This window comes from Poromitra crassiceps (genome assembly GCF_964638095.1).
Source record: "Poromitra crassiceps genome assembly, chromosome: 1".
Taxonomy (NCBI): domain Eukaryota; kingdom Metazoa; phylum Chordata; class Actinopteri; order Beryciformes; family Melamphaidae; genus Poromitra; species Poromitra crassiceps.
Window position 1 is genome coordinate 46,105,714 of NC_139623.1, and position 267,500 is coordinate 46,373,213.

Below are 267,500 nucleotides of genomic sequence, written 5' to 3' on the forward strand. Positions count from 1 at the left end.
AACTTTATCTGATTAGACAAAACACATGTTGACCAACTTTTTCCCTTTGGGGACATAATTTGCAGTTGAAAAAAGGTAATAAATCGCAATACATCGCAATATTGCAATACTCAATATGTCGCCATACTAGCAGCATATCGCAATATCGTAATACTATCGTATCGTGACTTAAGTATCATGTGATAGTATCGTATCGTGGGGCATCTGGTGATTCCCACCCCTAGGTAAGTGTATTTATGTCAAGGGAGAGCGCTAGTGGCGCTAACTCGTGTCGCAAATATTTTGGAAGGGAAGCCTAGTTTGGGTTATAAAAAGTAATGGAAGCTAAAGCAAAGCTTGCGTAAGCCGTGTGTGATCACGTCGTATGCGCACAGTCGCGCGCGCACAGTCGCGCGCACACACACACACACACCTAGGATTAGCACAGAGGAGCTGTGTGTTGTGTAAGTGTGTTTACACGTCTGGGTCTGGGCGCTGGCACAAGAGCCAGACCAGTGTGGTTGATCCAGGCAGGGCCTCTCTCTCTCTCTCTCTCTCTCTCTCTCTCTCTCTCTCTCTCTCTCTCTCTCTCTCTCTCTCTCTCTCTCTCTCTCTCTCTCTCTCTCTCTCTCTCTCTCTCTCTCTCTCTCTCTCTCTAAGCCACCTGCCCTTCCATTCAGTGCTGACCTTGGTGCTTATAAGCAGGCAGGGCTTGACCTACATCCACCCCCTTAACAGGAACTAGAACCTCCACCCACCCCCACCAAATAAAGAGATCTGACACCCTATTCTACTCTTTCCAAACGGCCATTTTCTCTCTCTCTCTCTCTCTCTCTCTCTCTCTCTCTCAATCTCTCTCTCTCAATCTCTCTCTCTCAGGGCTGCAACTAACAATTATTTTCATAGTGAATTAATCGGTCGATTATTTCCTCGATTAATCAAGGAGTTTTTTTGGTCTATATAAAAATGTCAGAAAATTGTGAAAATTGACGATCGGTGTTTCCCAAAGCCCAAGATGACATCCTCAAATGTTCAAATATCTTGTTTTGTCCATGACACAAAAATATTCTGTTTACTATTGTACTGTAGAGGAGTAAAGAAACCAGCAATATAAGCTGGAAAAATTTTGACTTTTCTTCTTCAAAGATGACTCAAACTGATTAATTGATTATTATTAAAATAGTTGGTGATTAATTTAATAAAATATGAATCAATTACTCCTTGCAGCTTTTTTCTCTGTCTCTCTCTCTCTCTCTCCCTGGCCATGTTAGCTGTTCCTCGCACATCCGAGGCCACGCTGCAGCGTAGCTGTGTCTTTGTGAAGCACGTCTGGCAGCAGGGTAAAGTGGAGCAGCGGGCTTCATGGCTGGTCTGGGAGGCAGCGACATGTCTGTGTGCACTGGGTCACCATTAGCACGCAGAGGCTTAGCACTCGGCTGGGGAGAGTTTAGCAGAGGGTCAGCCCTCCTCTGCTTTTTAAAAGCAGCGGCTAATGCTAATCGCTACATGCGCTAACCACATGGAGTAGCTAGCATCTGGTGCCCTCACTTTGACACTGGGGTGCTAACATAAGGCACGCTAATGTACGGCGAACTCTGGACCCGGACAGTATACCTGACTATCTATCTATATGAGGGGGTTTGTGAAACCCCCCCTTTTTTTGGCCAGCGATCGAGCTGGCGCTACACACGGCTTTGTCGAGAAGAACTCTTGAACCGACTGCACGCACGAGTTCTTCTGTTGAGTGACATCTGCTCCACACTAGTGCTGCACGATTAATCTAATCGCAATCGCAATCGCGATGTCAGCACGTGCGATTACATAACCGCAAAAGTGTGCGATTATTATTATTTTTTCACGTCTTTTTGAGTGTGTGTGTGTGTGTGTGTGTGTGTGTGTGTGAGTCTCTGAGTCTCTAAACTAACGTTACACGCGACGCAGCAAACACGTTTCTCTGCCATCACACTGGGCATCAACACTAGCGGGAGGCTTCTCCCATGCACTCCCGCAAATAAGTAATGCTATGCGCAGCAAAGTTACATCTTACCGAGAGGGAGAGAGAGAACATCCATGATCGCTAACAGCAAGCTATGCTAATAACTAGCTAACCGTTCAGAAACGTTCTCCACTCTCTCAAGAAGCGTCACGTGAGTGTGGCGTTTAAGGCCATCTGTCGCTACAAAATAAACGGGGTGTATCATTGTATTACTCGACAGACATGTAACTAACTTTGCAAGTCTGAGCCATCTTCTATGTGCTCTAACACAGTGCAGTTTCTATTTTTCTGGTGTTTCTTTTTTACATGTTTGGGACAGGCAAATGTGGTCAAGCTACAAAAAGGCAAGTTTTCAGAAACTGCAAGTAGCCTATAATGATGCCATGAGAATTTTACTCAAAAGGCCTAGATGGTGCAGTGCGAGTGAAATGTTTGTGGCTGTAAGAGTCAATACTCTTCAGGCCGTCCTTCGGAACTTAATGCATAGATTCATGTGTCGCTTAGATGAGTCTGTGAATAACATCATTGTCAGTATAAGTAACCCTGTGAAGAGCTGCACTAGATACTCCTCTAGCCTTAGGAGACATTGGCTTAAAAGCCTGTATTTATAAATGTCACAAATGCCCTGTCTAACATGTTCATTTGGACTGGTTTTTATTTATGTTTATTGTTGTATGTTTGTTATTCTATGGACCACGAGTCTGCAATAAAGGCATCATTCATTCTCAAAATGTTTTATTTTTTTGTAAAGATAATTTTATTTCAAATTGTTTTATTTATTTAGTTTTAATATATTTTAAATTGTAACATATTTCATGTATTTTAGTCTGTGATACGTGAAACCGTGGTATTTTTGTCCAAGGTTATCATACCGTCAAAAACTCATGCCGGCACATCCTTAGATACCTCTTGTTTATTATATCGCAATCACAATCGCAATATTGTCCACCATAATCGCTAATCGCACCTTTCCCCCAAATCGTGCAGCACTACTCCACACCAATCAGAGGAAGCCTTTCAGCCTTTGGGTGGGAGCTGCGGGACTCAGCCAATCAGGTCCACTCCTGTTGAGTGATGTCTGTTGCACGCCAATCAGATGAAGCCTTACGCCCGACTGCATGCACATGTTCTTCTGTTGAGTGACGTCTGCTCCACACCAATCAGAGGAAGCCTTTCAGCCTTTGGGTGGGAGCTGCGGGACTCAGCCAATCAGGTCCACTCCTGTTGAGTGATGTCTGTTGCACACCAATCAGATGAAGCCTTTTGGTGGGAGCTGCGGTACTCAGCCTATCAGGTCCACTCCTGTTGAGTGATGTCTGCTGCACACGTCACACGCATTGTAGCTCTGTCTTGCAGCCAGGCTGCAGCGCTGCTTGTTGTTTACTCACTGGTAAAAATGGAGCGCGGACATACTAACGTTAGTAAAAGATGGAGATGCAGGACCCAGCGAAAGACGGACCCGAGGAGGATCATTTTGTATTACCCTGGATGCTCAAATGAGCACTGTTGTGTAAAAGACGGTGGTAAAGTCCTTCGTTGTTCAGATGAAGAAAGCCCAGGTGCCTGTGTGGCTAGCTAGCTGCTCTCGTCTCAGCCCACCTGTGGGACTACTCCGTGAGCTCTGCAGTTGATCTGAAGATAGGTGAGTAAACTGCCACATTTCAAAAACGTTTATCCTCCCCTGTTTATAATTGTCTTGACAATCGAAATGAATGAATATGCTACAACAGAGCACAGCGAATCCCACACTAGCTGATAGTTGTAAACAGTAGTCAACATCACAAGTAGCCTCAACGCGAGACTCTTCAGTCATTCTTCCTTCAGAACCCTAACCCTCTGAAGGAAGAATGACTGAAGAGTCTCGCGTTGAGGCTACATCACAAGTACTGCAACGAAATGCAGTTTAGCATCTAACATAAGTGCAAAAGAAGTTTATGTATATGGTTCTTGGTTAATATAAATGTATGTGTAGTCTAATATATAAATAGACTAAATGCTAGAAAATGCAGAGTAAACCGTTTGAGGTATGATAATGTAGCCAGGCTGCACATAGATCAGATATGAACAAGACAGTAGTATGAATAGCCTACAGCATAGAATAACCAGTATACAATGTGTAAGTGTGGGATACATAATGCATTTGAATCCACTATTGGTCAGATATAAGCAGTATAGGCAGTCTATCATAAACTGAACTACATTACTATTCATGTATACTGTCTAGACAGTACTAATATGTCTAGACAGTACTATAATTATGAATAGTAATGTAGTACATTTTATGGTTGTACATTTTGTTGAATGGTGGGCGTGTTGCCCATACAACAGTTTTGCTATTGACAGTACTTTGTCTGGCTTTTGTCCTCATAGATGCTGAGCGATGGTCACTGCTTTCTCTGTTGAGTGCTCCCAAGTGCTGCCCAGATGAAGATCGCCTCGCAGTGCTTCAGTGCTCCTGCCAACGTCCTTTCTGTAGCTGTTACTCTTTTCCAGCTTCTTCACCAGCTGTTTGTCCTGCACCCCCCAAGCACCTGACTGAGGTTAACCAGGCTTTTCACACTCACAGGGATGCAAACTCACCAGAGTGAAAAAGGTGACAGATACTAAGGCAGACACAAAACCATTCAAAATCATTCAATAAAGTGCCCTCTTTTGGGATCCAAAAGGTGACTTGTCACCTAAAGGTGACTTTAGCCTTCCACTCACTGAATGGGGCAAAGGAAACCGCTCTTACAGCCAAATTCACTGTGGGAAAAAGAGGGGAAAATCCCACTCCGGGAGACTTCCAAAGAGAGCAGAGATTGAGGATTTTGTTGGCAGCTAAAGTGGCATTGAAATGTGCACAGATATAAAAGCAGATATTACCCACTCTTTTCTTGCTCTGAAATAGCACCCATTATTATGTGCCTTTCAATTTGAGAGATGTTGTGAGGGGAGACTGCACTTGTAAAATGAATGAACAGCTGATGAGTTTTAAACATAAGGTGGGCAGGCAGAGACAGAGGGCTCAAAGTTCATTCATGAATGTATCATCATTGGTATTTATAGAGAAAATGAATAAACATACATTTGATTATTTCACTGTTTTATGTATTCATTTTCATCTGTGTAATGATACATGATAAGGTAATGTATAGGGAACATGAACTTCAAAGAGGCCATAAATATGGATCATATAAAACAATGTATTCTTTGAGAAAGAATAGCCCGTGTCATTCTGAGAGAACATTTTTACAAGTCATTGTAGTACTCAAATCCAAAGTATTCCGCAGATGGGAAGACATTCCTGATGGCATTGACAACACGCTGGAATTGTCATCCTGTTCTTCCTGCCCAGATGAGCCCTGGACCAAAGGCTGTCAGCCTGAGAAGACAGAAAGGGAATAGGCTTAGCAGCATACATATGTACTGTAAGGCTGCATCCTATAATCATGACTGTCATTCTGCAGTATTATCGCAAATGTTATAACCATGTGTAGTGTATGCACGTATGTGTATGTGTAGTGTAGTGTGTGCACTGGACCACTGTCAAAGCTATGCCCATACAGGTGACTACATAATTGATATAGTTATAAGTCATACCTTGAATGGGAAATGGTCTAGTATAGATTTCTCTACTGCCATGTGTAACATTATTAGTTTTGAGTTGCACAAACAAGTGACTCCCCCTGTGGGAACCGTGCATGACTAGAATGAATATAGAAAGTCAGTTTTGGGATTATGGGATATAGTGCTGCACGATTTGGGGGAAAGGTGCGATTAGCGATTATGGTGGACAATATTGCGATTGCGATTGTGATTGCGATATAATAAACAAGAGGTATCTAAGGATGTGCCGGCATGAGTTTTTGACGGTATGATAACCTTGGACAAAAATACCACGGTTTCACGTATCACAGACTAAAATACATGAAATATGTTACAATTTAAAATATATTAAAACTAAATAAATAAAACAATTTGAAATAAAATTATCTTTACAAAAAAATAAAACATTTTGAGAATGAATGATGCCTTTATTGCAGACTCGTGGTCCATAGAAAAACAAACATACAACAATAAACATAAATAAAAACCAGTCCAAATGAACATGTTAGACAGGGCATTTGTGACATTTATAAATACAGGCTTTTAAGCCAATGTCTCCTAAGGCTAGAGGAGTATCTAGTGCAGCTCTTCACAGGGTTACTTATACTGACAATGATGCTATTCACAGACTCATCTAAGCGACACATGAATCTATGCATTAAGTTCCGAAGGACGGCCTGAAGAGTATTGACTCTTACAGCCACAAACATTTCACTCGCACTGCACCATCTAGGCCTTTTGAGTAAAATTCTCATGGCATCATTATAGGCTACTTGCAGTTTCTGAAAACTTGCCTTTTTGTAGCTTGACCACATTTGCCTGTCCCAAACATGTAAAAAAGAAACACCAGAAAAATAGAAACTGCACTGTGTTAGAGCACATAGAAGATGGCTCAGACTGGCAAAGTTAGTTACATGTCTGTCGAGTAATACAATGATACACCCCGTTTATTTTGTAGCGACAGATGGCCTTAAACGCCACACTCACGTGACGCTTCTTGAGAGAGTGGAGAGGTAACGTGCATCTTTCTGCAGACTTTATCGAGGGACCATGAAGCCGTCATGTGACAGGCTAACGCTAGTTGAAGCCTGGAGGTGCTGCTGCTGGCAGCTGCTGACAGTGTTTTGCTATCAACCTTGTTAATCTCGCTATATTCTTCATCACAGCGGGTCATTACCCACTGTGCACTTAATCGTGCACTAGTTCTGCATAAGCACCTGCAGCTCTCTCCTTATTTTACTGACGTTCTCACTAATCACACGGCTGTTGGCTCAGACTGCGTTTCTGAACGGTTAGCTAGTTATTAGCATAGCTTGCTGTTAGCGATCATGGATGTTCTCTCTCTCCCTCTCGGTAAGATGTAACTTTGCTGCGCATAGCATTACTTATTTGCGGGAGTGCATGGGAGAAGCCTCCCGCTAGTGTTGATGCCCAGTGTGATGGCAGAGAAACGTGTTTGCTGCGTCGCGTGTAACGTTAGTTTAGAGACACACACACACACACACACACACACACACACACTCAAAAAGACGTGAAAAAAAAAAAATCGCACACTTTTGCGGTTATGTAATCGCACGTGCTGACATCACACGTGCTGACATCGCGATTGCGATTGCGATTAGTGCAGCACTAATGGGATAATAACTTTGACAGTCATGGTTGCTACAAGGCAGGCATTTTAGCAAGCTATGATAAGCACAATTGTGGTTCAACAATTTGATGGATACAGTGGTTGAGCATATAGTTTTGTGTGGCAAATATATCGTATAGTTTTCTATTATTAGCCTAGGATTGCTATGTAGGTTAGCTAGCGTACCACCATGGATGTAGCGTACCACGCTTACCTGCTATGTATTGGCCGCTCCAGTGTCTCAGCCATCTCAATGGTCTCAGCTCGCACATCCCACAAGCACAACATTCAAACCTCCAGGACGTCTCAAGACACACATCTGAATGGGATTGCTGTACAGTTCTCTTGTATGAGATGCTCCAGGTTTGCCACATCTTCATCTCGGCAGCACACGCTTCCCACCCTGCACCGGGGCAGCACGCTGTATTCCCAGCGCTGGCTTTCATCTTCAGGGCATGTTTTCACTTTCTCTGCCGTCGTCCGACTCGATAGGACCATAATTACCACTGCTGTGGCTCTCACTGGCTCAAAAGCATACGCAGAAGGGTTTCTGACCTGATCTGTGGGTCTTTCCACCTCATAAAAACTTTCAGAATCCATTGTATCTGTGGGTCTTTCCACCTCATAAAAACTTTCAGAATCCATTGTAACAGCGCGCAACTACTCTCTCGTTCTTCTTCCTATGGCTATCCGGCAGAGTGCTGTGTTTCCGCAATGCGACTGACGTCAGCGCCTGACACGAACAAACATGACGGCGCACTAGTTGACAAATGCAACATAAAGGGACATTTATAAACAGTTTCTTCGTAGCAACGGCTTACTTTTATAACGTATTATTTATACGAGGGATCAGCCGCGCAGCATTTTGGTGAACAAACCGCGTCACTGGGTGGCAACAGGCAATGGAACCCTATGGAGCCCAAGTGGCGCGAGGCGTGAGTGTCTGACTCAAGCCAGTTAACTGTTTACATTTAAAAAACTGCGACAGTTCACACAACTTTAACACGACATGCATATATTATACATCAAACCCTTGAGCTACTTCTGCTCACTCAGAATGTCAAAAATATAAGCGATGTGATGTATAGTTTTTGAGATATTAACGTTTGTTTGGCACAACTCATACTATTAACTGCTGCGGGGTGCCGCATTTCTGGGTGTAAAGTGATGTCACGCTGATTCGTCCTATTGTGGTATATCTAAATACCAAATGAATACTATGATGTGTGTTTTATTTTGCCACAATTCATCTCCACTTTATCATGACGGGTTTCAATTGTTTTGAGAGAGAAAAAGTCCGCTGCTCGGGAACCGAGGTATACTGTGTGTGTAACGTCGGCCCCGCTAGGCCGGAGGCGGGGGTTTAGTGAAGCCGCGGTCTTGCCTGGTGAGAGGCCGGCAGGGTAGAGGCTAAGGGCTTCCCTTCTCCCCCATGTTCTCCCCGGCCCGTAGCGTAACTCCCGTCCCCCACGCGCAGCTTGGCTTGGCTTCCCTGCATGCGTGTAGGCTAAATAACAACACATTGATATCCATTCTCCTGGCCGATGGTCTCATTGTAACGTTAGGTCATATAGAGGCAACAGGATTTCCTAACCAGTTTAAAAGCTCCGTGTATGGATTTAATGTTAACGTTATACATTATAGCCTACTTGGGCTATGGTATGACGGCTGGTCGCTATGACGACCAGCCGGGACTGTAATGTAAATAGTGACATGAGTCACATGATTTTAGATGGGTCAAAGTCATATTTCTGATGTATCTTGCCCATTCTATGGCCAGGCGAGTTGTAATATATTGTCGTGTCATGGTGTTTTGGGGTCATTAATAAATGAGATTGATTCTGTTATTTCAACACAGTCTCACAGAAAATTGTAAAATAGCAACGTTTTGGACCAACGTTGCTATGTTCTGAGATCTTAGGGTTAGGGTAGGGTGAGGGGTTAGAAACAGAAAATCTCCGTAAGCCACGCCCAAACCACGGCCACCCCTGTAGAAACGTACGTTACCATTTTACAATTTCGGAGCCGAAATTGTAACATAACAACGTTGGTCCACAAACGTTGCTATTTTACCATTTTTTTTGGAGATCGGGTTGGTTATTTTTCTATAATTTTCTGGGGTAGTGCTATGTTACATTGAAGTCAACGGGGAAAGGCGTGTCTTTTCGCCCTAAAAGGGGGCGGGGCCTAATTGCAGATCTGATGTTAACAATGAGGCTCATCAAAGCTTTTCCCCGCTGACCATAGCTAGGTTTTGACCTAGCCTTGTTTTTTTACTTAACTGGGAATACAATTGTGAAGTTAAAGGGGGACTTACCCCCCAGATTTCTGGCAAAACGGTATTCTACTTGATTTGAAAACTCTGCAGGCAAGATGGCCGCCTATAGTCCCTTGTACCCTGGCAGAATTCCTAGCCCATAAACTAACTAATAACTTGGCCAATAAGTATGTAACATAGGGCTGTGCGATTAATCGATTTTGAATCGTAATCGAATTAATTAGTTAGGACGATGTTAAAAAAATGAAAATCGTAAAATCGTTTTTTTTTTTTTTTTTTTTTTTTTTTTTTAATTTAATTTTCACTTTAACTAGGGTAATTACGTTACGCGGGGCGGCTCTCTCTCATGTACGCATGCTGCTACTTGTGTAAAGTCTCTAGAGGCTGTGATACTGGCTACTAAAAACAGCAGCACAATGGACTTATTTCAACACCTCCGACCAAAAAGCAGCTTGTTGCACTGCAGGCTGTAGCCTACAAGATAACGATTGCCACAACACACTCACGCGCGCACACAAACACAGACATTATCACCGGACGATGAAACGTTGCCAGTTCACATAATAACAAAACAACACGTGAGGCCACCGAGTACTGATAGATTGGCTGTATTCATGGCTGCCTCAGCTGACTCACCTGTCCCTGTGTGTCTGAATTTCCCCCTAACTGCTATCGCAGTTCCACGCATTCCTGTTGTGACTTTGTGTTATTCTAGTACAGATATAACTCCGAGCACGGGTGGTCGCTTAGACACTAATATAATTATCTCACGGAGGAACACGCAAATCCACCAGTGTCAAGTTAGCAAGCAACAGCCAGGAAGTTAAGCATAGCAGCGGCAAGCTAAAACAGGAAGTTGAGTTGTTCTACCTTCAGAGTAAAAGCGTAAATTGTCAATTATGGAAAAAAGGGGGGGAAAGAGCTCTGCAGGGCAACAAATGTTTAGAGAAGTATAATAGTATAATAAATCGAAATCGAAATCGAAAATCGAGTTTTGAGAGAAAAAATCGTCAATTTTAGTTTTAGGCAAAATCGCACAGCCCTAATGTAACATACAAAATAAAACAAACAGTAATGTCTTCATTTGATGTTGAATGCAGAGGACATGTAACTGGTTCGTTAAACTAGCATCAGGAATATTGTATTTACCCCAATGCTCCACGTTAACGTAGTTGGCTCGTGCCTCAGAGAGCCTCGTTGTCCTAGAACCCACTCGCTTAGCGCCAGAACACACTCGAGTTGGGGGCGAAACCCACCAGGATTGGCCAATGCCAACGCCAGTGCCCAGAACGGTCAAATCAAATCATCAACAGAGACGCTACGGCCCGCCTCCCAGTATTGTCAGTGTATCAGATAGAGAACGTTCTAAATATAGCCACGTTATAAACAACAAACTAACGCTGGTGGTCCGTATGGAAACAGTGTTACTCAAAATGGTTAAAAGTTATATCAATTTGGTCATTCAGTTTTACTGCCATGTAATATAACTAACTAGCTGCTAACATTAGCTACAGTAGGCGATTACCCATGATGCATTGCGCTGTTAAAGGGCTCGCTCTAAAAACGGGTCCATTGGAGTGAATGGAGATGTTGCAACTCTCCTGGCGTGAACTACAGTAATGATCACATGAAAAAAATAATTTTTCACATGAGTGGGAAAGGGGGGAGTGCGCCATGACGTCAGGTTGTACCGTTTTGGAGGGCAAAAAAAAAAGCATGTTTGAACCCATAGAGGGCACTTATGCTGTTGAAAATGATAAAGATTGTAGAATATTATACATAATGGTCTCAAATGTGGACATTCTGACCCGAATTCTTCACACACCACCCCAAAAGCCATATATATTCGTTCAAAGCTGAAAAAAAAGTGTTTTGGGGGTAAGTCCTGCTTTCAATGTAAGCAATGCTGTCGATTATAGTCTGTTGAGAAGAGCTCAGATGTATTGGTAGACTTGAAACTAAAGCCAAGTGTAAAATCATTCTAAAGCACATCGTCAAGTGGCTTATCGCTATTAAACAATGGCGATAACACACCGTAGTACCTCGGCATAGAATGCAAATGTTCACCAAATCTTATTTTAAAACCTAAATGTCACTCTTGCGCCTAACACTATAGCTCTTGGACAATAGCTAAACGAAGGTTGCTAAGCGACACGTAAGCGCTGGAAGAGTGAGCGATAATTTACGGTTGTCACATTTAAAAAATAGCTATTATGCATTTTGGAGATGTGGGCGTGGATTGGGTATGTCTTTTTTTTGTACAATGGCTTCGGCCCGACGGACCTGTGCTGCTGATGGTAGCAGATAGTCGTGTTCTTCTACACGAACACGCCTCTCAGCTGTCGGCAGAAGAACGTGGCAGTCAGGAGAGCCAAAGCCAATGTATGGAGGATTACAGCAGCAATGCACGAGTGAGGTTTGCATGAGAGGCCCTCTGCATGATGATGCAGAGATAGATCATGAGCTGTCCTAACCCCTGGCAGTGGCATTCGCGAGGGGGGCCCAGTGTCATGCTACTGGGCTTTAGGGCAGCTCCGGCTCAGCTAGCGATGCCTAGAAGAGCTCCTAATTTTCCTGCCTGGAATGGATGACATGTCATACCGTCACGGGGGGGTGTTCAATGACTGCGGAAAAACAGCCGTGTGTATGTCTGTGTGTTTAAATAAGGCAGAGAGAGAGAGGGGTCGCATTTAGCATTCTGAGTAGCACAGGAGGTAATGGCCACCTCTAGACGTTGATGGTGGGTGGGGGGCTGGGGGGCTGCAGGGTGTTCCACCTCGGGGAGCAGTTGTTGTGTTACGGCGTGGTAGGATTTTTGCCGTACATACAGAGCAGCTGATAAGGGTCTATAGGCCCTTTTCACCGTGGCCATTTTGTGTCTACAAGGCAGGATAAACACAGGTGTACCAAAACATTCATTTCCAACTTCCAGTCCATTTAGGTGTTCCAGACAGTGCTGGGGGGCCCTAATTAGTGAGTTGGTTGCACCTGTGTTTATCCTGCCTTTTAGACACAAAATGGCGGCTGGGAAAAGGGTCTATTCAAAAGGCCACGGGAATGCCATGCCAAAAAATGCCAGTAGTCTCTGAGCCTGTCTATTTTTTGTATTTCTTTTCTTCCTTTGTTTCCTTCTCTCTCTCTCTCTCTCTCTCTCTCTCTCTCTCCCTCCCTCCCTCCCTCTCACTGTCTGCCTCGATCGCTCTGCAGAACTCCTCGCATGATCTTAGGGAGGAAGAGAAAAAAACAAAAAGAAAGAAAAGTAGGTCAGGGCGACCTATTTTTTTTTTCTTCTCTTCTTCCCACAGTTCACGGAAGCAGAGGGTGGCGGTGGCGGAGTTATCGTCGGTTAGACGAGAGGAGCCTGGGCTGTGATGGGGAGGAGGCAGGGCCCTGTCGCGAGAGGCAGCCACTCAGAAGTGGGTCAGCGGCAGAGGCTACGTCTTGTAAACGGCTTGTCATACTGGGGAGAAAAGCTGCAAATGAACTGTAGATTATACGCCCCGAGCTGAGCACCGAGGTCTCTCCTCCTCACTCCCCTAGCCCCCCACGCATCAAACGCACACACGCGCACGCACGCACACACACACACACACACACACACACACACACACACACACACACACACACACACACACACGGCTTACAGTGCTAGTGCAGGAGTCTCTGAAGCACTGCCACCTCCTATAAGTCCCGTTCTCCCCCTCTCCGTCTCAGTAATATATAATATAATGCCGTTTGATTACTGCAGTCAGAGCTGACAAGCTCAAAGCCCAAGCCGCACACGCTTTTAACTAAAGGCTCTTTTCACATCTCTGTGTGCGTGTGTGCATGTGCGCGCGTGTGTGTGTGTGTGTGTGTGTGTGTGTGTGTGACACACGGCTAGCTAGCTGCTAAATATAGCCTGCTTTTTCTCTCCCACATTTGCTCCACTTTATTCAGGTCAGGTTATTTACTGTACCAAGTTCAACTGTGCTTTAGCAATGAGCATTGCAGATGCTTATTCAGCGCTGTTGAATCCGGTGCTGATTGCATGTCATCTGTGCCAAAGATCATTTGCTTGTGTGACCTATTATAAGAGATCAAGATGCTTCCCTTATGGGTGACTTGTTTTAACTCGGCACGGTTACTTGCTAGTGGTAGGGCCATATGATTTCGGCAAAACGGAAAAAAAAAAAAGATGGAATCATGGAATTTGGTAATAGAAATGGAATCAACTGTAAAAGATGGAATATTGCAGAATTTTCAATAATTTGGCTGAAATTGATCAAAGTAGGCCTAATGATCAAAACAAGAAGTAGATTTAATGATCGTAGTAACCTAAATGATTTCATAATTGTAAAATAGGCCTAGAGAAATGATTCAGTTTTCGATTGGGGTGTTTTGAGAGGGGGGGGGGGGGGGTCGGTCTTGCGTGGTGGGACCCTTAGGGCCTGTGTCCACCTAGCGTCTTTTCCTCAGGTCCAGCGTCTTTTTTCAGTTGTTTCCAATGGGGGGAGAGCGTATGCGAGCGCACACGGACATCTAGACAAAGTGCGCTGCACCCAGCGTCTATTTTCAGAGCGCTCCGCCGTTTTTTGCGCTGGCTCCCAGCGCTCCCAGCTGAGAATAATTTAACTTTTCAGAAAGACGCTGGTGTCGGGTGCTCCTTTTCTGGCAACTATACTACATATGGAGAAACTATCGCAACAGAGACAGAAAGGCTCAATTGTGGGAGCAGATTGGCTAGACACTTAATATTTCTGGTGAGTGTTGTGCTTACTGCTTTTAATAGCGTAGCCTACCTGTGTTGTTAGCTTGCTAGCTGTCAGCTATCAAGCTGAACTAACGTTACTTTCAGACTGCTTCCTTGTTATATTGTGCGCCGAGATCAGCGCTTCCCAGCGCACTTCCAGCGTTTAACGTCGGAAAAAGACGCTAGGTGGACACAGGCCCTTACTGCACCTCACAACTTAGTTTTCACCTTGAGAAACATGTCAAAGAGGCTGTCTGAGAGAGCCAAATCATCAAAAAAGACAGAATATCGCTCCTAACCCCTAAATTAAAATTAAAATGGAAAAAACTGAATTCAGGAAGGGGGGGAGGGATTTCATATGGCTCTAGCTAGTGGGCATGTATATCAGTGGTTGTCAACGTGGTGTCCGGGTACCAGCAGGGGTCCTTGAGGGTGTTGCATGGGGTCCCCACAGGAAATTGACGACTTGTTAAATGTCACTATTAGGCTAAAGCTGTGTTCACACCGAGATATTTATTTTTCTCCCTGTCGCTCGATTCAACCCTTTGGAATCGCTCTGTCGCTGTGTTTAAATCGCTCGTCAACAGGCACAATTCTCAAGACTAGTTTGGACCAGGGGGAGCTGAAAAATGTACAGTCGGGAGGAAGAAGTTCTGAGAACGGTGTACTCATCACCAGCATGGAGCCAAGTCTCTGTCAGGAGCATAACATCCAGTTCACGGGAAGTGAGGAAGTCATTCAGTAGGAAGGTTTTGTTTGCTAGTGACCTAGCATTTAGCAGGGCCAAGCCAAGAGTTTGCTCCATGGCTAGCCGGACGATTTTAGTTTCACGCACCGGTGTTTACTGCAGCCAATTCCGGGGTTACGGCAGCCAATCAGCGTTGAGCAGCAAGCGACTGTTGCCAGCGAAATTTAGCTCGAGTTGGGATATTTCATCTCGGGCGACGAGCGAATTTTCGCTCTGTCGCTGTTGCTCGGACGCCCAGCGATTTTTCTCCCGGGCGAATATACGCTCAATCGCTCGTTTGCATTGACTTTGTAAGTATGTAAACTCGATGCCAGCGAAAAACTTTAATAGGTTGGTGTGAACGAACCTTAAGTTACAATTAGAAAATGTAGAAGAATGAGTGTTTTGATCATAGTTTATCTGTTAGCTCTCTGCCTGCAATACATATAGTCATGGAAATGTGGACTAAATCATATCTTCTTCTTTTTTTGCAAATATATTTATTGGGTTTTCCATTTTTGTACAACATATAACTATATAAAGACAACATGTACGGTACATGTAAATACACAGACATAAGAATATAAAAACAAAACAAAAACAAAACACACAAAAAACTATAAAATATAACCAAAATAAATTAAATTAAATTAATCAAGCAATTCTTAAATAGCAATTACATTTCCTGGTGTGCGACTTTCTAGATAATCTATAAATCGTCCCCATATTTTAAAGAAGTTTTGCATTTTCCCTTTGACGGCATAAGTCAAATTTTCCATGGCAAGAACATTGGAAAGACTAAATCATATCTAACAATAAAACAAAATTGTGTCAGATTTGGGTTTGAGACACAGAATCTCATCAGACCCGTGGTCTAAATTAGGTTGAGGATCACTGCTATATACTGTTGTGCTGGTAAAAACGAATCTAATCTAAAAGTATTGTGGAGGGCAGCCCTAAGCTCAGTGCAGTGCTGGCTAAACTAGGAGGATCAGTGATGTTCTGTGAAAAGGAGTAGCGGGTGACTTTGCCCATGTTGATTCCTGCCATATTATGTTCCAGCCTCGGGGAAGAAATGATCCACAGTCACCATATATTTTTCATATTGATTTCACACGGCCGGCTGCCGTCACTAGTCCTCTCATATCCTTTGTGTCTCAGACAGACAAAGCAGGATCAACACTGGGTTTGATCTGCTCCTCACAAATAATTGCTGTGGCTGTTACAGAGCCAGGAGGATCTCAGTAGTGAACGTCGGGGCTTACTCTCGTATCGGGGTCTGCTGTAGTGCTGCAACTATCGATTATTTTAGTAATCGAGTATTCTACCGAATAATCCATCGATTAATCGAGTAATCGGATAAGAACCCTTTTTTGTGTTTTCAAAGGCTTATCGTAAATATACACCAAAAAATAAGATAAATCTCTTCAAATAAACAACTACATTAGTTTCTTTCTTAGAAAAAACAACATTTTTATTTTTAAATTGCATAGAACTGGCAGTGGCACCATTCATCTTTTTCACCCGTCCTTACAAAGCTGTCCATAGTACGCTGTGATCCGCTGAAAAAGAGGTGAAATAATAATTAATATTGATATTTATTAGGTAAGCTCATAACAAAACTGGAGAATGCGCATTTACACACCCTAGACCTGTTGCCTATTATTGACACAAATATCAGAATAGCAAGATAACAGGTCAGGTGGTGTAATAATTGGAGCCTAAAATGCACCAATTAAATAGTTGTTTGCAATCATCATGAGAAGAGTCGACCGGTCTAGGGTGTGTAAATGTACATTCTCCACACACACACTCTTTCTCTCTCACACACACTCACTCTCTCTTTCTCTCTTACACACCAACAGGCTAGTGTGATCACACACACACACACACACACACACACACACACACACAACGCTGTTAAATTAGCCACTAACGTTAACGTTAGGTTGAGCTTTGTATTTCTCACAGAAAACGGCAAGCCACATCAAAAAAATGCAGCGTGAATGCAGTTACTAATAGTCATATTGGCAACGTGGCAAGCCAGCAGCACAACTACTACTAGTCTTAATATCAAGTAGCAATCATTAGCATACATTTACATTAGCGTTGTGTATAGTTAACGTTACTAACGTAACGTTACCTTGCTCCGCTCGACGTAGATGCGCTGGTGGATGCGTAGACTGGATGTTTACGGTTCAGGTGCTGAAGCATTGACGAGGTACTGTTGTGATATGCAAGTATCGTCTTGCACACCACTGAGTTTGTGTCCTTTTTCAGCGTGAAATGGTCCCACACTTAGACAGTTTCGGTCGCTTTGTCGGCCCTGGTTCTTCCCTTCCCGGCTCCTCCTGTCTGCTTTCTCCGCCGCCTCGTTCCATTTTGCGGGGTCCGCTCGCTATACAGTAGCTGCTCTCTGGTCTGTCTGCGATCATGTGTCCTCGCGTGTTTACACCGGAAGAGCGCTGTGCCACACCAGTAAGCGTCCGTGAGAAACAGTCTCTAATCTCTAAATGCCGTGTCGAGGCGAATCATTTTGGCCTCGATCATTTTAATTATTCGAGTTATTCGAGGTACTCGAGGAATCGTGACAGCCCTAGTCTGCTGTGGTTGTTAGAGAGGTAGGAGGATCTCAGTAGTGAAAGTCGGGGCTTACTCTCGTATCGGGGTCTGCTTATGGAGCCATGCAGTTTTCAGACAGTAGAGCTCGCTCATATTTCACTATGTGTGGAACAAATGTGCCTGTAATGAATCTCGCAGGACACTGTGGTGCCGCCACACCCCAGTGCTTTTGCCTCTACTGGGGCCGTGGCTGTCTATAGTAGGGCCTGTTAATATTTCAGCACACCCTTCTCCCCCGATATGAAAATAACTTTTTATTGTTATTTTTGGATTTCACAGCGAATAAAACACAGGGTTCTGGCTAATGTTAATCAGATTGGTTTGACTCTCTGTAAAAACTCTTATTAGCCTTATTAGTTATTAGCCAAGGTGTCGCACTTAACAAACATGACATCAACTCCTGAGGTGGGGCTAAACATGGCGGCCTGGCAGAGCAGCCGGCCTCTGCTTAGTACAGACCGCTCAGTACCACTGCTCCATAGCCTCAGACCTGTCTCATGTTATTCTCCATAGCCTCAGACCTGTCTCATGTTATTCTCCATAGCTTCAGACCTGTCTCATGTTATTCTCCATAGCTTCAGACCTGTCTCATGTTATTCTCCATAGCCTCAGACCTGTCTGTTATTCTCCATAGCCTCAGACGTGTCTCATGTTATTCTCCATAGCTTCAGACCTGTCTCATGTTATTCTCCATAGCCTCAGACCTGTCTCATGTTATTCTCCATAGCCTCAGACCTGTCTCATGTTATTCTCCATAGCCTCAGACCTGTCTCATGTTATTCTCCATAGCCTCAGACCTGTCTCATGTTATTCTCCATAGCTTCAGACCTGTCTCATGTTATTCTCCATAGCTTCAGACCTGTCTCATGTTATTCTCCATAGCCTCAGACCTGTCTCATGTTATTCTCCATAGCCTCAGACCTGTCTCATGTTATTCTCCATAGCCTCAGACCTGTCTCATGTTATTCTCCATAGCCTCAGACCTGTCTCATGTTATTCTCCATAGCCTCAGACCTGTCTCATGTTATTCTTAGCTGCAGAACTTCACGTCTCCGCTCCAGTGAAAGCCCCTTAACGCTAAACGCTTGTGGCTCGTGTCCCTCAACAACAGTCTCTGAGGGGGCGTTTGCATGTCACCGTCCGTCTGGCTACGTGTGTGTGTGTGTGTTCTGTGTGTGTGTGTGTGTGTGAAGGTGAAACGTGCTGAGCGGCCACTCCAGCCAGTGCTGTGTTTTGTTGTGTGTTTTGCTCTGCACCACAGCGCCTTCAGCAGATGCTTTCCAGCAGGCCTGCGTTTGACATGTGATAACATTACAGTTCTGAAAGGTCAGCCATGAAGAGAGCCGGTAGGGGGGCTCGGACTGTCACTGCCCCTCCCCTCCCCCCCTCCCCTCCCCTCCCCATACACTATACTCCTCTACACACCACACACTATTGTGCCGTCTGTGAGTGTGTTACTGTTATGTAAAAAAAACAAGTATGTTATGAATTTTCACGCAGCTCATGTGTCGAACACATTGCTTCTAACAGCGCGACTGCAAATATTGACTGTGTGACTTGAACCTGGGTGGCCTGGCTGGATCGTAGTCAAAGGGAGGGGTGTGCTGCAATATTTGCATGCTGATAAAAAGCCATCTTTGTGCTTTTACAGTAGAGCAGCAGAGACTTTGGACTGTGGACCACAGCGTTTACATAGGTAAACCAGGGGTGTGTTCATCTGGACCCAGCAGGTCATCATCAATCTGTCAAAACACTGGCTCCGCGGCTCCGCCCCTCTCCGACTCCCCGAGAAGCCGGATTGGCCGGTGAGCCCGCCCCGCCATGCTCATCCTCCTCGCAACAGAGGGGAGGAGGAGATTTGTTTTGAAGCTCCAGGTCACGGTGTGCCAGTGGCTGAGAGCAGGGCAGAGCGGGGAGGAAGACAACCGCCTGGAATCTCCTCGTGCTCATCTCAACACACAGGTGTATTCCAAAAACACCCCCCCGCCCCGCCCAGCACAACCCCCTCTCTGCCCCCGTCCTGAAATGGCAGAGGGCTTGACCGAGGAGGAGGAGGAGGTGGTGGTGGTTGTGGTTGTGGTTAAAAATAAATCGGCACAGGCCCGGTCAGACATTTTTAAATTCTGTCTCTATCTCAGTCTGATAGAGAGGTTAAAGATACAGCATCCTGATAAATCTCTTCCCACCAGGGGGAACAGATAAGGAGTGGCGTAGATTGAATAAAAGAGCCGGGGAGAAAGAAGGGAGGACAGAGGGGAGGGAGGGAGGGTGTACTGAGATGTCTATCAGGCTGCGTGAAGGTTTTTTTTGTCTTGCAGATCCAGTTCAAGGACGCCCGCAGGCCAGGCAGCTCTCACTCTCACCATGCCAACACTGCTGCTCAAGGTCATATGAGCCAACAGCCCTGTGACATTAAAGACCATCAACCACACACACGCACAGACACACACATGACACAGGCACACACACGCCAGACACGCGCACAGACACACACACGCCAGACACGCGCACAGACACACACATGCCACACACACAGACACACACATGCCACAGACACACACATGCCACACACACAGACACACGCACAGACACACACATGCCACACACACAGACACACGCACAGACACACACATGCCACACACACAGACACACGCACAGACACACACATGCCACACACACAGACACACGCACAGACACACACATGCCACACACACAGACACACGCACAGACACACACATGCCACACACACAGACACACGCACAGACACACACATGCCACAGACACACACATGCCACAGACACACACATGCCACACACACAGACACACACATGCCACACACACAGACACACAGACACACATGCCACACACACAGACACACACATGCCACACACACAGACACACAGACACACACATGCCACACACACAGACACACACATGCCACACACACAGACACATGCCACACACACTTGTAGTTGTAAGGGGGGAAAGTCTTTGCCTGTGACTTGATGCTCTGGTGTCTGGCTCTGCAGTGGACTCTGTGAGGGCGAGAGCTTTTTAAGGGCAGTAATGAGAGTGTCTTATTCTCTCTGCGCAGAGCCAGGAGATGCTTGCTTAACTGCTTTGTAGTTGGCAGCCACACATGCACACAGCGTGTGTGTGTGTGTGTGTGTGTGTGTGAGAGAGAAAGAGAGTGAAGAGTCAGTGTGATAAACCTTGGGGGAGGGAGGTAGAGAAGAGAAAAAAGGTCTTAAAATTGTTTAAAGGGACAGTGAACCAATGGCAGCCCCCTGCAAATGTTTTTTTTTACCACGTGCGCCAGCACGCTGGTCAACTCGCGAGAAATTCAGTGATCATCACTCAGTCAGTCATAGAACGGAAAGGACGCTTTTCACTCTCGGGACGCTCGATGAGTTTCACTCTCGTTTCCCGGAGGGGGGGGGGTGTTTCAATACGCCTGACCCCGCCCGCTTGGGACGCAGCGTCAATTACAACGAGCGCACCTACATACACACACGGACTGCAGCAGCACAGTACCCACTGCTAAACACCAAGGGCTGAAAGTAAACCACTATTAATCAGCCACAAATGAGCCAGACATTACAAACAAACGTCAACTTCTGAGTTTAATGTCGATACAAATGACTCAGGATGCACTGGCTGTGTGGAATTCATTTCTTGATTAATTTGCGGACGTTACTGTGGTATGTTTGGTCTTGTTTGGCTGCGGCCACTGGCTTCCTGCTTGTGGGAGAGGGACAGCAATCTTTGCAAATATCGAGTTCTGAAATGCAGGTTTCAACATTCTCACCCAGTGATCCTTTATATCGACATTAAAAGAAGACATTCATTTATTTTTGTGAGTTTTGGTTAGGTATTTTGGAACGATTTGAACATACACGGTATGGCCGCCTACTTCAAGCACCAGCCAGCCAGCCGAGCTGCAAGCAGATCCGTGTCAAAAGTAGGGGTGGGACAAAATATCGATACTCACGGTATCGCGATATTTCCACTTGCGATACGTTATTGATACACTGGCACCAAGTATCGATATGTTTTGTTTTTTTTTCTCTAATAAACAGGCTAAAATATTATGCTGTGTGTGGTAGTTGAAACATAGTTTCAAGTTGACGTTTATTTATGTTTGTAGTTTAAACAAAAACATAAATACTGTAGGCTACATGAATGGAAATGTTTGATGATTAATATCTACTTTTAGAAATTATATAGGTAGGTAGGTTATATAGGTTTTCTTGTTTTAATAATAATAATAAAAAGACTTAATGTGTAACTTTTCCTCCGTGGTATCGAAAATGGTATGAGTGAGTGAGTGAACTCTGAGAGAGTTCATGTCAATTCTGCTAATAAATACATAATACCTGCTTCTTGCCTTTTAGGGATATTTTTTTCTCTTCAGTTACACAGATATCGTGATGTATCGTAGGTTAAATTTCTTCCAATATATCGATTATCGCAGAATCGCTGTATCGTGATAATATCGTTATCGAGGGCCAAGTATCGTGACCATATCGTATCGTGAGTTACTCCACGATTCCCACCCCTAGTCAAAAGCTGGAACACTGAAATGTCACTATGGAGCTACACAATAGAACCTTTTTGGACACCCGACCCAGCGAAAACCACATGGGATCGTTTAATGTCCCGATTATGAAGCAACCCAATCGCCAGAATCAAATGTCAAAAAAGAATATTATGGAGCTACAATATCAACTCAATCAATTTGAAGAGGCTATGCTATACTATCCTACATACTGTAGGCTAGCCTATACATTTGCATTAGCTGATGCTAGCTAATGCTGATAGTTTTAGCTCTACAAATGTTAATATGGTACTTTATCTACTTTCAAAATTTTTATGTTTGTCTGTACAATGCAACTTCCCATTATGAGGTCTTATCTAAATAACGCTTATTTGGATTTTCAATTTTAGAGGACCAGCTGGGACCGGGGTTATATGCCATTATCGAAATACATGCTACATGGTGTGTGTGCCGAATTGTTACATATCAAAACTTTTAAATAAATATAAACCTAAAGCTTTCAGATTTGAAGGCTGCTACAGTACCAGGCTGTTTTTCCTCTTCTCTGCCTACCTGACGTCCTCTGGCCTCCAGGGTTGGTCAGCTCCCTTTCGCGTTCCAACATCAACATCTTTATAGGTTGAGGTCACGTCTCTTCATAGACGCTGGTTTAGCTGGCTCAGCCTGGCTGGGGGCGTGGTCAGGGTGGGGTAAATTCCCCCGTTCTATCCATTCAGCAAAGTTAGAATTTAGCTGATAGCCCAGCCCAGGCAGACACGATCGGGGATTTAACCACCGCAGTAAACGCACATCTGAGCAGACGTTTTGTGTTCTGCTCTAGAACCCCCAAACCTGTAGTTTAGAGCCGCAGCACCGTCTTTTGGTGAGTCAGCCCATGAGATATATGGGCGGTTTTACCCCACTCGCGCGCCAACCGTTTAACATTTTGTGGGTGTTCCCAGACATGCGGACTGTCTCTATATGATTTTATATCAACACCATCTTATCATTTTATCCAACCGTGCCTCTGACCAGACGACGGAGAATGAGCGATTATCTGCGATACATGATTCAGATTTACATTCAACACCAGCACAAGGCCATCTTTCCTCAGTTTATTCTCACAAAAGCAAGCAAACATCTGATAAATAAACTGGTAAATGCACTGATAAATACATGTTCAAATTCACTAGTCCTTAACGTTAAATATTAGCGTTAAATCATATTGGTTCTCACCATTTAGCGTTAGCTGATGTTATTGCCATGATCCCATTAACAACAAACTGATCGCCAGTAAGTAGCGTTAACGTTATACATCTCAGGAAAGCAGAAGAGCTTAGAATAAGTCATGTACAGTACATGAAGATCAACGTTACAACAACAACACTTTAACTGTAGCTATTTACGCACAGCCTTTACAGAGCATTGTGCATGTTGTCTCAATAACGTTAGCCGTCCATCCATGGTGCTTGCTGCCTGGTATCATCAGATCAGTCCGGTGTCATCAGTCCCTAAAAAATGAACAACGATACATGTTATTGCTGTTAATATTACTCATCACACGTCCACATTTACAGTTGCAACGTTATTTCCAAGCTAACTTAACTCGCTAACGTATGTACATGCTAACAGACCCAGATCCATGGCTAACACAGGCAGGCCAGGGCAGTCAATTGGCAAGATTACATTTTAGGTGCAAAGACAACAAAAATCGCCAACCTCCATGTTAACAAAAGCGTTCATCCTCGGGCATCAGCAGTTCTTCATTCTTTTGAATTGCAAATTGAACAGTCATGATTGCACCCTGCAGCTGGATTTGTTGTTAGCATGTCAGCTAGCCTGCTCGGATCCGAGCTACTACGTCATATCCCAGTCCCGGTGATAGACAGATGCTTCATCCAGTCTCGCGAGAAGAGATTTGGCGAGATTCTACGAGATCTCGCGAGACGGGGCTTCTAACTCAACTTCAATGGACACGCCTGCAAGTTGCAATTGTACTTTTTCGAAATTGTAGAAATATCACAATTATTTTGCGACAAACTGTAATGGAAACACAGCTACTGTTATAATCATGTTTTCCAGTTACTCCTGAGCAAACCAGTCAACTAATAAAATAGTATAATTCAAATATTAGTAAATTATCTAACAAAATTATTAATTAATTTCTGATAATATACAATATGATGAGAAAACAGTCGATATATACGAATCTGCAGACTTCAATCAATCTGAACCACAAATAGCTTTTTTATCACAGTTGGCCAAAATGGTGAAGTAATAAGTGGTGTCCCATTTCCTAGGTGATTGTTTTCAATCCCTACCCCTTGTGGCTCCGTTTTGAAGGGCAAGGGCCAAAGTGAAAGACACTCAGAAACAAGGGGTAGGGGTAACAATAACAATCGAGATTGGCCCTTAGTCTCTTTTCTATAGGGAGTAAGGTGTTAAACAACATGTCATTGAGTTGGTTGAAAAACCAAGTCTTTATTTTCAGTTATATTTTAAAAATCAACTTCATTAGTCAACCAAAGTTTACTATAGAAATGGATGGGTGCAACATCATGCGCCCTGCATCTAATGTATTGGGTACCTGTGATCATCATTGTAGGGGGATACTCACACACACACACACACACACACACACACACACACACACACACACACACACACTGTATTATAGGCTACTTTCATATTGGGGCGATGTATCCTTGGCTTTATCTCACCCTGTTGTATCTTTGCTTTCGTCATGACACTATACAAGAAGTAAAACAAATAACATGGAATAACAATTGCCACGACTTTGCATCACTCCATCCATGGCTGTCCACAACCCAGGGATGCCTGCCCCCATGGTTGCCAAACGCCGCACGTGCTCTGGGGCCGAATTTGCCCTTGTTTTCCAGCACACTGTACAACCATTGAAGAAGATTTTCAGCTGTCAGAGAATGCATTTGGGAGTTAAATACTGACATCAGCCTGCGTTCTAAAGCATGATCACAACCTAGCTGTTGGCATCCATGGGAAGCAGAGCAGCCTTTACTATATATATATATACCGTAAATTCCGGACTATAAGGCGCACCGGTGTATAAGCCGCACCTTCAAAGTTGACTATTTTTTTCTTATATAAGCCGCACCGGTCTATAAGCCGCGGGTGTTTTGATGTTTAATTACCATATGTAAGGGTTCGTGCACAGAGGGGATTGTCGGAAAAGAGATGGCTGTTTGGGGAAGCTCCCATTTATTAACATTTCAACAAAACAAGTTGCATATTTGCATAACGTATTCAAGTGTTACCATTTAGTGCAATAGTAGCTACAGAACATGTACTGTGCTGTGTAAATTTAGGGGTCCTTGGCATGAAAAAGGTTGAAAACCACTGATCTACATTATAGCCTACAGTAGTACCATAACAAAAAACAAAGCTTACAGCGCTTGACGAGGCAATATCAATGGCTAAATTAAATGTGTTTTTTTTAAAGTGCAAAATAAAGTGCCTGTAACACGACAGTAAGCGTGTAAGCCTAAAGTTGCAGTAACACGGCTGCTTAAAATATACGGTAATCAGCCTACCAGAAAAGTCATTAATCCTCGTCTTCATCTTTTAGGCTAAGGTGCAGTACACGGCTGTAACCAGAAAAGTCAAGTCATTTATCCTCATCTTCGTCTTCTTCCTGCGTACTAAAACCACCAAAGTCCTCATCTTCAGTGTCGGAAACGAACAGGCTCAGGGTGGCTTCGTCAGCCACTCTCCTCTCTCCTTCGTTGTCGCTCTCAAAACCAACGAACTCCTCTTCGTCACTGTCGGAATCGAACAGCCTCTGAAGGCCCTCAGCTGGCGGCGTCCTCCTCTTCATCACGCAGCAGTCCAGCCTTTCGGAACCCGTTGGTGATCGCGGATGTTTTGACACTCCTCCACGCTGTCAGGATCCACTGGCAAACTTGAGCCTTCAGTCGGATCTGAACGGCACCTCGGCCGTCTGCTCTCTGTGTCAACACCCTGATGCCAAGGTTACGTGCTGCTACTCGATTTCCTTCTTTCCTTCTTCTTCTCGCCGCCATCGTCGTAACACAGCCAGTTCTCCATCTTTTGAAGCATGATGTTAGATTACAACGAGCTAGTTGTGTGGCTTAGCCTTCCAAAATGTTGCTGTTAGTTTTTTAGAATGTAATACATAGAATTGGGAATGTTACATTCAATTTCATTCAGACTGTCTTTCAGGCTCAATCGCTGCCTTTTTCCCCCCGGAGCGAGGGAGGAGGGAGGGTGTTTTACCGTAGTGGCTGAGAGAGAGTAGTGGCACAGTGCTCCAATCAGGTCGCGAGGCACATTTTTTGCAACATCATCCAATCAGGGTCTCGCTCTCGTAATGTCTGTCTTGCTCTCGTTCTGCCTCATACCAACATCCATAGATTTTGGAGGTTCCCGAGTGGCCGTTTGCTGAAAAAATCCATAGATAAGCCGCACCGTTATATAAGCCGCAGGGGCCAAAAAAGCCCAAAAAACGGGAAAAAAGCCGCGGCTTATAGTCCGGAATTTACGGTATATATATATATATATATGCTGGCAATACTGTGGTATTGCACCAGCTGCTGGTTTCAGATGGATTGTGCGATGGCCACAGGAATAGCGAGGGAGCTACTGTGTAGCCTTGACCTTTGCCCTCCTTGCTCTTTGTTGCATCATGTCATTTGCTGCTCTCAGAATTGAAGGTCATTCAACTGTTGCACTCATTGTAAGTCACTCTGGTCAGGAGGAGTGCTACTGTAGCTGAATGACCAACATGTAATAAGTCACTCTGGTCAGGAGGAGTGCTACTGTAGCTGACTGACCAACATGTAATAAGTCACTCTGGTCAGGAGGAGTGCTACTGTAGCTGAATGACCAACATGTAATAAGTCACTCTGGTCAGGAGTGCTACTGTAGCTGAATGACCAACATGTGAATGTCAAATGTTTTGCTACAGTTACTTCTCATTTTAACGTAGCCACACCCGATAAAATCATCTTATCTTACGCACGCTGTTGGATTGTGAAGTGCTTGTGCTTCATAATGTGAAATCAGAGTATTCCCATAGGCCTAGGACATTTTAAACTTATTTTGTAAAATATCCGGTTAGCAGTTACAGAAGCCCTTTTAGAGGCCCTTACAATCTCTTTTGTTGTTGTTGTTGTTGTTGTTGTTTAATGTCTCGTGTCTGTATTGAATGTCTTGTCTGTCTATAGCTTTGTGTGTAGCGCTGCTGCTGTCTGACCAGTTCTCTCTTTAGAATGAGATGGGGCATTATAACCACAATCAGATCATATGTGTCATTTAGCCTGGAAAGCAACGTTCACAAATTAATGTAGTTTTCAGTAGCAATTTCTGTGCTCTCCAAGTGATCTATGATTTCACCGTAAAATAAAGCTAATAAAAGGCCAATGAGGGATTAAAGTTCAAGTCACATGTATTCTGGCATCACGATAAGAACAAAAAGTGAAGCCATTATCAAACATGACTCCACTGTATTGACAGCTGAGAATATAGTTACAGGATCCATGGGCTGAGTCGCTCCTCCACTTTTTGTTTACATTGTAGTCATGTGTCCACCGGCCAATCAGGTGTCGACTTGCAGTTCCCATTACACTATGGCCGCTTGCTGGGTGAAAACATTGTCTTGGCCTCCGACAGCACACAGCTATACTTAACGGGGGAATGCACGATTGCACGTGGGCCAGCAGGGTGGCGTCACATGGTGAGTACAGACTCCGCCCTTCAACCACAGAGCACCCCGTGGTTCACGTGCTGTGCTGAAGTGTCCCTGAGTACAACACTGAATCTCTAGCAGCTCCAGGGCTGCTGATCTGTAGCCCACTCTGACCTCTGACCTCTCCCCTCCCTGTGGAGCAGGGCAAGGGGAAAGAGAATTACCATGTGTGGCGCAATAACGTATCACATCATTATTAGCATCATATGGCTTTATACCTTTTTTTTCATTATTTGCATCATATGGCTTTATACAACTCTTTTTCATTAGCATCATATGGCTTTATACCTTTTTTTTTATTATTAGCATCATATGGCTTTATACCACTCTTTTTCATTATTAGCATCATATGATTTTATACCACTCTTTTTCATTATTAGCATCATATGATTTTATATCACTCTTTTTCATTATTAGCATCATATGATTTTATACCACTCTTTTTCATTATTAGCATCATATGATTTTATATCACTCTTTTTCATTATTAGCATCATATGATTTTATACCACTCTTTCATTATTAGCATCATATGATTTTATACCACTCTTTTTCATTATTAGCATCATATGATTTTATACCACTCTTTCATTATTAGCATCGTATGATTTTATACCACTCTTTTTCATTATTAGCATCATATGATTTTATACCACTCTTTTTCATTATTAGCATCATATGATTTTATACCACTCTTTTTCTTTATTAGCATCATATGATTTTATACCACTCTTTTTCATTATTAGCATCATATGGTTTTATACCACTCTTTTTCATTATTAGCATCATATGATTTTATACCACTCTTTTTCATTATTAGCATCATATGATTTTATACCACTCTTTTTCATTATTAGCATCATATGATTTTATATCACTCTTTTTCATTATTAGCATCATATGATTTTATACCACTCTTTTTCATTATTAGCATCATATGATTTTATACCACTCTTTTTCATTATTAGCATCATATGATTTTATATCACTCTTTTTCATTATTAGCATCATATGATTTTATACCACTCTTTTTCATTATTAGCATCATATGATTTTATACCACTCTTTTTCATTATTAGCATCATATGATTTTATACCACTCTTTTTCATTATTAGCATCATATGATTTTATGCCACTCTTTTTCATTAGCATCATATGGCTATACCACTCTTTTTCATTATTAGCAACATGATTTTATACCACTCTTTTTCATTATTAGCATCATATGGCTATACCACTCTTTTTCATTATTAGCATCATATGACTTTATACCAATCTTTTATTTTAGTCCGACATTTTGGTGGTCAAATGTCAAAGGTTAAGGTCACTGTGACCTCTCGAATGCCATTTTCAAGCTTGTTAACGCGATATCTCAGGAATGCCTTGATGGAATTTCATCAAATTTGCCTCAAACATCGCCTTGGACTCAAGGATGAACTGATTACATTTTGGTGGTCAAAGGTCAAGATCACTGTGACCTCACGAACGCCATTTTCAAGCTTGTTAACGTGATATCTCAGGAATGCCTTGATGGAATTTCATCACATTTGGCTCAAACATTGACTTGGACTCAAGGATGAACTGATTAGATTTTGGTGGTGAAAGGTCAAGGTCACTGTGACCTCAAGCTTGTTAACTAGGGCTGCCACAAACTATTATTTTGATAGTCACCGATTATTTCAATGATTAGTTGACTAATCGGATCATAAATTGCAGCTTATCGCACAATTACTCAATCGCTCTGATATCATTAGTTTCTAAATTTAGCTTCAAGTTGTTTTAATCATGTGCCAACTAAAAATAAAGACAATTAAGATGATAATTCACTCAAAAATAATATTTTCATGAACTTTAAACTAGTTTAGAGCATGTAGCAGCATATTTATTTCTGGCATCAATGTACTTGCATGTAATAAATGTAATATAGTGCAAAATAGTACACATTGAAATTGAAAACATATAGTGCAATGAAATATGTACTATCCATTGAATGAATAATGCAAAATAAAATTAGGGCACTACTACGTGGAATGGAAATGGAACCAAAAACTATTCACTATGTATGCAACCAAAATATCAACAAAAATACATAGTTTCAGTCTTCTCAGGCATCAAACACATTTTTAAATGTAGTAAGTAGAGAGTGCAAACTGCGGAGTAAAATGAGGTTTCCAGTATTCCCGTCAGCAACACGAGCTTAACGTTGCTATGATGACAACATTACAGCAAGGCTTTTAACGTTAATATCATTAGCCAATAGCTAACGTTAGCAGCTAAAACTTAACATTGCGGTTGGCAGTGAGCTAACAAGCTAATTATCCTTTATCTCCATCATCTGCATTCGCCACAACGTGCTTCCCTTTGAGATGCTCGCACATCATACTCGTGCTGCAGACTAATTGCGAGTTCAGCTTATTTAGCAGATTTTGCATTTCACATTATTGTGGGTGAAATGCTCCCACACTTTGGACGTATGAGGACGGCTAGACATTTTTTCTGTGGAGAAAGCACTGGGAGTGAAAGCTGCTTGTTTTTCCGGTCACGGTGATGTCACGTTTTCCCCTGATGATCGGTACTGCGCATGTGCATCAAAGACAGAACGGAGACGCCTGGAGGCCAGGACAGCCAGTGAGGCCATCGCAGGCAGCAGCTTCGGGGAAACTTTTTTTTTTTTTTTTTTTTTCAGCAAAAAAAAACACCATGCGATGGTGTCGATTACCAAATACGTCGGTGACGATTTTGGTCATCGCGACTAGTTGACTAATTGTGGCAGCCCTATTGTTAACGCGATATCTCAGGAATGCCTGAGCATGAACTGATTAGATTTTGGTGGTCAAAGGTCAAGGTCAGTGTGACCTCTCGAACGACATTTTCAAGCTTGTTAACGCGATATCTCAGGAATGCCTTGACGCAGTTTCATCAAATTTGCCTCAAACATCGACTTGGACTCAAGGATGAACTGATTCTATTTTCGTAGTCAAAGGTCAAGGTCACTGTGACCTCAAGAATGCCATTCGCAAGTTCGTTAAAGCGATATCTCAAGAACAGCTTGATGGAATTTCTTCCAATTTGGCTCAAATGTCGACTTGGGCGCAAGGATGAACGGATTACATCTTGCTGATCAAAGGTCAAGGTCACTGTGACCTCTCCAATGCCATTTTCAAGCTTGTTAACGCCATATCTCAGGAATGCCTTGACGGAATCTCATCAAATTTGCCTCAAATATGAACTTGGCCACAAGGATGAACTGATTACATTTTGGTGGTCAAAGTTGAAGGTCACTGTGACCTCACGAACGCGATTCCCAAGAATGAACTAATGGCGGAGGCGTAAATCCGCGGTGCAGTCTTTCTAGTTCATTATTAGCATCATATGACCTTATACCACTCTTTTCATTATTAGCATCATATGACTTTATACCAATCTTTTCCAGCTTTGGACAATGTCATTCCCCTGATCTAGTGCCTTATAAACTACTTAGGGGATGCACAATGATATCGCAGGGTCATTGGTATCGGCAGATAAAGATATGACAGGCCGATAAAATGACCCTTGAATTATGCTCATGCTTGACTGAATGCTTAGTTTTGTTTGAAAGAAAATGCTACTGTATAAATAAATAAAATATATGGCATGTTTTTACTTACATAACCTAAATTAGGTGTGGGGGGGGGAGAGATATGTGCATATACAGTATCGGTATATAAAGAGTTGTAAACTATTGGCATATCGGATATTGGCAAACAAATAAATCAATATCGTGCATCGCTGAACTAAACATTAACCGTTATCTCCCATAGGCCTTTGCCTCCTAATCTGCGATTTTTACACCAATACACGGCTCCATAGACATTACAATGAATAGTAAAAGCGAGGTGAGCCTAATGGTAACAAGGATGCTTTTGGGGTGCAGATAGGAATATAGTATTTTCTGGAATGGAACTAATAGCCTTACTACCATCTACATTTCCTTTAGATGTAAAAGTACAGGCAGGCATTGCATGAGGCTACAAAGTCAGTCTCCCAGGCTCCTAATGGAGCTATTTCAAGCTATGCATCACCATGACATCACAGATTACAATCTTAAGACTTTTGGAGCACTTTAGGTACTTTCAGTGCTAAAGGAAAGGAGGAAGGACTGGGTGACCAAGCACTGAGTCATTATAATAAGACTCACAGGGATGGGTGGACTTGTACAGTGTCAGTGATACACCCTAACTCTAAATCTGGAATATGCCTATAGGGATTTGTGCTGCTCAATAGCTTATCATACTTAAGGGGTTTTCTTTCTTTCATCACCTGTGGTGTCATGTTTTAATGTGATTTGTGAATTCTATCATGCGATTACTATAGTTCTCTTTATAAGGGTACAGTTATACAGTTATAAACAAATTACTGAACTGTTTTAAAGTTTTTCAGCCCTTCATTACCGTCTTTGAATGAGCACAAATTCAATCAATTTAATTATGAAACAAACAACTTTCACATGAAAAATAACTTTCAAAAGCCTTTTAGTCCGGTGTAGAACTACCGTAAATTCCGGACTATAAGGCGCACCGGTGTATAAGCCGCACCTTCAAAGTTGACTATTTTTTTCTTATATAAGCCGCACCGGACTATAAGCCGCGGGTGTTTTAATGGTATTTTTTGTTTTTTTTACAGTGCACACAGTGTCCGCGGTGTGGTGAAAAGAGGGCAAGAGAGGAAATTAAAACAGAAGTGGATTTATAGTTAGAAAGAGTGCTAAAGAAGAGAGAATTCCGTTTTTTATTTTTTTATTTTAGTTACTCACAGTACTATTGACCAGTCCAACTCAAAAGATATTCGGCAGTTTCACTTTGAGCTCTTGTTCCGCCGCTGTCCATCAATGGTTATGACGAGTCTCGCTGGGTACAGTACGCCAAAGCGATATCCATTGACTTTAACCTTTTCGATGATGCTGTTGTACTGTATGTTGCGCGTTTCTGTTGCACCAACGCGGAGAGGTCCTGCCGGACAAAAAAGCGCGTACCCTCCCAGGTGAGGGGCTTCTTCCCCGCAGCCTGGAGGATGAGTTGACGGTCGGGCCAGCGGAGTAGGCAGATGAAGATGGCCCTCGGTGGCAGGCCGGGGTCTGGACGTGGCCGAGGCGCCCGGTGTGCCCTGTCCACCTCTGGTGGTTTCTCGCCTTCCTTCAGGTCCAGGATGTAACACAGGATTTTGCCACGAAAGCGTCCATGTCACCAATCTCAGCTCCCTCTTTTACATTGATCAGGCGAATGTTATTTCTTTTACTCCTGCTGATTAAGTCATCAACCTGCGTGTGCAGCGTTTCGATGTTTTTGCATTTTATCCACTTTCGGACTCACTGTGTTGTTTTTGTCCTCCAGTGCGCTGATGCGCTTTTCCGCATTAGAAACTCTGTTCACGGTTGCATTATTTTCTTTAGTGAGTGAGTGGATGGACTTCTGCACGTTTTCAAACTTGTTTTCAAGCTGCTCAAACCTCTGAGCGATGTCGGACTTAATCGATAGTGTTTCACGGAGTAAAAGTTTAGCCCAAGCCGTGTATCTCCAGCCTCCAGCAGGTGAGTCATTTCCTCATTCATGGCGGTGATTGCTTCGTCTTTTTCTTTCTGCTTACCTGTGTTAAATCCAGAAGTGGATTTATAGTTAGAAAGAGTGCTAAAAAAGAGAGATTTTTTTTTTTTTTTTGGAAAAAATCCATAGATAAGCCGCACCGTTATATAAGCCGCAGGGGCCAAAAAAGGCCAAAAAACGGGAAAAAAGCCACGGCTTATAGTCCGGAATTTACGGTACCTACTCAATGTTTGTAATACCTCAGATTGCCAACAGCGCTTAGCCCTGACGCAGGTTTTATTTTGAAAGTAACAAACGGCAGGATGTGTTGTGTAGTTGTTCTACCTTGACACAGGCAGCTCCGCTGGTCCACTCGGCTCAGCGAGCTATTATATCTCAGTGCAGCCACAATGCAGAATTATGGAACGCGGCATAATTACACTGAATAAAGTCTCTATTGCGGGCGTGTCTTCCTCCATAGAGACAGTGCGGAGCACGTCATCATTCAGAAACCACGCCCAAAATGGGGGGAAAACACCCCCCCCCCAATCCTGGCGTTCTCCTATGTCGCGTGCAAGTATATACTGAACATGAACACTCCAACTTACTTCACTGACAGCTAGATCCACATTTTTCTTCTTGCCAATTCTCAATGGCTTCTTTGTTTTGCTCGGGAGTACAAAACAAGGCTAGGTCAGAACCTAGCATATGGCCAGCGTGATAAAGCGTTCACGAGCATCGGCACTCAAATTGGCACGCAAATTGGACTGGACAAAGCCAGATATAGGGCCCGCTTGTGCTGGCCAAAAACTTTAATTGCCGATTTTCTTTTACATTTGTTGTCTGCGCAGCCCACCACACAACATATTTTAACTATGTTTAATTCAAGGAAAATGATGCTGGTGTGTAGAAGTGAACGGATAGCTTTCCCCCGTGATGGGTGTGGCCTATTTCATGCAGTGTCTCTATCACGGACCAGAGACCTCAAACACGATGAAGTGAAACAAGTTACACAACATTTTTGTCCTCTTTTCCATCTCCTGCTCTGTAGTTAGTCTTGCTGCTGCTGGCTTGTGCTTCCTGTCCAGTAACGTTACATTTTCTTGTGCTTCCTGTCCAGTAACGTTACATTTTCTTGTGCTTCCTGTCCAGTAACGTTACATTTTCTTGTGCTTTCTGTCCAGTAACGTTACATTTTCTCCGTTTTCCATCAGTCGCGAAGTCTGTTTTTTAAGTGCACGATGAGATTTGATGTGAAAATCCTTGGTTGAAGTCCCAGTTTCATGTCACTGTAATTTCCCCCCCAACTAATTTCAGTTCCATGTCACTGGAATGTCTTACAAACTGCACATCTAGTATCTTTCTCAGAGACACACCGCGGACACTTCTTTCACTTTTATTTGAAAAATAACCACGCGTGCTCTTCGCACGTGTGGGGCAGTCCGTGTTGTTGGCGGAAGTCAGTCTTGTTTGGCAAGAGGAGAGATTGGAGTAGGCTACCTTCTCCTGCCTGTCAGACAGTTTTACGCTTTGTTTCTACATAACCGACATGTTTCAAGTATGCATACTGCATTGTTTGACGCTACGGACTGTACAGACGGAGTACGGTCAGAGTCAACGTGTTAGACTGGAGACACTGTCTGGTTTCCATAACGACAACATGGGGAGCGGTGGAGAAGTTACCGGTAACGTTAGTTGGGCGTTGGAAAGTGCATTTCTGTCAGTGGAACAGCTATTATAAATTCAGTATGGATTATACCGGACATGTATTGGAAACATTTGGTAAGTCTGCTTGTTGCACAACACTGTATTATCTGATAGAAGTGCTGACCAGTACTGAGCTAACGTTAGCTGCTGCTAAATGCTAATGTTAGGTCTCAGCCAGAAAGATTGCTATTCACCTCCTGTGTGAAACGGTGGCAGTTTAGTTTGGTTCAAAGTGAACGACTGTGTTTCTAGCCTGTGTGATTATTAATCACGGGTATCATGGGTATTAATCACTGGTTTAAATAAACAATTTGATACTTTCCAATCTTTGCTGAGCAAAAATTCTGTGCAAAAAGAATTAAACGCCTGTCCCAAATAGACGCCGGTCCCATATAGACACGGGGTCTGGAAATACGTTTTGGTAAATAAGTGGCCGGGCTACTATTTGAAGTTTTACAGGACATCATTCCAGAGACGTTATTGGCCGATAGGCCGATTGTAGACAACAAGGCCAATATCGGCCAATAGCCATGTGCGGCCGATGAATCGGTTTATCCCTACTATTAATATGCTGGACATCCTGTTAATTACCACTGAACTTGTTTTGGGGATGTGATAAGAAGGAGAATGTATGTCACACGCTTTAAAAATTAGTAAATGCATAGCTTACAATACATTCAATACGTATTATATATACAATAAACATACTGTGTGTGTGTGTGTGTGTGTGTGTGTGTGTGTGTGTGTGTGTGTATGTGTGTGTGTGTGTGTGTGTGTGTGTGTGTGTTTTCCCGAGAGATCTGTACATTTCCCAGCAGAGTGGGAATTGTGGATGAAAAGGCGAGCCCTGCGCGATGCTCTAGTGAACGAACAAGACAGTAATAATGACAGATCTATGTATTTCAAGAAAGGGAAAAATAAAAATGTTCCTGTTTTAAACAAACTTGGGGCCATTTGAGTATAGATTTCTGAGTTTATGAGGTGCACTTGAATGCACCATGAAGAACACTGACTTGTCTAGCATAGCTGCAAAGCATGCAGAAGCCTGTTGGCAGTTTCTCAGAAACCTTGAAAACATCAATTTTATTTGAGTCACCTTAATTTGCTGAGTGCATGGTGTTTATATAGAATTTCAGTATTTGTGGTTGATGCTAGAATTCACTCCAACAAGTACAAAATAAACACTACACAGTCTGCCTATATTGACATACAGAACAAAGACATGGCAACTATACAGTAGTCTAATAATATCATATTTATATTATTGTATTATTCACGATTTATTTTTACATTTTAAAGTAAAATGCATGAATTTGGTGTACTTTGAGAAAGCACTTAAGAGCAAAATTAAAAAGCTAGATCTATGAAGAACATGTCATCCTTACTGTGCTGTGGGTTTACAATGACAAACTAAATTTCTCCCTATAGGTATATTCTGAATACAGGTCACTCAGTAGAATACTGCTTGTTTAAATACAATGGCCCATTTATACCAAAATCACTTCCAGGGGATAACTCAAAATACAAAGTAACATTTTGTAGGCATAAACAGAACTTGTTTGGTTCTCCTACAGGTACATTCTTCTGTTATCTCACATCACTAAACCATCTAAATCCTGGAATTGATCAGAAATTGGATTTTGATGAAGCAGCAATCATTAGATGAATAACTACTCTCTTTGACTACACATCGTGTGTGTCATTTATTAGCAGTGTTTGGAATAACGCCGTTTAAAAGAACGGCGTTAGGTAACGCCGTTATTTTTTCAGTAACGGGGTAATCTAACTAATTACTGTTTCCGTCGTTACAACGCCGTTATCGTTACTGAACGCTAAATGCGGTGCGTTACTATGAAATGATTGAGTAAACTACCCGTAGCCTACACTAGTGTTGTCAAGTGAGGAGACCGGGTGGGTTATAACGAGATAAACGATTATGATTGGCTAAGGCAGAGTCATGTGTTTCATGGTAGCCAATCGGAGCCAGTGTTACACACAAGCCAGGAGTCAGGACACGGGCGACACAGCACACCAAACAGATTCGAGGAAGCAGCAGAAATGGCGAGTCCGGAGTAGAGAGCTGCGCGGGGCTGAAATTTCGGCCCAAGCCCTCCCCGGCCCGTGACATGCAGACCCGTGCCCGATCCAGCCCGTTGCGAGGCCCGAAGCCAATATTACGATATAATGACACAGGGATAGCGGAACGCATCTGAACTTGGGGGGGCCGGGGGGCGTGTCCCCCCGTCGGGGGGGCGAGTCCCCCCGAATCTCGGCAGCGCCGAAGAAAATTTTATGTTTTTTGGACTTTTATCCATATTTAGAAGAATATTTAATTTTAAATTAACATTAGGATTATACTGTTGTGATGTCATTATTCAGTATCTTCTCCTTTTCTATTATTAGTATTAGTATTAATATTAAATACTGAGTATCTCATGAAAAACTATTAATATTGCATCTTTTGTGTTTAGCTCCGTCTCACAGCAGGCCCGGCTCCAGAACCAAATTACAGAGGGGGCCTGCCCCTAGCTTGGGGGGGCCAAGGGGGGTCCGGGGGGATTCTCCCCCAGAAGAAGATTTTGTACATTTTAAAGTAAAATTAGTCAAACTGGTGCATTTGAGAGCAAAAGGAAGAGGCTAAATCTATGAGGAACTACACACATCTCTAATGTGTTGTGACTTTACAAATAGGCCTAAACAATTAATATTAAATGTATTTACACATTGTGCACAAATTGCATTCATTGTGACAAATTTACAATAGTTAATTAATATCCAGCCAGAATCATTGCAAATGGAGGTTCAAAGTAACAGTTAGCAATAGCATTCAGTTAATCAATGCCTAATGACAGCCAGATTCCGTTTTAAACTTTAAAACAGAAAAACGGAAAAACGTTTTTAGCACACACAAAAAAAAAAAAAAAAAATTGAATGGGGGGGCCAGTTTAGGGAATGGGGGGCCCGGCCCGGTCAGGCCCCCCTCCAACGCCGGGCCTGTCTCACAGCATTGTAACATTGTAGTGCAGCCAGAAAGGAAAACTACTGTAAACATTTGAACCACATTTCTTGTTTAGAACCTATAGGTAGCAACATCGCCATCTCCTGAAAAACATTAATATTGCACCTTTCTTGTGGCTACATCACAGCATCTACTGAAAAACATTTATAGTGGATCTGACTTGTTTAGTTCACTTTAGATTCACATCACATCTGAAAAACAACCAGTCGAGTGTAATAAGTAAATGAGGTTTAATTGTAAAAAAAAAAAAAAAAAAAAAAATCTATTTTTTTTTTTTTTTTTTTTTTTTTTTTTTTTTTTTGGGAACTGAAAAGTACCCGGGCCGCGGCCCGGGTGGCCCGGGCGGTTCCGCGATCCCTGTAATGACACATCTCTCTCCCTCTCTGTTCCGCGTGCTGCGTCGCCGCGCGGCCGTCCTGCGCAGCCTCTCTCTGTCTGTCTCTCTGACTCTCTCTCTCTCTCTCTGTGTTCGGGAGCTGTCCGCTCGCTGTACATGGACGGACAGGGTCTGTGTGTGGCTATGGGAGTGTCTGTGCACCTCTCCTCCTCTTTGTCTGACTGCTCCGCTGTGTAAAATCAAGCGAGTACGCTAATACAACATTATTTAATTTAATTATTGAAACGGCCCGACCCCGGACCTATTAATTAAAAATAAATAAAAAACAAGCCCGGCCTCGGCCCGAGGGGCCCGTGAGGGTACCCTCAGGTTTGCAGCAATCCATGAAAATTTGGCATTTTCAAGGTGGAGATAACGCAAATAGTTACTTTCCCTGGTAACTAGTTACTTTTATTATAGAGTAATTCAGTTACTAACTCAGTTACTTTTTGGAACAAGTAGTGAGTAACTATAACTAATTACTTTTTTAAAGTAACGTTCCCAACACTGTTTATTAGCACAAAATAAGACATCAGATCTCTCAAATCACAAGACCGAAAACTAGGCCGGAACATGACCTCTGTGTCTCCATGAGCCTGTGGCTCAGTCAGCCCAAACCTGTGTTCACTAGTACTGTACGTGTACGTCACTACAGGAACAACTTTTCAATAGGTCTCAATGACCTGACATTAACACAAGCTGAACATTAACCATTTTCTTTGATGCTCATCAACATTGAATTAAAGAAGTATAGTAACTCACCGCTCCAGGCTCTTTTAGCTGCAGAAACAAGTTTTTATGCCTGTGTAATAAGATTTGTAAGTGCACTCACACGGTGTATATGACTCCAACATTTACATTACATCATGTACTTTTTCATTCAATTAAATATAAATAAATAAATATAAAACCCTTAGAAAATAGGGTACAATTCTCCTTTAAACTAAATGAAATTAAATAAAAACAAAACATAAACCCAACACTATAAACAGACTGGGAAACAAGTGTAGCAGTTGAAAGCAGTTACTGTCTTTTTCCCCCCCAAGTTTGATGCACAGAAATTAATAATACAAAAACCATAGAAAATGAGGTAAAATAAAGTGTGCAATTCTCCTTTAAAATAAAAAATTAAATTAAATAAACAAAATAACATAAACCGTTTAATGTTATTTTGAGCTATGGTTAAGTCGGAGTTTCAGGCTTGTTTTGATGCCCTTTGATGTGTAACGTTAGTGAACGGTGGCTGGCTGATATTAGCGGTCATTAACATGGTTACACACGGGAGTTACGCTACGGGGAGAAGGGGAGCCACTAGCCCGGCGGCCTCTCCCCAGGCAAGACCGCGGCTTCACTAAACCCCCACCTCCGGCCTAGCGGAGCCAACGTTACACGCAAGTACAAGGGCTTCCCCGAGCAGCGGACTTTTTCTCTCTCAAAACAATTGAAACCCGTCATGTTAAGGCTGAGCAAGGAGATCGATTTTATTTCACCAGAGACGAAGGCAGCAACACAAAAGACTGATGGAAATAACAGAAGAGAATTAGCAACAGGCGGACACCGTGGTGGTGAGCACTACTGAGTAAGTGGGATATGTGATTTTCCTGGCCGCGGACTTTCGGAGGAAAGGCGGCCGCCTCCCTCACGTGCATCTCAACGAATCACGATGCATTTATCACTCAATCATCACTCTGCTGTCCTGTGTGTTTGTGAAAGAGAGAGAGACAGACAGACAGACAGACAGACAGCGGGCCAATGTGGAGTTTTGAGAGGTGGTAAAAAAAACTGTCAACATCTTGTTGTGGCGCTCAAAATCCCATTGTGGCGATGCGCCATAAATTCCCCTATGTAATTTATTTAAATGCTATTTTCTTTCTCTTTTTATAGAACATGTAATCAATAGATTACAATAGATATTTTATGGATATTTACCCTATTTATGAATGTTTTTTTTTTTTTTATGAATGTATTTTTCAGTTCCAGTGATGAATAATAAATTGACATTCAAATTGCAGCAGAGGAAGTGCTTTCAGTGGAGTGTTGCTCAAGGGACTTGCCTGTTCTAGCTCTCTTAACTCATTCAGGGCCAGTTTAGGACTGCCAATATTTAGCACAGGCCAAAGATTTTCATAATTGTTGGTCATCTTTCAAGACCCACAGTAAATTATCTATTAGCACCAGAGTGATTTGCAATACCTCAAAATGAAGATGTACGTCTCTGGGTTCACCAGGAAAAAAAAAGTGAGCTTTTAGCATGTTCTGTACTCTACTTATAGCCATTTATATACACCCTGTTTTCCCCCAGAAGGTCTCCCAGAAAAAATAAACAGGAGAAAAGGCAATTTTTGTAAAAGGGCACAATCTCAGGCATAACTCACTCCCAATTCTTTTATTTTGAACTGTATTGACATCAGACATGTAAATATTATTCGTTAGGACACAAATGACAAAAAAAAATATATATATATATATATATATACACATGAAGTGCTTTTTTTTTTACATTCAACAATACAGTTTACTCGGTGTGAGTGAGTGTGCAGACAGACAGACAGACAGACAGACAGACAGACAGACAGACAGACAGACACACACACACACACACACACACACACACGATCCCCCTTTTAGATTTCTAAGCCCACATAGGATAAGCAATAACCACGCCCTGTGGCGCTGGGATTGGCCAGGAGCAACACTGGAGGGCACGCAGCCCAGCGATTTCATGAACCAACTGAAGAGCTCTTGAGAAGGACAGCGGGCTGCTGTGACTGCCTTCTGCCCGCTGCTGCCTAGCTGTTCCTGTGTTTATTTTGATTTGTTCTGGTACACCCGTCCTCGTCCATGTCTCCCTGTCATATCTATGATCGTTCCCGTTTTCCCCTCGGCTATTCAACACGTCCTCACCGCCCTCGCAAACTGATCGATCATTTCCTCATTCCTCCGATGATCAAACACATCTCTTGATTACTTTCTCCCGTTTTCTCCTGGCTGGCACAGAGGAAGGCGACTCCAGCTCGTGCAGCGCGCCGAGGGCGTTTCAATGGCGTTTCTCCTGTCTGCACAAGGAAGCGTTACCCGTTTTGCTGCTTTTCCTCTTGCTCAATTTCAAAACAACAGCTGCGGTATGTGTTTGATCGCGTGCTGTCGGCTACCCTTTGAAGGCAGGGACCTGTGTCTGTGTCACAGGCTGGGCAAGTGTTTGCTGCAGGCGCTGCACCAATAAAAACAAAAACACGTCAAACACGTCATTGGCGGGGAGGGCTATTTCTGATAACACGTCAAAGACGTCATTGGCGGTGAATGAGTTAATGTAACTGGACATTTTGGCTCTGCCTGCATAGTCATCTCTTCCATTTTGTAGTCCTCTTGTAGTAGGTGCACAGTCTAGCAGTGCAGAGCGGGTCACGACACATGTAGAGGAGTGAAGCTCTTCCCCTTGGGGAGACGAGTGTATGCATGCAGACGTGATGACATGCACCCCTAAGTCCCTGTGAACTGTACTTTCTGCTCAGATGGGATTTAGCGGATAAGTATCCCTCACTCTTGTGACGTAACCCTTTTGAACACTGACCACTCAAAGCTGGATTTGAAGCTCCGCTGAACCCTGTTGAACTTTGACCCATTAGGTGGGACTTAGAAGAATAGAGTGGGGAAACACTTTCCTCTTAGCAGCAAAACAAAGCCACAACAACACTCACCCCCCCCCTCGCGCCACAGGCCGTTTGATCCCACCTGCTCGTCACCACCCAACTGGCATAGCACCATTTTGACTCTTTCCTCTGATTAAATGAAAAAGCATTTAGCCTAAACAATCAATAAGTAGCGGCTTGAGTCCTGAATGGTTGTAGCATAAATCTTCCTGGGTACCTGGCTTCAGTGGCGTGGAGTCTTCTCTATCATTTTTGCTGATTAGTTTTCCCATTACTCAAAGCAGATGTGTTCGCAGGTGATGAATGACCCAATTATGGGATATTTGTCACCCATTTGATATCTGCTGCTAGACTGGTCCCTCCAGTCCACAGTCCATCCTGGCTGGCTACATGTTGCTCCAGTCTGGTGGTCCCTCCAGTCCACAGTCCATTCTGGCTGGGTACATGTTGCTCCGGTCTGGTGGTCCCTCCAGTCCACAGTCCATCCTGGCTGGCTACATGTTGCTCCAGTCTGGTGGTCCCTCCAGTCCACAGTCCATCCTGGCTGGGTACATGTTGCTCCAGTCTGGTGCCTCCAGTCCACAGTCCATCCTGGCTGGGTACATGTTGCTCCGGTCTGGTGGTCCCTCCAGTCCACAGTCCATCCTGGCTGGGTACATGTTGCTCCAGTCTGGTGGTCCCTCCAGTCCACAGTCCATTCTGGCTGGGTACATGTTGCTCCGGTCTGGTGGTCCCTCCAGTCCACAGTCCATTCTGGCTGGGTACATGTTGCTCCGGTCTGGTGGTCCCTCCAGTCCACAGTCCATTCTGGCTGGGTACATGTTGCTCCGGTCTGGTGGTCCCTCCAGTCCACAGTCCATCCTGGCTGGGTACATGTTGCTCCAGTCTGGTCCCTCCAGTCCACAGTCCATCCTGGCTGGGTACATGTTGCTCCGGTCTGGTGGTCCCTCCAGTCCACAGTCCATCCTGGCTGGGTACATGTTGCTCCGGTCTGGTGGTCCCTCCAGTCCACAGTCCATCCTGGCTGGGTACATGTTGCTCCAGTCTGGTGGTCCCTCCAGTCCACAGTCCATTCTGGCTGGCTACATGTTGCTCCGGTCTGGTCCCTCCAGTCCACAGTCCATCCTGGCTGGGTACATGTTGCTCCGGTCTGGTGGTCCCTCCAGTCCACAGTCCATCCTGGCTGGCTACATGTTGCTCCGGTCTGGTCCCTCCAGTCCACAGTCCATCCTGGCTGGCTACATGTTGCTCCGGTCTGGTCCCTCCAGTCCACAGTCCATTCTGGCTGGGTACATGTTGCTCCGGTCTGGTGGTCCCTCCAGTCCACAGTCCATTCTGGCTGGGTACATATTGCTCCGGTCTGGTGGTCCCTCCAGTCCACAGTCCATTCTGGCTGGGTACATGTTGCTCCAGTCTGGTCCCTCCAGTCCACAGTCCATTCTGGCTGGGTACATGTTGCTCCAGTCTGGTCCCTCCAGTCCACAGTCCATTCTGGCTGGGTACATGTTGCTCCGGTCTGGTCCCTCCAGTCCACAGTCCATTCTGGCTGGGTACATGTTGCTCCAGCCTTTGGACTTGTTGTTTGGATGGCCAATTGGCCAACTCTTCCCATTAGACACAGCCACCTCTCCCTCATTGTCCCGTCCCATCGTCTCGGTCAGTGGTTCTCAACGTGGGGTCCGGGAGGGGACCACCACGGGTCCTTGCGGGAATTCAAATGGGGGTCCGTGGCCCCAATGTCGACTAAATTGGGGGTCCTTGATATGTAAAAGGATGAGAATCACTGGTGTAGGTTACAGAGAGGAGAGGTGCTCATGTTATCAACAGAACGCTCACCACTCCTTTCTGTTCCAGCTCCAGTGAGAAATATAGTTGCCCTCTAATCAAATGTAATTCATACTAACTATGTCGTGGTAATGCCACGCCCCCTGCTGCTCCGCCCCCTGCTGCTCCTCTTGTTGACATACTAACATGCCTGACATAGTAGTCATACATGGCTAACCTACGGTTGACCGCCCCTCCCCCCATATACACACTCCAAAACAATACAGATATTCCCCCCATATACACACTCCAAAACAATACACATATTCCCCCCATATACACACTCCAAAACAATACACATATTCCCCCCATATACACACTCCAAAACAATACACATATTCCCCCCATATACACACTCCAAAACAATACACATATTCCCCCCATATACACACTCCAAAACAATACACATATTCCCCCCATATACACACTCCAAAACAATACACATATTCCCCCCATATACACACTCCAAAACAATACACATATTCCCCCCATATACACACTCCAAAACAATACACATATTCCCCCCATATACACACTCCTCCCCATATACACACTCCAAAACAATACACATATTCCCCCCATATACACACTCCAAAACAATACACATATTCCCCCCATATACACACTCCAAAACAATACACATATTCCCCCCATATACAGTATACACACTCCAAAACAATACACTTATTCCCCCCATATACACACTCCAAAACAATACACTTATTCCCCCCATATACACACTCCAAAACAATACACATATTCCCTCCCCCCATATACACACTCAAAAACAATACACATATTCCCTCTCCCCATATACACACTCCAAAACAATACACATATTCCCTCCCCCCATATACACACTCAAAAACAATACACATATTCCCTCCCCCCATATACACACTCAAAAATAATACACATATTTCCTCCCCCCATATACACACTCAAAAACAATACACATATTTCCTCCCCCCATATACACACTCAAAAACAATACACATATTCCCTCCCCCCATATACACACTCAAAAACAATACACATATTCCCTCCCCCCATATACACACTCAAAACAATACACATATTCCCTCCATATACACACTCCAAAACAATACACATATTCCCTCCCCCCATATACACACTCGAAAACAATACAGATATTCCCCCCATATACACACTCCAAAACAATACAGATATTCCCCCCATATACACACTCCAAAACAATACACATATTCCCCCCATATACGCACTCCAAAACAATACACATATTCCCCCCATATATACACACTCCAAAACAATACACATATTCCCCCCATATACACACTCCAGTCCAAAACAATACACATATTCCCCCCATATACACACTCCAAAACAATACACATATTCCCCCCATATACACACTCCAAAACAATACACATATTCCCCCCATATACACACTCCAAAACAATACACATATTCCCCCCATATATACACACTCCAAAACAATACACATATTCACCCCATATACACACTCCAGTCCAAAACAATACACATATTCCCTCTCCCCATATACACACTCCAAAACAATACACATATTCCCCCCATATACACACTCCAAAACAATACACATATTCCCTCCCCCCATATACACACTCCAAAACAATACACATATTCCCCCCATATACACACTCCGAAACAATACACATATTCCCCCCATATACACACTCCAAAACAATACACATATTCCCCCCATATACACACTCCAAAACAATACACATATTCCCCCCATATACACACTCCAGTCCAAAACAATACACATATTCCCTCTCCCCATATACACACTCCAAAACAATACACATATTCCCCCCATATACACACTCCTCCCCATATACACACTCCAAAACAATACAGATATTGCCCCCATATACACACTCCAAAACAATACACATATTCCCTCCCCCCATATACACACTCTAAAACAATACACATATTCCCTCCATATACACACTCCAAAACAATACACATATTCCCTCCCCCCATATACACACTCTAAAACAATACACATATTCCCTCCATATACACACTACAAAACAATACACATATTCCCCCCATATACACACTCCAAAACAATACACATATTCCCTCCCCCCATATACACACTCTAAAACAATACACATATTCCCTCCATATACACACTCCAAAACAATACACATATTCCCTCCATATACACACTCCAAAACAATACACATATTCCCCCCATATACACACTCCAAAACAATACACATATTCCCCCCATATACACACTCCAGTCCAAAACAATACACATATTCCCTCTCCCCATATACACACTCCAAAACAATACACATATTCCCCCCATATACACACTCCCCATATACACACTCCAAAACAATACAGATATTGCCCCCATATACACACTCTAAAACAATACACATATTCTCTCCCCCCATATACACACTCCAAAACATACACATATTCCCTCCATATACACACTCCAAAACAATACACATATTCCCTCCATATACACACTCTAAAACAATATGCATATTCCCTCCCCCATATACACACTCCTCCCCCCATATACACACTCAAAAACAATACACATATTCCCCCCATATACACACTCAAAAACAATACACATATTTCCTCCCCCCATATACACACTCAAAAACAATACACATATTCCCTCCCCCCATATACACACTCAAAACAATACACATATTCCCTCCATATACACACTCCAAAACAATACACATATTCCCTCCCCCCATATACACACTCAAAAACAATACACATATTCCCTCCCCCCATATACACACTCAAAAACAATACACATATTCCCTCCCCCCATATACACACTCAAAACAATACACATATTCCCTCCATATACACACTCCAAAACAATACACATATTCCCTCCCCCCATATACACACTCGAAAACAATACAGATATTCCCCCCATATACACACTCCAAAACAATACAGATATTCCCCCCATATACACACTCCAAAACAATACACATATTCCCCCCAGATATACACACTCCAAAACAATACACATATTCCCCCCATATACAAACTCCAGTCCAAAACAATACACATATTCCCCCCATATACAGTACACACTCCAAAACAATACACATATTCCCCCCATATACACACTCCAAAACAATACACATATTCCCCCCATATACACACTCCAAAACAATACACATATTCCCCCCATATATACACACTCCAAAACAATACACATATTCCCCCCATATACACAATCCAGTCCAAAACAATACACATATTCCCTCTCCCCATATACCCACTCCAAAACAATACACATATTCCCCCCATATACACACTCCAAAACAATACACATATTCCCTCCCCCCATATACACACTCCAAAACAATACACATATTCCCCCCATATACACACTCCAAAGCAATACACATATTCCCCCCATATACACACTCCAAAACAATACACATATTCCCCCCATATACACACTTCAAAACAATACACATATTCCCTCTCCCCATATACACACTCCAAAACAATACACATATTACCCCCATATACACACTCCCCATATACACACTCCAAAACAATACAGATATTGCCCCCATATACACACTCTAAAACAATACACATATTCCCTCCCCCCATATACACACTCCAAAACATACACATATTCCCTCCATATACACACTCCAAAACAATACACATATTCCCTCCATATACACACTCTAAAACAATACGCATATTCCCTCCCCCATATACACACTCCTCCCCCCATATACACACTCAAAAACAATACACATATTCCCCCCATATACACACTCAAAAACAATACACATATTTCCTCCCCCCATATACACACTCAAAAACAATACACATATTCCCTCCCCCCATATACACACTCAAAACAATACACATATTCCCTCCATATACACACTCCAAAACAATACACATATTCCCTCCCCCCATATACACGCTCCAAAACAATACACATATTCCCTCCATATACACACTCCAAAACAATACACATATTCCCTCCATATACACACTCCAAAACAATACGCATATTCCCTCCCCCCATATACACACTCCAAAACAATACACATATTCCCTCCCCCCATATACACACTCCAAAACAATACACATATTCCCTCCATATACACACTCCAAAACAATACACATATTCCCTCCATATACACACTCCAAAACAATACACATATTCCCCCCATATACACACTCCAAAACAATACGCATATTCCCTCCCCCCATATACACACTCCAAAACAATACACATATTCCCTCCATATACACACTCCAAAACAATAGGCATATTCCCTCCCCCCATATACACACTCCAAAACAATACACATATTCCCTCCCCCCATATACACACTCCAAAACAATACACATATTCCCTCCCCCCATATGCACACTCCAAAACAATACACATATTCCCTCCATATACACACTCCAAAACAATACACATATTCCCTCCATATACACACTCCAAAACAATACACATATTCCCTCCATATACACAGTCCAAAACAATACACATATTCCCTCCCCCCATATCCACACTCCTCCCCCCATATACACACTAAAAAACAATGCACATATTCCCCCCATATACACACTCAAAAACAATACACATATTCCCCCCATATACACACTCTAAAACAATACACATATTCCCCCCATATACACACTCAAAAACAATACACATATTCCCTCTCCCCATATACACACTCAAAAACAATACACATATTCCCCCCATATACACACTCCAAAACAATACACATATTCCCTCCCCCCATATACACACTCCAAAACAATACACATATTCCCTCCATATACACACTCAAAAACAATACACATATTCCCTCCCCCCATATACACACTCTAAAACAATACACATATTCCCCCCATATACACACTCAAAAACAATACACATATTCCCTCTCCCCATATACACACTCAAAAACAATACACATATTCCCCCCATATACACACTCCAAAACAATACACATATTCCCTCCCCCCATATACACACTCCAAAACAATACAAATATATTCCCTCCATATACACACTCCAAAACAATACACATATTCCCTCCCCCCATATACACACTCCAAAACAATACAGATATTCGCAGCTGAAAGCCATGGTTCATATATACCCCCACCCCACCCCGCTCTGCTCTGTCTGTGGACAGTAGGCTGATTCTGCAGCCTCGCTCCCTCCCTCTCTCTCTCTCTCTCTCTCCTCTTCTCTCTCTCCTCTGCTGTGCTGTGTGTGTGTGTGTGACAGCTGCCTAATTGGGCATTCTCCCCTCGTCGTAGCGCTTGCCTCTCTCTTCTCTCCCTCCTCTCCTCTCTCTCCTCCAGCCTGGGCCGGGGCTGTGCTGACGAATGGCAGCGGATTACAGATGAGGACACGGTGACCTGCCTGACCTTGCTGCACAGCCGCGGGGGAGGGGGAGGGAGACAGAGCGTGCGGGGCAGGGCGGGGTGCTGGGACTGCAGAGGGGCGGGGGGGGGGCGGAGTGCGGGCGGGCCAAGCGGCGTCAGGTCAGCGGAGGATGAGGTCGTGCGAAGGTGGGCGAGAGATGGAAAGGGGGGTGTTGGGGGGGTGACTTTTGCCAGGTGGCCAGCCGGACGGGCGGGCGGGCGGAGAGGCGGGCGTCCGGGCAAACGACAAGAGTGTCACATGACAGCGCGCCGCCTCGTGTCACTGTGTCAAGGGCATGAGCCCCCGCTGGCACCCGCCACTGCGGCATTCCCTTTAATTTATATATTTATTTCCTCACTCTCCCCTCTCTCTCTCTCTCCCTTTCTCTCTTCCTTTTTTTTTTTTTTTTTTACTTTTTTATGTGTTTGTGTCTATCAGACTTTGCGGCTCCTATATGGCTGCTGGCTCGCCTCCACGCCCCCCTCCCCCTCCCCCCCTCCCCCAGGCAGCGATGTGGTCGGTCAAAGGGAGGCGGCAGATCATCCAGTGTGGTGAATTTTAATTTCTGCCGCCCGGCCGCCCGCCATTACATATTTCCATGCCCCTCCCCTGCCCTGCGCCCACCCACACACCCACCCCATCCCACCCCCGTCCCCTGCCACCCCCCCCCCCTGCCGTGCGTGTGAGACTGCCAAGGTGAGGTTGTGTCCTCTTGTTAAGAGCGATTAATGGCACTCGTTATGTACATAATGAAATATCCCTGCTGATGCATAGGGTGCCGTTCTCTCTCTCACACACACACACTCCTATCTCTGCTCCATGCCTCCCTGTAAGTGTGTGTGTGTGCGCGCACCGCGCAGTGTAACATCGAGGACGCTCCGTTACAGCCTCCAGGCAACTCCACTATGTGTTTGATACAGTGAGACCCCCGCCCTCCTGGTAAGCCATCTCTCCAAATGAAAAACGAACAGGAATTAAGGCCCGTGTCAATTCACAGTTGACTCTTTTCCACTCTGGATGCAGCGCGCGGCGCAGCTCCCCTGCGTGACGTGACGTGACGTGTTCTGAGAGAGAGAGAGATGGGTGGCTCACCGCCTCCCGCGGCCCGTTTTGACTGGCAGAGTAAATTTAGATCTAATCTTCTTCTGCGTGTTCTTTTATAGCCCGAGAATGTTCACCTCACATCAGCTTTTAACTTGACCTTGTTGTGTTGTTTGATCTTCTGGAGCGTGTGTGTGTGTGTGTGTGTGTGTGTGCGTTTCTGGAGCGAGACACTGCCGGTTTCCCCTATAGGTTTGTATTTTGACCTCGTCGTGTGTGTGTTTGCTTGTGTCTGCGTGTGTGTGTGTGTGTGTGTGTGTTTGCTCGTGTCTGCGTGTGTGTGTGTGTGTGTGTGTGTTTGCTCGTGTCTGCGTGTGCGTGTGTGTGTTTGCTCGTGTCTTGCGTGTGTGTGTGTGTGTGTGTGCGCGCGCGCGCGCTATTCAGTGCCCGAGTCAAGCTGTGCAAGCTCTTTTAATCCCACGGCCCGGTGCACGTAGGCTTGATTAGTGGCAGCAGTTATCTGTGCAGAAGACAGCCCGCCCTCCGTGAGCGTTTGGTCAGGTCTGGGGCACAGGGGGGGTGTCAAGTCATGAGAAAGGTGAGCGAGGAAGGAGAAAGAGAGGCACAGAGAGGGAGAGGGGAGGGGAGGCCTGATTAGTATTCCAGAGGAGCGCTGCTGCCAGTAGAGCAAATTGATTAGTGCACTTTACCTGTATCAGCCTCCACAGCTAAGGATGACAAGGTACGCCAGCGTGATGTGTGTCTGCGTTCACCTCCCAAATCCCCAACCACCACCACCAGTGTTTCTCATCCTTTTCCTCTTTTCTTACGTCTGCGGGGCTCTATTTATTTACTATGTTTTCCGCTAGATACTTTTCTTTCTCCCCTCCATCTCCTTCATTACAGCAAAAATAATGGGGACTGCTGGTTGCAGTTCGGCACTGGCCTTCTCTCTCTCTCTCTCTCTCTCTCTCTCTCTCCCTCCCTCGCTCCGTCTGGTTTAATGGTCACTGGCTGACTGAGGGGAGACAGACTCATTCCTTGCGAGCCGGGGCCCCGGCGGTTGTCTGCATCAGGGATGACAATTAGCATGTTGCTATTAGCTGCACTGGAAAACAACCTGGTCAATTCCAAGGCACTTTAAAAGCCATGCAGAATCCAATTAGAATGTTATTTTTGTCTGCCTATGAGTTCCATCAACACACCGTTCATTTAACTACAACACACCTGACTGACGCCACCCAATGTCTCTGTCCAGGCCCAATGTCTCTGTCCAGGCCCAATGTCTCTGTCCAGGCCCAATTCTCTCTTTTAGCAGCCCCCCCTGCTTCCATCATCTCCGCACAATCCCTAACTAACAACAATGCTTTGAGGTAACTCATTGAAAATAAATGATTATATTATGTTATAAATTAATGTTAGGCTCAATTCATCACCCCTGGGCGGGCCTTTGTAATTGGATTGAGAGCATTAGGTAAGAATGCTCTTCTGTCAAGTAGGAATAAATTTCTTAAGATTCTTGACTCTCAAATTAAATTTTACAAGTTAGCCGGCAACGCCTAACTTGGCAACACTTCAGTAACCAATGGCAGGATCTGCTTGTCTTAGCAAACGGCATCAGTGGAGTAAACCTGTGTGTGTGTGTGTGTGTGTGTGTGTGTGTGTGTGTGTGTGAAATATTCCCATTATATATATCCACCAAAAAATATCCTCTCTAATATCCTCCATTCACTGGCAGCACATGGCTATTCAAAATTGAATAAGTACCATCTCTTCCAATCTGATCCAAAATTATCCAATATAAATGCTAAATCAGGTTTATTATTTCAATTTATTAGTGAGTAAGGAGAACACAGATCTCTCAGAACGGATTGACTGTAACAGTCAGAAAAGGCCTCTTAAGGCCTGGCCTACAGAAGAACCCTTCAGGCAGAACTCTTAAGGCCTGGCCTACAGAATAACCCTTCAGGCAGAACTCGCCATCTTCGGCTGCTCAGAGTCTTCTCTGAGCTTCCCCACAGCTGTGCAAAGAGAGTGAGACGGGTCTTGAACAAATGTAATTTTCTTTTTACTGTCAGAATGTTTAGAAGATATGTGGCTTCGGAAAATGGGCAGATTTATTTACTTTGATGACTATGGGCGCAAAATAATCTGTCATAATTTGAGATCACGTTCACCCCTCCCATTGACGACAATAGACTCAGACCTGCCGAAAGTCTCCTAAGTGAGCGTGGCCGTGGTAACCCATGGGCAAAACCCACATGACACAAATACAGGAAATTACTTCAAGTGGTGGTGTCTTGCTTTGATATCCCATCGTCTTTGGCGTTAGCAATGCTAGCTAGCATCAAGCCCTGCTGTCCTTGCGGGTTAACGTCCACTTGACGTGTGCTGAATGGGTTTATGCATTCCTATATTGTTGCTTCTGGTTATATGCCAGTTTTATCTGACCCAGCGTATATACAACCTTATTTTCATTTACCGGATCAAAATACTGCCAAACTGCACTGGTTTTATGACATCTCCCTTCCGCTCCTTTGACTACTAACGTTACAGTCAATGGTTCCCTCCCACTAACACATGCTGGTTTGTTGACATCCGGGCATTAAGGGAAGTGGGATTACCATAGTGGCTGGTGGCTGCGTATTAATGATTATAATTTAATTATTAGTTTAACCGACTAGTATTTTGGTGCCGACTAGCGAGGGTAGCAGACATTTAAACATTTAACCGACTAGTCACGCACATCCCTAATAATAATAATAATGATAAACAATGGGGATAATCTTGATATTTTACTCTTTTCCAAACATCTGTAAAGAGTTCCTGACCAGGGTGGCTTGTCCACAAACACTGATCAGACAAAGGGGAGCGCTCGTCACATAGTGCCGTAGTGAGTGACCCTGCTGTAGTTAGCAGAGCAGACTGGAGCTGCTTTAGTGATGTAGTAAGTGACCCTGCTGTAGTTAGCAGAGCAGACTGGAGCTGCTTTAGTGATGTAGTGAGTGACCCTGCTGTAGATAGCAGAGCAGACTGGAGCTGCTTTAGTGATGTAGTGAGTGACCCTGCTGTAGTTAGCAGAGCAGACTGGAGCTGCTTTAGTGATGTAGTAAGTGACCCTGCTGTAGTTAGCAGAGCAGACTGGAGCTGCTTTAGTGCCGTAGTGAGTGACCCTGCTGTAGTTAGCAGAGCAGACTGGAGCTGCTTTAGTGATGTAGTGAGTGACCCTGCTGTAGTTAGCAGAGCAGACTGGAGCTGCTTTAGTGCTGTAGTGAGTGACCCTGCTGTAGTTAGCGGAGCTTTAGTGATGTAGTGAGTGACCCTGCTGTAGTTAACAGAGCAGACTGGAGCTTTAGTGATGTAGTGAGTGACCCTGCTGTAGTTAGCAGAGCAGACTGGAGCTGCTTTAGTGCTGTAGTGAGTGACCCTGCTGTAGTTAGCAGAGCAGACTGGAGCTTTAGTGATGTAGTGAGTGACCCTGCTGTAGTTAGCAGAGCAGACTGGAGCTTTAGTGCTGCAATGAGTGACCCTGCTGTAGTTAGCAGAGCTTTAGTGATGTAGTGAGTGACCCTGCTGTAGTTAGCAGAGCAGAATGGAGCTGCTTTAGAGGTGAGGAGATGGCCTCCAGCTGACTGTGAGTCTCACTCTCCATGTGGTGCGGGTTTACCTCAGCCTCAAGTGGAGATCAAGCTGATCCAAGTGCTTTTCAAGAGGCTGCCGGTGGAGCATTATTTTTTCCCTTTCCTTTTTTACCTGCAACACAATGTAATTTAGAGAAGTCTGCTTTGTACTCATTTGTATATTTGCTTTGTACTCATTTGTATATTTGCCAATGTAAACTGATTCTATCTATATACACTTTGTGTGTATATTTTATATCCAACTCCCAAAGATTGTGTTTTCCCAAGCGTGTTAGAAGGCACCGAGCAATGAGCATCCCCTAACTGACTTTGCGTGAAGGATTGTATGCTTCCAATGGGATCTAAGATTGACTTGTGTTTTGACTCGATTAATGGCGTCCACCACGCACAATGCTGCTTACACACATTGCATGTCTACAAAAGTATGCCAGAATCACGTTAATCCCAAAGTGCAATAAATGGCATTTATCTTGGTGACCGTGGAGAAAATGAACGCCAACTGAGTTTCACAGTAATGCACACAACACGCGATATAAGGACAACAGTTAGCTCTGTTTTATTTTAAGAGGACCATGGAAAACCCACTCTCAAACATAAAAATAAATGTGAAATAGAGTGAAGCTTTTTTTAGTCGCTGCCAGCTATTGCACTGTAAGTTCTGGGTGGGGCATCAGGGCCAGGTGTATGTAAGTGCTGGGTGGGGCATCAGGGCCAGGTGTATTTAAGTGCTGGGTGGGGCATCAGGGCCAGGTGTATGTAAGTGATGGGTGGGGCATCAGGGCCAGGTGTATGTAAGTGCTGGGTGGGGCATCAGGGCCAGGTAAGTGCTGGGTGGGGCATCAGGGCCAGGTAAGTGCTGGGTGGGGCATCAGGGCCAGGTTTAGGACTCATCTTATTGAAGTGTCCTGTTCATTGGCATAATACTTAGCGTGGCCCTGCCAACTGGATTGATGCTGAGATTTTCCCAAAAGGTTATGCATAATTGTTTTATACTTTAGTGTGTTAATGAACCTACTTGATTTACAATATTGCTCTAACTTTTAATGGGGGGGGGGGCTGTATATATTTATTTATTTTATTTCACCTTTATTTCACCAGGAAAATTACTTGAGATCCAAGATCTCTTTTTCGAGTAAGACCTGGCCAAAATGGCAACATCCATATATGTGTAGTCGTGCAGACTCAGAGGCAAAAACAAGTCAAAAACTGTGCTCCGGGATCATTCTAATGGAATGACCCTTCACTACCTATTGTACCCTCTATTCTCCAACCTCACTCAGAGCAGGCATTATGATGATTTAAAAACTGAAAGTAGGTCAATGGGAGCATTACGAAAGGCAAAATGGTAGCAGAGAGATGTCCTCTTCTCTGTCACATGCCATCTTACTCCAAACTCCCAAATTGACTCTGGGGAAAAAAATCAGGAACGCTCTTTTAACCCGATAAAGGCAGACATCTTGCTGACTCATTCACTAGGATTGATGCAGCGATATTATGGAAATGATTCATTAAATGCCAAGGTTTTATCTACAGTAGCTTTCAGGGCAGCCTGCCTGACAGTGGGACAGGTTTTTTAGCTGGTTTTATCTACAGTAGCTTTCAGGGCAGCCTGCCTGACAGTGGGACAGGTTTTTTAGCTGGTTTTATCTACAGTAGCTTTCAGGTCAGCCTGACAATGAGACAGGTTTTTTAGTTGTTTTTATCTCACTTTCAGGGCAGCCTGACAATGAGACAGGTTTTTTAGTTGTTTTTATCTCACTTTCAGGGCAGCCTGACAATGAGACAGGTTTTTTAGTTGTTTTTATCTCACTTTCAGGGCAGCCTGACAATGGGACAGGTTTTTTAGTTGTTTTTATCTCACTTTCAGGGCAGCCTGACAATGGGACAGGTTTTTTAGTTGTTTTTATTTCACTTTCAGGGCAGCCTGACAATGGGACAGGTTTTTTAGCTGGTTTTATCGCACTTTCAGGGCAGCCTGACAATGAGACAGGTTTTTTAGCTGGTTTTATCGCACTTTCAGGGCAGCCTGACAATGGGACAGGTTTTTTAGTTGTTTTTATCTCACTTTCAGGGCAGCCTGACAATGGGACAGGTTTTTTAGTTGTTTTTATCTCACTTTCAGGGCAGCCTGACAATGGGACAGGTTTTTTAGCTGGTTTTATCGCACTTTCAGGGCAGCCTGACAATGAGACAGATTTTTTAGCTGGTTTTATCGCACTTTCAGGGCAGCCTGACAATGAGACAGGTTTTTTAGCTGGTTTTATCGCACTTTCAGGGCAGCCTGACAATGGGACAGGTTTTTTAGCTGGTTTTATCGCACTTTCAGGGCAGCCTGACAATGAGACAGGTTTTTTAGCTGGTTTTATCGCACTTTCAGGGCAGCCTGACAATGGGACAGGTTTTTTAGCTGGTTTTATCTCACTTTCAGGGCAGCCTGGCAATGGGACAGGTTTTTTAGCTGGTTTTATCAGGCTTTCAGGGCATCCTGACAATGAGACAGGTTTTTTAGCTGGTTTTATCGCACTTTCAGGGCAGCCTGACAATGAGACAGGTTTTTTAGCTGGTTTTATCGCACTTTCAGGGCAGCCTGACAATGGGACAGGTTTTTTAGCTGGTTTTATCTCACTTTCAGGGCAGCCTGACAGTGGGACAGGTTTTTTAGTTGTTTTTATCTCACTTTCAGGGCAGCCTGACAATGGGACAGGTTTTTTAGCTGGTTTTATCGCACTTTCAGGGCAGCCTGACAATGAGACAGGTTTTTTAGCTGGTTTTATCGCACTTTCAGGGCAGCCTGACAATGAGACAGGTTTTTTAGCTGGTTTTATCAGGCTTTCAGGGCAGCCTGACAGTGGGACATTTGATCTCAATTGCAAAGTGGCCCATTTCCCTCAGACATCACCAGCACAGTCTGCTTCAAAAGCCTTGCTCTGCCTTTTGCTGCGTTGGCCATGGGGCAATCAGCTGTTCCTGTTTCCAGCGCCAGTGTTTACAACATGGAAAATGTGTGTTGTTTCTGGGTGGAAATGAGTACCATTTTGGATAGACGATGTGAGCTGAAGATTACCTCGGAGCCCAATAGAAACGAATCAGCTATAGATTGATGGTGGCCACGGCTCATTAAGAAGGAATGTGTGTGGGTGTGTGTGTGTGTGTGTTTTTTTTTAATTGATGCCCTAATTATCGGCCACTCAGGAAATAGCCCTTGGGTGGGTCTTCCAAATGCCACACAAATATTTACTATGGACACAAACATTTTTGTACGCACGTCCGTGCCACCCTGGGCAAGGTAAGGGGGGAAGACGGTGTCGTCCGGCTCTGTGGTAACAGTACAGTGATATCATCCAGGGCCATTTGGGTTTGGCTGGTTCCCCCCGACAGTCAGCTGGCCTCTGAATGGCTTAGATGACTCATCAGCGTGCACAAATTGCTCTTAGCTCTCTCTCTCTCCACCCCGAGAACTCTTTGTACTGATGAGTGCAGATGAAGCTAAACGGCCCTCACGTGCCTCAGCTCTCATCCAAGGCCAGATGCAGGCCACCAACAAGCAGCATAGCTCTCCTCTGCGCGCCCGCTTGCTCTCCAATGTTCGCATTTCACTCATCGCGCACAATGATCCTCACATTCATGTGCTCCGAGGAGGAGGCGTTTCCCTGTGGACCGCCTGTGCTACTTAGCACAAGAGGTCTGACTCTTCAGCATGTGTGTATCACATATCCTTTATGCGGGGGTACATCCAGTGTGCTCACATGGATGCACTAACACATGCATCCTTAGAAGTGGGTCAGAGTGCCCTAGTTCCCATTGTGTGGGTTGTGTGCGTGCGTGTCTTGTGTATTGCATTTCGGTGTTATTTTGCCCCAATTGACTTATCCGCGAAAACATTTTCTTGTTTCTAGTCCTCCCGCTGCTCGGGTAGCATGTTACTCTCTTGTTTACCTCTCTCAAGGTGAGAGAGCTTTTAATTTGACTTTCCTCTCTCCGGTGCGCCCTGCTTCACTTGGTGGTGGGCGCCCGCCGTAAAACAACTTACATTTGGTCAGGTAGCTTATGTTTTGTCTTATTTAATCATGTCAGGGCCCATATTGAATTTACAAATAGCGGTCACGCCGTCATGTGTAAAGTGAGCTTCCCCCCGTCGAGTGGTGTGCAGCAGTACCGGGCTGCAGATTACATGATATAATAGTGTTTAGGCATCGCCTCTTCCTTTTTAAATTCCTTTAACCTTGACTGGCCTTTAACGCAGCACAACACATCTGCCAGCCTGGTGTCACACATTAGTACTACACCGCGCTCAGTGCAGCATTGTCACTTTTTATTAACGCCCAGAGCTTTTGCATGGACACCAGCTGTTGCATCAAGTGGAAAAAAGCCTCGGCGCCACGCATGACCTTGACTTTAACTGCCGGCTCCTGTGGCTCTTCCCCCTTTTTTAATTCTTTTGTTTAGTCTCATACATTTTAAATGGCTCAAATGGGATTAGCATTCCTGACAATGAAGGTCATTTAGGAACTAGTCTCGTTCTTTTTTTGAAGGAGAGGGGGTTGAGGTGCTACGTGCTTGTTTCTTTGTTTGTGTGTGGTGGTGGTGGTGGTGGTGGTGGCGGCGGGTGCATTTAGAGGGGGAACGAAGGTCAGACTTTGGAGATCTAATCCGTGACATCGACATCGGGCGCGTGTTTTCCGTGTCGGTTTCCTGCTAATTCCACATATAGGAAGTGGGCGAGAGAGTGCAGTGACCTTTCCTGTTCCTGGTGTCTCTTACGTGCGAGCGGGAGGAGGAGGAGGAGGCAGAGAGGAATAGACAAAGAGGGAGACCGGCCGGGGGTGGATGATGAAGCTGTCGCCCCCTCCCCGGCACTTGCCCCGCCCCCTCTCACTCGTACGCGGGGGCCGACCAATAGTGGTAAAAATCACTTTAGAACGGTGCTCTGCTCTGCTCTGTCATTGGCTGACATTGTCAAAGATAATGGATAATCACCACGGAAACCGTCGGGCAGGCTCATTGGTGCTCCGCTGCCCCGCGGTGGGGGGAAGGGGGGGTGGAGGTCAGGCTTTTGGGGTGCCACCACCAATGAGATGACATGTTAACAGATGTGTAAGGTCATTTTCAATGTATACACCAGGGGAGATAATGTAATAGTAATACACACATCACACACATCCTGAACCGGGGGGAAGCGAGCGGGGGCCATATGCTTTAGGGGCTCACTATAGAGGACAGCTTTCCCTATATTAAGGTCGTTTATTTGTTCACAGAGCAGCACTGTCCGCTGTAGACCCATCTTTCCTCTTGCCCTTGCTGTTGTGCTGCTTTCTGACATCAGCTCTGTCATGCCATGCGTCTTTCAACAGCTTGAAGGTGCCTCGTGCCGCATACTTTAAGTGATATAGTGGCTCCGCGAGTTCTGTCGTGTATCAACTTATTCATCGCAGTATTATAGTGGCCCTGTGCTGCCTCGACTGCTTTGTGTATGGAGGTTTCTTTGGGCGCGAGCATATAAGGTCAACTGTAATTTGTGAGGTTCACTGCCAACAGTAAAGGGATGAACAGAATTCCCCACGTTGAAACAGTGTCCGTGTCTCTCTCTCCTCCGCTCCTCTCTGACTCACTGACTTGGCTGCGTCGAGGGCATATTAGTTACTGTTCCAAACTAAGTTGGAGGTAAACATGTGTACGCGTTTATTATGCTGATCAAACGCGGCGTTACAGGGCCTTCTATTCTAATTGCGTTAAGCTCGCTGGCGGGAAAATAGCCCTAATCCTGGCATCTAAGATTAGCAGGACGGCAGACGTCAGATGGCCCAGTGTGACCAGGTTGGCTTTTGTTGTTGTCCCATCTAGGGCAACAGCTTAAAGCTGGCCTTGAACTGTAATTGATGCTGATGGGCTAAGTCTCAGTTCAGTTCTTCTTCATGTGTTGGCAAATGTTGTGAGGGATCTCGTCAACCTGTGGACCAGCGGTCTGAAGGATATTTCAAATGGCAGAAACAATTGTTTTCCTGCCAGTACCCAGACTTCATTGCACAGTGATCAACCTTAAATCCAGCCTCTAATCCTTCAAGGTGGTGGCATTAAGCGTGCCACCGCCTTGCCCTTTCTGCCATGCCAACCTGTGGACTTTGGCCCACAGGGATGGATTTCAGAGGTGCGCTGCCTTGTTGTTTTTGGCCTTCTCTCTGTGAAGTATTTAGGCTAGCAGCCGCGCGCGCGTTGCGTTGCCATGGCCTTTCGTCATAATCAAGGGCTGCTGTCCCGTTGTGTGACCTGCTATGTTGGTCCACTCAGCGGACACCAGAGGTGAGGAAGGCATGGGGAAAGGACACAGGCAGCAGCTGAGGCGAGGTGGAAACTCTGTATTAATTAACCTTTATGGACTGTCGGAGGTGTCCTGTATCCACGGAAACCACGCTGACAGGGTTCAGGACAGAGGTCTCCCAGGGCAGTGCCCCTGACACTGTCATGGCAACTGGCTCCAAGCTCACCCCGGTGTCACCGGCTCTGCCCTCCTGACAGCGGTGTGGTGTGACAGGTGCACCTGATCCTTAAGCCACCCCCATCCCTCCAATACACACACACACAGACACACACAGACAAAAGCATTTGATAGTCCGGTACGGCTTGTCTGTTAGCTCCAGTGTAGATCGTTGCTGTGATCCTCCACTGCCTTTGTACTGTACCTGTAAACAAGACTCACATCTAGGGCTGGCTATCGGACTATCGGTACTCAATACCTTTTAAAGGGGCCATATTATGCATTTCTTCATTTTGTATCATATGCTGTTACAATGGGTGCGTTTCAGACAGAGGGTGAACTGAAGGGGGCGTGTGAGAGCCAGTACAAGATAAACAAAGAGTTTTTTGAACTGTGAATCATGCAAAGCTACTCTAGAGGGGGCCAACAATAAAATAATAATGCATAATATTAGCAAAATATAATATTAATATTAGCAAAATATGGGCCCTTTAGGGTATCTATCGACCGAAATAACCCAGTACAAGTAGTATAAAAACTTCTCCAGTCAAACGATACCTGCATTTGATAGGGCTGCTCGATAAATCAATTTGGAATCGGAATTGAATTTATTAGTTAGGACGATTAAAAAAAAAGAAAATCGTAAAATCGATTTACACTTTAACTAGGGTAATTAGTAATTACGTTACAGCGGGGCGGCTCTCTCTCATGTACGCGTGCTGCTACTCGTCCCTTCTCCCCGCTGTAAAGTCTCTCTGGAGGCTGTGACTACTGGGCTACTAAAGACAACAGCAATGAACTTATTTCAACACCTCCAAAAAGCACAGAGTGTGAGCACTGAGCAGCGTGTTGCACTGCGGGCTGTGCAAGATAACGATTACCACAACACACGCGCGCGCGCGCACGAACAAAGATGTTATCACCGGACGCTAAATGTTGCCTTTATAGTTCACATAACAACAAAACAACACATCACCGAGTAACATTACCAGGACTCACCACCAAAAGAGCACCGAGTACTCGATCAAATCCACCAGTGTCAAGTGACTGCAGGTTAGCAAGCAACAGCCAGGAAGTTAGGCATAGCAAGTTAGGCTAAAGTTGTTCTGCCTTCAGAGTAAAAGTGTAATTTGTCACTTATGAAAAAAGAGAGAAATAAAGAGCTTTGCAGGGCAACACATGTTTAGACAAGTATAATAATTAAGGCTGGGACTTTAACGCGATTTAATTACGATTAATTAATCGCCGAAAAATTAACGCGTTAAAAAAATTAACGCATTTTAATCACACTTTTTCTTTTTTTTTTTTTTTGTCTACAAATGGTCCCAAAAGTGCTTGAATATGCTACATGAATCTCTGAGTTTGAGCCTTGTGGATATTGTGATCTCAAAAACCACTAACATATTCCTAAAATTGCTGCACTTTATGTTAAAAATTGCACTCAGCTGTTGGTCTGTGTACTCGCTTTATAGAAAATAAACAAGATTTTGTTACACATAGTATATGTCTATTCTATTCATTGATTCACTCATATACCAAAAACCATTAGATTTGAAAAATGTTGCTTCTCGTATGCGATTTGATATGCGATTAAAATGCGATTAATTTCGATTAATTAATCACAAAGCCTCTAATTAAATAGATTAATTTTTTTAATAGAGTCCCAGCCCTAATATAAAAAAAATCTAAATCAAAAATCGAGCTTTGAGAGAAAAAATCGTCAATTACATTTTTAGGCAAAATCGAACAGCCCTAGCATTTGATCCTTTTTGTATACAGATCTAGAAAAAAAATGAATGTACAAATGTATGGTTTTGGTCGCAGCCAATCACCGCAAGCATTCTTCGATTTAATGCGACGTGTGATTGGCCCACTACCGCAGAAACAGCTACCTACAACCCAGAGACGTGCATATAGAAGAGACTAGGGATGCACCGATTGCCATTTTCTTGGCCGATTCCGATTTCCGATTTTTGAATAGTCTGACTTGCCGATACCGATTTTTGCCGATTCCGATTTTTTTTTTTTTAAACAACAATTGACAGCTTACACAAACGTTTTTGTAACTTTGTTTAAAAATTAAGATTCATAGAACAATTCTTACATCTAATGGGGATCCAAATAAACAAATAAACAATTCTTATCAGACACTTAACCCTCATTGCCTCGTATGAATGGGTATGAATGTCTATGAATGTTGGTGGTGGTCGGAGGGGCCGTAGGCGCGAAATGGCTGCCACGCTTCCGTCAGTCTTCCCCAGGGCAGCTGTGGCTACATCACCCGTAGCTTACCACCACTGGTACGAATGGTGTGAATGAATAATGATTCCTGTGAAGCGCTTTGGGTGTCTAGAAAAGCGCTATATAAATCCAATCATTATTTTTATTATCATTTGCATGAAGTAGGACCTTCTCACTCAAACACATCTCAAAATAAAAGTGTTCCAGGTTAGGCTACTGGACAGAGCTTTTTTGTGCAAATACAATGAATACAAAGATTAAATTAAATCCAATAGCCTATATCCCACAGCTATCATGCATTTACTTTTCCAAAAGAAAACAGGTGCAACAGAACATCAAAATGATCCATGGACAAGGAGTTTATAGACTGGCTCCAGACCAGTCCTCTTGAGTAGAGGGGAAATGAGTTTGAGTTACAGTAACGATCTTCAGTCTGAATATCAGGCGGAGTTTACACACAGTCCGAAGTTTGGTATGCGTATTTTTATCTGCCATCCGAAAAAATATCGTCACGCACAGAAAACGTTGCACACTTGTGAGTCCGATGCATTTTTATTATTATGTCCGTCGTTCTCATGTCGTTCTATTTGCAATACGAAACAAATAGTCTCTCCTGTATCCACGTCACGTTACAACATGACTTGACAGGCTGAGGCAGCAGCGCTGATGTGGAATGGAAAAGCAGGTCGGGGAATGGTTATACTCGACACAATGCTCGCGTTCACCTCGCCAAGCCGGCTGTGCGCGGTGGCGGGTTGCTGGAGCACCGCTTCCCGGGGAGAGAGAGCAGAGAGAGAGGGGCCAGTGAGGTGAAGCGAGCCGCTCTGACTGGACTCCAGCCGAGCGGGACACGGCCGCACCTCTGTCTCCACGGCTTATTTTCGACTTGCATGTGTGACAAACTGCGAGCTTTGTCTACTTCACTGACGGTGAAAAAAATCCACAACGAGGAAGGTATGCTGGCGTGTGTGGTGTGGTGGCTGGGTGCCTGTCTCGGTGCTTTGGGGTGCGCGCACGTCATGTGAAAATCGGCTCACAGAATCGGCTATTTAGAGTGACCGGAACAGATCACCGATCGAGGCCGATCACGTGAAAATCGGCCATTTCCGGTCACGTGCCGATCGATCGGTGCATCCCTAGAAGAGACGCGACATCTCCATTCACACCAATGGACCAGTTTTTTACTCTTAAGAGTTCCAGGGAGTAAGGTCCTGGATTAAGCAGCACTGTCGAGTTGCAGCAAAATAAACAGTTTGTGTTGTACTTTGAAAGTTTTATTTTTCTTGAATCAAATTGTACATTATCAGCTTTATCTTAGCATTCAAAAGTAGCGCGAGACCCATTCCTGGCTGTTCATTGTCTAATGAGTCACGCATTTTGGTTCTCCTCATTAAAAAAAAATGCATAAAATGCAGAAGGATTATTTCAGGAAAAACTGGAAATACGAGAAAAAAAGTATTGAATGAAGTACTCTATTGGTATTGGTATCACTTTAAGGGTACTGTATCGTAATTCTTTCAATGACAGCCAGCCCTACTCGCCTCACATCAAGTCAGTTCAGTTGTTTTGCTCCTGTCTTCTGATTTCAAAGCCACTCAGATCAACTAGGCTTGGTGAGGGATTCATCTGGACGGGACAGGTGCTGATCAAGATAGTTCAGTGGTGAGACAGGTGCTGATCAAGATAGCTCAGTGGTGAGACAGGTGTTGATCAAGATAGCTCAGTGGTGAGACAGGTGCTGATCAAGATAGCTCAGTGGTGAGACAGGTGCTGATCAAGATAGCTCAGTGGTGAGACAGGTGTTGATCAAGATAGCTCAGTGGTGAGACAGGTGCTGATCAAGATAGCTCAGTGGTGAGACAGGTGCTGATCAAGATAGTTCATTGGTGAGACAGGTGTTGATCAAGATAGTTCAGTGGTGAGACAGGTGTTGATCAAGATAGTTCAGTGGTGAGACAGGTGTTGATCAAGATAGCTCAGTGGTGAGACAGGTGCTGATCAAGATAGCTCAGTGGTGAGACAGGTGCTGATCAAGATAGTTCAGTGGTGAGACAGGTGTTGATCAAGATAGTTCAGTGGTGAGACAGGTGCTGATCAAGATAACCCAGTGGTGAGACAGGTGTTGATCAAGATAGCTCAGTGGTGAGACAGGTGCTGATCAAGATAACCCAGTGGTGAGACAGGTGTTGATCAAGATAGCTCAGTGGTGAGACAGGTGCTGATCAAGATAACCCAGTGGTGAGACAGGTGTTGATCAAGATAGCTCAGTGGTGAGACAGGTGCTGATCAAGATAACCCAGTGGTGAGACAGGTGTTGATCAAGATAGCTCAGTGGTGAGACAGGTGCTGATCAAGATAAGCCAGTGGTGAGACAGGTGTTGATCAAGATAGTTCAGAGGTGAGACAGGTGCTGATCAAGATAGCTCAGTGGTGAGACAGGTGCTGATCAAGATAACCCAGTGGTGAGACAGGTGTTGATCAAGATAACCCAGTGGTGAGACAGGTGTTGATCAAGATAACTCAGTGGTGAGACAGGTGTTGATCAAGATAACCCAGTGGTGAGACAGGTGCTGATCAAGATAACTCAGTGGTGAGGCAGGGCTCCATAACGAGCAGGACAGTTTTTACTTAGTATGTGTAAGTATGTGATATGTGTGTCTTCATGCACTTCTTCTCGTGTGCATAGCATGTGAGATGCTGCTCAAGTGCATAACACGCGGGAGGTGTGTGGGTGTGGGTAATCCACTGAAATATGACAAGCTGCATGAGAAATTATTCACAGCTCTCACAAGGCCCTTGACTTTTGAAAGAGAATGGCTGCGAGGGGCCTTATGGCTGCGAGGGGCCTCACAGCTCAACACCTGAATGTTCTCAAGGTGGTGGTGGGCTTGAATTTTCAATTTGGATCCAATCAGGCCTAATCTACATTTGTCGTGTGGTGGCTGCCAGGGGAGAGTGCGGGAGGGAGAAGGAGAGGGAGCCGTGTGTGCAGTCAATCTGAAATGTTGCTAAGTAACAGAGATGGCGGTATATAGTGCCGTGCAAATCCCTGCTTCTTACACAGTTTCTCCTTTCTCCCCCCCCCTCTTTCTGTCTCTTCTCTCTCACTCCCATAGGTCCCCCATGTGAGATCTGGGAAGCTGAAAGGCACCACTGAGAGAAGCACAGCCAAGCATAAGGGCAGACATCCTAAACATCCACAGCCACGGAATGTGTCAACATCTCTGTGGTGAAATCCCGCGGACTCCCCGCTCGCTGCTCACATAAGCCTGGAGCCGGGCCTTCTGGAGCCGGGCCTTCTGGAGCCGGGCCTTCTGGGACCGTCCGCCGTTCAAAGGCATAGGAGAATGCCAGGGAGGCCCACCTGCCTGGGAATGGCTCCAACCATGGCCGCCGTTTCACTGCTCCGCTGATTGGACCCCTCTACAGAGAGGGATCGCATCTACCCAGTGCGTCCTTCAGAACCCCTACAGACTCTTTGTCAACTTGTTTGTGGTATTTTGGAAGTACATGCCACTGTCACCCAGATGAGCCAGTGGACATTTGTTTGCCAGTAGCAGTGCTGAACCATACGAGGGGATCCTACTATTGAACATGACTCATGGGGAGGAGCCTGGCCCTGAGACACACAAGGATTCAGCTGTTCTAACTTATCTGGAAGGTTTACTGATGCATCCAGTGGTGGCCGGGCCCGGGGCCACGGCGAGCAGGAGGTCCGAGGCTGCCCACAGCAACCAAGAGCAGGCCGACAAGGCAGGCGGGCCCTTCCAGCTGCCCAACCATGGCCCTACAGCTCCCAAGGCTGGAGCCAACGGGCCCCCACTGGGTGCCTCGCAGCACCTGAAGAAGGCTCGCCTGCTGCGCTCCGGCGCCTGGAGTGAGCCAGGGAACCAGCGGCTGAGTTCACCCCCGGTGGAGCTGAACAGCCAAGGGGGAAGCCTGCAGAACGGAGCCGTAGAGGGGGGCTCTCCTCATGCCGGGGAGAGCACCCTACTCGCCTCCTTGCTACAGTCCTTCAGCTCACGACTGCAGAGTGTGGCCATGTCCCAGCAGTCCAACAAGCCCCCGAGCGAGTGTTCCCCTCCGAGCAAGGCCCCGCCTGCAGAGAAAGAGCCGCTCCCTGTGTACGGCACAGCCTCCAGCCGTCTGAAGGGCCTGATGAGGAAGAGCAAACTGCAGAACCACAGCAGCACACCTTACAGCCGCCGGGGCCACGGCCAGGACAGACCTCCAGAGTCACCTCGCTCAGCACACAGCGCCACGCCCCCCTCTGCCCCCGCCCCTGCCGCCACTGACTCGGTGTCCTGTGCAGAGCGGCTGAAGGCGGTGGCCAACATGGTGAAGATCCGCTCTAGCCCAGCACCTTCGCCCAAGCCCAGCGTGGCCTGCAGTCAGCTGGCCTTGCTGCTTTCCAGCGAGGCCCACCTCCAGCAGTACTCCCGGGAGCACGCACTCAAAGCCCAGCTCTCCGGACGCTCCGCCAGTGAGCGGCTGGCCGCCATGGCCACTCAGCAGCAGGGCCAGGACAACAGGCCGCCCAGTGTGGGAGAGGCTCTGCCTGGAACCTCAGACACACTAAGCTCCTTGACCACCCAAAATGGTATGACGACTACAACCACAGTAACGGCAACACTCCCCCGAATGGCTCTGTCCAGCCCGCGGAGTCCCTCGCTGCTTCAGGGCCACAGCCAGAGCTCTCCTCCCCCTCCCCCTCCCCCTCCCCCACATATTCCAAGCCACACCCAGAGCCAGCCGCCCAGGGAGAAGCGAGGTTTTGACTCGCGTCCGACGCGCCCTCCACAGACCTGCAGCAGCTTGCTGCTGCTGCTGCTCAATAACCACAACAACCAGAAGCAGCTGACCAAGAACGGGCACCTGGAGGACAGCTGTGGCATGCTGCCGCCGAGCGGCCCCTCTTCGGTCACTTCGGACAGCGAGTGCTCCATCCAGGAGAGGAGCCTGGCCAAGGACAGCAGTGATGCAGAGAGCTCGTACTCAAGCTGCTCTCCCATGGACCTGTCCATTAGGAGCCGGCCCAATGCCCAAGACACTGGGCCCAAAACCACCACCTCCTCTTCCTACTCTTCCTCTTCCTCCTTCTCGTCCCCCACCCCAGTGTTTTCCTCCACCCCAGCTGCTTTCTCCCCTCCCTCTTCTGTTCAGCCCTCTACCACACCCTTTTCCCCCTCCTCTACTGCTGTCTCCTCTGTCTCCACCGCTTTCTCCTCCTCTTCCTCTTTCTCTACTTCCTCATTGGACAAACTGACAGAGTCATTGATAAACAAGTGGAAACCAGAGCCATCTGGGTCAAAGGTCTCCAAGGGTAAGGAGCTTGAAATGAGCCCAGACCTCAAATCTCATCCTAAGGTCACACTCATGCAGCTCCTTCTTGAGCGCAGAAATAACGAGAAGGTAAACAAAGGTGTAGGTAATCCAGATTTGCCACTTGACATAAGCATGGCCACCATGGCTCGGGGCCAACCGAAGGGACTGGTGCCTTGGGATGAAACCAGGACAAAGAGTCCCATGGACAGGCCCACACCCCCAGCCCAGACCCTCTACTCTCACAGTCGAGACCCCAGCAGTGTGCTGTCCCCCTACTCCTACCCTTCCCCCCATGTCCAGTCCAGCCCGCTGGATTTGTGTAAATCTAAAGCCTTCCCTGCTGAGAAGGCTTCTGAGCCTGCCTTCAGTGCCAGTAAACTGTTACAGAACCTGGCCCAGTGTGGCACAGCTTCGCCCTCTCCGCCCATTCCCTCCAGCAAAGGGATGGGCCAGGAGCTGGAAGCGGGCAGGCCCTTGGCCCTGTTGGAGAGGCTCAACGCACCCATCCACAGGACCAGCACCACTCCGCTCTCCGACGGGCCCTCGGGCAGTGGCACACCGTTCAGCCGGAAGGAAGCCTCGCCCCCTTCCTCCCAGATCGAGAACCTATTGGAGAGGCGCACGGTGCTGCAACTCCTGCTAGGAACGGGCTCGACCACTCCTCCGGTCAACCGCAAAGACAGGCCTGCTGCTGGGAGTGGTAGGAGGAGTGTGGAGGTGGCAGTGGGCTGCTTTGAGAAGAGCCCGGGCCCCTCCGTCATTTGTGACAGCTCCAATGGGCCCTCTTTGGACGTGAAGGTCAAAACAGAGCTTGTGGAGGAGGTGGGCCCGTCCTCGGCCGCGTCCGGCGATTTGAGTGGCAGAAAGAGACGGAGTGGCTACGACAAGAGCAGCCCCCTCTCAGAACCCCAGCAGGACTTTAAGACAGAACCACGGCCTGCAGAGGTCATAGCCAAATATGGCCTCCTCAGCCAGCTGCTAAAACAACAGACTGCTACCTACTACACCAGCGCCGCTGTGCAGGCCGAGTCACAGCCCAGACAGGTGAAGGAGGAGCAGAGGGAGTACGCGTACCTGAGCCCCAGCCCTAAGAAGCGACGCCTCTGCTCTGATCTCACTGACAGCCTGCATCACGTCACCTCTCCAAGGCCAGTGGACAGTGGGGACGGCAGCAGCCTCGCCTCCTCCGCTCTTCAGGAGCAGCCCGACCAGCGCAGGAGTCCCAAGGAGGAGGAGGCTCTACCCAGGAGCCCCCCGAGTGAATCACTCGGCAGAGAGAGCCGGGGCTTCAACGTGCTCAAACAGCTGCTGCTCTCCGACAACTGTCTGAAGGAGCTGTCCCACCAGCCCCGGGGGGCACCCAGCCCCTCCTCCGTGCTGCAGGCCAACGGCAAGGCCAATGGCAGCATTCTCGGGCAGCCGTCCCACAATCACAGCTTCCTCCACATGCCCTGGCACCCCCATGGCTCCCTCAGCTCAGGGCTCCCCAGTAATCTCAGACCCCTGCCCACCCCTCCTACAGGAGACGGCGCCGTCCGCGGCGCTCCGTGGGGCGGCCGCCACTCAGCCCCGTGGCCGATGGCTCAGAAACGGGACCCCCCGACTCTGGTCAAACAGGAGCCAGAGAGCCCGGTGCGATGGACCGGTCAGGAGGAGGACGACGAGGGCTGCGACTCCAACCCGGACTCTCCGCGGCTGACGCGCTCCAACCCCATCCTGTATTACATGTTGCAGAAGGGCAGCGCGCAGCTGAGGAGGGAGATGAGGGATCAGGTGGAGGGGACCCAGCTGAGGAGGGAGACGAGGGATCAGGCGGAGGGGACCCAGCCTGTGATCCGAGTTAAGGAGGAGCCAATCAGTGACACGCATGCCTATGAACACAGACTGAGCTCCACTCCACAATTGCCCACTCACGACAAGCACAGCCATGAGAGCCAGGGGCTGAGCCAATCATCTGAGTAGAGCTTTTATCACACACATAAAAGACAAAGGGGGAAAATATTACAATGACTCTTTTCTTTTTCTTTTTTTATTGACTTGCCAAATTGGTTTGAAGTTTGATGAGACAAAATAACATTGAGAATGCAAAAATGAAGATTTTTTTGGGGGGGGTGGGGGGGCGGTGGGGGATTTCTGTGGAATGGAGCAAGTTCAAATTCAAAGGCATATTTTCATTGCGTTCTCAATTTTAAACTGTGAGGTTATGGAATGGTACAAAATAGCTCTGTCTTTGCAGAATGTCTAATTGGTTAAATCAAAATGATGTAACTGTCAAATTTAGCTTTGCCCATTACTGAGAATCATGCAGTATGTGTTTCACTCTTTCAACTACAAAGTCCTTCTGTAGAATTTGGTTGTGTTTTTACCCTTATCATTTGTATCTGAATTGTACACATATCACCATTCTGTGTCCTCTTTGTTGCCTGCCATAAAAGATTTACAGAGAACATTTCAAGCAACATTTATTATTGATGACTCCAAAAATGTTAGCGCTCAGTTCAGTGGACATTTATTTATTTTCTCTATCAGAACATTTTGACATAGACTAGAGTCCCATCAATTTTAGATCAGATTCTAAATAAGGTAATTCTAGGGCAGGCACAGCAGTCTATTACAAACATGTACAAGATAGAGACATTCAAAAGGAGGACCTTGAAAACAATATTCACACTGCAATAGCTTCAGAGGAGATCCTACAGTACAGTGATGAATGCTCTCTTTCGCATTTCTTCCAAAGTCATTGTGTGTCACGATTACCGGTGCGATGATGACGATACATCAACAGAGGTTTGAATGGTCACAATTAATTGTATTTTGCTTTTAACGGAATTGAACTTGTTGGGGCAAAAATTCGACAGTGCAAACTTGGGAGATGCAGTTTTGAACAGATGGGTCAACAACAAGGCATCTGTGGTGCACACAGTTCAGCAACTGTGTGTAAACAGGTTTGTAGAGCAACAGTGAAAAGACTGCCATGCCTGAGGAACTCTCATCTTTCCATGCTGCAGTAAAGCAGCAGCATTTACTTTGAGCGCGATGCACATTGCATGTCTCTTTTCCAATTCATGTACAACGGTACCCGGAGTTTGCACTTTCCAATTGGAGTCCTCTGTGTCCTTTTTAAGAATAAGTTAATGGCATGTAATGAAAAATGTCAGTATTGTTATCCGTTGAGAAATTTTGACAGTTTGTGATTTTTTTTATTTTTATTATTATTATTATTTCTTGACTCGTGCTTTATGGACACTTTTTTTTTTTCGTGACAGTCTCTTAACTCATAAAATGTCAAAAGAATTGCATGAAAATACAGAGAAAACCGCAGGTACATTTTTTCTCTCCCCGAAGCAGCTGGATATGTGTACCTGCCCCCCAAAAATCACCAAGACATGTTTGTGTCTTGAGGGATATCTGGTATCTAGCTCCTTATTCTGATTGTACTGTATTCTTTTCAGTATCAGTTTTAGTTTCACATACTGCATTATCCATTTAGTCTTGTGATCTTTTTAATACATATACCTATGAAGTATGTTTCTCTATTATTAATACATTTTCACAATGGTTAAATATATTTGTGTAAATAGTACTTTCATTATGAAAGATGACTATTTTGTATTGTTGAAGAAAAAGATATTACCCTAGTTTTTAATGCCCTGATATGTAAATATGAATTATATGCGTACTAGTGTACATACAAAGGCAGAGGATGCTATGCCCATCTCTTTCTTTTTTTTGGTTGGTTTGTTCTTTGCATGTGTCTCTATGTGGTAAATGATAATCTATCCTGCGCTGTGTTGTGTAATAATGTCTGACTCTCCTCACTGCTGCCTGTTGCATGCAGACGCATGGGAACTACCTGTGTATCCCTACTGGTGATGGGGGAAAATGTCAAGTCTTAAAATAGGTCTTTTTTTTTATCACAGAGAGAGGCTCGTTTAGAATATGAACAGTCCCTAAGTAACCACAGACTGTTGAGCAAGTTGATAAAAATGTGTGGAAAATAAACGTGCATTGAATATTTTTGTGATTTTCATTTCTGTTACTGGTTAACAAAAGCTCTGCGAAGGAGCTTGGGGCTATAGTGGAGGATTGACGTACAATCATAGACCTGCATTGTGCATCTGAGAAATACATTTGTAGCAGCAAATATATAAAAAAAATATATGTTTCATTTTTTCATGTGAAGACCTGAAACATTTCATTTTTTTATGTTTTCATTTTTGGTGTTCATTTGCACTGATATCTCAAAAATAAAGTACTAAAATGCATGACCTAGTATGAATGCGTTTATTTATTTTTTGTACTTTGCCATTCATGAGTTTTTGTTTTATTTCTATTGACTACTTGATGCACAAATCTGAGATGTGTTTCAGTATATTCATTGATCATATATTCTTGAATGTTTTGGTATTGGCCGATTTAAATTATTTTCCTAGCTTTCAGATGCCACTCCAAAACACTTAGGCCGCCTATGCCCTGCTTTTATGCTTCCAAACAATACAAATGGAAACAGTTGTAATCATATTTTATATCACTATTAGAGCAGAAATTGACGTTAAATACGAGGCCATAAAAAGCCTGAATGACAAATAAAAAGCCAAAAGGACATTGAGCAATCAAAGACTGGTCATTATTATTGAAAGGCCAAAGGATGTGCTGTATTCCCCCCCCAAAAAAAGTCCTGCTCCTGAGTTGGCTGCAGTTCACTACATTGCTGAGTCTTAACAAAGGCAGGAAAGACATTGAGAGGCGGGAGGACACCGCAGAGGTCAACAGATGTGCCCCGAACGCCATTCCCAAGGATGGAGCATGCATCTCTTATTTAGACCCCAGAATAGATGGCTTCACACGGCCAGATGGAGCACCTGAAGCCTCGTGTTCACAGACGATGTGATTATCCATTTTGCGATGATGGGCTCGGTCGGGCTTGAGGAAAAAAACAGCCTGTAGCGCGAGCCACCGAAGGTGAAGACGAGTTCAAGCCCAACTTCCCCTCGCGCTGGCTTTTTTGAATATGAGGTCCGACAGGGGCGAACAGACGGCTTTTTGTCTGCAGTTGCACTTTTGAAACCCGGCGCGGTTCCCTTTTATTTAATCCTCTCCATGACTGGCTGCACTCTCTTTAAACTCGCAGTAACCTTTCCCCTCCGTGAACTTCTCCATTTCGAGATCTTTATCAAGGCTGAACCTCCACTAACCTCTTGATTTCCTCTGACTGCCGAGCATAAAGCCTCCGAGTCACAAGTTGACGCCGGGGTCAAGGTGTAAAACTTGACAATCGGCTGTTTGTCTGTGGCTTTTGCTCTTTGATTTCCTGACCTCAGCGCCAGGCCAAAAGGATGTGAATGCTGCACACACACCAGGCCGCCAATGACTCAAATACAGGCCAAGGACTCTTTGTCACACAGCAGCAGGCGTTTCATCGTGACGAGGCCTCCCAACACCACTTCCTGGCATTATACATGTTTGACAAAACAACTCCATGGCCTAAGAGTTTCCAGTGTTTTCTCTACATGGGTAAACTTGAATTTAAAAAAAACGACATCCACTATCCTTCTCTCTTCTGTAGACGTGAGTGATACGAGGTAGAGAGACTGCTCTGCGGTTTCTGTTTGGGGGGAGGTGCTTTGTTTATTCACATGGAGGCCATACCGAGCTAACACTTGTCGTTTGGTTGTCATGGTGACCGGGTGTGATAAATATGCCCACAGATGTTCGATCACCCCGGCCTCATACAACTGTTTGAACTTTGAGCCCACCCTTTGACCTCCGATGTTAGGTAAACACACACACACACAGTAATTAGCATTTTATGGGTGATATGACCTTATTTGGAGTGTCATTCCGGCAGTACCTCCTTGATAAAACACCAGACTTTCTTCCGCGGTGACACGAGTGAAAAAGGCGACTTTGGCTTTTGCCTTGAAGTAGTATATTAACCGGCGCCAACGCTTGAACGTGTGGAACGCACAGAGGAGCAGCGGCCTCCAGTCAGACGACAACAAAGAGGTTAAAGCAAACACCTGGGGGAAACTCCCGCTCAGAGAAAACCAGGTCAAATTGGTTTATTTTCCCAAGCTCAGCAGCTCCTCCCCTGACGGGGGCCGTAGCTTTTTGAAGATGTACCTCTTTGTGAAGTCTGTTCCTTACCTCCTCTGGGGTCGCGACCTCTTGCCCCCCCCTCTCCTTGCCCTGACCTGGTTGATCCGGTTTCCCAGCCCAGGATCAACTGTCGGCCTGCAGCTGTGACGGCCCTCCCCCATCCACCCACCAGCCCCCACCACCCCCCATAGCCTATCTCTCTATCCCCCTACCCTGCGCATTACAATCACAAGCCATGCTTCAAACGTTTCGCATAAATATGACAACTGGCTGCGCTCCTCTCTCTCTTTGGGGGTGATGTGTGAAGAATTCTGGTCAGAATTTCCACATTTGACAGCAAACTGTTGCCATTTTACCATTTGTATCATTTTTCAGCAGCATAACTGGCATAAGCGCCCTCTAAGGGTCGAACACTGCTTTTTTTTTTTTTCTCAAATGAATGGGAGATTAGGGGCACACTGACGTCACAGTGCCCCCAAAGACTGGGATTTCAAGATAATTACTCCCCTACCCCCCCTGTACCCTTTCGGCTCCTCAGAACTCCAAGCCTATTCTTATTGAAGTTTGCTCTTAAAATACTGAACCAAACGTTGTCAAAGTTGGCACATGTCTTAATTATAGTTAGTTTCCCGCTGAATGTGTCACTACTTTATTAATATCTTACCTGGATAAGCTCGAATGATGATGTTTATATTATCAGTCCGAGTTGGAAGCACTGTCTCAAGCCCAGGCAGGTGGGAGCGGGCAGGAGAGAGTCGTACTGTAACCTCATGGACGAGCCTCAAGCTCCGGGGGCGCGCGGCCGCGCGCAGCAGCAGCTGGGCTCTCTGTGCTCTGAGAGCAGAGAGCAGTCTGAAATTTCCGCAAACAAATAGCGTCACAGTTTAGCGCACATGTAAAATATAACGCTATACTACGACGTGACAACGTGACAAAGCTGGTCTAAACACATCGGCTACTATAATAACGTCACTGTGTACAAGCAACGCCAACTTTTCAGGAAATGTCAGCAGAGCAGAGCGACTGGGGGGGGGGGGTTGACTCGCTGTGTGTGTGTGTTTTGCTATGCGGAATGGATTTGATCAGGCAAGTAGCTCCTGTGCTCTTAAAATACTGAACACCACGTTGTCATATTTGACATATGTCTTTATTGTAGACAGTTTATCGCTGAATGTGTCATTACATTATAAATATCTTACCTGAATAAGCTCAAATGCTGTTAGAGGAGTATCACACCGAGTCTGGAGCCCTTTCTACCGGCCACGCAGCAGCTCGTAGGCACCCTGCCTTTTAGAGCGCGAGCACGAGCTGCTGTGTGCTCAGGCAGCGGGGACGCGCGGGCGGACCTCTTCACATGGAGCTCTGACACTGCCCGGCTGCGCTGCAGTAACTTTTAACAAGAATCACGAAAAGCCCCAAAACGCAAATTAAAAACGGATTTCATTGCGCGGTTTATCTCTAGTTAGACGAGGGAATTACGTGGAGAAATCTCGCATTGTGTTACCCCAGAGCGAGAGGTTTGTCCTATTGTGGGTGTGCTGCTGTTAATGAGCCCATGTCACTTTGCTCTCGTAACGTAATTTGACACCCTGCCATAGAGATACATGCAGAAAAATAATTAAATTTCTAGTTCGCCACTGAATTACCAAATTGATATAACTTTCAACCATTTTCAGATTTTCTGTTTCCATACAGACCAACAGCGTTGGCTAGTTGTTGATATTTATAAAGATATTGCCCCTATCAAATAAATTATTTTTGAGGCAGTAGGCAAACTGTAATGGCGTCGATTTCCGAAAAAGAATCTTGACTTTAACACAGCCAAAGAGTCCAGTATAGACAAGAGCATATGTCATTTCTTGGTTTTTTCCATAGGTATTTTCAAATCACTGTTCTGATACATATCTAGGGGGTTAGTCCCCCTTTAATCACGGGGCTGATAGCCTTCTGACCCGCTCAGCCTCCTGCTCGGCCCGCATATGCACAGCTAATTATTCATAAGTGGCTAATAATGTGGATGTGCAGCACATTCATGTCTACAGAAAAAGACCAGAGAAGTGATTTTCCTTTAAGACTTGGGTTCAGCGGGTGTAAGGAATAGGACGAAAGTGCAAAGGTTCACATGTTTTCATTATTGATAAGCTCAATGATAGGTATTTTGCAACGCCTCCGTATATATTGATAGTCAAGTGCATGCATGTAAACAGAGCGAATTAAATATTGATGAAGAGCCAGAGTCTCCCTGCAGTCCACAGTGCAGCCTGTCGGCTTGAGGGATCTTGGCTGACATTGAAAGAACATAGATGACAGTTGCCATGTCAGATAAGCGCAAGGGTAAATGTTTTACAAAGCGGCCGGGGAGAGCAATGTCAATCTGCCGTCTGCGAGTGCCTTCTTCCTCTGGGGCAACTTTCTCATGCAGATCTCTCTGAGATAGAAGCTTTCTCTTGTACTTCCTCTTCTCACCCAAGCACTTTCATATATTTTGAAGCACTTGAACTTGATTTTTTTTAACATAGGCAGCAAAGCCCTGCTTGGTGATGCTTTCCTCACTCTTGACCTGAACTGACCCGATTTAGACTTAAAGACAACGTTAAGTCAACAACTCTTTTGCCGATTTCTGCCGCTTTGATGTAGAAAAGAAAAAAAAACTCCCCATCTCCAGGAAATGTATTTGTCTTTAATTTCCTGTCATGTCCCATCGCAGATGATGACATTGCGGTTGATCTGCTGGGTCATGAACTTTCCAAGTAAACATTTCTCAAAATCCCCTGGTAGAATGAGAAAGGGCAGGTCAGTCAGTGTCAGCCAGTCTAGCTAAGAGCAGCTTGAGATGTGAACTTTGTGCTGCGGGGGCTAAGGCTAAGGGCCATTGAGGGGAAACACATGGCAAACTTTAACTCTGTGGACTTTTCTGATCCTCCACCATGTGTGGAGGCGTAGGGTACAGGACAAATAACGCTGGCTTTCACAAGTCTTTTAGTCCCATCTTAAAGACAGTGTGAAGATTGACGGCATTCAAAGTTTGACACTGAGAAACAGAGGAGGGAAGTCAAGCTGTGAGGGAGGAAGGCGGAAGGAAGGTACAGAAATATATCACTTTGCATAATGTTTAGTCTGTATTCAAATTTACTTGGGCAAGGGCTCACTGTAGAGAGCCAAAGTGGAACGTCACTTCCTGCTTCAGCACTGCACCAGAGATTTTCATTTATTTTCCCATAGACATTTCGTAAAATGCTTATAAAAATAGGTTTACTTGTTCAAACCAAACGGTTCAGATATATTTAGAAACAGGAGAGATCGCCTAACATTCCACTCAGACCAAAACGTAAAGAAAATGCGGGTTTAAAGAAAATATTTTTGGATGTTGGTTTTTTTTGGTCCGAGTGAAATGTTCTATGGTCTCTCCCAATTCTAAATATAGCTGAACCGTTTGGTTTGACCAAGTAAAACAGTTTTTACAAGCATTTTACGAAATGTCTATTGGAAAATAAATTGCGGAAGAAAATCTCTGGTACAGTGCTGAAGCAGGAAGTGATGTTCACTTTGCCTCTCTATTTTGTAATTGGTGCTTAGCCTACTGCCTATACCAACTGTAACTGCACCCGCTTGAAACTGTCCCCCAACTGGCCTATATTTTCTGTTATCTATTCATTGAGTTTTTAATATAAGGACTAACTGTATGACAGAGTGTGACATCGCAAAGCGAGGTTTCTGTGTATCCATGGCACTTTGCCAGGGGGTCTGCGAAAAGTTTTTTTTTTGGGGGGGGGGGGGGGGGGGTATATATATATATTTTATTTATTTATTTATTTATTTATTTATTTATTTATTTATTTATTTATTTATTTATTTATTTTTGCAAAAGCTCATAGTTCAATGGAAATATTGTATGCTTTAAATCTAAAATGGTGAATGGATTACATTCTAATCTAATAAACCTATCAATTTAAAAGTCAAGCACATTACTGTGGAAACAATTAAGCTTAGCCCAAAATCACAAATCAGAATGAGGGGGTCCCCAGTATATTTTCTATCTTGTAAGTGGTCCTTGGCTGAAAAACATTTGAGAACCTCTGCTTTAATTAATCCATGGAGTAACCTTTGACGTAACCTTTTATACTTTAGCCTTTTATAATGCTGCACTGTCCCTATGAAATAAATAAAATATACCTACATTTTATACAAGTAGCCATACCATACTGCACTTTGAATTACAGTACTATATGGGGGGGAGACAGACATTCAAGTTTAAAGTGAACAACTCACTTGCAATCAGAACTGGTGCGTCAATGAAAAGCAGAAGACTAAACAACATGGATAGTATAGGCTCCTCTGCATGCTATCTCTATGTTGTTTCAAAACAGAATGAAACTGCATTTTAAGAGCATCATGCATTTCCTGTTGAAAGAGAGAACCAAAAAAAAAATATTTGTTGGAAAGGACGGAAGAGAGGGATCATTCAGAAATCTTTGAAAGATTTATTGGCTGACATTTTTATTCATGTCTACTGTAACGATCAACACTAATCAGCACTAAAGTTCTCATTCTCCAGGAAGTAAAATTAATAAGATTTTGACATAAATGTTTTATCTTTAAAACATTTTCTCTATAAAACATTCTGTGTGTGTGTGTGTGTGTGTGTGTGTGTGTGTGTATATATACATACAGTATATACGGTATATATATCTATATCTATATCACTATGTCAGATATCTACATCACACTCATTGTATATAATGTAAATAGCAGCTAACTTGCTCTATATACCTTTGATTGCTGTCCTTATTTGTTCATTTTAGCTTGTATGCATACTAACAGTCTATAACCAAATTGATATGGCCAAATATGGGGCATTAACACGGGCTGCAGTGACAAAAAACGCCTTTTTAAAAAATCATGATGGTGTAAATCCACATAACAACACATCTCGTCAGGATGCACTTCAACCAGTGGCGACCGGATTTAACGACTTCATTCATTACACTGTCATCAAATCAATGCTCGCATTGCACTCTGCACACAGAAAAGGGAAACAATTGTGATGGGGTAGAACAGGATCAGTGTTTGAGCTTTGTCTCTAATTAAGTGAACTGTTCACTAGTACTGCTGCTGCCAGCAAAATGCATTGATATGTGCACAGTGAATATAACCTTGGAGCATGAGCTCTGGTATGTCTCTCGGGTAGCTACGGTGCGTTCATCTTTTCCGTATCACATAATAACATCTGTGATGGACGTCCACGTCTGTATTTGATATTAAATGTGAGGATCAGCTGCTAAAATCTCTATGTGGCATTGTAATATCCCCCTGCCTGCAGAGATACTAAGGCTTGTCTTGCTTATATGAAGACCAGGACCTCATATACTGCAGCCCTGATGCACTAAGACTCTCCCACCCTTCAGTCTGGTAAAAAAAAGATTCAGATGATGAATCACTTCTTACTGTTTCATGGGTTGTGGCAGGTAATATCCTGTTGGCCAAATACAAGTCCACAATGGTGACAAATGGTTATTGGGGATTGCTGTGAGAAACACAGTGTCTTGACTTATTGACTGGTCACTTTCTCTGTGGCATCCGTGTGTTTCGGAATAAAATAAAATATTGGCATCCAAACCCTGATGTATAAAGACATCAGCTGAGCCGAATGAGACTGCTCAAAGATTAGGAATGGTTCTATGTCTTGTTGCGTTTTTTTTAATAGTGGCAATACAATGCATTGCAAACACACTTTAGCCACGATGTGCCTGGTCAGGCTACTACCATGTCCCATTCACAACCAATAATAATCAGTGGCTGACTGATCTTAAAGGAATAGTTCGCCCAAAAATGAAAATGCCCTCATCCTCTACTCACCCTCATGCCGCAGGTGAAATGTGTTAGTCCATATAACACACAACTTGGGAGCAGCCTTCTATAGGGGCCATGCAGAGACCCTTAGAGGGGCAGGGGCTCAAAAGTTCAAAAAGGGCACAACACTGCGGCACGAGGCGGTTTCACTGTTTCTGACCCGCCAGTCAGTCGGAGCCCAGCCGCTGGGCAGTGGGCAGGATGGCGAAGGCATGACCCACCCATCTCTGCCCCTGATTGGCGCAGGAGACGAGGAGAGATGCAGGATAGGATAGCCAAGCGAATGTGATTGGAGCAACAACGTTTGACGCCAGGCCAATCAGAGGCAGAGAAGGGCGGGCCATGCCTTCACCATCCTGGGAAAGAAATATTGTGCACGTCACAGAGACGCAGACGATTACTTAACGTCTGGTTGAAAGGTCAACATGTATAAACTGTCTGGACATTTTATTTATTTCTAAATTGTTAGTTATTGTTATAAGTTCTTCTTGAAGGGTGCTGGGCATGCCTTCACTGTAAAAAAAAAAAAAAAGGCACTTTGGGCATCAGGGGGAAACGGGCAGGTGCTCGGACACCCTATAGCACCCCCCTCTGCACGTGCCTGGCCTCCTCCAAAACAACTGATGCCAATGGGGACCATAACAAAAGAACAGCCAATCAAACCATCACAATGTGAATAGAAAGACTTCATACACCATTATTTGTTGTAAATCAATCAGCTGTAGTTCAGATTTACACTAATCATGGTGTAAATATAATATAGGTCTTTTAGGAACTCTGAATAACCGGTCCCCACTGACTTCCGTTGTTTTGTAGAAGGCTGCTATATGGCCTTGTGCTGGCAACCTCTCTGTATCTTCTATGGACAAACTTCACCTGTGTTTCAACTGGCATGAGGGTGAGTAGAGTAGATGAATTTATATTTTTGGGCGAACTATTCCTTTAAGCCGGAGTAGGTGGTCCAAATTCCATGAAATCTGATCAGCAATAATTTGAGAAATGATCATGGATTCTGGCATGCCTCCTTCAAAAGGAGAGCATCAGTTATATCAAATGTCACGGTGCCTGTGCCAACCCATTTAGAGTTACAAGCCATTATGTGATGGACCACACCCATAAAACACATCAATCACAACCCAACTTCATATAGTGACCAGCACAGTCAGCTCCAGAGCAGTTGGATTGGATCATATGCAATGACAGTTTGTCGGCCAGATTCAGATACATAAACTGAATGGTCGGCTATACTTTATCCAGCTACAGCCTGCCTCTGAAGGCCCAGAGACATGGACTCTGAGTAAGACCTCCCAATTGTGCAAACTGGCTGAAGAGGGCAATGTGCACGGAGATGACCATGGTTGCATTTCAACACTTCCAAAACAATGTTCTGATATAATGTGTACACAGGACATCTGCATGGAGGCCTCTTTTTTTACTCAGGGGCTAGTTTTAGTGACAGCCCAGGCACCATGCTGGTGTGCTCAAAAACCGAAAAACCTGAGGGAAAAGGACTGTTCCTCAAAAGATTCAATATGGCAGGAAATCCATCCTAGTGGGACTTTGATGTTCCAAGAGGTAAGCCTGTGGAACAGCAACAGCTGGATATGCAGACTGAGTGTCGTGATAATAGCATACATGGTGCAAGAGTTGTGTTGTTGTTGGTTTTTTGTTTTACTTTTTAATTTGGACACTTATTGGTAAGGCTGCAAGGGTTGATGCACTAGCAGCATATGGGATCTCTTGGGGAATTGAGCAAAATCAGGATATTATTAAGCAATAGAAAAGAAAAAAGAAAAATCGCAGTTCTATGGATTATTAAGCAATAGAAAAGAAAAAAGAAAAATCGCAGTTCTATGGGCTTGAACCTCCACTGGATAATGTAACATGCAGGACTGTAACAATAATAGACATGGACCTATTTTAGGACATCTGGGATCGAACCCCTAATAAGGCATTCAATGAAGACAAACACAATAGGGGTGCATGCTGTGCAGGGTCAGGACCCCTAATAAAACCTATGGGTAATAATAGCTACATGTCTTTCAAGCTCTATTAAACTAAGAGTGAAAACCAAACATGCTTCTGCTCCCATGAGAAACAATAGATGTAATCGCACAACTATGTCGCTGTTCAGGCCCAAACTGTAATGTTAATCCATAATCTATCTGCAGCCATATTGACATTCACACGAATGGCTAAACGCTCTACTGTTGTTTTGCTCCCTTTGGATGGATTTGCATGACTTTTGCGTGCTCCAAGCCATGCTTCTGACATGCATATCATGCTTTTATTGAATGTGCAAACCCATTTTGAGATGAGCCTCTACTAATAATGAACCAAGGCAAAAAGCTAGGTTTCTTAGCCCCCACACAGGATTTCATATGCACATGCTGTGTTATTACCCTGTGTTATTGGTGTTATTACCCTGTTTCATGAAAGTTCTGACTTGACTGAAGATGTTCATATTTTAACCCTCCCTTCATTTTAGCTTCACAATAGTGTCCTTGTGCTGGATGACATGAAGCAGATAGAGCAGCAGAGGGACTCTCTACAGACATCCTTTCAGGATCTACTTTGATCTTGAACAAACAAGTCCAACTTTCTGTCTGTTCTCCAGCCAAGGGATCTGTTCTGTCTGCTCTCCAGCCAAGGAATCTGTTCTGTCTGCTCTCCAGCCAAGGGATCTGTTCTGTCTGCTCTCCAGCCAAGGGATCTGTTCTGTCTGCTCTCCAGCCAAGGAATCTGTTCTGTCTGCTCTCCAGCCAAGGGATCTGTTCTGTCTGCTCTCCAGCCAAGGAATCTGTTCTGTCTGCTCTCCAGCCAAGGAATCTGTTCTGTCTGCTCTCCAGCCAAGGGATCTGTTCTGTCTGCTCTCCAGCCAAGGAATCTGTTCTGTCTGCTCTCCAGCCAAGGGATCTGTTCTGTCTGCTCTCCAGCCAAGGGATCTGTTCTGTCTGCTCTCCAGCCAAGGGATCTGTTCTGTCTGCTCTCCAGCCAAGGGATCTGTTTCCGAACGCAGCGGCTCCTGTTTGACTTTGCCCGATTGATTCATCAATTTCACTTCTGATTGGTTTGCCCTGCAGCTCACCAGATCCTCTAACTGATAGCTCTGCCTCCGGCCTTGAGGTCAAACGTGTGTGATGTTTCATGCCATTTTAAAGATGCCTTCTGAGTGCTCAAGGTAACCTTCACCCACTATGCTGGTCAGTCAATATTTCAGCATGCTGCACATAAAAGCATAACATATTGATTAAGTCACAGTGCTGAAAACTGGAAAACTGACTTTATGATTTACAATGCGACCTGGTTTACCAAGTGGAATCATTTTCATAAATCATTTGCGTTTCCTCGTTCATCCTGGCCGGTTGCTGTGAGGCTCTGTCATTATGCAACCTGACGCTCCAAATGAGATGGGATGTTGCCATCTGCTGGATGTGGGAGCAACACCGAGGAGCAAGGGCTTCTCTTGAATGAAGCATTGCTGTGAGGCTATGACCAAAGAATGCATTGGTATCTATAGCCTATACAGCATCTGCATATATACTGTATAATCATAATGACAGCGTGATTTTGATTACATTGTGCTATTGCAAAACATATCTGGACAAAGTCTTTCCACTGATGCTAAATCATCCTCCTGTCCTGTTAACAAACTTCTGAATATCCCAATGAATATTTATATGTGCTAGTTAGATGACACACAAAAAGCAATTTGTGTTAGTGAAGGCTGGTGAATACTTAAGTTATAACTCTTACAACAAGGCTGCTCCTGAACATCTAAAGAGTGACCCAGTTCTGTGTCAGAGGACTGTTCCCTTCCGTCTTCCACTGAATTAATAACAACTGACAGATGTGATTGTGAACGCCCCGTGTTTGGATGCTGCTACTCTCCTCTCTGTTTGGAATAATCAGGACAAAAATTGGACTGTGGTTTTGCACTTTTATCCACAAGCGACAAACCCTGTGCTGTTGATGTGCAACATGCATGAAAGCTAATAACGCTCTGCCCCAGTTGCATTGCACCATCAACCATGCAGCTGGGTGGAGGAGCTGCACTCTGGGCTTCACACCCTGCAGGACGTATGAAAGATTTAAAGCTGGTGGAGGTCAGGAGATGTGTGGGAATGTTTGAAGATTAGGTTTGGACACTCTTATCAGGAACTTCAATCCAGTGGGAATCATTGTGACAGTTACAGCTGTAGGGATCCACCCATGTGTTAACTGTGACTGGATAAACAATCAAAGCACGCCCACGTGAACACAGCATAGCTGGTGTGCATATTATGTGCGTTTGAAAAGCTTGAGGATAAAGTTTAGATTGGACAAACTGATCGAGATTATGATTGTTTGTAAGTTACAGCTGTTTTACAAATTCCACTGTGAAATGATCAGATGTGTTTTTGTAATGGCATCTGCCGATTGGTGCAGATAGCAGTTTAACTCATTGAGTGCCAGCCACTTTTGGAGAACGGACGCTCCCAGTGCCAGAGTTTCAGAGCGTTTTCAGTGATTTCTCGAGGCCCACAGAATATTGTGTGATATTACGATGTAAACACCGAACACGCCCAAAGAACGATGAGAGTCTATTGTATCATCAGCAAAAAAAAGTTTATTGATATCATTTTCCGTTCTTTAGTTATCAGCCGGAGAAGATAGGTTGATTTCAGCAAAAACAGACATTTCAGACTAGAAGCTGAGATAATCAGCCTTTTGTGAAATGAAACATTTCAAGCACATCACTGACTCTGAAGCTAATATTTTCTGATGTAATGACACCTCAAAAATAATTTCCTTCAATAAAAGAGCGAAAACAAAGGAATTTTGTTTGGCAAAATAATATTTTTTAGCTGCAACCAGCAGCGCTGGCCCCTGCTGCGCAGACCCTACACTTTCTTGCTGGTCTTGATTTACTGCTGGTGGGCATCAGATATTCTAGCTTGTGTTTGCCAACCAATCTGTCCATCGAGCCTGCTGTCTGGGTCTGTCTGGGTCGGTGTTGTATGCTGCCCTGCGTGCCCCACCCCCCTCGACTGCAAACCCCTCCTCCGTGGGTGTGTCTCTGGTGGCTGTGTGCTGCGTTTGCTCTGCACTGAAAACCCAGCTTTTTCACAGCGTTCCGCGTGTATTTGTCACCGGCTCCCAGCGCTTCCAACTGAGAATAATAACAACTCCACAACTAATCATGTGGACGGGCTATCGCAGCGGAGACGGAGGGGCTCAATTGTGGCAGCAGATTGGCTGCTGCAGGCACAGCTAACGTTATGCTTCATGCATATCGATGCATACCGATGCGGTTTCCGTGTCCCCACGGCTGCTTCTTTGTTTCTTTCCTCACCTTTCTCTAATCTGGAGAGCACTGTCGCCACCTAATGGGTCCGTAAAATAGCTTTTACACATTCAACATCCACCATACTTTCACAGGAGATGCATCTGGCTTTGATCCACGTCCCACCGTCAAAAAACGCAATTGACGACTTTAGTCGTCATTGGCACTCAATGTTACTATTTGAATTGACGACTATAGTCGTCATTGGCACTCAATGAGTTTTAACATGATAGGGAGTTTATGATGCTGGATCTACATATTCCCAAGCAACTGATCACCAAAACTGTTGGACTTCAAACTGGGTACAAGTTACAGCATTGTTAAATGTGTTTGTGCCATTATAGCACCTCCTTGAGGCCAAATGACGGTGTGAAGTTCCACGGTCTTACCTTACCAAGAGACTACAAATAGCAAAAGATCAAATAAGAATCCACATTTCGACGGAGGAAGGCAAATGCAACAGGGTTGATCTTGGCACTAGCAAAACCCATAATGGAGGAAAACAACAGCAAATGCCAGCTTGTCAGGAGGGAGCAGCCATTTGTAGCTGAAGTGCCTTCAGCCAGGAGCAACACATTGGAAAAAGAGTCCGAGGGAGTAAAGAATGGAGGCACACCATTAGGATCCATTACTGGAGCAGCAGCCTGTCTGTGCAGCCATAGCTGTGTAGCCTAACCAGGGGCAAGGTGAGCACACTGTCCTCACATGGCCTCTGTGCAGACGACTCATCCTCTCAGAATGCAGAGGAAACACTTGGCCAGAAAGCCAAGTGCAGCTGAAGTGTCTCACAGCTGTCATCGAGAGGGAATGAGCAGCTATCAGACCATATGCATTAAAGTGCCTTCCTGTGTCAAGAGGAAAACATCAGCAAAATAACAGAGATCTCTCTTCCACTCACTGGAATCACTCTAAAAGAAAACGGTGAACCACCTCTTTCCTTAGTTACTATATTTCTTCTCCAAGCACTTTACTTTTGGATGAGCTAGGGTCTCAGGAATATTGCACTGAGGTCATGATGATTGCACTGATTATTGGTTGCTTGTGATTGAGAAATTGCAACGTATACTGTTGCACTCACTGTAAGTCTAAATCAGAATCAGAATCACTTTTATTGCCACAGTAGGGGGTACGGTGGCTCAGTGGTAGAGCTGTCGCCTCACAGTTAGAAGGTCCTGAGTTCGATTCTCGCCTGGGACACTGTGAGCGCTGTGGTTGTGTTCCCCCCCATATCTTCAGTGCCTACTGCCCAGGTGGGTTATCTCGTCGTAAGGGCCTTTCTCTCTGTGTGGAGTTTGCATGTTCTCCCCGTACCCCCCAGGGGGTTCCTCCGTACATAACCCCCCCACTAAAAACATGCAGAAGATCAGATCGTCATCGTCATCCAACCAGTGACGACAACATCCGAAGTTGGTCCCCGGGCGCTGTACGAGAAAGCGACCACTGCTCCTGGCCTGCCCCTCGGAGGAAAGGACATGCCTGGATGGGTTAAATGCAGAGGACACTTTTCACCGGCCACCGTCAGCATGAGTGTGTTGTGGCCGCATGCATGTATTGTGGTGTTCGTGTGACAATAAAAGACGGTCCGTCCGTTACGAGAGTATGCAAGTTACATATGAGGAATTTGTCTTAGTGTCTGTATGCAGCGTAGCGCTCAGATCAATATACAGAGATAAAGAAGTAGGAAAGATAGCTAGAGACAATCACAACGTTGCAAGTGCAATCAAATCGAGTATGTATACAGTACAATATGTACATGAGTAGAGGAGTGTTCTGTAGATAATAAATATGAATTTACGTTGAATTGACATGAGATTTACAGACTGAGTTAAATGGGCGTTAAATAGGCAGTGAATTTACATGAATTTACAGTCCGAGTTAAATATGAGTTTACATTGAATTTACATGAAATGTACAGTCTAAGTTAAATAGGCATTAAATAAGCAGTGAATTTACATGAATGTACAGTCCCAGTTAAACAGGCATTAAATTATATATGAGTTACAGTTTGGTTGGGGGGGGGGTTCAGCTGAGTTCAGGAGGTAGTGGGTTTGTGGGGGGTGTTGGTGAGGTCCTTGGTGGAAGGGGTTTCCGGGCCTTGTTGGTGAGGCTGATGGCGGTTGGGAAGAAGCTGGTCTTGTGGCAGGTGGTTATGGTTTTGGCAGACCTCAGTCTCTTGCCGTGGGGGAGTGTCTTATAGAGTTTGTGGCCAGGGTAGGAGGGGTTGGCCATGATCTTGCGAGACCACTTCAGTGTCCTGGCTGCGTGCAGGTCCTGGAGGGATGGCAGGTTGCATCTGATTATCTTCTCAGCACAGCGGATGATGCGCTGCAGTCTGTTAATGTCCTTGAGAGTGGCCACAGCATACCAGATGGTGATGGAGGAGGTGAGGATGGACTCAACGATGGAGGTGTAGAAGTGCACCATCGTGGCCTTTGGCACTTTGAATTTCTTCAGCTGCCGCACAAAGTACATCCTCTGCTGTGCCTTCTTGGTGATAGCTCTGATGTTCAGCTCCCATTTTAGGTCATGGCTGATGATCGTCCCCAGGAAGCGGAAGGACTCCACAGTGTTGATTGGGGAGTCACCGAGGGTGATGGGGGAAGGTGGGGCTTTGTTCCTCCTGTAATCCACATTCATCTCCAGTGTTTTTTGAGCATTTAACACCAGGTTGTTTTGACTGCACCAAGTCACCAGATGGTCAACTTCCTGTCTGTATTCCAACTCATCTCCGTCTGTGATGAGCCCGATGAGAGTGGTAATGTCCGCGAACTTCAGGAGCTTGACAGACTGGTGACTGGAAGTGCAGCTGTTGGTGTATAGCAGTGGTTCTCAAACTTTTTCTGTCATGCCCCACTTTGGAGGAGGAAAAATGTTCATGCCCCAAGATCATGACCATTCCTTTCTATTTTCTTTCAGTAATGTTGTCCAAATAAAAAACAACTTCCATTTCAACTTTATACAAAATTTTGTGACTGCTACATCTGTGCTTTTTTAAATAATAAATTAAAATCAAACAGAAATTGCAATTGCAATCACTTTGTTATAAGAATATCAATAAAGTTCTATCTGTGCAAAAAATAACAAATATTTGGCAATCAGCCGAGCAGCATTTTGGTAAACAAACCGCGTCACTGGATGGCAACGGCAATGGAACCCGTCCCTATGGAGCCCAAGTGGCGCGAGGCGTGAGTGGCTGACTCTAGCCGGCTAACTCTGTTTACATTTAAAAAGCTGTGACAGTTCACACAACTTTAACACGACATGCATATATTATACATCAAACTCTTGAGCTAATTCTGCTCTCACTCAGAATGTCAAAATATAAGCGATGTGATGTATAGTTTTTGAGATATTAACGTTTATTTGGCACAACTCATACTATTAACTGCCGCAGGGTTCCGCATTTCTGGGTGGCAAGTGACGTCACGCCGATTCATCCTATTATCACTCTAGTGGCTCTAATGAACCTGTTTTGCACTGCACATATTTCCATCCATGCGAAGTCACTAGAGAAGCGGGGTTCATTTATTGCTCGCCGGGAAAGAAGTCTGACGTCAAAATGGTCAAAACATTGGGTCCGCGCTGCATTTGTGCATTTCCCCCTGCGCCCCACACTTTGAGAAACACTGGGGTATAGGGAGAAGAAGTATGGAGAGGACACCTCCCTACAGCGGCGCTGCTGCTGATAGACCGAAAGTCAGTTATGTGCTTACCCAGCCTCACGTGCTGCTTCCTGTCAGTCAGGAAGTCTGTGGTCCATCCAGGGCCGTAGCCAGGTGGGGGGGGGGGGGGGGGAGTGTGGACGATTCCAAGGGCCCTTGACTGACAGGGGCCCCAAATGGCCAACATTTTTCCGCCCTTCGGACGGCGGCATCCGTGGGCCCGATGTGATATCCTTTCATGGGGCCAAAAATCCCTGGCTACGGCCCTGGGTCCATCTGCAGATGGGGTCGGGCACGCCCAGCTGGGAGTTTCTCCTGTAGCAGCAGGGCTGGGATGATCGTGTCACAGGCAGAGCTGAAATCCATGAATAGGATCCTGGCATAGGTTCCTGCAGTGTCCAGGTGTGTGAGGATGTGGTGGAGAGCCATGTTTATTGCATCATCTACAGACCTGTTGGTTCTGTAGGTGAACCGTAGGGGGTCCAGGAGTGGGTCTGTGATGGATTTGAGGTAGGACCGGACAAGGCGCTCAAAGGACTTCATGACCACAGAGGTCAGGGCGAGGGGTCTGTAGTTTTTAAGTGCCGAGGGCCTTGCCTTTTTTGGGAGGAGGATTATGGTTGATGTTTTGAAGCATGTTGGCAGGCGCGGACTGCATAACGGGCACGTCGGGCAAATGCCCGGTGGCCTGGCCTGGAAAAAAAAAAAAAAAAAAAAATTGGTGCCCGCAGTCAGGCCACTCACTGAACAGCAGGCCAGGCGCCGCCTACTGGTTTACTAGTGGTTTTATTACTTTATTAGTTAGTCTGAAGTAATAATTACACTTCAGGGTTAAAGTGGGTGCATCTCATTGTAAAATTGGATTTGGCCCAAATTGGGCTTCAAACGGCCCAAATTGGGCTTCAAACGGCTCAAATCTGGTTTCAAACGGCCCAAATTGGGCTTCAAACGGCCCAAATTGGGCTTCAAACGGCCCAAATGGGGCTTCAAACGACCCAAATTGGGCTTCAAACGGCCCAAGTGGGGCTTCAAACGGCCCAAATGGGGCTTCAAACGGCCCTAATTTTTCGCGCGTCGGCCCGTATCGGCCTGGCCTGCTTGGTATCTAATGCCCGGCCTGAATTATGATCCCAGTCCGCCCCTGCATGTTGGTACGTGGCAGGTCTCCAGTGAGGAATTGAAAATGTCTGTGAAATGCTTAAAATGTAAAATGTAGTTCCACAGTTCAAACTCCAACAGGTTTCTAGTCGATTTGAAGTTGTCAGGAAACAAGAGCTGTAAACTGTCATTGGCTGGGTTTCCCAAAAGCTTCTTTGCGCTAAGAAGCTAATTCAACCCTTCTTAAGGCCCCCTTAAGAAGCAAACGCGTTTCCCAATTGCTTCTTTACGAAGGCATGCGTTTCCCAAAAGCTTCTTAGCGCTAAGAAGCTTCTTTGACCCTTCTTAAGGCTCCCGTAAGAAGCCAACGAAGCCAACGCGTTTCCCGATTGCTTCTTAGCCTAAAATTATCTTCCAATTATCCTCCGTTAAGAAGGCTGCGTTTCCCAAAAGCTTCTTAGCGCTAAGATGATCTTTCGTTAAGAAGGTTTTGTAAGAAGGGTCTGGAGCCTTCTTAACACCTTCTTAATGACAAAACACTGGCAGATCCAGCCGCATCAGGCAAAAGGAGATACTTGTGTCCACTGTTCCTCTTGTGTTTTTCCCTTTTTCCTTTCTTTCATGCACCCTTTAGTGTTTAAAATTGGGGAACACTTGAAAATCTCCCCTGTATGTATGGTTACTTGTGTTTTAAATGTTTTACCGTAGACTATATTTCTCTAATCAGAATGGATTCCTTTTATAATGTTGTGGATTTATATAGCACCTTTCACAGAACCCAAGGTCGCTTAAATTCTGTAGTGTCTCTCTGTTTTGTTGTATGCTGTGTATATAAAGCAATTTGAACTGCAGTCCATGTCTGAAATAAATAATGTTTAATAAAGTTTAACATGACCATGATTAGGTGTTAACAGTGTTTCTCAACCACTGAGTCGTGGCCCACTGCTGGGCTCAGAGTGCCATCAAGTGAGCCGCTCCAGTTAAGATGCTTCTTAAGAGCCTTCTATTTTTTTTATTTTTCTCGACTGTTAAGAAGGCGTTTGGGAAACACTTCTTTGGAGCCTTCTTAACTCCTTAAGAAGCTTCTTAACTCCTTAAGAAGCTTCTTAACTCTTAAGAAGCTTCTTTGTTGGGAAACTCAGCCATTGTCTCCCCAGGCCACTTTCAGATCTCTTTCCCATCTGTATCTGTTGTTTATCCAAATCTGTTTTACTTGTAATTGGAGATATTAATTAACCCCAACTGATTTCTCCAATCTCTGATCAAATGAATCCAATCCCTGTCAATGCACATTCTTTCCTTCTCAATGTTAAAGTGACAAAAGACCCCAGAACAAAACCTATTAGAAGTGTCTTCAGAAATAATTTCCTTACTGCATGTGTTAAAGATACTGAGATTACCAAGTCTGAGTAAAGTGTAAATAAGGAGTACCGGTATCTTAGATTAGAATTACTAATGTGCGAGATGTATGCACAGAAAATGTGGGTATCATAAAGAATATCATCATTGAGGACACACTATCATCTATCTGTCTATCTATCATTATTCCAACATTCCCCACAATAAATAGCACTTTGTTGAGTAGTTCATGAATGCTAAACTCATAATTAGAATAAATCCAACATGGCTTGAAGGCACCATTAGCACAGTTATTCTGTCCAATACATTTTCATATTGTCTAAAGTGAGTGCCACAAACATGTATGAATCTGGTTCACAGTGTTATTAAAAGTAGTACAGATGCTCAAAGCCACAACATTTATATGGTTTTACAGTAATTTGTGCATGATATTATAGCCAGTGTGGCGAGGAAAGTCCTCTTAAACCAGGGGGTGTCAAACATACGGTCCAGGGGCCAGAACCGGCCTGCCAGAGGGTCCAATCCGGCCCAAAGGTTTACTTTGCAAAGTATGAAAATTGCACTGAGAAGTCCTTCAATCCAATGTGATGCACCTGTGACGGCAAAGTGGCACCAGGTTTCAGGAGCAAGTTCAATATTAAGAAGCCTATTCATACTTTCTGAATTCATCACTAAATGGTCAACTATTTTCAATTATAGAGAATTGCACAGTTACCGTCAACTGTAATGCAGTTACAGAGTAGATTTGACAATTTGTTTGATAGGCCTATGGTAGCTGAGGTAACCCTACATGAAAATGTAACGTGGCCAACTTTTACACGTTAAAAAATGCTTAAAAGGGTCCTTAATAAAATGTTGCCCGACAACGCCACCTAGGGTTGCAGCAGAGCCTAGGACTCTAGTTCTAAAAGATTAAAAGCTGCACAGGTTCGTTTAAAATCAGGAGTAAGCAGAGTTCAAAACTACAACCAAGGTAAAAAGCGAATAACAATGTTTATTTATAAAAATAGGTGACCCAGCCCAGCCCAAGTCCACTGACTGAAGATCCAGGTCCACTTGTCTCAGTCCTCCCGCTTGCTCTCCGGTATCCTTTAAAGACCAAACACAGCGTCAGCCACCACTGCCACTCAAGTTAACTTTAAGGCAAATATCCACTGCAAAACATCCACTGCAAATTAATAGCCACTCTGAAAAGGGCTTAACTAAAACTAAAAGGGCCCATTAAGATCAAAACTATAAATAAAAATGTCCCAGATAAAACACTAAAAACAGGTCTAAAATATGGCCATCTTTTATAAAATGCTGGACAGGAGGAAAGGAGCAAGGGGTTAGAGAGGGGCACGTCGCAACGCCACCCCTCTGCTGTGGTCCAATGGCTTCCCCCATGGGCGATTATACGTTGGTGCACTGGCTGCACGTGCAACCCCTAGTGGCCAGATGATGTTTTTTTTTTGTTTTTGTTTTTTATACAGGGGGAGTCTCACTGAGAGCAATGCTCTCTTTTTCAGGAGTGCCCTGTCCACATTCACACACACATTCATACCTGGAAGCTGACCAGTACAACCACAGTCTGATCTGTTGGCGACTGAGCAGCTCCACTGGAGCGGTTGGGGTTAAGGGCCTTGCTCAAGGGCACCTCAGTGGTGGTAATGAGGGAGGGGCAAGTGCTGCCTTTTCACTTTCCCCACCCAGATTTATCCTACCGGTCCCGGGGATTGAACCGCACAAGCTCGCTTCTCTAACCGTTGGGCCACCACTGCCACATAAACAATTTAAACCAAATCTAATCGAATATAATATATATATCATGTGTTGTAGATATCTATATGTCGTTGCATTCGACATTATTCAATGCAATTTCTCGATTTGTGTTTCTGAAGAAAATAAATCTGTACTTGACCTCTCAACTCAGCTCACGTGATGCGCGCTGGTCGTGGTACTATGTGCTACTACGTGCTTGCATCAGACGTCAGCGACAGCGTGTCAACAAAGGAAACATACCGAGACAGATATTTAACATGGCTAAAAGGGTGAACCAAACTCTTGACCGATTTTTCTCTAAGAGAACTAGGACTGATACAGAGAAACATGACTGCAACAATAACACCATGCCGGTCACCTCAGCAGCAGCCGGTGGCAGCAGCAACAACGTTCTCAGTTCGGATGACGAAGAAGAGGGGGGAAGCGGCGGTGGACCACCGGTGACAGTGACAACCACGTAGGCTGCGCCTGTCACAATGTGGCAATTTGAAAGCTCCACCTCTGCTTAGATTGAACTGTCATTTCTCCAGACAGTAGTGTGTGAACAGATCGAGACATCACCTGACTGCAGCTTGGGTAAAGTTGCATCTACTGTAGGTGTCATTCAGCATATTGTGATATGTTGTTGGAGAATGTGTTGTCATATCCTACTATAGCATTCAGTGTCTCCTATACAGTTATCTATTTGTGGAGGTACACCACAATAGATTTTGAGCACCACAAATAGATTTTGACTGCCACATATTAATTTAAAGTAGTTGACTGCAAACACCTGCTTTAGGAGTCCACTAGATGGTGCTCTGAGGCCCACCAGTGGGCCACGGTTCAGTGGTTGAGAAACACTATCATGCAGATAGAATAGGCTATATAAGGAGACAATTATTTTTTCATCACTGTAAAGCCACAGCATAGTGAAGAGGATATTAATGTGATGTGTGTAGTTCTTCATATCTACTAGCCTCTTCATTTTGCTCTCAGAGTGCCCCAGATTAATGATTACAAAATGTATTATTATTATTACAAGATTATTAAAGATTACAAAATTTATTTATCCCCCCTACCGGAGTAATATTGACTTCTGGGTGGTGCAACCCATAGACATATATGTGCCCCTGTTTGGAAGGTATAATCGCCTATGGCTTCCCCCTTGCTTTCACGGATGAGACGCTTGCTTCTCCAACGCAGCTCGCCGAATCACAGGCCTCGTCCGGATAGGTGCCGTGTTGGCTCTCCACTCTCCTGGGTCTGTCCTGGTGTAGTCTGGGCACCTTCCACCCCGCTTTTTGTCATGGGGGCGTAAACCCCGGACCCAGAATTAACACCGGATGGCAATGTGCCTAACAACGTCTTTGTTGCCGTTAGCTTGACGCGGTGATGTTACCTAAACTAGAGTCTGATCAAAACAAAGCTAGCGTTACATAAAACAAAACGTTTATGCAATATGGCATCTCCGCCACCACCGCCTGACACACCGGTCAAAACGGTGAAAGAGGATTCTGATACTTGGGTCAAATTGTCAAGTTAACGTGAAAGTTGACGAGCTAGAAACGCTGCCATCCGGTCTAGGGCGGGCTCTAGGCGGGAACCAGTAGGGTGACAAAATCAATTGTGGGCGGGAGCCAGGCTCTTTCTCGCCGAGAAGAGCCTGGTGACGCGAGGTTAGTCCTGGTGCGCTGTGCGGCCTCCTCGCTGCATCGGCCGTCTCCCTTCGTCTCTCGTTGGCTCGGTTCGTTCTCTGAACAGTCCTGGAGGAGGAACGGCAACATGGAGGAGACTGGGGAGCCCCACCCCGCCCACGGCTCCCAGTTCCAGGTGGAACGGCTTCCGGGCCTTCCCCCTCTCTCCTTCTCCCCCATGAATCCACCACGGTGCACCCATAGGTACGCCTGGAGAGAGGGGCTCGGCGGCCATCCCAGACGAAGCCGCTCACACCTGCATCTCACCCAAGCCGCGGGCAGGGCTACACACGGCTCCCCATCTCAGCCGCTCCTCCTCTGGACTCCTGCTGTCAGCACGGCATCTCCATTCCCCTCTGGTCTCCGCCATTGTCTGCGGCTCATGCTGCTTATATCCCTTCACCTGTGCTGCCTGCACAGGTGCACTTTCAGGGACAGTCAGACAGCAGTTCCCAGTAAAACAGAACAGATAAAAGCAATATAAAACTGGCCCCATCACAAAAACATGTTCTTAAAATGTAACATTAGTTATCTGTAATTCTTTACACTAAAATAAACAGGAACATTTTGAGGTGTTGTTATTTAGCTATAGGTTATTATGCCTGGCCCACTTGAAAGCAAATTGGGTCGCATGTGGCCCGTGAAGTAAAATGAGTTTGACAACTGTACTACAACACCCTTTACTTCACACTGAAAGCTATTTAGATATTTTAAAGGTAGCCTACTATGTGAAGCACTGTAACATTGACAAATCATTATCACTTTAGTTTTGAGCCATTATGACTGTAAACAAACAAGACCATCGGCAGGAAGATTGGCTGCCTCTTCTGGCCTCTACTTTACATTTTACATTGTGTGAGTGACACCGGTCGGTCTTTATAATTAAACCAAGGTATCATAGTCAACTTGACAATAATCATATTTCAAAATGATACACATTCCACCTTCAAAACTTCACCAATGGGTTGTTTCCACATAAAACACAATGCTTCCTGTTCTATAACCTCATTGCTTGTAACTTTTTTTTTAATCATAGTGTTCCTGTGAGACTGAAGCAAACCTGTAAGTGGCAAATTGCCAGTTGCTACTATAGCAAAAATCCAATAAAACGCCACGTTAACGTGGCTGCGTTTCGATCTGCTAGTATAGACCAAATCACCGTGACGTCACCATGTAAACAAATTTACTTCCGGGTACCACTTGGGGAAGGCGGCAGGTTTAAATGTGCGTGTTGTCAAATAAATGCTGTCAAACCCTCTCGTTGTTTTCGGCCGACTACTTTCAATTTAAATGGTTAAACGGTTGGTAAACATGCTTGTCCGACGTATCTAGCCTTTCTTCTGTGTTTGTTTTATGTAGTGTTAGCTAGCTAATAATGTTTGTTTGTCTGTCAAACTCGCTGTTTTTTTGCAGACTCGTAACCTCGCGTCACCAGGCTCTTCTCGGCGAGAGCAGACTCGTTAACGTTACAGACAGAGCTACCGACGCCACGTTAATTTAATTTAGCGTCAAGTCTACTCTGGTCTGGTCCAACAGGTAAATAAGCTAGTCTGGTCTCCACTAACGTTAGTGAAAGTGTTGTTATGAATGATATTAAACAACAACACAACACGGACGAACCATTTTTGTCTTCTTTGTCTGTTTTTGTCTTCAACACGTCAGTTTGTGCCGTTCACCGCCATTATAATGTGTGGACCCAGGGGTACCCGGAAGTAAATGTAAACATCCCGCTGATTTGGTCTATAGTTCCCCTTCAAAGTGGACTGCAGGGCATCCAGCCATGTTAAGTAATATGGCTGAATACCCTGTGCACCCTGTGCACTTCGCTGGGAACTACTAGCAGATCGGAACGCGAGTTCCTACTCGCAAACTTGGATATGGTTTCTCAACATATTTTTGATACATTTTTCTTTTCTGTTTAACAATAGTAAGCTTTCAGACCAATCAGCATACCAATACAATAGTTGGTTAAACCCATAGCCTACAACTAAACGTTAATGTTGTTATTAGCTTTTAGCAGCTAACGGCTATGCATCCATGGTTTTGCGACTTGAAGCCTGATAGCTCGAACGCATGTAGGTCGGAGATGACGTGTTTTCCACTTGCCACTTGCCAGCTCCTACCATAACCGAATGCAGCATTCATATAGGCTATTTGGATTTGGATAATGGAGATTCAGGAGAGAAACCCATCCAAGTTGTCACTGTCATTTCTCCAAGTTCAAGTTCAAGTAGTTTATTGTCATATGTAGTGTAGCGATCCTGGGTCGCTAAGGATAAGAGCAAGCACGTGAGCCTAAGCTAAAGGGATTGTCCCTTTAGCTTGATGGTTAACGTGTTGGGCTTGTAAGCTGGAGACCTGGGTTCGCGCACAGGCCTCGCCTGTGCCGTTACAGTATAATACAATGTATAATACAATGAAATTCTTTATGCTCTGAGCAACCCTCAGCCTTACATACACAAGGACATGGTCAAAAAGACCAACAGAAAAAGGGTGTAGACCTACATAACTATGTAGGCTACACGTGATACAGACATGTCTGTACACAGTGTGTGTAGACATAACACAAACCACGATACAGTACAATACAATAATGGTGCACAACAAAGTGACAGTGCGTTGCAGTGTGTGTGAGTCAACTGTTCAGCAGCCTGACTGCCTGGGGGAAAAAGCTGTTACTGAGACGGGTGGTGTGTGATTTGATGCTCCGGTAGCGTTTTTTGGAAGGGAGGAGTGAGAACAGGGTATGAGCGGGGTGGCTGGTGTCTTTGATAATGTTTTTGGCTTTCATTTTACAGCGAGTGGTGAAGATGTTATGGAGGTTTGGTAGATCTGTGCCAATGATTTTAGCTGCTGTCTTCACAGTCCTCTGCAGCAGTCTGCAGTCCTGGGCGGTCAGGTTGCCGTACCACACTGTGATACACCCTGTCAGAACACTTTCTATGGTACAGCGATAGAAATTCACAAGGCCTTTGGTGCTCAAGCCAAATTTCTTGAGGCGCCTCAGAAAGTACAGTCGCTGCTGTGCCTTCTTGAGGATGCACTTGGTGTTGAGAGACCATGTGAGTGTGTTTGTGATGTGTGTGCCCAGGAATTTAAAGCTGTCGACTATGTCGACAGTTGACCCGTTGATGGAAATGGGTGAATGACTTTGGACTTTCTAAAGTCAACAATGATTTCTTTGGTCTTATTGGTGTTTAGAGAGAGGTTGTTGTTTTGGCACCATAGGGTTAGATCTTCTATTTCTCTCCTATAGGCCCTCTCATCACCGTCGGTTATTAATCCGATCACTGTGGTGTCATCCGCAAATTTTATGATGATGTTATTTCCAAATCTGGCGACACAGTCGAAGGTAAACAGTTGAGGCTTGTTCACTGGTACTGAAATGGGTCCGTGTATGGGGCCTATATTTGTGTTTTAAATTCGTAGTCGCATAAGGAGAATGACAGTGATTGACACTGAAGAAAAGAAATTAGCAAATGTCCTTTATTTACAAAAAAAGAAAAATGTTTGTATGAGCAATGATTTACCAAACTAACCTGAATATAAAATGAGGCAGGAAACTGGATGGAAACATGTGAGGACTATAATGGCTCATTTCCACCACATTTTACAGCCCTGCACAGCGCGTCACCACTCGGCTCTACTTGTTTCAACTCGATGGACGTTTTGCTTCCACCGCTGGTCATCTGCCCCCGCCCACACCTGGTCGTCATAGCGACCGCATATCTGCCCTCCGCCCATATTCCGAAGTAGGCTATAACATAACGTTACAATTAAATCCAAAATGTTTATGAAATACTGCCTCTAAATGACCTACACTACAGTGTACATGGGCAAATGTGACAATCGGCCAGGAGAATGGATATCACTTTGTTGTTAGTCAAAACTCACATGCGCTGCGCGAGGGACGAGGGACGGGGGTTGCGCTAGAGTGAAGCCTGTACCCCGGCGGCCTCACCAGGCAAGACCGCGGCTTCACCCGAGCCCCGCCTGCGGCCTAGCGGAGCCGACGCAGCACTCAACTACAAGCGCTTCATGAGCAGCGGACTTTTGGACAATTGAAACCACCGCCATGATTTTATTTCACCAGAGGCGAAGGCAGCAACACAAAAGACTGATGGAAAAGCATAACAGATAAGAAGAGAAGGTAAACACCACTAAACTGGTATGCAGCACTGCATTGACAGTCAGTAGGATAGACAGAGTAAACACGATTCTGCCTGGCCAATCAGTCGTCTACAATGTTTTCACATCACCGTATGAACCCGGGTTCACAGAATAGAACCTCGACGAGGCAGGTACTAAAAGTAGCACGACTCGACCCCAATACAACCCGGGCTGTCCCCGTTTTTGATCGGTGGAATGAGACAAATAAGCGAGACGAGCTGGGCGGGACTATAACAGTACTAGGCTACTTAGATTCCCTCCCCCTTTCTTTTAAAAGGATACAATGCAGTTTGCAGTTAATAATAACTGAGTGGTATGGATTTGGTAGCCTACAGTATGTCCAATATTTATATTTATACTGTGATAAGTTAATCTAACAGTCTAACACCTAAATGGTCTCATATGTGCTTAATCAAGCTCTGTATGACTTATTTATCAGTCCCACTGAAGAATACCTTGGCATTATTTTGCCTTTTTTTTCATATTGTGTGGGATACAGCCTGCAGATAGGCCTACTCTAAAGTGAAAAGAAGGGATTCCACACACTTAAATCTATCCAGTAGTTCACTTTAATACTGAGCTTTCGGTCTATGAGACCTTCATCAGAGCATAGGCCTACATGTAGGCTATTTGCAGATACTCTAAAAAGGCAAGCTACCCCCTTCATTTGGAGACAGTTCAGTAGCCTACCCATTGCTTTCCAGGCAAGGAGCCGTTGCTCGACTGTGTCAAGTTCCCTGCAGGGGAAGGTAAATAAACAATAACATTCAAAACACCAAATATTCCCTTCTGTTGCATAAGAAGAGAGTCTGGCAAGCGAGACTACATAAGAATAAACAATAAAAATAGATACAATGAATTTAATACATTTGATTCTCCTCAACTCAACCATCTGTGAGAAGACAAAATAATTTGTGAATTATTAATCTATAAATATGTAGGTAGGCCTAAACAATTATTCAAAAAATAATTGGACAGAACCCTACTACAGTTTTTGTATTTGTCTTTAGTTTTATTAGAGTGGTAGTCGACAGTATAATATTTGTGAATGATTAAATGTATTATTTCGTGGGTAATTCTAAAATGACGTCATTCTCACTATTTTGATCCGTGACGTAATTCACACAGACTTGAGTAATCGATCCCAGATCACAGGCAGGGAGCAGCAATGTTTTCATGCCTGACGTTGCGCTAGTGACTGCTATGGCGCCCGTTATGTCGCTGGTTAAGGAGGGGGCATCTTAGCACCGTGTTTTTATTCGCTTTGGTGACAATTAAACTGTGCGTTTGGCTTATCCTGGTTTCAATTGAACTTCATTTCACTCTGAACCGGCCATGACCGTGGAGCAGAATGTCCTCCAGCAGCATTCTCAGAAGGTACGCTTAGAGAAGCTAACTTGGATGCTTGCTAACTTTAGCCTAATTGGCTAGCTAGCTAAGTTTTCGGACTCAAACTACTTGCAGTCAATTCGGCTAGCCAGCTACCTAGCTCGTTACGTTTACAGTTACAGTTGTTTCATAAAGGTAACAGGCTAGCTGAAGGCACTATTTGCCAATCACAAGTAACATTAGCGTTAGCTAGCGTAGTTAAGTTAATTCGGCCTAACTTAACGTGAAGCGTTACTCATGTTTTGCTAGCTGCTGAACGTTAGCTTGCATTTGCTAACTTGAGTAACTACGTAACGCCAAGTTAAACATTTGCGCTATTAATGTTGGCTGTTTTGTAACGTTAACAAGTTATGATGCGCATGTTAAAGACGAGCTTCAGGCTGCGCTTGTTAACGTTATCGAATGTTACCTTAGCTAACTGTGTCGTCAATTGAAATAACTAAACAAGGCCGAGAGTGACACTGACAGATTCGTTTGTTATCAACTATTGTTTAGCTAGTCAATCTGGTTACTTTCACAGGACGCTGTTAAAGACGGCGCATGATCTATTTTCCCATCTACGTTAAGGACGTTAGCTAATGTTAGGTTTAAAGGCGTAGCACTTGGTGGTTTCTGTTCGTAAATGTTTGTTAGCTTACTCATAAGTCATAACATGATATCTTTGTTTACAAGTCGTGGCCAGCGGTGACGTTGGAGTGTGATGGGACTGCGCTGCTAGCTAGCATGCCAAGTGTTTTAACATCTGCAAGGCAATGCATGCTATTTTTGAAAGATTGCCAATAGTTGTGGACTTGGACCAAAGGCAGATCACCAGATACAGTTGACCGTACTGACATTTTAGCAAAGTGCATTCGTGGTTTGATTCCTTTGCTATTACTCGTGAAATGTATCCATTGACCATCATGGTCAACATAGCATTAGCCCGTGGTTGGTGATGTAAGGACTTGACTGATGTTAAATCTGGATCCAACCTCAACATTTTTTGCAGAAATGTCTGCAGGTCGCAATTAAAAAATATATTTATGTTCAAATTATATTCACTTACTATCATGCTTTTACTGCCCTGCGCAGATTCCAGTAGCACTATGTCTATTTTGTATAGGCCTAAGTTAGTGTAGAAAGCAAATGCTGATATAACGCTACAGGCCTGGAAAAAAATATTGGCCACTACATTGAATTGATTATTTTCTGGGCTGATGTTCAGAAGGCAGGAATATGGGCCAAAATAACTAATTTGAGTCCAGACTTAAACATGACCCAAACCAAAAAAAGCAGCAGTGTTACACAAACCTGATTAATATGCAGTATGCCCTGTGATTGGTTTGAATGAAGGCGTGATTATTGCCACATTAATGTTGAAACAGACTTACTAAAAATAGAAGGATGCAAATCATGCATAATTACTGCCCGCTATTAGTGACCCACATCAGAGGACTCAAAGCTTGTTTGTGGCAGAGCAACTGATACAACTTCATCATTAGTAATATTTTAGTGAAATAACGGACACATCTTCAGCAGTCCTTCAACTTCAGATTACTTCATTTTAGGCTGTATCTTGTAATACGTGCTGATTAATCAGGAATGTTTGAGGTCAGGACATTGTTGTCTCTATGGCTCATTTAATATTAACAGTAGTTCTGATTTCATCAAACATTTAGTGAAGGGGGAGGAGGAGAGGCATGGAGAGTCATGACTGTTATCAACAGAATGAGAAGGGTCCAGGGCTTATTTATTTCAGTATTGTACCTTGTCAGTGAACAGTAATGCCTTCTTATTTTGAAACACAAAAGAATGGATCTTAAAATGTGCCCTTCAATTTTATTTCTTATTGACATAGAATCATATTTTAGGCAATTGAGATCAAAAGGAGCCACCCACACCATAGAACCCAGCCATGGGTTAGTTTTAATTCGGTATGGAGCTACCGTTATTGTTTATCTGTAGGGGTGCACAGATCGATCGAGACGCAATCTGTATCGGCCGATTTTGACCTCAAATATGCGATCGGCTGATTGCAGATATTACTTTATTGTCGCCGATTGCATAGCCGATCATGCTGCACGTGAGAAACATGAGGCAGCCCATTTTCATGTCTTCAATGTCTATCGTTTAACTTTCATATTGTGCTCTAACGTTTATCATTGTGTTGCAAAGCACACGCTTTGCTTTCGTCAGTGTACTCACTCCACACACCACACCAGACTGTCAACTAGGGATGTTCATCAATTATCGAAAATCGATAATTGATCGTTAAGGATTGGAATCGATCCTGTGGCATTTGGATCGATTTTGTTATTATTAAAAAAAAAAAAAAAAAAAAAAATTGGACTAGGTTTGGGTGGAATTAGTTCCTCCTCGCCCCACTCCATTGCACAGCCGACTAACGTGAGGTGGAGCTTCATATAGTCTCTAGTTTTCTGGCTGGGCACGGGCCTTTGTGCCAACAAAACTGTTTTAAACATGGGGAATTCACACCGGCATGCGCCGGGGACAGCAGAGTGTTGGAGAGGAGACACATTGAAATAAAGAGTTCATTGAGGAGAACACGTTGTCTTTCGTATTTTCTGCCATAGGCATTCATTTTGTAAAAAAATAAATAAAAGAAATATAAGTATTAATATGATCGATAATCGATAATTGATCGTTAATTTTCACCGATTATCGATTTTGGAAAATTTTCAAAATGAACATCCCTACTGTCAACACACCCCTTGCGTCTTTGAATCACACAAATCAGCTGGTGATTAGAGCAGACTCAGCAGAGAGAATTTACCTCTAGTCCTCCCGCCTACCGAGGCATTTGCATGCTGTTACGTCTGTGTTTGATCCATATTTGCGTAAATTGCGTGTATCCTCGTAACGTTAATAGCTCTGGTTAGCTTTAGCCGCTTTAGCTTATAAATCGATAAAATAGTTTCCTTGTTCCAAGTTATTTTTCTTGTGTAACAGGGAAATCCCGGAATGGAGTATTTTTGTTGAGTGAACTGAACTGCATTGAACTGGTAACATGGAAATCCCAAAGTGGAATATTTTTGTTCCTTTATAAACTGAACTGAGGGAACTGAACTGAACTATAAAGAACATTCTTCTAGCCATTTAGTTCAACACAGTCTTGTGCTCCAATTGTCTCACACACAAATGATCATGTTGGCAGTTTCCTTTAGCCTACACAATATAAAATATTGATGTAGAAAAAAAGAAATACCAACAGAAGAATATTGCAGGAGACTTTGGCAAAAAGTTTGGGGGAGCTACCCGCACGTTTAGCTGTGTTGCTCATCCCTGAATGCACGATCCTTACAAGTTGTACCCCGTTGTAAAGGTGACTAATCAGGCTTTCCAATGATATAAAATACAATACCAATTGGTATTATTAAAGGGGAGAAATAATTGACCGAAATAACGTTACCAAACTTTTTTTGAGGAGTTTATATATCGGTAATCGGTGATCAGTCGATGATCGGTTGGGCAGATATTTCCAATAGGCAATCGGTCATCGGTGGCAAAAAACGTGATCGGAGTACCCCTATTTATCTGTGTAAGAATCAGAAACTGATTCAAGCTTGTTATGCCTCCCCCGGCGATAGCCGGTTTGTGAATTTGGAAAATAAATTCAAGGCCTTAAAAGTTTGTGAAAATAGATATGCGTCCTTGAAAGTGCTTGAATTTAGGGTAGCACAGAGCCAGGCGGCTGAAGCAATAGGCTCTCACTACCAGCAATATTGAAAGGCGCAAAACAAATAACGTTAACGTTACAGATTTGACTTTGGCTCAGTTTTGACTTAACATTACGTTAAGGAGAGATAGAAACACAGCAGCAGCAGCCTATGTAATGGAGCGACTTCATGGAAACAGGCGAGTTGAATTCACAGTTGAAGATTTGTAACAATTGTGCAATTACTCACATTGGGTGGAAAACAGGAAAGAACGTGTGAAGTTTCTTCTTTGTCTTAACATTTTCACAACAACACAACCGACTTCTGCTTATCCTCCCCTACCCCTCCTCTCCGCTCTATCGCTTCTCTGAACTGAGGACAGGGTACGCTTGTTTAATGCCGCCCGCGTGTCCCCCGTGCGTCACGGTTGAGTGGAGTTGGCATTTTTTATTATTAAATCGGTCCGATGTAGAAGCGTCAGAGGTCGATGGATCATTTGCCAATGTGTGATTTTAGTGGATTGCTATCTACCTCTATGGTCCCTATCGTTGCATCGGCGCTGTTTCTAGGCCGAGCGCCTGGTGCAGCTCAAATCAGTGGGCGTGGACCAGCGCACTTGATATCGTCGTGCTGGCGCTAGACGCAGCCTCAACCATTACAACCACGCCTTTTAAGCGTAAAATTATGCACCGTCATGCTCATTGGATAACTGCAATAAACGAATCGCACGCTTGCCTTTTTAGCTCCAATTCCAGTGATCCCGCAAAACCAGACGAAAGCCAAACGCTCTGCCCCCCCCCCCCCCCTCCCTTCATCCAGTCTGTCTGTCTGCATTATAGGCTATTATTCCATATTATTATGCTTCTCAAACCAATCTAACTGCAGTTTCAATACTGCAAGCATGTAAATACGCTACACTATAGCAAGATCAAAGTGAAAATAATGTTCTAAACGCATCAGCTAGAAAAATATAGCCTATTAGATTGGTGAAAGTTTGTCCAGAAAGATATCATTTTCTCTCGCCTGCTGCAGGAAGGATGATGCACATAAATATAGCCTACATTATGTAAAGTCATTGCATAAATGTGTTTTTATTGTAAAACTAAATGTGGAGTAGGGCCAAGTTATTGGAGCGGACATCACAGTATAGCAGATGACAGTAGAAGCTTCCGAAGCGCGTTCCGCTGTCACTTATCTAAATCACGTTAAATCGACAAGGGATATTTATAGCCCCAGTAGGACATATATGTTTCAAATAGGGTGGTGTTTTCATTTCGATGTTTTATTTGGTCCAATATTGAAATGTTCTACAATTGGAGGTTGTCTTACCATTACACATTATTTAGATCCTCCCTTAATATAGGTTTTCGGCTCATTTGGTTGCTATTTAGTCGCGAAATGGAGAAACACAATGCATCTTGGGACATTCACATTGCAGTGAAGTTACAGCTTATTTTTTCTATGGGACTCTGAGCGAGGGAGTCAGAGACAGTCGGTATTGTGCCTGTCAGACTGAGGAGAGAGGGAGAGAGGTGACACAGAGAAGGGTGAAAGAGGAGAGAGCCAGAGGGGAGCGCTCCGTGCAACTGCCCCACTGAATAGGCCTGCTTTTCAAAGGCGCAAGGCGCTAAATTAACGCCAGGTCGAAAGATAGCAGTACGCCGGTATTTAGCGCCGACACGCCCACTTTGGCCCATTCTGGGACTGCGCCACGCCCATTCGGCCTAAAGCGCATTTGGCAGCCTAAAGCCATATTGATATCGTCCCAAAACAGGCGCAAGGCACGTTTTTTTGCGTTTAAGGCCCGTTTTAGCGCCGAAGGCTTGTGGGAGAATAGGGCCCTGTGTGTTCTATTTTTACTGTTATGCGCATTGTATATGTAGTATCTTGCTAATAGTAAGTATAATTTTTTGTCATGTATCTTGATTGTTTAGACCAGGGGTGGGCAACTATTTTTCATGGGGGGCCACATGAGAAACCCAGATTGTTGCCGGGGGCCGAACAAATATTGTCATGCCATAACCCATGGATGGGCAACTTTGATGATAGAGAGGGCCACAAAAAAATGTCCTCGCTACCAGTTTTTGCTGAGGGCTGAACGGCGCCAGCGCGAAAAATGTTGGGCATTTGAAGCCAGGTTTAGAGGAATAACTCATTTTAAATTAACAGTTGTGATGTCATTATTCAGTCTTAACCACCAATATTTGATCCTTTTCTCACTCACTCCTATGTCACCACCTGCTCTCCCTGCAGGGCTTGAAATTAACTTTTTTCACCACCTGCCATTATGGCTGCTAGATTTTAAAGTTACCAGCCAATTCGAATTTCCACTAGCCGAAATGTTTTTCTTGAAATAAACCAGAGTGTTTTAAGCATTTAAGTATCAGTAAGTGGCCTGGGATTCTCAAAGCCTGTGTTGAGGGTCACACAAGAACAAAAATGCACTCTTGAAGCTAAATAAATCCAAAACCATCAAGTTAATTATTTAAATTTCTACTTCAATGTAGAACAGTCATTTCTTACACATGAGATTACTTTTAGCCTTTTAGTCATAAATATTATTGAAAGATATTCCATATTCCAGACTGAAATGCTATAACAGAAGAGTATTGGCCAGAATGACATGAACATTTGGACACTTATTCAGCGGGTATCTTGCATGTTGCGTTCAGGTGCACTGTAATTTTTTTTTTGTTGCAATTCCATCGCGGGCGGCACAGGGGGCGCCCGCGGGCCGCATGTTGCCCATGTATGGTTTAGACAATAGGATTTTCCTTTAATTGCTGTATTTGATATGTACTGTGTGTGCACAGGACTCTGTGTGCCCAGGGACTACAGATGCAAATTAGCTTTTAGCTATCTCTGGTGCAATATATTTATTGTGTACTGTCCCTGCTTCAATAAACGATAAAGATAAAGATAAAGATGGGGGTCGGCCCATCGACGATGGTCGATGCCATCATCCATCGTGCCAACCCTAGTTCAGATATTAATGTTTTTTTGTGGCTCACCTGAGGAAGATGTTTGTAAAACAGTGTTTATTTGTTTATTAATACGGATCCCCATTAGCTGACGCCTAAACGATAGCTATACATGACATAACAGAGACATTGCAATAGAATACACTAAACCCATGTATTACATGAGATAAAATACACAAATAGAATATAATAAAATGCATGTATCACAAAAACATGTATCACATAAGAAACAGCGAGATGAAAACGAGACAAAAGCTAATTAGAAGAACCAGATGATTGGTAACCCTACACAAGCAAAGTGGGTGGGCCTCCCCAGGGGGCTCAAACAGTTTGAGGGGAGGCTCGGGGAGTGATTTATTTTAGTTATTTCAGTTATAGTTATCTATAGTATAGATAACTATAACCGGGGTGGTGCATGGGGGAACAGGCACTGCACTAGTAGTATAGAATCTATACTACTAGTGCAGTGCCTGTTCCCCCATGCACCACCCCGGAACAGGCACTGCACTAGTAGTATAGATTCTATACTACGCGGACCACGACATTCCGAACCGTGTGCCGAACCATGGGGGCTGATCCGTACGGGTCACGGATTATCCGTGATCCGTGCCAGCCCTACTACTCAGAGGAAAAACATTACACCAATCCACCAGATGGTGGCGCTATAACAGCCAATTTCAAGTTTTTTTGGTCCATAACTTCTGAACCACGAGTCGTAGAATCAAAATTCCACATCTACTGGTTTCCCTGGAGCATCATGCATCTAACCTACTAGGCCACGCCCATTTCCATCTGCCAGATTTTCCGCCATTTTGGATTTGCTCAAAAACCTCTTTTTGCAAACTCCCCCTAGACCATTTGGCCAAATCACCCCAAACTTTTTCTGGGTCATCTCTGGACTACTCTGATCTAAAGTTATCAAAATGATTTGGATATGTCAAACCGTTATGAAATGATAAATCTCTAAACTTTTAATCAAACACACCCTGACACTAAATTGCCCACAACTCATTAACCGCTCAATTACAACTACTGCTGCTACTACTGCTACCACTCCCACTACTACCAACACTACTGCTACTATTACTACTACTGCTACTACTACTGCTTGGAAACCGTCAGGGGACCCGATCTCAACCAAACTTTGTTTACTTGTGCACCTACCAACTCTGAATAAATGTGCACTATTTGGTATTTATTATGTCTCATATATCCCCCCGGTCACCGGATGATTGGACCCCGTCAATCGCCGCTTGCGGCTATATTTATTATTATTATTATTCATTGTTGCCCTATAGGCCTAGGTCACTTTAGCAGTGGGTTCCTTCCAAGCTAGCAGTGGTGTAAAGTAACAAAGTACAAATACTTCGTTACTGTACTTAACACATTCACTGCCAGACGTTTTTTTTTTTTACTGTAGTTAGCTTCTGCCAGAGGGTTTTTTTGAGGATTCTGGCTCATCTTTCAAGACCCGAGGATTCTTTTCTGCTAAGATTTTGTGAACACACAATATCTCAAAAGAACTAATAGAATGTGTGCTTTCTCTGTCTAAAAGAGTTAGTTTGTAGAGTTAGTAGTTATGTAAGCATTAGCAGTTGAATACAGCATGGTTTCAGCGTCAGAAAAATTATTCAGAGATAAACGGCTTTTTGTGAAATTCGATAGAACAGTCACTTTAACCATTCATTTTTGGCATCAGTAAGAGTCAGACATCTAAACAATAGTTTTGAACAGTAATTTCCTCCATAACAGCAGGAAACCCCCCTCTGCTTCCAACTCCTCCCTCCGTGTGTGTTCTCCTCCTGCCTCCCTGGCTCTCCAGCGGGCGTGTCACAACGAAGTTGCTGCTGCCTGGCTGCTGCCTGTTTGCGCGGCCGCTGTTTGAGGAAGTCTGGGTGGACTCGCTCGTTTCGTGGAGTTTTGGTTGAGAGCTTTGATGCGATTCTGGTCATATTTATGCTGCGTGTTTCAAAGTGTGCATCCAATCTATTCTTGGAACCCCCCACCGCTGTGCATCAGCGCGAAAGTGAAAGCGTTTTCGCCATCAATTTTACAGTATGAGAACGGCTTCCTCGCGCTTTTCCCTCCAGTTTTGGGTCGCCTCTTTCTACTGTGGAGAGACATGTCGACACTCAGTGGGTCGGTAAAATAGATTATACACATTCAATACCTCCAATTCTGGTGTAGGAGACGTAAAAGGGTTAGATCAACGTCCCACTGTCACAAAAAAATCGATTCTGAAACACGTCGTTGGCAGTCAACAGCTGGATTCTGAAAACGTGTTAACACGTCCTTGGCAGTGAACGTGTTAAGTATTTTTTTGAGTATCTGTACTTTACTTGAGTATTTATTTTTCTTTCAACTTACACTTATACTCCACTACATTTTTGTAATAAAATCTATACTTTTACTCCGATACATTTCCCAAAAGCATCTTCGTTACTCGTTACTATAAAATAAACACGGCTTGTGTTGTGCTGAATCAGTAGCCTGGCTAGCGAATCAGTGCTTCTGTGTTGCAAGTTGCGTTTGCCAATCGCTTACCGTCAGTGCTTCCCAAGTCTTTTCATCCATGTTACAAGTTCTCACAGGCTGAAATCTGACGGTTATTTACTTTAAATTGTCTTTACATTGTGTCCAATGGAACCAAAATGACGGAATATGCCACCAGAAAACAAGAAAACAGGCGTCTCTTGAGGTAAACTTCAAATTCGTCAAGCGTCCACGCAGCCAGAACGTAAAAGTATAGGTCTTCCGCTTAAGGATTTCAAAATAAAATCCCAAGTGCTTTATTTGTTTCTCCAAAGGTGAAAGAAGCATCTGAAAGTAAATCGTTATCTTTCCGTTGCTAGTCTGGTGTAACTGTCGCTATTTTGTCACAGCCCAATAATACTGTCGTGTTTCAGAAAGGTAACGTCAGTTTCAATTTCTATAGAGTGATTACATTGATTAACTGTTTATCTGGCCGTGACAATTGGGACTGCATTTGTATCTGAGAGGAACTAATCAACAATCTGCTAATATTATGACCATGTCCAATTGAAACTTAACATGTCACCAACGAGCCTGCAGATACTTTGGTTTCAACAAGAGAGCGACAATAACTCCTTCTGAGGCCATGAACACTGACGTCACGTGTTCAGCTTGTTATGCCACTTGTCTAGTTGGCAAACAAACATCAGCGGTTTCTTGTGGCAAGCAGCTGTGAGGTCTATGTTTGCCGTTTATTTGGACCACAGTTTGATTTTTGATCGAAAGTTTCTACATGTTATTTTGAATGCTTGGCATCGTAACTGATGTGCACCAGGTGCGATATCTCACTTTCCCCCTCTCCCAGCCAGCTGGCATTTCAATGGTTGAAAGCCCCATTCAGTAACTTTTGCAGGCGCCCTCTGCGTGCATTAGTATCGATAACGATATCGCCGTTCAAAGTCAACAAAACACAGCGCCAGAAAGCTCTATGTACATGTTGTGACATTGGGTACTCACCACGTGATGAAATAATAATCCATAGTTCCATGAAACATCATTTTCGTAGCAAATCCGAATCGAGTTACTTCCTTGTTTTCATGAACACAGCGCTTCCGCTGTACAGCGCATGCGCGCATGCTTTTCTTTTTTCTTTTTTCTTGCTACGGGACGTGGCAGACAAACTGCTTAGTCCCAGTGCTGGCCAATGGAGGGCGGTGTGGGATAAATAAAGACGAGGGTCTCCCTGTTACAAGTCAATCTACGATGTCCTGTGACTAAAAAGCTGATATATTACAGTAAAAAATGTCAAAAATCTTACTGATTGGGGCTTTGAATAAAGAGTGTATTATTCCGAATTACCATGCTGTGTTATTTTTTCAGTTTTGACAGCAAAATGATGTGACGGATAATGTACTACAGATACATGTTGTTGTTGTAGGTGTAGTTAGTACTGAAACAACTTGAGGTCGGAGGTGATGAAGGAAATCATTTTAACATCAGTGCATTTTCACATATTGTAGATCTGATCTTTATGAGTTGATCTGCTTCTGTTAGGGTGCCTTTGAATGAGTCCACTGTCCTACTCCTATCTGTTGTCCGCTGCACTTGTAAAAGCCGTGGTCTCTTCTCTTGTTACCTGTAAAAGATGCCTGCCTTGGTCGCTGACAGTAAGTGCACTCCCCCATCATTCACTGCAGCCATTGCAGGTTAAGTGTATGGTACGGCCATGCACCCCAGCTGCCTTTGACATAACCTGGTGCACTCATTAGCTAAAGACGGTGGCCTCCAGCATGGAGATCTTCCTTTCTTCTCTCCTGGCTCATTTGTTACAGCAAAGCCAAGCTTTTCCAAACCTGCCTTCTCTGCCTCTATGCTCCCCTCTGACGTTTCCTATGTCCCCTCTCTCCTCCCATAGCACCAGCAGACTCTAATAAACCAGTTGAGGGAGGTCACAGGCACCACAGACGTCCAGCTGCTCCAGCAGGCACTGCAGGTACACTACCCGGCCATACGCTAATATCAGAGCTGCCACACACATCCATTCAGACACTGTCTTATGCAAACTCACTTTCTCTCTTTTTAAAAGCTGTCTTGACTTATCTCACACATACACACACAGGTGTACATTATGTAGCAAATTATACATTTTTGCTACCTTTCTCTTGGACTTCAGAAGATACTAATTATAGACGTATATACACAATATATATATATATATATATATATATATATATATAGGTATATACCTATATATATATATAGGTATATATATATATGTGTATATATGTCTATAATTAGTACGGTACTTTCCAAAAAATTCTAATATCATGGAAATAACATGGATAACCGTGGACTTCAGCGGATTGTTAAGCAAAGATGATTCAAAAATTTGGCAGAGATTCAGAGGGAGTGGACTGAGGCTGGAGTCAGTCATAATAACTGAGAAGTAACTGCTGATTTTCTTCACACTATAATTTCTTGAAATACTGTTTTGGGGGTTTTCTGGAGCTGTAGGCCAAAATTATGAAAAATGAAACAAATAAAGGCTAGAAATATTTCACTTTGTGTGTAATTAATCTATAGACGGGTTTCTGGGCAACGTCATTTCATGAATGCGCGCGCATCACTGGGGGTAGAAAGCCGCTCCACACCATAGACTGTATGCTCCACACACTCGTTTGAGTTGACTGCCGCCTCGCCTGGAAAGCAGACGAGAGCAGCCGAGCGCAGTCAGGTGAGGCCGTCAACAAGTCGAACACGCTCACTGCTGCTTTTCGTCTTCTACAGTTTTGTTTAACAGCAGTTTGTAAACAAATTAAAACATGCATTAGGCCACCCACAGTCATTGCTCAAATGACCCAGCCCTTCAGATTACTTATTTTATTGTTAATGTAGGCATTACAGGTGGTGTTTATGTAAAATGTAGAGTGACAGCTTGGAATAGATATCAAATTGAAGTTTCTACACTTCACTGTGGGTTTGTGATGCACCTGTTATTATTTACCATTATTTTAGATTAGGGATCTAATCTTAAATCTGATCTAAAATCGATCATTGGTAACGTTAACGAGCAATCAATCGAGTAATTGTAATAAAAAATACAAAATTTTCCAAACCATACCAAATGCGTTTTTTCCTCAATAAAACCTTTATTTATACAGCAGCAACTTATTGTATATTTCTCACAGCATTGCATAGCATAGCCTACGCTATGAAACACATAAAAAAGTAGAGGCATAACTTTTAGACATGTCGACATTTGCCCAGAATCCCCGCCGTGGCTGCAGGGGCTCACTTACTGCACGCAGATTGTTTACTTTTTCTGCTGCAGGGCGTCGCAGCGCTTAAACGCTGATGCCGAGTTGCTCAGCTCCAGTCCAGGTGAGACTAGGATCCGAATGAACATTGTTCAAGTGATTGTTGTTGTACTTGCATCGCAACTCTTACTCTTCCTCGCTGATGGTGGGTTGCTCCAGGTTTGAGGAAGAGGAGCCAGCCAATTTATCCGAATGAACACTGTTCAAGTAGAGCATCTTATGACTTGTCTGAAAAGGGCTATAGTGATGTAGCTGAGTGTCCGGGTGCGCCTATTACTTACACTCTGTTAATAAAACAATAAACGAGAGTCAGGCTGTAACGTTATAACACGTTTCCACATTTCTTCTCAGACAGCTAGCGCCTAGCGTTAGCACACTAGTCAACACCGGCTCTCAACAACAAAGTCCCCCACTTCCTGTTCTACTGCAACTCTGAGGGGACATCCACAGAGCCTCGCATACACTCTAAACAGTCTGTTACAGTGATATCATTGCGCCCTCTGGAGGATCATTGAAAAATGATTTAAAAACACAGTTCTACTGACAGAATGCACGTTGCTTTTTGTTTTGTTTTGATCGAGTAATTTTTCACATGCTCCAGTAAATCCTTAATTAGCGAGTAATCAAGCTTCAATTAATTGGGTGCATCCCTATTTTAGATATATAAAAGGGGCAAGTGGGCAACTCTGCGTTCTCAAAATGACAGATATTGGGGGCTTGTTTCTGCTCAACGAATATTTTTTGAATCGGCCTGAAGGTGGCGCTATAATTAGAGGTTTTACCTTAAAGGCCATAACTTCCACACCGTTTGTCCGATTTTCAAGCATTCTTTTTCCACATGATCAGGTGAACCTGCTCTACAAATTTGCTATAAGGACGCTCAAGGTCCGTCTGGATAACTTGAGATATTTTGAAAAGTTTGGAAAACACATTTTTGACATCTCCTCCTAGACCGTTTCACCGATTTCCACCAAAATCGCCAGGAAGCATTTATGGAGCAAGCTCTACAATCCTGAATGTTGGATTTTTGAAATCTACTTTCGTTTCGGAGTTATTAATCGTTAAAGTTGTGAGAGGGCGTGGCCTCTCAGCTAAATTGTCATAACTTCATGACCGATTAACGAATCTTCACGAAACTTCCTGCCGATCTTCGGAGACCATCCCAGACCATGTGTGTCAAATTCTTTGCAATTCGACCAAAAGGGGGCGCCATAAACGCCAGAAATCAGCCAGAAACTCCGCACCTGTTTGTCCAATGATCGCGAAACTTGGCAGATATATCAAGGAGGCTGTCCTAGTCAAGATCAGAAGTTTTGTCATCATTTGTGAAAGTGGGCGGGGTCTATGGTGTAAGCATGTAATAGCGGTAAATCAAGTCCATTCGCATAATCGGTTGCAAAGTTCTCAGCCTCATCTGGAATGGCATTTCTGACATGCTATTTTGCAATTTGACCAAAAGGGGGCGCCGCAGATGTAAAAAGTGGGTGTGGCCTAACACAAAATATGCCGTAACTTCACACCCGTTTGTAACTCCCAGGCTGTTTCTCCAATTTTCAAGCAACGTTTTTCCACATGTTCACCTGAACGTGCTCTACAAATTTGCCTCAAGGACTATTAGGCATTCAATTTGTGCAAGGCTTGAACCTTTGCCATTGCCGCTTGCAGCTATATTTTAATCTGTTCTTACCCAAGCAGCACGGGACCACCCATAAGCACTGTGCAGAAAGACTAGCCGAGACTTGCATTAACACATTGAGTGCCACAGCGCTTCAGTAAAATTGTCTGCAGCCTGTGCTAGGGATGCACCGATCCACTTTTTTCACTTCCGATCCGATTCCGATACCTGAATTTGGATATCTGCCGATACCGATATTATGCCGATACCAATATTTTTCTTGAATATACAGTATAGGCTGTATAAGTTTTTTTTTTAAATATACCTTGCAAAAAGCAGACAAAATTAAGAAAATATACAAGGCAAAGAAGGATACTATTATACATTATTACACAAATTATGGCCAGCTGTGTGCTGGAATTGCAAATTTTTTTTTTTTTTTTTTTTTTTTTTCCCAATTCCGATCCGATCCGTGAATTAGTGCCATATCGGCACCCGATACCGATATTGGATCGGATCGGCCCCATCCCTAGCCTGTGCCAGATTCACTTCCATTCAGTTGAAAACAGCTATAGAATTTTTTCTATTATGGCTATATTGACGGGGCTGGACTTTAATGAAACATTGAACACTCCTGCTTCTTCCAAAGAAGAAATTTTGTTTCTAGACAGTTCCATTATGAAATGACAGCCTCTGAAAAAAGTGCACTTTCAAGGGTTTTCTGTCGTTTTTTTTAACTTTCCAAGATATAGTCACTTTTATGAATACCTTTTGCACTCTAATTTCGAGCACATTCACTGACTCTGGCTGGTGTTTTCTGATGTGGTGGCGTGGTGTGGTTTCTGTGCAGCCTGCGTGCCCCCCCCCCCCCCCCTCTCCACCTCTGAGCTGCGGGCTCCTCCCACACGCACAGAGTTTGTTTTCTCGACTCCGTTTTTGCCCCGGACGGATCCCAGCGCGCATCAAGGAAATGATGCGCGCTGGCAAACGCGACTGAACGAAAAGGCTTGGCCGTTCGGCTTCGGATGCTGGCTTTCTGGCAGGAAATCGTGTGGAGATAGATAGAAGCATAAGAGCTCAGTTGTGAGCGCGGATGCAGCCGAGCCCACTCTCCGCTGCAGACAGAGCAATCTGTACGGCTCTGGCTGAAGCATGCATCGGTTTCCTCTTTGATCACGTCTTTCCCTGCTGTCTCATGCACAAAGTAAAGGATCTGAGGTGGGTGGCGCAGCTTCCGTGACGATGTTTAAGGTGGCGCCGTGTGATCCCTTGAAGGGATTCATGCTCACTGGCTAGGTACGACCTTAAACAGCAGAATTATGGAATAATATGAATTATGATTTTAGGACGTCCACAGACGTCCTTGGCACTCCTCGTTACTTTTTTTTAGGACGTGCACAGACGTCCTTGGCACTCAATGTGTTAAAGGAGAATTTTAGTATTTTTCAACCTATTTTCATATTTGTTATGTATAACTAAGTCATGTGAGCAGACATTTTTGAAATTGGTTTATTGTTTATTTATTGTTGATTGTTTATTGTTTATTTATTTGGATCCCCATTAGCTGTTACCGAGGTAACAGCTACTCTTCCTGGGGTCCACCTTAAAAACATAGAAGTATACTCATGCTTTCACATATAAGCATACATTAATACTAGGGCTGTGCCGATTCACTTATCTCCCGATTCGATACTATCACGATACTTGGGTGCCGATTCGATATATATTGCGATTCTTAACACATTGACTGCCAGCCGTTTTTTTCTTGCTGTAGGTAGCTTCTGCCAAGCCGTTTTTTGAGGATTGTGGCTCATTTTACAAGAGCCGAGGATTATTTTCTGCTTGGAGTTTGTGAACATACAATATCTCAAAAGTACTAATAGAATGTGTACTTTCTCTGTCTAAAAGAGTTAGTTTGTAGAGTTAGTAGTTATGTAAGCATTAGCAGTTGAATACAGCATGGTTTTAGCGTCAGAAAAAATATTCAGAGATAAACGGCTTTTTGTGAAATTCGATAGAAATGTCACTTTAACCATTCATTTTTGGCTCTCTCTCTCTCTCTCTCCCTCTCTCGCTCTCTCTCTCTCTCTCTCTCTCCCTTCCTCTCGCTCTCCCTCCCTCTCTCTCTCTCTCTCTCTCTCTCTCCCTCCCTCTCGCTCTCCCTCCCTCTCTCTCTCTCTCCCTCTCGGGAGGGAGACGCACTAGGTTTAATCCTAGTGAGAGGGGGAGAGGGAGAGAGAGAGAGAGAGAGAGAGAGAGAGAGGGAGGGAGGGAGAGAGAGAGAGCGAGAGAGAGAGAGAGAGAGAGAGGGAGAGAGCGAGAGGGAGAGTTGCTTCAACTCCTCCCTCTGTGGGCGTTCTTCTTGGCTGCAGCGGCCGTCACAGTCTCAGTGCTTTTGCTGCTGTCCTGTGCCTGTCTGCACGGCCGCTGTTTGAGGAAGTCGGCATGGACTCGCTCGCTTCTTGGAGTTTTGGTTGAGAGAAGCTTTTGCGATTCTGGTCATATTTATGCTGCGTGTTTCAAAGTGTGTTCCACCTGTAATGTATTATGTAAATTTGCAATCCCGCATCGCCAGCAATCAGCGCGAAAACGAGAGCGTTTTCCCCCATCCATTTTCATGAGAATGGCTGGGGTGAGAATGGCGTGACAAGTTAAAAAAATGCTTGCCTTCCTCTAGCCAGGAGAGCACTGTTGCCACTTAGTGGGTCGGTGGAATGGGTTGTAAACGTTCGGTGGCTCCAATAATTATATAAGAGATGTAAAAGGGTTAGATGCACATCCCACGGTCAAAAAAAAAATAATCATTTTTTTGACGAGTCAAGTCGTCGCTGGCAGTGAACAGCTGGATTGTGTTTGACGACTACACTCGTCGTTGGCAGTTAAGGTGTTAAGTATTGCGATTCTACGATTATTGCGATTCGATATTACGATTTATTGCGATTTTTGTTTCTTTTTTTCTTTTCTTTTTTCAGTTTGTTTGCTTTTTTACACTAGATTAGAACATGGGAAAAGTTGAATCATACACTAGAGACTGTATCATGAGTAGGGCTGGGCGATATAGTTAAAAACAGGGGCGGACTGGGATCATAATTCAGGCCGGGCATTAGATACCAAGCAGGCCAGGCCGATATGGGCCGACGCGCGTGAAATTTGGGCCGTTTGAAGCCCAATTTGGGCCGTTTGAAGCTCAATGTGGGTAGTTTGAAGCCCAATTTGGGCCGTTTGAAGCTCAATTTGGGTCGTTTGAATCCCAATTTGGGCTGTTTGAAGCCCAATTTGGGCCAAGTCCAATTTTACAATGAGATGCACCCACTTTAACCCTGAAGTGTAATTATTACTTCAGACTAACTAATAAAGTAATAAAACCACTAGTAAACCAGTAGGCAGCGCCTGGCCAGCTGTTCAGTGAGTGGCCTGACTGCCAGCACAAAATTTTTTTTTTTTTTTTTTTTTTTGCTTTTGCAATTATCGATTCTTGAATAAAAGATCGATTCAAAAAATCGTGACATTAAAAATCGCGATACTTAGGTGAATCGATTTTTTCTCCCACCCCTAATTAATACATTTACAGTAATCGTCTACCCCCCCAAACCCCCCACCCCCCCTCCCTAAAAAAGCACAAAAAACACCATTACAGTACAACAGAACATTTCAAACATATTTAAATAAAACCATTTATCTATTTATTTTGCAGGCCTGTACCCAAGAATAACCCCTTTAGTTTCTTTTTAAAACTTACTTTACTTGTTGCTTGAGTAATCAAGCATGGCAACCTATTCCAAAGGGAGATAGCTCTATACATAACCGTTTTTTTCATTGCATTGGTTCTAGGTTGAGGCATTGTAACATGACCCATTCTCGCTTGTCTTGTTTCATGATCATGTCTGTCCTTAGAAAATGTTATCTTTGAGTACAGGCAATATGGTTGTTCTAAAACACAAATATTTCTGAACAAGACCAGGAGACTGCATGTCAATCTGTCTTCCACCTTCAGCCAGGAAAGATCTGCGTGCACTTTATTAACACTTTCTCTCATTGAACAGCTGAGGGCGAGACGTGCTGCTCTATTCTGCACTAACTGGAGCTTGTGCAGCTCTTTGTTTGCTGCATTGGACCAGATTGCAGGACAGTAGTCCAGATGAGACAATACCAAGGCCTGTATGACCTGCAGAGTGGTGTTGGAGTCAGGAAAGAGGAGCATCTTCTTAACATAGATATTCCTCTCCCCATTTTACCTACTATCTTATCTATGTGTTTATGCCACGATAGACGCCCATCAAGAATAACCCCCAGAAGTTTAGCCTCAGTGACCTGCTCTATAGTAGTGCCCTTGATGTTAATACATAATTTGGTATCTTGCCTTAATGCATGGCTTGAGCCAAAAACAATGGATTTAGTCTTAGGTATATTCAGAAATAGCTTGTTATTGGTTATCCAGTCAAAAATCAAATTAATTTCATTTTCTAAGAGAGCATTTAACTCATCCACACTGTTTGATGACATATGTATTGTGGAATCATCGGCAAACATAACCAAATTGGCTTTACGCAGAACAAGTGGCATATCATTGGTAAATATAGCGTAGAGCAATGGACCCAAGCAACTTCCTTGGGGAACACCACACTGTACCATCTTTTCGTCAGAAAAACTTCCATTAAAGAAAACCATTTGTGTTCTATTACACAAGTAGCTCCTCATCCAGTTAAGTGTAGTAGTATTAAAACCATAAGTAGCCAGTTTCATTAAGAGCATCTCATGATCTATTAAATCAAAAGCAGCACTAAAATCAAGTAGAACAGCACCCACAATCATTTTCTTGTCTATGTCACCCAACCACTGATCGGTCAACTGCATCAAAGCTGTGCTCGTGGAGTGACCCTTCTTGTAGGCATGCTGGAATTCAGAATTCAGATTATTGCAAGAGAAATAATTTGAAACCTGATCGAAAACAACTCTTTCCATGAGCTTACTTAGCACAGGAAGAATGCTGATAGGGTGACTATTAGCACCTGTAAACGTGTCCTTCTTGTTTTTGGGTAAAGGAATAACTTTAGCAGGTTTCCAGTTCTGGGGGAAAACACCATCCTGTAAACTCAAATTAAAAATATGACAAATGGGTAAAGCAATAGGGCCAGAAACCATTTTTAAGAGTTTCCCACCAAGGTGATCTAAACCTGAGGGTTTTTCACCATCCAAGCTACACAGAAGTTAATTTACCTTATTCACTTGGATTGGCTGAAAATCAAATTTACAATCTCTATCTTTCATAAGAAAGTCATTGATTAGTTGTTTTGAGAGTTTGCTATTGGAAACTGTCATTTCATTTTTTAGTTTTTTAATTTTATCCATAAAATATTCATTAAAATAATTGGCAATTTCTTGAGGTTTTGTAATGAAGGTCCCGTCGGTCTCTATGAAGGAGGGTGTATTATCACCAGATCTACCCATTATATCATTTAGCATTTTCCACAATTTCTTTCCATCATGTTTAGTTTCATAAATCCTATTCTGATAATACATACTTTTCTTCTTCCTATTCATTTTTGTTACTTGGTTTCTGAGTGCACAGTATGACTTCCAATCAGCTGTATTGCCAGACTTAATGGCCATTATTTTCAATGTATCCCTCTGAGCCATTAAGGCTTTCAGTTCCTCATCAATCCAAGGCGCTTTCCTTGTTTTAACGGTGAATTTCCTAATGGGGGCATGTTTATCAGCCACCTCAGTAAACATTTTTGTAAATAGATCAAGTGCTGTGTCCACATTGTTTATTGCACACACTTTTTCCCATTGTACCTTGTTTATGTCTCCAATGAAGTCGTTCTCACAAAAATGTTTTAAAGATCTCTTAACTCATTGAGTGCCAGCCACTTTTGGAGAACGGACGCTCCCAGTGCCAGAGTTTCAGAGCGTTTTCAGTGATTTCTCGAGGCCCACAGAATATTGTGTGATATTACTATGTAAACACCGAACACGCACAAAGAACGCAAAAAAAGATGCAAAAAAAAGTTTATTGATATCATTTTCCGTTCTTTAGTTATCAGCCGGAGAAGATAGGTTGATTTTAGCAAAAACACACGTTTCAATTTAGAAGCTGAGATATTCCGCCTTTTGTGAACTGAAGCATTTCAAGCACATCATTGACTCTGAAGCTAATATTTTCTGATGTAATGACACCTCAAAAATAATTTCCTTCAATAAAATAGTGAAAACAAAGGAATTTTGTTTGGCCAAATAATATTTTTTAGCTGCAACCAGCAGCGCTGGCCCCTGCGTGCGCAGACCCTACACCTTCTTGCTGGTCTTGATTTACTGCTGGTGGGCATCATATTCTAGCTTGTTTGCCTGTCTCTCTGTCTATCGAGCCTGCTGCTGCCTGGGTCTGTGTTTACTGTCAATGGTTGTATCCTGTAGTGCCCTGCGTGCCCCACCCCCCTCCTCCTCCTCCGTGGGAGTGTCTCTGGGGCTCTGCTGCTTGCTCTGCGTTTGCTCTGTCTGCACTGAAAAGTGCGCTGCATCCCCCCGCTTTTTCACAGCCTGTCGCCGGTTCCCAGCTGAGAATAATGTAACTTTTCAGAAAGACGCTGGTGTCGGCAACTAAATCATATGGAGGGGCTATCGCAGCGGAGACGGAGGGGCTCAATTGTGGCAGCAGATTGACTGCTGTTCACAGGCACAGCTAACGTTATGCTTCATGCATATCGATGCGATTTCCGTTTCCTCATGACTTCTTCTCTCTTTTTTCCTGGCCTTTCTCTAATCTGGAGAGCACTGTCGCTACCTAATGGGTCGGTAAAATAGGTTATACACATTCAACATGCCCCAAAATTTTACAGGAGATGGATCTGGCTTTGATCCATGTCCCACCGTCAAAAAACGCAATTGACGACTTTAGTCGTCATTGGCACTCAACGTTACTAAACGAATTGACGACTAAAGTCGTCATTGGCACTCAATGAGTTAAGAATGACTTTAGGTCCAGCTTTTGGAACTTTAGCTTTTCTGACCATTGCCACCAAATTATGATCACTAAAGCCAATTGGAATTGATACAGCCTTTGAACACTTTTCTTTAGCATTAGTGAATATGTGGTCAATACAGGTTGCTGAATTCTGTCCCACAGAGTTAGTAAAAACCCGAGTAGGTACGTTTATCATCTGAGATAAATCACACACAGTTGCCATATCACTCAGTTTCCTTTTCAAAGCACATGTTTCCGAGAGCCAATCAATATTAAAATCACCTAAAAAATAAATCTCTTTATCAATGTCAGTAGCCTTTTGCAACATTACACATATTTCATCTAAGTATTGAATGTTTGCACTCGGTGGTCTATAGCAACACCCCAAGAGAAATGGTTTGGTGTGAGGCAAATGTATTTGAACTCATAGGGCCTCAATGGCTGAGGTCACAAGGTCCTCTCTCATCCTAACAGGTATATGATTTTGTATATATATTGCCACACCACCACCATAACAGTTTCTGTCATTTCTGAAAACATTATATCCTGACACAGCAATTTCATTTACATCTATTGAAGAATCTAAATGAGTTTCTGAAATGGCAAGTATGTGTAAATACCGTAAATTCCGGACTATAAGACGCACCGGTGTATAAGCCGCGGGACCAAAATTGACTATTTTTTTCTTCTATAAGCCGCACCGGACTATAAGCCGCGGGTGTTTTGATGTTTAATTACCATATGAAAGGGTTCGTGCACAGAGAGGAATGTCGGGAAAGAGATCGCTGTTTGGGGAAGCTCCCATTTATTAACATTTCAACAAAACAAAACAAAAGTCAGGTCACTAATCCCCAGACAAAATCACACAACAATAGGCTACCGTATATGTGCAGCAAACCTGTAACCAGAGAAGTCAAGTCACTAATCCTCGTCTTCCTCTTCTTCCTGCGTACTGAAACCACCAAAGTCCTCATCTTCAGTGTCGGAAACGAACAGGTTCAGGGTGGCTTCGTCAACCACTCTCCTCTCTCCTTCAGGTGCCATGGCACGAGTCCGATACCTCACGAGTCCGACACCTCACGAGTCCGAAAAAAGAGGCTAACTTCCCCCAGACCCTAACCCAAAACCTAACCTCTCCCACCCCCACGCCTAAACCTAACATCCCCCAGACCCTAACCCAAAACCTAACCTCTCCCACCCCCACGCCTAAACCTAACCTCCCCCAGACCCTAACCCAAAACCATGAGGTGTCTGACTCGTGAGGTATCGGACTCGTGAGGTATCGGACTAGGGGGCAGTCCCCGTGGCGTCATCCTCTTCATCCCGCAGCAGTCCAGCGTTTTGGAACCCGTTGGTAATTGTGGATGTTTTCACACTCCTATAATATTCCGTGATCTTCCTTTGTGTGAATTCGCCGAAGTTTGTGATTTTCTCCTGATAGTCGGGAGGGAGTTGTTCAGTAGTTCTCCCCCGGACGGACAGTCCCTTTTGCCCAGGTTACGCGCGGCTGCTCTGTTTGATCGGCGGCTGCTCTCTTTTAATGCGAGATTGACTGCTTTCAACTTGAAAGCTGCCTCGTGTGAATTTCTGCGTACCTTCCCCATGGTAAGTGAGAGTGTTGCTTCTACTGCTCGTCTTGTTGTGAATATTCCTTGATCTTCCTTTGTGTGAATTCGCCGAAGTTTGTGATTTTCTCCTGGTAGTCGGGGGAGGGAGTTGTTGCCCGAGTGGCCGTTTGCTTACCGTAATTACCATATGTAAGTGGTCACGCACAGAGGGGATTGTCGGGAAGAGATGGCTGTTTGAGGAAGCTCCCATTTACCGTATTACAACATTTCAACAAAACAACATAACACAACACCACCGTTGTTTATTTTTACAGTGCACACAGTGTCCGCGGTGTGGTGAAAAGAGGGCAAGAGAGGAAATTAAAACAGAAGTGGATTTATAGTTAGAAAGAGTGCTAAAAAAGAGAGATTTTTTTTTTTTTTTTTTTTTTTTTCTGAAAAAATCCATAGATAAGACGCACCGTTATATAAGCCGCAGGGGCCAAAAAACGGGAAAAAAGCCGCGGCTTATAGTCCGGAATTTACGGTACTTAGTATTACATACATAGTATTTTTGCCAAGATCGCTTCAGTCGCCTTTCCCACCTGCCCCTCCTGCCTTTGCAGCCTGCACATCCGTCCACTAAACAAGCTTGTTTTTGCAACGGACACAGGCTCACATTGTTATTGTAAAAGAGGGAGAGAAAATGAACGCTTGCATTTACCTTGCAGCAGCGTGTTCACCGTGTCTCTGTCTGCTGTCTGTCACGTTTGTACAGATAGAAGCTCTCGTTGCCCCTGCTCTTCAATTTGTCATCTGTATAATGTTAGTCCGGCTCAAATAAACTGCTGACATCCACCACAGGGAGCTTCTATCTCTACCAGCGTGTCCTCAATACCCAGATTGCCTTGCGGCCCGAAGAAAGCCGAGCTTCCGTCAGAAATAATTTCTCTATAATGTCATGATGGAATCATCTGATGCTGTCAGTGGTCAAAACAAGCTCGTTTAGGGCATGTTGGAAAAGCAGCTGCCAACTGAAGCCATCTTGGCCAATACTGTACCAATTTCAAACATGTCTGTTCAAATGACTTAGTTATACATATTAAACAAACATGAAAATAGGATTGAAGATCCAGGTTGAAAAATACCAAAATTCTCCTTTAATTATGAAATATTGTAATACTTCAGAATTGCTTCCCCACAGTCACACCTGTCCCCTCTGCTGCTGCAGGTGAGCAATGGAGACCTGGCGGAGGCTGTGGCGTTTCTGACGGAGAAGAACGCCAAGGTGCCTCAGCAAGATGAGGCCACCTACTACCAGACCTCCCAGGTGGGAGGTCCCAACGACCGATACATCAGCGTGGGCAGCCAGGCCGACACGAGTGAGTAGCATACTTTGATATCGCTGCTGGCTTGGCTCCTAGCTGGTGATCAGCTGTGTGCCGATGCCCATTGCCACTGGTTTGATGGATAGAGGAGAGTCAGGGCTGCACATAGCACTGGTGCTACAGGTTTATAGTTTTGTAGCACTGGTCATTAAATTGTAGCACGCGTATGTAGGGCTGGGTATCGTTCAAAATTTTTCGATATCGATACCGTTTCGATACTTGGATTTCGATACCGGTTCCTGAACGATACTTTTTTCGATACCAATTTTTAGAAAAATCCATTTTAACAAAAATAAAACAGCATTACACATTGAAATTATTTTACAAATCTTTAGTTTTCCCCCCATCTTAAGTTTTACAGCAGAAAAAAATAAAACCTACTGTATTTAACATAACTTTAAGTTCTCTAAACGTATTGCCGTCCCTACAAAAAATATTGGAAGTACTACAAAGGAAAGAAATGTAAAACAAATAAATCAGTGGAAGTTTTCAGTGCAAAACAGAGAGTTGCAAATCAGGGTTTAATGCTCACTGATGCAACAGAACTCTATTCTTGTCCAAACTGATGAGATGGATCCACTTCATGCATGGAAGACTAGTTGAGCATTGACTAGCCTATCAATATAGCCAATGGCACAAAGTGAATCCCATTTATATTCAACAAACTATCATGACATCAGCGTTTGTTAACGAGTTGCTAAAAATACATAATGGGCGATAACGTTTGCACATAACGTTAATGCTAATTAATTAAACATTAACGCTAGTGTTGCAGATCAGTGTTTAATGCTCACTGCTGCAACAGAACGTCATTCTTGTCAAATCTGACGAGACAGCTCCACTTCACGCATTCACTGACTAGCCAATCAATATAAATGAATCGCATTTACATTCAACAAACTATCATGACATCAGCGTTTGTTAACGAGTTGCTAAAAATACACAATGCCCGCTTGCGCATAACGTTACGGCGGCAATTAATTAAACGATCTGCTAGCTACAACTCACAGCCAGATGCATGGATTTGTCAGACTGAGGGATCTGATAACCGCTAACTTGCGGTAAGCTGACCCACCTCTCAATTATTTCTCTTATCTGTGGAAACCAGTCCGTGTTGTTTCTGTTTCTTTTCCTGCTTTTCATCATCTTCGCCATATGGTACTCCAGGATAGGAGTAGCTTGAGTGGCTAACTTCTTGTATACTATATCCGCACCGCACGCCTGGCTCACAGTCACAACAAACACACCGGCTAAAGTGGGCGTAACGTTTCCTGCATGCCTCTACATGACAGCCAATCACCAGCCGTATTAGAGCGCGGCGTGCAAGCATGTCGCATGCTTATAGGCTCAATGACGCTGTTTTGTTTTGGTATCGAAAATTGGTATCGATTGACAAGGGAGGCTTCGATACCCCTTAGTATCGATGTTTCCATTTCGGTGCCAAGTAAGTATCGAAACTCGATACCCAGCCCTACGCGTATGAGATGTATCTTTAAAAACAAACAACCACAAGTAGTGCAGTTCATCACTTAAACAGGTCTGTGTGACTAGCGCTGTGAATCTTCACTGGCCTCACGATTCAATTAGATTGCGATTCATCTGTCTTCGATTCGATTCCAGGATGCATCATCATGATTCACGTTGCATCTCGATACAGCTCAAAGTATCACATCTCCAAGTGTCACAGCCTCAATTTTCTATATTATTACTGCACATGGCTACCTTTTCATCGATACAATCAGTCAGATAAATATCAACTCCCTTTTTTATTTAGAAAGCGCTTTAGAATCTGAATGTCAACATACATTTTGAACATAAATTATTCAACGATTCATCTGTCTTCGATTCCACGTCCGCGTCGTGATGCATCTTAAAAACGGTTAATTTTGACACCCCTATCTGTGACAGGCAAAGGACAATTGTCTTGTGTCTCTTTTTTATGTATTTTCTATGGACCTTCTATGAGTCCGTTAAGAGTTATCTCGTCAAAAAAAACCATCTCCTATAAAAATATGGGAGCCACCGAACGTGTACAACCCATTCCACCGACCCACTAAGTGGCGACAGTGCTCTCCAGACTAGAGAAAGCCGAGCCAAAACTGCAGGGAAAAGCGTGAGGAAACCATTCTCATACTGTAGAATGGTTTGGCGAAAACGCTTTCGCGCTGGCGCACAACGGTGGCGCACAACGGTGGGGGGTTCCAAAAATAGACTGGGTGCAACACACTTTGAAACACGCAGCATAAAGCGAATCGCACAAAGCTTCATCCCAGCTCTCAACCGAAACCCCAAGAAACGAACGAGCCCCATCCAGGCTCGCCCGACGAGGGGCCGCCAGGCAGCAGACAGGCAGCAGAAACGCGCTTGTGACATACCCGCTGCAGAGCCACGGAGAAACAGACACGGAGGGGAGGAGTTTGCAGGAGAGGGGGGTGGGGGGGGGTGCTGTTATATTGGACTAAACTATTACGGTAGTTTAGTTTCTCTCTCTCTCTCTCTCTCTCTCTCTCTTAGCTTATGCTTACTGTGGAATAAGTGTACGCACGCACGCACGCACACACACACACACACACACACACACACACACACACACAAACACAATACAGTATACACACTTGCCCAAGGGCACCCATAATCACAGGCACGTGAGGTGGTTCTAAAAATCCATTTATCTCAAAACTCTCTGAAAATCTCTGAAACCATGCTGTATTCAACTGCTAATGCCTACATAACTACCGTACTAACTCTACAAACTAACTCTTTTAGACAGAGAAAGCACACATTCTATTAGTTATTTTGAGATATTTTGTGTTCACAAAGTCCTAGCAGAAAATAATCCTCGGCTCTTGAAAGATGAGCCAGAATCCTCAAAAAAACCCTTGGCAGAAGCTACCTACAGTAAAAAAAAAACTGTTGGCAGTGAATGTGTTAATAAAGCTACATTTATTTATTGATTCATCAATATTACTCACAAAATATAACAAATAATATTATGCATTACTATTCATTAAACTAGCATTATTTGGGAATTAAAAGCACCTACCACTGCCAATATCAACATTCATTAAGAGAAACGGCGAAAAAAATAATGGAAGACAGACTTTGCCTGCAGCCCTCACATCACTATCCACCCACTCCCTGCTCTGAAAGAGAATTTGCGAACGACAGCTCAGATGTGCTTTGCTCTGACTGTTTCAGAATGAATTGATCAACACACCCATAGTGACCTTTACGCCGAAGAGGCGTGGCGCAGTGCCAGAATAGGCCACAATGAGCGTTTCGGCCTTAAATACCGGCCTAACGATATCTTCCCCCTGCCGTTAATTTAGCGCTTAGCGCTTTTCAAAACCAGGCCTTATTCAGTGCGCCGGTTATATTGTAATTGCGCGGAGCTCTCCTCTGCCATCTCACATTCTCTCCCCCTCTCTCTCGCTCTCCCTCAAATCTCCCAGCATGCATTGAGACTATTACATTTCGAGAAGAAATATCAACCAAATCAGCCTAAATTGCCTAAAGTGTTAAGTTAAGTTATCCTTTATTTATCCCCTTGGGGAAATTCATCCTCTGCATTTGACCCATCCTCTACTAGGAACCTTCCTAGAACTAGGAGCAGTGGGCAGCCACTGTGCAGCGCCCGGGGACCAACTCCAGTTATTTTGCCAGTACCTTGGTCAGGGGCACTGACAGGAGTATTAACCCTAACATACATGTCTTTCTTTGATGGTGGGAGGAAACCGGAGCACCCGGAGAAAACCCACACGGACACGGGGAGAGCATGCAAACTACGCACAGAAAGGACCTGGGACGGACCGGGGTTCGAACCCAGGACCTTCTTGCTGTGAGGCAACAGTGTTAACCACTGAGCCACCGTGCCGTCCCAGATTGAAATAATGTTTCTGTTCACACAACATGCAATTCTCGAACATTTCAATATTGGCCAAAATAAAACATGACATCCAAACACAACCCTATGTGAAACATATATGTAACCTAGGTGGTATATATATCCCACGCAGATATAACGTGATTTAGATGAGAGAAAGCCGCAACATGGCTGTACTGTGATGTCCGCTCCAACAAGACTTGGCTTACTTCACATCCACTTTTACAATAAAAACACATTTATGCAATGACTTTATATAATGTAGGCTATATTTAGGTGCATCATCTGCAGCACTGGAGAAGAAAAGGTAGCGAGAGAAAACGATATCATTCTGGACAAACTTTCACCAATCTAATCTCATCATGACATAGGGATAGGCTATATTTTTCTAGCCAATGCATTTAGAACATTCTTTTCACTTTGATCTTGCTATAGTGTAGCGCAGTGGTTCCCAACCGGTGGTACGCGTACCGTAGGTGGTACTTGCGACCCCTGCTGGTGGTACTTGGAAGGCTCTGTGAATTTTTTTTTTTTTTTTTTTTTAGTTTTTGTGCAAAATCCATGGTGGTCATTAGTAGTAGTTTTCAAACATGTGAAAGTGAAATAATAATAATTATTATTAATATTATTGGCAGTGTTTCTCAAGGTAGGTGGTACTTGCGCCCCCCCTGCTGGTGGTACTTGATCCCTGGAATCCCAATGTTTAAATTATGAAGTGGATCAAAACGGGAGGGAATCGTAAAAGAGCTGTAGTAGAGGAGAGCAGCAACGATGAAGCACAAGGAGGTGAAGACAGCAGTCAACCCAGCACAAGTGCAGCTGCTGCAGGTTGCACATAGGCTGCAGGTTGGAATAAATTTGCCTCCTGCGTGAACTGTGCATAGCTGAATACAGGCCCGTAGCTACCATTGAGGACACCGAGGTCATGACCTCGGTATTTTCCACACCACATTTTTTTTTTTTTTTTTTTTTTTAACACATTGACTGCCAGCCATTTTTTTCTTGCTGTAGGTAGCTTCTGCCAAGCCGTTTTTTTGAGGATTGTGGCTCATTTTACAACAGCCGAGGATTATTTTCTGCTTGGAGTTTGTGAACATACAATATCTCAAAAGTACTAATAGAATGTGTACTTTCTCTGTCTAAAAGAGTTAGTTTGTAGAGTTAGTAGTTATGTAAGCATTAGCAGTTGAATACAGCATGGTTTTAGCGTCAGAATAAATATTCAGAGATAAACGGCTTTTTGTGAGATTCGATAGAACTGTCACTTTAACCATTCATTTTTGGCATCAGTAAGACCTAAACAATAGTTTGAACAGTAATTTCCTCCATAACAGCAGTAAACTTCCCTCTGCTCAACTCCTCCCTCCTGTGGGCGTTCTTTTTTGTTGCAGCGCCATGTCACAAGCACTTTCCTACCTTTGCAAATGCACTTTCTCATACTCTCGACCTCTCAAATAAATTTCTGAATAGAAATTAAATTACTCTAAATTATAGCGAAAAAGAAACAAAAAAGAATGGGTTGAAAATCCCATTCTAAAAGCCTTTTAGAATGGGATTTGTTTCCAATTTGGTGTCGGACTAGGGGGCAGTCCCCGCTTGTCACCATTGCTTTGCTGCTGCTGTGCGGGTGTGTGCCTGTCTGTGCAGCTGCTCTTTGAGGAAGTCTGGTTGGACTCGCTCGCGTCTTGGGGTTTTGGTTGAGGGCTTTGATGAAGCTTTTGCGATTCTGGTCATATTATGCTGCGTGTTTCAAAGTGTGTCCCACCCGCAATCCACTATGCAAATCTGCAATCCCGCACCGCCAGCAATCAGCGCGAAAATTAAAGCGCCTTCGCCAATCCACCTTCATGAGAATGGCTTCAGTCACACTGCTTTTTGCTTGCCTTCCTCCTTCCTTGTCGCCACTTAGTGGGTCGGTGGAATGGGTTGTACACGTTGTACACGTCCAATACCTATATAAGAGATGTAAAAGGCTTAGATGCACAACCTACCGTCAAAAAAAAAAAATCGATTTTTTTGACGAGTACACTCGTCGCTGGCAGTTAACAGCTGGATTGTGTTTGACGAGTACACTCGTCGCTGGCAATCAAGCTGTTAAATAGCCCTGGTCCCCAGATCTATTAATCTGTCATTGATGTTTTAATGCGACAGTTGATCGGAAATGCAACAATTTGCTTCCTCTCTGTGTGCTATAGAAGAGAGTTAACTCACAACATTCAGATTTTGCATTGAGGCTAGATTGGGGCTAGACTTTGGGGACAGTTCTATTGAAGTGAATGGGTAAGTAACTCCCCTGTAAGTGATGTTTGTGTAGATGGGCCATTGTATTTAATTGAGCAGTATTCTGCCATGTGACCTGTATGCAGAATATAAATTATATCATATGGGGAGACATTTATTTTTTGTATCATTTTAAAGCAACAGCACAGTAAAGAGGATATTACGGTAATCTAACATGATGTATGTAGTTCTTTATAGATCTAGCCTCTTCATTTTGCTCTCAAAGTGCACCAGATTGAAGCATTTTACTTTAAAATGGACAAAATTTTCTATCCGGGGGTGCACAGCCCCCCCTGGTCCCCCCACGCCGCGCTAAAATGACCTCGGTATTTCTCAAACTCTGGCTACGGGCCTGGCTGAATAGACTGTATTTTAACGTCGGTCATATGGTGGTACTTGGAGAGCCAACTACTTTCTCAGGTGGTACTTGGTGTAAAAAGGTTGGGAACCACTGGTGTAGCGTATTTACATGCTTGCAGTATTTAAACATTTATACAGATTGGTTTGAGAAGCATAATAATATGGAATATTATATATGAGACAGACGGGAATGAAACAGGGAGGGGCGGAACTCGGAGCGCTTCGGTCGGCTTTTCTGACCGGACTCGATCGCTCCGTGGAATTGGAGCTTAAAAGGGAAGCTTGTGATGCGTTTACTGCACTTCTCCAATGAGCAGGTAGTGCATAATTTTACGCTTAAAAGGCGTGGTTATAATGCTTAAGGCCGCGTGTAGCGCTGACACCAAAATATAGAGTGGGCCCATCTAGGGATGCCACGGTGTGAACATTTTCACACCGACTAATAAGCACGTGACGTCACCGGTATTACCGGTTACACCGCCAAAAAAAAAAAAAAAAAAAAAAAAATCAATAGCCTATCTTTTTTCCTCCCTTCTGTTTAGGGTTAATGTGTCACCATGTGCACAAAATGGCAAATAAAAATAATAATTGCAAAGACATGTAAATATAGTAGCTTAGTGAACATTTATTTAGCCTACACTGATTTATGAATGATATACTTGCAAATCTAGAGCGCAGCAGCGCTTCACTTTACTTTGTTTGATCTTTAGCGCTAGGATCAATCATTAGATCTTCCCGACCCTGTTTCAACAACATGAATGCATAGAAGGTTGTTTTATTTTTTATTTTTTTAATGAAAAACACAACAATAGATACAACAGTGAACAGTGCAATTAGAACCTCTCAAACAATATAGGGCTATTACAAAACAAAGACCGATGACGGGCAGCAAAGCTGCAGACACATCCCGTGATGCTCAATAAAATAAGACAAATAAATGAGCTACACTATCTTAAATAATATATTATATACATTGTAAACAACTGAAATTAGCAGCAAAAATTGTGGAAACAAAAAAATACAAAATAAAAAATAGGCTATGAAAAAAGCCTTCCACACATGCAGGCAAGCCAGTTTTCAAAACAAATGCTTGCTTATAACATAAATAAATTGCACCGTTTTAAATGGAGAAATTAACTATAATATAATAACTATAATAATAATAATAATAATAATAATAACAACAACAACAATATCGAGGGAACGAGGTGCGGCCTCGCTGCTGAGGTGCGGCAGCGGCATGGCCGCTTTCTTAAGGCCAAAGTCATAGGCTATATATACCTTACATGCAGACTTTCAAAATTAGATAATATATAGCCTATAGCTTATAAAAAAATAAAAATAAATTTGCACTTTGGCGGCAGGCTTTCAAAATGAGAGAAAAATATAGGCTATAGCCAATATAAAATAAAATGCCAATTTGGCGACAGCCGACACAGCCCGGCCGACACGGCTTTATAGCCTACATATTCTTTGCTTGGAAAACCAGCATATTCACCTTGTCTGGTTTAAGAATGGATCTTTTGGCGGTGACTATGTTCCCGGCCGTGCTGAAGACCCTCTCCGATGCACAGCTTGTTGCACAGATGCAAAGGTATTTCCTGGCCCGTTGCACCTCACTGCGGACTCTGTTAAAGGCCGTGGGGATTGCTGTATTTGAGAAATATGTTCGCCCTGGCAAGTCGTACTGGCGGTCGAGTGTGGCTATGAGATTTTTGAACTCTGGCTTTTCAACAGTCTTGAAAGACACAAATCCTTTGCAGAGATACTTTGTCACAGCATCAGTGCAAGTGTTCCACCTCGCGCTGTCCTTCTTATATTTAACGCATCGCGCAAAAGCACCACTTATGGACGGCTGTGTCTCTCCTCTCTCTGGGTGGGGTTTAGCCGCGGGCTCCAGCTTCGCAGCCTCGCTCTTGTGGTGCACTTGAAGGTGAGTGTGTAGGTTCGATCTGTGTTTCCCCCCGATGCTGCCACCTTCATCAGACAAAGTTTGCACACTGCCTCGTTGACATTCTCCGGTTCCCTATTGGCGTTGGGTTTAAATCCGAAATATTGCCAAATAGGCGATTTTGCTTTTTTCTTTGACACCAAATCCTCAGCCCTCTCTTCTCCGCCATCGTGTCTCTTGGCCAACTCTCTTAATTAGGATCACGTGATCACAGTGTGCCGCTGCTGTGAGTCCAGACAGCGACAACAGACATGTCTTGACTTGTTCTTTGGGGGGGAAAAAGACGATGAAAAAAAAAAGAAAAAAAAAGACGGTGTTCCCGGTGGGCACATTATGTAATCGGTGTATTCCCCAACACCGTGTAACACCGGTAATACCTAAAATCGCGGCAAGCCTAGGCCCATCCACACCCACCAATCTGCGCTGGGCCGCCGGGCCGGGCGCTGGGCGCAGTTTATAGGCCGATGCAACGATAGAGCCGATCATGTGTATCTTGTGTGAGTGAGCGAGTGACTGAGCGGAGCCCCCGCGTGCCCCGCCTCCTCCTCCTCCTCCATACAGGCAGGCTGCCTCCGTGCGCTGCTGCCTCACATCAGCGGATCATCATGTCGCACCTACAGTATGCGACTCCGTGAAATTTTTACCCGCACACTCTAAAATAATGGTCGCAGTCTCGAGCCCTGCTATAGCACATGTGCTACTGCAGTAAATTCAGGTAGCAGGTGTTGCTACCTATGTATACTTCGTCTTACTGGTTCCTTTCAAATGTACCTACGTCAATAATTTAATTAATTTATTCGTATTATGAATTAAATTTAGTTTGAATGCTGCCTTCTATATATGCCTGCCAGCTTTGTCTGCATCCTCCCCAAAGACAGAGTAGAAGAGAGCTCCTCTGTTTGTTCTCTGTTTGTTCTTGCTCAGATATGTTGCGGTTTGTTTATGTTGCTTCCCGCTCTTGTCTCAGCGTTTCGGGGCAAACGCTGCGAAGGGGGAAAAAAAGAAAACATTGGAAGCAGATCACAACGGTCCAACTGAGTCACATGCCCACAAATGTGATCTGAATTGCATTTGTTGTCCACAATGGAAATAAGCCTCAGGGCTTTATTGTGTCATCCTTGACCTTTTCTGTTTGTAATGCATTGGCCTGTCATGATATGCCTGCTTTTATATGGAACTGAGGAATAAACTCAATCAATTCAAACCACACACATGAAATCTGATTTGAAAAGATCAGATTCCATGTCGTTTTTTGCAGTTTACACATGAGGGGGAAAAATATCCGACTTGCGGAAAAAAGTCTGCATGTGAAGATAGCCAAAGAGTCACACATGAACAAAGTGAACTGTATGTGTTTGTGTCTGTGTCTGTGCGGCGCATGTGTTGCAGACGTGATTGACCTGACTGGGGATGACAAGGATGACCTGCAGAGGGCCATTGCCCTCAGCCTGGAGGAGTCCAACCGGGCTTTCAGGGAGACGGGCATCACTGATGAGGAGCAGGCCATCAGCAGGTGGGCTCAACATCATTACTCACCTGTTACAAATACAAGGGGAATGCAACTTATGACCACTTTCTTTCTTTTTTTTTACACCAATCCTTGGTTTTAAAGGCTTGGACACACCAAACCGATGTCAACAGGGTTTTTCCTGGCTCAGAGTGGGCCTTTGGGAGGTGACTATGCACCACAGTAACTTACTGTCAGTAAGCATGTGCATGATCGCACCGATCATGCTTACTGCATAAAGTTGCAACAATTACTGGCGTTGTACATTATTAATTATCTCCGCCAGGCGAATGCCAGATCTTTTTTTCGTGTGTCTGTGTGTTCCTCCTGTAGCTCAGAAACAATAAGAGCTATTAGCTACTAAACTTGGTAGGTAGGTTCATAGAGTCCTACTTTACTATGGGCAAAAGAATTACACCAATTGACCCGATGGTGGCGCTATCACAGCCCTCTTTACATTTTGAACCCTAGCATCTACAATTAACATTTAGAATTTTTTTCACTACTCCTACAATTTCCGTCGAATCTTCACCAAACCATGACACACAGCATGGCTGGACTGTCATGCACAAAACCTCTTTGACGTTTTTTTCAAAGTCCGCACCGTTGTGATATAATCGACTTCCAAAGTTTTGTGGGTGGAGCCTATAACACAAGAATGTATTGTCCCATGCTAACCAAACTTGGTACAGGTGTACAGGTATGTACTCGTAGCTAGTACAATTTTGTGGGTGTCATTTCGCTTGATAGTATTCTGTTACATCACCACACTGCCATCTTGGTAGGAAAATAACAGGTGATTGTAATCAATTACCAGGTGATTACAATAAAGTGACACAAACAGCCAATGGGCTGTGTGTAGTGTAGTGCCATATTGGTAGGAAAATGCTTGTGACATAATAAATATGGGATTTATATAAAAACACGATTTCAGACGGACAAGCCCGTCTTTATTGTCACACGGTTACACATCAACACATGCACGGAGGGCCACAAACACACACATGCTGACGGTGGCCGGTGAAATTTGTCCTCTGCATTTAACCCATCCTGGCTTTGTCCTTTCCTCCGGGGGGCAGGCCAGGAACAGTGGTCGCTTTCTCGTACAGCGCCCGGGGACCAACTTCGGATGTTGTCGTCACTGGTCGGATGACGATGACGATCTGATCTTCTGCATGTTTTTAATGGGGGGGGGGGTTATATACGGAGGAACCCCCCTGGGGGAGCACGGGGAGAACATGCAAACTCCACACAGACAGAAAGGCCCTTACGACGAGATACCCCACCTGGGCAGTAGGCACTGAAGATATGGGGGGAACACAACCACAGCGCCCGCAGTGTCCCAGGCGAGAATCGAACTCAGGACCTTCTGACTGCGAGGCGACAGCGCTACCACTGAGCCACCGTGCCGTACCGTGCATAGCGCTTTTCAAGGACTCAAAGACACTTTACACTAAACACTAAAAGAGTGGGGACGACGAAGGTGCAACAGACAATGGACAAACAGGACACAGACACACAGGGATAGGCAGGGTGAACTTAAGAGAAGGCAGAGGAGAAGAGATGGGTCTTGAGATGGGATTGGAATACAGTGAGGGACTCTGATTCTCTAATGTCCGGGGGGAGAGAGTTCCAGAGCTTGGGAGCTGCCCTGGAGAAGGCTCTGTCACCGAAACTGCGGAGGTTGGACTTGGGAGTGGCGAGAAGGCCGGCAGTGGTGGATCTGAGGGACCGGGAGGGTTGGTAGGGGGAGAGGAGGTTGGTGAGATATGGGGGGGGGGGGGGCAGTTGGTGAAGAGCTTTGTAGTATGTGATGATGAGGATTTTGTAGGTGATCCGGGAGGAGACGGGAAGCCAGTGGAGTTGTTTTAGGAGTGGAGCAGAGTCCTGCAACGGGTTGGGTACCCACGGGTTACCTGCAAAAAGCTTGTGTAACGGGTAAAAAAGATACTTCTATAAATTCACGGGCATGGGTAAACATGAGCTAAACACGGGCGGGCAGTGCTTGGGAACAATAATCGACTGTATTAGAGCCATCTATGTTTTTGTTGCGCTCAGGCTGAATTCACAGTCACTACGGTAATCTCTGGTGCATGACGTGGGTAGTGTGTGTGTGCTGTTCCGGAAGTCAGGCAGAGAGAGCGAGAGGATAGATTTTTGGACCCCCTGTCAAACAGTTGTTTTACGCTTTGTTTCTCTACATAACCGGCATGTTTCAAGTGTGCATAGGGAGGCACACTTGAGGCACTTGAGGCACACTTGAGGCCCGCACATTAAATATTAAATATTTAATGCAAGTTTACAGATGATTTGCACTACATTTAAAAGGCCATAACTCAGTGGTTGTAAATCATGGAAACACTGTTGCTTGACTGTTGTTTTCCTTGGGTCAAGCCACATCTAGCCATGGAGGGCCCGCCCAACTCCACCCTTGAGGTTTGCTGCCATTTAGAATTTTGTCCAAAACTACTTTTTCCACTACTCCTACACCCTGTCACAGTTCTTTGAAAGTCCACACCGTTTTCATATCATCGACTTCCAAATTCACAATAAAGTCTGACTATAAACCATCAATCTGGGTTGTTTGTTTGAAAATGCTTCGGCCAGATTAAAGACAACACATTACGTGATGTTGTTGACTGATGTTTTTTCTCTAAATGTGCACATTGGTTATTTTCTTTGTTAGGCATAGCGGTGCCTGGCGGAGATCTGCACTCTACTGAGTGCACTTTTCTAGTCTAACTATTAGTTTAACCGACTAGTATTTTGGTGCTGACTAGCGAGGGTAGCGGACGTTTAATCGTTTAACCGACTAATTGGGCACATCCTAGTAAAAATGCTTGATTTTGAGAAGTCAAATATTTCAGGCCTTTGGGGCCATGGGGGAGGGGGGGGGGGGCTAAAACCTCTTTGTGGGGTTGCCAACAATTCCTCTATACAACAAAAACCCTGGTCAAACAACTAGCTGCAATGAAGGCCGACTGTTGCTACTTCTACTCGACAATATGTCTGATAAAAGGTTACAAATGACACTGGCATTGTTAGCCCTTGCCTGGTCTTTTGCTTGTGGAAGAAGAAGGGAAGAGGCAGAAAAATAAGGAGAAACCACACTAAATGGCTGATATACAGCGACAGGCTCAAGGGACTTTCCCAAAGGCCACGTCGTCGTGAAAATATTTGTGTATTGGAATGATCAGATGAGTTGAAGTTTAAAAATTAGAAGGTTTTGTGCACTGATTCGCATAGTGATGTGTCTCAATGATGGCCTGACACCGACGGCCAACCGATAAATGTCAACTTCAGTCTTTGATTAAAACCCTAAGGGAGGCATTGTATAACGTGGCTTTATTTAGATATGTTTGTGATGTGCAGAGTTCTGGAGGCCGGCATAGCAGAGAACATTGTATAACTTGCTTTATTTGGATGCGTTTGTGATGTGCAGAGTTCTGGAGGCCAGCATAGCAGAGAACATTGTATAACTTGCTTTATTTGGATGCGTTTGTGATGTGCAGAGTTCTGGAGGCCAGCATAGCAGAGAACATTGTATAACTTGCTTTATTTGGATGCGTTTGTGATGTGCAGAGTTCTGGAGGCCAGCATAGCAGAGAACAAGGCAAGTCTGAAGCGTACCCACACAGAAGTGTGGAACGACTCACCCAACCCCCATGACAGGAAGAGGATGGACAACTGCCCTGTGGGACTGAAGAATGTCGGCAACACCTGCTGGTTCAGTGCAGTCATTCAGGTACATGCACACACACATACACACAGACACACGCACGCACACACACACACACACACACACACACACACACACACACACACACACACACACACAAACACAAACTGATCAATATGAAATTTTAAATGGAGCCTTTTACAAACAATCTTTTCTTAAAGACGAGGTGAACCCAACGGAACCCAAGTGGCGCTTGGGTCGGAGGAGACGTTTCAGACTGGAAACAAATATTGTCTGAGATGACAGAGGGTGGAGAGGCGGGCCATAGCATTCGATGATTTGATTTGACAATTCTGGGGACTGGATATGCTGTTGGTCAATCCTGGCGTTTTCCGCCCCCAAATCGAGTGGGATTCAGCATGTGTGTGTTGTGGAGTGGAGTGGACAATCCAATGCATGAGTGCTGCCTGCCCGCCTGGATTCTCCCCTTACGTTAACGTTATCCTGGAATGCGAGTTTAACGAGCCAGTTACATTTCTTTGCATTCTTAGACATTACCGTTTGCTTTATTTTGTATGTAACATACAATTGGCCAAGTTATTAGTTCGTTTATGGGCTAGAAATTCTGCAAGGTTACAAGATAGGCAGCCATTTTCTCCGGAGGATTTGCTCCTTGAAATGAACATTGATTGACAGCTGCCATGTCGTGATATGATTTGTTGAAATTTGATAGTACTAGGTGACTTCAGCAAACTGTAGATTACTGTTATGAATGAAATCTTGAAAAATGAACTTTTGATGTGTAAAAAATATGACAAACTAAATAGATTTTTGTGATTTTCCCCTGGCATGCATTATTAAATACGTGGGGGGCTGTAGCTCAGGAGGTAGAGCGGGTCGTCCACTAATTGCTTTGGATAAAAGAGGTTGGTCGTTCGATTCCCGCCTCCTCCAGTCTGCATGTCGAAGTGTCCTTGGGCAAGATACTGAACCCCAAATTGCTCCCGATGGTGTGCCAGCACCCTGCGTGGTAGCCTGCATGCCATCTGTGTGTGAATGGGTGAATGTACCTACTGATTGTAAAGCGCTTTGGATAAAAGCGCTATATAAATGCAGGCCATTTACCATTTAAATACGTGCACTGAATACCCAGGTATTTGAACTAAAATAAAATAAGAATCATTTTTGGATTCAGCTAGACTTTAAAGTGAGCCTTTTTTCTGAATGTTAACCTCTCTACTCCTCTAATTGGGCTCTGAAAGTCCCATCCATTTGTTTCTTCTCATAGCACTTTTCCCTGACATAATCTTTGTGTGGTCACAGGAATATTGCGAGGCCGCTGACGTTTACATTCCTCATTTCATTTCTTTTCGGTTGCTTGTAATTTTGGTGATCCAGTAATTGAAGCTTGTTCTTTTGCAGCCATCTTAAGTCGCTATGAATAAGGGATCATCTAAAATAAGTGCTGGTGTTGTTTTTTGTCCCGCCATCACAAATGCCATTAGTCTGTTGTATCCTGGCAGAATCAGTGGTTGAATGTGAACTGAGCTGAAATATCCCAGATGAACACTGGATACACCATCACATGCTGCCTGGCTCCTGTGTGTAATGTAACCCCCACCCGGGCACAGCCCCAACCTGACCCCTCTGCTCCATTTACTCAAAGCAGGTGACAAAAACGGAGTAAACAACTTTCTGTGTTCCTTACTGGATTTCCACATCTTAAGAGCTTAAGAGCTATTTTTTTGTTCACTTTCACATACAACAGAGAAAATGACAGCACTATGTCGACCATACAATTCTATAAGAAGAAAAGAAACCGCACACTCTGGCTCCGATGCAATGAATTTAATAAAAGGTCCTTTTATTAAATTCATTGCATCGGAGCCAGAGTGTGCGGTTTCTTTTCTTCTTATAGATTCTTGTCCGTCACCGGCACCTCGCTGAGATTTCATGGTGTGCATTCTCTCCATTTTTGACCATACAATTCTACTCATCTATTTCTATGATCATTCTCTAAAACACTGTAGTCAACGACTATGATGAGCTCTTGTTAAGGCCCCAGTATGTGCCAATCTGTTTGATATGGAACAAAGGTCATGTCAAATTCTCACAATTTAATGTTGTCTTGCTTATAGGAGAACATACAATACAAACCCCATAGACGAGGCTTTCAACCGATACTGGATTTTTGAGGCCGATACCGATATTAGGGAGTAAAAAAAGTCCGATGTCGATATATCGGCCGATATTGTTATATTACACCAATTATATTACTTTTTTTTTGGCAATGATCCCTCAAATATCAAACACTTGACAAAGATATGACTTGACATCACTTGAGATATGTAATGTAGGGAGGATATTTTATAACCTGACGCTGCCAGATGGACGGTATAGTTCCACATACGTTTCACTAAACCAGTCGATCTGGGAATGCAGTAACCAGACCCGCTGACGGAGGCGGGCACTTTTTCCAAGCTACTTGGCAGGTGATTGGATGACCCATCTGTCTATCACCGCTGGTGGGTGTTAACTTCAACCAATCAAATCGCCGAAGGTGCCTGTGCCTGATCTCCGTGGTATTCATTGATTGAGTCCTCACGGTCGTAAAGTCACCTTCGAAGCATTTAGTTAGATTATAACGAACTAGTTGTGTGGCTTAGCCTTCCCAAATGTTGAGGGTCGTTTTTTAGAATTTAATACATAGAATTGGGAACGTTACATTCAATTCCATTCAGACTGCCTGTCACTTCCGCGGCGGCAGCCATGTTGACGAGTGAAAAGAACTACAAAGACCATGTACCCACTACTTGCCCAGACGAGCCTGAGCCCGCCTACGGCTGCCGCTGATTCGTCGGGCCGGCATGGTTCGACCAATCATCTTAACTGCCTGTGCACGACAAGATGGATACGTCGAGAGAATCTCTTTTGATCTCGCGAGGTTATCCATCTTGCAAGCAAGGTTAGATATTTTACAGCTTGTCAATAAACTTTATTGTCCAAAATGACATCAATGCAATGAAACTAAACTGAACTGGGAATTTAATCATTATAAATAACTAGAAATAGAAAAACACAAATAGAACAAATATAAAATATCACTTGAGTTAAGAAAAAGATCAAATATACACAACATGCTGTCTATAACTTAAAAAAAAAAAAATACAGTATCTGCAATATCGGCCGATACCGATATACATGTATCGGTTATCGGCCAATATCGTTCGATAATATCGGTGGACCGATATATCGGTCGGGCTCTAGTTTCAATTTGATTTGTCTCAAGACATACATTTTGCGGATTTAACCATGCAATAGGTTGTTTTCAGGTGACGTCACGTCAAGATGGCCACCGGGGCGAGACCATTGACCATTGGCTTGTTTGCAAACCACGTGATCATGCTGCGGGGCAACCAGCAGCAGGCTACATAGGAAAGCACTAGTGAAAACTGACAAGTTGCTGGAAAAATGTCTTCTCTTCATTGTTTATTGTATCATATCCTATATGTTTTGCAATCTTCTGTCGATACCTGCAGCGTGGAGTGGCATCCAACCCTCTTACATACTCACTTTCCTCCATTCTCCATAGCAGCTCTGGGAGAGCTGCCCCCCAGCGACGTCATCGGAACCACGTGGTTGAAAACAAGCTATACAGTAGCATCAGAAAGGCTAAATGACAACATAAGGCTACTGGATCAAAACGGACACACACACACACACACACACACATGGCTGTGAAAAACAGGACCCGTTCCCTCGCTGAAATCTAGCCTAAATTTGGAGCATTATTTAGCCATCTTCCTAGCAAGGTACATACACAACAAGCTAGCATGACATGGTTGGTACCAATCGATGCCTTAGGTCTTCTAGTTTCATATGATACACTGGCTTTAAAACTGTGCCCACTACAGCCTCTGAAAGTACATTTTAAAAATCATGATATTTCCCAAATATCATAATATTTCCGAAAGTCGGCCCAAACCCACTCCTCAGGGTTAATGTATGTAAAAACTCTTGTCTGTAAAAAATAAATAACAAAATAAATTATAATTGCAGTGCGCTGGTGGACCAATAGGCGGAGCCTCGCGGTCCACAGTTTGGGAACCACTGCTCTATGGCATAGAATCGAGCATAGAGACACTGCGGAGCGCGTCATCATTCAGAAACCACGCCCAAAAGGGAGGAAACATATATACATATATACGGAAGATGAACACTCCAACTTACTTCCTTGACAGCTAGATCCACATTTTTCCTCTCACCAAATCCCATTGGCTTCCTTGTTTTGCTCAGGAGTACAAAAAAACTTTAATTGGTGATTTTTCTTTATTTTGTTGTCTGCGCAGCCCACCACACAACAGCTTTTAGCTATATTTTAATTTGAGGAAAATGACACTGGTGTATGGAAGTGAATACACTTCATGCAGTGTCTCTATAGAGAGCCCCAGGGATGACGTATTTTTGTAGTCGGAACGTGGAAGTCCCGGACTTCACAGATATATTTAGAATCGGGAGAGACCATAGTACATTTCGCGCCAAAACTTAAAAAAAACATAGAAAAAATATTTTCTTTAAATCTGCAGTTTTTTATGTTTTGGTCTGAGTGAAATGTTAATTCGTCTCTCCAGTTTCTACGTAAATATATCTGAACTGTTTGGTTTGACCAAGTAAAACTATTTTTATAAGCATTTTACGAAATGTCTATAGGGAAATAAATGGCTGTCTTGAGACAAATAAAATTGAAACTTTTAATACTGTTCTCCCCCTTCCACAAAAATAGACTGTGGTGTGCACTGCAGTAGCATTTTACATTTATGCTGCTTGCTGCGTTGGAAGTATGCTAATTTGATGAGTGGATCCTAACAATTTGTAAATAAAAAAGTTTCACGTCATGTTCTGTAAAGTATGTATTTGACAGTGAGCAAGGCCACACCAGATTTTTCAAGAGAGAGTTTGCGTGATGTTTTATCATGTCATATCAGACAATGGCACATCGTGTCTGGGCCAAGGCTGCCTTATCACGAGATGTTACTGACCTGTTCTGTTCCTCCCCCACAGTCTCTGTTCAACCTGCTGGAGTTCCAGAGGCTGGTGCTCCATTACTCTCCCCCGGCCAGGGTGCAGGACCTGCCCCGCAACCAGAAGGTGAGACACCCTCCCATCCTTAGCAGAGACTAATTTTTTACACTAGGTGCACCTGGGCGATGGGCGATGGGCTGCATCGCAGATTTCTGATATATAATAGTTATTAGTTATTTTATTATCAGTTATTTTCAACCTGGGCCATATTTTTCTGACCCTGTGGGTGTGTATTGTGGAGAGACTGGAGGAATGTAAAGCTCCTCAGTGAAGTAAGTGATGCAATTTTGAACGCAATCAATTGTCACGACGGCAAAAACTCCAGTTTGAAAATAACTGGAATTGTCCTTTTTGCCAGAGTGTGATGTCTTCTGATGCCGGTTCATCCGCTCCCCTGCATGCGGGACTTTGTGTCTGGCCAGTTGACCTCTTAGCGGCCCTAGCCTACCAGGGCTTTAGTCCAGAAGGCTTGAACGTTTACAGAGAGCCATGAGCCACCAAGATGACATTGATGTAGAATGTTAAGGCACCACTCAGCAGCTGTAGGTCACACAGGCTTAGCGTTGGCCCCTGACAGTCCTCTTAAATATTTGATGGAGCCTTGGCATTTCTCTACCTGCACACATAGACATGAATTAAAAGTATGTTTCAATTGCTGCAGCGGTTTGGCCAACTTTGAGCTGCTTAACTTGGCCTAGCCGCTGTCCACGTTACATTTAACACTCATCTTGTCAAAATGTTGTGGTGGTGCCCTTGTTTCCCTACAGAGAGCCCACCATAGGTTTGGTGCCCCGTAACTAATGTGGTCTAAGCCTCTGCCCTGGCTGTATGGCTCAGGGCAGTCATCTCTTGATCTCAGTCCCCTCAAGTCTTAATCACTGACCATGTGTTCCCACAGTGAGAGAGAGAGACTACTAGAGATTAGGTCCTTCATCTTGACATCAGCATCCCTGACTCGCCAGCACAGCACAAAACAAGTGTTTTCCTATCCGGCACTGTTAACAAATCTCAATATGGAGTGTTAAGTTTGACTTTGCCTTCCATCCTCGTTCTCATTATGATCTTCATTAGCAGATCACTGTGCTGGTATTGTTCAACTGTCTCTAAAATGAACAATAATTTAATTTAAATAGAAGATAATATTGAAACTGCCTTGAATTGAGCGCAGTGTTTCATACAGCCTCCTAAACGAACGTACAAATCGTGTTGCATGTAAAAAAAATATTTAATTTGTCAAACTCAGACACTGTCAACCCCTTGTGTCCCATAGTGGTTGTGTTTTATGTCATTGATAACATGTGGGCTGTCAATTTTCACCATGATGCTCTAATTTCTCTATAACCATTTTACTATACTATCAACATACTGTATATTGAGGTAAATATACTATACAAGTAGGCGCTTAGAATTTGCCATTTAAGCATGGAAAAAGATATATTGAAAAGCTGAGCCCTCATCTATTGCAATTTATATTGCAGTCATAATATTCAGTACAAAAATTGCATTCATGCAGCCCTACTACGTGCTGCATGTGTGTGTCACTGTCTTCATTAAACACACACCAATGTAGTATGATTATTATGTCATATGTTATTCTGCTGTGAAAATGGAATTCCTCTCTTGAGATCTTCTATGAGTCAGTTATACCAAGCAGGTGTGCTAGAACACTTTACATTTATTCAACCAGGAGCACAGGAACCTGCCCTTCATGCAGGAGCTGAGGACCCTCTTCTCCCTCATGGTGGGGTCCAAGAGGAAGTACGTGGATCCGTCACGCGCTGTGGAGATCCTCAAAGATGCCTTCAAGTCCAGCGAGTCACAGCAGGTAAGCATCTTCCAACCATAAGCTAGGCCTGATTACTTTCATTACACTTAATAATGGCATTGTCCAGTGAGGAGAACTTCAGTGGTGCTTTTAAGCAAGTGGAAAGGGTGGTATACTGATATATGAGTGAGTCAGACTGAGTAGGGGCAGTGGTGGCAATCCCCAGGACCGGCAGGATAAATCTGGGTAGGGAAAGTGAAAAAGCAGTGCTTTCCTCTCCCACCACTGAGGTGCCCTTGAGCAAGGCCCTTGCTCCAACCGCTCCGGTGGAGCTGCTCAGTGGCCAGCAGATCAGACTGTGGTTGTACTTGTGTGCGCAAGGCGAGCATTGCTCTCAGTGAGACTCTCCTGTAATAAAGGTATAATATATAACTGATGCATAGATAGAAGTATTTAACAACAACAGCTAATAAAGGTAAGATTAAGTAGTTCTCTATGTTGGCAATTCCTTTTTGTGAGTATGTTTTATTATATGAATGTTTCAATCAGTCGGGCAGTGACCATCTGAGTTGTGCAAACATAAATTATTCCATAAGAGCCAGGTCTGTGAGTGTAGAGCTGCATTGGTGACATCTGTCTCCCCCCTTTATCCACTGGAACACACGCAGTGCATCATCTGCAGCACATTGATAGATTTAATACATTTTCATCTGCAGCACATTGATAGATTTAATACCTTTTCATCTGCAGCACACCTGCTAGATGTAATACCTTTGCATCTGCAGCACACCTGATAGATTTAATACCTTTTCATCTGCAGCACACCTGATAGATGTAATACCTTTGCATCTGCAGCACATTGATAGATTTAATACCTTTGCATCTGCAGCACACCTGATAGATGTAATACCTTTTCATCTGCAGCACACCTGAGGGATTTAATACCTTTGCATCTGCAGCACACCTGATAGATTTAACTCATTGAGTGCCAGCCACTTTTGGAGAACGGACGCTCCCAGTGCCAGAGTTTCAGAGCGTTTTCAGTGATTTCTCGAGGCCCACAGAATATTGTGTGATATTACTATGTAAACACCGAACACGTACAAAGAACGAGGAGACTCTCTTCTATCATCTGCAAAAAAAAGTTTATTGATCCCATTTTCCGTTCTTTAGTTATGAGCCGGAGAAGATAGGCTGTTTTGAGCAAAAATACACTTTTCAAATTAGAAGCTGAGTTATTCCGCCTTTTGTGAAATGCAGCATTTCAAGCACATTCACTGAGTCTGAAGATAATATTTTATGATGTAGTGACGTGTCGTTGTGTGGTGCCTGCGTGCCCCACCCCCCTCTCCCCCCCTCAGCTGCAAACTCCTCCCCACACTACACAGCCTCACGCACCCAGTCTATTTTCGGAGCGCTCCGTTTGTGTGCGCCGGGCGGCTCCCAGCGCCACAAGGAAATGCCAACCCGGACTGCAGGGAAAGGTTTGGCCCTTCGGCGTCGGGTGCTGCCTTTCTGGCGGCTAATCGTGTGAAGAAACTATGCAGACAGACAGACAGACAGAGGCAGAGGAGCTCAGTTGGGTGCGCGGATTGACTGCGGTTCACAGACAAAGTCAGCTGCAGACAGAGCAATCTATATGGCTCTGGCTGCAGCATGCATCGGTTTCTCTTTGATCACGGCTTTTTCCTCCTGTTTTCCGGACCTTTCTGTAATCTGGAGAGCACTGTCGCCACCTACTGGGTTGGTGAAATAGGTTTATAGACCTCCAATAGCTACAATATTTGTACAGGAGATGTATCGGGCATTGATCCACGTCCCACCGTCAAAAAACGCAATTGACGACAATCGTCGTCTTTGGCACTCTACGTTAGTATTCGAATTGACGACAACTGTCGTCATTGGCACTCAATGAGTTAATACCTTTTCATCTGCAGCACACCTGATAGATGTAATACCTTTGCATCTGCAGCACACCTGAGGGATTTAATACCTTTGCATCTGCAGCACACCTGATAGATTTAATACCTTTTCATCTGCAGCACACCTGAGGGATTTAATATCTTTGCATCTGCAGCACACCTGATAGATTTAATACCTTTTCATCTGCAGCACACCTTTTTTAATACCTTTTCAACCCCTTTTTGTGTCTCGTCCTTTTGGCTCAGAGGAAGCTTGACCCCTCAATTCCATTATCGTTCTGCTGACTCTGCTCTTTCCATTCTGAGACACTTAACCTCTCATGTCTATAAATGTTAATCCCCAAACTCACAAACCCCTGTGCAACTCTGCAAAAAACCAATATTGATCAGGAATTAGCCTGTGTATGCAAATATCCTGTAATGTAATGCTCATATGACAAATGTCCCAAAACTGTCCCCGGCAATTGCACAAAGCGAATGTCTCTGTGTAGGTTAACTGAGGTCTGAGCCCTCTGGCCACTGTACTCATCAGTCATGTAGCTCCTCGCTGTATTAGTCAGGTTGGAAAGGCATTGACCTGAATTACAGGACTATAGAGAGAGTGGCTTCAAGGCCTGCAGGTTCCCTTCGAAGTTCAGCAATCTGTGAACTCCTCTGCCAAGACCAGTCATCTCATATCCACACTTTAGTCTATATCAGCAAATGACAGACACAACACTGGTTTTAACTGAGCGCTTGGTCCGTGGTGTAGAAAAGTCCTGGGGTTTGACTGTCCAAAACGCACCCCCGTAACTGGTCTTAATAGTGGCTTTTAAACATGAAGTCAGGATCATCTCTGGCTAGCCAGAGCAGGATATTTTCCGGTTTTACCTTTTTAAACATGAGGGGTCTTTGTTTAGAAACAACTGGATATGAACCATTTTTTCTGCCAGTGGGCGGTAGCATGTATCGATAACAAGAAATGTGATAGGAAACAGCTTTAGCGAATCTTTAACCAAACTCCATTCAAAAACATGCCGTTTTAACAGGGTCCATTCCAACCATTCAGGCAATAACGAGGGGTGGCATTGTGGCAAAAATGAGCGCAGTCAAAATAGTGGTCGCACCGTCATCAATCACTGTGGGTGATTTATTTTACAAGTGGCATTCAAGTCATATCTGACTAGTTTTAAATTTATTTCTATCCACAAAAGTTAGGCTAGGCCTATGTCTCGATATAGGCTGTCAGTCAGTCAGCTCCTCTCCTCTCCTCTCCGCAGTGTGGACGCACAGTCACACAACACTGCCTGCCTCAAATGGCTGCCTCACACAATAGACTTGGCTGCATCCAACTCGAGAAAACTTCAGAAGAGACTAACGTTAGCGACAAATCTGGAGACTTTTTCTGACATGGGAATGATGGGATTATTACCAGCAAGCAGCAGTAAAAGCAGGCAATGACGATAGCTGGGTAAGTCCCGCTAGCATCGATGCTAAGTTAGCAAAGTAGCCTACAGCAAGAGCGCAGCTGAAGCTAATTAATATGGACGTTAACATCCATAATAATATATAGCCATGTGCTTATGCGATGACATCATGTATTGGCGATGTCAAAGGGTGGCGATTGACGATCTGACTGAGGTCAAGATCGCGCAACTCTAGTAGGCTATCATCTCCTTGTTGCATTTTTAAACTGGCAGATGGGGGATTCAACTTTTAGTTGTTTACTCACCTAATTTGGCTATCTTCCAAATAATCCAGCCACGTAACTAACGCTATGTCCATTCATGAAAATAATGATGGGACATTAATGGTTTGTAAAGTGCCACCACGCGCCCACTCACATAACAGTAGATGATCTGGATCATGAGCTGCCAGAGTTAAACAGCAGCCGCTTTCGCTATAATGCGGTTCCTATACCGGGGACCGAGATGAATATGATACGGACTCGCGGGAGTGCGCGTAGGCCGGCTAATTGTTGTTTAACATGCAGGCCAACCGGCTAGGAGCTGGTTATAATACGGATTCCACTGCATGTTAAGAAGTGGCTCATGTCTGTCTGTGTCGGTGCTCTGGCCCAACAGCAGGATGTGAGCGAGTTCACCCACAAGCTGCTGGACTGGCTGGAGGACGCCTTCCAGATGAAGGCCGAGGAGGACAGGTAAGATACACCCTATAGCACTGAGTGCCAGAATGGCCATATGAAATAGACACATGGTGGGTTTTAGTGTGCAAAACGGGAAATGAAATGAGCGTTATGATGCCCTCTTTGTGTGTTTGTGACCTCCTCTCCTTGTTTCCGTCAGAGAGGGTGAGAAGCCAAAGAACCCCATGGTGGAGCTTTTCTACGGACGCTTCCTGGCTGTGGGAGTCCTGGAAGGTGAGACGAGGTGGAACTCTGTTCAAATGCAAACGGGTAGAGAAAGTGAGGGATAAGGAAAGAGAGCGAGAGAGAGGATTAGCACATGGCCCGGCGAGTCCTTGCCCCCGGTAATGAAAGGTGACCTTGTTTTAATGAGATGTGGCCCGTGTACAAGAGGAAGAGGGCAGCTGCATTGATCGCGGGAAGACCTTGACGGCTGATTGACATTGCGCTTATTATGCATGACAATACTGGCCCAGAGCCACTGAACGCCGGGCCAGCAGACACTTCTGCTCATCCAATGACCTCAATGCCTCATCTGCATGTCCGCTAAACAACTCCCCTCCAACCCCCTGTTTCATTTTGTGACTTCTCATCAGCACTCGATACAAAGAGGCCTGTACTGCTGTTCAAGTCGCTCACGATGAGTGAGCGACTGCTGAACTAGTGAAAATCAGCTTGGATGCAAACGAGTGTGAAATGGCTCCTATTGCTTTTTCTCTCAAGCGCTCTGCTTTTCCGGCGCTTCTCTCACGCCTGACCTACTTCTCCCCAGGCCTCATACATATGGTGCTCTCCATCTCTCTCCTCCTTGCTCTCACTGTGAGGACACCGCTCTAAGGAGTAGGTTGCATAATACTGTTACGTGCGTTTATCTGATCTATTCTTATCATAATATTCCGGCTCCATTATAGTCTAGGGGTTACGTTCATTTATCACACTCAAAACCGGCACCGCAAACTAGAAATGTACATTGTTTGGGCTGAGTTAGCATGAATAACCATAGCTTAGCATGAAGGCAGGCTTTACCTGAATGTAGTTCTGCCCGTAGCGTCCTCTGCACTGACCCATGTTGCCTCTCCCGGTCGCGGGCACCTCGGCTCCCAGCCAGCTCCATCTCTGCGGGTCTCTGCTCGGCCGACACCCTTGGCCAGTTTGTGCCGTTGTCGTGTTGGGCATGGTTCCCCAACGAGCAGGAAGCTAGCTACAAACGTAAACACTTGGTGAAACATCCACTGAAGTTCACTTCAAGGCGAAAAGAGTCATTAGTTCATCCATATATCGCCATCAGACGTCACATGGCAAACGTTCCTGTCACCATGCGCTTGCTCACGGAGCCATTTGTGCTCCATTGTCTCATTCACAATCCTGTGTCTCTCTGTTCTCAAGCATCTCCCGCTTCCTGGGGAAAAGATGATTGACAGCTAGGTAAGGCCGCCCTCTTAGCCAGGTCTCAACTAATCACAGCCCAAACCCTCTAACATGCGCAAACGTTTAGCCAATCACCCAAAAATGGTGACTTGATTGATAGCCAAGCTAAACAGTGACTGCTCCAGAATTAACGTGACCGCGCATTCACAGTTTTTAAGACTCACAAAATAGCTCACAAAGTAACGTGACGTGACAATAGGGAATGCAAGGTGCCTCGAGGTACACACTGTTTCTTCTCCAAATCTCTTTCAATGAAGTCACTGTGTCACTCATGGCTGCTCATCTGTGTGTGTGTGTGTGTGTGTGTGTGTGTGTGTGTGTGTGTGTGTGTGTGTGTGTGTGTGTGTGTGTGTGTGTGTGTGTGTGTGTGTGTGTGTGTGTGTGTGTGTGTGTGTGTGTATTCCTCAGGTAAAAAATTTGAGAACACAGAGATGTTTGGGCAGTACCCCCTGCAGGTGAATGGCTTCAAGGACCTCCATGAGTGTCTGGAGGCAGCAATGATCGAGGGCGAGATCGAGTCCCTGCACTCGGCAGAGAACTCTGCCAGGTCCGGACAGGAGGTCAGTGCCAAGGCGGGTTGAGAGACACACACACACAGTGGTTATGTTTCCATCCAGCTATTTTGAGCAAACAACCTATATGTTGGAAAAAATATAATCTCAATTAAGTGTTTCCCACAGCTACATGTAGGTAGAAGCAAGTAAATTGGTGTCCTGAATGTAGCTAATGCAAGTGAAGTCAAAAACACATCCATGATAAAAATGGAAAGCATCTGAAAACAAATTGAGAATGATATTTTGACTTGACTTATTTTATATTGATGTTGGAATACTTTTTTTTTAATAAATATTTGTCGTTTACATTCAACTTTTCTTATTTGATGCATCATAATTGGCATGAAAATACATGGATGCAAACTGACCTAAAGAAACGTTTACATGAATATGTTTATTCATCTTTATATTGTAATATAATATGGTGAATGGGCCATGGAAATAATCATAATAGTGCAGTGGCAAACCAAGTACAAACTAGATTATGCTAAATTTGCTAACGAAAATTTAATTGCGCTTGCTGTCCTCGCGACGCCCCGCCTCCCTTGCAACACCCTGCCCGTGACCATATCCTATCATGTAGTATAAATGCTTCTCTCTACTGTAGCTTCAAACATGAGCTTGCTGCAGCTTTGTGATCAAACACAGACAATCAAGCACAGAAGTGATGTTTCCCAGTGCATTTGAAGGCAGCATTTGTGTAAACACATCAATGAAATGGCGGTTCTACCTCCATTTCTAACTTTTCCTTGATCATAGGGGTGATGTAGTATTTTACACAGAGGTGCTGAAGCTGTGTTTTGAGTTTGAAACAGCCTAAGAGTGACCAGGGACTCAAATATTGTTCAAATAGACCATTCCTCACCCCAGCGATTCTCGACCCAGCATGCAATTCTCCTGCTCAGAGCTTCCCTCTAAACTGGATTTCTCTGGTCAAATCTCACCTGATCCCTGCTCCCAGCACATTTTTGGATGTGCTTTTTCACAGAGATCAGCCAGGTGCTCAAAACATATGCAGGTTAGAATGACACCGTGAGGAACTATGACATGGAGCCTGGGGGGTATATAATAGAGGTGTGTCTGATATCTATAATATCTGCGTGCATGTGCAAAAGGTCAAGTGTCAATACAAGCAGTAAGGCTGGACAGAATTACAATGAATCAGCACTTCCTCCCGTCCTTCAAAATAAAACACCAATGTATTTCTCCCCAGACTGCTTCCTGTGCCTTCAGTGAAAATCAGAAATATCAAATCCAGAAAGAAAATGAAGTGTGCGTGCGTGCGTGTGTGTGTGTGTGTGTGTGTGTGCACGATGAAGGTAAGAATTGTGAGCTCCAGGTACTTAATTTTGCTATAGCATTCCCTATAGGCGAAATTACACATTTTTCCCCCTCAGCTCAGAGTACAGCCCTGCACACCTGTACCAAGTTTGGTTAGCATGGGACGATGTGTTCCGGAGTTATGGCGATTTTTGTGAAATAGGCCCCACCCACAGAACATTTTTGAAGTCGATTTTATCGCAACGGTGTGGTCTTTCCAAAAACCGCAAAATGGCTTTTCTGTTTGTCAGTCCACACATGTGTGTTTTGGTTTGGTGAAGTGTAGGGATGGGAATTGATAAGATTTTAGCGATTCCGATTCCATTTTCGATTCTGCTTATCGATCCGATTCCTTATCGATTCTCTTATCGATTCTCATTGGGCAAGGGGGAAAAAAAAAAGAGTACAAACGGGTTTATTAACATTAATTTTCTTTTAGATTATTATTATTATAATTATGTATTATTATTCAGCTCTGAGATCAGATTGCTCTTTTCAATCCCATACCAAGCAGGGATCAGTGTGTCTGTTAAACTGGCTCTGTTTGGGGGTTTGTATTTTGGGTTGAGCATCTTTGTCATCTCCCCATAGAAAATATATAGTGGGAATGAATGAAACAGAACTAGTGGTTAGAATGACAACATGCAACTTTGGACATTTTACTTTAGCTGGCATGTCAGACAAACTTAGTCACTGCTCGGGGACATTCGTTTACCCTCGCCTCGGTCATTTTACTCTTCCCAGCTGCCTGGGTGAATGGAGGGGCTAGAGGCTCTAGCCTAGAGCTGCACAAGAAGTACTCGCTGCAGCCTCTGACCCAAAGCGACTACCAGCCCCTGAACCAGTCTGACTCTGAACGTCATCATCCTCTCAATTAAATGGATGGAAATGGAGTATTGGTGAAATCTGGTTTACACAATAGACAGGGTCTGGAGGAGTTTACTCTCCATATTAACAGATGACGCGCTAACGTTAGCCGCGCTGCTGTTAGCCATGTTATCGTCACTCCGTAGCACATCAAAAACGTGACATTCCTCCAAAATTATTGCATGCTGTGTGGACAAATGTTTCTGCATATTGCTAGTATTTCCCCCCTTTGACGAAATAGAGGTTTTGCAAGCATTGCAAGTGGCACTGTGGTCATCGTTTTGCTTCTGCCTAGAGCCATGGTGGCTGGAAACAAAACAAGGCTGCGTTGCGTGCGTGTCGCAGCGTGTGACGTCATCGCGCATGGAATCGATAGTGGAATCGTTCAGGACGTTGGCTAACGATTCCAAGGAATCGATCCACTGGGACCCGGTTCTCAACAAGAACCGGTTCTCGATTCCCATCCCTAGTGAAGTGTGGACAAAATTTGGAGGAATCGCAAAATTTCAAAATGGCGGGAAATCTAGTTAGGCGGAAATGGGCGGGGCTTATATCATTAGATGTGTAAGGCCCCAAGGAATCCAGCGAAAAAGGAACTGATTGTCGTCGGCCCTACGGTTCAAAAGTTATGGACCAAAACGTAAAGAGGGCTGTTATAGCTCCACCATCAAGTCAATTGGTCTAATCTTTTCACCCATACTAAAAGGCCCCTCTGTGAACCTGCCTACCAAGTTTGGTAACTCTAGATCAGGGGTGGGCAATTATTTTTCATGGGGGGCCACATGAGAAACCCAGATTGTTGCAGAGGGCCGAACAAATATTGTCATGCCGTAACCCAGGGATGGGCAACTTTGATGATAGAGAGGGCCACAAAAAATGTCCTCGCTACCAGAGGGCCAGATTTTGCTGGGGGCTGAACGGCGTCAGCGCGAAGAATTTTGGGCATTTGAAGGCAGGTTTAGAGGAAAAACTCATTTTAAATTAACAGTTGTGATGTCATTATTCAGTCTTAACCACCAATATTTGATCCTTTTCTCACTCACTCCTATGTCACCACCTGCTCTCCCTACAGGGCTTGAAATTAACTTTTTTGACCACCTGCCAATATGGCTGCTAGATTTTAAAATTACCAGCCAATTAGAATTTCCACTAGTCAAAATGTTTTTCTTGAAATAAACCAGAATATGAGTGGGTTAATTTAAGCATACAGTAAGTATCAGTAAGTGGCCCGGGATTCTCAAAGCCTGTGTTGAAGGTCACACCAACAAAAATGCACTCTTGAAGCTAAATAAATCCAAAACCAATGAGTTAGCCTAATTATTTGAATTTTTACTTAAATGTAGAACAGTCATTTCTTACACATGAGATTATTAGCCTTTTAGCCATAGAGTATTGAAAGATATTCCATATACCAGATTGAAATGTTATAACAGAAGTGGAGTATTGGCCAGAATTACATGAACATTTGGACACTTATTCAGCGGGTATCTTGCATGTTGCATTCAGGTGCACTGTAAAAAAAAATATATATACAGTATATATATATATATATTTTGCAATTCCAGCACGGGCCACACAGGAGGCACTCGGCCCGCGGGCCGCCAGTTGCCCGGGTCTGCTCTAGATGGTATGGTTTCTGAGCTACAGCTAATTAAATGCAACATTTTGCCAGATTTTTCGAAACCCCATTCAAGTCAATGGGGAAAAAATTGCGCTTAATCGCGAATAGCCAGACCAGACCGCTTGACAAAGCCCTTAGCAAAGTCATAGCACACCTGTCATCAATGAGCCGCACGATTTCAGGTCTTGCATGTGGTGTGAAAAATGTTGGAGTTATTATGCGCCAAAATTTTGGCAGATCGAAAAATAGGAGTTTATAGATTGTGCCTTGCTTTTAGCAAGCAGCACAATAATTACTGAGTTATGTACTCTTCCACAAAGGAGTCATCAGTCACCCACTACCAGCAGCACTTACAGGGCTAGACACATACAGCTGATTAACTTATTGAGTGCCAATGACGTCGAACGACGTCAATTCAAATAGTAACGTAGAGTGCCAATGACGTCTAAAGACGGCAAATGCGTTTTTTGACGGTGGGACGTGGATCAAAGCCTGATGCATTATCTCTAAAAGTATGGGGGATTTTGAAGGTGTAGAAGCTATTTTACGGACCCATTAGGTGGCGACAGTGCTCTCCGGATTAGATCAGCCAATCTGCTGCCACAATTGAGCCCCTCCATCTCCGCTGCGATAGCCCATCCACATGATTAGTTGCCAGAAAAGGAGCACGACACCAGCGTCTTTCTGAAAAGCCAAATCATTCTCAGTTGGAAGCGCTGGGAGCCGGCGAACAAAAACGGCGGAATGATGTGAAAATAGAGCTGGGTGTAGCGCACTTTGAAACATGCAGAGCAAACATGCATCAGAGAGCCACCAGAGACACTCCCACTGAGGAGTTTGCAGTTGAGGGGGGTGGGGCACGCAGGGCACCATACAACACGTACCGACCCAGACAGCAGGCTCGAAGGACAGATTGGCAAAACACAAGCTAGAATATCTGATGCCCACCAGCAGTAAATCAAGACCAGCAAGAAGGCCAGCGCTGCTGGTTGCAGCTAAAAAATATTATTTTGCCATCAAAATTCCTTTGTTTATTTTTGAGGTGTCACTACATCAGAAAATATTAGCTTCAGAGTCAGTGATGTGTAGGGATGGGTACCGTTCACATTTGAACCGATACCGGTACGATACCGGTACCTGGAATTCGGTACGGTACCCAAAACGGTACCATTTTCGGTACTTTACACGCTCTAATAACAAAAAAAATTACAGTTGTAAAAAGAAAAATCCAAACTTCTCAGAGAGAGCCGTCGGTATTCACTAAAGCCTTCATATCTCAGGCTCTGTAGCACATAGAAACATAAAATAAAAAGCATTTGAGAGCTTAACCCTTTGGCTTTATATAATATTCTAATGCATTTTAAGAAATGTTAATAAAGATTATGGCAAATGTAACCCTTCCAAATAAAAAGCCACGGGTTTAAGCTCTCAAATGCTTTTTATTTCATGTTGATAGCTACTATACAGGCTGAGGAAATACGTTCTGTTGAAGCCTTGACAATTACTGCAACAAGAGTAACGTTAACGTTTAACGTAGTAACGTTTGCAGTCGTTGTGGAGACAGTGAAATAGAGATGCTGCGATCGAGATTTTTCAATTCCGATCCGATTTCGATATTTTAGCTCAAAACCGATCCGATTCCGATCAAAATTTCGATACCCGATTTCGATACCGATTTCGATCCGATACCGATACAGCACATATTTAAGTCTCTCTATTCTGTCTGATAGCTAGCAGGCAACAAACATTTTTAGGGTTAGGTATGTATGTGTGTGCTTTGGTAATATAGTACGTAAACGATTTAGTTCATCTAATTCATTTGATGTAAAACTAAAACATAACAATCAAATTAGGGCTGGGCGATATGGCCCGTGACAAAGCAACATTATTAAATAATTTAGAGCAATGAAACACGCAGAGTAATTAACCTTAAAGACGTTAACTCTCTCTCACATGTAGGTACACACAATCAGACAGACTCCTGCTGCACTCTCTATAGCCTACATGGAGTAAAGAAACGCTTCAATGAGGTAGCCTATGTGCTCTCAAAACAAACATTTTGGAAGGATTATTCGCTGTAATTATTATTTGAAGTGTCCATATAATGCCACCGCAGATTTTCTGTTGTGGACTCGACTGTGATCTATTTGTCAACTTTACTGCAACGTGAGTAGGCTGTGAACAATTGAGTGCGCATGAGGTAATTAAAAGAAATCAGACAGCGAGTCTGGCCGTATCTGCAAGCCGTGTGCGCACCTGCTGCACTACTACGTTTAGCCTACTACTGCAACATGGCCAATTGAGAGCGCATGAGGTAATTAAAAGAAATGGGGAAGAATAAGAACTGTTTCTGTAGCCTGCCTAGTGCCTACCTCTACCTGCTACCTCCATTTGAAACACTGCGCGGTCACGCCATCCGCACTTTGGGGAAGCGTAGTCGGTCGCGCTATCTGAAGACCATGGATTAATTGAAGAAAGACCGACATGAAAGCAGCAGCGCAACTCATCCAGAGCAGGCCTAGGCTACAACTGTTGTCGCGCACGGCAGCATGTGATGTGAGTGTCTGTGTGTGTGTGTGTGTGTGTGTGTGTGTGTGTGTGTGAGAGAGAGAGAGAGAGAGAGAGAGGGGGGAGAGAGACAGTTATTAGCTGCTTTGCACACCTTGGAAGCTCTGCTGTGCTCCTCCTGCGTCCGGAGACATATTACATTAAATTGGCCGTTGCGGGCTGCTGGGTTGGGCTGGGTTCGGAATTTTCAGATATTTTAACGGGGCGGGCGGGGCGGGCTGGCTCCAATGATGGGTTGGGTTGGGGCGGGCCTTAAAAAAACCTGACCCGCGCATCACTACTGGCCATCCTAGGCTCAACGCGGCCTCTGTGTGCTGCTGCTGCTGCTGCTGCATGCTGGATAGAAATCCTGGAGCGGAGTCATGGAATGGAGTGCTTATATCGGAGCCTTGGATCGGTCATTTTCGCTGGAATCCGATCCGATCCATGTTTTTTGGCTGATATCGCGCCGATATCCGATCACATGATCGGATCGCAGCATCTCTACAGTGAAAAGCCCCGTTATCTAACAACCACAACGGCAGTGAAACAACTTATCCAGCTAACGCTAGCTAATTAAATAACGTTATCTGATGTTGTAGAAGTCGATGCCTCTCTCAACGTTACAGCTGAGGAGGTGCTGCTAACGTTAGCATGCGGTGCGGTAGGCTATCTGCTTCATTCACCCTCAGCCTATCTGACGTTACAGTCTTCAGCATTTAGCTAAATATATCTTGTGTTTGACCATGCTTCCTCAAGTTTGAGGTGTTTCCCTGGCCAGCTTTGCAATTCACATCACAAATGTTGCAAGCCAGTGTTGTCTGAGTCTATCTTGGTAAAGTGTAGTCACATTTTCGGGTGGTCCTGTTTGTTGATGTTGGTGTGTGACGTACTGACGTAACGTGCTCTCGCGTGTTGCCTTAAGGTTCCGTCGGAATTTATATTTTACCCACTCTCTTTCTATTACTCAGATGCGTTCAAGTACCGAAATTAGGTACCGTTCGTTTTTATGTGAACTGGTACGGGGCAGTACTGACGTATTTCGGTCGGTGCCTGTAAAAGTACCGAGTTCGGTACCCATCCCTAGTGATGTGCTTGAAATGCTTCATTTCACAAAAGGCTCATTATCTCAGCTTCTAATTTGAAACGTGTTTTTGCTGAAATCAACCTATCTTCTCCGGCTGATAACTAAAGAACGGAAAATGATATCAATAAACTTTTTTTTGCTGATGATAGAAGAGAGTCTCATCGTTCTTTGGGCGTGTTCGGTGTTTACATAGTAATATCACACAATATTCTGTGGGCCTCGAGAAATCACTGAAAACGCTCTGAAAGGGCTGGCACTGGGAGCATCCGTTTTCCAAAAGTGGCTGGCACTCAATGAGTTAATCGGTGTCGGCCATGTCTGGGCGTCTGTCGCCCTAGTATTTCTGGTGTGTCCCACACACCATTGGCACTAGTTGGCGGCCTTTCCAGCCGGGCCGTCGATGAGAGAAATCACTCTGATTGGCTGGTCAGCTGGTAGCGAAGCAGTGTAGGAGAAGAGAGGGCACACACAAAACGCTCTGCTCATCAACTTCATCTGATCATTCCAATACACAGATATTTACACAATGATCTGCCTTTGGGAAAGTCCCTAGTCTGCCTTTGTTCCCGCTAGTCCTTTCAACTGTCCCCGGTGTGTCTAGCCCTTGAGAGGAGACATTGTTGGTCAATAGTTTTGGACTATGTGGTGGATCCTCTCCACAGGGTGACACCCCCCTCCTAGTCCCAGTCGGACTTCTGGTTAGCTGTAGCCTTGCCCACGCTGTCCCACAGCAGCTGTGAGCAGCTAATTACCAGGCCAGTACACAGATGGGCATGGCACCCAGCCCCCTGGAATAACCTAGACAAGGAGGGAGAGGGGAAAAGATGGGGAGAGAGCATAAGAGATAGAGTAAGAGCGAGGCTGCGTTCATGTCACATGGGAATCACCATCGGTGTGAATTGATGCTCAAAAAGCAACAATTTAGATGTAAAATGACCATGTTTTCTGTAGACTTTGGTGGTGAGTTTATTTACTAACCAAATAAAGAAGAAATTACAAAAATGATGGGGGGGGGGGACTGTGCTGAAGAACTGTGTGTTCTTTCCATGGTGTCTAGACGTAGATACACTGTGATTGATGTGTTTGTGTGAAGAGAGGCTTGGCTCTCAGCACATAACCTGGCTGTCACAGTGCAACTAGGCTATGTGTCTGTTTGCCAGATAACATTAATGTTGTAATGTCTCGGGTGTCTGTCCCTCTACTTCTATTACGAACACACTAACACAACAGCAACAAATCTGGTTCAGACTTCCAAAGCAGTAGTTTTCTAAGTGGAATCTTCCGCAAAATGGGGAATATTATAATTTAGCTGTATTTTAATTCATTCACTATAAAATGAATACAAAATTTATTCATAGGTTTTATGGCGTTATTAGACCAGCCTAGTCCGGTTCCACATTCACACCAAATGCAAAAATGATACATTGTTTAGTTTTTCAGCTGGTTTGGTTCAGTTTCACACCAGGAGTATAAGTGGCCAGAATGTATAAATAAATAATCTCTATCAACATTTTCTTTTCTTTCAGCACTGGTTCACTGAACTCCCCCCTGTGTTGACCTTTGAACTGTCCAGATTTGAGTTCAATCAAGCACTGGGACGACCTGAGAAGATCCACAACAAGCTTGAGTTCCCTTCTATGATCTACATGGACAGGTGATGGGGATCTTAGCACTGGTCATCAGTATATAGATTAGAGTAGAAGAGAGTGTTCTAATTAGGGGTCGACCGATTATCGGCATCGATATTCAGCATTTTGCCGATTATCTGTATCGGCATTTTCATTGGCTGTTTGCCGATATAATAATTTAATAAAAACATTCGCTAATTTGGGGCTGCTGCAGCTGGAAGAAGCCTCTGTCTCTCCTAAGCCATTGTCCCACATGCGCTTTTTACCGCTAAATGACCGGAACGTGGTCTAATGCCTTCATGTGTGAAAGTTGTTTTCCGGTATAAGCGCGACCCCGTCATCGCGGACATTTCACCAGTTTCGAGCCAGTCACAAGAGCGGTATGCGCGATCAGGGACACAAGTGTGAAACGTGTCAAGTCATTTGCCGGTCCTTCTCTCATGGGCGAGGTGTACACACGTTGCTTAATGTTCCAGCGGGCATAATCTAATCATTCACGCACATTAAAGCAAACTGGCGAAATTATCTTGTGATAATAAGAGCGGTATGTCAGCTTCATGTGTGGGCGTGCTGATTTCCCCCTCTCCCCTCTCTGCTGCCTGCTCGCTCTCTGGCCAGTCCTTCAGTCCTCCTCCTAGTCAACAGCCCGACAGGGACACAGACAGCTCTGAGAGTCTTGCAAGCCGCCCAACGCTTGTTGAGAAAGCAAATGCACGAAGCGAAATGTGGAAGTATTTTGCTTACGTTGCCGACAGCGAAGGCAAGCCCGGACACATCAAACGAAGCCAGTCTGTAAAAAGTGCTTCAACGCGACGCAGGTGAACGGATAAACATCGAACCAGCCAGGCTATTTCTCTCAGACACGGATCCCAACTTCTTCAAATATTTCAGTTCAAAGACTGGTTAGCGAATGTGAATGATACAACATACATGCCCTCTTAAGTCAAACGAGTGTGATTTATTGTGTGACAAGCAAACTTATTTCACCATCGGAGTTTTGCCGACACGTCACTCCCCACCCGCTCTGCAGTGCCGCCCCGCCCCCCAACATACAGGCAATTTTGCTGCTATATTCCCACATGCGAGCGCCCAGGTGTGAAGGGAAATTCCGGGAAATGTCCGATATTGACTTACAGGTAATTTTCCGGTACGCATGTGGGAAAACGGCTCTACAGTAGTTCATGCTCCCTCTGTGTGATCTGGAGCAATGTCCCGCCCACAGCGCTATCTGATTGGTTACACATCGAGCAATAGCCTATCAGAGGGCTCAGAGATGAAATCTTGACACCTCAGTGCTCTCTGTTCAGCGCAGCCTGCACTGGACAGAGAGACAGATCAAGGCTCGTCGGCCGTCGGGGCTCTGCTGCCTGTAAGCGAGAGCAGCGGACTCGACTGGTTGGCTGTTGTGACTGTGACAGTCACACTGTGTTAAGGTAAAGCAGCAGATATTGCCATGCTGAAGTTGCAATGAAGTGAATATACATCATAATTACCTACGCTGACATTGCAAAAACACCACGATCTTATGAGCGATTGGTATGAAGCGCTGGCTGGCAGCCTTGCAGAGTGTGGAGATAGGTCTGTCTATGCGAGAGAGATGAAGCAGTTTCCAGTTTCATTGAAAATGCGCGCATGCACTTTGTTGCAGTGATAACAATAACAAGATAACGGAGCTTATTTGTGTACTAATAGCATATAGCAATAGCCTGGCTGGTTCGATGTTTATCCGTTCACCTGCGTCGCGTTGAAGCACTTTTTACAGACTGGCTTTGTTTGATATGTCCAGGGGGCTTACCTTCGCTGTCAGCAACGTAAGCAAAATACTTCCACATTTCCTTCGTGCATTTGCTTTCTCAACAAGCGTTGGGCGGCTTGCAAGACTCAAGCCGCTGCCATTTTCGCTGTCTGTGTCCCTGTCGGGCTGTACTGAAGGACTCTGGCCAGAGTGCGAGCAGAGAGGGGGGGGGGGGCACGCCCACACATGAAGCAGCCACATACCGCTCTTCTGACAACCTAGAAACTGGTGAAATGTCCGCGATGATGGGGTCACGCTTATACCGGAAAACAACTTTCACACATGAAGGCATTAGACCGCTTTCCGGTCATTTACCGGTAAAAAGCGCATTTAGAGACACAAAACCCTGAGTGAAACACACATCTCTCAGAATCATTCCCCTGGCCATTTGGCCATTCAGACATCTGCCTCCATTGAGGCACCAGACATCTGCCTCCATTGAGGCACCATAAATAATAAGTGCATAATAAAGGATTTATTAACCTTAATAAGGCACTGTTCTCGCTTTAGATCCGGTACCTACAAAAAGCATAATAAGTGCATAATAAAGGATTTATTAACCTTAATAAGGCACTGTTCTCGCTTTAGATCCGGTACCTGTAAAAAGCATAGTTAACTGTTAATAACTGCATAGTTAACTGCTAATAAGGTAATAACAAACTATTAAGCTTAATGAAGTAACAAAACGTTAGGGTTGTGCTACAACCCAGGTTTTACGAGTGAGAACGAGAGCTCTCACTAGTGCCTTCTTCGCTGCGTACGCAGCATTATGGAAGACTGTCATTTTTGCTCCAAAAATTACTTTACATTAAAACCTGACCACGCCCCTTTAGGTGACGTGGTGCCCCCCTGGGGCTGACTGGGCCTCCCACCTTGCCCCCGTGACTACGTCACGGCCAGTCAGCCCAGGGGCCGCCACTCATTTCTTCCAGCCAGCTGAGATCCGACGCACCCAGAGACGCATCGACGCAGCAAGGCTGGGTAGTGAGAGCTCTCGTTCTCACTCGTAAAACCTGGGTTGTAGCACAACCCTAACGTTTTACTTCGTTTCGAACTCAAGCTCTCACTAGTGCCTCCATTCAACCGACCTTGCTGCCGGGAGCACCCCACAGGGCGACCCGAAAGGCACCGGTGAACCACGGCCATATGGCAACGTTTATGCCTAACCGTCTGACATATTAGAGTGGCAATGATACTACTTTCTTGCCACCGACAGCACCGCGTGCGCAAACTGCGAACCGGACACGTCGAGACTGTAGTACCTGACGAAAGTGTGATGAGAGGACCATGAGGCCGCGGCACACATGTCCTTCACCGACACACCACGCAACAACGCAGAGGATGTCGCAACACCTCGCGTAGAATGCGCCCTGATACCCTCCGGGGGAACCTTGCCCACGGCAGAGTATGCCAACGCGATCGCCTCCACTATCCAGTGTGATAAGCGATCCTTGGAAAGGGGTCCGCCCTGGGCCCTTTGCCCAAAGCAAACCAACAGCTGATCTGTAATGCGTAATGAGCGCGTCCTAGCCACATAGGCCGAGAGCGCCCTTACGGGGCACAGCATGTGCAAACGTCTCTCCTCACCCGAACTGAACGGCGGGGGACAGAATGCCGATAAGTCTATTACCATAGACCTATAGCTGGCATTAATATTCTTGGGCTGGTACGCCGGGTTAGGTCGCAACGTAACCCTGCGCCCATCGTCCCCAAAAACCATACAGGCCTGCTGTACCGAGAGGGCAATCAGGTCACTGACTCTCTTCCCTGACGATAAGGCCAGCAGCAGCGCAGTCTTTAAGGACAGAACCTTTAAATCGGCGGAGTCCAAGGGCTCAAACGGATGACCCGTTAGCCCGTCCAGCACCGTAACCCGGTCCCATTTGGGAAAAACGCACCGCAACGGCGGGCGCAGTTTACGCGCCCCCTTCATGAAGCGCGAGACCAAAGGGCACACCCCCACGGGGGTCCCTTCAATCCCCATGTGGCAAGCCGAAATCGCGGCTACGTACACCTTAAGCGACTGCGGGGACTGCCCCGCGTCAAGCAAGCTTTGAAGGAAACAGAGACTGTTGTTCCCCGCGCACCTCCTCGTTTTGGGGGGCGGGGGCCGCGTACCCTGGCCTGCCGTGGGACCCATGATGGGCCCACCGCGGCTGGGTGGGGCGCATCCACTGGGGGCGCCCTAGCCGGTGAGACTCGTACCCGCTGACGCGGGGCGGTCCGCGGCGGCGGAGGCCCCGGAGGACGACTCTGCGCGCGCGCTTGGACCTGGAACCGGCGGTCCTCCCCCTTCGCCCGCTTGGGCAAGAAGGAGCTGACCGCCGCCGAGTCCCTCTGACGCGTCTCCAACCGCTGGGCCAAGTCTTCCACGGAGGAGCCGAACAGGCCCCCCGGGGAGATCTGAGCCCCCAGCAGCCTCCTCTTATCCTGCTCAGGGAGCTGGGTAAGATTTAGCCACAGGTGGCGGTGGGTGAGAACGGAGAAGGCCATGACCTTCCCACTGTTCTGCGCCAGGCAGTCTACCATACGCATGGCGTAATCCGTGGCCATCCTGAGCTCTGTAAACAGCTCGGGGGCAGGGTCACCTTGCATGTCCCGCAGGAGCACCGCCTGGTAGCCCTGCAGAATGGCCAGGTTGTTGGTCATGGCGGCGGACTGCCCCGCCGCCAAGTACGCCTTTTCGGCCAACTTGGCTGTAAGTTGGCACGCTTTAGAGGGCAAAGCAGGCCTCGCGGAGTTAGGGGCCAGGTGTCTGGCCACCATGTCCTCGATAGGAGGCATCGCGGTTAACGCGAGTTTATCCGCCCCCTCTAAGGCCGACCACGGAGCCATGCCCGTGCAGAGCGGCTTGGCCTCCTGAGGCCTTTCCCATCCTGACTGCACCGCGCGAACCACGTCTATACAGACCGGCAGCCGGGGCTTCGGGCGGGGTGCCTGTGGTGCCTGGAGTGGCTGGTAATAGCAACCCCGCAGCACTGATTCGAGGGGCGGAGGTGTTTCGGCCCGAGCGATGCCAAGCTTAGCTGCAGCCCTAGACATTACCCCCAGAAACTGCTTCTGATAGGGCTCGTTGAGGCTAGCCTCCGAACGGGTCCCTAACAGAGAGGTGGCCGCGGTCGCGCGGTCCCATTCCTCCCCGCCAGACAACTCCTCTTGGGGGGCGTCCTGGGGGGGAATCATGGGGTCATAGGGGAAAAACCCCCCCTGTTCTATCACAGGGTCGATGGGCTCGTCCCCCCAGTTCAAACTCTGCCGTTCGGGTAGGACCGGGGAGCCCTGCTCTTCAGGTAACTCCTCTTCCTCCGAGCGGTCAGACCCACCGCACGCGCCTCCCTCGGGAGGTGCGTGGCTAAGCCGCGGGCCCACCTGGACAAAGAGCATCGCTCTCTCCCGTAAAACGGCCAGGGTAAAGCCTTCGCATGCCCGGCAGAAGTCTGACTTCAACAGGGCGTCGCTAGCATGGTTGTGCCCGAGGCAAAACACACACTGGCTGTGGCGGTCCTGGATCGCCAAAGTAGCCTCACAGCTAACACAGCTCTTGGCTGTCTCCCTCTGTCTCATGTCAGCCGCCCGGTTCATTGTGCGAGTGAGCAGAAGCTAACCCGCCAACAAGCCCCGCCGACTGTACCAGAATTAGCGGGAGTTAACCGTGTAAGCTGACTGTCTACAGTCGCTTGCAACGGTGAAGATGCTGGAGTGCTAAGCTAGCTGCTAGCTGCGCGAGACGACTAGCTAGCTATCTATCTAACGTTACTCCAGCCGGAGAAACGTGCGCGCGCTAACGCTAGTAGCTGGCGCCTACAGTACCTAGCAACAGAAGTAACCGCACGGATGCAAGCTAGCTAACTGTGACAACTGTGCTAATTAGCCTGTTGTTCTAGTGCTTAACGGTACAAGCTATTCTGCACGTGTGCAACCTAGCTAAAAGTTATGAGTGCAGACCTGAGTCTTGCGCTCGAGCCTAACAACGTTAACCCAGCCGGGGAAACGTTAATACATGCACTGCACGGCGGCAGTAATACATGCACTGCACGGCGGCAGTAATACAACAGTTAGCAAGAAGATACTCTTAGCTTGGATGACTTGATCCGATGCCGCTGGTGAAGAGAACAGGAACGGGTCCCCGAATCCTGATTTATCTCGTCCACGCGAACCTCTCGAAGGTGGGCAAATTAACCGGAGCGAGTCTATTTGTCCAAACTATGAAGAGCGCTGACTTTCGAGCTAACCGCGGAGCTTAAGAAAACGACGTCCTCACACTGGCTGGAAGAAGCGAAGAGTGGCGGCCCCTGGGCTGACTGGCCGTGACGTAGTCACGGGGGCGAGGTGGGAGGCCCAGTCAGCCCCAGGGGGGCACCACGTCACCTAAAGGGGCGTGGTCAGGTTTTAATGTAAAGTAATTTTTGGAGCAAAAATGACAGTCTTCCATAATGCTGCGTACGCAGCGAAGTAGGCACTAGTGAGAGCTTGAGTTCGAAACGAAGTAAAACCAGCTAATAAAGGTGGTTATAAAGTGCTTATAAATGTCTTATAAGCTACCAATAAATATGTTTATAATGCGATTATTAACACTTATATAGTATTATTAACATAATAATAGTGTTAATAAGCACCTTATAAGAGCCTTATTACCTATTAATTAACGCTTTTTACTGCAAATGTATATCTGTTCCAAAATATCGGTTATCGGTCTCTTTGATTAGCGGTAATCGAAATCGGTATCGGCCCTGAAAAAAGCATATCGGTCGACCCCTAGTTCTAATATATTTCTCTCTATGACACTTGGTTTCCTTAAGCCTGAAGGCCCGGCTCTGCTCTGTGTGCTGGCAGGTACATGGACAGGAACAGGGACACCACCAGGATCAAGAGGGAGGAGATCAGGAGGCTGAAGGAGCATCTGACACTGCTCCAACAGCGACTGGAGAGGTACTGCATGCTGGACAATTCCCGTTTACTTAGCTAAGGTCAATAAAGCTTTCGAAAACAGCCATGGGAATCATTTCTCACTCTGACCGTGCCCTTCTCTGTCTCTTCTTCCTATTCCCTCTTTCTTTTTATCTTCTCTCTCTGTCTCTCTCTGTGCCCCCCCCCCCCTCTCTCTCTTTCCCTCCCTCAGGTATCTGAGTTATGGCTCAGGCCCCAAGAGGTTCCCTCTGGCAGATGTCCTCCAGTATGCCATGGAGTTTGCCTCCAGTAAGCCAGTGTGCACTTCCCCTGTGGAAGATATTGACACATCAGCGCCCCCCGGTGGCACAACAGGGCAACAGCTGCCCCCACCAAGGCAAGTTGCGCAATCGACACCACCCCCTTTTCATTTTCACTGCTTTAAGAGGAGCAGAGGAGGGTTATGGGAGATTACATGTGCTTCATAGCTGAGTAGGCAAATTAATTACTAAATTGAATGACCTTACTTAACAATTATATATATATATATATCGATATTGTCGCTGTCGCGCCAGGACCTCGAATCTCCAAAACAGCAACTTTTCAGGAAGTTAAAAAAACCTGTTTGCTCTTAAAATACTGAACCAAACGTCGTCAAAGTTGGCACATGTCTTAATTATAGTTACCGTAGTTTCCCGCTGAATGTGCCATTACTTTATTAATATCTTACCTGGATAAGCTCAAATGATGTTGTTTATATTATCAGTCCGACTTGGAAGCACTCTCTCCCGGCTAGTCAGGCGCTGATGGCCACCTCGCCTCTGGTATGCTCATGCACGAGCCCCAAGCTCCGGGCCGCGGGGGCGCGCGCAGGAGCAGCAGCAGTGCTCTGAGCCTCTCATGGCCGAGGCGGGGGCTTTGGCATGGGGTGAGAACAGTCTGACATAACGTAGCGTTAATGTTACTTTATTCTCGACAGAAACCACTCTGATTTGGATGTTAAAACAAGTTTGCAGCATAGAAATAACTGGAAAACATTTTATTGATCTATTAACGTCAGAGGAAGCCAGGATTAGTCAAAACGATATCAGAATTACACAGCACGTCTGCCGTGTGACTTTTCCGGGTTTACTGTCCTGCGTGGGGGGGTACAGACGGAGGTAGGGGACGTATTTCGAGGTTTGACTGACAGATTGAGGGCGAATGGCGTTACGAGATTTACTCACAAGCTCGTTTTAATGCTTTTCCATTCGTTGCATTTGGTAAGTCAAGTCAAATCAAGTTTATTTGTATAGCACATTTCATACACAGAGGCAATTCAAAGTGCTTCACATAAAATGGTTGACAGGAAAAGAAAAGAAAAGAAGAGAATAAAATGGACATTTAAAAGCATCACAACAAAACTTTAAAAAGAGTATAAAAAGTGCATTAAGCAACTTCATAAAATGGACATTTAAAAGCATCACAACAAAACTTAAAAAAAAAGGAGTATAAAAAGTGCATTAAGCAACAGGTGCAGCAGTTGCAGAAAGAGCTAAAAACTTATAGAGGACTCATTGGGTTTGCATAGTAGCTGTCAGCAGTTAAAAGCGACGGTAAACATAAAAGTCTTTAGTCTATTTTTAAAAGTAAGTAAGGTTGGGGCAGATCTGAGGTCTTCAGGCAATTTGTTCCAGCTAGCAAAGTAAAAACCACACAGAGACGTGAAGGGTGACCAATGGCATTGATTCATGACATAAAATAAAAATCTGAAAAAATGGATATTCGAGGTCCTGGCGCGACAGCGACGATATATATATATATATATATATATATATATATATATATATATATATATATATACCATACTTTCCGCACTATAAGGCGCACCTGAATATAAGCCGCAGCAGCTAAATTGCATGTTTGTTACATACATAAGCCGCACCGGACTATAAGCCGCAGGTGTTTTAATGTCTTATCAGCGGAGACCGTTTTGAGTCCTTACCCTCATCGTCGTAACACAGCCAGTTCGCCATCTTTTGAAGCATGATGTTAGATTACAACGAGCTAGTTGTGTGGCTTAGCCTTCCAAAATGTTGCCGTTCATTTTTTAGAATGTAATACATAGAATTGGGAACGTTACATTCAATTTCATTCAGACTGTCTTTCTGGCTCAATCGCCGCCATTTTTCCCCCGGAGCGAGGGAGGGTGGGAGGAGGGAGGGTGTTTTACAGTAGTGGCTGAGAGAGCGTAGTGGCACAGTGCTCCAAGCAGGTTGCGAGGCACATTTTTTGCAACATCATCCAATCAGGGTCTGTCTGTCTTGCTCTCGTTCTGTCTCTCGTACCAAAATCCATAGATTTAGGAGGTCCCCTAGTGGCCGTTAGCTGTAAAAATCCATAGATAAGCCGCACCGTTATATAAGCCGCAGGGCCGAAAAATGGGGGAAAAGCCGCGGCTTATAGTCCGAAATTTACGGTATATTTAAGCAATATAGCATGAGAGCCAGTGTGTTGTGCTCAGCTGTTATCCCACGAGGCCGAAGGCCGAGTGGGAGAACTGCTGAGCAGCGGGATATATGCCACAACACACGCTGCTCGAGTGCTATATTGTTTTATAAAACGGTTTCCAAGTATGATAATATAATAATAATAATAATACTATAAGTCCGACTGGCATGTCATTCTGATAGAGTCAGTTGAAACACTACTGTAAGGCGGGACCGCAAGAACGTGCGGGTGATTTGATTGGATCGTTCTGGAGACTGAAGTTGACATTGGCCAATCCTGGCGCTTGCTGAGAAGCTGAGAGCTTTCTGGAAAGCCCGACACGCAGCTCGAGCGCAGCGCTGCATTCTCAGCGCTTGCTGAGAAGCTGAGAGCTTTTCTGCAAAGCCCGACACCAACTAACGTTACGGGGTTAAATGCGGGGTTAACAGCCTTTTTTTTGCAAAGAAGACATTAGCCCGCGTCTATTCTTGTACAAAACATAATTTTCTGCGAAGTATTAGTAAAGTTATAAGCGAAGATCGATTCACAAGGATCTGACAGCTGTCTCCGCCATTTGTTTTTTCTACATTGTCATTTGAGGTAACCAAAGCCTTTTAGTAAGAGAGTTGCCATGGCAACTCAATAACCCATGGCCATGGGTTATTGGAGTGGGTTACTGGATTCATACAATGGCTGTGAACCAATCAGATTGCTTGATTTGAGAGAGCCGTTTTATAAATATATATATATATTATGGTGCATCAAAATACACATTTTCAGAATATTGATCTGTCTGGGTGCTAAAAGTGTTACCATCCATGAAAAAACAACACATGCAAAATAGTTTTGCAATACGTGGTGATCTAGGGGTATAACGGCACATCAGCTTTTTCGGCAACAGGGGGTAACTGGCACTCATTGGGGAGCCATGATAAATTGGTTCATTTTATGCCATTCTCTGGTTCCATCACTTTGGGCTTAGGTTACAATGTTTTGTTTAAAAAAGAAGCAGCAGCAAGCCATGTGGCAAAGAATTCACATTCACAATTGTATTATCTTCCAAAAAATTATCTCTGCTAAATTAATCATTCCCACAAGAATGTTCTAAACTTCAACTTTCTCTGCTTTGGGCCCCTAGCCTAACATAACCATTCCTGTTGGAGTTACAGGGGGGAGGGGAAAACATAATTGCCACGAGAACTTGAGAGCTGATCTTTCTCGCGGGGGGGTGGGGGGTGGGGGGGGGGGGGGGGTTAGTGGTTCGAAGACTGGCACCACAGCCTTCATTCCATCCAACATCCTCAGACGGCCGAGACTTGTGTCACTGGCTACACGGTTGAAGATCACACCAATGCAGCAGGCTGCCTTCATGCGCGGCCTGATCGAGGAGTCAGGTGGTAATTCGGCAAAGGTCTCTACATCCTATGCGACAGCAGACCGAGCCCGCCGCCACGTGCTGGAGGCAATCAGTGAGGAACGGCATGAGCAGTGGACACCACACACCCTACACTGGGACAGCAAGTTGACGCCAATGCTCAACAATGTACGCCAGTTAGAGGAGCGTCTGACAGTGGTGGTCGGAGATGCAGAGTGGCTCAAACTGCTCGGTGTGCCAGCATTCATGAAGGGGACAGACGAAGCATGTGGAACGATCATCGACCGGCTGACGTGCAAGCTGCTGCAGGAGTGGTGCTGTGCTGACCAGGTTGTCAACATGGCATTTGACACCACCGCATCAAACACTGGCCATCTCACGGCAGCCTGCATCGCCATTCAGCTCTCAATGGGTCGACCACTGCTCTGGTCTGGGTGTCGGCACCACATCGGCGAGGTGCTCCTCAGCCACATTTTCACTGACCTCAAGGTGGAGACGTCACGCTGACCAGAGGTTACATTGTTTACACGTCTGCGGGATAACTGGAACCTGGTGCCACACAAGGACAGCGACCCATTGTCCCGTTACATTCCAGACGCCGCCGAACCACTGTTCCTGGTCAAGTTGCGTGGTGAATTCATTGAGTGTGCTGCAGGAGTGCTTGACTGCAAGCGAGGTGACTACCGTGAGTTTGTGCAGCTGTGTCGTGTGTATCTGGGTGCAGACGGTCCAGCGCACACTCCAGTTACCTTCCAACGGCCGGGAGCACTGCACAAGGCGCAATGGATGGCCAAGCTGCTATACACACTCAAACTGGCCTTGATGGAGCAGCACATTGCATTGCTTCCTCAGGGCACCATCACCACGCAGCAGCAGGTGCTGAAGATTCGGGCGTTTGCCAACTTTATCACGCACATCTACGCAACGTGGTGGCTGACCTGCGACACGGCCGTAGATGCAGCATGGAATGATCTCACACTCTATCTATCAATGTAGGGGGCACGGTGGCTCAGTGGTAGAGCTGTCGCCTCGCAGTCAGAAGGTCCTGAGTTCGATTCTCGCCTGGGACACTGCGGGCGCTGTGGTTGTGTTCCCCCCATATCTTCAGTGCCTACTGCCCAGGTGGGGTATCTCGTCGTAAGGGCCTTTCTGTCTGTGTGGAGTTTGCATGTTCTCCCCGTGCTCCCCCAGGGGGTTTCCTCCGTATATAACCCCCCCACTAAAAACATGCAGAAGATCAGATCGTCATCGTCATCCGACCAGTGACGACAACATCCGAAGTCGGTCCCCGGGCGCTGTACGAGAAAGCGACCACTGCTCCTGGCCTGCCCCCCGGAGGAAAGGACAAAGCCAGGATGGGTTAAATGCAGAGGACAAATTTCACCGGCCACCGTCAGCATGTGTGTGTTTGTGGCCCTCCGTGCATGTGTTGATGTGTGTATCGTGTGACAATAAACACGGGCTTGTCCGTCTGAAATCGTGTTTTTAAATCGTGTTGTGAATGACTGCGCCGAGTGTGGCGTCAAACTCACATCAGACTTTGTGGCAGCAGCCAGGGGAGAGGAGCATCTGCAGAATGTACTGCAGGCAGTGGGGCATGACGGCTCTAAACAGCCAAAACTGCGCAGCTGCAAGCGCAACCTGGACCAGGACTAGGACTCTAGGTTGCTCAATGGTTGCTTCAATGTTCTCGGTTCTAGGTTGCTTCAATGTTCTCAAATAAATAAATGTTCTATTCAAATTCAAATGTTCTGTTAAAAAATAAATACATCTTGTTCTATTCAAAATGTTGTTCTATGCATTTCTAAAATTTGCCTTGATCCAAAAAGGCAGATTTTCGTATTTTTCACATGCTGTGTTACACCCCTAAATCTCAATCAATTTGCAAAAGACATTTTTATGTGTCTCATAACAAAATTCAACCCCAGACAGTTTAATATGTTGAGATTTCATTTTTGCATTGCAATTTGATGCACCCTAATATATATATATTAGGGGTGTCACAATATATCGTCCCACGAAATTTTGCGATAGTAAAACGTCACGATGTGTATCGTTGAGATGAAATCTCATATCGCGATTTTTTTATTTTATTTTATTTTTTTCAAAAATAGACTAAGAAACGTCTTTGTTTGTTGAAGTTCAATGTATGGAAAGTAGTTCAGTTGAACAAGTCTCTGAAGAGACACGAGAAGTTATACAGGAGAGAAACCATTCAATTGAGTTTCTGGCAAAACTGTTTACTTGACAGGAAAAACGGAAGATGCATAAAAAATAGACTAAGAAAAGTCTTGTTGTTTGAGTTTGAAGAAAAACTGAAGATGCATAATGAGAATTTATACTGCTGAGAAACCTTTTAGTTCAAAGTAAATCTAAGTGACGGTGTAACTCATTCTATTTCAAGATAAGCCTTATCTCCAATCTCATGTTTTTTCTAGTTGTTATTGTAATAACAATTTCCCACAACAGCATGTTTTGTATTTGTGCATTTCAAATAAAATACTACTTTTCCAGTCATATATTGTCATTATTCAAGTTTAAAAAAATATTGTTAAAATCGTATCGTATCGTATCGTTATCGTGAACCCAGTATCGTGATACGTATCGTATCGTGAACTGAGTGTATCGTGACACCCCTAATATATATATATATATATATTGCTTAATTATAAAACGGCTCTCTCAAATCAAGCAATCTGATTGGTTCACAGCCATTGTATAAATCCCGTAACCCACTCCAATAACCCATGGCCATGGGTTATGAGTTGCCATGGCAACTCTCTTACTAAAAGGCTTTGGTTACCTCAAATGACAATGTAGAAAAAACAAATGGCGGAGACAGGTGTCAGATCCTTGTGAATCGATCTTCGCTTATAACTTTACTAATACTTCGCAGAAAATGATGTTTTGTACAAGAATAGACGCGGGCTAATGTCTTTTTTGCAAAAAAAAGGCTGTTAACCCCGCATTTCACCCCGTAACGTTAGTTGGTGTCGGGCTTTGCAGAAAGCTCTCAGCTTCTCAGCAAGTGCTGAGAATGCAGCGCTGCGCTCGAGCTGCGTGTCAGGCTTTCCAGAAAGCTCTTAGCTTCTCAGCAAGCGCAAGGATTGGCCAATGTCAACTTCAGTCTCCAGAACGATCCAATCAAATCACCCGCACGTTCTTGCGGTCCCACCTTACAATAGTGTTTCAACTGACTCTACCAGAATGCCATGCCAGTCGGACTTATAGTATTATTATTATTATTATATTATCATACTTGGAAACCGTTTTATAAAAGCAATATAGCACTCGAGCTGCGTGTGTTGTGGCATATATCCCGCTGCTCAGCAGTTATCCCACGAGGCCGCACAGCTGATCAGCGGGATATATTTGCCACAACACACTGGATCTCATGCTATATTGCTTAAATATATGTGTGTGTAGGGGCGGACTGGTAGTGACTCACAACATAATGAACAAGAACAATGAACAGGGCTGATTTACCAGTTGAAGTGAAGGCTCACTCACCCAATACATTTAGCTGACGCTGCCTCCAGCAGCTTCCCGGCTGGTCCCGACACTCGGCCAGCTCAAATCTGTATTATGCGAGAGGAATCCAGAGCAATCCTCCTGCGTGCCTAGTCCATCGAAATATATAAATGGACAGAGGATCTGGTCCCGTTCAGTGAAGCCGCTGCATGTGAGATCCCCGCTCTGGCGGCAGGTGCCAGTATAGGTCACAAGGCCCGCCTCCCCATGTTAGTGGATGGGGAAATCACAACCGAAATAATCACAGTACACATCAGATAATTTTTTCCCAAAGGTGGTTTGTATCATTTTAGATAGTCATTATCACACTAATGCCTGTGCAAGTGGTCATTTTTCGCATCAGTTTGTTTTTAATTAGTTATTTGACATATAAAAAGGGATGATTGACAGCTGTGGCAGCCAGTCTCAAGCCATCATTGGCTGGACAGGCTCTTCATATTATACATCTAGCGTTATTTTTACATAGACAAGACACAGTACTGCTTGATCTGTTATCTACCAGACATATTGATGGACCGCAAAAAAAAGGACATTGTTTTGAGAAAGGTGCGCGAGGAAGTAACGTTGGTTGGGGACTGAAGTAGTAAGTTCAGAAAATATGTGTTTTATTAGTTACTCCAGCTACGTTATCGATGCAGGCTAGCATTAGCCGCTTGTGCTAGCCGGCTGTTTTGCATTATTTGTCGGCTATAATTTAACAACCGATAACGATAGCTGGAATAAAACAATAATAGACACATATTTTCAGAACTTAACAGTTGTCCAACTGCCAGGAAATGTGTTTTATAACGTTAACGCCCGTCCCCGGTATAAGATGGGGCCTACACAACCACCAGCCATTAGCTAATCGCTAATCGTTAGCGTTAGCTTATACAAACAGACACTGGAGGTTTTATTTTGGTATTAAAGCAATAAACGTTTTTATATGGATATCTCAGGGAAATGCTTTGACTGTGGGGATGTTCGTTCTTCACAAGCTCCTCTCTTAGCTGTTGTAATGATATACCATTGACATAAATAAGATATACTGTAGCTCAGGGGGATATACAGAGTCAGAGAAGAGACCAGGCAGCCTGGCTAACGCACTGGTCTAACATTAGGTTTGGCTGCCCTACCCCACACTATACCAGTAAACAACATAACGTCACGGTCAGACTTGTTAAACCAACATTTGCTCCAAAAGGAATTAGTTATATAAAGTTAATTATAATGCCACGGAAACATTAGGCTAATCAACACAGAGCTGCAAAGATCAGTTCATCGGATAATTTCCCCCTTATAGCTCAGTGAGAGGCTGAGAGCAGCCCGGAGGTCTGACTTGTCTGGCTGATACGACCTCAATCTCCGACAACGAAAATCAGATTTTCGTACAGGCGTCATTTTGATAAACTGATCTCATAGTGGGAATCTTCCTGGTTACTTTTGGCGAGATTACAAATATTACAACTTAAAGTGCCATATTTACAGAGTGTTGGAGAAAAATATAAGTTCCATTGCCATTTCCTAATCAATAAGCTATAATTGCATACACATAATTAATGCTATAAACGATGACATGACATACACATTATGACATGACATCTGACATATAGATTCACCCATGACATCTCACAAATGCATATTTGCACTATGCAGAGACACATAACTAGCTTATCAAGCAGGAGATTTCTCCCCTTTGCTCTGGCCTTCAGAAACTCATAATGTGTGGTTTTCTGTGACGTACAACCTGTAACTATAAACATTAGATTTCACAATGTGCCTGTATTTTAGACAAAATAACTTCATTACAAGTTATTAGTACAACAAGTACGTACATACGGCAGATAATGTTTTGAGATACTCTGTGAGTACATATTCAATTGTTTACTTTATCATTTGTTTGCAATGGACCTCGTAAACAAGATGACTCCTGAGTGGGCATTCACAGCTTACAGAGTGGCAATGAATTGACCTTGTGGACTTGTGGCAATGTGCAATGGGGCGGTCATGGGTGAATCTATATGTCAGATGTCATGTCATAATGTGTATGTCATGTCATCGTTTATAGCATTAATTATGTGTATGCAATTATAGCTTATTGATTAGGAAATGGCAATGGAACTTATATTTTTCTCCAACACAGAGCTAAACTGTATATAAATACACAACGCACTGTGCGCAAATCTAGAAACAGCAGCTCTAGATAAGAAAGTTCAGAGGGGCGGGGACCTCACAGAGGTTATAACTAGGGGTGGGAATCGTGGAGTAACTCACGATACGATATGGTCACGATCAGGGTTTGAGTTATGGGGGGACCTATATGGGGATCTATGGTTATCTACCCCATAGATAGAGTTTGGGACCCCATAGTCCAGAACACCTGTGGGACCCCCACAAATATAACTTTTTATGCCTCCGCCGGCGAAGCCAGGCCGAAGGCATTATGGATCCGGGTTGTCCGTCCGTACGTACGGCCGTCCGTACGGATGTCCGTCCGTACGGATGTTTGTTAACGCCATATCTGAGGAACGCCTTGACGGAATTTCATCAGATTCGCCTTAAACATTCACTTAGGCTCAAGGATGATCTGATTAGATTTTGGTGGTCAAAGGTCAAGGTCACTGACCTCTCGAACGCCATTTTCAAGCTTGTTAACGCGATATCTGAGGAACGCCTGGACGGAATTTCATCAGATTCGCCTTAAACATTCACTTAGGCTCAAGGATGATCTGATTAGATTTTGGTGGTCAAAGGTCAAAGGTCAAGGTCACTGTGACCTCTCGAACGCCATTTTCAAGCTTGTTAACGCGATATCTGAGGAACGCCTGGACGGAATTTCATCAGATTCGCCTTAAACATTCACTTAGGCTCAAGGATGATCTGATTAGATTTTGGTGGTCAAAGGTCAAAGGTCAAGGTCACTGTGACCTCTCGAACGCCATTTTCAAGCTTGTTAACGCGATATCTGAGGAACGCCTGGACGGAATACCATCAGATTCGCCTTAAACATTCACTCAGGCTCAAGGATGATCTGATTAGATTTTGGTGGTCAAAGGTCAAAGGTCAAGGTCACTGTGACCTCTCGAACGCCATTTTCAAGCTTGTTAACGCGATATCTGAGGAACGCCTGGACGGAATTTGATCAGATTCGCCTTAAACATTCACTTAGGCTCAAGGATGATCTGATTAGATTTTGGTGGTCAAAGGTCAAAGGTCAAGGTCACTGTGACCTCTCGAACGCCATTTTCAAGCTTGTTAATGCGATATCTGAGGAACGCCTGGACGGAATTTCATCAGATTCGCCTTAAACATTCACTTAGGCTCAAGGATGATCTGATTTGATTTTGGTGGTCAAAGGTCAAAGGTCAAGGTCACTGTGACCTCTCGAACGCCATTTTCAAGCTTGTTAACGCGATATCTGAGGAACGCCTGGATGGAATTTCATCAGATTCGCCGTAAACATTCACTTAGGCTCAAGGATGATCTGATTAGATTTTGGTGGTCAAAGGTCAAAGGTCAAGGTCACTGTGACCTCTCGAATGCCATTTTCAAGCTTGTTAACGCGATATCTGAGGAATGCCTGGACGGAATTTCATCAGATTCACCTTAAACATTCACTTAGGCTCAAGGATGATCTGTTTAGATTTTGGTGGTCAAAGGTCAAAGGTCAAGGTCACTGTGACCTCTCAAACGCCATTTTCAAGCTTGTTAACGCGATATCTGAGGAACGCCTGGACGGAATTTCATCAGATTCGCCTTAAACATTCACTTAGGCTCAAGGATGAACTGATTCCATTTTGGTTATCAAAGGTCAAAGGTCAAGGTCACAGTGACCTAACAAATGCCATTTTCAAGCTCGGTAACGCCATATCTCAGTAACACATTGACTACATTTCTTCACATTTGGCTCAAATATCCAATTCTGCACAGAAACGCCTTGATGCAATTTCTTCCTATTTGGCTCCAACATCCACTTGGACTCAAGAATGAACTAATGGCGGAGGCATAAGTCCGCGTTGCGGTCGTTCTAGTTTATTTTTATTTTTATTTTTTCCAAATAACACATTTTTTGATGTAAGAATTAGTATTATTTATGTTAACTAGATAAATAGGCTAAATAAGAAACATGTTTTCAGTTTTCCCAAAACAACCGTTTGAATTGTTGTGTGAAATAGGCTGCATTTCACCTCCAAGCCACCATGTGCCGCCCATGAGCGCGTGTTCTACTACTACAACTGAGTTGCAGGGAGAAGAAGTCACAACCATCACGTGATGTAAACAGCTGCCTGAGCCAACAAGATATTATTAATCTTTAGTATAGCGTTAACTTACCATGCCACCGAAGAAAAGGCTGAAACTGCCTGGATAGCTTCGGTTTCAGAAAGAAACAAAGAACGGCTTCAGACAACGGACAACGACCTGTTAGCGCAACAGCTAGGTTGCTACTAGCTAGTAGGTAAGCTAACGTTATGGTCTGATGATGTGGACACAGCTGAGAGGAGAGGAGTCTGAGATTTTTCATTTTGTAAGTATTAAGCCTACAGTTTTTTGTTCTAACAAGATGCTGCTACTGTATCTGCTGAAATATGCTGCTGTTTGTTAGGTGCAATTTGTTTTTCATTCACAAGTTCTTGATTACCTGTGCACATAATTAGTTTGTTCGTAAGGTTAGCCTACTCTGGTTACTTCCGGTCTGTTGTTGCTATGCAACGGTAGCGTAGGGGATGGCTGCCCCATTCATCTGTTTTCTTGTTGTTGTTGTTTTAGATAGCGTTTCTTGCGGAGTGCAGAGAACTGCTCGGAAAGCAAATTGTATTTGCATTATGTATATGTATGTATAAGCATTATGTATTTATTTTTGTAGTTTTTGATAAGTGCAGAGACAGAGTTAAATAAATGTCTATTAAGTTCATCAATTTTGTCTCATTTGTAAAATTAAATTGTATTTTATCAGATGCAAATAAGTGAATATCACGGCATTATATAGGCCTAGCTATCGGAGCGGAGGTGATTGAGAAAAGGAACAAATTGATGGTTAAGAGTAAGACTGAATAATAACATCACACAACAGTCTAAACCGAATGTTAATTTAAAATTAGATATTCCTCTAAATCTGGCTTCAAACGGCCACAATTTGAGGAAAAAAACGTCCCAATTTTTTTCCGGCGGCCCCCTCCGGGGGCCACCGATTTAGGGGGCCCCCATAGCTATCTGACTATAACTCGAACCCTGGTCACGATACTTGGCCCTCGATAACGATATTATCACGATACAGCGATTCTGCGATAATCGATATATTGGAAGAAATTTAACCTACGATACATCACGATATCTGTGTAACTGAAGAGAAAAAAATACCCCTAAAAGGCAAGAAGCAGGTATTATGTATTTATTAGCAGAATTGACATGAACTCTCTCAGAGTTCACTCACTCACTCATACCATTTTCGATACCACGGAGGAAAAGTTACACATTAAGTCTTTTTATTATTATTATTAAAACAAGAAAACCTATATAACCTACCTACCTATATCATTTCTAAAAGTAGATATTAATGATCAAACATTTCCATTCATGTAGCCTACAGTACTTATGTTTTTGTTTCAACTACAAACATAAATAAACGTCAACTTGAAACTATGTTTCAACTACCACACACAGCATAATATTTTAGCCTGTTTATTTAAAAAAAATAATAATAATAATTTAAATTAAATAAACATATCGATACTTGGTGCCAGTGTATAGATAACGTATCGCAAGTGGAAATATCGCGATACCGTGAGTATCGATATTTTGTCCCACCCCTAGTTATAACTCAACGGAGCTACTGCGCAGAATCTGGTTCACTGATCTGGCAGGATTTTGGCTTCACTCGACCCTACTGGGCGGAGATAGCCACCATCCCCCCATATTTATAGCTCAATGACCTACTGGCCTAGTCCCATAAGTGGGATAAAACAAGAGTATCAAAAATAACACGTAGATTGGCTGACAGAATGCTGCGTTCAGGGCCACGCCACAGCTCCACTCTCCTGTATGGCACGGACTAAGCTCCTGTGCGCATGTGCAGCATCCATCTTAACAGAAGTTATAGCAGCCCCGTGGGACCAAAATGGCACCATTTTCATTATCAATAACCAAACCAACACCACAAGGATAAATCAGCCATAGCAATAGAAGTTAATATTATCATATCTACACGGGGAAAGGGGACAATTGTAACTGTATGTATGTATCTGTATGTGTGTGTGTGTGTGTGTGTGTGTGTGTGTGTGTGTGTGTCTATATATATATATATATATATATATATACAGTATATATATATATATACTGTATATATACATATATATATATATATATATATACACATACACACACACACACACACACCTACACCTCAGGTAGAAAGACCAAATATGTTTGGTCACATTTAAACATGAAACAGTAATAGTAATTAAATACTAATCAAATGTATTTCTTCTCCCAAGCAATATCATTTTTGAACGGTAGCTAAAGAACATATTTGTTAGTTTACAATGGCTATTACGGCATTTAAAACTGAAGACACTGACACACTATCGGTTTTATCAATATACAGTGTCATTTTGTTAACTTTAGAGTAATTGAATCTTGAAGGTTTATAGTTTAATCAATATTTTCACAGAGATTTAAATGTTTCACTGAATGTGTACATGTGCAGTGGTTTTGCATAAAACTCATAGGCACGGAGCATGAAAAGTTCTTGAATGCATCACGAAAAAGAAGTGTACAATACAAACATGGTATAGAGCATTTATTTGACATTCGAATGCAGTGTAGGAGAGGTTGCTCAACTCACGAGAAGAAATGAAAAGCACCCTTGTAGATACAAGTCATCTGAGCAGAATGTATCATGGTCAAATGGTCCATGATTGGACTTGTCACTTGTGACTTAAAAACATCCTGCAGTGCAAAGGCTAACCATGTCAGAGGCTAACCATGTCACAGATAAACAATGTCCTGAACAGCCAGAATGCTAAAGCACCCAAAGGTGAACCATCCGTAACTGTTTTCTGGCACTCGTACCTCATTTATGTCCTATCAAGCATTGTGTAAAATGGGATCAGACCTCTGTGTTATGGAGGAAAGCAGAAGGTAGGTGAAGAAAGGGCTAACGATTTTTGGACCAATGGGCTAAGGTGAGGTCAGTTCACTTTGAATTCAATCACTTTTAGATGTGAAGTGAAACTGTTTGTAAAGGATATACCATTCACTCAATAGGATATATGATCCCCTTTAAGAAAATGGCTTCTCAGTCAGTGGTTTGGAGTACATTTACTTCCTGAATCGGTTGAGTTGACAGTGCTTTGACACCCCCCCCCCCCCCCCCCAAGCCTGAATAGATGTACACTGTGTGGATCAGTATGTCATTGTTGTACCATGATTTCAAGCAGCTAAGTAGTAAGTACTGGAACATTGATCTAGACCACTGGTTCTCATCCTGTGGTACGGGTACCACTGATTATTATCCTGTGGTACGGGTATCAGAATCAGAATCAGAAAGACTTTAATGATCCCCGGGGGGGAAATTGGGACAAGTTGCAGTTGCTCGCACTCAGGCATGAAATATCCACATAACACAACATAGCATAACACAGTATCACACAGTATCTCCCTAAACGTAAAAAACAGTCAATAAAATAAAATAGAATAAAATAAAATAGAATAAAATAAAAAAGGTGCTTACTGGACTTAAATTAAATAAAATTGCACATTACGTGTGACGTAACTAAGGCACAGCTAACCTATCGGCTGACTCAGTCTCAGAGAGACTCAGTCTCAGAGAGACTGAGTGTCTCCGAGGTGCTCTTCTTAGTGAGGCGTTAAAGAGTCCAATGGCCACAGGCAGGAAAGATTTCCTGTGCCTCTCTGTGGTGCATCTGGGTGGGATCAGCCTCTCACTGAACGTGCTCCTGTGTTTGACCAGCACGCCGTGGAGTGGGTGAGAGTGGTACCACTGGTTCTCATCCTGTGGTACGGGTACCACTGGTGGCATGCAGGGCTCCCTCTCCCTGTCTGTGTAGAGAGCCTGATCATTTCTGAGGTGGTACCATACAAAAATGTGTTGTGCTTCTTTTAAAAGCCATGTCCTGTCTCTTTGATCCTGCAGCACAGCCGAGCAGAGCTCCTCGGTTCCCCCAGAGGGCTCGGCCACGGGCCCCACCACGGCCGCAGGCCAGCAGCAGAGAGTCCCCATTCATAAGCCTTTCACCCAGTCCCGCCTGCCCCCCGACCTGCCCATGCACCCTGCCCCGCGACACATCACCGAGGAGGAGCTGAGGGTGCTGGAGGGCTGCTTGCATCGCTGGAGGAGCGAGGTGGAGAATGACACCCGTGGTAGGACTTCCTGCCTCACATATGCAGCCCTTTATGTTTGTCACTGTTGTGGAAACTTGTGCATGATTTACTTGCCCAACACATACTCATTGGGCCAGGGCAGCATATAAGATGAGCCTTAGTAACAGTTCATAATGGTTGTCTTCCCTCCAGATCTACAGGGCAGCATATAAGATGAGCCTTACTAACAGTTCATAATGGTTGTCTTCCCTCCAGATCTACAGGGCAGCATATAAGATGAGCCTTAGCCATAGCTGCGCTCAACATGCCCTAACACAGTTATCTTAGATATACTGTATGTAGACTGTATATGTAGAATATATATATATATATAGCTCTATATATAGATATACTGTATATACAATAATAATAAGTATATGTACATAGAATGTTCAGGACTGTGCAAGATGCTAAGGGGAATGTAAGTGGAATGTATATAGAGTGTACACAGAACAAACCTGACACTAGACACTTTTTACTTTTTATTTTATTTTTATTTTATTACCTCATACTGTGATACACTAGACACTTTTACCCTTTATTACCTCGGTACTTTTATACCATTTTCTTTATTACCTAACTTATTGTCTTGTCTAAACGCACATAGGGGATTGCTTCAATTTCGTTGTTCTTAATACTTGTTTTGTGACAATGACAAATAAAGCTCATTCATTCATTCATTCATTAGTACCAGTTCATAATGGTTGTCTTCCCTCCAGATCTACAGGGCAGCATATAAAATTAGCCTTAGTACCAGTTCATAATGGTTGTCTTCCCTCCAGATCTACAGGGCAGCATATCCAGGATCCACAGAACCATTGACATGATGTACTCTGACAAGTCTATGATGCAGGTGAGCAGCAGCCTTTTCTGTTTGTCGAGAAAGGCCACATCAAGCTCTTTTGTTATTTTTCAGCATTTAAAATCTCGTCTGTGGTTCCAGGTTCCATACCGGCTTCATGCGGTGCTGGTCCACGAAGGCCAGGCCAATGCAGGCCACTACTGGGCCTACATCTATGACCCACACCAGCGCCGCTGGATGAAGTACAATGACATCTCCGTCACCAAGTCCTCCTGGGAGGAGCTGGTCAGGGACTCGTTCGGAGGCTACCGCAATGCCAGTGCCTACTGCCTCATGTATATCAATGACAAGAAGCCCTTTCTCATAGAAGGTACACATGGAGTAAAGATTAGTGCTATATTATAGTATTGTTCCTATATCTCAGATCTCTGTATCTTATTGGTGATTGCATAATCTCATACCTTCAGAAACTCAGAGCTGCAATTGAACGAGTCATATTCAACCTGAATAAAGGGGGGTGATAACAAAAGTAACAATTTTTTGATCATTAACTGTAATACTAGACTGGAAAAAGCAATAGTTTGCTAACCAACCATAGTTGTGATTGGCCTAATATGTTGTGTCCTGCGCTCCCCTTGTGTCTGTGCAGAGGAGTTTGATAAGGAGACAGGTCAGATGCTCAGTGGCTTGGACAAGCTGCCTCCAGACCTGAAGCAGTACGTGAAGGAAGACAACGAGCTGTTTGACAAGGAGACAGAGGAGTGGGACGCCCTGCAGGCCCGCAAGGCCCGGCAGGAGAAGCTGGCGCTGGCCGCAGCAGCTGCCGCGGCCGCCTCGGCTGCATCCAGCAACTCCACCACCTCCTCTTCCCCTCAGCCCATGAGCATCGAGTCCAGCCCTCCAGACAACGCAGGTCAGCCTCACTAACTCAGGGATGCGCGGCAGAATGCTTAATTGGAAATCAATAGTAGTTAGGCAGCTCAGCCCAGGGAAAAATTCTTGTATTGTCCCCAAGAGAATGATGTAAAGAAAGAGGAACAGACTTTGAAATACTGGCATGCAGGCTTACAGCTAATGCTCTATGTGCTGTTGTGTAACGTACTGTATATCTCAGGATAAGTCCTAACTAAAAGATTGAAAGTGGTGTGCGCAGATGAGCTTAGATGTTCACCATCCAGCCATACGGTATTGTGGCCTATATCTCTGCTGAACTATCGTGGTCAAACAGTATGACATTCGGCAGTATAAGTCTGAGGTTGTTGGCGTTCTCGGCACATAATGAGCCAGAAACTGTCTGCGACGGGAACATTGGTCGTTTGTGTGTTTGGAAAATGCTGCATGCATTCCACATGACCTGATCAGTGTTGTGGTCCTCCTCCAGCAGCACCCCAGCAGGAGCCAGAGTACATGGAGCAGCCGTCGCCCACCAGTGACTCCAAGCACCTCCAGGAGGACATGGAGAGAGCCATCTCCAAGGCTGCTGCTGAACAGGAGGAGAGGAGCCCTGAGGCGCTGCTGAACGCTGTGTGTAGAACACACACGTACACACACGCACATGCACACACACACAGAGAGAGAGAGAGCAGTAAGTCATTGTCACCCATCATATGACGCCTGTATTTTTTCCACCATTTTTTCAGTTTGTTGACATTAAGACCAATTTCTCAATATGTGTGTTCTCACTTCTTTATTTTTAATTTTTCCTTTTTTGTGACCACATGGTAGCAAAATGTGTTCCCCCTCAAGCAGTTGAAGTCATGGGACACTTAGCTAGACGCACAGTCAGGAGTCATGTGACACTTAGCTAGACGCACAGTCAGGAGTCATGTGACACTTAGCTAGACGCACAGTCAGGAGTCATTGTTTTACATCCGTTTTCATTGTATTTAAACTTCACTGAAAAACAAAGCTGATTTATCCCATTAGGACCTAAGGCGCCCTCTAGAAAAGCATTATAAAACCTTAGGTGCATTTGAAACAACCTCCTAAAACCTTAGGGATAGTGTATAAAATGTCATTGCTGAAAGTGTTAACAACACGTGATCTCACATATATCTGAAAGCTGTGAACATTTTTGCAGACATTCATTTAGTTTTAGTTATTGAGAGTTTATTTGAGTTAAGTTGATGCCAGTGATGTCATCGGAAGATTTGTAATTACTACAACCCCAATGATTCAGTGCCTTCCGATGGCATCATTGGCATCAACTTAACTCAAACTCTCAATAACTGTCAAACTAAATGAATGTCTGCAAAACTATTTACAGTCTTTGGATGTGAGATCATGTCCAAAATAAATCAGCATTGTTTTTTGGTGAAGTGCCCTTTTAAATGTGGTGTAAATGGTCATCTTGGCTTCTAAACATTGAATATTTAAGTATTACTACAACAAATTTATTCTTATATATCCGTCATCTCTTTTTTGTGGCTGTTCAAGCTTTTCCAGCGCTGTCTTTCGGTCCATGCTTAAGTAAATGTGCTACTACTACCTACCTATAGCAGCCAAGTGAGCCTACCTTGCTGGCTAGACCAGCATTCAAGACCAAGGAAACAAAAGGACCACAATTAAGGAATTAATGGAAACAAGTCTTTGACGTTATTGTGATATCCTTGATGTTTTTTTATCATACATGTCTTGTGTTTCATGTATTTCAAGAAGTGTCAAATAATCTAAACTAAAATAAATGGAGGTAGTGCGCTCTATGACCTAAAGCTAAAAATCAAACTAATGGCAAAGTCACTAAATCAACATTTATCTTGACCTTTTTGAAAAAGTATGTAACACTACTTTATTTTGACTTAACAAAATTTCTTGTTCTGTAAAGAAAATAACATCAGAGGCTACAAACGTTAGGGTTGTGCTACAACTCAGGTTTTACGAGTGAGAACGAGAGCTCTCACTCTAGTGTCATCTCGCTGCGCACGCAGCAACTGGAAGAATATAATTTCTTTACTCCAAAAATGACCTTTTTTATCTAACCAACCACCTACCGACAGGTGGCGTGGTAACCTTGGGACTGAGGCGGCCCCCCACATTCCTTTCCCCGTGACAACGTCACGTCCGCCCAGATCCCAAGACGCCACTCCATCTTCCAGCCCATCTGCGCAATGATGCGTCGACACAGCAAAGCTGGGTAGTGAGAGCTCTCGTTCTCACTCATTAAACCTGGGTTGTAGCACAACCCTAACATTTTACTTTGTTTCGAATTCAAGCTCTCACTCTAGTGCCAAATTCAACCGCACTTGCTGCCGGGAGCACCCCTCAGAGCGACCCGAGAGGCATCGGTGAACAACGGGCGAATTGCTCATGCCCAACCGTATGGCATTTGGAGAGGCAACGACACTACCTTCTCGCCGTTGACGGTAGGGATGGGCATCGAATTTCGAATTTTCGAATAATCGTTGTTATTATCAAGGTCGGCTTTTATTATTGAAATTCAAAAAAAAAAAAAAAAAAAATGAGTGAAATGTTGCATTGTCTCCCCTGATTCTAAGTATAGTCGAATCGCTTGGTTTGAGCAAGTAAAACAATTTTTATAAGCATTTTAAGCAAGGTTTATGGAAAAATGAATGGCGGATGAAATCCCATGAAGAGGGAGAGGGGGTGACTTTGGCAACCCTTTGGCACTCAGACCTGAGCCTACTAAATATTTAATGAACCACTCATGATTGTCAAAACTGTTTTTTATTTTCGAAAATGTCATTGTCATGTAACATGTTCTTTACTTCAGTGGTGCAATGCTTGTTTGAGCTAAAAATCCACAGCAGAAGCTTTTTATATTCATTAATAAAGCCTTAGACTTAGAATCAGGGGAGACAATGCAACATTTCACTCACACAATTTTTTTTTATTTTTTTTTAATTTATTTTTTTACATTTTTAATTTTTTTTACATTTTTATTTTTATTTTCGAATTTCGATTAAAAGTCGACTTTGGCCAGCGAATTTCGAATAGTGTTTTTGCTAGAAATGCCCATCCCTAGTTGACGGTACCGCATGCGCGAAGAGCGAGCCGGACACGTCAAGACTGTAGTACCTAACAAACATGTGATGAGAGGACCATGAGGCCGCAGCGCACATGTCCTCCACCGATACACCGCGCAATAATGCAATGCGTAGAATGCACCTTGATACCCTTACCCACAGCACAGTATGCCAAAGCAATCGCCTCCACTATCCAGTGCAATAAGCGATCCTTGGAAAGGGGTCTGCTCTGGGCCCTCTGCCCGAAACAGACCAACAACTGGTTTGAAGTGCATAACGAGCGCGTCCTGGCCACGTAGGCCGAGAGCGCCCTTACGGGACACAACATGTGCAAACATCTCTCCTCGTCCGAACTGAACGGCGGGGGACAGAAAGCTGACAAGTCTATGACCATAGACCTACATTAAAGCTGGCATTAATATTCTTAGGTTGATATGCAGGGTTAGGTTGCAACGTCACCCTGCGCCAATCATTCGCGAACACCATGCAGGACTGCTGCACCGAGAGGGCAATCAGGTCACCAACCCTCTTTCCTGATGACAAGGCCAGCAGCATTGGGAAAGACGCACCACAACGGCGGGCGCAACCTACACGCCCCCTTCATGAATCGCGAGACTAGAGGGAGCCCCCCCACGGGCCTACCCTCAATTCCCATGTGGCAAGCAGAAATCGTGGCTACATACACCTTAAGTAGGGATGCAGCGGTTTCCGGTTTGAAGGTATACCACGGTTTGAAAAAGTCACGGTATCAAAACCACTAAGATTTGCCGTCATACCTTCCCCACGCTATCAGCTTTTCCACAAAACAACGTGGCCAGGTCGCTTGCAGAGTGCAGCTTATGTGGCCCCTCCCCCTTGCTGCATGCCTACCTAGATGCACAGTAGTGAGGAGCTGTCCCTGACTGTGTTTACAACCGTGTGTGTGATAAAACAGGAGAACGCAAGGACCCACCTGAACTTTCCCCCCATCTAAAAAACGTTGTCTTGCTTCAACATACATACATCGCACATAAACCATTTCCACCCGTAGGTTTGAGGAGTAGCTAACATAAACGTCAGATAAATACTCTCTAGGCCAGCGTTTCTCAACTGGTGGGTCGCGACCCAAAGGTGGGTCGCGGGGCCGTTTTGATTGGCCATTGGACATTGGCCAAAAAATATATATATATATATATATATTTCATTTGAGTTAAATTCAGATTATTGAAACTGGATTAGCCTGACCAGTTTTACTTGTTTAACAAGCTGAAGCATATGCTCTGCCTGTAATTCAAGAGAAGTCTGCCTTTTCATTTCATATTTAATTTTAGTTCAATTCAGATGATTGAAACTGGATTAGCATGGCCCCAGTTTAATTAAAAGTTATGACCAGTTTAACTAAAAAGCATATAGCCTGCCCAGGGCCGTAACCAGGGTTCCGAAATAGGGGAGGTCCAGCAAGGGGAGGCGGATTCGGTGGCGCCTGCAAGGGCGCCGCCGAATTTTTTTTTAGGGTTTTTTTCCCCCTTTTTTATATATCATTTTAAATCAACATTAGGATTATACTGTTGTGATGTCATTATTCAGTATATTCTCTTTCATGTCACCACCTGCTCAGCTCTCCTGTCAACATAATTGTAACTAACAAACACAAACTGTTTTAGCCAAATTCATATCAAAATGACACCTACAAACACAGGTACAGAACCCAAGCCGTACACAACACACAAAGTCATCATCGATAATAAAAAAAACATACAGAGGGACATTTATTTATTCATGATAGGAACGATTGAAAAATAAAATAAAATATATTATGTTGTTTTTAACTTTACACCACCTCTTTTTGTTACTTATTGGGTCATGAAACTGAAACCATGCATATAGCCACCTGCATACCTGACTTCGGGAGCTTGGCAATTGGCATCATGCATGATTAGCCAGTAGCATCCCAACGTGTCACACAGGTAACATTACTTAAGAGACAGACTAGACACTTACTTTCTTGGTTGTTGCTAAAAAATCTGTCAGTGTCACTCACTGTCTGTCGTTCACTTCGCTCACTGTCTCGCAGCTCGCTCACCTTCAATTATCTCGCCAGGCAGACAGACAGTCATCACTCACCACCATGCTGCTGCTCTCTCGGAATCAAGTTACCGCGGACGCGGCGTCAGATGACTTCCTGCCTGACCTGCCTTTCGTTTCAAAATAAATTGATTGTTTTATAAAAAAAAAAAAAAAAAAATCTCTGAAATATTAGGGGAGGTCCGGACCTCCCCGTCCTCATAGCTAGTTACGGCCATGAGCCTGCCTGTGATTCCTTTTTATTTCATATTAGTTAAATTCAGACTATTGAAACTGGATTAGCATGACCCGGTTAACACATTCACTGCCAGACGTTTTTTTTTTACTGTAGTTAGCTTCTGCCAGAGGTTTTTTTTGAGGATTCTGGCTCATCTTTCAAGACCCGAGGATTCTTTTCTGCTAAGATTTTGTGAACACACAATATCTCAAAAGAACTAATAGAATGTGTGCTTTCTCTGTCTAAAAGAGTTAGTTTGTAGAGTTAGTAGTTATGTAAGCATTAGCAGTTGAATACAGCATGGTTTCAGCGTCAGAAAAATTATTCAGAGATAAACGGCTTTTTGTGAAATTCGATAGAACAGTCACTTTAACCATTCATTTTTGGCATCAGTAAGAGTCAGACATCTAAACAATAGTTTTGAACAGTAATTTCCTCCATAACAGCAGGAAACCCCCCTCTGCTTCCAACTCCTCCCTCCGTGTGTGTTCTCCTCCTGCCTCCCTGGCTCTCCAGCGGGCGTGTCACAACGAAGTTGCTGCTGCCTGGCTGCTGCCTGTTTGAGCGGCTGCTGTTTGAGGAAGTCTGGGTGGACTCGCTCGTTTCGTGGAGTTTTGGTTGAGAGCTTTGATGCGATTCTGGTCATATTTATGCTGCGTGTTTCAAAGTGTGCATCCAATCTATTCTTGGAACCCCCCACCGTTGCCACCGCTGTGCATCAGCGCGAAAGTGAAAGCGTTTTCGCCATCAATTTTACAGTATGAGAACGGCTTCGTCGCGCTTTTCCCTCCAGTTTTGGGTCGCCTCTTTCTACTGTGGAGAGACATGTCGACACTCAGTGGGTCGGTAAAATAGATTATACACATTCAATACCTCCAATTCTGGTGTAGGAGATGTAAAAGGGTTAGATCAACGTCCCACCGTCAAAAAAAAAAAATCGATTCTGAGAACGTGTTAACACGTCCTTGGCAGTCAACAGCTGGATTCTGAAAACGTGTTAACACGTCCTTGGCAGTGAACGTGTTAACTTGTTTTATTAGTATTATTAACTTGTTTAAAAACATATAGGCATGTAATTCAAGATAAGTCTGCCTTTTATTTCATATTTCATACAGTTCAAATAAGACTTTCTGAGCATGACCAGTTTGACTTGTTTAAATTTAAAAACATATAGGCCTGTAATTCAAGTCTGCCTTATTTCAATTGGTTTTTAGCCCTAGTTGCACTTCTGTTGCACTTTTTTGTTCATTTGAGGTTTATAACAGTGCATGAAGGCATTGTGTATTAAATTAATGCGCTATTTTTTGTGCAATAAATTTGAGTGGTTTAAAAAAAAATCTGAAATTTGGGTCGCGACTTCATGACAAGGAAAATAGTGGGTCCTGAGGCTACACCAGTTGAGAACCACTGCTCTAGGCTAACATTACTGAGGCAGCTAACATGGCTAAATGTCAGTCCACAATTCAGCAAACTGTTAAAAATAAAATACATTTTGTTCATTGGCATTTTTTATGCCACATTTGACAACACATAAAGGTCCGCAATACCGCGATACCGTGAAACCGTGGTATTTTTGTCCAAGGTTATCATACCGTCAAAAACTCATACCGTTGCATCCACTGGTGAAAGTGGGCCGGAACCCTTTAAGACTTTCGGTGCCTGAACGCCGTTGGGGGAAGACATGCAGCTGCCTGTCAATCAAAAGCCGATTGCTGCAGAGCAATCACGATCGCATAATTTCCAAGGAAACACATGGCTGACGTTATGTCGCATAAACAACAGTAGTCTGTCTCATAAATTGCTTCTAAATTGTTCCAATGCAGTGTTTTAGATCTGTCAGTGGTTTTAATCGTGCTGTCTATCCACCTTATTTTTGTGAGGCTCCCGCTGTAAAATAATTCTGGTTGCAATATCCGGTATAGAACGTGAGCAGCTGTGTTTACGCTGGCTTGACGCTGCCTGGATAGTACTTTGCACTGCAGCCCATGACTGCAGCGCAGCGCGTCCCTCCTCGCATGCATTTCCTTGTCGAACTCCGACGTTAAAAGTTTGCTCGTCACAAAATAACACTCGTTTTGGGAATGTAGCCTAACGATGTTATCTATCACATCCGCTAACCTGTTGCTCGTTGAACAAGTCGGCATTTATCAGCTCAGCAGCTGCACCGTTTACAGATGGGTACATTGGACGGGCTGTGTTGTGTCAAGCTAGACGTAACGGGGGAAGAGGACAGCAGAAGGAAGCAGAGAGAGAGAGAGAGAGCTTTTACGCGTGGTTTCACGGCGCCTCCGATGCGTAAAAGTCCTTCATCGTTCATTCAGGAATGTTTTCAAGATGGCATTTGATTGTCTTGTCTGCCCACCCAGTGCCCAATTCGGTGTCTGTTCTTTGATTCCTGGTGGGAATCTTTTACTTTGGATAAGGATTTATCTGCTGACTGCATGGATTTCTTCTGTGCACATTCACAATCAATGTGCATTCTTCCCTCTGTCTCCTGCATTATGAAAAGCTTTATACATCCAAGCAGTAGGCTAATTCTCAGTAATTTACTAGGCTACATATTCACCTTCCAGACGGCTTCTAGAAGAAAAAAATGCTTTTAAATGAGCTGTTTGATAAAACTATGTATAAACCTTATTAATAAAAATGCTTATAAATGAGCCATTTAAATTAAATTAATTAAATTGACAAATGGAAGACTGATGCTTATTTGCAAAATGCAATTTAACACGTTCACTGCCATTGACGAGTTATCTCGGCTTACAGAATCCGACGGTTCACTGCCAAAGACGAGTTATCTCGGCTTAAAAAAAAAAAAAAAAAATTGACGGTAGGACGTGGTTCGACGCTCCCCACGTCTCCTATAAAAATATTGGAGTCAGTGAACGTGTACAACCCATTCCACGGACCCACTAAGTGGCGACAGTGCTCTCCACACTAGGAAATGCAGAGCCAAAACTGTAGGGTAACGCGCGAGGAAACCATTCTCTACTGTAAAATGGATTGGCGAAAACGCTTTCACTTCGCGCATTATCGCGCTGGGAGCCCGCGGTGGGGGATTCCAAAAATAGACTGGGTGGAAAACACTTTGAAACACGCAGCATAAAGCCTAGAATTGCACAAAGCTTCATCAAAGCTCTCAAACCCAAGAAACAAGTGAGCCCTATCCACACTCGCTGCCAGGGAGGGAGGCTGCTCAAACTCGCAGCAGCAGCAGCAGAACACTCGCTTGTGACAAACGCTGCGGAGGAGAACGCCCATGGAGGGAGGAGTTGGAAGCAGAGGGGGGTTTCCTGCTGTTATGGAGGAAATTACTGTTCAAAACTATTGTTTAGATGTCTGACGTCTTACTGATGCCAAAAATGAATGGTTAAAGTGACTGTTCTATCGAATTTCACAAAAAGCCATTTATCTCAGAATAAATTTCCAGACGCTGAAACCATGCTGTATTCAACTGCTAATGCTTACATAACTACTAACTCTACAAACTAACTCTTTTAGACAGAGAAAGCACACATTCTATTAGTTCTTTTGAGATATTGTGTGTTCACAAAATCTTAGCAGAAAAGAATCCTCGGGTCTTGAAAGATGAGCCAGAATCCTCAAAAAAACCCTCTGGCAGAACCTACCTACAGTAAAAAAAAAAAAAGGCTGGCAGTGAATGTGTTAAAATGTGCATTTTTTTATCCATTTTCATATTCTTGCTTATTCAACTGTTTTACTTAAAGCACAATTATGCCACACTGTAGCCTATACAGGTTAATTAAGTAGGCTCCTAACTTGCACAATAAATAATTAAATAAATAATTTGCTATAAGACTACATGATGTCAAAAATATGCGTGTTCAGGAACGCATGAAGCTGGGCGGGAGGAGAACAATGACGCAATGAAGGTTGGAGTAGTAGTTCCGGCAAGAATTTCAATCCACTTTCACCCCTGGTTGCATCCCTAACCTTAAGAGACTGCGGGGACTGGCCCACGTCAAGAAGGCTCTGAAGGAAACAGAGAACGGACCGTACACCACAGTTCACTGGGTCCACACCTTTGTCCGCGCACCAACGCGAAAAGACCCGCCACTTGTACGTGTACTGAGAGCGGGTCGAAGCAGCCCTAGCACTCTGAATAGTGCACACCACACTTTCGGGCAAGCCCTGGGCTAGCAAATGGTCCCGTTCAGAAACCAGGCTGCTAGTTTCCACCTGCCGGGGGAGGGGTGGAGTACCTCCCCCTCCGCCTTGGATAGGAGATCCGCCCGCAATGGCAACGCCCAGGGGCGGTCCCTGCACCAAGGAGATCAGGTCCGCAAACCATATCTGCTTGGGCCAAAAGGGGGCCACCAAAATACGCCGCAGGCGCTGGTCCCTCACCCTGTCCAACACCTGTCGAATCAGTTTGGATCGGGGGAAACGCATAGAGCCTGTCCCGGGGATCAAGAACCACGGTGGGCAGTGCATCGCGCGATGCGAAGAGATCGACGTGGGCGCGTCCGAACCTGGCCCAAATCTGTTCCACCCTGAGGGTGGAGGCACCACCCTGTCTGACTGGGGTTGTCCCAAGACAGCAGGTCGGCCCCGAAATTCAGCCGCCCTGGCACATGAACCGCCGACAGCAAAAGGAAACGGGATACGCCCACAGGTGAATATCCGTCGCTAACCGGTTCAGCGCCTCGGACCGCACACCGCCCTGTTTGTTCAGGTGGGCGATCGCAGCTGTATTGTCCGAGCGGATCAGAACATGGCGCCCATGTATGAGCCGCTGGAAGTGAATCAGAGCCAGGCGAATCGCCTCCAGCACTAACACGCTCCTGAGCTCCCCACTGGCCGTTTGCCAAAAAGCGCCCGCACACTGCACCCCATCCCCAGAGGGAGGCGTCGGTGCGAATGACCAACCTGAGCGGGACAGGGCCCAACCGAGTGCCTCTCGAGAGGTAACGGGGGTCTGCCCATATGGCCAGCGCCCGCCGGGCCGGACACATCGGAGGAACCCTGGCGGTCCCTGACCGGGTCCAGGGGATGCCTGAGAAACCAGATCTGGAACGGGCGCATGTGTGACTCGGGGACACCGTCGAATGTTGGTGGAGGTCTGGCAACCTGGAGAGCGTAGCCCTTCCGAAGGGTGCGCCACAACCATGGGGTCGGAGAAAATAGGAGCTTCCAGGCGCTGAGCCTCTCGGACAACGATGGTCTCTCGCAGCAAGAAGTAGTGCAAGCCGCGCCTTTGGTAATGTGTATATTGGGCACCGGGACCTGATCCGATGCCCCGATAGGGGGAGCAGGGCGTGAGAGGCTGCGCCCACCCGCCGCATGGCCAGCTCCGCAGATGCTAGGCCTGCCGGGGGAAAATCTCCTACGCAAACTCTGACTACCGACGTAACCCGTGGGTGCGCCAGATCGGGATAACCTTCCCGCCGCGCGACTTTCGCGGGCCGGGAGGACTGCGGGGACAAAGTCCTCTTTCGAGCCCGACCGCACATGGATATGGGCCCCGCCGAAGGTGGTCCAATGTCCCGGGGTGAGAGCATGCAAGCTACACGGCGGTAGCCTAAGCAGAATGTGCTAACAAAGAAAAGGCAAGACACTCTTAGCTTTGGATGAGCTGTGACTGTCACCCTTGGTGAAGAGAATGCAGGATCGGGTCCCCGAAGCCTGAAGAAAACTCGTCCACCGAACGCCTTTGTTTAGTCAGGAAGATAAGACGGAATTAGCTCGGCCTGAGAGTGTAAACAAATTAGCACACGGAGCTTTCAATGACACGTCTACCAGATGGGCTGGAAGAACGAGGAGTGGCATCTTGGGATCTGGGCGGACGTGACGTTTTCACGGGGAAAGGAATGTGGGTGGCCGCCTCATTCCCAGGGTTACCACCCCACCTGTCGGTAGTTGGTTGGTTATATAAAAAAGGTAATTTTTTGAGTAAAAAATTTATATTCTTCCAGTTGCTGCGTGCGCAGCGAGATGGTACTAGAGTGAGAGCTTGAGTTCGAAACGAAGTAAAACCCCCGTTAGTCTATGATCTAATTTGTGAAATGGCAATTGACAGTTCAGTTTTGGAGGAAAGCCACCTCAAAACCACTCAACGTAGCGTTCAGACATAAGATGAGCTTTCAAAGCACGGTTTTCCCGTGGCCTTTAATGTCCCATGCCTTTCTGTCTGTCCTCTACCTGTCCCATCTCATCTGTCCCATTCTCTCCACAGTCTCCTCCCCCTCTCCCCTCCCCCCAGCCCGAGCTCCAGGTGAACGCCTCCTGCACTCCTCCTCCTGACCTGGTCACGGAGGATGAGGCCCCTGGCCAGCGCACGGTTGAGGTGGCCATCCCTCACGTGGGAACCTTTGTCATAGAGTCAGAGGAAGGGGGGTATGACGACGAGGTAGCTCTCGCCCCACCAAGTCTTCTCTCCCCATTGTGCTGAGAAGCCAATGCCTGTTTGACATGTGGAGTATGAGCATCACTGCTCGTCCTACTGGCTCACTCAAAGACTTTTCACACCTGAGAAAAGCCTATGCCGACTGACGTCAGGATTGGCTCGAGGCTGACCATCAAAGGCATGCGCTGCTTGAAACAGAAAATAGGCCGTTTGTTAAGTCTGCCTGCAAAACTCCTGTGTGAAAAGTCCCCTGAGCCAATCCTGCATCTTGGCACAAAGGCATATTGACCTCTTGACAGAAAGCTCAGCTGTGCTTCTTCACCCACCACATCACTCTTTGAAGTGAACAAGGCCACGCCCACTTGAGTGACTTGAGGAACGTTAAGATGTTGTCCATTTGAGACCTAGCTTGTGTCAGCATATACACTGAAATGCATCTTGTTCTATTGATGTTGTGGGTTGCACAGATTTCACGAAGATGTAGTGGAAGAGCAGCTTGATATCTGCAGTACTTTTAAGTGGATGTGGGCACAGCGTGTGGAACTGCTATTGTACAGTCAATCTAGCTTGTGTCCTTGCACCATTAGCTGTCTGTGAGCCATATTATACAGCCTTCATGTGGCTGCCTTGGTTTTTACACAGTATCCTTGTTAGGATAAAGCATTAAACTGACTGGTTTTTGCACAGTATCCTTGTTAGGATAAAGCATTGAACTGACTGGTTTTTACACAGTATCCTTGTTAGGATAAAGCATTGAACTGACTGGTTTTTGCACAGTATCCTTGTTAGGATAAAGCATTGAACTGACTGGTTTTTACACAGTATCCTTGTTAGGATAAAGCATTGAACTGACTGGTTTTTACACAGTATCCTTGTTAGGATAAAGCATTGAACTGACTGGTTTTTACACAGTATCCTTGTTAGGATAAAGCATTGAACTGACTGGTTTTTACACAGTATCCTTAGGCTCTTTCACACACAGATCGCGCAAAAATTGCCGCTTAGGAGTCCCGCAAAGCTCGCACCCTCGCCACAGAAATTGCTTTCACACAGCGCCAAGCAGCACGGCCACTTTCCCGTGCTGTGGTGTACTTTCAGGTGAAATCCCCTGCTCCCGGATTGAAAGGCGAGCGGAGGGATTTCCAGCTCCTCCTAGCCCAAATAAATATTTTCATAGGTTAGTGTAGCCTAGGCTACTGTATGATGAACAAATTAATTCAACAACAATACTTCCCTCCCTCCTTCTCCTAGTCCGCTGAGCTGGTAGAGGATAGGTGCACTCGCATGGTGGGCGGACTCGCCAAAACGGGCTCCGCCGCCGCACTCGCAAGGTGGGCGGGCAGATCGATATGGTGTCCTACTAAAATTGAAACGATACACGACCGCCCGCATATCAAACAGCTGCAGTCTGCATAACGTTCGTCGGGGGAATAGTATGGGCTATAAATGCACATGACTAATAACGTTAGTAGTTTTTGTAAGGGAATGCACAGAGCTGATTTCGAGAGGGAATAACCTGGTCTGAGTCAGACCAACTCGCCACAGACAGCTATAGCCCTCTGAAGCTTATTATTATATCCGTTAATTGTAGCCTACCTACTAATGTCAACATCGTTTGAGCATAAAGCCTAACCGCACGGAGCATTCCTCCTGGCGTCCCTGCAGTCATGATTGTATAGGCTACTTTTTTTACTTTCACTCCTGCACTTTTCTTGATCACATGAGGTGATTTCCCCTGTAATTTTTTTATGAATGAGCTGACCATTCCCACCTTTTCCGGCTCACTGCGACGACCTTTCAAGTGGAGGTGGGTTGCCAGGTAACCCGGCGCTGTTACTACCTCCCGTCGCGGGACAAAAGGCATAAAACAATTGTCCACCAAAGCGCATTCACGACTTTCACACCGGAGGCGCGAATCCTATTTTCCGTGCATTTTTCGGCTTTCAAGGCCAGTGTGAAAGAGCCTCTTGTTAGGATAAAGCATTGAACTGACTGGTTTTTACACAGTATCCTTGTTAGGATAAAGCATTGAACTGACTGGTTTTTACACAGTATCCTTGTTAGGATAAAGCATTGAACTGACTGGTTTTTACACAGTATCCTTGTTAAGATAAAGCATTGAACTGACTGGTTTTTACACAGTATCCTTGTTAGGATAAAGCATTGAACTGATTGGTTTTTACACAGTATCCTTGTTAGGATAAAGCTGTTTTTTACACAGTATCCTTGTTAGGATAAAGCATTGAACTGACTGGTTACACAGTATCCTTGTTAGGATAAAGCATTGAACTGACTGGTTACACAGTATCCTTGTTAGGATAAAGCATTGAACTGACTGGTTACACAGTATCCTTGTTAGGATAAATCAAGCATTGAACTGTGCCCCTCACAGTTGTGTCACACTAACCATTGCATGGAGTGCTGCTGAGTGACGTGTGGCATGCCCTGACTATGGTATGCCTTATTGTAGTGCTTCAAAGCACATGACAAAGTGTTTGGCCTTGCAACAGGATCTGTTGTCTTGTTTAACACGGTTCCCCCTTCTTGGGCAGGCAATGATGACCCCAAACATGCAGGGTATAATTATGGCCATTGGCAAATCCAGCAGCGTATATGAAAAGAGTGGGCCTGAGGCGGCCTTCTTTAAGGTACACCACCCCATCTCCTTTCTCCTCTCCCTGTCCACCTTCATTCATCCTTCCTTTCATATGTCACCCATCATTTCTTTGTCTTTTCTTTCTGTTGATACTTAGTGGAGAGGTGAAGTAACTCTCACACTAAATGTTGATACTTAGTGGAGAAGTGAAGTAACACTCACACTAAATGTTGATACTTAGTGGAGAAGTGAAGTAACACTCACACTAAATGTTGATACTTAGTGGAGAAGTGAAGTAACACTCACACTAAATGTTGATACTTAGTGGAGAAGTGAAGTAACACTCACACTAAATGAGCACAAACCCTCTTAAACACAAACGGCTTTTCAAACTAGTACAAGACTGTCGCTTTGGTATTCAAAATAGCTTCACTGCACATGTGCCATTGCTAGACACAGCTATCAAGTGTGAGCCAGATTGCTGCATGGCTTTGAGTTGAGCTAGCTCGGTTGGTAAAGCGTATGTTTTCCAAGTCAGACATCCTGGCTTCTAATCCCCAATGAGTTAGTCAATTTAGCACCAAGATGGATGCAGTTTGTCACAAATTACGTCCTTGTTTCACAGCGATGGTGAGGGGGGATTATGATCACATAAGGTGTTGCGATTGATTGATTATATGGTGTTGGCAAATACTTATTTCCTGGCGGTTAATGTTGTCAGTAGCTGAATCCAACATGTAATGAATTAATTTGTTAAAACAGTGTTTGAACGGGTTTCTTATGGATCTTGTTGTAGTATATAGTGTACATGACGGGCCTGTCAGTACCTTGCAGGCCATCTGGATCTCATGAAATCACATTTTATTTAGCAAATCTGAGCTCTTGAGCTCCAGATGTCTTGCACAAGTACAGCATGTCTAAAATTGTAAGCGTGTTGCCCACATCATTCTGCTTTGAGGCATTGTTGTCATTTTAGTAAATCAGCTCATAGCTCTCTGCCCAAGTTTTTGTCATGTGCAGACAGACAGTCTTTACCACATTTCCATTAACATCAGTCTGAATTTACATCTAAAAAACAGCTGCATCTGTGCTCATCTGATTGTTTTGCTATAAAGTTTGTGAAACATATTTCAATGCTGGCCATACAAATGAATCTGATGAAGGTCGTGATGACCGAAACGTTATTCTTCTATTAAACTTTTATTTGCATTTGGAGACAGTGTGCGGGAGTTACTTCTTTCTCACTGTGTCGGGTTTTGCCCTTCTCCGACGCACCTGTCGCGTAGGTGTGCGAAAGCCTTTTCTCCTCAATGCTGGCCATACAAAATCGACGGGGGCCATTGCAGATAATAACCCACGCTACACATGAAAAGCAGTGAGATGGGGATTGATACAGTATATATACCCTGATTAAAAAGCAGCTCACTTGAGCCCTAATATCACATGGACAATTATATCCACAAGTCATTTAACTGTGAAATCCAGCGCTGGTTCCCTTTTAATTAAGTTCTTGACTGAGGAGGAGCTGAATAAGCAGCTGCACGTATGCATGTCCGTACCTCCTCGACCTCCATCGGAGCTCTTAACCTGTCCCTTCCTCTCCCCGCTCAGGCCATAAAGGTGGAGTACACTCGTCTGCTGAGATTCGCCCAAGAGGACACTCCGCCGGAGAACGACTACCGGCTGCAGCACATCATCGTCTACTTAATCCAAAACCAGGCGCCCAAGAAGATCCTAGAGAGGACTCTGCTCACGCAGTTTGCTGACAGGAACCTGGCCTTCGATGAGAGGTAGGCTGGACTCCGCACCTTGCCGTTAGCAAGTATTTATCATGTGCCTTTTTTGTATATTTATTATTATTATTATTATTATTCAGAGATATTGAACATGATACGCCATTCAGTGGGCACTTCTCTTCAGATTGTCAAAGACTACCACTAATGCATCAGGCTTGGTCATTTACCATACATGGATAAACTTCCCAGAATCACCAGCAGAGGGTAGCAGAGACCTTGACTCTGCAGCCTGATAATGTGTCATCTGGTCAGTGCAAATCCTTGAGCATTGCCTTCACCTTTGTACAAATGCACATCTGAAGAGACACCCATCCAACAATGGCGTTTTTTTTTTACTGCTAGTGAACATCAAGATTCCTTCCCTATTAACATAGCCATTCTCATGTCATTTGGGTATCAAGTGGCCCTTACTATCTCTAAAAAACTTTTCAACTACGCTTGTTGGCCTCAATCCATATTCATGAGTGAAAAATTGATTTTTCCCTTCTCTATTTTGAGCAGGATAATTAGATTTATGTGTGCATGTGGCCTCAATAGGAGCCTCCGGAGGAGTGTTTCACTTCTCCTCTCAGCACTAAAGAGTGATTCATTAGGCCATGTTAAGGCCTCGGGGCAGGGTGGACCCTCTCATCTCCTGGAGTACCTCCCAATGACTCACCATCTCATCACTAATGCCCCCCCCCCCCCCCCCCCCTCAGATGTAAGAGCATTATGACTGTGGCACGTGCCAAACTGGACCTAATTAAGCCCGAGGAGGTCAACATGGACGAGTATGAGGTCAGCAATACTGTTTTCTGACTTTTACTGTATCTATCAAAAACCTTTGAAGCATTTTTAGGCTGGCATTAAGATATAATTACTTTGCTGTGCAAAACTTACAAATAAAAAACTGACAGTAATACTTTAAATCAGTTTTTGACACATCCCATCTGGGAACTTCAGAGTACTCGTTTTCATTCACTCTTGTTCTGTACCTCTTATCAGATGTGGCATCAGGACTACAGGAATTTCCGAGAGACAACCATCTTTCTGATGATTGGCTTGGAGCTCTTCCAGAAGACAAAGTACGGTGACACATTGCCAGTGCTCTTCCTAATATTTAATGTCTTCCAGGAACACGACTTTGTTATTGTCCGCTTATCTTGTTAGAGATTTTCTGTGCTATTGCATAAGAGTTCAGTATTATTATCAATAACTGTTTGCATGTTAGATTTACTCTGAGTATTCCCCTCATCTGGGGCAGCCAATGAATCTTCAAAAGTCGCCTGCAGAGGGCAGCAGCTATATGCAACCCATTTCTAGCTGGATCTGGTATAGGACAAGATGGTAGCACATGTTCACTGAATTGATCAAGTTTTTATGTTTTAAATTGTTTCACATCACAATGTACTTTTGGCCAAGTTCTCAGTACATTTTTTAAATATTCAATATATCTGCATTTCCTTTTCGTTTTCTCCTCCTGTCCAGTTATGTGGAGGCCCTGATGTATCTGATCTACTCGTACCAGTACAACAGGGAGCTTTTGTCCAAGGGGCCATACAGAGGTCATGACGAGGAGCTTCTTGGGTATTACCGCCGCCAATGTTTGTTGGTGAGACGATACACACAGTCACACTGCATCACACAGTCACACATCATCGCACTGCATCACACAGTCACACTGCATCACACAGTCACACATCATCACACTGCATCACACAGTCACACATCATCACACTGCATCACACAGTCACACTGCATCACACAGTCACACTGCATCACACTGCATCACACAGTCACACATCATCACACTGCATCACACAGTCACACTGCATCACACTGCATCACACAGTCACACTGCATCACACAGTCACACATCATCACACTGCATCACACAGTCACACATCATCACACTGCATCACACAAGTCAAGTCAAGTCAAGTTTATTTGTATAGCACATTTCATACACAGAGGCAATTCAAAGTGCTTCACATAAAATGGTTGACAGGAAAAGAAAAGAAAAGAAGAGAGTAAAATGGACATTTAAAAGCATCACAAAAAAACGAGTATAAAAAGTGCATTCATTAAGCACATAAAATGGTTGACAGGAAAATAAAAGATTTAAAAGCATCACAACAAAACTTTAAAAAAAAAGAGTATAAAAAGTGCAATAAGCAACAGGCGCAGCAGTTGCAGAAAGAGCTCAAACTTATAGAGGACTCATTGGGTTTGCATAGTAGCTGTTAGCAGTTAAAAGCGACGGTAAACATAAAAGCCTTTAGTCTATTTTTAAAAGTAAGTAAGGTTGGGGCAGATCTGAGGTCTTCAGGCAATTTGTTCCAGCTAGCAGAAGCATAGTGGGTAAATGCAGCCTTCCCGTGATTTGATTTGATCCTAGGGATAGTTAATAAGCTGGACCCTGTTGACCTAAGAGTTCTAGACGGTTCGTAGCGTGGGAGCAATTCAGCTATGTATTTTGGGCCTAGGCCGTTAAGTGATTTATAGACTAATAACAGCAGGGCTCGACGTTAACTTTTAAAAGTGGTTGCCGGAGGGGCAACCTGGCAAGAGCTTTTGGTTGCCCGAATAAAAATATGGTTGCCCAAATTTAGTCGCCTTATATTTTGAGTAATTAAGATACTATGCAGTCATAAGCCGGCTTAATAATGACGATGTGACAGAAAAGTAAGTAATAATAGTCTATAGTATATAGTATAATAGGCCTATTCAGTGCGTGCAGCGGGTGTAGTAGTAGTAATAATGATAATAATAATAATAATAATAATAATACATTTGTGTAATTTCATTCACAAATTCAAGGTTTAGTAACACCCTTAACAGTCACTGTGGGATTGAAGGACACCTTTTGAAATGTGTCTCTCTGGTGTTAGAAGACCACCACATTAACTGAATGTTTCTGTATTAGAAGAATAACTAACTGAATGTTTCTGTGTTAGAAGAATAATGCCATATTAACTGAATGTCTCTCTGTTAGAACAACACCATAATGTAGGCCAGTGGTTCCCAAATGGTGTGCCTACTAGGCACACTGGTGGCTTAGGACAAGTCCAGGTGTGCCTTGGGATTTTGCATTATTGCAATTGCAAATTGTAAAACTATACAAAAAGTGGGTGTGTTGCTGCTTTGATGTAGTAATTTTGCAAAGTTTCAAATGAATTCCTAGAGTAATATATTTTGTCAAATTTTATTTGACATTAGTAAATAAAAAACATTTGGAGTGATAAGAGTAATAGAGGCTATTTTGCACAGATAGACTTAGGCTATATAGGTGTGCCTTGAGATTTTGTAGTGCCATTTGGTGTGCCTTGGACACGAAAAGTTTGGAAACCACTGATGTAGGCTATCTCTATGTGTCTCTTAATACAATATTTCTCTTTACACTCTTTACAAATTATATACCCATGTACATTGCACTCTTCACTACATCCTGTGATATCAGTCATTGTTTGAGACAGGTTATTTATTTTGTTGTGAAACATTACAGTCACTCAAAGGCCACACGCCCGTGGTTTACCGACGGCTCCTGAAGGCGTCATGTGCAGGACTGGAGAGGATGCAGCTGCAAGTGTTTGTCTGCTCTCAACTCCGTGAATCTCGCTTTAATCTTCATCACAGCGGCTCATTACCCGCTGTACACAACATGCACTAGTTCTGCAGAAGCACTCGCGGGTCTCTCCTCCTTTTACAGACTCTCTCACTAATCTCACCACTGTTTACATGCTTTTCAGACTAGAACTAGCTAACACGCTAGTTATACTTAGCTTAGCTGTTAGCTATAGCTCTCTCCCTCTCGGTAAGATGTTCATGTTATGTTCATGTTCGTTACGCCCCTAACATTCATGTATATTTGCTGGAGGGGGAGAAATCTCCCGCTAGTGTTGATGTCCAGTGTGATGGCAGAGACACTGGGAAATGTGCGTTTGTTGCGTCGCGTGTAACGTTAATTTAGACGAGGAATCCCGTGGCAGAGAGACACTGGGAAATGTGCGTTTGTTGCGTCGCGTGTAACGTTAATTAGACAAGGAATCCCGTTAATCACCTGTCCAAGTCAGTACTCCTTAAACACACCGCACGTGCAACATGGATCAAGTAGGTTCCGACTGGTAATTAGTAACATCGGTCCGATTGTAACAGCAATAAAATATCACATATATGTCACTCACAACAAGTATTAAAACATATTTATTTGGTGTATATTTTGCTGTTTGTTGCTGTACATATTGTTTTGCATGTTAAAACGTGGTTGCCCCTGGGGCAACCAAAGGCCAAGAAATGGTTGCCCAATTTTTTTTTGGGTTGCCCGGGGCAACCGGGCAGCCGTTAATGTCGAGCCCTGAACAGTATTTTAAAATCTATTCTCTGACACACTGGCAACCAGTGTAAGGACTTAAGAACTGGAGTGATATGATCAGCTTTCTTAGTCTTCGTTAGAACTCTAGCAGCAGCATTCTGAATAAGTTGAAGTTGCCTAAGTTCTTTTTTGGAGAGACCAGAAAAAAGGCTATTGCAGTAGTCTAACCTACTATAAATGAAGGCGTGAATTAGTTTTTCTAGATCCTGTCTGGACATGTATCCCCTAATTCTTGCTATATTTTTAAGATGATAAGAAGCAGATTTTCTAATTGACTTAATGTGGGAGTTAAAATTGAGATCGGAATCAATAATAACTCCAAGATTTTTGACTTGATCCTTAGGCTTCAGGGATAGAGACTCAAGGCGTACAGTGATTTTAAGCCTTTGTTCTTTGGGGCCAAACACGATCACCTCAGTTTTGTCTTTGTTTAGCTGTAGGAAATTCTGGCACATCCAGTTATTTATTTGATCAATGCACTGGCACAATGATTCTATGGGGGCATAGTCAGCTGAGGAAAGAGTTATATACAGCTGAGTGTCGTCTGCATAGTTATGATAGGCTACTTTGTTTTTTTGCAAGTCACACAGTCACACTGCATCACACAGTCACACATCACACTGCATCACACAGTCACACATCATCACACAGTCACACATCATCACACTGCATCACACAGTCACACATCATCACACTGCATCACACAGTCACACAGCATCACACTGCATCACACATCATCACACTGCATCACACAGTCACACAGCATCACACTGCATCACACAGTCACACTGCATCACACTGCATCACACAGTCACACTGCATCACACTGCATCACACATCATCACACTGCATCACACAGTCACACAGCATCACACTGCATCACACATCATCACACTGCATCACACAGTCACACATCATCACACTGCATCACACAGTCACACTGCATCACACTGCATCACACATCATCACACTGCATCACACAGTCACACATCACACTGCATCACACAGTCACACTGCATCACACTGCATCACACAGTCACACATCATCACACTGCATCACACAGTCACACTGCATCACACAGTCACACATCATCACACTGCATCACACAGTCACACTGCATCACACAGTCACACATCATCACACTGCATCACACAGTCACACTGCATCATGATGGTCTCGACCTAGTTTCAAGATGAAGACCAGACACGCTGCCTCACGCCACATGTAATCTAGAAACATAGCGACCTCAGCATCACATGTAATGCTAGCGTGACAACAAGTGCAGTAATCCCAGAGTGACGCGCTAATGCCGTCAGTGCAGTAGTGACGCACTTGCCTAGGTGACGGCGTTAATGTCGTCAGTACCGAGGCTATGACGTGACAGTACTTATAGCCACGCCGAGCGCACCACAGCCCTTGTTCCCTGCCCTCTAGCCGCTGCACTAAGCTGATCCAATTCCTTCTCTGGAAGCCGCGTTTCACCCCACCCACCTCCCCAGTCCAACACCAATGTATTGACTCCCGAAGAATCCCCTACGGGGGGGGGTTCTCCGAGCAGATGCCCTCCCGCCTCAAGAAGAGAGGCATCCTGCCACGGAGTCACTCACACTGCATCACACTGCATCACACAGTCACACTGCATCACACAGTCACACATCATCACACTGCATCACACAGTCACACATCATCACACTGCATCACACAGTCACACATCATCACACTGCATCACACAGTCACACATCATCACACTGCATCACACAGTCACACTGCATCACACAGTCACACATCATCACACTGCATCACACAGTCACACTGCATCACACAGTCACACATCATCACACTGCATCACACAGTCACACATCATCACACTGCATCACACATCATCACACTGCATCACACAGTCACACATCATCACACTGCATCACACATCATCACACTGCATCACACAGTCACACATCATCACACTGCATCACACAGTCACACATCATCACACTGCATCACACAGTCACACATCATCACACTGCATCACACAGTCACACATCATCACACTGCATCACACAGTCACACATCATCACACTGCATCACACAGTCACACATCATCACACTGCATCACACAGTCACACATCATCACACTGCATCACACTGCATCACACAGTCACACATCATCACACTGCATCACACAGTCACACTGCATCACACAGTCACACATCATCACACTGCATCACACAGTCACACTGCATCACACTGCATCACACAGTCACACTGCATCACACAGTCACACATCATCACACTGCATCACACAGTCACACATCATCACACTGCATCACACAGTCACACATCATCACACTGCATCACACAGTCACACATCATCACACTGCATCACACAGTCACACAGCATCACACTGCATCACACAGTCACACATCATCACACTGCATCACACTGCATCACACAGTCACACATCATCACACTGCATCACACAGTCACACTGCATCACACAGTCACACATCATCACACTGCATCACACAGTCACACAGCATCACACTGCATCACACAGTCACACATCATCACACAGTCACACATCATCACACTGCATCACACATCATCACACTGCATCACACAGTCACACATCATCACACTGCATCACACAGTCACACAGCATCACACTGCATCACACAGTCACACATCATCTGGAATCAATGCTTTGAATCACTTCACATGTGTGAGTGGATTCAAACTGGCCTCTGCAGCACAGAGTACAGCAGACTGAAATGACTAGCTTACAGGCTTGAGCAAGATATGATCAAACATTGAGCAGTTTAATGTATACAGTTTTTACAGGTTATATGGCTTATATAACAGGGTTACATGTCTTCAATTAGAGAAGGTGATTACAAAGGAGGCATCGCCAACATACATATGCTGTTTTGAAAGGGAAACCTTTCTGTCCAGTGGTTCTTCCCTATGATCCTAGTCTCCTTTTTGTAACTCCCTTTCCTCCGCATCAGACTTCCTCTACTAAAGTGACTCAGCGAAACAACGCCAGACGTTTCTCCTTCAGTACCGAGCCGTGGTACCATAATCAAATGACTTTTGCTCAGATATTGCTTTGGCTTCCTAATATGGCCCACAAAAAGGTTCTGATGAACGTTTTTCATCTGATACTGACAGATGAAAAACTTTTCAGTGTTCTGTTGCGAGCCACCTTTTCATTGAAGTCCCAGCAGGCTCCAGGCTGAGCGCAGGCATTATTGGTTAGTGGTGCTGAGGGGATTTTGGTGCGATCAGCCTTGTACTGGTCTGCTGCGGTCCTGTTGCTGCTGCTGCACTCAGTAACCTGCTGCTGCTGCTGCTGCTGCTGCTGAACTCAGTAACCTGCTGCTGCTGCTGCACTCAGTAACCTGCTGCTGCTGCACTCAGTAACCTGCTGCTGCACTCAGTAACCTGCTGCTGCTGAACTCAGTAACCTGCTGCTGCACTCAGTAACCTGCTGCTGCTGCACTCAGTAACCTGCTGCTGCTGCTGCTGCACTCAGTAACCTGCTGCTGCTGCTGCTGCACTCAGTAACCTGCTGCTGCTGCACTCAGTAACCTGCTGCTGCTGCACTCAGTAACCTGCTGCTGCTGCTGCTGCACTCAGTAACCTGCTGCTGCTGCACTCAGTAACCTGCTGCTGCTGCTGAACTCAGTAACCTGCTGCTGCTGCACTCAGTAACCTGCTGCTGCTGCTGCACTCAGTAACCTGCTGCTGCTGCTGAACTCAGTAACCTGCTGCTGCACTCAGTAACCTGCTGCTGCTGCTGCACTCAGTAACCTGCTGCGGTCCTGTTGCTGCTGCTGCACACAGTAACCTGCTGCGGTCCTGTTGCTGCTGCTGCACTCAGTAACCTGCTGCTGCTGCTGCACTCAGTAACGTGCTGCTGCTGCTGCACTCAGTAACCTGTTGCTGCTGCACTCAGTAACCTGCTGCGGTCCTGTTGCCGCTGCACTCAGTAACCTGCTGTGGTCCTGTTGCTGCTGCTGCACTCAGTAACCTGCTGCAGTCCTGCTGCTGCACTCAGTAACCTGCTGCAGTCCTGCTGCTGCTGCTGCACTCAGTAACCTGCTGCGGTCCTGCTGCTGCTGCTGCACTCAGTAACCTGCTGCTGCACTCAGTAACCTGCTGCGGTCCTGCTGCTGCTGCTGCACTCAGTAACCTGCTGCAGTCCTGCTGCTGCACTCAGTAACCTGCTGCAGTCCTGCTGCTGCTGCTGCACTCAGTAACCTGCTGCGGTCCTGCTGCTGCTGCTGCTGCTGCACTCAGTAACCTGCTGCTGCACTCAGTAACCTGCTGCGGTCCTGTTGCTGCTGCTGCACTCAGTAACCTGCTGCGGTCCTGCTGCTGCTGCTGCACTCAGTAACCTGCTGCTGCTGCTGCTGCTGCTGAACTCAGTAACCTGCTGCTGCTGCTGCACTCAGTAACCTGCTGCGGTCCTGTTGCTGCTGCTGCACTCAGTAACCTGCTGCGGTCCTGCTGCTGCTGCTGCTGCTGCACTCAGTAACCTGCTGCGGTCCTGTTGCTGCTGCTGCACTCAGTAACCTGCTGCGGTCCTGTTGCTGCTGCTGCACTCAGTAACCTTACACCAGCATTGTGCTCATAATGTAATCATTCGGGTGGGAATAGGAAGCAGGAGGGCCAGCGAGTGTAAACACATTACCATGAGACACAAACGTGTCCTCGGCTAACCTCGAACCTCAGCTCTGCACAGCCGGAGCGGGCGGCTCAGATCTCTGGCCAGAACCTCTGGCTCCCCGCTCCGCTCCATCCGTCCGCTCAGCTGTTTACCTTCAGCTCTTGTTTTAATTGAAAACACTGCTAACATTGACACAGTTAATGTACTTGGATGTTTTGCAAATCCAGCCTCATGGCCAACGATTCCAGGCTAGCTTGCAAAAAAAAGGTAGTTTCCTCAGGCAGGAGGAGGTCAGGGAGTTTGTTTGTGGCAGCAGTGTGGCTTAGGATAAGAGCGGGGATAGTGTCCTGTCCACATTCACCAACAAGTGCGTCAGACCCCACATCAGTTCCAGCGGCTCTAGGCTATGCTGTGACATTGATAATGATGTCTGGGATGCTGCTACACTTTAGCTATCTAGCACTTTTCTAATAATGGGCTATACAAACCGCTTTACAGAAAAGCATACAAAGAAAATAACTACATATGATGGGGGCGGGGGGGGGACAAGAAACTCACAGGATTATTAAGTGAGCAAAATCAAAACGGATCATATAAAAATCTATTTTTAAGTGATTTAAAAAGGTGGTACTGAATTAGTTTAATTCCACCTGCTTGGAGCCCCGATAGCAAAATCTCACTCAGCTTTGGTATTGAGTCTAGACCAGTGGTCCAGGGACCCCCTGTCACCCGCACAAAGAGGATAATCGCTGGAATCAGCCGATTCCGATCGCGTTTCGATCGATCGGAGCACCTCTAGTTCTTGAGGTGAAGAAGTTTGAGAACCACTGGTCTAGACTGAGGGACAAGTCAGTAAGGCTCATATTTAGTCTTTAATATAGGGCCCAGCCCCAGGAACTCAGGCTGCAGTCCAGCTCATAGTCAACTCAGAGACGTAAAGTCACAAATGGTCTTCTTCGAACAAATGCCAAAACTATCCATCTGTACAGGGAAATATTTTGTTTTCAGTAACTCAAAAAGCATAGCTATTAATGAGTCGTCTGTGTTTCCCCCATAGAAACTAAACGAGCAAGCGGCCGCCATGTTTGAGTCGGGTGAGGAGCCGGAGGTGACCACGGGGCTGGGCATCATGAACGAGCTGGTGGTGCCCTGCCTGCCTCTGCTGCTGATCCATGAAGAGGAGAAGGACCTGGTGGCGGTGGAGGACATGAGGAACCGCTGGTGCTCCTACCTGGGCCAGGAGATGGAATGTGAGTCCCTGAGGGAGAGGAACACACTCGGCCTGTTAGATATTTCTGGAGAGTTGAAGGCTCAGGTTACTGGTACATTCCTCCGTACCCCTGCCAAAGATCAGCAGAATCAGGCCACTGCAGAGTGCACAGATGACAGGCACTAGGAGGCCGTGCAGGCTTCCTGCTTGTCCTGGAAAAACCTGATTACTGGCTTTTGCTTTATGTGGAAAAACCATATTTATGTCATGAATGCGATCTGGATCAGGACCTTGGATAGCTTAAGATATCAGATGATGATTGCAGGCCCTTTGTTCAAATCACAAAAAGATAAATACAAAAAAATAAAGCTTCTTTAAAAAAAATCTCTTCTAGTGATAATTGCTCCCCTAATTAAAACCATAGCCTTAAAATGTCTAAAAAGATGACCTAAAAACATCTTTGGCTGCTGAGTTGGTCCCATAGGCTCACTGTCAGCGTATTGCCAAATTAGCATACTTCAACCTTTTTCTCGAGTGCTGTAAATGAATGCAGAAGTCCTCCAATGTGAGAACTGTCAGGTTGTCTGTTAAATTGCACTACGATGTGTTCAGGGAATGCTCCTGCGTGATTATGTTTTTACTAGAAAACTGCTGTTGAGATGTGAAGTAGCCTTTATCTTGGCAGTACATCCCAGCACCAGTCCAGAGAGAAATAGTTGTCAGAGTTCCTGGCCTCTGTTCAGGAAACACTAAACACAATCACCCAGAAACCCCTTTCATCGTATTTTTACAATCTGGTTTTCTTTGTGGCGCATGCCTTCAGACGGCGATATCTCTGAAAATATTTACCTACTGATTTCTCTGTTTGAGGATATGATTGTCGGTGCCATCGCGATGCCAGGCCCATACAATGAATCATTCCCTCTCTTATCTTCCTTTCTGTCCCAACAACCGATGGCAGCCAACCTCCAGGAGAAGCTGACAGACTTCCTCCCCAAGTTGCTGGATTGCTCGACGGAGATCAAGAGCTTCCACGACCCACCCAAGCTGCCCACCTACTCCACCCTGGAGCTGTGCGAGCGTTTTGGCCGCGTCATCGCCGGCCACAGGAGGGCACCCACCGAGGGCAGATGAGCTCAGGAGGGGCAGCTAGACAACCACCACCCACCTTCCCCCGCCCCTCCTGTATCACAGGCCCAGCCCTGGGCACAAATCCATGGACCTCTAAACCCATGCCTTCCTTTATAAATCCAGGGGTCACTCGCTTATAGCTGTTATTCCTCTGTTTCTCTTTTTGCTGCTATAGGTTTTATCATTATAAATATTATTTCACTTTTATTTTACGCAAAACGCGACAGAGGAAGGAGAAGGAAGGACTGTTGGGAGGCAAAAAAAATAAACAAGCTAGGAGACGTTACCAAAAAAAACATAGCAATCATGCCGTGATTGGAAGCCAAGCACATTCTGCTTCAGCTTTGCAAAAAAAAGGAAACGAGGTTGAGGGTTTTTTGTAGTTTTTTATTGTTGTTGCGGTTTGGTTTAAGCGCCCCCCTCCCCCACCACCCACGTAGCCCTTTCTTAAGCACCCTTCCTTCTCTGCGTGAAAAGGATCACCCTGCTGCTCTGCCACCAGTTTGGTACAGTATTATCACCTTTTTTGTTTTATTTTTCTAAGAAAGTAAAGAAATGAGAGCCTTAATGATTTATCAGAGGTCTCCGAGTATCTCAAGTGGGTCTCATGTCTTTGTGGACTGCGACAGAATGAGACGTTTTAAGTGCTGTGGTAGACGGCCATGGACACTCTGTGGCTTGTTAATAAATCGAGAGAATACAATTTTATTTATGGCCCTTTTAGGCCAAATAAACAAGCGTTTTGTCTGATGTCTGTTCATTTTTACCTATGTATTAATCCATATTATCCTGTACTACTCACTGTGCTTATTTTTATGATTTGACATAGTGCAGTATTTCACCTTGGGACAGTGTTTTCATCTTGAGCCAACATGGGTACAGTATATCTGCGGTGGGATCATGAACGGTCAGTTAACGTGCCTTTAAGTCAAGTGAAGTTAGAAGTTTGCTGTTTTCAGCACTGTTACAAGTGCAATATTACTTTTCTTAATTCAGTGTCTTGACATCTCTCTTGCTGGGATAAAAACTGACCTGGGAACGCCTCTCAAACCATTAGGCTACATGAGCTGCTCGAAGTTGGTCATTATTACCTCCGCCACAGAGTTTGCAGGGCCAAAGCCCCGGGAGGTTATTACCTCCGCCACAGCGTTTGCAGGGCCAAAGCCCCGGGAGGTTATGCTTTCACCCCTGTTTGTCTGTTAGCAGGATATCTCAAAGATTTATGAACGGATTTGCACGAAACTTGGCAGAAAAGCAGGTTATGGGCTAACTTAGAACTGATTCACTTTCCACACCCACTGGCCAAAAGGGGACATGGCAATGGGTGTGTTCAATGACAAAAAGGCACGGAACTTCCACACGGATTCACACCACAAAACATTGTAGATAAGGATGTCATGGGCCAACTTAGAACTGATTAACTTTCCACACCCACTGGCCAAAAGGGGGTGTGACAATGGGCATGTCCAATCACAGAAAGGCACCTAACTTCCAAACCGATTCACATAATACCACACCGTGGCGGAGGTATGCACTCTCCCGACTGCCCTCTACTAGTTATTCGGGTTATTAGATACAGAAATTCATGACTGTGTTCATACACATGTCATGGTTTTCCACTACTCTGCATATAGGACACATTCAAAAAGGCCCTTCAGAGGTTCAAATCATGTCTTGTTTATGTGGCCGTTGTCATCCTGGGGAAACAACTCCCACCAAGGTGAAAAATGGATTCTAAGATGAAAGTGATTGTTCAGAATTGTTTGGGTTTTGTCTGACTGATGACGGCTTTAATTCCAGTGCTAGGAAATTGACTCCACACTAAAGAACCACAAGAACTCACACTGAGGGAGAACTTCACGCTAGTTTGTCTTTTAGTTCAAGCCTATCCTGTTTCTTCACTAGTTTGTTAGTTACTATGATTCCACACACCCACACATTCTCTACCTGCCCATATTATGTTGTCATGACAGTGTTCACTTTGTCTGAGCTGATATTTTATTGACTTTCATGTGGTCATATGTTCAATACACTACAACTACGCCATCAAGGGCCAGAAATACGGCGTTGGAGCTATTTTGGAATTTTCGTCTGTTAAGGTTACATCTAAAGGCTAGAGCGAATTCAATATATTTCAGTAGCTACAGTAGCCTGCATGGATCGAGCAACTTAATGTACAATGAATTCTAAATTTATGAAACTCGTAAAAAGCACCAGATTCTTTACATTTGATTGTCCGTGCTGCCTGGCTGGTAGGAGTCATTTCAAGCCAAGTTTACTCAGCTGAATCCTATAAGGCTCAGGCTGTAACATTGAGACAACGTGTAGAGATCGGGTGTGTATGGGCTGGGTTGCACCTAAGACACTTATTCCTCAAAAGCGATTCTTTTTTTTTATACTTTTTATTGTCATCTTGTATTTCCATACATCTTGCTCATATTATCTTGTAGTGATGGCAATTTTTCTTTTTTGTATATATAATAAAGACATGACAAATACTTATAAACATACATACTTACCAATTAACATACATTCTATACATGACATGGGTGTATGCTTCACCCTGTGATACTCAACGTAACCTACAGATACAAGTACAGATGCAAAGTACCTGTAAGAGAGAAAAAAAAGGAGACAAAAAATACAAATAAATAAAAATACAGAGCCTTTACTCAAAGTAAAGTAGTGCTCCCCTATGTGACTGTCAGCATTAGTATAGGAAACATCAATTCAATAGTTTCAGGTCATTATTGGTATTTTATCTAGTTGCACTGAGAGAGATTACTTCACCGCCTGATAGTGGTTTGACCAGTTAGACCATCTATCTTCAAATAGTTTTAGATTCCGCCGAATCTTATAAGTTAAATACTCCATCTGGTATATTTGTTGAACCGTTTCTCTCCATTTGTCAGAGGACTTGTTTTTTTAAGCCAGTTTCTTGTTATTTGCTTCAGAGCTGTTATGCGTAGTATCCTTACTAAATATTTGTCATTTTTATTTTGTATTTCTTCCACCGTTCTGCCCAACAGCACAAAGTCTACATTCAGATGGATGGCAGTCTTTAAGATGGTGTTAATTTCCTTCTGTAAATTGTTCCAAAACGGTTGTAATACTGGGCAGGACCAAAAGATGTGACCAAAGTTGGCATAAGATTCACCACACTCCCTCCAGCAGTTTACCCCTCCACCATGTTACCATTATATTTAGCTTGTTGTAGGCTACTGGTGTTATAAAGTACCGTGATTGTATTTTCCATGCATACTCTCGCCAATAAGGAGAGGCTGTCGTGTGTACATTCCGGTTCATTTCCTTCCAAATATCCTCTGATATGTTTGTATTAAGTTCTTCTTCCCATTTTAGTTTTGCCTTTGTGTCTTGTTGCTTATGGCTATTTTCTAAAATAGCATAAACTGCTGAGATTTGGTGTGGTATTCTGACCTTGCCGTAGTTCTTTACCAAAAATTTAACCAGTGGATGAGTATTTCTGGTCTTCCCTCTTATTTTACTTTTCTGAATGTAGCTTCTTATTTGTAGATATCGGAAGAGGTGGGAGTGTGGTAAATCATAAAGTTGCTTTAAGGATTCAAATGACATGATTCCATTCTCATTTAGACATTGTCCAACTATAGTCAGTCCCTTCTGTGCCCATATATTGAAAGTTATACCATGTGTATTGGGAGTGAAGTCGGGGTCCTCCTGTATCTCTCTCAGTGCAATAAGGTCATCCCTCATTTCACAATTTCTCTTAATTCGACTCCAAGTCTCCAAAGTGTTTCTAATCAATGAACTGTCTGTTACTTTTGTCTTTCGTGGGTTCTCTGTACAAAAAAGTGTGGTTTTTATTGAGACATGACACATATGCTTCTCTATTGACCTCCACCTTGCTTCAGAGTTGTCATTTAACGAAGTGCGTATTGGCTGCATTTGAGCTGCATAATAGTAGTGCTTTAGATTGGGGAGAGCATGTCCTCCCTTCTCTTTAGCCATTTTAAGTGTCTTCATTTTAAATCTGTTTTTTATCATCCCACACAAATTTACTTCGCATCTTATCCCAGGTTTTAAAAGCACTTGCGTTTATACACACAGGTAAAGTCTGAAATAAAAACAAAAACCTGGGGAGTACATTCATTCTGATTGCGTCTATTCTGAAAAGCGATTCTAACATGGTGTGTGAGAGTTCTAACGGAGCTCTGTTTAGGATTTACCAGTCTTACCTCACTTTGCAGTGACCTGGTGCGACCTCCTGTGACTCTTTATGCCCAGACAAGAGAGGCTCAGACCATTCAAAGGATCTACAGATATAGATTCAAGAGAAGAGTGTCATTGACAGCTACGGCTCAGTTTGGAGCGGTGCAGGAGTGCAAAATAAGATGCTTTCATCATCTTCTTGCTAATATAATTGGCCGGCCGATTCCGGCGTGGTGCATGCCGGTCTGCGAAGCCTCGAGGGCAAATCAATGAGGCACGGTAGAACTGAGCGCTGCTATTTCAGTGGACGAGGCAGAGAGGGCCCCTAGTAGGAAAAAAGCATGCTCAATTCCTAATTTGAATAGGCAGCGAACATTGCAACATACTGACAAGTTGCCTGACAAAGGCTCCCTCTTTCCGATGGCGTGTAGCATTTACGTTCCATCTGCCGTCGGCCTTCGACAAACTTGTATTGACAAGTTACGATTGTGTGCTTTTTATGCCTCCGCCGGCGATAGCCAGGCCGGAGGCATTATGGATCCGGGTCCGTCGGTACGTACATGTACGTATGTCCGTCCGTCCGTACGATGTTCGGTAATGCGATATCTGAGGAACGCCTTGACGGAATTTCATCAAATTTGACTCAAACATCGACTTAGACTCAAGGATGATCTGATTAGATTTTGGTGGTCAAAGGTCAAGGTCACTGACCTCTCGAACGCCATTTTCAAGCTTCACGCGATATATCAGGAATGCCTTGACGGAGTTTCATCAAATTTGCCTCAAACATCGACTTGGACTCAAGGATGAACTGATTAGATTTTCGTGGTCAAAGGTCAAGGTCACTGTGACCTCACGAATGGCATTCCCAAGTTCGTTAACGCAATATCTCAAGAACGGCTTGATAGAATTTCTTCTGATTTGGCTCAAATATCGACTTGGACGCAAGGATGAACTGATTCCATTTTGGTTATCAAAGGTCAAGGTCACTGTGACCTCTCGAATGCCATTTTCAAGCTTGTTAACGCGATATCTCAGGAATGTCTTGATGGAATTTCTTCGAATTTGCCTCAAACGTCCACTTGGACTCAAGGATGAACTGATTACATTTTGGTGGTCAAAGTTCAAGGTCACTGTGACCTCACCAGTGGCGGCCGGCCACTAGAGGGCGCCAGGGTGCCACCCCACCTACCCACATGGAGGGGAAAATAAAACGTATATATTTTTTTTTATGAGCAAGGTGAATATTAGATAGTGAGTATATAATCTGCAATAAATATGTAGATTCATAATGATCTACATGTGTACTGTTTTCGGGTCAACTACTTTCTGCCACGGACGCCGTCCGGGGACTTCCGGCTTCCACCAGTGCCCAGGATCTGTGTAAATTGCACATGCGCTGTTCGCTCTCAAAACAAAGGGATTCGGGGCGCTGGTATCTAGCGAGCAGGTGGAGGTGGGGCCAGGTAGAGCGATGGCAATGCATTCTTGACGGACTCTCTATTTGCATGCACGAACGTGCTTTCCTCATAGGTAATGTAATGTAACTCATTCACATGCTGTGGGAAGTCCTTCCAAAGTGTTTATGCCATGTGATTTTCAAGTAAATATGGATGCTAAAGATAATGAGGGAAGTTTGATGTAGAGATCAGAGGGCTGCTGACGAGGTTACTGTGTCTATTTCTGTAATCTGCTGCTCCGTGATTTATATGCCTACTAATCTGTTGCCCATATGATTCAGAAGGTACTAGTAGGCTAACGTCCGTTACTACTTGCTTGATTTAGGGCTGGAGTGGATGATAATTCAATAGCCTATTATTGTTTGTTGTCTTTCAGTAGAATCATCGTGATGATATGAAGTTATTTTAATAGTGACATTTCTGCTGTCTAAATTGATGATGACAAGCAAATGTTACTTAAAAACTGATCAAATGAGGTATGGCAGGAATATTATTTGAAAATGTAAGGTTTGTTTGACATCACCATTCAGTTCAATTAGATGAACACTGATTTTGCATACGTGAAACATATTATATTGATATTGAGAATAATCCTTATGATTATCATATTGATTTCAACCCCATTGTCCAGGCCTATATTTGGTATAGCCCTCCCATGGACAAAAATGCACCAGCCGCTACTGGACCTCACACACCCAATTTCCAAGCTCTGTAACGCAACATCTCAGGAGCGCCTTGATGGAATTTCTTCCAATTTGCCTCAAATGGCGATTTGGACTCAAGAATGAACTAATGGCAGAGGCATAAGTCCGTGTTTTGCAGTCGTTCTATATATTTTTTGACTGTTAGTAGTAGCCTAAGTGCTTAGCCTGGAAAGATCTAGCAGTGTTGCAGTTCTTGAGACACTTGAACTGGCATCCCTGGCACTCAGAAAGATTTTTATGTAACAGTGCATTATTGGCCTAAATCATAAAGGGGGGTTGCAGCAAATAATGAAATTCTGATGTGGGGTACAGGCTAGGGATGGGACGATAATGAAATTAAATAGATTACAATACAAAAATGTGACAATACATATTATTGGGAAGAAAAATGAATCGTGATATTGGCTCCATTTTATTCTGCTGTGGTAATCACAAATGAGACACCATCACAGTTTTACAAGCTCTCCATCCAAATTGTATTATTTGCACTTTGTAATGACATTCTGACATGAACATAAATCTGCACAGTCATACTTGGTTATTAGTTGTATTCATTAGATTTGATCGTGGTTGTATTGAATCGTGAACCCCATATTTCCCATATTGAACCCTCGGATTTGTAAACCAACCCGTCCCCTTTGATCAGGAGTCCATGCCCTCATTACACTGGCAAGAGTAACCTGAAAACAAGCGTTCTTGTTTAGGTGGTTAGCCTTCAAAATAAAAGTGCAAACATTTAAATATGCAGAAATAGTGTTAAACCAATTCATTTGTATTTAATTGTCAAATCCAATAAATGAGGACCCGAAACAGGAAGTCTTGTTTTGCATTATGCTCATAATGGCCTGCATAGTGAATCGGTGGCACAGTTTACGTTAATGCTTTAGAATACAGCCCGCAACTTACAGGGTAAGTACAGGGTACCACATCTCTACTTACAGGGTAAGTAGCTACAGGGTACAAGATGTATTCTTGTTGTTTTTTATTGTAAATAACTTGTTGTATGTCGCTTTGGATAAAGGCGTCTGCCAAATGAAATAAAGTAAAGTAAGATGTGAAATTACCACGCCCCTGCAGTTACACTGTAGTTACTATGTAACTACGAGGGAATTAACACTGCTTTAGAATATACAGCCCTACTCTCACAGGTTCTCATGAACCTGAGTCTCTCCATCCGTATCATAGAGATCATGTCCGTTAACCACAACTGAAAAGAAGGTGAAGAGGGGGACTTCCATTCCGTCAGAATTATGTTTTTTGGCGACGGTTGTCCTGTGTCAAAGACTGTTGCACAGCTGTAGAGAGGTCCAGAGAGGACTCCAACCCCCCCCCCCCCCCCCCCCCCCAGTTACATAGTAACTACAGGGGCGCGGGCTGTATTCTAAAGCAGTGTTAATTCCCTTGTAGTTACATAGTAACTACAGTGTAATTACAGGGGTGTGGTAAATTCACATCGTGTACCCTGTAATTACCATATAAGTAGCTGTGGTACCGTGTAAGTACAGATTTTGTTACCCTGTACTTACCCTGTAAGTTGCGGGCTGTATTCTAAAGCAGTTTACTTAGCCTGGTAAATCATCCGGTCACGTGAATTCACATTTTGTTTCATTCTGCGGGATGAAACGAAAGTGAGTTCACATGATCTGGTTTACCAGGTCACACTTGAGTCATCTGTGTGCGTGGTTTATGAATCCGTGGGCACATGTCCTATTGTACATCAGCAATACAAGGCGCTCCAACACTGACTTGGACGGCTCACTCACATCACCTGGCATCTGTGTGAGCTCAGTGAAGGCCTCGCTCACTTCAGGGAAAGCCTTTCAAGTCTCCCATGCAGGTTTCTTTCCTCTTCCAGCAAAGTGTCACATATCTTCTGTGCGTGAACAATAGGAGAATGGCACAGTCAGGAACTTGGATCCAGCTTGATGGCTACTTCATGACCACCAATCTGAAGCTCTGCACCGCAACAGCAATCCACATTTTCTCTGGCTCGATCTCCCTAAACAAGGCCACGGCCGGGACAACAACATCAGTGTCTACAGTACAAATAGAAACGTTATTGCAACCCTTCTGAACAGCATCTGACACACATGCAGAAGCAAGCGTGTGTCTGCTTCCTCCTGAGAACATGGAGTGAGGTTCATTATGTCAGAATGGGAAGGAGAACAGAGCACCATCTTCCCGTGAGTTGCATAGACTTCTTTTCCATCATCTGTTCTACACAGCACTGGGATGCAAGTGACTTGCTGGGAGAGGAATCCAAACAATTATGTTTTATTCTTGTCAACACGCAGGAAGTCTTTCCGGTGCTTCGTCTCCTCTTGTAGCTTAGGATGACGTCATTTGATGGACAAGAGAAACTTCACCCATATGATGTCAGTACTTTCCCCGCAGCTCCCCCTAATGGTAGAAATCCAGTACATACTTACATGTCATAATACTATCAGTGAGGGAAAGGATGATATATTAAATAAATCCTCTCAGACTGACATTATCCTGTAATTATGATCTTCTGCTCAGGGCTTATAACAGTAAGGCTTTCTTTTTTATTCTAACTCCCTCTAATTAAAATAGAGGGTGGTTTTCCAAGGCCAGACGGACTCTGTGACACCAGCCATTTCCACACTGCTCCGTCACTGTGAGCGTCTAGACAGCATGTGACACCTGATACGCTGTGCCGTCCCCAGCTGTGGGCGGATCATATCTATCTGGAAATCAATGGCCTACCTCTCTGCTTCTGAGTATTTAACCACCGTCATAAAACCCAACAAGTAATATGAGGTGCAGATCCATGTAAGATATGTTGTCCTTGTTTTACCCTCCGGCTTCGAATACCAACCGTGTGTGTGTGTGTGAGAGAGAGAGTGAGAGAGAGTCACTCACAAAGCCAAATATGTGATGAAAGACTGGAATGAAATTATTTATCTTATTTCAGCATGCATACCATCGGTTTGGGCTGCAGAAACATAAAGGATTGTCTGTCCTGTTCGAAGCAATCTGCAATGATTTCTCAACATAACCATCTTTGAATTGACTCTTGATATTATTGTCTAAATAGACCTTGTTGGCTTGCACATTGAGAAATCCATTGTCGTTATTGGCAATGACACCCCCTCACTTTGCTCATTATTTTTAATTGACTTTGAATAGGGCATTAAGCCAAGTTCTGTGATGATTATAGACTAGACACAGCTGCATGTTTGCCTAGATCCATCTAGATCAGTGTGCAACTGGTTTTAAAACATCCATGATCTATAGATGTTGGGAGGGGAGGGTTCAACTCAGAAAATCTGCACACCTCTGCCAAGTCCATTTATTTGTACATTCAGTGAGCGCGGTGCTTATTGAAGTACTGTCCAAATAAGTTTGTTAAAGTGTCACAGGGTTACATGCTCCTATACACTATAAGCATTATGGTCCAGGAGGTATACAGAATCAGATAAAATATTCATACTCTTAGGGCCCTATTTTCCCAACGGCGCTATCGTTTGCGCGCCTTAAGCTATCGTCTGCCTCCACCGTCCAGTTTTGCGCTGGGAACGTGGGCCTCTAGCCTATCACCTGTCTCGAGCAAGTGTCATTTAGCGCTCTGGCAAGATACTGTCGGTATGTTCCGAGCGCAAAGAGAGGTCTGGGCGTTGCCCTTTCCAAAATAGGCGTTCCAGAGCAATGTGTTAGAAAAAATCGCCTTGGGTGCTCTCAATTTTAACGCTGGTCTTAATAGCTGGAAATAGCCGGTCTTAGCGCAAACGCAGACGTACGCCTGAGCGCAGACAGTCTCCACATCTCCGTGCAGTGCAGGAAATCCTTGCTTGGATCCATTTACGCACGGCATGGATGTCACTCTCCACTCGCGCCTGCACACACTCTTCTCTCCTCGGAATGCCACATTGATTTTCAACTATAGCCTACATTGCAGAAAAAACACACCTTGATTTAAAAATGAGAATTCGTTTGTCATGGTTTTATTAGGCTACATAATTCCCGACCATACAGGTTTGTGGTGTGAGGTAACAATAGATTGCTTTTGAGAAAGTTGTGTGTTGTGCCAAGCTGCCTCGCCCCACCCTGGTCGGCCCAAAACACCCAGGGCACCGACCCACACCCAGAGCCAGATTAACACCCCCAGGGGCCCCGGGGCACTGAAGCTCCCAGGGGCCCCCCTACCCATCGTCCGGATGTTTGGATGTTTTTTCGCCATATTTAGAGCAATATCTAATTTTAAATTGACATTAGTATTATACTTTTATGTCATTATTCAGTTTCTGAGATTCAGTTTCTCACTCACTCATAGGCGATTCTAGGCTTTGCAAACAGGTAGCACCAGCAGGATAAGAAATATTAGTCTGACTGGGGGGTTTGTAGGGGGGGCTGTGCCCCCCCTGGACAAAGAAATTTTGTACATTTTAAAGTAAAATGCATGAATCTGATGCACTCTGAGAGCAAAAGGAAGAGGCTAATCTTCACATTAATATCCTCTTCACTGTGCTGTGGCTTTACAATGATGAAAAAATAATTGACATTACATTTCCAATATAAAACAGCAGAGGGTGCCGCAGCACCACAAGCACCCCCACTTCCCGCGCCCCTGGTCACCACTTGCCCACAGGCATCCAATGAGACTAAATCATCAGACTTAATCTTCTTGGAAACACATTTTATTTTGTCCTGATTGGTCTTAGATTTGTGTCATAGTTCTGTGGAGCCCAACATGAGCCCAACCAACAACAAAAAAAAAAAGGAGGGCCCCTTCACCCCGAGGGCCTCGGGGCACCTGCCCCGGTTGCCCTATGGTTAATCCGGCCTTGCCCACACCCACCCCACCCCACCACCAAGCCTGCATACCCGTCCAGCTCCCACAATCTCGGGGGAGACCCCCCTCCAGCACCCGGCGCACACAGACTCCCGCCCCGCCAGACCCTTGTTCCCCTAATGCAATTCAAAACGCATAATTGTTTCGCACAACACCTGTGTCCGGCCAGTACAGTAACCTCTTTCCCTGCAATTGCACACATGTAAGACCAGCTTCTCCACAGCGCGGATGGCAGCTGAAGTCCCTCTCGCCGTCAAGCAGACAGTGACGGAAGCATGTGTCTTTATGTGCGCCAAGGGGAAAATGACTAAATTGGTGGGATTCGATGTATATATATTAATAGAAACGAATAGAAAATAGCTGATTAATAAAATGTGTGCTCGTGGAACGAAATTCAACTTCTTCAAATAGAGCAGCATCACTTATCGTGGCTCTCAGTACGTTGCGTAATTACGCATGCAGTATATTACCGCAGCGGAGACCAAAGAGAGCCAAAAAAGGGTTAAGCATACAGACGTTTGGGCAGCAGCCCTTTTTCAGTGTGTGAAATGGCAATAATACACAGGTGGGCATGAGCATGTTATTTGATTTCTATGCATGACAGCCTCACATCTCTCTCTCTCTCCCTCTCTCTCCCTCTCCCCATCTAGGCTATCTTTTCTCTCTCCCTCTTTCTCTCTCTCACTCCCTCTCAGTGAAGGAGGAAGCGGCTGACGTGACGCTGTGGTTTTATGGGCATGACCACACCTCCACAATGCTTTTGGGCATAAACACGCCTATACGGAGACGTGCGCCGAGATGACATGAAGCGCAGCGGGCTGAAACGCCCACAATTAGGGCTTTGCGCGGCGCTATTCCAGCGCAAAATGGAAGTTAGTGATAGTTAACTTAGGCAAAGAACTTTTATGGAAAGAAATGACAGCTCCATATTGCCCCATTGCAACATCAGCGCCCAGCAGCCTCCGCCATTTTTTATTTTTGGAAGCGTGACAGCGCCAAAAGAACCTCGCACAGGCTCGCAGTGGTCAGCTGCGGTAGCGCTGGCCCCTATAATCAGCCTCTCTAAACAGTAACTCAATGGGAGAACACTCTAAACTTTGGGGATTCATCTTTTCCGAGCGTACTGCAAATCTTGATTGAAGTGGTGCAGTGCAGGGATGTAAAACAACAACCATATTGTGGAAACTAAGCAAAATTTTTCATTTTCTTTGTTTAGTTTTTTCAAGATAAATACCTAATGAAAAGGACCCGAGGTTCAACTCCCGTTGAGTTACTGTTTAGAGAGGCTGATTATAGAGGCCAGCGCTACCGCAGCTGACCACTGCGAGGCGCATTCTGTTTCCAAAAATGGCCGGAGTGTCGTCTCTTTCCTTCCACGCTCTTTGACTTAGGTTCAGGAGCAGGGCCATGCCTCAACCACTTCTCTAACCACGCCTCTAACCACACCTCAATTACCTGGCAGGTTACATATACCTGGTGAACCTGTCCTGCCCTGTTTGTCTCAGATTGTCTCAGTTCTCTCAACCCACCCTCCCTTCCCTTCATCCCTACCCGCAACCCTCATCCCTTCATCCCTCATCCCTCATCCCAACCCTCATCCCTCAACCCTTCATCCCTCATCCATACCCTCATCCCTCATTCCTAACCTCATCCCTCATCCCTCATCCCTACCCTGAACCCTCATCCCTTCATCCCTCAACCCTTCATCCCTCATCCATACGCTCAACCCTTCATCCCTCAACCAGTGGTGTATAAAGTACTCGAAAACCATACTTAAGTAAAAGTAAAGATATCATCCCAGAAAAAGACTTTGGTAAAAGTCAAAGTCACTAATTAGAATATTACTTGAGTAAAAGTCTTAAAGTACTTTCTCTCATGTCTCATTCCCAGGATCTGTCTGTAGGGGTCTGAAATCAGCTTGGACGTAAACACGCCTGAGAAGCAATCCGTTCGGGCAGCTCATGCCGAGACGGAACCCCCAACGCTGAGTCTCCCTCTGCCCGGTCTTCAGTTCCTCTTCTCAGACCAGACAGATGTCAGCGGACGACATCTCCATGCACCCTCACCTGCACCTCAACACATACACATTTCAATCTTCAACACATACACATTTCAATCTTCATTAAACTTCTAAAAACTATATATTGTTGTGGTGTGGTCCTTGCTAGTGAAACGGGCGCTAACGCAAAATTACCGCCGTTGGGAAGATAGGGCCCTTAGACATTTCACAGTTACAGCAAACCCAGAAATAGCATGCTTACAGGCAAAAATAGATGAAGGAATGAGGACAGTGCAATTTCCAAGAGATGCAGACACTGAATAAAATGCACATAGGCTTAAGTGAGAAATAGGAAAATACTGTATGTTCCAACTATAGGCTACTGAATACATTCATTTATTTTAGATTCAATGGTCCCAAAATCTCAGTTGAAGTAAGTTTAGCTGCTGGATAACAAATGCAGCCATTTTGTTTGATTTCATTTCATTTTATTTATTTGTGTAAGGACAGATACACGTAACATTTACCAAATCATCTGATGTCCTGTATACCACAGCAATGCCCGTCCCTAGATGTTATTAAAAGCACCTGTTAAAAGCACTCATAAATACTCATACAATTGGTTAATCGAACATTGAAAGCAAAGTACAGTAAGATACAGTAAAAAAGAATATAATAAACATAATGATGTCATAGACTCATAAAATTGGTTAATCGAACAGTCGAAAGCAAAGTACAGTAAGATACAGTAAAAAAATACAATAAACATAATGATGTCATAGACTCATAAAATCGGTTAATCGAACAGTTGAAAGGAAAGTACATAGTAAGATACAGTAAAAGAAATACAATTATAGCTGCTGCGCAGCAATGGGTCGTGGCCGGGCAAGTCTCAAGGCTTTGAGCTAGAGGTCTTCGGGTATGCCCGACCCCCCGAATACCCGAGGTTCCGACCCGGACCCGGCCGGGTCTGGGTCCATTCAAAAGAAGTGCCAAACCGCTTGACCAAACCCTTAGAAAAGTCATAGCACACCTGCCGCATGTTTTGAGTTCGGACATGTCTATGTGGCGCAGAAATTGTGGGGGTTATTACGCGCCAAAAAAGTGGCTGCTGCGCAGCAATGGGTCATGGCTGGGCAAGTCTCAAGGCTTTAAGCTATTATGACATCACAATTGCTCGAGTGACATCAGTGATGGCATCACAATTGCTTGACTGACTGATGACATCACAAATACAACCTAATTGCCAAAGGTAATTAAGGTAATTAGGCTATACATGGGGCCAGAATTCAACGTTTTGATGCGTTTTGATGCACATCGAAAATCTGTTTTGATACTTTTGTGTAGAACAGTCTAACGATGCAGATACTGAAGTGTCGGTGTCGTTTGAAGAAAAAATGTGGGAGGAGTAGGGTTTAATTCGTTTTTGCAGTTTTTGCGGTTTTGCGGTCTTTAGACTTCATAATTGGCCATAGGTTGCATTGTACAAAAGTTTCCCCTCATTTAGGCGCACATTTCGGTGAAAGTTGCAAAGCCGTAGCACGTTAGACGGTCGCTGTCGTGCCACCGTTAGGACTATTGGCCCCAAATTTGTGTCAAAGACGTTTGGCATGGGACTGGACCTTTGTGCAAAGTTTGGTTAGTTTTCATCCATGGGAAGTCGAACTTCCCGGGAGGAAGAAAAAAAAAAAAAATAATACAGGCAAATACAATAAGTGGCCCTGCCGCTTCGCTGGCCCGGCCACTAATAATACAGGCAAATACAATAAGTGGCCCTGCCGCTTCGCTGGCCCGGCCACTAATAAAGGCAAATACAAGAAGTGGCCTGGTCAATTCGCTGGCCCGGCCACTAATAAAGGCAAATACAAGAAGTGTATTAACAGCTAGTACTAATAAACAACAATGATGTCATAGACTCATAAAATTGGTTAATCAAACGGTCGATCCATCAAAAAAGCAACATAGCAGTCATACATGGGTTGTTTGTTTGCTTGTTTTCTTTTTATGGTTTTGAAGTGGTCAGTTGTGTGTGTGTGTGTGTGTGTGTGTGTGTGTGTGTGTGTGTGTGTGTGTGTTTGTGTGTGTGTGCGCGCGCACGCAGTGAAGTGAGAGCCATGCAGCTGAGGTCAGTAGATGCAGTGAAGTGAGAGCCATGCAGCTGAGGTCAGTAGATGCAGTGAAGTGAGAGCCATGCAGCTGAGGTCAGTAGATGTAGTGAAGTGAGAGCCATGCAGCTGAGGTCAGTAGATGCAGTGAAGTGAGAGCCATGCAGCTGAGGTCAGTAGAAGCAGTGAAGTGAGAGCCATGCAGCTGAGGTCAGTAGATGCAGGGGAAACAGCAGAGGGGCTTCTTCTTCTTCTGACCCACGAGCATATTTTAAACCACTCCAGATTCAGCTGAGTCAGCTCTCTGCCTTCATCAAAGGACTCATATTTTTTTACAAGGAAATAAAATAATAACAAACGGAGGCTGGTTCAGGGGCCATTCTAACCTCATGCTGCTGCTGGCAATTTGCTGCAGCAGTGGAGGACTTTTCTTTGAACACATATTTCACATCTTTGTTCATGTAGGGGAGACCGGGGTTCGTTGTCTCACGGGTTGGTTCTCATAGTGCTTGCAGCCAAACTACAGGGTGCTGTTTCATCATGTTCATATCAAACATTTGGTGTGATGTCATGCTCATTTCTATCTGTCCATTTTTTGTAAGACACACAAAACATTGAAGTGAGGAGAAATGTTGTAATTTTTCACATTTTTGTAGACGATTAGGCATTTCATAATCAAACACTTATTAAAAACTTGCTGTTGAAATAAGTTATAAGAGTGACAGGGGGTAGCCATTTCAACCCAAGACCTTCCATCCGGTCCGTATTAGACCTTCCGTCTGTAGCGCTTTTCCCGTGGTGTTGAATGAGAGTAAGCGCCCTGGGTCCTTCTCTATGACCAACCCCCTATATAAGTGTTGTGGTATGGTTTTTAAATAATTTATTTACTGCTTAAACTATGAAATGACCTGCTGTTCTTAATCTTTTAACCTTGTATTTTTAACCCCTTTTAATATACATGTATTTATTCTATTTATCCTATTTATTAACTACGCCAACACAGATGGTTTGTGATATACAAAAAAGACAATATTTATTCTCTTCTATGGAAAATAAAAAGGTTGTAGGGTACCGTAACCACACTTATTATTCAGGCATTTGTTCAACACTGTATAGTAATCAATATAGGCTACTAGCCTTTCACCTTAAATGGTAAAGAAAATCACCCTGACCAAGTGATAGCACTCCTAGCACTCCAAAACCCACTAGAGCACTGAAAACTAGAGCACTGAAAACCCAAATTACATACCTCTTCTTCAAAACAGACGTATGGCTTTGTCCATATATTTTATACAGTCTATAGAAATACAATAAAGTTACCTGAACTAGAAAATAACAACAGCACAAACAGTGGTACCACAAACAAATAAAGAAATAAACCCCCCGGTGCAGGCCTGATAAGTTGAGCGCTCAAGGTGATTCAGCACTGGACTGCTCACCACAGTTCTACAGCACTGACATCGCCGCTTACCAGAATCCTCTTCTTACTCAAGGAAATCCTCTTCTTAAACAAGAATCCTCTTCACGCTTCAACCTCCACTTCCGGAGGAACGGGAGGACAAGGGAAAGAAAAGAGACGGCTGTCTCCCTCCAGGTAGTGATGAGGAGCTCCCTCGTGGCCAGAGGTGCCACCGTGTGCTCCCCAGGTAGCACGGGGCGCTATCTGGTTCCCGCGGAGCCAGAGGTGCAACTGTGTGAAGCCTCCACGAGCACAGTGCACTGTCTGGAGCTGCTCCTCATCGGAGATCACAAGAAACCACCGCTGCTGTAAACCTTTAACGTGACGGTTAGCCACTGACTAAACTATATTGTTAGCTACACAGCTACAATTTACCCGGAGCTCAGGACAAGGCTTCTGGCTTTCACCCTGTAAGTGACTGTTAGTCACTCACCAAGCTATAATTTTAGCTACAACAGCTACTATTTACCGGAGCGCAGGACGAACGTCCACTCCTCACGCAGACCTCAGCAGACTGACCGGCCGGCCTCTCAAGTTCCGCCTTCTCCACCCACCATCCAATAGTAAACAAGAGAGACGAGTAGTCTCTCTATTTTACCCAATCACACGACGCCATGCTGAGCAACGTTTGGTTGTTCCCCTGGCGTGAGGAAATGTTTGTATTCTCATACAAGCTTTACAGGAACGAATTAAAGGGACAGGGCATGGAATTATATTAGGCCATAATGATAATGGGGACTTAGTTTAACAAGACGGGGATTCTAGTTTTAATCAAATAGGGATAAGAGGGATAAGAGGGATAATTGTTTAGTGTTAAGTTTAGAGATAGATTGCACCTCAATTTAACCCGGGGTTACACCCTCCCCTTTCTAGACGTCTGATGACCCCATCAGACTTCACTGGACACTGGCAGGATGGTCTTCTCCGCCGTTAAGGGTGATGTAGATTCTCATCCCTCGGTGGACTAGGACAATGGGCTGGTCAGTGGGCCTTCCTGGTTCATCGTAGCTCAACCGAATGACTGGCTTGATCACTCTTTTAGAAGCAGGGACACTGTCAGGTACCACTCCATCTTCGGGCTCACTAGTCGGTGGGACGTCTCCCCCTTCTAGTCCTGCGTCCAGCACAGGTTCCTCCAATGGGAGTATGACACCATCGGCTTCCTCTTCTTCCATAGGAGCGGGGTCAGGCACAACCTCTTCGTGGACTGAAGTACCAGGAGCACTGAGGTCTTTGGTGCCCACTGGATCAATCGTGTCTCTGTCTGGCATCAAGGGTTGCAAAGAAGGGTAGAAGACTGACCAGTCTCCAGCTGTGACTCCACCTGAGGAATAGCGGGGTTCCTCATCTTCACTGTCTGGATCTGGCTCTTGTTCCGTTGCTTGTCCCTCTCTCCCTTGTGCTTGTGTCTGCTTAGGGGCACGGAATGCCCTGGTGACGGGTCTCTGGGAATTATTTCCCTCCTCTTGAACTGTTGGCATCCTCACCAGAAACCCTATGGGTAGAAGGTGATCTCGGTGAAGGGTTTTCACAATTCCTCTTCCTCCCTCAGGTCTCACCCGATAGACAGGTAGGTTGGGAAGTTTCCCAATGACTTCGTAGGGCTGTACATTCCATCTTTCTTTCAATTTGTGCTTTCCAGGAAGTCCCAAAGCTCGGACAAGCACTCTGTCTCCTTCTTGCAGGTCATGGACTCTGACTCTGCTGTCATATCCTCGTTTGTTCTTCTGGTGGTTCTTATTAGAGGCTTCCGACGCTAGGTTGTAAGCGTGGCGCAACTCCTTCCTCAGCTTCTCCACATACTGGTGGTGTCGTGTCACATCCTCTCCATCCACAGCCACTCCAAAACACACATCAATGGGCAGGCGAGCTTCTCTGCCGAACATGAGGTAGTAAGGTGAATACCCGGTCACCTCATTACGGGTGCAATTGTAGGCGTGCACCATGAATGCCACATGCTGACTCCAGCGCTGTTTGTGTGTTGGATTGAGGGTGGCTAGCATGGACAGGAGTGTGCGGTTGAAACGCTCGGGCTGGGGGTCTCCCTGCGGGTGATAAGGAGTAGTCCTGGACTTTCTTATCCCCAGCGTGCTCAAGAGCTCTTTCACCAACCGGCTCTCGAAATCCCGTCCTTGGTCGGAATGGATGCGTGCTGGCAGACCATAGTGGACGAAGAATTTCTCTAGGAGTACTTTGGCGACGGTGGCGGCCTTTTGATTGTTCGTGGGGAAGGCCTGTGCGTAGCGGGTAAAATGATCTGTTACCACTAATACATTAGCCACTCCCCGAGAGTCAGGTTCGATGGATAAGAAATCGATGCATACTAGGTCCAGTGGACCCCGACTGGTGATCTGGTGCAAAGGAGTAGACCTTTGTGGCAGGGTCTTGCGTGCTACACACCTCCCGCACATCTTGATATAGCGCTCGATATCACTGGCCATTTTGGGCCAGTAGAAACGGTCCCGCACCAGCTCGGTGGTCTTCTCGATACCAAGATGCCCACATCCATCATGCAATGACTTAAGCACCAGACCCGTGTGTTTCTCTGGAAGTACCATCTGGAACACTTCTTTGCCGTTGGGCTTCAGTATTTTCCTGTACAGAAGTCCGTTCCTCAGTTGCAGCTTGTCGCCTTCTCGCTGTAGAAGAGGGGTCTCAGGATGGGTGTTCTGAATAGCGCACGGCCATTTTCCTGCTCTCATTTCCTGCTTGACCCTTCCAATGGCCTCATCTAAGTCTTGGTCTTGTTGTAGCTCGGACTTGTTCAGCTGTTCAACAGGACTGTCACTTAGTCGCACAGGGTACACGTACAGGTCGGGTATGGCAGAGGGGGAAACGCCGAGCTGATCCACACACCGGCTGGGTGGTCCTCGGGTGTCAGTGACCATCACTCTGTTACAGAGAGCTTTTACTCCGGATGGCGGTATCCAACCCTCCTCTTCTGTGCTCGTCTTTCTAGAGAGCAGATCCGCGTCGACATTTTCTCTGCCAGGCCGGTACTGGATTCCAAAATCATACGTGGACAGGTCTGACAACCATCTATGACCATGTGCACTGAGCTTGGCAGTCTTTAGAACATAGGTCAGAGGGTTGTTGTCGGTTCTCACGGTGAACTTTGCCCCATAGAGGTAGTCATGGAATTTGTCGACTAGACTCCATTTTAACGCCAGGAACTCGAGTTGATGGACTGGATAGTTCTTCTCAGAGTTCCTCAACCTCCGGCTTGCAAAAGCTACAGGGCGCAGCCCCTCAGTATGCTCCTGATTTAGCACGGCTCCTAAACCACTGAAGCTTGCGTCCACGTGAAGTATATATGGCTTTGTGGGGTCGGCAAAAGCCAGGACTGGAGCATGTGTGAGAGAGTGGATTATCTGCTTAAAAGCATCCGTACAGGCTGGAGTCCACCGTTCTCCAAAGGGCTCCGATTTTTTGAAGTACGGGACTTTCGGTGTGCCTTCTTTCTTTGGTGGTTTTTTGTTCTTTTCTTTTTGGGCTGGGGGGTAGCCTTTGGTCAGATCTGTTAGGGGTCTCACTATAGCGGAGTAGTTGGCGATGAACCGCCTATAGTACCCACAGAACCCTAGGAATGATTGCAGGGTGGCGAGATCAGTAGGCTGCTTCCAGTGGGTGACTGCTCTGATCTTCTCTGGGTCGGTGGCTACACCAGAGGCGGACACGATGTGGCCGACATACTTGACCTCAGGCTGGCAAAATTGGCATTTGTCGAGAGACAACTTCAGGCCGTATTCCTGCAGCCGGTCGAGCACGTTCATGAGGCGTTTTTCGTGTTCCTCCAGTGTGCTGCCAAACACAATCAGATCGTCTAAGTACACCAGACACTGGAGCAGATTCAAGTCCCCCACAGCCTTCTCCATAAGCCGCTGAAATGTGGCTGGGGCTCCGGTGATGCCCTGCGGCATGCGCTCGAACTCGTAGAACCCCAGCGGGCAGATGAAGGCTGTTTTTTCTCTGTCTTCTTTGGCCATGGCGAGTTGGTAGTAGCCATTCCTTAAATCCAACACAGAGAACCAGCGGCTGCCGGTCATACTGTCTAAGGCTTCGTCGATTCTGGGGACTGTGTATTGGTCAGGGATGGTACGGGCATTGAGAGTGCGGTAATCTATACACATCCGGATCGAGCCATTCTTTTTTCGAGCCACGACGATTGGCGATGCATAGGGGCTGCGGGACTCCTTGATCATTCCAGCAGCAAGGAGCTTTTGCAGGTGAACCCGCACGTCGTCTATATCAGCTGGGGCGAGCCGTCTGGATCTTTCTCTGAAAGGTCGCGTGTCACTGAGGCGGATGCGATGCTCAACCCCTTTGGCCAATCCCACATCCCACTCTCCCATGGAGAATACTCCAGCTCTCTCTGCCAGCTTGTTAGCCAGTCGGGGCTTTCCATGCACTAGGGATGGGGGACTCTCCGAAGTCGAACAGTCCAGGATCTAGAGTTTTGTTAGACCCCTCATCTTTCTGTAGTTGGGTTACCACGTCAGCTTTATGGACATGAGCAACGACTGTGCCCTTGGGGAGAGATTTGGCTTTGAGTGTCTCGTTCCTCATTAGCACTGAGAAACGGTCTGCCTTCATATCAGAGGGAAAGAGAACGCTTGGGGGCACGACAACCCCAGCTGGTAGAGGGCGTTGAACAGGGGCCTCCACGAGGAGCACATTTTCCTCCCACGGCTCCAGGGCCGTCACTCTGCAGGCTGCAAAGATCACACCGCCAGGGGGGATTTTGAGTGGACCGGGTCCAGCCCATCTGATCAGTCCAACTTTGTCATCTCTAGGCCAAGCTGGAGGTTTTGATTTAATCCGGCCCGGAGCGTGTGCACTCACCCGCCATGACTGGACCAGACCTTTGTTCTCTGAGCTCTCTCCTGTCTTGGGCCCATGGTGGAAACTCCGTGCATTAGTGCCAATGATGACGGGTGTCTGGTCTGGGCCGTTAGGGTCAGGGCACACCAGGGCCAACACTGTCTTTGGCTCTTGAGGAGCTCCATCATCCAAGAACTCCACAGTCATGGCTACATATCCTTTGTAGGGGTAGCTGGATTCACTGAGGCCCCAAATAGCCAAACTGGAAATGGGATGAAGTGGCAGAGGGGACAGGTGTGTTGCATACCAGCTTTCAAATATTATGGTGACACATGAGCCACTGCCCATCAGTGCAGTGGTCAGCTGACCTTCGATGATTACCTTCGTCAGGGAAGATTCTCCAATTAGCCCTTTAGGGAGGTTTGTGTCCTCTTTGACATTTGTATCACTCCGTGTCGAAGAACAGTTGGTGTTTAGGGGCTTATTATTTTGGTTTGTCTGTTCTTTGTTGCTTCCTTTGTGTTTCCTTAAAGAACGAATCAGTTTTTGAATTACCTTTGCAGGGTCCTCCGGAGCTGTACAGTGCGTGGCCATATGTCCGTCTGCGCCACAACGATAGCAGAAGAAGTCATCTCCATCATTGCTGGCTCGGGGTCTGAGGCGGTTGGCTGGCCGGACTGGACCATATTTTCTTTCTTTGTTTTCTCTGGAGTTTGTTCTCCATCCAGGCTCTTTAGGCTGCCATGATGAGTCCGCGGCATATGTCACTGCCATCACACTGAGCTGACTCTGCAGGTCTTCCACTTGTCTCTTTAACGCCTTGACTTCACAGTCGGACTTTGCTTTAGATTCTTTCTCAGGCTGCTCGAATTTAGGGGGCTTAGTCGCAGGTGAGTTTTGGGACAGCCCGGCGGTCAGCTCTGCTACTTGAGTCTGCAGCATTTCAAGTTGTGCTTTTAAGTCTCTGTTTTCCTCTTCATTTTGGTTAGCTTCACCCCCCACACGCACTTGTCGGACCACAGGTTTCGCGGTGCTGGGTGTGGCTTTGCGTCAGACTGACTGTTGCTCCTCTTCTTCTCGAATTTCGTTTAATAATGTCAGGAAAGATGGAGGGTTACTCTTTCTTTCTCTTAACCTCAACTGCAGAAGCATTATGTCAGACTCGGTGGCTCCTCGGAGGAGCTGCTCCACTCTGGCAGTGTCTCTTCGGGCAGGCGGTAATCCTCCCCTCTGCATCACTTTTGTCAGAGTCCGCTCCATCCGTCTCAGGAAGTCAGAGAGTCTTTCACCGGTGCGTTGGCGTAGAGCTCGGAAGGAGAAATAGAGATCTTCTGGGGTCTCTAGGGTCCCGAAGGCACTCTCCAGGACCTCAATATATTCCTCTGGGGTAGCGTCAGTGTCGTTGGCTCTCACTGCTTGGGCTATCTCCAGAGCCGGTCCTTTCAAGCTCTCCACAATCCTTTTTCTCTTCTCTCTTTCTGAACAGTCGCATTCTTCCACCATCAGGCGTGCTTGCTCCATCCAGGTGTCCAAATTCTCCTCACCAGCCGGTGTGGGAGTTATGCCTGAATATGATCGCAGGCGTCGGAAGACATTACTTTCTGGTGTGGGTCTCATTGTCTGGGCCAACAGATTTCCCACAGCTTGGATTATGGACGCAGCGGAGTTACCTGACGCTATGTCGGGGAATGGTGGCTCTGTTTCTGTGGCTCCATTCTCTGCTGAAGGGCGGGGGCTTTCCTCTTCTTCTCCCTGGTCATTTTCTTCCCCATTTCCTTCATCCTCTTCTCTCTCTGGCAGTCCATGAAGCGTCCAAAGCTGCTCTCCGTCGCCAGAGGGCACATCCAGGGGAAGGGTTTTGGGGTAGACCTTTTCTCTGCATTCACAAAGCACCATTAGCGACTGTGATTTGGGGTCGTACAGCCGGCCCCGGACCTTCACTCTTCCCAGTGCTTTTATGGTCTCCATAGTCTTCTCAATGTGGTCCACTGTAGCATTGGTGGGGATCCGCTTCACTATGATGACGTGGGCTGGATCTAAACCCTCCCCTTTACACCAATTTTGTAGTAGGGGCATGTCGGCGTTTAACTTTTGGCTTTGGTTCGATTTGCTTATTCAAACTCGTGAAAATGTTCAGGAAACAAGGGTTTTTGGGGAATAGCGTTTTTTATCGAAGCTAGAATTAAACCACAGAAATATATAGGGATCTATTTCAGTTAGTAATTATGCTAATACAGGTCGTTAATTAGCATAATATCCCAGCGGTGCCTCCATTTATGTAGCGCTTTTCCCGTGGTGTTGAATGAGAGTAAGCGCCCTGGGTCCTTCTCTATGACCAACCCCCTATATAAGTGTTGTGGTATGGTTTTTAAATAATTTATTTACTGCTTAAACTATGAAATGACCTGCTGTTCTTAATCTTTTAACCTTGTATTTTTAACCCCTTTTAATATACATGTATTTATTCTATTTATCCTATTTATTAACTACGCCAACACAGATGGTTTGTGATATACAAAAAAGACAATATTTATTCTCTTCTATGGAAAATAAAAAGGTTGTAGGGTACCGTAACCACACTTATTATTCAGGCATTTGTTCAACACTGTATAGTAATCAATATAGGCTACTAGCCTTTCACCTTAAATGGTAAAGAAAATCACCCTGACCAAGTGATAGCACTCCTAGCACTCCAAAACCCACTAGAGCACTGAAAACTAGAGCACTGAAAGCCCAAATTACATACCTCTTCTTCAAAACAGACGTATGGCTTTGTCCATATATTTTATACAGTCTATAGAAATACAATAAAGTTACCTGAACTAGAAAATAACAACAGCACAAACAGTGGTACCACAAACAAATAAAGAAATAAACCCCCCGGTGCAGGCCTGATAAGTTGAGCGCTCAAGGTGATTCAGCACTGGACTGCTCACCACAGTTCTACAGCACTGACATCGGCGCTTACCAGAATCCTCTTCTTACTCAAGGAAATCCTCTTCTTAAACAAGAATCCTCTTCACGCTTCAACCTCCACTTCCGGAGGAACGGGAGGACAAGGGAAAGAAAAGAGACGGCTGTCTCCCTCCAGGTAGTGATGAGGAGCTTACAGTGAAAAAGAAACAATCCGCACACCGAGGAGCTCCCGTTTAGGTTTTTTTTATTTTCAACACAGCGTGACGTTTCGGGCCACACCGGCCCTTCCTCAGACGCTTTCCTCAGAGCTCCCTCGTGGCCAGAGGTGCCACCGTGTGCTGCCCAGGTAGCACGGGGCGCTATCTGGTTCCCGCGGAGCCAGAGGTGCAACTGTGTGAAGCCTCCACGAGCACAGTGCACTGTCTGGAGCTGCTCCTGATCGGAGATCACAAGAAACCACCGCTGCTGTAAACCTTTAACGTGATGGTTAGCCACTGACTAAACTATATTGTTAGCTACACAGCTACAATTTACCCGCAGCTCAGGACAAGGCTTCTGGCTTTCACCCTGTAAGTGACTGTTAGTCACTCACCAAGCTATAATTTTAGCTACAACAGCTACTATTTACCGGAGCGCAGGACGAACGTCCACTCCTCACGCAGACCTCAGCAGACTGACCGGCCGGCCTCTCAAGTTCCGCCTTCTCCACCCACCATCCAATAGTAAACAAGAGAGACGAGTAGTCTCTCTATTTTACCCAATCACACGACGCCATGCTGAGCAACGTTTGGTTGTTCCCCTGGCGTGAGGAAATGTTTGTATTCTCATACAAGCTTTACAGGAACGAATTAAAGGGACAGGGCATAGAATTATATTAGGCCATAATGATAATGGGGACTTAGTTTAACAAGACAGGGATTCTAGTTTTAATCAAATAGGGATAAGAGGGATAAGAGGGATAATTGTTTAGTGTTAAGTTTAGAGATAGATAGATTGCACCTCAATTTAACCCGGGGTTACACGTCTAATATAGATGTGTTGGTGATTAGCAATTCATGTGAGGGTAAAAAGTGTGACAACCAACCCCGATCTCCCCTAAAAAATAAAATAAAAATAAAATGCCCTCTGAACTGAATATCAATTAAGCACCTCTTTAGCCGACGGAAGTTTGAGACGAGACGATATGGACTGATAGAGAGAGGGGAAAAGGAAGGGATTTCAAATTGCTGCCCGTTCACTTAGCGCTGATGCTTTTTGAGAGTCCTGCCCTCGACGGCTCAGTGTTTTACGGTCAGATAAAAGTTGCGCGGGGAGAAAAATTGGGCATGGTGCCTGTCAGAGCTGCCGTTGCCTCGCACCGGGGCGTGATGAGAACCTTGTTGGGGGGGGGGCAGGCCAGGAGGGGCGTGCCTGCTGCCATGGAGACGTAGCTTGCCCCGGGCCGAACAAGACTCCCACCGGTGAGGCGGTTTTTTTCTGAGGCTGGAATCCGACTGGTTAGGGCCGCCGTTCGCCAGCATCTTGCGGTAACGGGCGGTGACATTGAGCATAAATCTTTTCTCATGGAGATGGGCTCTGTTGTGGCCACGAGCGAGGTTGCCTGGGAGATAGGAATCTCATTGTATAAGCTGCAGATTGTCTTTTTGCACTTTCCCCTCAGATCTTTCCCCCCTTTTCTTGGAATTAGGTCCAACCCAACCTCGAATCTGGGCATGCTCTCTGCCGCTCGCCTTGATTTGGTTTTAATTTGTTTTCTCGCCTTGTTGACTCGCATAAGTCTGTCAGCACATCCCAGGATTCTCAACCACCTCTCAACCATCCCTCCCACCTCTCTTTCTCTCCTCCCACCTCTCTCTCCCTCTATAATGGCAAACCCTGGGAGTCCTGGAGCACTAGCTGAAAAAAGAAGAAATACTACAAAGTGTCACCAGTCTTCCTTCCAAACGCACGGCACAGGGTTCATGATCTGCATTCAATCAGCGCATTTGGAAAGGAACCGGCATGTGTTTGGTCCGATAAGACTGCAACAGGATGGAGCAGTGACATCACAAGATAAGACTGCAACAGGATGGAGCAGTCACATCACAAGATAAGACTGCAACAGGATGGAGCAGTGACATCACAAGATAAGACTGCAACAGGATGGAGCAGTGACATCACAAGATAAGACTGCAACAGGATGGAGCAGTCACATCACAAGATAAGACTGCAACAGGATGGAGCAGTCAACTCACAAGATAAGACTGCAACAGGATGGAGCAGTCAACTCACAAGATAAGACTGCAACAGGATGGAGCAGTCAACTCACAAGATAAGACTGCAACAGGATGGAGTAGTCAACTCACAAGATAAGACTGCAACAGGATGGAGCAGTGACATCACAAGATAAGACTGCAACAGGATGGAGCAGTGACATCACAAGATAAGACTGCAACAGGATGGAGCAGTGACATCACAAGATAAGACTCGCAACAGGATGGAGCAGTCACATCACAAGATAAGACTCGCAACAGGATGGAGCAGTCACATCACAAGATAAGACTGCAACAGGATGGAGCAGTGACATCACAAGATAAGACTGCAACAGGATGGAGCAGTGACGTCACAAGATAAGACTGCAACAGGATGGAGCAGTCACATCACAAGATAAGACTGCAACAGGATGGAGCAGCAGTGACATCACAAGATAAGACTGCAACAGGATGGAGCAGCAGTGACATCACAAGATAAGACTGCAACAGGATGGAGCAGTCACATCACAAGATAAGACTGCAACAGGATGGAGCAGTCACATCACAAGATAAGACTGCAACAGGATGGAGCAGCAGTGACATCACAAGATAAGACTGCAACAGGATGGAGCAGTCACATCACAAGATAAGACTGCAACAGGATGGAGCAGTCACATCACAAGATAAGACTGCAACAGGATGGAGCAGTCACATCACAAGATAAGACTGCAACAGGATGGAGCAGTGACATCACAAGATAAGACTGCAACAGGATGGAGCAGTGACGTCACAAGATAAGACTGCAACAGGATGGAGCAGTCACATCACAAGATAAGACTGCAACAGGATGGAGCAGCAGTGACATCACAAGATAAGACTGCAACAGGATGGAGCAGCAGTGACATCACAAGATAAGACTGCAACAGGATGGAGCAGCAGTGACATCACAAGATAAGACTGCAACAGGATGGAGCAGCAGTGACATCACAAGATGAGACTGCAACAGGATGGAGCAGTGACATCACAAGATAAGACTGCAACAGGATGGAGCAGTCACATCACAAGGTGCTCGCGGGGGGATCACGCCGGGCATGATCGAGCCGTCTACCTTAGTCATGGGGTCCATAACCTGTTGTGGCTGCTCACATTTACAAGTGCTGAACAGTCAATGACATACAGAGGAAGACACACATTGGCCATACCTTGAACACTTTGTCCAGCAGCCACAGAGAGGACTATTGTAAAAAACACATCTGTTAACGGGGTGCTTAACTTTTGGTGCAGGTCCAGATGGGGACTCAGTCACTCATGATATATGCTGCTGTTCATGTCCACAGTAAGGCAGGCAGGGCTGGGTACTCATGGAATACTTGTAATGTACTGTAAATGAAAATGAGTATTCTTTTATGTGGCCTAAAAAACGATGGGGAAAAAGAAAAGAATAAAAGAAAAATAACAATTTAAAAAAATGTCATAAAGCGAGAAACTCAAGACGTGGCCTTTAAAAAAAACTGGCACAGAAGTAGACTAGCTTTTTTGTGTGCATGCAAACCCTGAAATAGATTTCCTGAACTTGGCATTTTTCACTTAATTTGTCTTACCTCTATACCTGATATGGCAAAGCAATCTGAAAATAGCACAATATATTACTGAGGCGACTATAGTAACAGCAACTGAATCCATTTTCTAAGTTACCTACCCGACCCTGACGGGATGCTACAGTGAAGCAACTGTCTGGCACTCTGATAGCATGTAGCATGGCCTGGGAGAAAAGAGCGATGGACGAGGAGACAGGAGATGCAGGGATGCAGGGGATCACGCCCCCCCCCCCCCCCCCCTCCCCCCTCCCTTCCTCAGAGTCACACACATTTCAGGCTGCAAGAAGCACTCCAGAGTTGAAGCGTTCAGTTTCCCATTTAGACAAAGTCAACCATCAGCAAAATAAACAAAAACATCTTGGCTTCCAGGACTGATGCATTTAATATAAGAAGACAAAACGTTCATTTAAACACAGGGTCATAAATCACCACCTTAACTTAAGCCCTTTCTGGGCTTTCTTCTTTAAACCCCCCTGGTTCCCCTCCTCGCCTCGTGGCCCAGATCACTGAGCAACTCACTAAGAGCATTGTTTCTCTTGCCAGCTCACTTGGCATATCTCGCTTAATTTAGAACCCATGGGCCATTTGGCAGCGGCAGGGGTGTTAAAGGTATTTATGGGCTGTCCTCAAGAAACCTCTCTTTATATCAACAGTCTGACTAATGCATGTGACAGAGAACTTCATGCTGGAAACGGCCATGAAGAAGTTGTCTGCGTGACTGATGTGGGCCGCGGCGGCTGCCAAGCCAACATGTATTAATTATGCTGTTTTTTTAAACACAGCCGACTTGCTGTGAAAGACACAAACGGCAGCGCTGTTAAGTATTATGGTTCCCAACAAGTTTTTAATTAAATCATACTCCATATTCTGAGATGGTATTTGATTAATATGCATCACCAGCAGGCAACGAGTTGATCTGAGGTCATGTTAGTCTAAAATGTGAGCAGGAGTTTCAACTTCTTTTTGAGGGAAGCATAGAGAAAGAAAGGCCCACCACCACCACCACTGGCTTGCTGGGGAAGCTAAGCAGGTCTGACTGCTCCTTGGATGGGAGACTATCTGGTGCTGGAAGTGGTGTTGGAGGACCCCGTAGGTAGGAGGTGCTCTTCCCTCTGGTCTCATGAATAATATCCCCATCCCCAATGCCCCAGGGCAGAGACAGGACTCTGTCCTTGAGTGAGCTCCGTCAGTTTAATGGGATGTTAAACCGAGGTCCTAGCTCTGTGGTCAATAAAGATTGCATTTGCACTCTTTGCATGGCTGTAACCCCCGGGTGCCCTGGCTAAATCCCCACAGAGGCCTTCCTTCCATGGCCACCTAATTAGCCCTGATGTTTAATTGGCTAATTGGCTCAATACCCCAAAAATATCAGGGTCCTTTCTCACTGGGAATGATTGCTTTCGTTCTGTTCCGTATTTTATTTTACTTTATTTATATGATTTAGGGGCATTAGTTGTTGCCTCACTTGCCTGCACGACTAAATGTGAATTCAGTTGAATGCTAGACAGAAAGTAATGTGTCGATTTGTCTCGACTAAAATGTAAACAATTAGTAGCCTTTGCTTTGCGAATGGCCAACTGCAACTAACACGTTTTTTTGAGCCATGACCAAGCTGATGATCACCCTTTGCCCATGATGGGAGATCTCCCATCATTCAGTGCGCGGGTCACAGTATTCTGCACCCTGGTGGTCGACTCGTCACCGACCAGTCGTCAATCATATCAGATCATGTAAGTTCTTTGATGTTACCTTGCAACATTACAAGGTTTTACAGACACTTTCGACGCTAATTTGTTGCATCACCTATTGGGGGTCCACCCGCTATGCCGACCACCCGCTATGCCGACCACCCGCAATGCCGACCTTAGGTTTAGGCGTGGGGGTGGGAGAGGTTAGGGTTTGGGTTAGGGTCTGGGGGAGGTTAGGTTTAGGCATGGGGGGAGGTTAGGTTTGGCGTGGGGGCTGGGAGAGGTTAGCTCCACCGACACGCTGCACGCCGCCTCGCTCAGCTGGTTCTGCTTGTGGGCTATCGGCATTGCGACCTGTCGGCACTGCGGCCTGTCGGCACATAGACGCGGCACCACATTTACATCATGATGTAAATGTAGGCCTAATCATGCAAGTAGGCTAGTGGTACCTTAATTATCAATCATTGTTGGTTAGCCCACAGCTACATCATTCATTTGCGTCATTTGGCTCCATATAGGTTTTAGTTACAAGTTAGCTTGTTACAGTACAGCAAGTTACAGTAGTTAGCTTGCTAGGTCAAACATAAGATGCAACAATAATCTCATTATTATTATTATATCACATGTAAAACACAATGTGCATCAGGTGTTAGTGGTGTAACGATGAGGTGACGTGCGGCGGGCGCACATTGTAATCGCCAGTGTTGGGAAAGTTACTGAAAATTGGTAATTAGTTACAGTTACTAGTTACTTCTCTCAAAAGGTAATTTAATTACTTTAAAGAGACCAGTTACTTCAAAGTAATTAGTTACTAGGGAAAGTAACTTTTGCGTTACTTTTAAAAGTCTGCTTCGATTGTTATTAATGCACACATTATGTTAGTGTTGCTGTGCCACAGTGTGGCATTGAACATTCGCTTATTGGGGAGGCTTATAGCCTATCAAGGTCCTTAGCCTCTGGGGCTCTGGCTGCAGCTCTCTCCCTGTCTAGGTCTGAGGATCAGAAACTGGGTAATCCTCTGAAGTTGTCCGTTATTTTCATGTCCTAAAGTAACTAGTAACTAGCCCAGTTACTATTTTAGTAACTGTAACTGAGTTACTGAATTTGAAAAAGTAATTAGTTAGATTACTAGTTACTGAAAAAGGTAGTTAAGTTACAGTAACTAGTTACTTAGTAACTAGTTACTCCCAACACTGGTAATCGCTGTAGCCTATATAGGGAGGAAAGGACAGAAATGCGGCACAGAAGAAGCTGCCAGGAAAACGGCCATCTCTCAGCCAACCTGAAAACAACGTCTGGGACCATTCCTCATCTAGAGCTCAGCTGACATCTCACCAAAACAACGGGGAGAAAGAAACCACGGAGTCCAGGTAAGCTACCTCATTTTCATCAGAGGCTTTAGACTCAGCCTCCGAGTCCATTTCTCTGTCATGTATTTTGAAAGTCTGCTCCAGAGTTCTACTAGCCTACTGAAGGAAGGAAGGCAGGGCTGCTGATACATTTGGTTGTTGTCTGGAGTATTTCTTCTTTCATTTGTTGATGGACAGAATGGAGAAGTGGGTAGGCTACTAGGCTGTAACTTTTAGTTGTCCCAAAGTTTAGCTAGTCAATGTTACAACTTAAAGTCGAGCTGAACCCAAGAATGACTTTTCTTTTCTTTTAGTTCAAATACCTGGGTATGCAGTGCACCTATTTAATCATGTATGCAAAACAAATCACAACAATCTAATTTCTTTAGTTTTTCACACTTTTTCACATCAAAAGTTAGTTTTTCAAGATTTCATTGATAACAGTAATTTACAGTTTGCTGACGTCACCTTGTACTATCATATTTCTACCCCATTTCAACCAATCATATCACGAAATGCAGCTGTCAATCAAATCCATTTCTGGATAATTTTCTCTTCCAAATGAAGATGAAAATGGCGCCTAGTGCCTGTCAGAATTCCTATCCCATAAACTAACTACTAACTTGGCCAATTGTTAGAAACATGAACAAAAAACAAAAAGTATAAGTATAATCTCTAAGAATGCAAAGAAATGTAACTGGCTCGTTAAAACGCGCATTCCAGGGATATCGTATCGTTACAGCAGCGATAATGGTGCGCGCATCTGAGAGCTTGGTTGTCAGGGGTCGCACTTCAGAGATTCCAGGCCAACGTGCTGCACACTCCGCTCGGCAACACGAAGGCAGCTGGCTGCCTGCGGCTCGCTGAGCTCCGCTCCTCTCGTCAAAAGGCTCTTCCCGAGGGGAGCGCCGCAACAGACTGAATCCCACTCGATTTGGAGGCGGAACACGCCAGGATTGGCCAAAGCCCAATCCAGTCCCCAGAATTGTCAAATAAAATCATCGACATGATACTATGACCCGCCTCTCAACCTGTCATCTTAGACAAACTATGTTTTCAGTCTGAAACAGGTTCAGTTCGACTTTAAAGCCGATGGGAAGTCAGTTTCTACAGACCAAATCTATACAACGTGGTTGTGGTAGTTAGGTCTGTCACGTCTGTGTAGTTTGTTTTTCGTCTGTAGAAGAGAAAGCGTAAATAAATAAGTTCCTTATGTCATAGAGAGGATATACAGTAGCTATATGCCTGTAGAGGTTTCCCTTTCCCAAGGTGTGTGTTTCATTTTGATGTCATGGACCACTAAAGCTACTCCCATTACGCCACAGACCACCATTTGATACGATTTTATCCCAGGGAAAATTTGTGGTCGTCATTGGTTTTGAATTGTACAGTATACGTCTACAGTGTAGACGTTACACTGTAGTATGAGTGTAGCAGCTATTTCGACGTGTCATAGTATCATGATGTCACATGCATGTCCAACCAATATGGCGCTTTACAATACACACACACAGACACATTGGCTGTTTTGGTCATTTGATTGTAATCACCTGTTAATTGATTACAATCACCTGTCCTACCAAGATCGCCATGTGATGATGTAACAGAATCCTATAATAAGAATAGTATTATCCTGTATCCTGTATATCCAAGTGTTTGTGTCAAGAGAAAGCACGAGAAGCAGATGGAGCTGTAGAGCCTCTTGTATATCTGCTATGTTAGCTGGGCAAACCTCAAGTCACTCCATCAACTGAGTATGTTTGGCAAGGTGTGGTACTGCTGACCATATGTGAGCCCTAAGCCTTATATTAGTCCACTGTTGTACTGTAGTCTTTAATGGCAGGAAAAGGTCATGCGACCTGTTTTAGGGGCGTGTCGACAGGAAGTGTTTAATAGACAAAAGGGCAGAATAAACACAGGTGCAAGCAAAACACTAACCTCATTAGTGTTTTGCTTGTACCTGTGTTTACCCTGCCTTTTCGACACAAAATGGCCCCCGTGAGAAGGGTCTACTGAGCTGCCAGCGCCTTTATGCAATAGACCCTTCTCACGGGGGCCATTTTGTGTCAAAAAGGCCAACTTCCATGATTGGAATTTGGAAACCCCCATTAGTGTTTTGCTCGCACCTGTGTTTATTCTGCCTTTTCGACAAGGGTCAATTCATTCTCGATGGTAAGGACGTCATAGGAACGCTCCTCTTCCCAGCACCGTGCCTGGCATTGAAGCGCTCTTGACGGCTAGTGTTTTTGGGCGGAGCGCTCTGGGCTCTTTTGGAGAGGCTGTGCTGCTCATCAATGTCACTTTTTTTGACAGCAACAAATAAGTGCTGTGGCTGTGCGTGTTGGAAGCGCTCTGGACATGATTTGAAAAAGAAAACGCTTCCTGTTGACACGCAGACATAGAGATGCAAGAAACAACAATAACAAACGTCAGGGACCAATGAGCATTCAGGAGCAATGCTTTTTCTAAGCTGTGGTAGTGACTTACATGTTTTGTCCTCTTGTCCCCAAATATTGAGTCAGTAATAACAGGATTTTGAGTTGTTACGGGCATAGTTTATCCACCTTATTTCTGGCTGCCATGATGCCTATGCGTTTTTCTTCCGGTGTAATCCTCCCAGTCTTGTTGCTGACAGCTTGACACCCGTCTGGGCGAATGGAGCAAATCACTAATCAGGTCCAGCTTGGCAGAAATCTCGTCGATAAATATCCCTTTAACACGTTCACTGCCAATGACGAGTTGACTCGTCAAAAAAAATCCAACGGTTGACTGCCAATGACGAATTGACGCCCCCCACGTCTCCTATAAAAATATTGGAGCCACCGAACGTGTACAACCCATTCCACCGACCCACTAAGTGGCGACAGTGCTCTCCAGACTAGAAAAAGCCGAGCCAAAACTGCAGGGGAACGCGCAAGGAAACCATTCTCATACTGTAAAATGGATTGGCGAAAACGCTTTCGCTTTCGCGCATTATCGCGCTGGGAGCTGGCGGTGGGGGATTGCAAATTTGCATAATAGATTATGCGTGCAACACACTTTGAAACACCGGCAGAAAGCCCACAATCGCACGCAGCTTCATTGCAGCTGAGCTCACAACCGAAACGACTCATGCAGACTCGCCCAAAGAGCAGCCGCCAGCAGCCAGGCAGCACAGACAGGCAGAGCCTCGCTTGTGACAAACGCTGCAAAGCCACCAGAGACACACCCACGGAGGGAGGAGTTTGAAGGAGAGGGGGGTTTCCTGCTGCTATGGAGGAAATTACTGTTCAAAACTATTGTTTAGATGTCTGACGTCTTACGCCAAAAATAAATGGTTAAAGTGACTGTTCTATCGAATTTCACAAAAAGCCATTTACAGTATCTCAGAATAAATTTTCAGACGCTGAAACCATGCTGTATTCTACTGCTAATGCCTACATAACTACTAACTCTACAAACTAACTATTTTAGACAGAGAAAGCACACATTCTATTAGTTCTTTTGAGATCATTTGTGTTCACAAAATCTTAGCAGAAAAGAATCCTCGGCTCTTGAAAGATGAGCCAGAATCCTCAAAAAAAAACCTTGGCAGAACCTACCTACAGTATTGAAAAAACGGCTGGCAGTGAATGTGTTAAGAGCGCAGTGCGCAGCCTACTGTGGCTAATGTTAGCGGCTAGCTAGCTATGTTACATGGCAGTAAAACGCCACTAAATGACCAAATTGATTTAACCTTTAACCATTTCGAGTAACACTGTTTCCATACGGACACCCAGCGTTGGTTAGTTGTTTATTCTTCTTCCTCGTGTCCGACTTTATCGCCATTGACTATATCGTATCCTTCCAATGGTTGGCACATGCGAGCGCGGCAATGTTCGGCTCGGCCAGATCAACTCTAGTGCATTGTGGAGCAGAGCTGCAACTCATGAGATGTTCCATGGTTTGGGGGTCGCCACACACACATGCATCCGAGCTTGTCACTCTCCATTTCTTCATGGACACCTTGCAGCGTCCCTCCCCAACCTGCAGGCGGTTTAGGGTTTTCCAGATAACCCAAGGTTGGTCATGGCCGGTAGCGAGGCATTCATTTGGGTTTATGCCCCTCTCCGTCCATTGAGTTGGCTGGTTGCCCAGGTTGTTCCACTGTTCGAGCCATTTGCTGATCCTGGCGTCAGCCTGGCTGGTCTCCAGTTTGTCGGTGGCGTCCAGGAAGCTGTTCTTGGAGCTGAGCTGTTTATGGGGAGCAGAGTGGTCGTGGAGTGGGTGCCGGTTGTCATTGGTTTTGATGCACCCTGTCACTATCCTGCAGGTCTCATTGAGGATAGGGTCTATTTTGTGTGCATGAGATGATCTGCTCCATGCTGGACAGGCGTACTCGGCAGTGGAGGAGCACAAGGCTAGTGCCGATGTACGTAACGTGCTTGGATGAGCTCCCCACTTTGAGTTTGTTAGTTGACGTAGTAGGCTGTTCCTGGTGGAGACCTTGGCTCTCGTCTTTTGAATATGTGCCTTGTAGCTGAGGGTGCGGTCTAAGGTTACTCCCAGATAGACTGGGTGTTGGTGGTTTTCGAGCCTTATGCCGTCTCAGGTTACATCAAGCTCTCGTTTTGCTTCCCTGTTTTTGAGATGGAAGCTGCAGATTTGAGTTTTCCGTGGGTTTGGGCGCAGGTGGTTTTCCAGATAGCATGCTGATATATCTGAGAGGCCTCTTTCTAGGGTTGACTCAACTTCTCTGAAGGTATGCTGCTGCGTTGCCATGGCTAGGTCATCTGCATAGATGAACCTGCTGCATCCTTCAGGTAAGGGCTGGTCGTTGGTGTACACATTGAAGAGGGGAGGTGCCAACACGCTGCCCTGCGGCAGCCCATTGGTCTGATGGAACCATCTGCTTTTCCTGTTGTTGAGTGTGACATAGAACATCCGGTTGCTCAGAAGACATCTTATTACATTGCATAGTTGAGCATCGGCTGTTGTTTATAACGTGACTATATAACTTTCATAACGTACTCCAGTTTCCGGTTTATAATTCGGGTCTGCAGTATAACAAAGGAAATGGCAAGCTGCAACAATAAGTCACGTTAAACCGGAACTTGTACCCACAATTATTTGTACACTGGGGCATTCAAAAATAAGGTGGATAGTTTTCACGGAATTGTGTTGCTACAGTAGGGAACAGTTTGGAACCTAGGTTATCAGTCAGTCATTGTTAGCTGGGGGGAATTTAGAATGTTTATGTTGTCAAGTTGAAACCGTCTATATTTCAATCAGAGAATATTTTGTGTGTGTGTGTGTGTGTATGTATGACAGAGAGAGAGACTGCCACACGCACGCACGCACGCACGCGTGCACACACACACACACACACACACACACACACACACACACACACACACACACACACACACACACACACACACACACACACACACACACACACACACAAACACACACACAGGAACAACACTCCAACTACTCAGCGTCTCCACCATCAGTGTCTGTACACGGCTCCATGTATGAGTCTCTTGTGCATGTAATATCCAGAAAGTGTCATTTTTCCCATATAGAGATGAAAGGCCTTCAAAGGTTTGCAGATCTTTAGCCTAGCTTGCTGTGACACATTAAGAAGCAGAGAAACACATCCTGAGAGATGTGATGGCATAGCTACAATATGTCCATGTTTGCACAGGAACTGTGTGCTCCACTTGTCTGAGAAGTTAGTTTATTAGTGATTTGTCACAAAAAGCAAGAGCACATGTTATATTTCATACATATTCATAGCCTGCTAATGCCAGATCTCATGTTTAAATAATTATTTCCAAAACACCTAAAAGTGCATAAAAGAGCTATTTATTATTGATTTGTATTTTAATGTTGAAATGCATAGATTATAGAATGAGAGTAAATATACAGCTCCTCAGTTAATTTCAGTGTTCATAATCTGGCTCACCTGTGGAGGGCAGCAGTAGGCTGGAGATGCATCTAGACTGCCTGAAATCTTTCAAGACGAATAAGATGGAACAACAACACTGTCCCTTTTCTGAAGAACAATGTTGAGGCCAGAGATGGGCGAAAATACATCATAAAGTATTTTGATACAAATTACAAATACTAATGTATCACAATACAAATACCAAATACTGGTCTGAAAAATGTATTTGAAATACAAATACGTATTTTGTATTTTGAAAATACATAAAAATACATTTGATAAAAACTGATAAAGAGCTGCAACAATTAGTCAATCCATCGATTCATTGCCAAATATTACATATTATAATATTATTCTGAGCCATTTCTGTAAGGAAAATATCCTAATTCTCTGATTCCAGCTTCTCAAATGTGAAATGTTCTGGTTTCTTTCGATGGTAAATCGTCTCTTTAGTCCTCTGTGACAGTATACTCCTTTGTGTACCCTCTAACACACTACAGTTCTTCCATTTCAGTTTTAGCTGTTTTTCAGCACAGCTAATTTCTCCCTCACTTCAGCTGTTAATCACCTTCTGTGAGGGCTTTTGACCTACAGGCAGCATTTACATGTTAACATCAAGTTTTGGAACTTTGACCATGTTAGCCCTAGATATCTGACATCATAACAGTATCCCTGGAGATGATGTGCTATGGCTGCAGTTATGGAAATCGTCAACTCCACGGGCTCCCAAAATCATGACTGACAGACAGACATCGCCCACCCACCTCGGCGCCATCGTGCAACTGTGCGCCATCGGCTCATACTACAACTGCCTGAGTGACATCACAGTTGGGCAATCAGTTGCTCGAGTGACGTCACTGATGACATCACAATTGCTCGAGTGACATCACTGATGACATCACAATTGCTCAAGTGACATCACTAATGACATCACAATCGCGACCCACACTGACACCCAATTTGCCAATTTTAATTAAGATAATTAGTTGTGTCTTTCTAATATGATACACTGGTTTGAATATGCAGTAAACCGTTTCATTTGCAGATAGGCCAGCGCATGCAATATCTAATCATCAATTTATATTAGTAATTTATCTCTGGGGGAATTTCCACCAATACAAGGCTTCATACTAGTTTAGACAAAGAAGTGATGTGAAGTCTGACTCAAGACCCATACTCTGCCTCTAATTTGTGGTTGAGTTTGTTCTAAGGGTAAGCCAATCAGAGGTAGAGTAGAAGTGATATGTCACATTTGTTTTCTCCACAGTTTAAACCTGTGTCAGTGGTAAAAATATGTCAATTTGAGAATACAATGACATAAGATTAAAGAAAAAAGTATTTTATGTATTTAAAATACACAAAATACAAGGTCTGAAAGTATTTTGATACAAATTACATCTTATTTTTCTTGGTCCAGCCAAATACAAATTACAAAATACACAAATGTATTTGAAATACGTATTTTAAATACATGTATTTAAGTACATGTATTTTAAATACATGTATTTAAAATAAAATTATCAAATACATGTATTTAAAATACTGCCCATCTCTGGTTGAGGCCATACATTTTCATTTGAGTCCAATGCTAGGCGGAAAACCTGGATGCACGTCTACCTCAGACTCAGCTGACGTTCTGGGCTCAGACCCGGCCCTTTTAAAGTCATATCCACTAGGGCTGTGGCGATTCACTTATCTCCCGATTCGATACTATCACGATTCTTGGGTGCCGATTCGATTTATATTGCGATTCTTAAGTATTGCGATTCTACGATTATTGCGATTCTACGATTATTGCGATTTATTGCGATTTTTGTTTCTTTTTTTCTTTTCTTTTTTCAGTTTGTTTGCTTTTTTACACTAGATTAGAACATGGGAAAAGTTGAATCATACACTAGAGACTGTATATTATATATCATGAGTAGGGCTGGGCGATATAGTTAAAAACAGGGGCAGACTGGGATCATAATTCAGGCCGGGCATTAGATACCAAGCAGGCCAGGCCGATATGGGCCGACGCGCGTGAAATTTGGGCCGTTTGAAGCCCAATTTGGGTCGTTTGAAGCCAGATTTGGGCCGTTTGAAGTCCAATTTTACAATGAGATGCACCCACTTTAACCCTGAAGTGTAATTATTACTTCAGACTAACTAATAAAGTAATAAAACCACTAGTAAACCAGTAGGCGGCGCCTGGTCTGCTGTTCAGTGAGTGGCCTGACTGCAAGCACCAATTTTTTTTTTTTTTTTTTTTTTTTTTTTTTTTGCGATTATCGATTCTGGAATAAAAGATCGATTCAAAAAATCGTGACATTAAAAATCGCGATATTTAGGTGAATCGATTTTTTCCCCCACCCCTAATATCCACCAGTTTATCAATTGCTGAGTTGAAATTGCTAAGCTGATTACACAGAACAGGCTGAGATTTAACAGCAGGCTATAAACAAACATCTTGATGGAATTGCAATTCTAAAGTAGTGACAACACACTAAACAAAAAATCATGAGGACCAATGCTTAGTAAGATGCAATAAGAGCCTGGGAAGAAATAGGCTATTCTAAAGAAGAATGCAAAAGAAAATATTTTCCCAATACTTTTTGAGTTGGAGTATGGAATCCTAGAATGATCACACTGCATTGGTTGAGATGGGTTTTATTTTATTTTTTGGGGCAATTTCCCCCATTGTAAGCAGTTCAAGCTACATAAGGAGATGTACATTCTTGGGCAAGTTATTGAATTGAGTTTAGTTGATGATTCAAATGTCAATATAATTCAGTGCTGATTAGTATTTGTCAAACCAGTTTTGTGTTTGGTCACATTTAATGTGTTTACTTTAGGATTATTCAGGAACAAAAAAAATGCAAGTGTTGCTAATGACTTAGTCAGCCAAACCATTTGTGCTGCTGGTAGCTAGTGCCTTTAACAAGAGAAGCTATTGCCTGTATATTGCCAATAAAAAAAAATTGCTCTTTCACGTAACAAGTAATTTATATTTTTTAAGTTTGCCTCAGCTCGGCGATAGCCATGTTTTCGGGTTGTCCGTCCGTCCGATTCCCGTTAACACGATATCTCAGGAACGCCTTGATGGAATTGCTACAAATTTGACTCAAATGTCCACTTGGACTCGAGGATGAACTGATTCGATTTTCATGGTCAAAGTTCAAGGTCACTGACCTCATGGATGCCATGTTCATGCTCGTTAACGCGATATCGCAGGAATAATTTGGCTCAAACGTCCACTTGGACTCAAGGATGAACTGATTAGATTTTGGTGGTCAAAGGTCAAAGTTCAAGATCACTGTGACTTCATGACCACATTTTCATGCTCGTTAATGCGATATCTCAGGAACGCCTTGACAGAATTTCTTCAAATTTAGCTCAAACATCAACTTGGACTCAAGGAGGAATTGATTAGATTTTGGTGGACAAAGGTCAAAGTTCAAGGTCACTGTGGCCACATGTCCATCTGTTCCATCATGGAAGGGGGTGGGGCTAGGTAAAAGGGGCCATAGCTAGGGATAGGAAGGTCATAGAGAGTCGGGATTTGAGGGGTGTATAGGGGGAGTGGCTATGGAGTATGGGTGGTGGGAAGGGGTGTGGTGAGGGAAAGGGGCGGGGCTAGTGAAAATGGGCCATAGCTAGGGATAGGAAGGTTGTAGACGGTCAGGGGTCAAAGGGTGGCTAGAGAAAGTAGCTAGAGGGATGTGGGTGGTGGGAGGGGGTGCGGGGGTCAAGGAAGGGGGGCGGGGCTGGGGAAAAGGGGCTTGTAGCTAGGGATATGAAGGTAATAGAGTTGGGATTCGAGGGGTGGGTTGGGGGAATGGCTAAGGGGATGTGGGTGGTTGGGCGGTGCTTGATCAACTAACTTGCTATGCCTAACTTCCTGGCTGTTGCTTGCTAACCTGCAGTCACTTGACACTGGTGGATTTGCGCTTTTGGAGGTGAGTCCTAACGTTACTCAGTGGCCTCACGTGTTGTTATGTGAACTAAAGGCAACATTTCAGTGTCCAGTGATAACGTTGCTCAGTGCTCACACACTGTGCTTTTTGGAGGGGTTGAAATAAGTTCATTGCTGCTGTCTTTAGTAGCCAGCAGTAGTCACAGCCTCCAGAGAGACTTTACAGCGGGGACAAAGGACGAGTAGTGTCATGCTGCTACAGCCCCCTACCGGTGGGTAGGGGGAGTGGTTGGGGGAATGTGGGTGGTTTTGGGGAAGGGGTAAGACCATTTTCCATGTTGAAAACGATTAGCCATGTTGTTGAGGTACACCCAAACATTGCCTGAAGTGCCATAAGGCTGAATGGCCACACCACTGTGCTGTGGGCTTCAAGGTATTTGGTATTTGGTCAGAAGAAAATAGGACCGAAAATGGAACCCTGAGTCATTCCACATTTTGCTCAGTCTGCTGTAGTTCCCTAAACTAACTATATCACTAAACTATATATATATATATATATATATATATATATATATATATATATGTTACAAAGTTACAATCCAAATCAGTTTAGCTGCGGAGAACGTCTCAAGTGGAAGGAGTAGTCTCTCTAGATCTGTGATTAGAAATAGTCATGTACTTAATTGGTCAACAATCCATTAGCTACTAATAAGCAAACTGTCTCTTAGATTTAATAACAATGGAAGTTTGAAACTAGGTCAATCATTACTAGGTATAGAGGTCCATGCCTTCCTTGGGTTGGATAAGACAAGACAGTGCCTATTTACAGTAAGGATGAATTAGGACTCTAGCCAGAGGACACAAGTTCAGTACTCAGAGAAGTGCTGCTCTAATATTTGTATGTTAATCATAAAGTGTATTTCCGGATATTTCCCTCAGGTTAAGAAGTCCGGTGAAGGGTCCGGCGGCTGTAGCTCAGGAGGTAGAGTGGGTCGTCGACTAATCGCTTTGGATAAAAGAGGTCGGTGGCTCGATTCCCGGCTCCTCCAGTCTGCATGTCGAAGTGTCCTTGGGCAAGACACTGAACCCCAAATTGCTCCCGTTGGTGTCCCAGCACCCTGCGTGGTAACCTGCTGCCATCGATGGGTGAATGTACCTACTGTAAAGCGCTTTGGATAAAAGCGCTATATAAATATACCATTTTAGCATTCAAGAATAGGGGGTAATAGGGGAAGAACTTTTGATATTTTCTGATGGTGCTCAACATTATAGCTTTCCATAACACAACCTGATCAAGAGTTGTCCGTGATTGATTGGTCTCAGATATCAAATTACAGAAGCATTTTGTTCTTGCATCCTTGATAGCAGTATTTACATGATATTAAGTTATATTATGCAAATAAGAGGCATGCAGTTTTGAAGGCCTTGAGGTTTGTTTCTGTTTTTTAAACTGTGAGATGAACTAAAAACTGTACAAACCTGAAATACACAGAAAACCATGACAGGGTTTCCGCGGGTCCTCAAAAAGTCTTAAAAACTCAAATTTGGAAGCCGTTGCACCTTGGGGAAGAAAACGCTACAGTTAGGAATGTTAGGTATGAACAGGGTTGCCACGGGTCTGGAAAGTGCTTGAAAGTGCTTCAATAAAAAATAAAAAAAAGTACTGTACTTAAAAATTCTCTGAGTTCTCTGAGTTTGAGCCTTGTGCGCTCCGTCATTTCTAAATAGCTTGGCCAAGCTTGATGGACTTTGTCCTATCGACACAGTATCACTCTCCGTGCTGCGCTGTGTCACTGCTGGTCAAGATTGCTTTGAGTTTATGTTAAAGTCGAGCTGAACCCAAAAATGACTTTTCTTTTCTTTTAGTTCAAATACCTGGGTATGCAGTGCACCTATTTAATAATGTATGCAACAACAAAAAACACAAAAATCGAATTTCTTTAGTTTTTCACACTTTTTCACATCAAAAGTTCATTTTTCAAGATTTCAAATCTACAGTTTGCTGAGTACTATCAAATGTCTACCTCATTTCAACCAATCATATCACGACATGGCAGCTGTCAATCAAATCTTCATTTCAGGATAATTTTCTCTTCCAAATGCAGTAGAAAATGACGCCTAGTGCCTGTCATCTGGCAGAATTCCTATCCCCATAAACTAACTAACTTGGCCAATTGTATGAAACATGAACAAAAAACAAAAACTATAATCTCTAAGAATGCAAAGAAATGTAGCTGGCTCGTTAAAACGCGCATTCCAGGAATATCGTATTTACAGAAATAGCGTAAAAGGCGTGCGCTTGAGAACGTGGTTGTCAGGGGTCGCCCCTCGGACATTCCAGGCGGGCGGGCAGCACCCATGCATCGGATTGTCCGCTCGCTCTGCACGAAGCAGGTGGCTGCCTGGTACTCCGCGGATCCCACTCGCGTAGCACGACAACACGCTGAATCCCACTCGATTTGGGGGTGGAACACGCCATGATTGACCAATGCCAAAGCCAGTCGACAGAATTGTCAAATCAAATCATCGACACCCGGCATTGTGCGGCTTGTGGTCCGCCTCTCAACCTGTCATCTCAGACAAACTATGTTTTCAGTCTGAAACGGATTCAGATGCATGTGACGAACGGGTTCACCTCGACTTTAAGTGTTAAAGTTAATGGTTAATTCCAATGTGTAAACATTGCAAGCACTTACGTATGACGATATGGATGAGTATCATTTCATATTTTTCCGATAATGGTGCTAAAACTATATGTTTAAAATGGTACCAGTGCCTAAACCGTGCCTAAACCAATACTTTTGACATTTTAAAGCGAAAAACAACATCAACATTTTATTTTATTTTATTGCAAACGCAAAGAAATTGATATATTTATCCACCTTATTTTTTTATGCCCCGCTGTAAAATGATTATGGGTGCAAGGTCCGGTCTAGAACGTGACTGATTGTTGCAGCTGGCAGAGGGTCTGCTGCGGCGCTCGTGCTCAGCGCATTTCCTTGTCAAACTCCGATGCTGAAAAAAATTAAGTTTGACGACTTATTTGAGGGAATGTAATAATGTTATCTATCACATCCGCTAACCTGTTGCTCTTTGAACAACTCTGGATATTTATCGGCGAGATGTTTGGCCAAGCTGGACGTGATTTGCTCCCTTCACCTGCAGCTTTGAAACATCGTTTACAGACGCAGACGGGCTATGTTGTGTCCGTGTCAGCAACGTAACGCGGGGAGGATTACACCCTAAGAAGCGGCCATATTAACATAAGGCATCATGGCCGCTAGAAATAAGGTGGATAAGAAATAACTGACAGTTTGTATGAACCGGACATTATCGGTAGTGAAACCTTTTACGACCCGCCTCTTCATCTGATTGGCTAAGTGACCATAACATGATATTGACGAGTGCCTCTGTTGTTTGGCTCTTGACCAAAAGTTGGATGGCAAGTTGCACAGCAGAGGAAAGCGGAGCTGTGTCATACAGAAGATTTGAAGCGGTTTCGGAGCACCAGAGGGTGGATATTTACTCTGTGTGGTAGGTACTCTGGAAACTCCCAAAACTGGTATACAAACTTTTAAACTAACCATTGTCGATGTAAAATGAAGACCGATTCAGGAACTGCATGGCTGATTCTTCACCGAAAAATGTTTTCAGAAACACATTTCGGTCCACACGGTGACTCGCGGAGACTCGCGGAGCTCCACCCCACGGAGCTTGCTCGAGTATAATGAGCCCTTTAGCCGCGTTGTACTTATAAACGGCATCACAATTCTTGCAATGAACAATGTCGTCTTTTAACTGGAAATGGTCCCACACAAAACTTCGCTTCGCTCTTGTCATTTCCTCATCTGGGCAGGGGGCTGGAGTGCTGAGCTGTTCTCAATCTCACCGCAGCCAGCCCAGTGAGACCACGCCCATAGCCCCACCCAGAGGTGTTCTGTTTTCTCTGCCTCATAGTCCCATTGCGCCCTCACCTGGTTGCGACCACGTAGTGAAATCAATCTTATAGTTTCAGCACATGTAGGCCTATTGATTTTATAAAAAAATATATATAAAAAATCGATACAAATTCCACATGATTGAATCAATACCTTAACGATCAATTATCGATTTTCGATTATTGATGAACATCCCTACTTTCAACACATTCTCACTCGTAAGAAAGTGACGAGAAGGGTTCCTGACCGATCTGCAGTATATGACAAGTTGGGAGTGAGAATGTGTTTGGGCTTTAATTGCTGAATACTCGACAGGGATTGGCTCCAAGATTCGTGATGTCACAAATCTTGCTTGTTGAAAACAGCCTTTTCCGTGAGCTCTGAGAAACTTTACACTTTCAGTAGACGATTGTGGAAACAGCCTTCTAGTGTCAAACTCTGCACAGACATCATTCTGCACAGTGAAGCTCATACATCCAACTGTAGGAACAAGAAGAAAAACTGATTTTTGACTTTAGGGTGTCTTTAACTTCATCTGTAGTCGCGGACCCTGACCCGGACCCTAACCCTAACCCGAGCACATCCGGTTGGGCGAGCAGATCCGGTACCCACATGACAAGTTTTTCCAGTTTGAAATCTGAGGCTTTCGCCGAGGCTTTTGCCATACGGAAGTGGCCACGGTTTCATCTAAACTGGGTTGGAAAAATGATAGCTGCGGTCCAGGCATATGGGCCCCTATCGTTGCATCGGCGCTGTTTCTAGGCCGAGCGCCTGGCGCAGCGCAAATCAGTGGGCGTGGACCAGCGCACTTGATATCTTGGTCTTGGCGCTAGACGCAGCCTCAACCATTACAACCACGCCTTTTAAGCGTAAAATTATGCACCGTCAGTTCATTGGATAAGTGCAATAAACGAATCGCATGCTTGCCTTTTAAGCTCCATTCCAGTGGTCCAGCAAAACCAGACGAAACCCAAGCCTCTGATCCCCCCCCCCCCCCCCTTCATCCCGTCTGTCTCCATATATCGGCTATTATTCCATATTATGATGCTTCTCAAACCAATCTAACTGCAGTTTAAATACTGCAAGCATGTAAATACGCTACACTATAGCAAGATCAAAGTGAAAATAATGTTCTAAACGCATCGGATAGAAAAAAATATAGCCGGCTGGATGTCATGAGATTAGATGAAATTTGGCCAGAATGATATCGTTTTCTCTCTTCTCCCCCACTGCACGATGCAACATCCTCTGAATGACACCTATCACTTTTACTGGATCTGATTACTTTATTCTATTTTATTTAGCCTACTGGATTTTATTATTGAGTATTTGTATTTTATTTGGCCTATGATTTGTGGATGGGAGGAGAGCCCTCGCCCTCCGACTCAGTGGTTTCCACTGCTGTAAATAAAATAATTGTATGAGCACTCAATCTGTTTGTCAGTCAGCCCCACTGCTGCACGACCCGCCTGCACGACCACCAGCGCCTCATAGCGCACCAGCGCGGCTCCGCTCCCCGCATCTCCTGCGTGATGCCCGGCGTCCTGTGAGGAGGAGAGGACGGCCCCGTGCAGGGAGAGGAGAACGTAGAGGACGCCCCTATTAAATTAATCTTTTGCTTTGTCATTGTTTTTCATATTTTATTTAGAATTGTAGCCTAATTAAATATCCCCCTCTCTCTTTCTCATTCTTTCTTGCACTTAATGTAGGCTACACAGCACCTCGGACAGCTCCGCTGCCACAGACGGGGGAAACATTTGGAAATAATTCTAACTACTCTGCTTTGCAAACAGAAAATATAAATACAACAGACAATTCTGTAATGAATAGCTGTAATGAGAGTGGGGTTTGAAGAAGCGCTAGCCTACACAAAAGTTTCTCCAGTTTCTTTCTCTCTTTCTTTCTCTCTCCCTTTCTCTCACATTAAACGATATACATGCCTATAATGTCAATTATCTGAATGAAATAATAATACATATTAATTAGGAATATTAGTAATATTAGAAGCCTAGCTAATTTCGGGGGGGGGGGGGGGGGTAATAAAACGTTGAGCTATATTAATACAAAGTTAATATTGCTAATCAAAATGTTCCAAAACGATTTTTTTATACATCAAATATGTGTAGTTAGACAGCTATCCCATTTGAAAAAGATCTGACAGATATAACTCTGCTGCTGTCTGGATGCTGCACATAAATGGGGATTATTATGATAGCCTAAACTATAAATGAAACTGTGCATTGCAGCTTCACCCAAAGCCTGAGAAGGGTTGCCACTGCATGCTGTAATCTTCCAATCTTATATTCTATTGTGTTCTAAACAATTTTTTTCTATATATTCTATTCTCCATTCACTATCCTGTCCCCGGCACTGAATAGGCCTGCTTTTCAAAAGCGCAAAGCGCTAAATTTACGCCAGGTCGGAAGATATCACTAGGCCGGTATTTAGCGCCGACACGCCTAGTCTCGCCCATTCTGGGACTGCGCCACGCCCATTCGGCCTAAAGCGCATTTGGCAGCGTAAAAAAGCCATGTTGATATCGTCCCAAAACAGGCGCAAGGCACGTTTTTTTGCGGTTAAGGCCCGTTTTAGCGCCGAAGGCCTGTGGGAGAATAGGGCCCATAGCCTACTAGGTTTTGACCTAGTTTTGTTTCAGCTAGAGGGAGTCACTGGTGCCCAAGGAGGAGCAGAACTGCATCAAAAGCTTGTATCAAATTACAAAATACTAGTGGCAAGACATGTATTTAATTAAAACATTTGTATTTTTGTATTTTTAAAATGCAGAAAATACTTATTTAAAACAGCTATTTTTGCATTAATATCCGCCGTATTATTTTCTAATGGGTTGCCTTTTTTTAGATGATTTTTTGGGCATTTGCCTTTATTAGACAGGACAGTGTAGGCAGACAGGAAAGGTGGGGGGAGAGAGAGGGGATGAGAGGGCCTTGGGTCGGATTTGAACCCGCGTCGGCCACGCAAAGGACCGAGCCTCCGTGGTATGGTGCTACCAGGTGAGCCACCTGCACTGCCATGGTTGAATTAAGATTGAATTTACGAGGTTACGTCAGTACAGAAGGCTTAAAGGGAGGCTTTGCTGATTTTCAACCCACTTTGTATCATTATAATCTCAGTAATATAAACAAATGGACAGATAGATAGATAGATAGATAGATAGATAGATAGATAGATAGATAGATAGATAGATAGATAGACAGACAGACAGACAGACAGACAGACAGACAGACAGATAACAGATATTGTAGCTTTGCGTCTGGCTATAACGTGTAGGAAGGAGGAAGACTGGAAACGACGAGCGGGTTTATTCCCTGCTGCAGGAAAACACAGAAGAAGACTAAAATTCCCTGCCACAGCAAAACGCAGAAGAAGACTAAAACGGAGCATTTCAGACAGAGGGTGAACTGAAGGGGGTCGTGAGAGCCAGTACAAGATAAACAATGAGTTTTTTTAAATATGAATGATGCAATAAGCTACTCTAGTGGAGGCCAACAATAAAATAATAATTCATTATATTAGCAAAATATGGGCCCTTTAAGACTTGTTAAGCCTCTCGATGCGATTCTCCGTGGATCCATCCAGAAAAAATAACAAACAATAACAGCCGCATTCAAGCAACTATTCACTTCCACATCCAGAATGTCCAGAATGACGTGTAACATATCATTCTGCTACAGAGGTGCCTGGAATCAACTGCAGAGCTCTCAATCGCTCAATCTCAATCTCAATCGACGACATCTCACGCACAATATATGTCACACCATCAACAACATGGACTGGCGGACAGACGTCACTTATGCGAGTGGTTGTGCGTAGTCTTTCTGATTTATAACTTATAGTACCACAGTTTTACCACAAACTGCGACTTTCTCGACTTGCAAAGTTATCTTTTACATTGACAAACATGATATGTGTACCCCGTGGCACAATTCAAGCGGGATTGAAAAAAGTAACGTCTGTCTCGTTCACCACCATTCAGAGAAAGGCAGGAAGTGACGTTCACTTTGGCTCTCTATTGTAATGATACAAAGTGGGGTGAAAATCGGCAACGCCTTCCTTAATGCCTTTACTGTCACTGTCCGAGCAGTATACCGTGAGCTGCAGTCGTGAAGTTAGTAAGTATCGTCTTTACGAGATGAAATATTAATCCATAGTTACGTGAAACACCGAGTTACTTCCTTGTTTGCCTGTAAAGAGCACTTCCGCTGTACACAGCGCATGCGCTGTATGTCACACAAGCCTGTCGGCTGTGCAGGGCCCGGAATTAACACCCGCCAAGCGCCAATGGTGACTAGATTTTACGTTTGGCATGTGAGGCTCAGGGGTCTACCCGCCACGTGGCAGATCCCAAAATAGTTATAATTTAAAATTAAAACTTTGTTTTGGTGTGCAGCCGGCTAACATGAGTGCTTAGTGAGATTGTCTCTAGTTTTCTGGCAGGGCGGGGTCCTTCGGGCTAACACTGTTTAACACAGGGATCAACTCACACCGGCACGCACCATGAGAACAAACAAACGCACCCAGCAGCAGGCAGCACACAGGGACGTGAAAGAGGCCGTCTTATAAACATGAAACTTCGTACACTTCTTTCCTAATTTTCAACCCAGTGTGAGTAACTTTACAGTGTGAGTAACTTTACAAGTGTTCAAGTGAATTCAAGTCGTTTACTTTGTTTATAAAGTTATGAAGTAGCAGCAGCCACACAGCTCTCTTGACAAGCTCAGCGAGCATGCAGGCAATTAAGTCCGCTAACGTTATGCTGCTGTGCTGAGTCCACCTATAATTCACATTTCGTGGCAAATAATATCCGCATGTTGGACTGAGAAAAGTTGGATGAAAATCGGCCATCAGGAGGACAGATGAGGAGCTTTTTTGTCACGAGTTTATAAGCCTGCAAGAAAGTTTACTATGAGCCGCGGAGCGGACGGTGCTGACTGAGCTGAGAGTCCTTTCAACTCAAAGTGAGTAGCCTACAACTAGCGTTGATGTTTGTTTGCTTTGATTATGATCGATTTTATCTTCCCGATGCGTCAACGCTCTAAATACGGTATTCGGGACAGCTCAAAAGTTAATTTTGGGCCCTGCGCCCATGTTTACAAAGTAATTCCGGCTATGTATTTACCTTAAAAAAAGATAATTTCTCTGCATTTGGATTCATATTTCATCTCGTGGTAAGTACACGAAGCACAACATGTATTTTGGCGCTATTAGATATGTGTTTTTGGTTATTTTGAACGGGTGTACCATAGGCCTCCATTCTAAGGCGATACTAACTACTAACTTCATGACTGTAGCTCACTACTGCTCGGACAGTGACGGCTAAGTGTACCTTGGTTATGTGGGGGGGATATGGCAGATGAGCTAAACTCCCGAAAAAGTGGCGTAACCCTTTAAAGGAAGCATTTCCGGGTTAGGGCGGTTGCTCAGACTCTGCTCTCTCGTCTCTCAGTCTGAGATGCTCGTCAGACCACATGGAGGATGGCGTTCTGATAAGCCCTGATGAGATGGGCTGTGTATTTCCCCCTTTCCCTAATGGAGTTAGGGCTGGCTGACCCCGAAAATGTGAAGCTTTGAGGCACAAGGAGATGAGGGAAAGTCTGAGCTGGTGTTACGTTGAACCAAACGTGGGGAGGAGGCAGCGGATTTGTTCAGGCAGTTGTCCTCACGCTTGTTGTGTTTAAACATTTAAAGCACTTCATACTCCAAGAGCTGGCGTAAACCATAGAGAACCTTGCTTTAGCCGAAATGAAACGTCCAGGGTTTATGTCTTAACTCCAAAAGCAACCCGCTAATGTTACTTGTAAGCTAACATGAAGCTAACGTAGCTAGCTGCTGGGCAGTCATGATCTATGGAGACCAATAATAAGGAAAACAAATGTGCACATTTTATTTACATAAAAAACACCAGTCAACATCACATAGTGTCTTTTCTTTAATGTAAAGGCAGCATTTTTCAGTAATAAGTGAAATGAGACAGATATGATGGCTTATAGTGAGGCTTTCCATTCCTGCCCCATCACTTCAATAGAACTGACCCCAATGCAAAATTCAGACAGCCCATTTAGTTGCCAGTAACATGCCAATAAGAGTCTAAATTACTATGCCTTTTGTGTTTTATCTAGGCTTTCTGTTCTATAAAAGTCTTTATTTTTGTATTGACTATTGAGTGATACACTTTACTAAAACAATCATATTATATCAGAAGTGTTGTCTGTTTTGTCAGTTAGATTTGGTTAGGTCAGAGCGATGAAATATTAAATTATCCATCTTTGCTCACTACATCTGCCCTTTCTTTTTTTACCCCACGTGTGCATAAAATACAGGTTAAGAACTTTTTTTTAATACGAAAATGTGAAATAATTATTGGTTTATCTTATCGTTATCGGCCAGGACAAGCATATATTTATCGGTTATCATATCGGCTGTAAAAATCCATATTGTGCATCCCTACACTCGATTATGTCATCAATCAATCAATCAATCAATAACCTTTATTTAACCAGGTAAAGTCTCATTGAGATTAAAATCTCTTTTTCAAGAGCGACCTGGCCAAGAGGGCAGCATAAAAAAACAATGTTACAACAAAAACACAAGCAATACAAACAGAGAAATACATTCATACATGGGAGAACAATTTAGGGGCAGTTACAATGATCAAGAGTATTTTCCTCTCGATCTTTCAAAATGGCCTTAAATTCCCCCAAAGTTACCAGCTCTGATAACTTCAGGTCCTTCTGTAGATTATTCCAGGACGAAGGGGCGGCATATTTGAAGGCCTTTTTGCCTAATTCGGTTCTAGCTCTGGGGACTAACATCTGAAGAGTATTGTGAGAGCGTAGACCGTATTGATTTTGTTTTCTACACATGTAAACAGACAAATAGGCAGGAACTAGCCTAAGAAGAGATTTATATATAAAAGCCAACCAATGTGTATGTCTGCGGGCATACAAGGAAGAACACTGGGCAGTAGTGTACAGAGTACAGTGGTGCATGAGATTGCCACAACCAGTGATAAAACGTAAAGCACAGTGGTAAACAGTGTCCAATTTCTTCAGGTACTGCTCAGGTGCATTCATAAAAAGTAGATCACCATAGTCCACTAAGTCCAGTAAGGGTAAAAATGTTGCTGAGAGCAAGCGCTTCCTTGCCTGGAGCGAGAAACAGGCTTTATTTCTAAAAAAGAAACCTAATTTAAGTTTCAATTTGGAAACAAGATTTTCAATGTGTGCTTTAAAAGACAAGTTTTGATCAACAATAATACCTAAATACTTATATGTTGTGACCATCTCAATTTCAGCTCCTTGAGAAGTGAAGATTTTTGGCAGATTAGATGGAAGCCCTTTTGCCATTTGAAAACAGCATACATTTGGATTTGCCTGTATTTAACACCAACTTAAATTGAGTTAAATGGGATTGAACAACATCAAAGGCAGACTGCAGAAAATCAAAGGTTTGCAGTAAAGAAGAGGATGAGCAATAGATGATTGTATCATCTGCATAGAAATGGAAGTCAGCGTTCGATACATTATCACAAAGAGTATTTACATAAATAGAGAACAGCAGGGGCCCTAATATGGATCCCTGGGGCACACCCTTGGATACAGGGAGGAAAGACGAAGAAGACCCGGCAAACTGGACGCATTGGGTTCTAGCTGACAGGTAGTTTGAAAACCAACTTACAGCATGTCCAGATAAGCCAATACTGTGGAGTCTATCTGCCAAGGTGACGTGGTCGACTGTGTCAAAAGCCTTGGACAGATCAAGAAAAAGAGCTGCACAATATTTCTTGCAGTCCAGAGCCTCAATAATATCATTTACCACTTTCATAGCAGCTGTTGTTGTGCTGTGCTGTTTTCTAAAACCTGACTGATGCTGTGATAGAATACCATTTGATTCTAAAAATTATTTCAGTTGTTCACTAACAAACTTTTCAAGGACTTTAGCTAGAACACATAATTTGGAGATCGGCCTGTAGTTATTAACAAGTGAGGGATCACCTCCTTTCAGCAAAGGGACGACATAAGCAGATTTCCATATGTTAGGAATGTCATTGTTAGAAAGACTAAGATTAAAAATATGAGTCAGAGGTTCTGCTATGAAATCGGCAGCTGACTTCAGAAAATATGGGTCAAGTTTGTCAGGACCTGGAGATTTATTAGGGTCCAGTTTCTTTAAGGCTCTACGGACCTCTAATGCATCAAGTGGTGTAAGATTAAATGTTTGACCCATAGAATTAGTTGGTGGTGAAGATCTCTGCTCATTAGACTGCTGAGTATCAGGGTGTAAAGACTCGAATAAAGAGCCTGACGAAACAAAGTGTTCATTAAAACAATTAAGAATGTCTGATTTATCAGTTAGAGTACATGACTCTTTTACAATACAGGCTGGTAAGTCATTAGTTGTTTCACTCCCAAATGCAGATTTTATTACTTTCCAAAATGTCTTGGGATCATTTAAGGCATCAGTTGTTTTAGAAAGGTAGAACTCTGATTTAGCCTTTTTGATGAGAGAGGTGAAACGATTTCGTAGCTGTCTGAAACTCAGCCAGTCAGCCTCAGACTTGGATTTTCTGGCCTTAGCCCACGCGACATCCCTTTCTTTTAGTAGAGCGGACAGCTGAGGGGAAAACCAGGGATTGTTTCGACCTTTCACTCTAAATTTGCGGAAGGGAGCATGTTTATTTATAATATTAGTGAAAGCATCATAAAAATATTTCCAGGCTAATTCCACATCATTAATGAGAGATATCTTGTTCCAGTCAAAATCCCACAAATCATGATGAAAAGCTTGCTCACAGAAATGCTTCAAATCACGTTTAAGAATAATTCGTGGCCTTGATTTTGGGAGCTTAGCTTGTCTGACAGTGGCAATAACACAATGGTCACTCAAGTCATTTGCAAAAATACCAATATCAGTATACTTATGAGGAGCATTTGTTAGAAATAAATCAAGAAGGGAGGATTTATCTGGGCATTTAAGATTCGGACGAGTTGGGCTATTTATTAGTTGTGTCAGATTATATGAGTCACAGGTAGATTTAAAACTGTCAGAGACAGAGGACAACCAGTCCCAATTAAAATCTCCAGTAAAAAGAATCTCATTAAAATTGAGGGTTGACAATTGTTTACTCAATGATGATAAAGCCTCACTGCTTGCTGAGGGGGGTCTATAGCAACCTACAACAGTGATAAAATGGCCCTTAAGAAGTTCTAATTTCAAGGCAAGAAATTCAAATTGTCTGCTAAGAGAAATCGATGATAGGAGGGTAGCATGAAATTTGTTTTTTATATAGATGGCAACTCCACCACCTTTTCTAGGGCGGTCACAACGAAAAACATTGTAACCTTTAATAGCAATGTCTTTGTCTGTGATAGATTTTTTAAGCCAAGTTTCAGACAAAACAAGAATATCAGTATCAGATGATTTTGCCCAGATTTTCACTAGATCCAATTTAGGAAGTAGACTTCTGACATTTAGGTGAATAACACCAAGCCCAGATCTATCTTTGAAGTCAGAGGGGGTACTCAAACAATTAAGATCTGGTGGGCCAGGATTAGGTTGAACATTTCCTGAAAGTAAAAGCAGAAGAACAATGAAACATTTTCTTTTCACTGAGTTTTGCGTAGTATGCATTGATTGATTATTCCTAAGCCCTGGTCTACTTGGGGAATAGGGGTAGGATGAAAACAACCATTCATATGGACTAAAAAGTGTAATAAGATAGGGTAGAGTGATGTGATCCTCAGTCATTTGAATGATCCAGTTTGGGCAGCTCCTAAAATAATTGAAGTCCCAGTTTGTGCCTTTTGGGGAGAATGAAAAATTAGGCAATGGCACAACATGGTCTTCACAGCTTTCATGTACCTCGTGTGGATAGAGTACAGTCAATAAAAGGAAAAATGGTGCAAAAGGAAACATGCTGATTGGCATGCAGTAGGAGGCAGAAATATTGCCTCAGGCTGCAGAGCAGGGTGGATGGAGTGGGCCTCAGGCTGCAGAGCAGGGTGGATGGAGTGGGCCTCAGGCTGCAGAGCAGTGGATGGAGTCGGCCTCAGGCTGCAGGGCAGGGTGGATGGAGTGGGCCTCAGGCTGCAGAGCAGGGTGGATGGACTGGGCCTCAGGCTGCAGAGCAGTGGATGGAGTGGGCCTCAGGCTGCAGAGCAGGGTGGATGGAGTGGGCCTCAGGCTGCAGAGCAGTGGATGGAGTGGGCCTCAGGCTGCAGAGCAGGGTGGATGGAGTGGGCCTCAGGCTGCAGAGCAGGGTGGATGGAGTGGGCCTCAGGCTGCAGAGCAGTGGATGGAATAGGCCTCAGCTGGCTGCAGAGCAGGGTGGGTGCAAGTTGCTGCTGTAGTTCTGGGCTGAAGTCAAGCCCCACTACAGCAGGTGTTGGGTCTCTGAATGTCCTGCTGCTGTATTGCTGCAGTTCTAGGTGTACCTGATGAACAGAGACTTTGCCTGTTCTGTGATCTAGAACAGATTGAAAATGAGATTCATTTTATGTTCTTCTGTCCTCTGTATGATGAATTTAGACATGTGCTTTTCGAGAAAATGAGCTGGCTATATAATGATTTTTTTTATTTGGATGATTATAAAAAATTTGAATTATGTTTTAGAAAGGGAGCATTCCATGCAGCCAATTTCATTTCTAAAGCCTGGGAAAAGAGAAAAAATATGCTGTATATTTGATTTGAGTTTTATAATGTGTACGTTTGTGTATATGTATCCAGTGTG

General features: G+C 44.5%; 3 protein-coding genes across 8 annotated transcripts; 2 read left to right on the forward strand and 1 right to left on the reverse strand.

Moving 5' to 3' along the window:
- The first annotated feature begins 66,305 nt into the window (after nucleotides 1-66,305).
- Nucleotides 66,306-70,223, forward strand: nrip1b (nuclear receptor interacting protein 1b). Its single transcript, XM_083649768.1, has one exon. The coding sequence runs from the start codon at nucleotides 66,412-66,414 to the stop codon at nucleotides 70,102-70,104; it is 3,693 nt and encodes a 1,230-aa protein (XP_083505894.1). The 5' UTR covers nucleotides 66,306-66,411; the 3' UTR covers nucleotides 70,105-70,223.
- Nucleotides 70,224-100,359: 30,136 nt separating this feature from the next.
- usp25 (ubiquitin specific peptidase 25) lies at nucleotides 100,360-212,412 on the forward strand. Of its 6 annotated transcripts, none has more exons than XM_083636056.1 (26): nucleotides 100,360-100,520; nucleotides 111,557-111,634; nucleotides 124,313-124,463; nucleotides 134,333-134,456; nucleotides 138,033-138,195; nucleotides 143,191-143,277; nucleotides 144,899-145,036; nucleotides 148,962-149,038; nucleotides 149,184-149,257; nucleotides 150,860-151,011; nucleotides 159,974-160,101; nucleotides 166,704-166,799; nucleotides 166,990-167,154; nucleotides 182,264-182,490; nucleotides 183,273-183,343; nucleotides 183,434-183,662; nucleotides 183,942-184,205; nucleotides 184,674-184,816; nucleotides 195,753-195,926; nucleotides 198,476-198,571; nucleotides 200,131-200,309; nucleotides 201,014-201,092; nucleotides 201,300-201,379; nucleotides 201,783-201,906; nucleotides 210,395-210,587; nucleotides 211,509-212,412. In XM_083636056.1, exons 1-26 carry the CDS (start codon nucleotides 100,479-100,481, stop codon nucleotides 211,679-211,681), a joined length of 3,507 nt encoding a protein of 1,168 aa, XP_083492182.1. In that variant the 5' UTR covers nucleotides 100,360-100,478; the 3' UTR covers nucleotides 211,682-212,412. The 6 variants fall into 6 exon arrangements, with proteins under 6 accessions (XP_083492182.1, XP_083492183.1, XP_083492184.1 ...); XM_083636057.1 differs by having other exon boundaries at nucleotides 184,677-184,816; XM_083636058.1 differs by lacking the exon at nucleotides 198,476-198,571.
- A 21,865-nt stretch (nucleotides 212,413-234,277) lies between these two features.
- Nucleotides 234,278-235,303, reverse strand: LOC310784734 (paraneoplastic antigen Ma2; the record flags this gene model as incomplete). The annotated part of the gene is made up of 1 exon (XM_083645768.1): nucleotides 234,278-235,303. One exon carries the CDS (start codon nucleotides 235,301-235,303, stop codon nucleotides 234,278-234,280), a length of 1,026 nt encoding a protein of 341 aa, XP_083501894.1.
- Between the last annotated feature and the right edge of the window lie 32,197 nt (nucleotides 235,304-267,500).

Bases quoted from the DNA above. Each gene is read 5' to 3' on its own strand.
- usp25 (XM_083636056.1), top strand. From the start codon at position 100,479: ATGACCGTGGAGCAGAATGTCCTCCAGCAGCATTCTCAGAAG. The intron at 149,258-150,859 runs GTGAGACGAGGT...TGTATTCCTCAG, and splicing joins GGCTGTGGGAGTCCTGGAAG to GTAAAAAATTTGAGAACACA. The intron at 183,344-183,433 runs GTGAGCAGCAGC...CTGTGGTTCCAG, and splicing joins CTGACAAGTCTATGATGCAG to GTTCCATACCGGCTTCATGC.
- nrip1b (XM_083649768.1), top strand. From the start codon at position 66,412: ATGACTCATGGGGAGGAGCCTGGCCCTGAGACACACAAGGATTCAGCT.